This window comes from Megascapheus bottae, chromosome 4 (genome assembly GCF_031878675.1).
Source record: "Megascapheus bottae isolate mThoBot1 chromosome 4, mThoBot2.hap1, whole genome shotgun sequence".
Classification (NCBI taxonomy): Eukaryota; Metazoa; Chordata; class Mammalia; order Rodentia; family Geomyidae; genus Megascapheus; species Megascapheus bottae.
Window position 1 is genome coordinate 6,337,586 of NC_143512.1, and position 288,358 is coordinate 6,625,943.

Genomic DNA, 288,358 nt, shown 5'->3' on the forward strand with positions numbered 1-288,358 from the left:
GGATTATTTCAATGACATTTATGCATCTCCATAAAGTAGGGTTTTTCCCTAACTTCTTTTTGCTATCTAGCCTGGGAATCTTGCTTTTCCCTACTAGCTTTGTTTCATAATGTGGGTGTGGGTAGTATGAGCTAAGAAAACAACTGTCATATTCCCTTGTAACATAGTCTGCCTGTTCCCATAGACTTCTTAAGATGGAAATAAGATTTGGGTATTGAAATTAAGAAATACCCAACCCACCTACTTCTGTCTATCACACAAATCCAGGTGAGCTTCTACAAACACTCAGATTTGCATGCTTCCAGTCTCATCTACTGGGAGAAAAGCCTTCTGCTTATGACAGGTGGCCTAGCTCGTCACCTCAATTCAGGCTGCAAGTACACACCTGTAACCCTTTGGTACCCACACCCCAAATCTACTCCACTGGCTCACTACCACCCTTCCAGGCCAGCAGACAAAGCCATGTGGAAGAGTAAGAGCAAAAGAAATAGAGAAGATGAAAGTTCATCTTTTAACTTGGATACTTAAGGGTGATCTAAGAATGAGCCAGTCACTTTGCCTACCTGAGACTCACTTTCTTCATTTTGGAGCTTAAACATATCTAAATCTTAATTGTTCAGACCTTAATGGGAGATGTTTTTACCCTGCATAAAATGTTCTTGGGCAAGCTGGATGAAGTAGTTCATATCTGTAATCCTAGCTACTCAGGAAGCTCTAAGATCCCCTGGTTTGAAACCTGACACAGTAAGAGAGTCCTTATGATCCTTATTTCTAACTAACCAACAAAAAGCCAGGAAGTGGACTGTCACCCAAGTGGTAGAGAGCCAGCTTTGAGTAAGAAAGGTTAGGTACTAAGTCAGGCACCTGTGACCCACGCCTGTAATCATAGCTACGCAGGAGCTGAGGATTTTGGTTCAAAGCCACTCCAGGAAGAAAAAAGCAGGAAGTGGCACAGTGACTCAAGCAATAGAATGTTAGCCTTGAGAAAAGCTCAGGGCCAGTGCCTAGGAATAGAATTCAAGCCCTAGGTCTGGCGCACATGCTCGTGTGCTAGTGCAACACACACACACACACACACACACACACACACACACACACCATGAACAAATCCTAGAAGCAATTTTAGACACCCTGTGGACCACAAAGGAATAACACAGTATTAAGGCATAAATATTCGGAGCTAAAATAAGAACATTTCTAACAATGGGATTGAGTTTACTTTTGGCCAAAAGTCCCTCTTTAAATGACCATTGCCTTGCACTTAATAAATAGCTTTAAGAGATATATGTGTACAATTGTCTTATGAAATCAAAACCAAGTCATCCGTTAGAATTATGATTGTCTTCCAGGCTACCATTAGATACATAGATTAGAGATAGATAGATAGATCGATAGATAGATGTTTTTTTCTAGCAACATACACACAATTCATTTACATGTCTTTGTTTTGGAGCAGTAACAGTAAGCACTAAACCTAGAACCTATGTATGATAAGTGATTCATCACTAGAATTCTGCCCTCCACCTTTCTGTTTATATTTGGTTTTAGGGTTAGGGTTTTAAAGCTTTGCCTAGATTGACCTCAAACTTACAATCTGTCACCAATGTAGCAGGGATTATAGACATGAACCACTACACCCAGCTTACGCATTCCTTTAATGACTGCTTAATACATCCCATGCTATGACTAAGATTTTTCCATTCTTACCAAAGTGAGTAGTCACATGGGACAGCCACTGAGAAATTCATGGTCTAGGCTATCACTTGGCCCACAACAAGCTAATGAGGGAGGGAAATAATAAACTTATAGGAGCTTCAGGAAATGACAAGCAAGAGTAGATAGGTGGAGGAAGTGATACACGTGAAGATGGCTTTACAGAGGCTGTTTAGTTGATCCTGCGTAGTTTCATACTACAGAGAACAGTATGGTACAGTATTTAGAATAATTGTATAATCAAATTATTGGACACTTGGTTCTTCTAGGACTCTCAACCTCTACTCAACTATATCTCAAGATGATTTCCAATATACAAATGGGAAGTCACTTCGCTATAACGTAGTAATTTAAGCTTATTTTTAATGCACTTTAAATTGTAACTCCTTCTGTTCTGCTTCACTTCAAGCCACATGGATTCAAATTGTACCTCTCTGTATCTAAGTCAATTCGAGTATTTAGATATAAATCCTCAAAAAGGCTGGGATGTAGCTCCATGACAAAACATTTCATAGCAAATGCACCATCCCGGGTTCAATGCACTGTGTCAAAAAATAAAAGGCACACACAGATATCAACAGTAATTTTTGCATAAGATCATCTGATGATACTAGATTACGGGAATCATGAGGAAATGTAGCAACTGAGAAAGCACCTTCTCAGTTCTGTTTTATTGGATTAAGGAGAGTATTTTATAGATATCCAAGTACTTATGGTTGGATATACCAAATCAGGCCTGGGAATTAGAGAACTGCAACAAAAATTCTGATGCAGCTGAAAAGCAGAATTGAGGATGGGCACAGTATCCTGGAATCTGTAAAAACTAAAATGATGTTTGTTTTAGAATTTAAAGTGAGCGTGATGTGCTGAAATTTGAGGATCTCAATTAGAAACCAGCTTTGGCAGACAAATCCAAGATACTTATCTCTAATTAACCAGAAAAAAAAAAGCCAGAAGTAGAGATGTGGACCAAGTGCTAGAAAACCAGCCTTGAGTGAAAAAGAAGTGACTGTGAGGCCTTGAGTTCAAGTTGTGGCAACACACACACACACACACACACACACACACAAATTTAGATGGAGGAAGACCAACACTGATCCTACAGTCTCCTTACACTTTTCTGATGATAAGAGGCATATGACTTGATCTGTTTCCCTGCTGTCTTCTTTCTTGCCAGGAGCACGACAGGGAAACCGATGGCTCCATTTATTCTCGTGTTTATTTTATGCGCCTTCTTTCTTCATAGTTCTTTCTGTATATTTCCTATGTACTTTGATATTTAAAAAATTGTTATGCGTCTCATAGCTGCTCATTTCTTTATAAATCCTCTCAGTTTAAAATGCAGAAGAATAATCATTCTCCAGAAAGTCTGAAAACCCATGATTTGTTTTAAGTTTAACTCCTCCCTAGGTGGTATCTGCTTCCATCTCTGAGGCTTGTGTTTTTAAAGGCACACCCACCCAACTGGCAACTGGACAAACCAAGGACAGCCAAACCCTGTCTTTCCAGTTTGGCTGCACTTGCTGTCCACACCAGAAACTTCAGTCAGCTCTCAACAAGTTCTCGGGATTTAGGCTCCAGCTTCAGCCCAATGTAACTTATTCTGAGCAACTGGACTTTTCTACTTGTAGAATAAAGATATCCACTCTGGAGTCACATGCTTTAGGCACAGAGATTTTCTTTATATTTTGGTACCAGCAATTGTTTTTGTGGGCATTTAAGTTTTCAATAATGTAGAAACTATAAATTTGTAGTACATATATATGTGCATGTGCACATACACATATTCATACATATGCAAATGTACATTGATTGGCTTGGTATATTTACCTATTCAGATATATGTCAAAATAACCAATGTATGGCTTAAAATGAGAAAAGTAAAACCCAGTTAACGTAATAAGTTTTAAAAATCACAGGAGCAATAAATAACAGAAAGAGTAATTAAATCTTACTCCAAAAACTAAGTCCAAAACCAAAGTATGAAAATATTTTAAATGTATGGCATTTTAGTCTAATGCTGGTGGCTCACGCCTGTAATCCAAGCTACTCAGGAGGCTGAGATCTGAGGATAGAGGTTCAAAGCTAGCCCAGACACAAAAGTTTGTGTGAGACTCTTATCTCCAATTAACCACCAGAAAACTGGAAATGGCGCTGTGTCTCAAGTGATAGAGCACTAGCCTTGTGCTGAAGAGCTGAGTCAGCGCCCAGGCCTAGAGTTCAAGACCCACCACCAACCAAAAAATAAAAATAAAAAAGAGTTATTTTTCTTTGTGTGCAGGTACTGGGACTTGAACTCAGGGCCTGAGGAGGGCTCTTTAACTTTTTCGCTCAAGTTTACACTCTTCGGGCCACAGCTGTGCTTCTGCTTTTTTGATGAGTCAATGGAGATAGAAGTCAAATAAATCACCTTACATTGCTAGACCCACAGTTCAAGGCCTATCAAAAAAAGAAAAAGTATGGAAGTTTTCATTTTTACCACACTTTCTTTGAAACTCATTAAAAACAGCTGAGCAGCTTACTTACACTATTTTTTTCAAATAAAACATCATTTATTGGGCTGGGAGTTTGGCCTAGTGGTTAAAGTGCTTGCCTAGCATTCATGAAGACCCAGGTTCGATTCCTCGGTACCACATACGTAGAAAAAAGCCAGAAATGGTGCTGAGGCTCAAGTGGTAGAGCTCTAGCCTTGAGAAAGTCCAAAGACAGTGCTCAGGCCCTGAGCTCAAGCCCAGGACTGGCAAAAAAAAAAAAACATCATTTATTTATTGGCTGTGCATTTAAGATTCCCTTAAGGAATCTGTAGAAATCTGTTCCCTTGGAAATATTATCTTTAGTGGCCTGTTGCATTCATTTGCAACGTCAAGCTCTTATCTGACCAAAATTGTTGACTTCTGTTTACTTTGTCGATCCATGAGTTTGTATTTGGCTTGCCTTTTATTATATCTAGCTGTCATCCTTTCCAGTCAAATTATTATGCTGTAACTATTGTCTCTTCTGAATTCAAAAGCAAAAATAAGTTAAGACTTTTTTCAACCCATTGTCATCTAAAAGCTGACCCTTCTCATGGAGAAGGAAGTTGTTTTCCCCAGATTCATGATTAGTTTCATGATATCAGGAAGGATTAGGAGAAAAATGACTTTGGGTAACTTGAGGCAGGCCCATTAGTCTCCCACTTGGTCACATAAAGCCAGCTCTTGGAAACCATCACTGTGATTGTATTCACTTGCTAGAGTAGGTCTCCCATATTGAGTTAATGTTTTCAGGAAGACAAGACTTTAATCATAGAGTAAGATAATCATAAAGTAGCCCTCTAGCCTAGAATACAAATTCATTAGTTTTTTGTTACTAGCTTCTTAAAAGCTAACCTGAGGCCCATCCTTGAGTCTGAAAGCATCTCCATAATTCTAGAAAACCTTTACTTTGTCTTTCTGTCATCCTGTTTTCAATTAGTCGCAATAGACGTTCATGAATCAAAGAGAACCTACAGGATTATAGGTAGATAAACCATGAGGGAATTTCTACTATACACTAAAAAAATGCATGTTGCATGCTATAATATACTCAGACAACCCATACCCTGCATTTTTAGGGACTATTCTAATTTCAAATATCATGTCTCTCTAAACCACACTGCCTAACATACCTGGTGTTCAATTTATGACACACATAAACTGCTTCTTTTATAATCCCAATAGGATTGAAGTGAGCTAGTAAGGATTTATTTTCATCCTGTTACAAAAGAAGAAACCGAGGGGTCGAGAGTTTGGCCTAGTGGTGGAGTGCTTGCCAAGCATGCATGACGACTGGGTTCAATTCCATGGTACCACATATATAGAAAAAAGCTGGAAGTGGTGCTGAGGCTCAAGTGGTAGAGCTCTAGCCTTGAGAAAGTCCAAGAACAGTGCTCAGGCCCTGCACTCAAGCCCACAACTGGCAAGAAAAGAGAGAAGAAACCAAGACTCAGGGAGGCCACTAAGTATTATACCTGGAATACCAAAGCTGGTAAAGAGTGCATATGCACTCTAGATATGTTCTTCTCATTCCCAGCACAGCATCCCTCTGCAACGTGCTTATGTGAGATTCACAATGTAATATTGTTACTCTTAGCCAGGCATCCGTGGCTATGGCTATGACCCTAGCAACTCAGGAGGCTAATATCTGATGATCCTGAAGCCAGTTTGAGCAGAAAAGATGATTTATTTGACTCCTATCTCCATTGAGTCATCCAAAAACCAGAAGCAGAGCTATGGCCCAAGAGTGTCAGCTTGAGTGAAAAAGTCAAAGAGCTGTCCTCAGGCCCTGAGTTCAAGTCCCAGTACTGGCACACAAAGAAAAATAACTTTGTTTTGGTTGATTGGTAGGTTATGGGTCTTGAACTCTGGGCCTGGTGTTGACTCAGCTCTTCAGTTCAAGGCTAGAGCTATACCACTTGAGCCACAGTGCCACTTCCAGTTTTCTGGTGTTAATTGGAGATAAGAGTCTCACAAACTTTTGTGTCTGGGCTAGCTTTGAATCTTTATTATTGGATCTCAGCCTCCTGAGTAGCTAGGATTACAGGCTTGAGTCACCATCACCTAGCTTAGAAAAACAGTCCTTGAATTCAGTATTTCTGGACTAATTAGAAGCAAAATCAACAGGGTCTCTCACAGAGTAGCTATTCAGTAACTCCCTGTTATATTCTGTGTTAAGTAAAAATACATTGAAATAGTAATGTTCCCCAAGGGCAAGACAGTGAAGAGAACAGTATAACAACTCATAGTTCTTGATTGAGCTCAGTGGCTTCACACAGAGAATCTGAGCATCTCATCCACTGAGCACAGCCAGCATGGCATGGTGTATGAAGGTTTGGATATGGGAATGTGAGAGCTAGGATAAAGAACCATGCGTGCCCATTGAGAGATCTGGGAAGATTTGCCTCGAACCTGGAATGTTAGTGCTTTGTCTTGATAGGTAAAGATTTGGACATATGGAGAAGAAACAGTAAGGACAATCATGTCATGGTGTAAAACTAAAAACCTAAGCTTGGGCAGTCAATGGCTGACATTCAATGGTGGCCCAGCATCCTTCATGTCTACCTTCCACTGAGGAATAGTTATCCTTGAGATCTTTCCAGGGTGGACTTTCGAAATATTACCTCATTCTGCCCTCACACCAGCAACATCAAGTATATAGTTTTATTTCCATTTAAAATGAGTCTACTGGGGCCAGGAGTTTGGCCTAGTGGTAGAGTGCTTGCCTACCATGCACAAAGACCAAGGTTCAATTCCTTAGTACAAAGAAAATGCCAGAATTGGTTCTGTGGCTCAAGTGGTAGAGCTCTAGCCTTGAGAAAGCCCAAGGACAGTGCTCAGGCAATGAGTTCAAGCCCAGGATTGGCAAAAAAAACAAACAAATATGAGTCTACTATGGTCCTGAAAGTTTAAAGAATTCTGCCAGGCTCACCCAGAACAGAATTTTAGAGCATGAATTTGTATGTTTTCATGAGATGAAGAGAATCTCTTTTTTAGCTGCTCCTCCAGGTATATGTCACAATGAGAAAAGGGAAGACTGGCTGATATGACAGAACTTTTAGCTCAAAATAAAACTCCAAAACAGCCCTGCCAAAGACCAAGACAGTGTTTTCTGTGTTCGTCCAAATATATTTAAACATTCATACACATGGAGAGGCATATTATTTAATAATATCTTATAGTATTTAATAATCAAATATCTTCTTGAAGCTACATAATATCTTATAATTTAAGATTGTTTCATTCTTTTATTAATAATTAATGGCCATTCAAAAAAATTTATATTCTCAGTTTTGCAGAAGATTCCACAATTAATACCTTATGTCTTCACACCCATGCTAAATGCTTTTGTTGCTTTTTGAGAGATTTTCAGAAGTGGAATTTCAACATCAGAGAGCCTTGAAACTATACCAATCCCTTGATTGGTTCAAACTGATACTCTATTAGTAAAAATTATATTATATCTATCTTGTAGCATATGAGTAGTTTCATGACTTTTGTGGTTTTGTGGCAGTTGACAGGTAAAAGGACACACATTTAAAATATATATTTGAAAACTCTTGACACTTGTAAATATACAGTAAACGCATCACCATCAAGAAAACGAACAGGTTGTGCCAGGAGTTTGACCTAATGGTAGGGTGCTCGCCTAACATGCATGAAGTCCCGAGTTCAATTTCTTGGTACAACATACATAGACAAAGCCAGAAGTGGTGCTATAGCTCAAGTAGTAGAACTCTAGCTTTGAGAAAGCCCAAGAACAATGCTCAGGCCCTGAGTCCAAGTCCCAGGCCCGGCAAAAAAAAAAAGGAAGAAAATGAATATGTTAGTTACCTCCAAATGTTTTTCCTTGTTATTTGTAATCCATCCCTCCCTCTTTCCAGCCCCTGATTTGCCAGTTTACTGATTTGCTTTCAAATTTGCCAACATGTGATTTGCTTTCTGACACACTAATCTAGCTTGCATTTTTTGGAACTGTTAGACTGATTCTTCGGTATGCATTTGTCCTTCACAATAGAGCCACTTCGATCGTGGGAACTGAGGCAACACTTGACAATGTCTTGACTTTGGTGGGTCACAAACTACCTTGTTACCATTAATGGTCTATCTCCACTTCCCAGGTAAACTGAAAAGAATATACTTGACCTTGTGTACATCTCTGCAATCCACTTAATGCTATGAGTAGAAAATGGACTGCTAAGCCAGGTGTGGTGGCTCATGTCTGTAATCCTAGCTACACAGGAGGTTGAGATCGGAGGATCAAGGTTCAAAGCCAGCCCAGGCACTAAAGACTATGAGACTCTTATCTCCAGTTAATCACTAGAAAATGGGAAATGGGGCTATGGCTCAAGGGGTAAGGCAGTATCCTACTGAAGAGCTCAGGGACAATGCCCGGGCCCAGAGTTCAAGCCCAATGACCCACAAATAAAAAAAGAAAGAAAGAAAATGGTCTGCTAAGCTATTACCAATATTAATTGAGAATAATTCAGTCTGTAACCCTTCTTGAAATAAATAGCCTAACGGGGGAGGGAAAGTGGGAGAAAAACATGAGAAGGGGTATCAATGTTCAAGAAGTAATGTACCAGATGAATGTAAGTGTAACTCCTCTATACATTACTCCAACACCAAAATATAATAATTTTAAGTTAAAAAAATAAAGAGCCAGCATGGTGGCTCACCTATAATACTAGCTGCTTAGGAGGCTGAGATCTGAGGATCAAGGTTCAAAGCCAGCCTGGGCACAAAAGGACCTGAGACTCTTATTGCCAATTAACTTCTAGAAAACAATAGAAAATGGGAAGTGGGATTTGGCTCAAGGGTAGGACCATAGCCTTGAGGTGAAGAGCTCAGGGACACTGCCCAGGCAGAGTTCAAACCCCACAATCTACAAATAAATAAATAAATAAATAGTCCACTAGCATATTTAGGTGTTGGGTTACTCTCATAGTATACGTTTAACTATTTCACTTCCTTATTCAAAATATTACTGAATATTAAAATTATTATGGTACATATATTTTGCTAGATACTTACTGTCTCCCTGGACCGCAAAACAAGTGGGAGAGGCAAATAGTAACTGAATAAGGATGCACAAACCTATGACTAAGCTTTGTGTAGCAGTTTCAGCAAGGAAAATTGAGGTTCTCTTAGTATCTCACCTATACAGAGATCAAAGAGATTCTTTCAAAAAGTGATACTTAAGCTGATTTTTTTTAATAAATCAGGAGAAATTCTGGGGAGGAAAAACAAAAGGCATTTATATTTGAGTGTGCAGCATTTGCAAAAGCTCCTTGCTATGGCAAGGAGATGAGGCCAAAGTAGCTGTTAAAAAATAAGCAAACATTAGCCAGGAAAGCAAGACTTACAAAACCTCAGAAAGGAATAGAGTCACCCCTTAAGACTGAAAAACCACCCAAGGGTATTAAGACATTTGAGTGGATATGATCATTGTGACAGTTTTGCAAAGGTCACTTGACCCCTCTGTAGAAGGAAGCAGAAATCCAGTTTAGATGCTCTTGCAATAGATAAGAGATGTGCCCACCAACAATACTACAATGCCACACATTATTCATTTGGAAAAGGAATGTAGAAGTAGAATAGTGACATCTCAGATGACAATTATTTTGAAATGCTGAAGTAGTGTAGTAATATGGTACATGGTAGAAACTCACATAGAGCTCCTTTATTTCCTGTCAAAGAGTTATAGAATCATTCCTAAATGAACCAGGTGGGGTCGGTTTTGTGATCTGTGGTCACCAGTAAATTGTATGAAAAGTGGTAAATATCTATCACCACAAAGAGGAAACTTTAAGACATAGCCCATGGCCTGCCACGTTCCTTTTTTTAATGACTCTGATAATTAGTAATGTTAGAGATAGAGACTATTCCGTCAGCTCTGATTACAAAACTTGGGCAACATGGGGGGTAGTGCTACAGCCATCCAAAGATGGCTGTACGTGAGAAAGTCAAATATTGTTGATGCAAGCAACTGAAATTTGAGATTCTTTGTTACTACATGTGTGTAGCCTGTTATCTAGAATGATGTGTTGCCCATGATTAAATATGAGGGAAAGGACAGTTCATAATCCTTTTCCTAAGGATTATGTAATAGATAACTGATTTGGTAGAAGAGTCTGGAAAAGCTACCAAGAGACATTCGATAAGTACAAACATAATAGAAACCAGAGTTCTCGTGGTGCAGCTGCCAAACTGACAAAGTTAAGAATGTATACAGATCTCGTTAAATAATTCTCCAATTTTTTTAAATTTAATAATGTCTTTGGCGTTGGGAGAATGAGGGTCTGGAAACTGTCAGACAAACAAGCATTGAAATGCAGCTATTTAACTGACAGAGAAGGATTGAGTGTGTCTTAAAAATCTGGGCTGAATTTGTTACAACAGCCTGGGTGCTGGTGACTCCCGCCTGTATTCCTGGCTACTCACAAGGCTGAGATCTGAGGATCCTGGTTTGAAGCTATCCTAGGCAAACAGATTATTTAAATGCTTCTCTTCAATTAACCAGCAAAAATATAAGTGGAAATATGTATCAAGTGCCAGAACACCCGCCTTTGAAAAAGCTATGGGAGAGTGTTGTGCCCCAGAGTACCAGCACAAAACCAAACCAAACCAAGCAAAAAGAAAGCAAAAACAGGCTCTCCAGAGTATATGCTCTAAAGAAAAAAAGTAGCTATTTCCTTGGTCCCTAGAAATGAAAATTGTACAAAATGAACATTTTTCTCATTGCTTTATTCATGCTTTCCAGGAGTGACTGCATGTTAGGGCATGCCATCTGTGACTAGGAAGGGCCAGTCTCCATTGCAAACTTCTCTTTTCCCAAGGTCACACCAGGTGTGACAGGGCCTCCTGAAAGTCAAAAAAATAGACATAAACACAGGAATAAGACACATGAAATTTATATGTGTCAAATATAAGTCACTCTCCCTATCCCATCCAGCCAGGATTTTGCTGATGAGGAAACAAAGACTTGAAATGGCTGGGTCCCACCGCGATTCACACAGCCTGGCACAGCTAGAATTGTTTCTATAAATGGAGAAACTGCACTTCCCATGGGACACACAGATGTTAGCTGAAGAAAGGCACCATTTGCCAGTGAAACAGGATGGGGTAGAGCTGGGCATTCAGTGACCAATCCCTCCCCCTTTGCAGTCAGCCCTGCAGACTGTAATTACCAATAGCTTCTTCACAGCTTCCGAAGCCTCTGGGCCCAGCTCATCTACACACTTCTTCAGCCCACTCACAAGGTGCTCTACAGAAATGCCTAGAGTCTTCAGAAGAAGCTTTAATGGATCCTGGAAGGGAAGAATGCTGTCCAGAGGTAAAGGTAACACCTGGTCCACAGGCAGAGGCACACTGTTGAGGAAGAAGGCAGTAGCTGAAAAGTAAGAGAGAAATAAATGCAACAAGCTTATCCTGCCTGTCTATAACCCCAGCCTTCCAGTAACTCCACCATGTCAGACCCACACATCTGGATGTCCCATGGACTTTTCTGCCTCTGGGCCTTTGACCTTGCTATGCCTTCTCCCCAGAACTCTTTCCCCCAGACATTACACCTCTTTCTTCCTTCTTTCTCACCTTATCTGGCCTCTCATCATATGTTACCACCATTGTAGTAAAGCCTCGAGTGCCTGTTTATATCTAAATCATTACCATCTGCCATCTTCCATATGGTCTTCATTTTTATTGTTATTTAAATGATTATAGTTTTTATGGTTATAGGGATTAAACTCAGGGTCTAGGTTCTGTTTTTTGAGCTTCTTTTTTTTTTTATTGTGGGTCATGGTACTTGAACTCTGGGCCTGGACGCTGTCCCTGAGTTCTTCAGCTCAAGGCTACTGCCTACCCTTTAAGCCACAGCCCCATTTCCCATTTCTTAGTGATTAATTTTCTAGTAATTAATTTCACTTTCTTTAGTGCCCAGGCTGGCTTTGAACCTCGATTCTCAGATATCAGCCTCCTGAGTAGCTAGGATTATAGGCATGAGCCACCATACTCAGTGTTTTTGAGCTTTTTTGCTCAAGGCTAGTGCTCTACCAAATTGAATCACAGAGCCACTTCTAGTTTTCTGATGGTTAATTGGATATAAGTGTTTCATGGACTTTACTGCCTGGGTTGGCTTTGAACTGTGATCTTCAGATCTTAATCTCCTAAATATCTATTATTATAGGTCTGAGCCATCAGGCCAGGGCCATTAGAATGTGGGTTCCACAGAGAACTTAGGTTTAAACTACAGGTTGATGGTTCACACCTGTAATCCCAGCTACTGAAGAGGCTGAAATCTAATGATCAAGGTTTGAAGCCAATCTAGAGACAAATCTGAGATTCTTATCTCTAATTATCCACCAAAAAACCCCACAAAGTAGAAGTGTGGCTCAAGTAGTAGAGCATCAGCCTTGAACAAAAAAAAGTGAAGTGAGTGTACAAGGCCCTGAGTTGAAGCTCCCAATGTCAGAACACACCAAAACAGAACTTACATTTTGTTTACCACTTTGTGCTCTCTCTGGAATGCAGTAGGTACTCAATAGTCAGTGATGAGTGAATTATGGGTGAAGCCATAATGAATCCCCATTCAGAGACAATTATAGACTTAATCACAGCCCAATCTGTTTCCAACCAATTCCGCTTGATGCTGTGGCATAATTGAGTACCAACTCCATGCCAGTTGTTGCAAATACATAACGCTTAGACAATGAAGACCCCTTCAGAAACCCAACATTTTCTGGTAGACAGCACAATCCATTCACACTGCAATGTGGCATGTGGTATGCTCATATGTTGACAAAGCACTGGGAAAACACAAAGGAAGGGTTGAGTCATTTGATATGGGGGCATGCTGCAGGAATCTTCCCAGAAGCACTAGAGCCGAGTCTTGAGCAGCTGCCAGGATCACAAGAAAAGAAGAAAAGTGGTATTCACAACCAAGACCAACAGAATCTGAGATGTTGAGGGAGAAGAGGTGTGCATGCGCTTACATACACACACACACACACACACACACACACACACACACACAGAATGGTTGATTTTTCTCCAGAGTGGGTAGAGGTCACAGATTTCTTTTTTTTTTTTTTTTTTTTTGCCAGTCCTGGGCTTGAGCTCAGGGCCTGAGCACTGTCCTTGGACTTTCTCAAGGCTAGAGCTCTACCACTTGAGCCTCAGCACCACTGCCGGCTTTTTTCTATGTATGTGGTACCAAGGAATCGAACCCGGGTCTTCATGCATGCTAGGCAAGCACTTTAACCACTAGGCCAAACTCCCGGCCCAGAGGTCACAGATTTCTGACAGCCTTGGATGCCACACCCCTTCAGTATGAAAACTTTTTCCTGACGACAATAGGGAGCTGTTGAAGCTTTAATATGGAATGGCATTTTAGATACTGGGATTTAGATAGAAGAGAATAATACTAGAGTCAGGAATGAGCAAGGAAGAAATAAGTTGGAAGAAGAGAAACTCATAGTGAAACCCATTTCATTCCCATAATTAGTAAATGCTAATTATGAATTCAAAAAACGAATGTATTAAATTTTCCAATTAAAAAAAAGGTTAAAAAAAAAAGGACAGGGGCCAGGAGTTTGGCCGAGTGGTAGAGTGCTTGCCTAGCATGCACAAAGACCTGGGTTCGAGTCCTCAGTACCACATACATAGAAAAAAGCTGGCAGTGGTGATGTGGCTCTAGTGGTAGAATACTAGTCCAAGGTCAGTGTTCAGGCCCTGAGTTCAAGCCCCATGACTGGAAAAAAAAAAAAAAGACAGATTGGCACAGTGGCTTCTACTTGTAATCCTAGCTACTCAGGATGCTAGGATCTAAGGATCCCAATTTGAAGCCAGCCTGGGCACAAAAGTCCATGAGACTCTCATCTGCAGTTAATCACCAGAAAACTGGAAGTGATGCTGTGGCTCAAGAGATAGAGCAGTAACCTTGAGCTGAAGAGCTCAGGGGCAGTGCCCAGGTCTGAGTTCAAGCCCCACAACCAACAAAAAATTTTGCCTATAATCCTAGTTACTCAGAAGGCTGAGATCTGAAGATCACCATCAAAAGCAGCCCGGTACTAAAATCCTTGAGACTCTTATTTCCAATAAATTATTATTATGAAAGTGGCCCTCTGTCTGAAGTAGTAGAGTGATAGCCTTTGGCACAAAGAAATTCAGGTATAAGGTCCAGGCCCTGAGTCTAAGCCTCAAGATCAGTAAAAAATACTTACACTCATGCATACATAAATACATACATAAAATGGAATGTTAGAACTGGGACAAATATGTATGATGCACTTTTTTTTACAAAATATTGAGTGCTATAATGCACTTAAGAACATATATTTCTTAGAATTATTTTTAGTTCTCTTATCAAATTATAAAGATGAGTTTGCATGTGTCCTGCATTCCCAAGCTCCTCAGAAGGCAGAGATTAGGAGGATCACTCATTTGAAGTCAATGTGGAGAAAATGTCAACAAGATCCATCGCAATCAACACAATGCTAGTCACAGTACCGTGAGCCAGTCATGTCAGCTACACAAGAAATATAAACAGAAGAATCACAGCCCAGATTGCCGCCTCCCATAAATGCAAAACCTTATTTTTTAAAATAATGCATGGAAAAGAACTTCGGACATGGCTCAAATGATGGAGCACCTGGAATGCCAGCTGGAGGATCTGCGTTCCAAACCCCAGCACCACCAGCAAGGAAATGTAAACAAAGCCTGTGTGTCATTTCATCTTTGATTACCTATTTTCCCTTGAAAATTCTTCTGCTTTCCATTGCCATATTTACCCATATGTTCTCATCTCGGCCAGTGAAGAACAAGCAGGGTAAGCATGCTGTGTTCTGAACTAGAACACAGCCTGGTGTACTTCAAGATTTCTGCAGGCTGGACAACAAGGAAACCTGCCAAGTTACAAATTCTTCCACACATTCCCATGTTCCTCCACACACTGCCAGGGTAAGTGTATGTGGGCAACACTTGATTCATCAGAGATAGTTCTTACATTAGCTTGATCTTCCTACATTCTTACCATTTTCTGTGGTCTTAAGACTGCTTCTCCCATATTTTGCTGTCAGTGAGCTACGTTTTTACACCAGCTGGTTACAGAAAAGTACAGCAATATCATCCACTGCCGACCACTTACCAGAGTAACTACAGACGCCAATGATCACTAACAGCAAGACAGCCCGCAGCTTCATGGTGGATATCTGAAATACTTTCCTGGAGATTAAGCTCAAATAGAAGCGTATGAATCTGCCACGCCAGGAGTTTTGGTCACTATTCACAGTGTGACAAGTGTATGTCTTCTCTCTCACACACACACATATATATATACACACATTGGGAAACGGAGCTCCTTCACTGCTTCTAGACACAACTCACCAAAGAGCCTAAAGGTCATGTTTCCTCACCAAACATTTGAAGAGGTTTTCTATTTTCCTTTATGTTCCCATGAGAAACAAAGCCCTAAGTATCAGCATTCTTGAGTACCTATTTTGCAAGGTCTCACAAAGAAATGATGAGGGAAGGTAGAAGTCTCTACGAATCCTTCTCCAAGAAGAACACTGAAAAAAAAATGAAAAGGTTTTCTATTTGAATTAAACATCCAGCTTCTTTGCTTTCCTTCCTTTGACCTGTTCATTGAAAGTTTGGGGAATTGTATTACCTGGTGAGCCCCTCATTGTGGGAGCAATCTTAAAAGACACCCCCATGAGGCCAGGAGTTTGGCCTAGTGGTAGAGTGCACAAAGACCCGGGCTTGATTCCTCAGTACCACATACATAGAAAAAAAGCTGGAAGTGGTGCTGAGGCTCAAGTGGTAGAGCCAAGGACAGTGCTCAGGCTCTGAGCTCAAGCCCAGGACTGGCAAAAAAAAAGAAAAAGACACCCCAGTCCTATGGCAGAGTGGGATTAACAGTGAGAATCAGGGAATATTCTTCTGGGATCTTCTGGGATTCGGCTCACACCTTTCTCCCATCACTAGATCTGCTGTCTTTCCAGTGTCCTCTGGTTATCCAGAGAGCCATCAGGTGTGTCTTTGCTGTGCTTTCCACCACAACACTAAAATATCTCATGAAAACCCTAGGTTTCAAGTTGTACTCTTTGTATGATCTTGAATTAGGCATTTGAAATCCATGTCACTGGACTCTTCATCTAAACAGGGACATAAGGCTGGGCACTGGTGACTCGCATCTGTAATCCTCGCTACTCAGGAGGTTGACGATCACAGTTCAAAGACAGGCCAGGCAGGAAAGTCCATGAGACCAGAAGTAGCACTGTGGCTCAAAGTGTTAGAGTACTAGCCTTGAGCAAAAGAGTTCAGGGACAGTATCAGGCCCGTAGTTCATGCTCCATGACCAACAAAAAAATAAAATAAAATATGGATATAAAAAGCAAATATGGATTGGATGCAGTGCTCAGTTGGTAGAGTACCACTCATTAAGTACCGACATTAAGTCCTTGTCTCTGTCCTAAAAAATAATAGAGAAGAAGCAGCAAGGTGGGTCTTTATGGCACAGACTTTGAGAAAAAGCTTTAATGCAAAACTATTTACACTAACAATCGAGTCATCTAATATGTGAATTTTGAAAACTTTATGGCAGTCTAGTCCAATGCAATCATGCAAGTTAAAAAACACGTATGCACATACCATATTGAATTACATGTGCTCTGACAGACTGAATCTTTCTTTGGAGCCTAGTTTTTTCAATCAAGCTTCTCTTTGAAAAAGAATAATGTGTAAATATCCGGAGTGGAGCTGTGCAGCTATGCTTGGATGCTAACTAGCCCAACAGAGTTGATGGCCCTGTTAGGAAATATTATAGATAGATAGATAGTAGGTAGATATACATATATCTGCCCCATATATTATAATTTCATTCTCACACATCTCTGAGATTTCATCCCTTTTGTGTGTGGCACCCAGGCTTGAACTCACTCAGCTTTGCTGGATTTGTTGGTGCTTTACTACTTGTTCCATGCCCTTAGTCTTGGCTTTTTTACTGGTTATTTTGGAGATGAAATCTCCAGGATTTTTCTGTCAAGATTGCCTTCACTTCATTTTATAAATGAGAAATCTTAGCTGAAAGTATTTAGATAATTGTCACGGCCATATAAATAAAGAATAATATTCCATCCAGAGTTGAGTCCTTTTTTGTTATTTGTATTGTATTATGATTGAATACTTAACTAAACTGCATTTCCTGTAAGCATTTGTTGAGTATATTCATTTGCTGAAGAGAAATAAAACTAAAAGAAAATTAATGTCAATGTTTAAAATCTAATTCGAATGCACATTTCAAATGTAATTTTTGTGAAGACTGAATTTGTAATCAGAGTAGAAATTCACTTAGCCATTCAAAGAAGCATCTGTCAAGTGTATTTGTAATGTCCTGGTTGATAGTACATTCTGAGAATTCAGCAATAACAGTAATGGACCTGATTGTTGCTTCAGTTCAATTATAGTTAGAAAAACTATTAGAAGCAAGAGAACATGCTGCTTGGTTTTTCTGTGCAGAAAATCATATTTATCAGATGCACTCTATTCACAAACTGCTTTGGTGGGTGCAAGATCCTTTGTATAACTAGTTCAAGATTATAAAAATATTCAAAAATAAAGATACCTATTAAATATAGATAGCAAGGCATTAGACAGGAAACATAAAAGCATTGGCTGGATTGCTCTCCTGACACCCTTTCTTCTTTCTGTAGGAAGACACATTCCAGTGTGGAAGAAGAGTAAGCCACCACTTCCCTTCTCTTTGCTGCTAGAAACATGCAGGGATAAAATTCAATCAAAAGCCTAGACTTGAAGAAGGAGTTTGCACCAATAACCACAGCAGAAAGTAGGAGGATTGCAGTTTGAAGCAAAGTATGAGCAAATTTATCAAGACCTAGCCTCTCATATCAGTAAATAAGATGAGCAATGTAATTTGTGGCTATCTATCCTCTCAGCTAATTAGGTAGGAGGATTACAGTTCAAAGCCATTCCCTGGTGAAAAATGTGAGATCCTATCACATGCCAGGGGCCAGATATCGGTAGTAATCTTAGCTACTCAGGAGGCTGAGATCTAAGGATTGCAGTTTAAAACCAGCCCAGGTAGAAAATTCTTTGGGATGCTTATCTCCAGTTAACTACCAAAAAGCTAGAATAGTGTGTCCAAATGATAAAGTACTAGACTTGTTCACAAAAGCTCAGGAACAGTGTCTAGGTCCTGAGTTCAAATCCTAGAACCCACTCAAATAAAATAAAATAAACATATCTGGGTATATGATGCAAGTGCTAGAGCATCTGCCTAACACACACAGGGGCTTGAGTTCAAACCCCAGTGCTTCCAAAAAATAAATAAATGAACAAATATCATGGCTTATTGCGGCTTACCTCATAAAGCCTTGAGACACACAAAATAATCTGTTTTGAGATGCTCTTCTTATTGATTGAATTCTTCTTAGTGGCAACCAGTACCATGTCACTCGTGGCTAGTGTTGATTACTTCTTAAGTACTGCAGAGAAATCAAATGGAATGAAATGAGGAGCCATGGAAAATGACAGGTAAATCAAGACATAATCAAAGCAAAAGTTAGAAAGCATTGGAATGGAGTACAGGCTGCTATTGCTAGCTCATTTATTTTCATTGAAAAGCCTCATGCATTCAAGCGGTCCTTGAATGTAAATATTTCAATAAGAGGAGAGATCATAGAAACCTACCATTTACAAAGGCTTCCTTCTGAACACACAAAAAAGAGTGCACTGAGAAGAAAAATTGCCTATTTCCATGCCTAACACTACTTAATCACAGTGCAGTGTGTACCCAGGACACAAATCAAGTCCCTGTTTCATTTTCAATCAAACAAGCAGATGAGTTAAATGGTCAAGTTGGCCCGAAAACCCTAAACGGATGGACGGACCCAAGGAGCCCTATTTGATCTGGTAAGACTTGATCAGTAGGGGAAAATATAGAGGTTTTGTTCGGAACACTCTAACCACAAGGCTTTATAAAGTAGTTTCAGAGATGAGAAATTTCAATTTCTCAATTTTCAAAAGGATTTTGAGTTTCCACATGATGAAATCCAAGACCTCTCAGGTATGCTTGGCAATTGGCTCCTTTGAACAAGATACCCTGCAACCATTGCTATCACCCCTCTTCTTCTTTGTATGTTTAGTCTTTTCTGACAATGATATGCAACTGGGACCCTTGGCTACTGCTATATCGGCCTATCGAGGTCATAACTGGGGACATGTAGCAGTGGCTCCTTCTGTCTTCAGCACACAAATCAGTGAGGCCTGTCTCGTCCAGTATGTGTAACTCCACATCCTCTAAGTATCTACCAAGTGCATGCAATCTATCATGTAACTCCAAGACCTGGGGAAATGTATGCAAGCAGCACTTGGCCAAGTTCCAGAGGCTTGATTAGTTCTTTGGCTATAAATCATGCCCCACTTCCTTCTGTTACTGTGGGCTAGATGGCAAACCCAGGACATTTCACATGCCAGGCAAGTACTCTGCCATCCCTGGGCCTTTCTCTCCTTATATATTTATGCACACTGATTATTTAAAATATATTTTTGTTTTCTTTAGGTAGTCATACCGAACCATTCATACGACAATGGAAAGATCTGGATAGGAGTATGTTAAGCCAGAGGAACACAGGTTCCCTCATGAGTGGGAACAAAAGTGTGCCTATACATTTAGAAGTAAGCACACTGGCTGGCATCTAAGAGTTTTAAGTGAAGTGACTGAAGTAAAATAGAATCTATGGATTTAAAAAAAAAAAAGGCCGCAAGCTGAAGTGCAAGGGTTTCTGGCAAGCCTTATGTTTGTTTAGCACCATCTCCAGATTCTCCAAGCCTTTGTGGTGCTAAGGTTGCCCTTTCGTACCTTTAGAACCCTATTCTTTCTTGATGATTGAGAGCCTTGGTGACTGAGTAGCCTGCAGGAATTCACGGCCCAGCAAATCCATGGATGAAAGTCCTTCATCTCTCTGGGTCTCATTTTTGTTGACATTTTCATAGATGGGCCAACAAAACCACTTCCTTATGAGACTGTTATAAGGAAATGAGTGACTACATATAAAGCATTTATAAAAATGAGTTCCTTCACACATCATTGTTGTCATCACCTACTCTGTGCACACTTTGATTTTTCCAGTTTCCTAACGCTAAGTTCAGCCACAGTAGCCAACATAGACAATGAATTCATGAGTACTATTTGTCAATTATTTAACTTTGAGCCATGTAGGAGGGGAGGGTTTTTTTTTTTTTTTGACAAACTCACTCTGAAGAATCCCGTAGTTCTCTTTGGCTCATATCCAGAATACAAGGAGGTGGGAATAGAAGATCAGCAAGCACAGTAACCAAATAAGGTAGACTGTTTTCATATAAACTTTTTAACTTGAAACAATTTCAGATTTACAGAAAGGATTTGGTATAGCACAAATTCTCTCTTCAGAATCATTGGTGTGTCAATAGCTGATTAAGGAGCTATCACTCACATGTTTGTTTATTTTTATTTATTTGTCAGTCCTTGGACTTGAACTGGAGGTCTGGGAACTGTCCCTGAGCTTTTTTTTAGCACTCTACCATTTGAGCTACATACAGAGCCACTCCCATTTTGTTTGTTTGTTTGGTTTGGTTTTCTGCTTATGTGATACTGAGGGATCAAACTCAGGACTTCATGCATGCTAGACAAGCACTCTACAATTAAGCCCCATTCCCAGCCCCTCACAAGTACTTTTGTACATACTATAGGATGAATAAAAATTATCATCTATGAATGTGTGGTTTACAACTGAAAGAAGAAGAAGAAGCAGGAGCAGGAGAAGAAGAAAAAGAAGAAGAAGAAGAAGAAGAAGAAGAAGAAGAAGAAGAAGAAGAAGAAGAAGAAGAAGAAGAAGAGGAGGAGGAGGAGGAGGAAGAGGAGGAGGAGGAGTGATATATAGTAATATGACAGCAAAGTCAGTCATGGTTATAATTTCCTCAAATCTAGAGACATTCAGGATTTAATCATTGATTGCTAGAAGAGCGAATAGAGAAATACATTATAGACAGTCTCCATTGTCTTTCTGTCTAATGTGAAAAAATGTCTAGACTGAAATGATTTCAAATTTATGATTATAGCTCTAAAAGCATAGCTATAAAAGTCTACTGGGTTTATGAATATATACCAAGATTCAAGGAAAGCTTTAGTCAGAACCAAGATTCTATTTGGATTTGAACCCATCTCGTTGAGGCTATTTGCAGCTCGGCCTTTTACCCCTCTAATGGCACATTTAAATTCTAAATTATGCTACATTTTAGCAATGTGAAACAACACCCATGTATTTTTCCTCATGTCTTTAATATTGCCACATGCTTCTGCTGCTTCATTGATAGATGGTTGACTGGAATGGGGGATATTGAATGGGGAATATTAGAATATTGTCTTTTTTGGCTGGCTTTGGCTTGGAGTTTGGCAGGAGATGTCTAAAGTGTGTGTGTGTGTGTGTGTGTGTGTGTGTGTGTGTGTGTGTGTGTGTGATTTCTGGGTCCTGATCTCAAGGACTAAGCACTGTCCCTATACATTTTGGCTCAAGAATAGCCCTCTACCACTTGAGCCTCAGCTCCACTTCTGGCTTTTTTGGTTATTAGTGGGAGATACAAGTCTCACAGATTTTCCTGGCTGGCTCTTAGCTTTGAACCCTGAATCTCAGATCTCAGCTTCCTGAGTAGCTAAGACTTCAGACATGAGCTCCCAGAACCCAGCCATAAAGTACATTATAAGAGATTAAAACTGAAATAAGAACCAAGCACCAGTGGCTCACACCTGTACACCCAGCTATTGACAGGGCTGAGATTATAGGATTGTGGATAGAAGCCAAGACAGGCAGGAGCAAAAGAAGCTCAGGAACCTCAATTCAAGTCCTAGGACTGGCACCAAAAATAAGTAGAAGGGAAGCAGGAGTTTGGCTTAGTGGTAGAGTGCTTGCCAGTATGCACAAAGACGCAGGTTCAATTCCTTGGTACCACATACATAGAAAAACCTGGAAGTGGTGCTGAGGCTCAACTGGTAGAGCTCAAGCCTTGAGAAAGTCCAAGGACAATGCTCAGGCCCTGAGCTCAAGCCCACGACTGGCAACAAAGAAAAGGTAGAAGGAAGGAAGGAGAAAGAAAGAAAGAAAGAAAGAAAGAAAGAAAGAAAGAAAGAAAGAAAGAAAGAAAAGAAGAAGAAAGAAGAAAGAATGGAAAGAAGGAAGGAAGGAAGGAAGGAAGGAAGGAAGGAAGGAAGGAAGGAAGGAAGGAAGGAAGGGACAAATGTCCTAAATATTAGTCACAAAATATAGACAACATCTACTTTGCCACACTATATTATTCAAATCAAGACAAAGAACCAATCCAGACCTGGGAGTGGGATAAAAGACTTTATTCCAGGAAGTGGTACTGTGCTTCAAGGAGTAGGGCATTAGCATTGAACTGAAGAGCTCAGGGACAGCACCCAGGCCCAGAGTTTACTCTGTAGGGGAAACACTTCACTGTATAGGGCAAATCACAAAAGAAGTATGTACATCAGACAGCAAAGTATGTTGAGAAAGGTGTGTAAAGCCAGGTGCTGGTGGTTCACACCTGAAATCCTAGCTACTCAGGAGGATGAGCTCTGAAGATGGAAGTTTGATGTAGGCCCACATAGGGACATCCGTGAGACACTTATCTACAATGAACCAGCAGAATACCAAACTGGAGGTATACCTCAAAGACAGAGCACCACTCATGAGTGAACTAGACAAGCTAGTGTACAAGACACTGATTGATGAAGACATGGATGAAACAAAACCCCAATATTGCCAGGCTCTTGTGGCTGACACTTGTAATCCTAGTTATTCAAAGGGCTCAGATCTGGAAGATCACAGTTCAAAGTCAGCCCAAATTGAAATGTTCTTCAATGAACCAGCAAAAAATGCTGGACTGAAGTCATGGGCCGAATGGTAGCGCATAGTATTGGCACAAAAATAGACCAGAAGATCAATGGAACAGAATAGAAAATCCAGAAATAGAACCACATACCTATAGTCAACTTGTATTTGACAAAGGAGCCAAAGATATACAGTGGAACAAACACAGCCTATTCAATTATTGGTGCTGGCAAAACTGGGCAGCCACATGCAGAAAACTAAAAATTGACCCTAGCCTTTCACCATGCACAAGCATTAACTCAAAATGGATCAAAGACTGTTATAGGATAGAATTGGAGAGATACTGGAACTCATAGGCTAAGGCAAAAAATTCCTGAACAGGGCCGGGAGTTTGGCCTAGTGGTTAAAGTGCTTGCCTAGCATGCACAAAGAACTGGGTTCGATTCCTCGGTACCACATACATACAAAAAAGCCGGAAGTGGTGCTGAGGCTCAAGTGGTAGAGCTCAAGCCTTGAGAAAGTCCAAGGACAGTGCTCAGGTCCTGAGCTCAAGCCCAGGACTGGCAAAAAAAAAAAATTCCTGAACAGAATCCCAGGGTCACAACAGATTGGAGAGAGACTCGATAAATGGGACTACCTAAAAATAAAAAGTTTCTTTACACATAAAAACATAGTTGCAAAAGTAGAGAGACAGCCAACCAACTGGGAAAAGATATTTCCCAATAATACATCAGACAAATGCTTAATATCCAGTTTTTACAGGAAACACAAGAAACTAATCCCCCCCCCAAAACCCAACAAACTATTCACTAAATGGGCAAGGGAACTAAAGAGAGACTTCTCAAAAGAAGAGGTTAAAATGACAGAAAAGCATATGAGAAAATGCTCATCATCCAAGGTCATAAAAGAAATGCAAATAAAAACAACCCTGAGATACCACCTTACCCCAACAAGAATGGCCAAGATTTTGAACTCAGACAATGACAGATGCTGGCTGGGTTTTAAAGAAAAAGGAACCTTACTGCACTGCTGGTGGGATTGTAAGCTAGTTCAGCCACTCTAGAAAGCAATGTGGAGGTTTCTTAAAGAACTGAAAATTGACCTTCCCTATGATCCTGCCATACCACTTCTGGGCATCTCCCTGAACATCATAACCCAAGATATGATAAGGACACCTGCTCAGCTACGTTCATCTCTGCACTATTCACAATAGGCAGGCGATGGAAACAACCCAGATGCCCTAATACAGATGAATGGATACAGAAAATGTGGTATATATATACAATGGAATTCTACATAGCCAACAGACAAGATAAAATAATGACATTTGAAGGGAAGTGGATGAATCTAAAGCGAATCATGTTGAGTGAGACAAGTCAAGATCAAAGGAACAAAAGGCACATTGTATCCTTAATATGTGGCTATTAGATCCAAACAGTACAAGAGCGATGACTCAATATTTGCATACCCAATGCTATGAACATGATATTGGAAATATAAACACAACTACAAAGACATAAAAATCTATGACTCTATAGACATAATGTTTTATTACATAGACTAATACGTATCTATGACATACATACCTCAGCCTAATTTTAATTGTTCTAAAATCCAAGTACCAGTGATTGTATACAGAGATTCCCTTCTTGAATACTTGTTTGTTCAATTTGTCAATGGAAATATGATGTAAAAATCAATTTTAATGAATTTTTTAATAAAAAAATCAGCAAATGTGAAATTCTTGTGTTGTGTGAGGAGACAGCTACAGCTGTTTATTTGCAGCATTCACAACCTAAGTTTCTGTTTAGGAAGAATGTGATCCTGACTGTGACAAACATAACTTAAAAGGGATAAATCACCTTGCCTGACAGACAGTTCTGATGCTGTACAAAAGGAAGAAACTCCATCTCCATAAATGTTTATGCAAACATTACTTTCACCTATGGGTCTTCATTTTGCTTTTAGGGTTTTGATATTAAATAAACAATGGTGGGATAATTTTAGCAAAACTCTTCCATATTTAACATCATCAAAATCTTTATCACTCAGTGGCTCTTTTTGTTACATTAGAAAATAACCTGCAATGCTTTGCCAACATTTTAATTAGGATGGATAGTACAAGCCTTGCTATCTGGGGCTTTCAGTTTGACAGTTTGGGTTATGTGTTGTCTGGTAAGTCCTCAGCTTCCTCATTAATTTCTTTCATTGTGAAATAAGAAATCCACACTAGGGAGAACCTTGAGGCTTGGTGAAATTCCAAAACAAAAAACAAACCACTACCACCACCACCAACCCAAGAATACCTTTTAAAAATGATGCACATGCGTCCTCTGGTGGCTGTATCAGAGATTGCAGAAAACAAAGCTAAACACTTGCTAATTTACCTTTTTGTGTCAGTCCTGTCCTAGCAGAACAAATGTGGCCTGTTCTTTTCTCTTTTTTTTCCAATCATGTGGCTTGAACTCAGGGCCTGAGCACTGTCCTTGGGCTTTCTCAAGGCTAGAGCTCTGCCATTTGAGCCACAGCACCATTCCCATCTCTTTCTATGGTATGTGATAATGAGGAATCTTTAGATAGTTGTATAAAGCAGTTACCATTCAAAGAGAAGCAGTTTATATAATGCAGAGTTTTGAGACTACAGGGAGGGAAAGCAGAGTGAGGCTAGACAAGTTAAGTTAGCTAATGGACTTGGAAATCCTGGAAAGTTATCATCCTCAGAAGCTTCAGGGCATCTGTAGGATATCCTTAGTTTCATTGCATCATGCCTGGACTTTGACAAATAAACAGACTGAACACAGGCTGCTTAGACACACAGTCCTTCCTACATCCCAGAGCTCATGGATGCCAATTCCAGGAATTCAAGATATGATCCACAATTTGGGAAAACTTTTAGAACCGGGTGGGGCTAAATCTAACCCCTGAGCAAGCAAGCATAAGAAGAGGTTTAGACCACAGCAGGACACCTGTGACAACTACAACTTCCCATTGCTTAGACAGCACAGCACGCAACAGAGCAAGTGTCCTTGCTCCTGTGAAATCAACAGCAGATGCATTTATGGTGCCTGATGGAAATAGTTCTCTTCAGGTCACATGAGAGCGTTGGAATTACTGGGCACAGTGGCTCACACCTATAATCCTGGTTAGTCAGGAGATTGAGATCTGAGGAGCACAGTTCAAAGCTCATCCGGCAGAAAAGTCCATGAGACTCTTAACCCCATTTGACCTCCAGAAAGGCTGAAAGTAGAGCTGTGGCTTAAGTCATAGGGGGCTAACCTTGAGCACAAAAAAGCTCAGGGATAACACCCAGGTCCCGGGTTCAAGTCCTAGGACCAGCACCAAAAGAAAAGGAATCAAAAACAGTTTCCAAATCAATTAACATTGAAAGTTAAGCTGAAAAAAGAAATGTGGAAAAGGAATATTTCATTAGCACAGAAATATAAATCAGGCAAACCTAGTATTGGCTTAACAGCTCAGAATCACAATCACTCATTAATCCCGTGTTTGCTTCCAGTTTATTTCTTTGAATGATTACAAAACCTGATCAACCTGTGTTGACACCAATTTCTGTCATAGAATGAGCACAAGCAGAAGACCCTATCAAATAAATAACTAAAGCTAAAAAGGACCAAGAGCTCGCCTGGCAATCATAAGGCCCTGAGTTCACAGACCAAGAGTGATAAAATGTGAACGTCTCTACCCTGATAATTTCTCTTTTTCAACCTTTGCTACAGGTGCAAAGAAGTCATTGGCCATCTATTGTTAAAGTTTCTGATGAGAATTCAAGTAAAAAATATAGGCTCATTTGAATGTGTAATCAGGGCATTTTTGTGACAGTATAATTGATGAGGCTTTGTACACTACAGATTTCCCTGACATATGACTAACAAGAATCATCATGTATACAGTTATAGAGTACTATAGTTATCAATTCATTTGTGTTGGTATAGAAATTCATATATATTTATATATTTAAGCAATAGCTCACACATTTATAAACTTTCATGTTGTCCATTGAATGGGCTTATTTAAGCTTCAGGAGAGTTTTTGCCATCACTGCTGGCTATGCCACTAAGATTCAACAGGCAAGTGTTTTCTTTCTTGAAAAGACTTCCAGAATTTGTTTAGAAATGATCTTTTTATTTTTTACTGCTATTATGAAGGTGGTATACAGAAGGTGACCATTGTGTAAGTCAGGTAATGAGGACACTTCTTTTTGAACAGTGTCAACCCCTCCCTTGTTTTCTCTTAGGTTTTCCCTCTCGTCCTTCACACACACACACACACACACACACACACACACACACACTGTGTAGTTTAATCTTAGCACCATGTCTAGTGAGCCTCACCTCACAGCTGTGCTTGTTCACATTTCTATGCTCAGGAGGCAAATCTTCTTTTGTAGTTTTGTCTCACAATTCACAGTTGAATAGTAATCCTTCACTCTGTGCTTTACTACTATGGGACAGCATATAGCAATCTAGAAATACTGTCACAATGCTAACTAACAGCAAAGTTTAGTTTTCTTATATTGGTGTCAACACCTGAGACATAAATTCCATCGAAAATAAAGTGCTATTTCCTAAGGGTTCAGTTATGTGAGGATGTTATGTGGAATAATGTGTTGTATTTAAGTTCTTTGATAGATGAAAAGATGTTCTTATCCTGAGCTCTTATCACAACAAATTCTAGGCACTTAAGCAAACATGTCCCGTGCTTGTTCTATCAGCTTAAAAGCTTTTCCAGGATCACAACCAGTACAGATGGCTCAGAATCCCATGGTCCTCATAGACCCCAAACAGGCAGGAAGGATAAGTTTACCAGGAAATTCCAAGGGAAGCACAGCTCTGAGCTGTTCCAGATGAGAACTTGGGGGTTCTACTATGGAGACAAGCATATATGGGTTCAGTGGCATGCAAGGAGTCTTTGTGGGAGTTGAGCAAGAATTGTACAAGAAAGGGGACATTTCTCTTGTGTAAATATATACACAAGAAGGAGATGGAGCCTTCTGAAAGAAAGGCTTTGCTTTGTGTAATTGTTTCTGGTCTACAACTGAAACTCACACGAGTAACCTCATTACATTTTTATTCATTAGTGCTATAATGAGAACAAACTGGTAGAATGGTTTATACATGTATGTAAGATGTAATAATTGCATGCACAAAAGTTATGACTAACCAGCTGAGTGTTTTAGTGTATCAGATATATACATCATTATGTCTGGGTTTTCACAACAACTCTGAGGTCTTTCTTACCCAAGGAGACTAAGATATGACCTTTTCAAAACAGATTATCTAGAACATGCTTCCTAAGACATCCATGCTTACAGCTAGAATTTGACATTCAGTCCATATTATGAGTAATAATAAAGCAAATAGTGACTCTGCGTGTGTGTGTGTGTGTGTGTGTGTGTGTGTGTGTGTGTGTGTGTGTTCATCATAGATAGAAAAGGATGGAAGGCTGAGCACTGGAGGCTCATACCTATAACGAGGGCTACCCAGAGGCTGAGATCTGGGGAAAGCCCTTAAGATGAATCTCCAATTAATTACCAGAAAACCTGAAGTGTTGCTGTGGCTCACAGAGGTTGAGCGCTAGCCTTGAGCAAAAACTACTCAGGGACAGTGCCCAGGTTAAAGCTCCACAACCACCAAAAAAGAAAGGGAAAAAAAGCAAGGAAGGAAGGAAGGGAGGGAGGGAAGGAGGGAGAGAGGAACAAAGGAAGGAAGGAAGGAAGGAAGGAAGGAAGGAAGGAAGGAAGGAAGGAAGGAAGGAAGGAAGGAAGGAAGGGAGGGAGGAAGGAAGGAAAATGATAGAGGGGAAGGCATGGCAGGCAGCCAGAATAGTTTAAACCAAACAATGGAGGCATTAAGTAGGATTGAAGACTGAACCTCCCCTTCAAGGGAATTAAAAATTAAATTAGGAAAGCAGAACAGAAACAGATGTGAAGCAGATCCTACACAGTATTTCTAAGGATTTGACACTGGGGAAACTCTTTCCTGGATTTGAAATATGGCCAATGTAAGCATGGAAGGTCCTTGGGAGGGCCGGAGGGTCACAGGGACAGAGTCCATATCGTCCAGGACTCCAGCTTTATGAGTTTCTCCCCTACCAGTGAAGCATAGTGGTGAGTTGGCAAAAAGACTTTTGCCCAGGAAGGTCTTGGTTCCAGATGCAGATTGGGTAATTCCTACAGAGGTGAGTTACACGAAAACAGCCTCTCTTTGGAGATGCCTGGCTAACAAGGCAACTGTAAAATTATCAAATAGTATGAAAGTTCTTTTGTAAACTAAATTGGAACAGAAATACAAACCCCTTACAAATCATCAAGGAATAGACACAGGGAAGCAAGAATGTGAATTTTACATGAAGAAGAACTATAGTCAAAACTCGTGTCTGTTTGTAATTGAAAGGCGTTTGACTTCCAGCAATGAATTAACCTGTCTGAGCCTTAGCTTCTTCATGTGCAATAGTTCCTTACTACATCATAAATTTTTATGATGAATATATTAGATTCAGTATGTGGGAATGAAGACTTTGGACTTCAATTATGATTTATGACAGTACAGCATATAGCAAGTGCTCAAAATGTAGCTGAGAAGATGGATGTTAACAAAGCAGGAAGTAAAATAAGAAAAAGAGGAAGAGGAGGAGGACAAGAAGGAGTAGGAGGAGAGCTTTGATAAGGATGAGAAATATCCAATGTCAATAGGAAATGTCATCCTAAATCAGGAACATGAAAACCATATTCAGTCCCTCTATCTCTATCTATCTCTCCCTCCCTCTCCTTCCTCCCCCTCTCTCTCTTTCTCTTTCTCTCTCTCTCTCTCCCTCTCCCTCTCTCCCTCTCCTCCTCCCTCTCTATGCCTCCTTTTCTCCCTCTGACTGGAGAATGACTCCAGGACCTTACATATGCTATGTAAAAAGTCTACCCCTATCTGTCAATTTGTTAAGAAGGGAAGTGTTGGGGCGAGAGAGGGAAAATGGGAGAAAAACACGGGAAGGGGTAACAATGTTCAAGAAGTAATGTACCCACTACCTGATGAATGGAACTGTAACCCCTCTGTACATCACCTAGACAATAAGATCAAACAAATAAATTTAAATTTAAAAAGGGGGAAATGTTAAAAATTTCAGTAACGTATGTAGTTGTAGAAGCTTCAGCCTAATTAAACTGTAGCTATCATTATGATAGCATGGAAAATATCTATGGAGGATATGTTGTCACTTCTGACCATGAAGAGTCGTATGTGATTTAGAGGACAAATCAAATACAATTGAGCAATAATTGAAACTCTCCATGTTTAAACTCTCATGTTTAAAAAATGATCATTTTTGCTTTTATTAAAGTCATATAAAGGAAAGAGAAATCTATCACATATTAATTAAAATAAGGACCTATTTCCTTAATAGGTAGACAAAAAGAAAGATACAAGAAATTCCTCATTTCGAAGAGAATCTTATTGTGTCAGGAAAGATATACAAACAATAATCCCAAAATAGTTAAGGAAATTGAAAGGGATTGAAGTGGAAAGATATAATTTAATAGACTAAGGAAAAAAGATCCTGGAAAATGAAATAACTAGTCTTGACAGTTGTTCTTGCGTCATCCTATAATTCGGCATAGAATTATTGCTAAGAAAATGCCACAAAAGAACTTCAGGAGACTTTGATCAGATAAAGCAAAATGACTAGACGATAAAGGGAAATATGATAAATACCTCTACCCACTAAACTTGGGTAGACTTATGTAGCTCTGGTGACAGTAACACCATAGTAAGATGTCACGGACACAGTGTTGCATAGGAGAGAGAGAAAAATCTAATGACTTGAAATTTTTATTTTATAATTTTTGTATTATTATTATCATGAAAAGTCCAGTTGGCCTACACGATCAACTTCAATTCAAAGAACTTTGATTATTTGTGCCTCTAGCACAATTATGCTCATTGCAGCACTATTTATTATAGCAAAGATATGGAACCAACCCTGATGCCCCTCAGTAGATGAGTGGATCAACAAGATGTGGTATTTATACATAATGGAATTCTATGCTGCCATCAGAAAGAACAACATCGCCCCATTTGTAAGGAAATGGAAAGACTTGGAAAAAATCATATTAAGTGAAGTAAGCCAGACTCAAAGGAACATAGGCTCAATGGTTCCCCTCATTTGTAACAATTAGTACACATCTGGGACTCTCCTAGCAGAGGATTACAATAGCACAAAACCTAGGTATATAAGGTCATATAGGATAAGACTAAATGAAAGGAACTCTAGGATATGGAAACAAGAGCTCTGTTTTGGGTGATTGTTGATCTTATTGTACTATGTTATTTCTCTTCTCTTTTGTTGCCCTTTGGTTAATCTCATACTGTTACTGTATCTGACTTTGTTACCTGGTATCAATGTGTAGGAAGAAATACACCTACTACCTGGCGATGTAACTGCAACCCTTCTCATTATCCTGACAATAAAAAATTAAAAAAAAATAAACTGGGGGGCCCGGGAGTTTGGCCTAGTGGTAGAGTGCTTGCCTAGCATGCACAAATACCCAGGTTCAATTCCTCGGTACCACATACATAGAAAAAAAAAAGCCAGAAGTGGTGCTGAGGCTCATGTGGTAGAGTGCTAGCCTTGAGAAAGTCCAAGGACAGTGCTTAGTCCCTGAGCCCAAGCCCAGGACTGGCAAAAAATAAATAAATAAATAAAATAAAATAAACTGGGTCAGGAAAGGAGATTTCTAAGGAAATTATTTCCTTTGTACACTTACTTTTATTGGCAAATAAAAGGTCTTTCAAACATTATTAGCTCTTTACTGTAAACTTTTGGGACAAGGTCTTGCCTTTAGTAAACATTACTTGAGTAGTTAGTTTTTGTCAGTCATTTTAGATTACATTCAGCATACAAATTAAAGATGTCAGCACTCTTATTGTCTATACTTAAGTATATAGAAATGTAATGTTTGGTCAAGATATTTCTTCCATTTCTTAAGCTCCAACTGAAAGTTCACTATGGTCTTTGGAGACCTTCATACATGTTTTTCATCATTTCCTTATTTACTAAATTCATCCAAGAAAAAAAGACGCATTTGCTTGCCACATTCTCCACCAGAAACTACACTTATCTGTACAATGTAGCACACTCCCTACAATTCTGAAATTTACACAGCCTTGTCTTCTCCAGATTAAAATTGCTGCCTTCTTTATGTAGTGATTTGGAGGCCAGCAGAAACTTGAGTTGGATATTAACACCCTGTTTGAAAGAGAAATAAAAGAAAATAGAGAGGAGAGGAGAGGGAAGAAGAGAGAAGGGAAGGGGAGGAGAGAGGAGAGAAGAGGATGGGAGAGGAGGGGATGGAGAGGAGAGGAGTGGAAAGGTAGAAAGGAGGGAGGGAGGGAGAGAGGAAGGGAGGGAGGGAGGGAAGGAGGAAGGGAGGGAGAGAGGGAGGGAGGGAGGGTAGGAGGGAGGGAGGGAGGGAAGAAAGATTAGAGTATGGGGACAAAGAGTAGGGGACATAGAGTAGGGGACAAAGGAGGCTGGTGAAGAAATGAGGGGGAAGAGAGATCACAATGCTGGTTTGTAGAAGAATCAAGTGGGAAATTCAATTTCTTTGCCTCTTTTGGGTGTTCATGCATAGCCTATTGAATATGCAGAGCCTATTGAATATATTGAAAGGACTTGAGGGGATAATTCATGCAGAGCTAGAGTAATGGCAAGAAATAAAAAGAGTAAATAAAAGTTGAATTAGGAAGCTAATAATTGAGTAGTTTAAACAATTTTGGAACATCGAAAAACAAACTTGAAAATTTAAAGTAAGAAGAGTTGTTTCAAGAGAGCTGGAAAAGATGAGTTATTGGGATATTTTTTGTTTTTTTTATTGTATTTTATTGTTCAGTAACAGTTGTCAGATTGTGGGAACATTAATTCTCGAACATTGATGCCCTTTCTCATGTTTTTGTCACTCTTTCTCATGTTTTTGTCCACCTTTGCCCCTCCCCAGCCCCTCACAATCATCTTGTTTTTCCCCTTCCCTCCCATAGCTCAAATAAATAAGTAAATGCATATACAATATACCAGGTAACAAAATCAGGTACAGTAACCATAAGGGGAGAAAAAGAGAGAAGAAATAATAGTACATTAAGTACTAGTACATTAAGAACAACAATTACAAAGATAAGCCTCTTGTCTCCATATCTTTTATTTTGTTTAGTCTCATCCTGTAGGACCATATGTACATAGCTATCGTAATCTTCTTCTAGGAGAGTCCTAGATGTGTACTGATTATTACAAATGAGGGAAACCATGGAGTCTATGTTCCTTCGGGTCTGGCTTAATTCACTTAATATTATTTTTTCCAATCTTTCCATTTCCTTAGAGATGGGGCAATGTCATTCTTTCTTATGGCAGCATGGGGACTGTTTAATTGATTCATTTTATTAAATATATTTGAAACGGTATCAGGGCCATTGCTGGTATGATACTACAAGGCAGACACAGACCCAAAGTCCCTAATTAATAATTCCAAACCCCAAATAACTATGAAAAATCAGAAGCTACGGTTTTATTCACAACAAAATCAGTCAATGATTTAATGCTATATTCTTTTTTCATTGATTTGTATTTGCCTGTCCTTGGTCTTGAAATGAGGGCCTGGGTACTGTCCTGGGATGCCTTTGCCCAAGACTAGCACTCTGCCACTTGAACCACAGTGGCACTTCTGTTTTTTCCTGTGTATGTAGTACCAAGGAATTGAACCTAGGGCTTTGTGCATGCTAGGCCAGCATGCTACCACTAGGCCACACTCCTGGCCATAAAGCTATATACTTTGCAGACAACAACCAACTAATTTAATGGACTCATTTTTCATAAGGAGAATGCTAAAGCATATTCTATGATTTGTTTTTACTGGGTACTCAGTAAATTATATGGGGGATTACTTATAAAAAATGTAAGGTTATTTTGTCCAACTTCAGGATTATGCAGATGTTCTGTATGTGAGCCATGTTGAATATATTTTCAGCTTAGAGTATTTTCAACTTATTCTGGGCTTATCAGGATATAAGGCTATTTTAGGTTGAAATGTATCTGTCTAATGTGCTGAAGAATAATTTGAATGTGTAATCAGCTGTGTTGCCTGAGATACCACTGAGTTTTCGGCAAGATATAATTTTACTAAAACTGAAAAAAAGAATCTGAGTTTCAAAACCCAATTGTCCCTTGGGGTTATTTTAGCAAAAATCTGTGAAAATTGTGAATTGTAAATGTAAAGTTTATTTCATAAACTTTATTTCATAAAGTTTAAAATATGGTCTGCCTTTCTCCAGTAATATGCTGAAAGTATTACCAAAAATCAATATCAGAATTTATTTTAAAGAAAAATGCTGTTCTTTTTCATGTATTATTTTTAAGTCATTGTTTATAGGGATTCATCTAGCATAACAGTTTATAAGTATGATGAATGAGTTGATAAATGTCAACTCTTTGATCATTCTTCCCCATCTCTCTTCACACATTTCCCCAAAGGGTGGAAAATGCTGTCTTTATTTGGGAAATTATCCTGGAAATTACCTGTTTATTGTAGTGCACAAGGGCTAAGATGCTATCTCCTTCTGTTTTAGACAATAAAGAACAAGTGCTGTGTTCCTGAGAGAAGAGGATAACAAACAGAGGCCAGGAGTATTCAAACACTTAATTTTGTCCACGACTTGGAAAGAAAAAACAATAGAAGATTCTCAGGTAAGAGAAACTGTAAAGCATGACCTTTCTAGAACTATTTTGCACATGGTATGTGCTCCAATATCCTGAATCGTTCCATTCGAAATTTATTAAATATATTATGATCACAAATAAACAGAGCAGGTGCATTTTCCTCATTTTGTCACATGCTACTAGATTAAACAGTGAAGGGGGCTGTGAAGATAAACAAACAGGCCCACCATGTTCAGGAGTTTCATTTAGTACAGAAGGCAAATCAGAATGAGAAAAGTTAGAATTCTCAATTTAATTCTCAATTCTCATTTTAAATGTATTTTTGTTGTAAAGACAGTGGACAGAGGGTTTACAGTTAGTCATGTGATGAGTACATTTCTTTTGAATAGTGTCACCCCCTTCCCTCCTTTTCTCCCCCAGTTTTCCTCCTAACTGCCCTCCCCCACAAGCTGCATGGTTTATTTTCAACAGAGTGTCTATTATCACTGCTGCCTTTGTTTAGTGTTTTCCCACCATCACTGAGACACCCCCCCCTTGACTTCCCCCAAACAGATTAACTTGCATACGAGATAAAAGGTACAGAAAAAAAAGCAAAAGAAAAACAAAACAAAAAAAAAACAAAGGAGACAAATAAAATAACAAAAACTTTATTGTTTTCATTTCCTGGAGCCCATATCAAGAAACAGTATTTTATATGATCAATGCTGAAAGTAGCACTGTGGCTCAAGTGGTTGAGCACTAGCCTTGAGCACAAAGAGGATCAGGGACAGCATTCAAGCCCCAGGAACAGAAAGAAAAATTAGGAAACACTCTGAATAATTAAAAAATGAAGACTTAAGATACAATAATTTAGAAGAGGTTCTTAAATGTCAGGCGAAGGGTTACAAGGTCTGTATCATTAATTTCTGTTATTTTTCTTGCTAGGCGAAACTGGAACACAGGGTGTGAAAATCAACAGATGTCTGGCAAACATCATCTTTCCAGTAGGCTTATGTCAGCACCTATTAGAGAAGTTCTCTTCAGTTTTGTCATCCTTCTTTATTCAGATGAAAAACGTTGTGCTTGAATCAGAGGGCAGGAGGTCATGATATGTTTGCTCAAGTTGCCAGTGAGAAACATTCCTAAGTATGTACACAGAGATGTGAAAAGGAATGGAGCGAGTTTTCCATAAGGCTAAGCAATGTAAATACACTCAGTATAACTAAGAGTCCAGCACAACTGCAGGATAGCTCCAGCCAATGCTTACTTCATGTTCCAGGAACAGTGGTTAATTCTACCAAGGTACTGATCATGGGAAGCCCTCATTTTCTTTTTTCTTTTTTTTTTTAGATTCAGATTCAAAAATCACTCTCGGAAAGAAAGAGCCCAAGGCTTCTTCTTGTGTTACCAAAAGATTGCATGACAGGAGAATGATGGAAGGATGACACCGATTAAGAAGCTTCATACTGGGCCGGGAGTTTGGCCTAGTGGTTAAAGTGCTTGCCTAGCATGCACGAAGACCCGGGTTCAATTCCTTGGTACCACATACATAGAAGAAAGCCGGAAAATGTGCTGAGGCTCAAGTGGTAGAGCTCTAGCCTTGAAAAAGTCCAAGGACAGTGCTCAGGCCCTGAGCTCAAGCCCAGGATTGGCCAAAAAAAAAAAAAAAAAAAAAAAAGAAGCTTCATACTCATGACACTGACAGGTTGAACTGAAATTCTTTGGGGCAAATACCTAAAAGCAATAATACTTAGAAAATACACTAAAAAAAAGATTTCCCATGGCATGAACTGTCATTAACAGTGGCAGTTCTTATTAGCTACAAAACTCCTTACATAATGATTTGAGATGAAGAAAAACCCTATTGATTCAATGAAATAACAATTGATGATTATACCAAACTCCATAAAGACAGAATTAACATCTGTCTCCCCAATACTCAACCAAGAGCTTTCAGACAGTAGGGACCCAGTGATTATTTGAATTGTACCTACAGTAAAATGAATAATAAATGACTACTGTATGGGAGACAATAAAGATCTAAAATAAGCAAGATATAGCTTTTGATCCTTGAAAAGAATCAGTATGTATAAATACTTGCACATACATATAGTTACCATATTAATACTTTAATCAAATATTTATTTAATTAATAACTATAAATTGTAAGTGCTACAGAACCTAAACAGCTAGATCGTGCTCACAGTGTAGACATTACACAATAACCATATTAATAGGTATGAAAGGAAAACAATTTGAATAGCTATAAAGGGTGTGATCCCTAAATGAAGAAAGAAAGCAGGCAAGATGAGAAGACAAAGAGAGCGAGAGAGACGCAACTTTGTATGAAAATGACATTTATCATGAACTGTGAAGGTTAAAAGCTTTTGTGTTTTCCTTTCCATCCGATCAAAGAGGATTATGGCAGGTTGAGCACAATGGGAATTGGTAAGGGATGAGACAGAAGCGGGAAGGAGCCAAATCACGCAAAGCAAAGCCCTTCGACAGAAGGGCTAGGAGACATGGGAGAGAGGAGGAAACATATTTGTATTCTGTAACCGTTCATTTGTTCTGTGGACAGAGCTTTGAGGAAGGAACAATTGATGTTAATCAAACACTGAAAGGCAATCGTGGAAACATAAAATAAAGGCTATGGAGGAAAGTCAAGGTTGTTTTCATCTTAAATATGACAGTGAGAGATGATTATATCTGCAACTAAATTTACCCTGGACATAGAGCCAAAAAGAGATGGTACATGGCTCAGGGAAAGGGAAATATCACAGAGAACATGCAGCCTTAGCTTGAGCAGTCAGTTTGAAGGTAAGACAACACCGTCAACATGCATAGAGAGGAACGTACTGTTGACAAGTGAAGACAAAACACATAGTGTTGGAGTGACAACTGAATGATTAGATGAAAATGGCCAATCCTGAAAATACTTACTATGTGCTCAACAGCTTTTCCTGCCCTGACCCCTCCCGGCTCCCTTCATACTGTGTCCTGGCTTTCTCTCTATCACTTTCTAGCATCTACATTGTCACCCTGGATGAATGTCTGAGCATGTCAGCTGATTTCTGCCTCAGATGCTTTGCCTTTTTCTCTACCCGAGATGGATATCCTGGTTCAATTTCAGTCAATAAGACCCTCTCTGAGCCCTTTCTCATAAAATATCTCCCACTTGCCCATCTTCTCCAGGATTTTCATCATGATCTTCCTTATAATCTGATATATTCTACCAACCTTTGTTATTTCTTCATTTGTTTGTTTCTGGGCCTTCCGATAAAATGCCTTAGAAGCTCTAAGAAGACTTAGATTTGGTCATTTCTATTTACTAGTACACCTGAAGAGATGAGCACAGTACTTAACAGACATCAACGCAAGGAAAAGATCTGAGATTTTACCCTACTTTGGAAACTAACACATCAAGTTGCCAAATGAAATCTGGCAGAAGACACAGACTTCTGGGTTGGAAACCAAGATCTTAATCTTTCTTTAATAATGGCCAAGACTGTCACGGTTTCTTCTGATTTCCCAAAACCCCTAGTTTTCATAGCAAATTGTGAAAGGAATTAGTGATGTCTGCATTCCTGCAATACATGGGTAGAAGATGTGACGTCTACCGAAAAGGGCGGTAAATCTCCTTGAAGTTTTCCCTAGGAAGTGGTATGTATATTCATTCTAGAAAGTAAACAAACTACCCTTGATAGCAAAAGACGATGCTATTTTCATTTTCTTTTTTTTTCATATATTTTTATTGTAATTAATAGAAGGGTTACATGATATTTGCCAGACAGAAGGTGCATTAATTCCCATACATTGATACCCTTTCACATGTCTTGGTCCCCATTTCCCTCCACTTCACCCCCACCCCTCATCTTGTTTCCCCCCTTCCCTATCCAATTTCAAATAACCAAATACAAATATATCCGCTATATCAGGTGACAAAATGAGATACTGTAACAATATGAGATAACCAAGGGACAGCAAAAGAGATGAGAGATAACATAGTACCTTAAGGACAACAATCATTCATTATATGGCTTATGTTTCTATATCCTAGAGATCCTTTCAAACCTGATTGAAACAAGGGTGATTGATGTTTCTGCTTCCAAGACATGCAAGACCAAGAGATTAGTCGTCTACCACCCCATAGCACACTTCCTTAGCACGGGACATTGAGTAATCAATCCTTGATTATTTCAGTTTCCACATAAAGCAATTGAGGCACAGGTAAAGGGAAGTCACTTTCTAAGAGCAGATAGATAGATGCTTGGCAGATCTAGCCAGCTCTAAGCACAAACTTCAGAACACCACGTCTTGCCTATCTCTAACTCACCCTTTCTTCACTATTTGGCCAAGCATGAACAGGTAACAGAAGAGACACCTGCTCATGTATTCAGAAGAATGGAGTAGACAGACGTTTGAGTTCACCTGGCTGATAAGATGGGAAGGGCTGCCCCCTTATCACAGAAGTGAAGTGATCAAACTAAGTTACCAGAACTGTTTCCCTCACTGAATTTGGGCCAACTCTCTGCTTTCACATCTGGCATGCAGGTGGCCTTCCCCAGGCTTGAATGCCAGACCATGAGAGAGTCAATCAATAACCAAGGGAAACCTGTTACATAGTACAGCAGGTGGAGTCTAAGTTGCCCCCTATCTATATGACTCTATAGTTCCAGATCCTGCAGAGAAGTAGCAGATTCAGTAGAAGTTCCAACTGACCTCTGGACACAGAGCTGCAGCAATGAAAGCAGCGGGGATCTTTCTGCTCAGTGCCTTGGCTCTGCTCAGTCTATGTGGTAAGGTGTTGTTTTAATTTAATATATTTTTTCTAAATTGGTACATCTTTCCGATCATTTGCTATACTGAGCACAGTACAATCAGAGATCGGACATGGCTTCTTGCTATGACTGCTCTGATTCATCTTTCAGTCCCCACTAGATAAATAAAGGTCAGTTGGTGGCAATTACAGAAGGAAGAGAATGCAAATAATATAAGAAAAACCACTCAAGTATGACATGCTTGTGAACTAAAAGGTTTGGCTATAAGGAAGCTGACTCTTTGTGAGGATCATAGTGGAGAATTATTTTTTTCTTTTTTCTTAAATACTTTACTAACTCTGCAAATGCTTAGGGCCAATTTACACAATTGAAATTCTTATGAGATTCTATGGTATGGACAAAAATAAATGGATGTCACTTATTCCATATAAAAGGCATAGGTTACCTGATTTTTCTTCTTCTTTTTCATCTGCAAGATGTCTGGAGGGAAAACTGTGCATTTGAATAGAGAGCATTACATAAATCCCCAAACCTAGTCTTGAAAATGTCAGCAGACAATTGTGAACATGTACAATTGAGATCCGTGTGCTCTGTCATTGGAAATAATTCACATTTTAACTTCATCTTTAATTTAGAAGATGAATAATTTGAGAGCCAAGTCAGCACTTTGCTGCAAAATGAAAAAAAATGTATCATTTCTGGTATTTTAAAAAATTTACTAGCAGAAATGTTTTTCCCTCTCCTCGGGTATATTAATTAGTATATAAAATACCTGTTCTGAGCACCTGTTTATCAATTTTAGGTTTATATAAATTCTCATAACCAATGGAACCAGGCACCAACATCTCATTGCCTGTAATTCTAGCTATTCAGGAAGCAGAGCTCTGAGGATCATAGTTCAAAGCCATCTCAGGCAGAAAAATCTGTAAGACTCTTATCCAATCAGCCAGCACGTCCAGCTCCTGAAGTGGAGCTATCGATGCAGCCTTGAGCAAAAGAAAACAAATCCTACAATAACAACAGTTAAACTGTTCTTCTCTGGTCTCTCTAAGACTGTTAAAATTAAACCTAATCATCTTTGATATTTTCTCCATTGGATTTACATTTTTACTTTGTTTTCTTCCCCCTTAATGCTACCAAGACCTGATGATTTGGAGAAAATGCAGTGTCTATTGTGACTATTCATAAATTCAGAAAAGGCACTTGGTGTAATGCAGTCAGCTGTGGGAAAAAAGTATTAAGGAACTGGTGGTGAATTAGCAAAAGAACCCCATTGTTGAAACTGCACATGTAAGATGGGATTGCATCAGAAAGCCTGCTTGCTGCTGCTGCTGAACTATAAAGATATGTATATATATACACATACATATATACATATATATATTCCAAATCTCCATTCATAAACCTAGACAAGGATGCGTAGACTTCCCTAATTTTTTTTGCCAGTCCTGGGCTTAAACTCAGGGCCTGAGCACCGTCCTTGGACTTTCCCAAGGCTAGAGCTCTACCACTTGAGCCTCAGCACCACTTCCGGCTTTTTTCTAAGTGTGGTACCAAGGAATCGAACCCGGGTCTTTGTGCATGCTAGGCAAGTACTCTACCACTAGGCCAAACTCCCGGCCCATACTTCCCTAATTTTGTGAGCAAAACTCCAGTGGTTTGTGAGAATGATAGCAAGCCTTCAGAGGATATTTGCTATCTGCCTAATTGAAATAATGTAATATTTCAATTATTTAGTACCATTTAACTATTATGTATCTTTTTACAAAATGCTCTGGGGATTTGAATCCAAGGCTAATGATTTCTTTAATAGTTTGTGCATTCTATAATGACTGGTGCTCTAACTGGGAGCCATATCTTAGGCCCAGCTTTTGGCTGATTTTGTTTGTTTGTTTGAGGATGGATTCTCACAAGCTTTTCCATCTTGTTTGGTGTCCAAGTATGACTTACTGAATCTCGACCCCCTAAATAGCTAAACATACGGACATTAGACATAGTCAAAGTTTTTATTAATTTTTCTTCAAGATGTCATTAAGGAGTGAGTGAGCAAAGAATAGTCATGATTCCTTGAAAGAGGATCAAATTAAGAGGAGGTGGCAAGTGGAAAGTGGTAACAAAGAAGCCACAGTCTTCAATGAAACAGTGTTCTCTGCTAAATCTGAAAATATCTGTCTTGGTTCTTTTGGGGTCTCCCTAACATGCTTGATTTATGTTTTCTAGGTAATGCCACAGCTGACTCCCTGGAGAGAAAGGTAAAGAGAAATGGATAATTTCTCCTGCCTCCCCTTCACAGAATAAACATGTTAGATCCCCAAACTACAAGGGTAAATCTAGCAGTCACCTTTTGGTTTAGCCTCAAATCAAGAGTCGGAAAGCTAGGGAGGTTACACCTGTAGATGTAGCTCTCCTATGCTAATATTTGTATGTTGAAGGTCCAGGTCACAAATATGTGGACAAATCCTATGCAGTTGTCCAATGCTTTATGGGAGTTTTTACATTCAGCTCTTAAGAGTTTGGGATGGATTCCACTTTTAGCAATTCCTTTTCAAGCTCTCAAGTCCACTCTAGCCCATTTGACCAAATTGTTATAAGGTTCTCCAGATCATAAAGGTGCACCTCTGATTTATCATGAAGAGTAGAAATGGTTAGCTGAGTTTTTCCTCTGGAAAAAGATTTAGGTCTTATTTGTCCATGTTTTCCGTCCCCCTGATTCGTTTTAGTTCACTCACACTCGTCTTTCCTAAAGCACGCTAAGTCCCTGTGTATCTTTCACTGTTGGTCTTTGTGCTTTCTCTGCACCAACACTGAAAGCTAATAACCATCAAATGACTGTTTCAGACTGTGCATTGTCCCAAAGGCTGTCACATTTTAATCTATATCAAGTCTACATGAGAAAGGGTATCAATGTATGTGAATTAATGCACCTTCTATCTGGCGAATATAATGTAACCCTTCTATTAATTACAATAAAAATATATGAAAAAAATTGAAAAAAAAAGAAATACCCGAACTGAGAGAAGTCAGCATCTAGAGTAACTGAACTTGAGGCTTATCTGACAGCCTTATGAACATCTCACTATAGTCCTGTCTCATAGGAGGTAAGTGACTGAGATTGAGGAAGGAGCCAACAGAGTCATCAGTCTCACAACTTGGACATAGCAGCAGTAGGCCTTTAGATTCGATGTTCTGACTTCAGATCCCTTGCCTTACAACATTCAGTGTCACTGTTGCGTAACAGTCATGTTCTCAAAGAAATTAAAGCCTCCTTAATATTTTTGCTATGAATCCAAGAAATGGATAGTTATAGAAAATAATGGTGTTTAATTATATTTTAAGGCTAATTGCAATGAAGAAAATAATGGATGCCCCAGGATATATCAGCCAGTCTGTGGCACTGATGGAATTACTTATTCCAATGAATGTATACTATGTGCTGAAAACAAGTGAGTACAAATGTTGGCTTTTATTTATTTGTTTATTTAGTTATTTATTAGGTACTTTTTCTGGTATACTTTAAATCATCTCTAGCTTACTTATAAGACCAAAAAGTTTAAAGGTTACCAAAGCATCATTCTAATGTATTATTGAGGGAATAACTACAGATGTCTTTCATTCAGATGCAACTATCTAGCTCTAACTACATTTTTTTATTAGAAGCTGGTTGAATCAATAGATGTGCAACATTGACTTTTAATATGCATTTTAATTCACTGCTTTCAAACTTTTACATATTTTATCTTTCTAAAGCCAAATCCAGTGTACTAAAAGCACAAATTCTGTTTCCTCTTTTCCTGTATTTGATAGGCTCATGTAATCTAAAAATCACCATTAATTTAAAAACCTATATTTTTATAGGAAAACTTCAACACTTGAATTTTTAAAAGCCCATATACATAAACACCTTAAAGTTGAACAAATAATTTTTAGGATAACAAAAATGATTTTGTTTTTCCAAGACCCCAAAGATTTAAAGTTGTACACTGTAGACATGGATGAATAAAAATATTTACTTACTAGGCACCAGTGGATCAGGCCTGTAATCTTGGCTATTCAGGAGGTTGAGATTTGAGGTTCATCGTTCAAAGCCACCCTGGGCAACAAGGTCCGTCCCCATGATACTCATATATACAAAAACTAGATGGTACCTAGGCCCTGAATTAAAGTCCATGAGTGATAAATATAAATATATAATATGCATATATATATACATATATGTTCATTCATGGATAAGAGAGCCAAATTAATGAGGATTATTTTTTTCCTGAAATGTCCATAATTGGGTAAAGGGAATCAACTGTAAGCATCCAGATGAAGAAATTCCCACAGGTTTTTGTCTCTTACTCAACAACCGTATGCTTATTATGAAGGTTCATGGGCACATATAAAAAAACACTTATAAGCTGTGGCAACTGCCAACAGAAAAGAATAAGTAAAATATTATAGAAATAAAATAGAGATAATAATGTCTTTGTGTTAACGGTTCATAAAAGATTCATGAGAAGCATACCATTTTTTTTCATGTGTAATTCCTGTTCATTTATTGCTGTCTTGAGAAACATACCATTTTTGAACCAGAGTCTACATGTTGGCATCACAGAATAAAACCATAGCCCAGTTGATAAATGTGTGAGACAATCAAAACATGAGAAAAGACTCAATTATTCTGGGACTGATTTGAAGTGGAAAGCTTTTACTTAACCTCAAGTCATTGTAAATTTCTATTATTCCTCAAGATGAATTTCCTCCTCTGAGGTAGTTTAAAATGATTTCAGGAATGTCTTAGAGTTTGGCCAGGATTGAAAAATAAGTCACCAGAATGAAAGGACTGACATTCTAAAGTTTCAAACCCAAACTTTTGCTTTCTGGCGAATCTGTTTCTATCATAAAGACATGTGAAAGGAACTTACCACCACTTGTTCATTTTCTCAGGTCCTATGTTTTTGACAGTAACATCAAACTTCAGAGGCTGGGAGTTTGGCCTAGTGGTAGAGTGCTCGCCTAGCATGCATGAAGACCTGGGTTAGATTCCTCGGTACCAAATACATAGAAAAAGCTGGAAGTGGTGCTGTGCCTCGAGTGGTAGAGCTCTGGCCTTGAGAAAACCTAAGGACAGTGCTCAAGCCCTGAGTTCAAGCTCCAGGACTGGCAAAAAAAAAATCAAACTTCATTATTTCCATCCAAAGGGGTGGAGAAATGTAACAGAACAGCTTACTCGTGGGGAAACGTCCACGTGCAAAGATCAAAAGACCTATTTTTGAGTAAAACATGAGGAAAATACTATTAGAGGGCAGGGCCACCTTTAAAACATTCTCATTCCTGCTTGCTCATTTTATTTTTTGAAATCGGTATAAACGTGAGAGCAACATATGAATGCCAGAAAAAGTAACACATCTTCCTGTGTATTTTGTTCCATAAAAAAATTAGGTCTATAAACAAATTTAGTTTTTCTAAATATAACTCATTTCTTTTTTTAAGAAATTATTTTTAATGTAAGGGTGATGTATAGAGGGGTTACTATTACATAAAGAAAATAATGAGTACCTCTCTGTTGAATGCTGTTACCCACTCCTTGTTTTCTCCCACTTTACCTCCCCCCACCTCCACTCCAAGTTGTAAAACACACCACTATTGCACTGGTTCGGCCTTTGTCCTTTGTCTCACCATTGTGTTAATCCTTTCCCTTCTTCAAATCAGATAAATATATGTACAAAACATAGGGTACCAAAATTTAAAAATCACTGACAACAGAGGATAAACCAAAGGGGAAAATATGAAGGGAAAAAGAAATAACTTCACACTGTACCTTAAAAACAATAGCAAAAAGATAATCAAGAAAAACTTCTTATTTCCATACCTTGGAGTTCATTTAAATTAGCATTGTTTTATTTATTTTTAATATATATTTTATTGTAATTAAATAGAAGGGTTACAATATATTCATCAGATAGGTGCATTACTTAACAGTCATTGTTACCCCTTCTCATGTTTTTGTCCCCATTTCTCTCCCCCAACCCCTCCTCTCATCTTGTTTTCTCCCCTTCCCTATCCTAGTTCAAATAAACAAATAAACGTATATACAATATATCAGATACCAAGGTGAGTAACAATATGAGATAACCAAGTGACAGCAAAAGAGATGAGAAATAATATAGTACATTAAGAACAACAATCATTCATTATATGGCTCTTGTTTCTGTATCCTGGAGGTCCTTTCATTTAGCCTCATCCTATATAGCCTTTTGTATATAGGTTTTGCACTATTGTAAACCGCTGCTAGAAGAGTTCAAGGTTTCTACTAATTATGAAAAATGAGGCAAACCATTGAGCCTCTGTTCCTTTAAGTCTGGCTTACTTCACTTAATATGATTTTTTCTAAGTCATTCTTTCTGACAGCAGCATAGAATTCCATTATGTATAAATACCACATCTTGTTGATCCAATCATCAACAGAGAGGTATTTGGGTTGGTTCCATATATTCGCTATGGTAAATACTGCTGCAATGAACATCGTTGTTAAATTAGCATTATTTTATAGGGTCATATGTGCATAGCTATTGAGCTCTGGTGATCCTCTACTAGAAGTATCATATGTTAATTGTTACATAGAGCCCATATTTTTTTGAAGTTGACTTACTTAATATGATTTTTTTCCAAGTCTCTTCATTTCCTTACAACTGACAACACAACACATTTCTTATGGTTCTATATTGCCTTTATTTCTATTGCCATTAAATGCTCCAAATGGATTTATTGCTCAGAAACTAAAGCAAGGCTATGAGCCTTTGTGTTGGCTTTTTTTATTCTTTTTTTTATTTTTTTATTGTTATTAATAAAAGGGTTACAAGATATTTGCCAGATAGAAGGTGCATTAATTCACATCTATTGATACCTTTTCACATGTCTTGGTCCCCATTACCCTACCCTTCACCCCCCCTCATCTTGGTTTTCCCCCCTTCCCTATCAAATTTCAAATAACCAGATACAAATAAATCCAATGTATCAGATAACAAAGTGAGATACTATACCAATATGAGATAACCAAGGGACAGCAAAAGAGAGGAGAGATAACATAGTACATTAAGGACAGCAATCATTCATTGTATGGCTTTTGTTTCAATGTCCTGGAGGTCCTTTCAATTAGCTTCATACTATATGTCCTTATGTATCAAGGTTTTGCTCTATTGCAGATCTCTGCTAGTAGAGCCCAAGGTTTCTATTGATTATGACAAATGAGGGAAACCATTGAGCCTAAGTTCCTTTGAGTCTGGCTTACTTCACTTAATATGATTTTTTCTAAGACTTTCCATTTCCTAACAAATGAGGAGGTGTCGTTTTTTTCTGACAGCAGCATAGAATTCCATTGTGTACAAATACCACAGCTTGTTGATCCACTCATCAACTGAGGGACATCTAGGTTGGTCCCATATTTTTGCTATGGTGAATAATGCTGCAATGAACATTGTTGTGTTAGTGGATTTAGTATGCCCTAAGTTTCTGGATGGTTGGGTAAATGCCAAGTAGTGGAATTGCTGGGTCATAGGGGAGCTCTATGTTTAGCCTTTTGAGGCACTGCCATACTGCTTTCCATAGTGTTGAACCAGTTTGCACTCCCACCAACAGTGTAGTAGTGATCCCTCCTGGCCACATCCCCTCCAGCATCTGTTATTATTCGTTTTCCTGATCCTGGCCATTCTAACTGGAGTGAGGTGGAATCTTAGAGTTGTTTTGATTTGCATTGCTTTTATGACCAGAGATGTTGAGCATTTCTTCATGTGTCTATAGGCCATTTTTGTTTCTTCTTCAGAGAAGACTTTGGCCCATTTTTTAATGGGATGGTTGTTACTTTGGGGATTAGTTTTGGAGTGATTCAATTTTTTGAGCTGTTGATATATTTTAGATATAAGGCCTTTGTCCGCTGTTTGGTTGGTGAAGATCTTCTCCCACTCTGTAGGCTTCCTAATTAATTTACTAGCTATGTCCTTTGCCATACAAAAGCTCTGCAGTTTAATGCAGTCCCACTTATCCAGCTTTTCTCTTATTTGCTGTGATTCTTGGTCCTTATTAAGAAAGTTTCGACCTGTGCTAAGGAGGCCTAGTGTATCTCCTATTCCTTCTTGTAAAGTTTTCAGTGTGTCGAGTTTTACCTCCAGGTCTTTCATCCATTTGGAGTTAATTCTAGTGCAGGGTGATAAAGAAGAATCCAACTTTAGTTTTCTGCAGGTGCTTAACTAGTTCTGCCAGCACAACTTGTTGAAGAAGCTGTCTTTCTTCCAGTCAATTTTTTCTGGCTCCCTTGTCAAAGATTAGGTGGCTATAGGTCTGTGGTTTAATATCTGGATCCTCAGTTCTATTCCATTGGTCTTCAGGCCTGTTCTTGTGCCAGTACCAAGCTGTTTTGATAATTATAGCTCTGTAATAGAGTCTAAAGTTTGGAATTGAAATTCCTCCAGCGCTGTTCTTTCTAAGAAGTGTTTTTGCTATACGGGGTCTTTTATTATTCCATATGAAATTTTGGATTGCCTCTTCTATTTCTTTAAAGAATGCCATTGGGATGTTGATGGGTATTGCATTGAATTTGTAGATAGCCCTTGGCAAGATTGTCATTTTCACAATGTTGATTCTTCCAATCCAGGAGCATGGGAGATTTTTCCATTTCCTTAGTTCTGCTTTAATTTCCTTTTTCAGGGTTTTAAAATTTTCATCAAAAAGGTCCTTTACATTCTTAGTTAAGCTAATTCCTAGGTACTTTATTTTCTTTGAGGCTATTGCGAAAGGAGTTGCTTTCCTGAGTATTGCCTCGTTCCTCTCACTGTTGGCATAGAGGAAGGCAGTTGATTTTTGAGGGTTAATTTTATAGCCTTCTACCCTTCCAAAGTTTTGAATCAGCTCAAGGAGCTTGGGAGTAGTCTATAGGATTCTTTAAATACAGAATCATGTCATCTGCAAAGAGGGATAGTTTTACTTCCTCTTTCCCTATTTGGATCCCCTTTATGCTTGCTTCTTGTGTTGGCTTTTGATGTTAAACAGGGGCCTGCATTTTGCAGTCCCTATGTTTTTTAGGTTTCTGGTAGGAATATTATTTCCGGTGGTGTTCTGTTTCTTCTATTTCTTCCATGATCCTTAGGAAATTTGCATTGGCATATTCTTCTGTACTTCATCACTGTCTAACAAGATATTTTGCAATGATAGAAATGCTTAGATAAGCTCATGAGGTAGTAAGCTCAAGAGGTAGTAAGTTTGATCTGCATCAATATATCTGTATACAAGATAAGTCTTTCTCTCTCTCTCTCTCTCTCTCTCTCTCTCTCTCTCTCTCTCTCACACACACACACACACACACACACACACACACACACACACACACAGAAATGCTCTCTATCTGTGCTAATGCAAGCCACTAACCTCAATGTTCTAATCCTTAGAATTTTAGTGTGGTTAAGAAAGCTGAGAAATTGAAATTGTAATATTACTTAGCTTTTAATTTTGATTTAGTCCAATGTGGATAGTAAACACACAGAATTACCGTGAAGAGTACAGCCATAGAGAACACGTTGGTCCCTGTGCTCTGTTAGTTGTTTCTGCTTATGTATGAAACTGATAATGAGACGTTGATGCTTATTAGACAGGACACATTTAAATTCCATTGCTAATGTGAGCTAAAAGCAATCTCTTAAAATGAAGAATCATCAATGGCCAGGAAAATGTTCTCTAGTGACAGAGAAGTAGAAGAATGTTTGCAAACCTACTGGTTTGTCCCAAGTAAGGATGATATATCTGGCAACAGCCGTTAGAGAAATGACTTCAGGATTCAACACTATTTAGGTTAGAAGAGAAGAAATGGATGTAAGAGAGGAACTGTGGAGAAATAAGAGTTGGAAGGTAATCTGTGGGGAGAGAAGGGTGCTTAGAACTGGTTGGCATAGACACCTGATTCCTTTCATGAGACCTCTCTGATTCAGATCTTCTTTTTTCTGTACTGAAGTGGCAAACAACTAGAAGATGCTGCCACTGAAGTCAGAAACATGGTAACAAGCAAGGACAAAGGAGGCAACAGTGGATTTGAAATTAATTTCAAGAACCTATGTAACACCCACTCAATCTATAAAAGCCATAAGGATGTTTTTTCTCTCCTAATGCATTCCTGGCAATCAACAAATAGTTGTTGAATATATGAGTAAGACAAAGATAGAGAAATGGGAACACATTTTAATCCTCTCTATTTAAAATACAGCTGATCTTTTCAGTGAAGTTTAAACTGATTTTTTTTCCATTCTCTTCTACAGAAATCGCCATGTTGCTGTCCGCATTCAAAAATCTGGGCCTTGCTGAAAATCAGAAACCCTAAGTGACCCATGATGGCTGGCTAGCCTGATAACTGAATAAATGCATACAAATATACCTTGTTTCTATCACCTTTTTTTTCTTCAAAGTCTTATAAGGGACTCAAACAAACCTCAGAAGAGACTGAGTTTTACCAGTCTGATTCTGTTATTTCAGGTAGGATTTCTGTCATAATACCCTTTCCTCCCCATTTTCCTTATATTTGGAAGCCCATGTCTCAGAAAATGTGATTACATTTATTAAATGAGAGAAGGAAGTGGATCACAAACACATACAACTCAACTATCATCTTCAAGAGCAGCTGGAAAACTCTTAGTCCAGAATTTCACTACTAGCTTTATTTCACTGACTGAAACTATCCCTTTGGGCTTTTGGGACACAATTCCATCTATGTACATAGGCAGGGCACTGCCTGTGTGAATACAATGCAGCTTAGTCCTTGAAGAGCCCTTGTGGTGTAACTTGGCGAGATTCAAACAATGTGGTAGAGTTATAACTCAGGGCTGACCTCAAATCCAATGCCACTTCCTTGAAACCACAATCTCGTCTGCATATTACTCCTACAATATTCATTCTCTACAGACTCTATCCTCTTAGGATAAATTGTGTGTGTGTGTGTGTGTGTGTGTGTGTGCACGCGTGTGTGAGCATGTTTATATGCAGTGATAGAAAATAAGGTAGAACTAAGAAGTGCCCCCTGGAGGGGGAGGGGGATCTAAAGAGGGGAAGGGAGGGTTGGGGAGGAGAGGGAAAGGGAAGGAAAATGAGAAGAAAAAGCAGTTTGAAAGCCCAAATTTCTGCAGAATGGAGAGCTGGATATAAGGTGAAGACACACTGAGATGCATAGGGAAGCGTGCTACAGTGGGAACAGATTGTCCAGGAGAAATAATAACTGGAAAGCTAGTCTTACATTTAGAAACAAAGCAGGGTTGTTGTCAGGTCTTCATTTCTTGTGATGCACTCCGGGCACATGCCGTGTGAGTCAACTCTGACCACTAGAGGGTGCTGGCGGCTGCCAAGTGAGTCCTGAACCTTCTCACCCAAGTTCATACTAACAGCAGTTATGGCTGCAAGATGACGCCCTGATATGCTAGAGGACACTTGAAGGGCACCCTATTATTAAGAAATTTTTCCATGGTAGTGATAATAATAATAATACTAAATAACTTAATCACAAAAGGATATATAACTGGACCATTCTTCAAGATTTGAAAAGTGATATTTGGAGATTATAAGCATACACAAGACATAAAGCCCGGATCCTCTACTTCTGTTAGCTCTGCATGGTAGATGGATACCATGTCCATGTTTTTTTTTTTGTTGTTTTGCTTTTTTTTTGCCAGTCCTGGGCTTGAGCTCAGGGTCTGAGCACTGTCCTTGGACTTTCTCAAGGCTAGAGCTCTACCACTTGAGCCTCAGCACCACTTCTGGCTTTTTTCTATGCATGTGGTACCAAGGAATCGAACCCAGGTCTTCATGCATGCTAGGCAAGCATTCTAACACATGGCCAAATTCCCGGCCCTGTGTCCATGTTTTGCTAAGTTTCAAACGACATCCTTTTCAAAGCAGAATGTGTTTAGGGGAAAGGAGGCCATGGAAATGGATGAGAATTTGAAACTTTATTCTGGAAAAGTGATTTAAAAGAAAAAAAGAAGTAGATGATGAATCCTAGTTTCCGCGAATATCGTCAGGAATTAAAAATACTGCCTCTGACTTAGAAAAACAGGGCAAGGGTTCTTTACTTAGGGGAGGACTGCACCCCACTGGTCAGACAGTAGAATGTACAGGTCCACGTAGGGTAGGGGAATTTACCCACAAAGAGATCGGCGTGAACGATAACCAATCATTTTAAACCAAACACGATTCTCATTGGTCCCTTTTTGCACCTGCTGGAAAGAAACCACATAGTTATCCCACAAGCAGGTGGCCAATAAGTTTTACACTATGTAATCATCTAGGCAGCCAAACCGCAATTACAATTAAAACTCATCCCCTTGATTGACCTTCCCTGGACTTTGTGACTGGTTTAAGACAGAAACATACGATTGCTTTACCTCGCATCCCTCTATTTCTGAAACTTCCTCTTTTCTTCTTTGCCAAGGTCAAGGCGTCCTTGGCCTTGCCACTTCAGTTCCCAGTCCAATTTTAGGCTCAGCAAATAAGTTCTCCATGCTGGGTCTTACACATTCTGGCAGGACCTTCAGAAGAGGGTTCCCTACAACATTTCCCAGAACTTTCATGTTCCGACAGGGATTTCTTAGGGAGAGGGGACGTCCAACATTCCCTCATCCTGCCTGCAAACAAGCTGATTCTCAGAATTAAAGGTTGCAGTTTCCAGAACGGGGATGGGACCGTCACAGGCCACATCATCCAGCTTGGGGAAAGAGCTGAGGGTCCAAAAACTGTATCTGAAACTGATTCTTACATAAGAAAATTGGGCTGGACAGAGGGACACCCTCAAAATTCAGTGGGTCTTGTTCAATAATTGGTGGGGGTGAAAATAAGAACTATGAAAGTCTGGCGCGGTGGCTCATGTCTGTAATCATAGCTACTCAGGAAACTGAGATCTAAGGATCTGAGTTCAAAGCCAGCTGGGGCACAAATGTCCAAGAGACTTATCTCCAATTTACCACCGGAAGACCAGAAGTGGCACTGTAGCTCGACGTGGTAGAGCACTAGGCCCAGAGTTCAAGCGCTCCCCCCCCCCCAAAAAAGGATATTTAAACTATGAGAACAGACGTGCTAGCCTTTCTGCATTGTATCCCAAGCTTGTAGTATCTAACACCTTGGAAGTGCTCAATTAACATTCTTTTTGTTATACACATGAAACTTAAAATTAAAACCTTTTACTTGAAACCAAAACCTTCTACTTGATTAACCGGGTATGGATTACAGAGAGGCTGATTTGGGTTTGTGAGAATGTATGATATTAAAATAAAAGGGGCTCTGATTTATAATGCCAGAGGTTACCTCTGTGGTTCTAAACATGTGTCCTAGTATAAATCAGAGACTCTCAGATTTCAGTCGTCCTCTGTAATATGGGATAGGAATAGTGATTTCTTTCTAACACAATTATCTCACTGCTTGTCATAGTTAGTGCTCAAAAAGTAGTGGCTGTTGTTGTTGTTAGTTAATGTTGTTATTCATCTTGTAACCCTTTTAGCTCACTTAAAAGGAAATTGGTTTCCTGTTACATGAACATTTCCATGACAGAAAATTTTACTTCTTCCAGTAACAATTCAATAAGGGCTTAAATGTTGCTTTTTCTAAAATGTACTGACTTTCAATTTGGACTCACAAGTAACTAAATGCAAAACAAAATCATGGCATCTCTACCTAGTTTTGTATCTGTCTCTTTTACTTTGGGTCAGATTCCTGTGTTGTCATGATAATCAATTAAGGAGTGGCTAATCAAAGCCTTGTAATTCACAGTTAATTAGCCTAATAATTCCTTATCTCATTCCCCTCCCCCATCACTAAAGCTGTTAAGAGTGACTGAATTACTGTAATCTTTTCCTCCATCCTGCTTTTAGTTTCCTGGAAAGGCACCTGGACATCTTATCTTTGCCTTAACACCTGAGGGTCTCATAAGCAGCCTGACCCATGACCCCTCCTGCAACAAGTCAATGCAGTTATCCCATGGGGGAAATTGAGGCAGGTCTCCTCATGAGAAACAACCATCAGATGAGAACTGCCCCATAGAAACAAATTGAGACAATGACCGATTCTTGAGAGGCAACCAAAAAGATGCTTTGGCTGGGCCCCACAAATTAACTGAAGTCCCCACCTGTGGGGGATGATCTATTCTCAGCTACAGTCCCTTTTCAATCACTTTAGGCTCCTAGAAAGAGCAGATTCACCACTAAGCATCTTGTGTGGAAAGCAAAGTGCCTCTAACATAGATAGGTAAGGCTTTCTTGTAGGTAATTCTCTATATGCCAAGCACTGGTTACTGTTTGAGTCACTGGGTTTTCAATAATCCACAGGACTGAAAGATATTTCCACTTAGGGATTGCTCTGAAGCGGAAGTAGAAACACTCATTAGCAAAAGAAAACAAATACAGGAACAAGATCACTTTAGCTAATGTTAAGAACCAGAGGCACCAGAAAAGGGCCATGATGTGTTAAAAATAGATAAGTGATTCGCAACAACTCTCATCAAGTGGTGGAACCTGTTTCCCACCATCTAAATTTGTCTGGCTTTGTGACTCATTCAGACAAAAGAATGTGGTAAGGTGATATTGTTCCAGTAACACCTCAAGGAGCCTTTTACTTTTTTGCTCTTACACCCTTGAAGCATAGATAATTTACAAGCAAGATTACATAGTCTGCCTGAGAAACCCTGTGCATAAAAGCCCAGGTTTGACAACACAAAAGCTCATTCAATTTTCTGCAGGTGGTTGTGGGTACCTGCATCTGGTTTATAGGGACCTTCCAACCTATCCCCAAAGGACTGAGGGAACAGAGTGGAGCAAAGACACTATCCCAGCCCTGCCAAATAGCAAACTTACTGAGTCAAGACTAGAGTACAATGGTTTGGGCGACCGATTACACAGCTACAGATACCTAAAACAGAAACAACAGTGGGAGGAAAACAACTGTGATTGGATGGTTGGGTCAAGAGAGCGTCCACAAGGAGGCAGTACATGAGCAGAAACCTAAATATCAAGAAGTCAGCCCAGCAGAGTGTCCTGGGACCTAATCACAGACACATGCAAATGACTGAAAGCCCAAAGAAAATATTAATTGTGTGAGCAAAACAGTGAGAAGAGACACCAGGTCTGGAGAAGGATGAGTAACGAGGAGAATTACCACTGTGATGAGAGGTAAAGATTAGGAGAACTCAGTGGACTGTAGTAACAAGTATGGACTCCATTCTATATATAATGAAAAGTTACTGATACTTTAAAGGAAATTACTATGGTATTTTTTACCATTAACTATTTCCCCAGGTACCATGAAGAATAAATGATATATAAATAAGAGCACATAATTAACTGCTGGGTTAGTGTAGTCAACAGATAAAAGTTTGCTTTGTGTATTGATTTTGAGGAGGAAGGATCAATTAAAATGTATTTTGGGCCAAGCACCGTGGCTCATGGCTGTAATCCTAGCTATTCAGGAGGCTGAGATCTGAGGATCACGGTTCAAAGCCAGCTGGGCACTAAATACCATGAGACTCTTATCTCAAATTCATCACTAGAAAATGGGACGTGGAGCTGTGGCTTAAGGGGTAGGGTGGTATCCTTGAGCTGAGGAGCTCACAGACAGCAACCAGACCCAGAGTTCAAGCCCCAAAATCAACAAAAAATGTATTTTGGACATGAAGACAACAGGATTGTTGATTGGATATAGTGAATAATTAAGGGCAGAAGAGAAGAAGAAAGCAAGCCTACAATGTATAATGACTTCAAGTAGTATATGTGTTTTTTTCTACTTTTCTTGTGATAACTCTCAAACTTTCATGATTTTTCATGGTCAGTGCCTATAATCAGTTGTGTATATCATTGGGAATTTGGAAAGGACTTGATAAAAGATATATCAGTTTGAAGAATGTTTGGGGGGAACATATATTCACAGACTTCTTAAGATACATAAAGAATGTGTTTCATCTAAGCACTCTGCCAATAGCTACTGCAGAAGACGTTCTGAGAAACCATACAGAGGTGATATTCTCTGTATCAGAAAATCTCTTTCCGTGGAAAAAATCTCTTTCCACAGACACCCTAGTAATTACTCAGTGAGATTAGGTTAAAATTCTCAAGGTGTTTTATCATCCATTAACTTGGTTTACCAAAGCTCATGTGCCTGTGGACCCATCCACAATCCTAGCCCCTTCCGCAATGGCAGGGAAAGTGATTTATTATGTAGAAGACACAGCCAGTCTGGAATGGGGTTTCCCATTCTTCAAAGGAATGCTTCAGTAGAAACCACCATGAATGCCCATTTAGCAATGTTCTATTTCAGATAGCAATGATGCCATAGTAGTATTCTATTATTACCACATAAATGACTACACACTTGAAATACTTAACACAAAATAATCCATTTAAATTTGGGGAAATCTGAATCCATCAATCCCCTTCAACAGATGAAAGTCAAAGTAATGACGTTGTCCTGGAGAGGGATAGGTGGGAGGGGGGACTCTAAAGAAAAATTCATTCCTTTGCTTCTTTCCACTTCTAGGGACCCACCTGTGTTTGTTGTTGTTGTTGTTTTATTTTTTGCCAGTCCTAGGCCTAAGCATTGTTCTTGGATAATTTTGCTCAGGCTTAGTGCTCTGCCAGTTGAGCCACAGTATCACTTCCAGGTTTTTTTTTTTCTGTGTATGTCGTACCAAGGAATCAAATCCAGGGCTTTCTGCATGCTAGGCGAGTGACTACTTTACCACCAGTCCACGCTGCCAATCCTTAGGCTCCTGTTGAGAATCTTCAATGTTTATCATTACACCCTCTACTCTGTCATCACACCACCTTATCTCCTATAGGAGATCTCTCTCTCCCTCCTACTTGAAAGAACATTAGTAACTGCATCACTGGAATCATTCAGATAATCGAGAATACATTCCTAGCTCAGGATTCTCAATGGAATCACATACTCATATAATTGGCAGTTACATATGGTTTCTATCCTGCTTTTGAAGCAGCATTTGTATATAATGTTCGGTAATTCCTTCCTTATTTTCTTCCTTCTTTTCTCCTTCCTTCCTTTCTGCCCTCTCCTCCTCCTCCTCCTCCTCCTCTTCCTCCTCCTCTTCCTCCTCCCCTCCTCCTTCTTCTCCCCCTCCCCCTCCCTCTCCCCCTCCCCTCCCCCTCCCCCTCCCCCTCCCCCTCCTCCTTCTTCTTCTTCTTCTTCTTCTTCTTCTTCTTCTTCTTCTTCTTCTTCTTCTTCCTTTTCTACCCTTTATTATATAAGATGTAAATGTCAGGTGCAGTGGCTCACACCTGTAATCCTAGCTATTCAGGAGGTTGAGATCTGAGGATCAAGATTCAAAGCAGTCCAGGCACAAAAGAACCCGAGACTCTTATATCCAATTAACCTCTAGAAAATGGGAAATGGGGCTTGGCTCAAGGGTAGGGCAGTAGCCTTGATTTGAAAGACTCAGGGACAGCGCCTAGGCTGAGTTCAAGCCCCATTGCCCACAAAATGAAAGAAAGAAAGAAAGAAAGAAAGAAAGAAAGAAAGAAAGAAAGAAAGAAAGAAAGAAAGAAAGGAGAAAGAAAGAAAAAAGAAAGAAAGAAAGAAAGGAGAGGATGGTTAATTTTACTATTTATGACTTAACAGAATGACAATGGTGAAAACATTTTGTTTTCAATGTAAAAGTATTCATCCTATTAGGTAAAAGTGCCCTCTAGAAAAGAGGTTTTGTGGCTATTGCATTACCAAAGCTATTTGGATTATTAAGTGGCAGCTCCTTTCCTGTTCTTTGGTGGGTTTTCCATGTGACTGGCAGGAATAAGAGTTGACCAACTGTATTCATCAGGCTTCCTTGACAGTAGAGAGTGACAGAAGAGGGAAGGAGGGAGGAGATGAACAATCCACTTTAATTTCTTTTGTCTGTGCTGGTACATATCAAGAAGTAGCAGCAACATGAGTAGGAGGGCAGCCTTATGAGCTCCAGCTTGGCTGCTGCATCGTTAATTTCACTGTAGCAACAACAGCATTCTAAATCCCTGAATTCCTGAAAATGACAAGGATGCCATATAAGCATCAGTGGCAGCATCCTTAGCAGATAGCTGCTAAGACAGCCAGGCCTCGGTACAGACTCAATAATGGCTTCTAGTTTTTAGATTAATAGTCTTTGCTCTTGTTCTTTTGGTGTTTCTGAAGTACAGTTATAAGTACAGTTATACCCCCTTTTTTCCTTCAAATAATTAGAACAATCTCTGATTTCTACATTTCCCAATAACCAGGTTAAATCTTGTGTTGTATAGCACACACACACACACACACACACACACACGTATTTCCTCAGGCTGCAAGTTCTCTCTAGTCACTATTTTCTAACGCTGACTTGAATTATGATTTTGGGAAATTGAGTTGATTAGGTCAGGCAGAGAAACAGTGTGGCATAATAAATAACATTTATGTGAACTTAGGCAAATTGGATTACCTTTTAGGCCATGTATCCTTAAAAATGGAATCATGACTACGAAGTTAATGAAAACAGCAAATGACTCATATAAACACTAATACAAACGTTACTTGTTTATAAAGTCTATTGGACAAAAACTAATTTTATAATGGAGGGAGATGCAGTTTGACTCTTCTTTTCATTTTTATTAGCATGTATTAGCTGCACAGGTTGTTTCACAGTGACATTTCCACATGTGTGCACAAGGCTGCTGGATGAAACTACCTCCTATCTCCACCCTCCATCCACCTTCCCCACTTCTTAGGATCCTCTTAACAGACTTCTTGGCTCTCTTTTCATTCGCATTTGTAGTTTGACCATATTCACTTCTAATGCACTCTTTTCTATTGATAAAGGTGATGTACAGAGTTGTTATAGTTACATAAGTCAGGTAATGAGTACGTATCTTTTTTTAAAATTTTATTGTTGGGATAATGTATAGAGGTGTTACAGTTACACTCGTCACATAGGAGGTACATTCCTTCTCAAACATTGGTACCCCCTTCTCATGTTTTTATCCCCGTTAAGAACAACAATCACACAGGAAGAAGCTCTTCTTTCCATATCCTGGAGTTCCTTTCATTTACTCTCATTCTATATGGCCTTATGTACCTAGGTTTTAAGCTATTGTAATCCTTTGCTAGGAGAGTCCTAGATGTGTACTAATTATTACAAACAAGGGAAACCATGGAGCCTATGTTCCTTTGGGTCTGGCTTACTTCACTCATTATGATACTTTCCAAGTCTTTCAGTTTCCTTACAAATGGGGCCATGTCGTTCTTTCTGATTGCAGCAAAGAATTCCATTGTGTATAAGTACCATATCTTCTTGATCCAATCAGCTACTAAGGGGCATCTGGGTTGGTTCCATATCTTCGCTCTGGTAAATAATATGTACTTTACTTCCCACCTCCCCTATCCCACTGAACCCACCACCACGATGGGTGAGCCACCATGCCCAGTTGTTCTTTTCTTTTCCGCCAGTCTTGGGCTTGAGCTCAGGGACTGAGCACTGTCCTTGGACTTTCTCAAGGCTAGAGCTCTACCAGTTGAGACACAGCACCACTTCCGGCTTTTTTCTATGTATGTGGTACTGAGGAATCGAACCCAGGTCTTTGTGCATGCTAGGCAAGCACTCTGCCACTAGGCCAAACTCCCCACATCTGTTCTTTTCTTGATGATTGTCATTCTGCCTGGTGAGATGTGATTACATTGTTATTTTTACTTACATTTCCTTTGTAGCTAAGGATGTCAAACATTTCTTCATACATTTTTTAGACATTTGCACTTCTTTTTTGAACTGTCTGTCCAACTTGTGTGTCCATTTATTAATGTTTCCTGATGTGTGATTTTATATATATCTTTGATAGTAATATTTTCATTAAATAGCTTGCAGTGATTTTCTTCCATTCTACAGAGTGTCTCTTAATTCTAGAAATTCTTTCCTTTGTTGAGTAAAGCTAAGGTTTGAAATCATAACAGTACTCTACCCCTGAATCATACCTTCCGGTGTTTTGTGATTGTTTTTCAGATAGGGTCTCACTTCCTGTCTCAGCTTGAATCTGTACAGTGAACTTCTACTTTTCACATCTTGTCACTTGTCACAGATGTCAGGTGTATCATGACATGCAGCCTTTTCCACTGGGATGGAGTCTCATAGACTTTTCTCTCATGCCTAGCTTGCAATGTTCCATTTATGTTATTGCTTAAGAAGGAGTGGCTTGAACTTTTTGCCTAAGCTGGCTTCATCCTATGATCTTCCTTACGTTATTTCCCAAGTAAGTTATATGACAGATATGAATTTTCCTTGGATGCTTTTAAATTGACTCAGTCCTCTGGGCTATTTCTTGCTCTTATTCTGAACAAGTCAATGCTTATTTTGAAAGTCTATATTCCTATATCTTCATGTTTTCCTGTAGTAATGTGGAAGTTTCACAGCATGCATCTAGATCTTTGACCTATTTGGAATTTTTGAACAGGGTGAAAGATAGGGATGTAGATTAAGTTTTCTATAGGTAGATGTCCTGTTTTTCCAACACTATTCGTTAAAGAGAAGAATATCTTTTCTCCAGTATAAATTTTTATCTCCCTTGTCAAAAATCAGAGGACTGGGCTGGGAGTTTGGCCTAGTGGTAGAGTGCTTTCCTAGCATGCACGAAGACCCAGGTTCAATTCCTTGGTACCACATACATAGAAAAAGGCAGAAGTGGTGCTGTAGTTCAAGTGGCAGAGCTGTAGCCTTGAGCAAAAATTGTTCAAGGACAGTGCCCAGGCCCTGAGTTCAAGCCCCAGGACTGGCAAAAAAAAAAATCAGAGAGCTATAGCTATGTGGGTTTATTTATGGATCTTGTATCCTTGTCTACTGGTTTGCCTCTCTTTTTACACCAGTACCATACTTCATTTGTTGCTGGACTTCAGAGTACAACTTGAGGTCAGGTATGATGCTTCTAGCATTGCTCTTTTTAACTTCAGATTTCTTTGGCTATTGGCTTTTTATGCTTCCAGGAATTTTTATTTTTCTATATCTATGGAGAATTACAGTGGAGTTTTGATGGGGATTGCTTTTGATTGCTAGCAGTATCTTTGGATTGCTTTTAGTAGCTTAGCCATTTTCACAATATTGATTCCGCTGATGCTTGGACATAGGAAGTCTTTATATCTTCTAATGTCTTTCATTTCATGTTTTGTGGTTTTCATTGTAGAGATCCTTTGCCGCTTTAGTTAGACTTATTCCTAGGTACTTAATGTTTTTAGGCTGTTGTGGATAGGATGTTTTTTTTTTCTGATTTCTCTCTTGTTCTGACTGGTTGAAAATTTTTCATTTTCTTTTTCTTTTCTTCTTGTTTTCTTTTTTGCCAGTCCTGGGGCTTGAACTCAGCACCTGGGTACTGTCTTTGGGCTTTCCTCAAAGCTACTGCTCTACCATTTGAGCCACAGCACCACTTCTCACTTTTTCTATGTATGTGGTACGGAAGAGTGGAACCTAGGGCTTCATACATGCTAACTAAGCACTCTACCATTCAGCCATACTCCCTGCGAAATTTTTCTTAGTTTATAATTTTTTAGTGTGAAGTGTTGTACAAAGAGGTTTTGATTCACCAAATTATATTATGAGTGGACTGCATCTTGATTAAATGAAAATGTTTAAGAAAGAGGTTGAAACCAATAGAAAAGCAACATTATCTGGCTACCATACAGGTTTGGAGGTTTCTATTTTACATGAATGCTTTGTTCAGTCTCTTTCTCCATTTCTCTCTGTTGTACACACACACACACACGCTCGCGCGCGCACGCACACGTGCGCACACATAGCACATGCATTCTCAACTTCTACTACAGCTTTGTAAATTATTATTATTATTATTATGCTACTTCTGGGCTTGAACTCAGGGCCTGGGTACTGTCCTTGAACACAGCACCACTTCTGTTTTTCTCTGTGTATATGTTAGTGAGAAATCGAACCCAAGACTTCATACATGCTAGGCAATCACCTTACCACTAGGCCAATCGAGAGCCAATAATCTTTGGTGCGTTTTTTGTTGTTATTTGTTTGGTTTTGACAGTCCTTGGGCTTGAGATCAGAGCCTGGGCACTGTCTCTGAGCTTACTTCTACCACTTGAGCCACAGTACCACTTTTGTTTTTTTCTACTTATGTGGTACAGAGGAATCAAACCCAGGGCTTTGTGCATGCTAGGTAAGCACTGATACCACTAAGCTACATTCCTGGCCCCACTAAATTATTTTCATCATCCCTTTTCTCTTCATTCTTTCTCCATTACTGTTCTGCTCGTAAAGACACATAGTTCATGATCTCTTTCCCTGATTTAGTCACTGAAATATGGAATCATTTTATCCATAACTAAAACTTAGTTTAGAAGACATTATAAGCATTATCACTGAACATTCATCTGCCATGTAAAGAATAGAAGTTCCAAAGTACTGAACTGTGACTCAGAGACTATTTCATTATCTGGGAATTGTACTAAGAATATGTACTTAAAATATTTCTGGGAAGCACTGAAAGGCACAGCTAAGCAAAATATTTGTCCAGTTTCTTTTTCCTAGGGAAAAGGGTTGAGTCCTATGTAGAATTGAAGCTTCTGTGCTGATGGCTTCTAAAACAGGAGCAGAACTCCATTCCTTTATGGAATTACTATTGATTACAAGTGCAGCCATGAACCTGTTCAGGACATCCCTAGATAAAATTTTATTTCTTTATAATAAATAGATTTCTGAACCCACTAGAATAGAAGAAGAGATCACTGTACAAGAAGCAAAAGCATAGCTATCAGGGGAAGTTATCTTCAGGGAAAAAAATTATCATGTGCCTACATAAGAATGTAGCTCATATGCTTAATTCTCTATTTCCTACCGTCCTCTGCTTTTGCCTTTGCCTGCCTGTTCTCACCACATTTAGCTAGACTTGTAATGCAAATTGCATATCATTATTATTACAAGCTTTGTCTATGAGAAGGAACATGGGTGAATTTTCACCTCTGCTTCAGAAGGAGGACATTCATTAAGGTATGCCATGAAAACTCTACTTAGAATGTCCTTTCCACACAAAGAGTTAAATGCTTGAAGTTATTTAATATAAAATATCTTCAATAACACTGTTAGGAGAAACTTGCTAAACTAAGAAAGAAATAGGAAGGAAAAAAAGAATGAGAGGAAGGAAGGAAGGAAGGAAGGAAGGAAGGAAGGAAGGAAGGAAAGAAAAGATTTTTCTTTTATCAGAAATATTGATTCTCAGGCCTGTGGTATGACTAAAAATATGAAAGGGCAATTATGACCAGCAAGTTTTCATGTAAAGATTTGCATCACATTTTCTACGTGACATTGTGTAACTGGCATCCTATGATAAACCTGGCCTTAGACTCCACTGTGTTCCTGCCATGTCCTCTGTTTACTTTGAAGGGAGTCTTGCTTTTACTGTAATTGTCATTGGGAATTTCCTTTTGAAATACATGATTGCTTTTCATTCCAGAGAATAAAACGTAAATTTTGTTTGTTTTTGCACCATACTTAAGCTATTTTCCTTTTAGTATGAACTAACAGGAAAACTATTATCGGTGGTAGGGCAAGGAGAATTGTGAGAGGATGGAACATTCAGCAGGTGGTTGTTTTCAAACTCCTTTCTATCTAAGTTTCACAGAGTATTTGGATTAGCCTGTCTTTAAGCACAGTCATTTCATCTCTGGGTGTTATGGGATCACACCTGTAATTCTAGATAATTTAGCAGGAAGTTAGATTTGAAGCATTGTGTTTCCAAGGCAACCCAGGCAGAAAAGTCCTCTAGACTCATTTCCAAAATGATTAGCAAAAGGAGATTCTGAAGGCCTGGTTTAGATTGTACAGCCACAACTGAGCAAGGAAGATGAGCAAGCACTTAGACCTTGAGTTCAAATCTCAGTTCAGGAATAATCAGAAACATCAGAAAATCAATCAATAATGAAGATTGTTACTGGATCAAGTGTGCATTAAGATAATACCCCAGCCATTCAGAATCTCATGAGCATTCCTCTCATGTGAGAGCCACAGAGTAAGACCTGAGAAGTAAGAGGCAGAGAACATATATGTTTCCCACTGGTCCTAGCTTCTGCTTTGCTCATTTGCTCTGAATTAAGATTCTTGTTCATTTGTGCTGCTATTATAGCAAAATATCCCAGACAAGGTAATTTATAAACAGTAGAGATTTATTTTTCATGGTAATGGAGGTGATTAGGCCCCAGTGACCCTGACTGATGCCTTTTCCTGAAGTGGTATCTCAGTGCTGTATCCTCACATGGTGGCAAAGTGGACAGGAAATAACGGATCTCACCTGTTTTGCAGAGCCCTTTTCTAAGGTCCTTAGTCCTGTCATAAGGCTTGTCCATAATGTTAAATTAAATGGCCTAAAAGTGGTAGGAGAAAAGGAAAGGTTACTCCAATATTTTTTAAAGTCTAGTTCAGGAACTACCTTTGATGTGGGAAATCTATACAGGAGAGTTTCTTGTAAAGGAGTATTTGCTTTAGCCTGGAAGGCCGCTTGTATTTGCAATCTGGAAGACTTGAAAGCCATTTATCCAGAGATGCTTCTTCCTGTAGTCTCAAGTATAGACTATGTTTCTAGCAGATTTTTTTTTGTAATGGCTTGGAGCAGCAGGGGAGATTATAACTGCAATTGATTACAGTAACCTAGATTTAATTTTAAGTGTGTATAGATTGTTTTGTTTTACCTGTCAATTGTTTATCAAAATTGCCCTCCCTAAAAGAAATATAAGAGCTATTCCTTGAAGAAACTCTCTTCTAAGAAAATGTCCAGAGGGGCACAAAAATAGATAATCACTTGAACTCAACTCCCCGATCAGCCTTGATTTCTTAGTAGAGTCCTTGGATCCCAAAGATAAAACTTACATATTGCTTAGGACCTGCAATGAAAGTTTATGACCATGCTATTTTTCCTAGTCCTATTTGCATCATCTCTCTGATACAAAGAAGAGAAAGTAATGGCACATCATAGGAATAGCAGAGCAAGTCTGAAATGAGATCTAGTCTTCTGCACTGCTTCTTCATGACTCCATCTCGGCTAAGACATAGAACCAAAGGAGAACAGGAAATGTGCACAGAAAGATTTAGTCCTACATTCTACTTGAATTAATTTATTTGTTGGCCACCCTGGGTCTTTACCCACAAGGAATGTCCAGTATTTGAGGCAGTAAAGAGGGACAGTGAGGCAGAGAGTCCAGATGGTTCACATACTTGTAGATGCAAAAGAAAAAAAATGCAAATCATCCTACTACTTTTACTGGACCATTGAGATTTTTCTTAGACATTGCTCTACAGTAAGAAAAGGCTCCATGAAATATTTATAGATATTTTCTAATATTCTCTGCCATGAAGCTAAAATATAAGAAATTCTGATAAATGAGAATAACTTCTCTGGTTGGTGTTGGTGCAATATCTGCTTCAGAACAAAGCCATCTTGGTAAATGCAGAACAGTTTAGTATATACAAATGAATTTTCATTTCTTCTGAAGGGAAATTAACTTCCTATGATGATAATGGCTGAGGTATTCTCTAAATGTTAGATATGAACACCCTAAAAGAAAGGGTTAGAATTAACACAGTCCTTAATGGTCTTTGTTTAATTCAAGGGACTCTGATTTATTATGGCTGCCAACAGATGCAAGTTGGAGTCTGAGAGTAAATTTGGCAAAGGCAACTGCAATGATGGTGTGTGAGGCTCACACGCTGACATGATAATTTTCTTCCTTAAATGGGGCAATAGAAAACTTGGGCATGCATTATTCATAGACTAGTCTCTCATGCTAACAACTGGCTCTTGAAGACCCCTCCCCGGTAGCATTAACAGACTTAGAGATGTCTCGGGAAACAAGTTCTTCTCTTGAGGTTTATGGCTGAAATCCAGTGTCATTGATCATGAATACCACGTATACAGAAAGGTCAAGGAATAAGAACATAGTTGACGTTCAGAATTCTGTTCTATTTTTCCTGTTATCTTTGGTATTAATGCTAAAGAATTTTTTAAAAAAAATCATGAGAAAATAAGAAAACATTATAGAAGACGGAATATAGTAGTTTCCCAAATTTTGAATAACTAATTTGATCCTAAGCTATAGCTGTAAAAATCTATCTCCATTATCAAGTGTTAAAAAAGGCAGCATATCATGCAATCCACTCATCTATAAATAGATAATATTCTTTCAGGAGACAAACCATATTAAAAAAAATAACTGCTCATTCCTGAGGATGAAATTCACAGAGATCTGATTACGCACTTGGGAAGGGAGAATACACCACATGTGATGCATCATACATCTAATAAATTGGAGAAATGAAAGTTTTATCTTCTTGAAGTTAAAGATCATAATGTTTGATCCCTAGTATAGTGTAGTATAGTTTGATCACTAGTATAGTTTTTTTAAAAAAAAGCTTTCTAAGGATATTAGGGAAATGTCTAACTGTAAGAACAAAATATTTCTTATGGTACTGCAGAATTATTTTTAAGAAAATGACCCTAGGGATTTTAGTCACTCAAGGATGAATCTTTTTGACTGCAACATAAGTTATAAAGTCACTCCTAGAGTGCGTTGAAGAACTAAGAGATAATGTGCTATTGTTTCTCAACTACAAATACACCCTTTAATACTCTGATTTTGATAATGGAATTTAAAACTGCAAACCCCTGCTAAATGCTGGTGGCTCACATGTGTAATCCTAGCTACTCAGGAGGCTGGGCTCTGAGGGTCATGATTCAAAGCCAGACAAGATAGGAAAGTCCTGTGAGACTCTTAGCTCTAATTAACCACCAGAAAACCAGAAGTAGTTCTGTGCCTCCAAATGGTAGAATGCTATCCTGAGCAAAAGAATTCAAGGCCTTGTGTTCAAGTCCCATGACCTCAACAACAAAAAAAGCAAACCCTAGAACTGACTAGCAGTCAGCCAAGTGAGCCAATAGGGAGTTTTAGAGGATGGCATTTCTTCCCATTTGCCGTTTTTCTACGTAAGGCTCCTGTGAACATCATTTAGTACCATGTCTTGACCTGGGCATAGACTCCTTCCTGTGGTTGAAGGTGGTATAGATAGCAGTTTTCCAAGCCCTTGTGAGATTAGGATCATCCCTTTCCTTCAGAAACAATCCCACCAGCCAACCACTGTTCTCATTGGTTGGAGTCTAGATCATCTGAGCTCTGAGATTACTAACATTGCTAACAAGCCTAACTTTTTGTTTCATGGCCTGTCCTCCAAGATTCTAAATTTCAGTAATTCCAACTAGTACTCTTCGTTTAACCAGTGCTGAAGAGATAGCTATTCTTTTTGTGTCTCCTTTTCTTTCAACTGTTTAATAGATAATAAACTACATTAAATACTTTTGTTGAATCAATTTAGCATGTGTCTCTTGAATGAATCTAATTATTACCTCCTCACTTTTTCATGCTTTCTCTCCATAAACATGCTCTCACTTATTTCAAACCCTAAATTCTGGCCATAAAGCTTCCTCCCTATAGATCTTTATACAAGAGATTATCTTTCTTTTCAGCCAGATTACAGTAGACCACAAAAGTCCAATCTCCATGATAAGGAAGTTCTCCGTCTGTCTCAGATGATGTTTTTGGTTTTTTGCCAGCTCAGGGCCTGCACTGTCCTTAGGATTTTTCAAGGCCAGCATTCTACTATTTGAGCCACAGCACCATTTCCAGCTTTTTCTGTATTTATAATACTCAGGAATTGAACCCAGATCTTTGTGCACGTTAGGCAAGCACTCTAACACTAAGCCAAACTCCTGGCCCCTTAGACAACTTTTCACAATAAGAAGATCACAGTCACAGGGCCAGGAGTTTGGCCTAGTAGTAGAGTGTTTGCCTAGCACACACAAAGACCCAAGTTCGATTCCTTGGTACCACATCTAAAGAAAAAAGCTGGAAGTGATGCTGTGGTTCAAATGGTACAGTGCTAGCTTTGAGAAAATTCAAGGATAGTGTTCAGGCCCTGAGTTCAAGCCCCAGGACTAGAAAAAACAATCACAATTTGGAAAAAACTGATATTTAGTATTCTAGCAAATAGAACAAACTGAAACAATGCATGGAGAAGGAGAAAGAAATAGAGTTGATTTCTGAAGGGCTGGCTAAAGAACAAATGCATGTGAACTATTTATTCATCATCATTGGAATTTCCTAAAACTGACACCCATTCTCACTAACACCTAGCTCGGTGTCCTAAAACAAAGGTGTAGTTTACAGGAACACTTTGGAGAAGAGAAAAAAACGAGAGACTGTGCTGAGCACTGTGACTCACACCTGTAATCCTAGCTACTCAGGAGGCTAAGATCTGAGGATCAAGGTTCAAAGGCACACCAGGCACAACAGGACCTGAGACTCTTATTTCCAATTAACCTCTAGAAAACAGGAAGTGAGGCTCATGTGTAGGGTGGTAGCCTTGAGCTAAAGAGCTAGGCCCAAGCCTAGTTCAAGCCCCATGATGCACAAAATAATAAAAGAAGGAGAAGGAGAAGGAGAAGAAGGAGAAGAAGAAGAAGAAGAAGAAGAAGAAGAAGAAGAAGAAGAAGAAGAAGAAGAAGAAGAAGAAGAAGAAGAAGAAGAAGAAGGACGAGCACGAGGAGGAGGAGGGGGAGGAGATTGGGATACGGAGGAACAATCAGAGAAGTACAAAATATATTTCATGGCCACATCAATCATACCCTGTGGTACACACTGAGATCCATTTTCAGATTGCCCAAGCAAGCGTAGGAACTAATTCCTAATGGATCGGTCCCCAGCTACTCAAGAGGCTAAGATCTGAGGCTTGAGGTCTAAAGCCAGCTCAAACCGAACAAGCTGAGACTGTTATTACCAAGTAACTAAAAATCTGGAAGTTGAGCTATGACTCAAGTGATAGAGCACCAGCCTGGAGCAAAAATGTTAAGAAACAGCACATAGTTCTCAAGGTTCAAGCTTCGGTACCATTCTCAGTTTACCTATGTGTCAGGTGAGCCAGAATATTGAATATGAAATGTAAAACTAATGCAGGTTCTTGATGAATCCATTTCCTGGCTTCCTTTGTATCTTATGTTTCAATCTTGTTCTACAAGTTCTCCAACAGGTTTGTTACAGGAGCCTGAGGATTCATGCAGCATGTTGGCATGTGCGGTAAGGTCACTGATGCAGGCCTTATGTGTGGTCTGCTCTGCCTTCCATCACTCTCCTAGGCCCCCATCTCCTCTGTGCCACAGTGCTTCGCAGCTTGACCTTGGCAACCAAAACACTTGATTCTTGGCAATCAGAAGAACTTGGAAGTCTCTTTAAAGATCAAGAGTTCACTCCCCACTCTGCCTTATGTTCTTAGAATGAGAAAGGAGGTTTTCTTCCCTGCACATCAAGCTCTTTTAATGATACGAAGTGATTCTCCCACCTTGAGGCTGGTTGGGTTAATGGGGTGCCAATATGAGTGTAGATTCAGGAATATGGATGGTCCTGTTCCACAAAGAGCAGCACAATTGACATCCAAATGGCACCAGGACAGGACTGAATGTTCAACACTCAAGTCCACCCAGAAACATTGTGCATCCTGTTTCCTTTTTGTTGGCCTCTATTTTCAGTTAGTCACATCTTTGTGATAAATATAGCTGTAAAGCAGAAGGATATTATGTAAGATGAAGATGGAGGTAAAACAAGCATTCCAATATTGTAGGTTCCTATTTGCAGGCTGAGACCTAAAGGATTATCATAGTTTAGAAGGGAGCCCACAGAAAATATCTGGACATTCCATCTCTGAATAGCCAACCAAAGGGCAAGTTGAAGGTATGGTTTAAGTAATAGAGCATCAGCCATGAGCAAATGAGTTGAATGATAGAGAGACCTGGTACCAGCAAAAACAAACAAGCAAATTCTGGATATGATGTGACTTGGTAGATCAGGCTGAAACAGTATGACATGACAAAAGAAAGCTGGGCTCAAGATCTGAAGTTTTTTTCTTTGACCTCAATAATCTGATCATTGCCTTTAACAGTCAGTATGAGGTCTCTCTCAGGGAGAAAAAAAACTACATGCGACCTACTGATTAAGGCAATGCAGACCTAGCTTTTGTGGCCAATGAAAGCTGAACATGGGTTTAGTTTCTATTATGATCATAGAGAGCAAAATGATATATAATATCTTATCTCAAACTATTGGTTCAAGAAAGGGCGCATAAGTAAACCTCTCATTTGCAACTCCTCTTATTTGCATGTTACTTAACATATATACAATGAGCTTCTCAAATATTCTTGGCCCTAATTTTAATAGGAGCCTGAGGCTCCTGACTTTATTACTTTTGAAAATTATGTTTCAATATGGGTTAAGAATTTTATAGATTTATTTGATAGAGAGATGGGGGCTTTATTAAGTATTGAGAAGTTTATTAGAAAGAGAAATAGTAAGAAATGGAAGGATTTGGGACTTATGGAAAGGAAGGAGCTTGAAAGAGTTAAAATGAAGAAAGTTGATTTGCTGAGATTTAATTCTCTCATTCAAGATTTTCGGCTTTTGACCGTAGCTACAGCTAGGGGAACTTCATAGGTGTGTCCCAGGAGAAAGGAGGAGGCTAGTGGCTGTGCCTTCTTTAGAGAATTTTCTGATTTTGTTTTTCTTTGGTTATTGTTGTTGTTGTTTCAGTAGGGAAAACTAAAGGGAAAAAAATCACAAAATTCCAATTCCTTATTTTGTATTTTTTCAAACATTGAAGTGTCATCAAGTTACAGACTCCCAACAGAACAAGTGGAAGGAACAAATCAAATAGTAATAAAGAATAAATATAGCATGTAAATATTTAAAGAAAGCTGACTCATAGATATGTGAGCTGGACCATGAAATCACGGCGTTCCACTGTCTGATCACTCTTTGCTGTATCTGTCCCCTGCCTGCTCACGCCAGGTCTTGAAGACTAAAAGAAGTGCTCAGTGTTTGATAAGAGATCTAAGAAAACATTTGAGGGCTTAAAGGGAAAGTTTTGAGGACATTATTAAAAAACTTGGGGAAATGAAGAGACTAAAACTGTCAAAAAAGGTTCATAAGGACCCAATTGTGATACAACATATGTAATTCACAGATACTTTTTTTTTCCAGCCAGGCATTCACCAGGTCTTGCAAAATCCATTTAAGAATCCCTTTAGGGGCCCGGAATTTGGCCTAGTGGTAGAGTGCTTGCCTAGCATGCACAAAGACCCGGGTTTGATTCCTCGGTATCACATACATAGAAAAAAATGCCGGAAGTGGTACTGAGGCTCAAGTGGTAGAGCTCTAGCCTTGAGAAAACCCAAGGACAGTGCTCAGGCCCTGAGATCAAGCCCAGGACTGGCAAAAAAAAAAAAAAAGAATCCGTTTAGTAAGCAAAGGTGACTTTCGTTTTGAATGTGTGTGTGCTGGTAATGTGGCTTAGGTATTATTAGCATTTTCACTCAAGACTAGGGCCCTAGCAATTGAGCCATAGCTCCACTTCTGGCTTTTTGGTGGTTAATTATATATGAGTCTCACAGACTTTCCTACCCAGGCTGGCTTTGAACCCTGATCCTCAGAGATAACCTTACAGGATGAGTACTCAGAACTCCCTTAAGTTTTCACACATTTCCCCCAAGTCAGAACTCTGAGAACTTCCTTTCCTCACTATAAGAGGTCAAAATGGAATCTTGGTATTATACCCTCCTAAAAGAAAACATTAACTGTTTACTTAGAAGTGATTCTTAATGTTTAATTCTTTCTGCTCTAAGATGTGACCCACTAACAAATCCTCAACATGTCACAATAAAAAAGAATACATGAAACAGTCTCATTTTCTTCATATCCACTAACTATTACTCTAATCTAGAATTCTGATCTGCAGATTAAGAGATGGCACCCTATTATGTCTGCTTTCACTTCCTAACATAATGTACTATGCCAAATTTCAACATTTACCATGCTCCAAGTAACTCATATTGGGCTACAAAGATTCAGTGTAAGTTGATTTCTATCCAACTTTCCATCCCATCCCTTCCTATCCCTTCCTTAATGTTTCAGGACAATTTCCACTTTTTCCACTCTCAATCCTCATTCATGCCCTCCTATCTTTAATTGCTTCGTAATACTTAAGAAAATTTGGTGCTACTTTAATGGAGTAGCAATTCTGATTGTTGCTCTTTGATTGTCTGAACCACCAGCGTCTAAATTCCATGCAGTTAGAAACAATGTCTGTATCATTCATAGCAGGACAAATGTGCCTTTCAACTTCATGAATCCCATTCTTCTGCCAGGTGCTGTAATAAGAACTTTTGAGTCTCTAGGCAATACAAACTTATCAAAATGATGACAATTTCCACAGATAACTAAAATTGAATCCTGTAATAAAGTTAAAAATAAAGCTTGAATATATGCTACAATTAATCTCTTATTTGTAAAATTCCTGGCTACAAAATGATCAGAAACTGCCAATGAAACAAAACCTTTCTGATTTCTTTTTATCAGCGTTATCCCTCCCCTAAGCCTATCTGGTGTCTGTCACCAAATATTCTATAATTTGCCAAACACAGGAAAGGGAGAAAAACTATTTCTGATACAACATCAGACCAAAGGTTTATATTAACACATAAATATTAGCAAATCTATAAGGGAGCAGTCGTCACTATGAAAGCCTCCTGTTACTTATTCTGCTAAAAAAACCATCATTATCTTTTTGCCTCTCATCATGTTTTTTCATTCCACCCAAATTTGTGGATCCTTTGCTATTGCTAATCTTAAAATTAACACAAAGAAGACAGAGGGGAAAAATGTGTGTGGGGGAGGGGGCATATGTGTGTGTTGGGAAAATGGAGAAAGAAAACCTTTCAACGAGCATGTAGGTACGTGGCATGTGGTGTGTACACGGTATGTGTACAGCCTCATACAGGGAGTGCTTCTGTAATCTGATTTACACCTACATTCCTGATGATACCAACACACAGTAGTAGCCAGCAGTAAATGTTTGCTAGAAGAATTGATTGATAAATAAATCATAAACATTTCTGAACACAGAGTGCTTACAATAAAATCGAGAGAGAGGAAGAGGAAGAAATTGGTTATGTCTCCTGTGGTCTAAGGGCCTTCTAATACAGTATATTAAAGGAAGAGGTGACAATGCTCAAAAAGAAATGTTATCTTTACTTGACTTACGTACCTGAACCCCTCTGTGCATCACCTTTACAATAGGGAAAAAAAAGTTAAAAAGAGGACTCAACATTCCCAGGACACCTATCCACAAGACCAATCATCTCTATACATAGACCTCTTGGGAAGATACTTACCTAAATCACAGCAGAAAGGCAGAACTGTCCATCTTTTTGCCCCCTTTCTGGGGTGAAATCAGGGCATTTGCCTAGCATGGAGAGAAACATGTTCATAGTTCTTCCTCATCTGCTGACAGCTGGTCTTCAGTCCTAACAGCATATTTTTAGAATAGCCCCAAATGATTGACTGTTCTAACACATACATAAAATGTCTTTTGTGTCACTATGAAGACTAAGGTTATAATGATCTTAGTTAATATTATTTATCATTTTTCAACAAGACAGATGCTACTCCGCTTGATATTCCATCAACACATCCAATGGTTTATAATCCTGCTATCATGTCATATGGATGAAGAAACTGAGGCACAGAGAAAGGAAGCCGTCTTTCTAGGCTCATTTTGAAGATCAAGTGAATAGTCAGTGAATCCAGGGAGTCTGTCTCAAGAGTCCACCCTTTATAGCTTTCTCCCATGATACTGTGTAATGTTCTAGATTTTAATGCTACTTTGGAGCCAAGAAATCCTGAAGTTACTCAGACTTTTCAAATGATTTGGAAGTCGAAGTTAGAAAATTCCAAGGAGGGGCTGGGAGTGTGGCCCAGTGGTAGAGTGCTTGCCTAGCTTTTACAAAGCCCTGGGTTTGATTCCTCTGTAACACATACACAGAAGAACCTGGAAGTGGAGCTGTGGCTCAAGTGGGAGTGCTAGCCTTGAGAAAGCTCAAGAAGAGTGCCAAACCCAGGACCGGCATAAAAAAAAAATTCCAAGGAGGTAGACAGTCTGGTCATTATTAATTTTATCAAACAAGAAACTGTTAGAGGAAGAAATCAGGTCGATGAGAACATGTTAGGTAATTCTGAGTGTATATTAGAATATGGCTTTTGAAATCTGTATAAATAGTATACTGATGTGCATGCATGTTCATAAGATAATTTCTAAGATTGTCCTAGTTTATAATTAAGACAAAAAACAAATTCATTAGGGCAAATAATAGCAAAGTGATTTAGATACTCTTATTCGATTCAGAAAGTTGTTAGTTTGTTTGTTTACTGGATGATTTATTAGTACTATTTCCTACATACCACATTGGTTCAGGAACTCATCAAAGATAAATACATGCATACACATCCCTTTCTTTATAGTTCATATGGTATTTATTAGAAACATAAAAGAACAAATTAACAAACATCATGTTATTAATATTACATCATGTGTTATATATCATATGTTAGAGTACACAATGGAGAATATAGTGTGTAGAGAGTACACAGAGTATATAATAACACATGCCTATAGTATATTCTATTATGCTAGATAAATTATATATATGCCTACACTATATGGAAAATGAAGTATGATTAGAGGGGGATGATAACAATACTGAATTTAACTTTCCTTTTGTTCATTAAAATTATCTTAAGTATACATAAAGTAAGTTATGTTCAAGGTGAAATCTTTAAAGAAAGATTCGGCTTTCAGCTTTATTCTCTGAGGACAATCTCTTTAACCTTTCCATTTTTATGAATGTTTTTACAGATATATATACAAATTTTACTTTAAATGAACAGATACAATAATTTAAGCAACTTATAAATAACTAAAATTAGTATTTTAAGAAAAGTTATTTGATAACAATAACGCATGCAAGGAGAAGGTAGTATTGAAATGGATGGTGGGATGGTTCAAATGTGCAAAACATTTCCCTCCCACAATCAATCACTTTATTTGTGTGAAAGAGGAGTGGAGAAGCCAGGACCACTGACTCCATACTAGTCCCACTGGATTTTTGTGTTGAGGGTGACATGTTCTATCACAAAGCCAGTGGCTTGGGTTACTGTCACCTCGACCTGAATGCAGGAGATTCTAAGGCCAGTAGTTTCTTTCCTGGGTCATTCTGGTCACAAGCCAACCCTTAGATGTTCAACCACACTTAGGTGGTGGTGACATGTCAGTGTGTTTGGCTGCAGGGCTCTGGCTGAAGCCAATGTATGTCTAACTGCATAGTCAGATGTGATGTAAGTGGATGTTCCTTCAGAGAAGACCCCAAGAACCAAATGCTGAGGAGATTCTTCAGTCCTTTCCTTAACCAGTTATTCTTTTCTGTAAGAATAAGACTTTGGCACATGGAGAGCAGCCCTATACAAGACAAACAGAACTATCATATTTTTCTTTCCCTGACTTATGAGTAAGTCACAAATGATTATAGCCAATGTGTATTGAACACTTACTATGTATGCATTACACATTGTGCTAATGTTTTATGTATAGCCTCCCACTTAATCCTCACAATGATTCAGAGGGGTCTATGATCATTTCCAAGTTATAGATGAAGAAACTCAGGTGGAAGGAGTTAATTAAACTGCCTCTCTTCCCCCCTCCCCAGATTACCTATAGTAAGTATTGGCACCAGAAATGTAGCCTAGGCTAAGAGACTAACATCTCTTTTCACCACAGTTGATCCTATAAATAACTGTGGTGTAAGAATAAGGACAATCTTCTCTTTGTGGGCAAATGACAGAAAAGCAATTAGCTAGAAGAATAAAGTATAGGGTCAGCCAGGGGCTGTGGCACATGACTGTAAGTCTAACTATTCAGGAGACTGAGATTTGAACATCTTAATTTGAAGCCAGGTTGAACAAAATGTCTGTGAGACTCTTAATCTCCAATTAAGTGACAAAAAGTGGAAGTGAAACTGTGGTTCTAGTGGTAGAGCACTAATTCCGAACAACAGCAAACAAACAAACCCTAAGAGACAGTGCTCATGCCCTGAGTTCAAGCCTTGTACCAGTATGCAGGCACACGTGTAGATGCAGCTACACACACACACACACACACACACACACACACACAGGCACATCTAGTATTTGTTTTAATTGTGACTCTGCTGTTTCTTTGTCTTTGAAGTATGGAAAATTCATTTAATGAATCCAAGGCTTACAATGTTCTTAACTGTAAAATTGTAGCAAACACACCTCTGGGCCATCATCCTAATCACAACTACTGTGTGAGACAAATACTAACTAGTATTTTCTATAATTTATAATTAGAAACAAGGCACTGTCGATTCCACTTACCTTTTTCTTTTTTTCTACTTATCACCCTCCTCTAAGAGGCCATCCAGGAAAGTAACATGAAACTGAAAGCAGAAAACTGATTATTCCAGAGGTTTGATGCAAATAATAATAATAATAATAATAATAATAATAATAATAATAATACCTTGGAACTCTCCACTAACTGGTGCTGCTAAGAAACTTGATTATTTAAAGATGTTTCTGGTTCATCTATTCCAATTTCCGTTCTCTCAGGAAACTATCCTCTTTAGAGAGGAGCAGGCAAAACAGTGAGAGTAAAGACCCCACAAGAGAACAAGTTGAGAACCGAACTGTGCAAAGGAATCAAGTGGCCTCCTAGCTCATTGCAAGGTACAGACTTGGCTGTTTAACAACCTTGAATGGCAGTGAGTCAAAGATGCTGTCAAGGATAAACAAATTTGGAGTAATCATAATTTCTTATCACACACTCTGATTTTCCCCACGTTTGTGTTTAGGTTTTCTGCTTGCACACTTATTTTGTTTGAAAAAACAAAAAAACGGAAAGCATCAACATGAAGAGCCAAGCTATGTTGTAAATTCCCCCATCTAGATATCCGCTGCCTCTGCACGTTCTCACCCTTACTTTTCTCTAAGGATGTCCAGTCTGGGGCAGGAGAGATCAAGAGCATCTCAAAGGGCAACAGCTCTACCACTCTCTCCTTTCGCCCCTGCAGCTTGTTGTAGTTCCCCTCCCCTCCCCCTTTGCCTGCTGCTTCCCATTGGCCATCGCCATGACAACCGGCAGCTGCTAGGCTCTCCGCACCTTCTGCAGCAGGGGTGGGGCTGTGGGGGTGGGGGAGGGAGGGGCGGAGCCAGAGGAGGTGTCTGCTGCAAGTTCCTGGCTGCTTCTGAGCTCACCCCATCCTCCGAGAGGGAGGAGGCCCAAGTGATGCTGCTGCTGCCCCTGCCTCCTCCAAGGCTGGTAATTTAGTGTTGCTGGAAGGGTGGTTCCTATTCACGTCCTTGCCAACCAGAGAGGGAGGAAAGGGAAAGAGAAAAAGAAGAAGGAAAAAAAAAAAATCCCAGCAGCCGCTGCTGATGTTGGCTTTCCAGGCTGCATCCGACTTGATCTCAAGGAAAATGGATTCAGTTCGCATCTCCCCCTGCTTTCCGCAGCTTCTCCGGGTCTCAGCATGGTGAGTGGGACACCTTTCTGGCTTAGCTGGTTACTAAATGATTTGTGTAGACATCCGCGGCCTGGTGTGGAACAATGACTCCACTGTCTCAGAAGAGGAGCGGGGATGAGGATGGAGGCAGATGGAGGTTGCTAGGAAGAGAGAAGGAAGAAGGCATCCACTTGTATTAAAAATACTACTAATAATAAATGGGACCTGGGTTTTTTTTTTTAATCGCAAATTGGCTCTGAATACAGACTGAACCACTAGATTTCTTTCCTCTCAAGCTTAGCAACAAAATCAGGGGGTGGGAAAGCAGCGGGTGGGGTGGGGGGAAAGGAGTTGTTGAAAGGAATCATTTCATTTGCAGCTCTCACATTACAGGGTTGGGCCTTCCTCAAAAATATGTTTGGTGTCTCAACCTTTAGGGCCTAATTATAAGGTAGATTTGCTTGCTTGTTTCACTGCTAGAGTGGCCCCAGAATTTAGCATTCTAAACAATCTTGGTGAGAAACCATTTGGCAGATTTAGAGTTTCGTTTTTATGCACACATTTGGCCATGAACGTTACACATGTACGTCTCCTGAGTATGCATAATATATACACAGACATCACTCAGCTTGTATATTGCATTTATGAAATATTTATATGCAGAGTATGTTTTGTTTTGCTGTCATTTTTATGAGCTATAAATGTCTTTGCATGCTTGAAGTGATTGCATATTTTTGAGGCTGCTTCCGGATTGTTTTATTATTCACTGGCTGCATTTGGATTAATGTGAGATTTATTCTTGTTATTATCCCTTAGTTTCATTGTGACCAATTAGGAACAATTATGTCTGTTATGTGATGTGTATTATGATGCTAAATGCAAATCTTAGCTAGACTCCTTTTCCCACCACATTAGGTTGGTGGGTTTATATAGCAAACGCTGTATTTACAAAGATAGGAAAGGGAGGTGGCTTTTGGTATTATTTTGTATTCATTATTTCCCAAAATTAATGTCAGAATATATCAGTTTTCTTGCAACCTTCTCATGTTTGTACTGCTGGTTCCAGGCAGCAGAGCTGAACTAAAATGTGAGATACACTCAGTTTATTTGATAGTGCTGTTTGGCCCATTCATTCCTTTAGTATCCAGGCACCATTTTATATTTATGTCAAATGTCTTCTGGGTCTGCTTCTATAAGTAATTAGGTAGGAAAGTGGGATTGTTTTTGAAAAATTTAGGTGTTATTAAGGATCCGAGGCTAGCCATTTCCAAATTAGCCTTCTCATTCAATGACACGAGAGAGCGTGAGCAAAGAGCTTAGCTGGAGAATGTGTGGCTCATAGATGAAATGGGTGCAATAATAGCTTATAAATGCTTACAGTATCTACTTGACTATTTTTCTAGAAGCTAATGATTTTAAGAAGAGCAGCCTACAGAGCGCTCTCACCACCTAGATAATGAATTTTATTGAATTAAAGTTAGGTAGGTAAAAGTGTTTCATGAATACTACATTTATCTTACACACAAATTCTATCAATCTATTCTCCAAATATATCATTTTCAGGGCAAACATTTTGTGCCACTTAAAATAACAATGTTTTTAATATTTTTATCCTGCACTCATTTATAATTGATATGTGTCTCTGGTTTGTAGTTTTATTTCTCAGTGAATGAGTGTCTGATTTATTTCATAGATGGGAAGGATCCATAGTGACTTAGTTTAAGACGCAGGGGCATGTCATGAATTATCTGGAGTCACAACTCTGAACTCATGCTGCCATGTGTCCAATTGAACAACTCTAGAAAGAAGGGCAAAGAAGAAGTATCGGGCTTGTATGTCACATCAACACTTTTATAACACATTATGCCCTGATTTTCTTATACTGCTAAACGAAAACTTCAGCTATATCTACCATAAACTTAAAAAAACTTAAGATATATAGCGGTTGACTCTGCTTTACCCAACTAAACAATAACAACAACAGCACCTTGGGGTTTGTTTTCTACATCTGTTGTGTTCAGTTTTCCTGTGGCTATAGTTTTATGGGCAGAGGCAGGACATGGGTTTCAAACTCACTGTTCATGGTCTGGTTCAACTATGAGACTGTCTCCATGGAACCATAAAGAAAAGTCATTTCATTTGGAGTAAAGGAATTTGAGAGGGGATATCCATTTGTTTCAGAGAAGTTGCTGAGTTTACCTAGGACATTACTCATTACTGTGTTGTTGGAACCTAGAATATGCTCAGTGGATTTCCACTTGATTAGAAAGAGGGGACATTAGAAATACAAAGTGTAGCAGTTCTGCGTGGTAACTGTGAGAGACTCAGGACAGCAAATAAGGCACCACACTCTTCTGTCATCAAAACCTTCAAAAGAGTGACCTAGATCATCGGTAGATTCCTTCTAAAGAACTCGGACCTTTTCTGCAGCAAACTATCCTTTAAGAACATGAATTCATTGTTTAACATCCATAGATCTCTTGTAACAGCAAGACTCCATTTTGAAATGGGCTTCTAAATGATACAAGCTGGCTTTTTTGACAGAACTCATTGATTTTTTATGAAATTCTGCCAAGATACAGAGGTTAACCCATTCATGAGTCCTTGTTTCTCCACAATTTTATGGAATATAATGTCAAACTACATTAAAATTACCCCCCCCCGTTGCATGATTAATTTTGAAAACTGTAATGTCTTATTTAGTGGAATTTAGATACATAGTGATTTAAGAATTACTAAGTTGATGTCAGAAAAAAATAACTATATAATTACCCAAATGCTTGTGATGTTTGACTTAAAAGTATTAATTACCTTTTGCCAACACTCTTGAAAATGCTATTTTTCATGCAATATTAAAGTTTAACTGCTATGTGAACAGTTAGAAAAATTTAAGTAAAACACACATTATTTATAGTGCTTTGTGATCTGACATTTCCTTGTTCTTCAGTTGACCTCAAAACATATTTGAACTTTATGTTCAGTTTCCAAGTCTATTTAGTGTGGCATAGAAAATATCTAGAAAACAAAGCTACTTTGTTTATTTTCCATTGAATCATAAAGAATTGATGCTTTGTTTCCTAAGGTAGGAGCTTAAAATAAAACAAAAATTTATCATGAAAGTTTCAACATAAATAATTCGACCATCAGCTCTAGTTGAAATAAGTATCCTCAATTTGTACTAAGTTGTTTCTCTGAGAAGTCAATTACAACTCCTCTTGTTTACACATCCCACTATTATTTTATCAGCTGAAAACGTGTTTCCAAACAGGAGGAATTAATCAATTGACAAGAGCCTATTTGTAAAGCTCTTACATGATTAGCAGAATTTGCATAGAATTTCCTTGGATGATATAAGATAGATGCATGTAAAAAATTAATGAAGACACAAAGTTGCTATCATTAGTATTGTCAATATGCCAAATATTAGTATAATCTTTTATAGTTCTCAAAGTAATTTTTCTTTTCTTTGCTTTTTCCTTCCTTCCTTCCTTCCTTCCTTCCTTCCTTCCTTCCTTCCTTCCTTCTTTCCTTCCTTCCTTCCTTCCTTCCTTCCTTCCTTCCTTCCTTCCTTCCTTCCTTCCTTCCTTCCTTCTTTCTTTCTTTCTTTCTTTCTTTCTTTCTTTCTTTCTTTCTTTCTTTCTTTCTTTCTTTCTTTCTTTCTGTGGATCATGGGGCTTGAACTTGGCCTGTGCACTATCCCTCAGCTCATCAGCTCAAGGCTACCACCCTACGCTTGAGCCAAGTCCCACTTCTCATTTTCTAGAGATTAATTGGAGACAAGAGTCTCAGGTCTTTGTGCCCGGGCTGGCTTTGAACCTTGATCCTCAGATCTCAGCCTCCTGAGTAGTTTACTTCTTATTTTATATTCTTAGAAGTTTTATCATGTCAGTAAAGTTATTATTATTTTTTAAAAGTAAGTGGAATAAGTTTCAGTTGTGTTTGGTAGTTGGAATATGAGAGAGTGTATCTTTGGTCATATCAAATGTAAAGTGGGTCGAGGTGGTACATATATGCAATGTATGTATATGATCATACCTAGATAGGCACATACATTTTTAAAATTTTCTTAAGTAAAAATGTGGCAAAAGGAAAATACAACAGTTAGCTGGTATATTTGAGTTATAAAATATACTGAATATACACTATACAGTTTGATTTTATTTAAATTTTTTGAATATTTTAGGTACCTGTTTTCCTTTTTTTTGATCACACTGAATTTTCTCGTAGACAAAATGTGTACTTAGACTATCTGCACTAACAAAGAGACAAAATATTTTTGAATAACATTTTGCTCCTTTAGGAAAATGTAGAAACTTGGGTAAAAGTAACATGGGTAGGACTAGTAAACATTTGGGGGGGAAAGTTCCTTTTATTTTTAATAATATACTTTAGGATGTAATATTTCATTTTATGCTAAGAGCTAAATTAAAATTTCTGTACATCCTGGCTCTCAAAACCATGCATCATTTCCTTCTTATTTTTATTCCTCAGTCCAATAACTTTATTGGGACTAGTATTTCTAATTTTTTCTGAATATAAAACATCAGACAGTTTCCTTTTCCCCCCACACTTACTGTAATACATTGGTGTCCTATGTTTTTATGAACCTAGGCATATTTTGGTAATTCAATCAGTCCTGCCTATCTAAAGAGTAAATCAAGGGATTTGAATTATTCATTCTACCTTTGGAAATATAATAAATGCAACAAAAGTGAAGCTCCATCCTAGGAAAGATATTCTGAATTATTCAATGGTTTAATTATATTTTATCTTCCAATGTTATTTTTTATCACATTTTAAAAGTAACAGCTTCATTGTAAGGAAAAACAAGAAAAATGAAAGTCCCCTAAAAGCTTACCATCAGAAAAACCATTACTGTTAACATTTTGGAATGTTTCATTTTCCATTTATATGTAGAAACACAAAGAGAGTATATGTCATAAATGGACCATACTCTAATTATGCCTTTTATTTTCTATTTGTTAGACATCATTTCATGTCAACAAATGTGCCAATTAAAACTTAAATCTCTATTCCCATTTTTTAAAAGTTCAACGCTTGTTTCTCCATCTGGAAATCTTTACCCTTCCGTTTTAATTACTGAGCATGGTATTTGTAAACGTGTGGATTTCTAGCAGCTGTAGCCAGGTATTGTTCTCAGGAAATATGAGCTCTAACCTACCTGACTGTGCCTATTGCAATGAGTATTAAATGAACCTAGGTGATCTCTTGACTGCTGGAAATCGATGATATTTACAAACTAAATCAGTGAAATCCCTGCTTGAACTTCTGGAAGTGTGATATGTATATCAGTAGCAATGAAAAAAAAAAGAAAAAAATTCCTTTCAGATTCATTTTTTCCCCTAGTATGAGAGTGGTGCCTCTTGTAGCGTTAGCCTCTGTGATCAGAATCTGTATTGTCTTTATGGAAGGAGTGATCACAAGAGTTTGAGAGTTCGTCAAGATACATATATTTGTCATCTGGTGGGTTTTTATGAATTTGGTTATATTATATTGAACATGTATGTAATAATTACATACTATTCTGTGACTATTCCGTCATTCTAACCTATTCGTGACTCTACAATGAAAGTCGGGTCATCTGATTCTTCCGTGACTTGACCACGAATGGCAGCGTTCTACTTACTTTCCAGTCTGAACTTTTGGATAGGATTAGGAAGATTTCCTAGGTTATTTTCTTCATCCTGTATATTTCTTTTGTAACATTTATTTAAAAGTATGATTTTAGAACCATTACTTATTTTCTCTTCACTTCACAATAAGCTCCAGGAAGGAAGAAAATTTAGCTCTCTTCTCTACTGCTTAATAATGGATTTTTGGCACAACATACGTACTCAACAAAGACTGGTTTGTTGACTGACAAAGTGACCAACTGACTGCCTGGTTGACTGGCTGACTGACTGACTAACAGCTTGTCTGCCTGACTAAATGAATGAATGAATGAATGAATGAATGAATGAATGAGTGAATGAATTGATGGAGGTTCCCTTAAAGGGTCTCTGTCCTACAATTGATTATAGATATTCCCATGAATACTTTTTAAAACTATGATTATTCTTATTCTTTCAGAGTATTGTTGGGCTGGGGATATTGTCCACTAGTAGAGATCTAGAATGCAGGGAACTTTGGGCTCAATTTCAAGACTTAAAGAATAGTCCAATAAACAAGCTGTAAAAAGCAAAATAGAGGGGCCAGAAGTTTGGCCTAGTGGTAGAGTGCTTGCCTAATATGCAGGAAGACCCAGGTTCAATTCCTAGGTACCACATATGTAGAAAAAAGCCGGAAGTGGTGCTGTGGCTCCAGTGGTAGAGCTGTATCCCTGAGATAAGCCCAAGGATAATGTCCAGCCCCAAGTCCAAGCCCCAGGACTGGCAAAAAAAATTACTTGCTGCCCATTGTCGATAGGGGCTCTCCTCTCAGTCTCCTTTAGAAACTGAACTGGAAGTTGGAAACACTGATACTATTTAGGGGATATTTTTGAATTCACTGTAATTTATTTAAAATAAATTATTAATTTACTTATTAGTTTTTAACTGTATTGATACACACAGCTATTTATATTTCATTATGTAGAGACGACTTTATCACAACTATTTTTCTGTTCTAGAAATATAATGTACCAAATTCACTAATGAACAAATTATTTTTTTCACACCCATGTTAAAAACTAAACCCAAACAAGTACATCTCACACCAGAGATAAATGAAGGAAACATTCCGCTTTTATGCAAGGTCTGAAATCAGTCAGAAAAAGAGTGACCTGAAAGAATGGACTGTGCTTAGCACACATCGAAACACACCTTGAAGCCGCTGGGAAGAACCATCTGAACTGCTGGTACCATGAAATTGAAGTAGGAGGAAAATGTCTTTCTTGCCTTTGAGATCTAAGTGAAGGTAATAACATTGATATCTATTCTTGAAATTCTGGAGTCTAATGTTAATTAAAACATACAAGGGAAAAATAAAGCTGGTTAAGTTTGGCTGATACAGCCTGCTCAGAAAACATGGCATCACTGTTACTTGAAAGAAGGACATCTTGCTGCTATTGTGACTAAACCAGACTGTGCTCATGCGCTTCAGAAGCAAGGGGGATAATTCCATCATGTCTTCTACTCCAAACTACAAACATTCCCCAGGAAGTGCTTTCACACTTAGCCATATCCAAATGAATATAAAATAATTTGAATATGTAAAAAAAACTTGAAATAGAACTTTTAGAATGAGTACTCTTCTGTTGAACTCACTCTGTGGCTCTACCAATAAATGACAAACACACGGATCAACAATTCCCCTTTAGTTTTTGGTTCTGATGCTTGAACCCATGGCCCCGCATATACTGCAGAGGGACCACAGCCTTCAGAAATTACTTCGGATAACCAATTTGGAGAATTTATAAGAAGAAAAAGAATCCTTGCTAGAATGTTACAACCCGCTCTTCTAAATGCACACTGAGAAGATAAAAGAAACAGATTTCACTTGAAAACATGCATTATAAACCCCAAAGTTTCTTTTCTTAAGGAAGTTCCTAGATACTTTAGATCATGAAAATGGGTACTTTAGATTGAATTATTAGGGCTTCTCCATCAACCCAGCTCTAGTGACCTTAACTTCCCCCCACAAGGAATTACTCCAACTACCATGGGCTCAGTCTTGTGTCTATTAAGGAGTAATTCAAGTGGCAGTTAATAAACCATGAAATGGATTTTGGGTTTTAGACAAAACCTGGTTTTTAGCTGTATTATGGAATGACAGTTGAATTGACTTCATTTTATTTCATTGCCGTATGTATGTGTGTGAATGTGTGTATGTGTGCATATATGTGTCTGTGTATATATACAATATACTAGGATTATAGGTGTGAGCCACTGGCACTTGGTTTATGTATAGATTTTTGTATGTGTGGTATCTGGATCTAGCTTAGAGCTTTCCTCAAGCTTAATGGGTTCACTGAGCTATACTGCCCATTCTGACTTCTTATCTTTAAAATACTTTTACTTAATAAATTATATTATAGGTCATATACTATACAATATTCTTAGCCCAAACACTAGCATTAAAAATAGATTACAAATGAATAATAGTTTTGTAAAATAAAGTCGTTAGGATCCCTTCTTCTACAGTCTGTCATGCTTCACTCAGAAACAAGAGAAGGCAAAGCAATCCTGAATTACCCTACCACAAGAAAAATTCATTTTTTCTTCTCTCACTTGTGCCACCCTCAAGTTTGTATCCTCCATGTAGCCTAGTGTCCAAATTATATGCTAGGGACATACCTGATTCATCTAACAGCTCTTGCCCAGGCACGTTTGATCACATATATTGCAATCACTTAACTGTGGTATATGATTTTATACATTCCGCTTTTCTCGTCTGGTTTTGTAATCAAGCCCAGGGGCTTTTGCCAAGGCTTCTGAAAGGTAGCAAAGCAACACTGTGAATTCTCCTAGATAATCTCTGGACCTTTGTCTCTGAACTTTACTACCATTTCTGTAGTTAAGTAATATCAGCTGTCACTTGTAAACACTGATTATTGGTGGGATAGTCAGGTGTGATCTAAGCAGAATTGATGTGTTCACACCTTACACGATGCCATCACCAATCACATTGCTCATGTGCTTAAAATGTTATTTGACTAATCAGAGGACATGATGACAGAATCACTGATGATGAGAGAGCAGAAGAGAATTTTGTTCAGAAGATGCCCTTGGTACCCATATGTTCTATCCCTTGGATCACTCTGAAAATGATTTCACACTCAGTATTGCCTCATGTCACTTTTTCTTATGGGTCTTGAGGCTTGACCTTGACCTGGATGCTGTCCCTGAACCTTCAGCCCAAGGCTACAACCCTACCCTTGAGCCAAGCCCCACTTCCCCTTTTCTAGAGGTTAATTGAAGATAAGAGCCTCAGGTCTTTTTGTGCCCAGGCTGGCTTTGAACCTTGATCTTCAGATCTCAGTCTCCTGAATAGCTGGGGTGACAGCCACGCCCGGCTCATCTCACTTTTGAAGAAGTGAATACACCAGCAGTTCAGATGTTCCTTATAATTCAAGTCAAGATTTATTCCAGTCACAAATGGCATAGTTGTGACCCTCTTAGTACCAAAGATAACTGATATCATCTAACTAAAACACAAAACAATTTTTACTTTGGCTCAATTATTCTGAAAAAGAAGAGAGAGTTTGAGGACATCTCTTTGTGTTTAATTGGCTGAGCATTTTCATCTGTGTGAGTGTGATTTTATCTTCTGCAATCTCTGCTACACTTTGCAGACATAGGTAAATCTATAGACATTTGAAAGAGGATAATGAAATTTTGATGGCTGAAATTTCATAGCCAAAGCCATTCAGTGAGTGAGTTGTAGAGTTGGAATCGGTGTGAACTCTATCTGATTTTAAATGATTAAAAACTGAGTACTTGTTTTCTGGATCATGCTCAAGAGGCCATTTATAACTTTGGTGAAATAGTAGAAAGGACTAATATATGCTTCCAGAAATATGCGTTTATATGCAAAATATATATGTATAAATATAGACATACATGCATGCATACATATATTTGCCAGTCCAGGGGCTTCAACTCAGGGTCTGGGTACTTCCCCTGAGCTGTTTTGCTCAAGGTTAGTGCTCTACTACCTGAGCCACAGTTCCACTTTGGGGTTTTTTGTTGTCGTTTTTTGTTTGTTTGTTTTTTTATTGTCAGGTTGATATATAGAGAGGTTACAGTTACATTCCTAAAGTAGTGAGTACATTACTTCTTGAACCTTGATACCCCCTCATGTTTTTTTCTCACTTTCCATCCCACATCCCCTCCCAAGTTGTAAAATTCATTTCCAACATATTGTCTTGTGGGTATTGCTGTTACATTGGATCACACTTTGACCTTTGTCTCATCTTCTTGTTCCCCTTCCCTTCCCGGATATATAATACATCAGGTACCGAAGTCAGATACAGCAACAACAGGGGATAAATCATGGGTGGGGGGGGGTGGAAGAGAAAAGAAGTAACTTCACATAGTACATTAAGAACAACAATCACAAAGACAAACCTCCTGTCTTGGAGTTCATTTTGCTTAGCCTCATTCTATATGACAATGTATACATAGCTTTTGAGCTACTGTGATCCTCTGCTAGAAAAATCCTAGATGCATACTAATTATTACAAATGAGGGGAAAACATGGAGCCTGTGTTTCTTTGGGTCTAGCTTACTTTGAGTCTCATGGGCTTTCCTGTCTATGCCAGCTTTGATTCATGATCCTTAAATCTTATCCTCCTAAGTAGCCAGGATTACAGGTATGAGCTACTGGCACCCAACTAGCAAATACATATTTTTAAAGCATAGATTTATTCAAAATTGTATAATTTGGTATTAGGTAAATGACTCAAATATTTGCCTCTTCACTAAAAATAAGAAATGCTGGCAAGACCAGGCCCACATGAGCTCATGGCAGAGTCTGCTGGAGTTGCGCAGTGTGTGTTGAGGCATGGCACTTTGCTGTGTGGAACACATCCATACTCAGATTCCCTCTCAGGGTAAACACATATGTTTCAATAATATAGGAACTGAAATTGACCATTGAGAATAACCCAAAGGCAAACATGTGAGGAAGATGAATAATCTCTGTGAGAAGTAATGCTTTAATTACACTTTGTGGATAATCCCAAGGACATTTCAGCAGAAAAGAAAATGCCACTTCTAATGATTACTCCCTATCCCATCTTGCTGTTTATTTTTGTAATGTCTTTTATAATCAGTAGGTATATATTTGGCTACAATTAATATATTTTATGCTTATGTCTAGAGTATTTAATACTTCAGTTGAGTCTTTGCCAACTCATAGATGAGGTAAATGTCTTATATTACTATATGTAATTTAGGTCCTTTGAGCACCTTTACCAAATCCTTTTGTGTACAATCAAAGCCAAGCAATCTATGCTGCCTGCATATGTAAATGATTAAATAAGCCAAGCTATTTTGTGTGCATGTATGTATATGTATATGTGCATGTGTGTGCGAGTATATGCATGCATATCTAGGGGGAATATTAAAGATAATTCTTCCAAATATGTCATTACCATTTTCATCAAAATTTCAGTGAAGCTCCTCCATACAGAAATCATTCATTGACTAACAATTGTTAGCCTGATCCTGGTCCTGAGGACTTACGTTATGAAAAAGAAAACAGGACCACTTTTCCAAGAATAGCAATATAGGGAACATTGACAGAGGATGCATAAATAATACCCAGTTCTCTGAAGGCATGTTTGTTTTTTGTAACCCGACCACTGTGGCGTCTATTTAAGGGATCTAATCATCAATGTACATGTTGATAAATATGGCACTGCATCAGTCCACAGTCCTCCCTTGTTTCTCTGACATCTTTCATTTGATAAATATAATATATGGGAATCACTGAGCTGTATCCATTTATGGACTAAATTCACCTTAAACATCTTCTAAAGATTTCTTTCAAAGGATATATGTTCGTTTTTGTTGTGTTAGGATTTGTTTTGCTATTCTATACAGACACCAAACATTGCATTCAAATGGTTACATTCTTTGTTACTGACATGTACTAAAGAAGACAATCCAGTTGCTATTTTATGAGCACTTAAACCAAGATTTAGTGAGATAAAACAATGTAGTACTTACTCTGTACCATCCAATTAACAATTGATGTAAATAAATTCTAATTTAAAATGTGGATGACACCAAATTCTAACAAATATGCCAAACTTTTTAAATGAAAATTTGATTGTGCACTTGAACATTGAAATTATAATGTTTTCACTGTCAAGTACCAACCTATGTCCATATTTTGCCATAAAGGTAGTCTGTCAAAGTATATGTTCAAATTAACATAGCTGAAGTTTCCTCGGTCAGGAGAGAAAAAAAGGACCAAATAAGTGCTAGCATTTCCAGAAACCACTTGGAGGTAACTATTAGAGATCATGTGTGAATTTGTATATTTGTATGATAGATAGATAGATAGATAGATAGATAGATAGATAGATAGATAGATAGTTGTAGTGTTTCTCCTATACATTCGTGTAATATTTTCAGGTCTGACATTGTGGTCTTGAATAACCGTGAGTTCCAAATTCTTTAAAAACATAAATTTCAGAATTTTATTTGCATATTCAACATTCCATTCTCATTAGTTTATAAAGGTTTTGTTCATTGTAGTTATTACAGTTTATAAGCATAACAAAAACTCTCATTGCAGCCCTGCCTGCCTTGATCATAAACTATTTTTTTCAGAAAATATCAAGCAATGATGATGACATTTGAGGATTAAAATTTCCACAAATTCCTCAATGTTCAATACATTATCCTTTGGGAAACAGATACCATTAACCCAACATGAAGCACTTGTATAAGGTTGGTTTCTCTCTTAGTAATTTACATGTAATGAAATCTTTCTATTTTTGCTCCCCTTCCCACCCCCAGTCCTGTGGCTTGAACTCTGGGTCCTAGGCACTGTCCCTGACCCTCCTTTTGCTTACCAGCACTCTACCAGTTGAGGCACAGAGCCATGACCAGGCTTTTCTGTGACTAATTGAGGATAAGAGTCTCATGAACTTTCCAGCACAGGCTGGCTTCAAACTGGTTTATCCTCAGATCTCCTTCTTTCTTCTTCCTCCTCCTCCTCCTCCTCCTCCTCCTCCTCCTCCTCCATCTCCTCCTCCTCCTCCTCCTCCTCCTTCTTCTGCTGCTGCTGCTGCTGCTGCTGCTGCTGCTGCTGCTGCTTCTGCTTCTGCTTCTTCATTTTTGTGTGGCCTGGGACTTGGACTGGGCCTGGGGCTTGAACTCTGGACCTAGGCACTGTTCCTGAGTTCTTCAGCTCAAGGCTACCATCCTATCCCTTGAGCCACAGTGCTATTTCTAGTTTCTAGTGGCTAACTGGAGGTAAGAATCTCACAGTCTTTCCAGGCCCATCTGGCTTGGATCATAGTCTCCTGAGTAGCTAGGATTACAGGCATGAACCACTACCCCCTGAAGGACTCTATTCTTTTTTTTTTTTTTTGCCAGTCCTGGGCTTGAGCTCAGGGCCTGAGCACTGTCCTTGGACTTTCTCAAGGCTAGAGCTCTACCACTTGAGCCTCAGCACCACTTCTGGCTTTTTTTCTATATGTGATACCGAGGAATCAAACCCGGGTCTTCATGCATGCTAGGCAAGCACTTTAACCACTAGGCCAAACTCCCGGCCCTGAAGGACTCTATTCTTAAAAGACTTTTTGAGTAGTCAAGATGTAGGTCCACAATAGTGCCTTCTCAAATGTAGTTCTATAAAGAACGTGGAGATAACTCAACTGTCATAGTAAGTATGTCATTATTATCATTAAAAAGCATTTTCTTTTCATGGTATCACTACCAGATCTGTTGTGAGGATCTGTGAACTAAACTAGAACTCTGCAGTATTCTTTAAATGACATGCAACAAACGTATTCATTAGATCTGTGATCTCAACGTTAAGACGTCGAAAAAATAACTCCGGATAAAAATAACTCTACCACTTACATCGAGTTCCTCTATAGTGGGGAGACATGTGGAGGCGTGTGAAGTGAATGGGTAGACTGCACAGAGGACTCAGAATCACTTCTAAAACCAGAGCAGGAAGCTCTCCGCCCCTAAGATTATGCTTAGAAACCCCAAGGTTTTGTCAAAATGCAAGAAGCTTTGCAAATGAGGTATGGTGTGTGGGAAAGTATATACAAAAAAAAAAACCCTTGGTGAGTGACATGAAAGCTCATGAATAAAGAAAATGATACATTCTGAGGACTGAATTCACACACCTGAACTGAGGAGAGGATTGTTGTAAACAGCTTGTGTTGAAATGGCTTACCCCAAACCACCTTACTAAAGGCTGTGACTCAGGGAACACTGCAGAACGTGGCTATTTAAAATAAAGCAGAACCAGGGACAGAGGGAAAGCACTTTATGCAGTATCAATCATTTGGTCTGCTCTAAATTTGAGCCTATGTGAAACTTCATCCTGAGAATATATCAGAAACTACACTATGTGACTGAAATAAGAAATAACTCTTAAATCCTGGCAAGAAAATTATGAATGGCTTTCCAGTGTTATTTTTTTTTGCCCTTGTTTGAACCCTTCTCAATATGTGAACATAATGAGAGTATATGTATGGAAAGCATTGGAAAACATATTAGATCCATTGATTCCAGTCACAGTCAGAGGACTCTTTCATTATTATTTATTTCTATATTCAATATACAAAAGGCAACCTAGAAAGTGAGGAAAAATGTAAACCCAGAGGGAAAAAGGTTACCGAGTATTTAATGAGAATATTGATCGCGACTGACTTGACTCTGCTATTTTTCCTTCCTTGAGTTATAATTACCAGTAGTCCAGCCTTGGTATTAAATTATTAAGTAATCCATAAATGATTCCCTCTCCCTCTCTCTCTCCCTGTATCTCTCTCTGGCCCATATGTTCCCTCTCTGTCTCTGTCTCTCTCCCCCCATTACACATATGTACACATATTTCATGTTAAACGTCATAGCTAAACGTCACTGAGGCAAAAACTTGTAAAACCATTGCAAAACCCCCAAAGAAACCCTTGGCTAGGTTATCCCCAGGGACTCCTGAAGCCACAGCTGAAAATTTCTATGTTTATGGCTGTGGGACTTTTCACACTTTTCTGGCAGTATTTCATCATCCTGAATGTTTCCCAGGGTGTGAAAAGAGTGCTAGAGCTTTTGGTCATTTTTTCCCTTCCACTGTGTGTGCATGTGTGGGCACACAAGTGTGTGCATGCAATATCATCATTGACCTTAGAATCAAAAAGCTACATCCCCAATCCCACATTATAATGTGCCAAGCTCCTCTTCAGAACATAAAGGAACTGAGTTTACTTTCTCTCTGTTTTAGCCCAGAGCTGGCATCCATACATATAATAGCCAAGCATGAAATGAATGAATGATTGAATGAAAGAGACATTAATGAGGTTCTATCTTATTTAGAAGGTTATAGTAGATTGTGTGAAGGTCTCTTTCCACTCAACATTGAGAGCCTGTAGTAAGCAGAGCTTCAAGGCACAAGCATTCTGTGCCCTACAAAATTTTTGCTTTTTCACATTTAGAAAATCTCTGTCTAGCTTTCTATTTTTAGAGACTGTGTTGGAAGCTGGCCTAGCCATATGTGTGATATTTTAATCAAAGTCTGAACACAGCTCTACCTGGAAGAAAATATCAAATGAAAGGGTAAAGGATTCTCTTTTCTTTTCGGTCTGATTTGTCAGGGCATGTCCTGCTGTCATATATGGAATCAAAAGAATGGTTCTTATAATCAGAAAACCCCTGGGCAAATATCCTCTTTCTACATAAACTCTCTGTCTGGGTACCACCTTCACTATAGGTTTATTTATCTAGGCTGTCTTTTTTTATGAAAAAGCACAAAACTGGGATTCAGAGACTCAGAGTTTTGTTCTGTATGTATTACATGTACAAACATATTTACACACAGTGGAGAAATACCTGCTGTTTAGATGTCTTTTCACTCTTGTCTTTTGCTTTTTTTGGTCGTGATAAAAGACATCACTTCTTTTTTATTTCATCTCAAGAGGAGGAACATAGGTTAAAAAAACATGTATGGAAGGTTCTCTCAATTCTTTTGCTTTCTGGTATAAGGTCAGGTTTGCTAGGTGATTGAAGAAACACTTCTCTGAAAGCCAGTTTTTGCATTTGCTCATGGTAATGATAGTGGGATGATTTCTCATCCTTGTAGCCTTCAATCTCCTTGAAGGAAATGAGGTGGCAAGGAAAGAAAAAAAACAGGGCAAAGTATAGTCCAGTGAAAGAGATCAGACACCTTCAAAAGAACAAGGCAAAGTGCAGATTTTAAGTCTAGTGACACAAAATGTGAAACTGCCTGATATTGGCAGGTATATATTGACAGTACAAGAATATGTGTTCAACATGTTTTGAAAACTGTTAGAATAAAAATATTAATGGCATGCAAAGATGTTTAGAATACACAGGGTGAAAAGTAGGTATCTGAAAATGATATCTGTAAATAAGTAGGGAAGAAAAGACACATAAAAGAAAAAAGTACATTGAGTGGGACACCTGAAATCTTGGTTACTCAGGAGGCTGAGATCTGAGAATCCCAGTCCAAAGCCAGTTCAAAGAGCTATCTCCAGTAACCCCACAAAAAGCTGGAAGTAAAAGTGCATGAATTCTGGTTGTCCTGTTGTGCATCGTGTGGCCCTGTATTTCCTAAGTTTTTCCCCAATAAACATACTTTACTTGGCTAAAAAGAAAAAACATGGATGACTTTAAGCTTGACTCTTCCTAAACATTTTAGAAGGATTTTTAGTGGTTATTGATAGTAAAAGACAAGTCTCATGCTTTCTTTCCTAGATAAGGCCAATGACTTTTTAATCCTTTGACCTTTGTATTTTAATGCAAATAAAATAATTATCAAACGATAAATCCATATAGAAAGTGAGAGCTTTGGGATTTAGAAAAGCCAAATGTGAGCCAGGAGCCCTGCCCTTCCAGCATTAAAGCTGTAACAGACCGGGGGCAAGCAAGCCAGGGAATTATATCATCCAACTCAACAGGAAACGAGTAGAGCTTTCTGGATCTTCTGTTTATTAAGATAAATGCAGATTAGTATTGATGTCATTTCTTCTTTTGGAAAATGTGATCAACTAGTTTACAGATAAGTCTGTAAATTCTGATAAAGTATTGCTATTGTCATCTATTACTATTTATTAAATACATTTCATATTATAAACATTCTTAGTCATTATGGCTATTTTTATGATTTTATTTGAGCATAAATTTCTCTTTCCATAAAGACAAGTTAAAGAGTTGTATTCATTCAATATTCTGTATATTTTCCTACCTTTGCTTCAGTATCCCACCTTTGCTTGGCTCACTTTCAACTTTTTTCCTGAGCTAGCTTCTCTTATATTGCTCATCTCAATACCCAGTATGATTTACTGAACAATTAGAGGAACTTTTCCAGGCAAAATGTCCTGCTGTACTCAGACATACTCTGGTCTGAATTCCTGTCACACTCTTGATCACTGCACACAATTTAGTGAGTAATTGTTCTCCGTCTTTCAAGTGTTTCCATTTAGGTTTCTAACTTCTGTATTTTGACTCAAAGGCACAAAAAGAACTTAGTCATTTTCTTGCCCTCATGAGTAGAAGGAAATCTGAATTTGTAGACTGGAGCCTGTGTGTAGTATATTCTGCTACGTGTTTTGCATAGCAACTAATTTAAGCCTGTTTGCTATGATGTTAGTTAATATTCGTATATGTGACAAGAGGGACAAGAAGCTGAAGCTTAGAAAAGCTGTGCACGTTCTTGAGGCCAGACAGCTAGTCCCAGTTTTCCTTGTTCCACAGATTGTTAGGGTCTTCTTTTGCTCCATAATGTCTGCCAGCTCACTTCTAATTTTAATTTTTGACTTTACTGAACTGCTTTGTTTGTTATAACTGAGGCAAAAATTAATGGCAGAAAATATTGAATACAGCCAACTCTCAATTATTTGTTTCTTTTTTCTATTCTTATCAGTTACTGGGGTTTGAATTAGGAACATGATATTTGCTAGACAGGCACTAAACAACTTGAGTCATGCCATCGTTTCTTCTTGTGCTCTTTTTTTCAGGGAGCATCTTGTTTATTTGTCCCATCATGCTCCTGTTTATCTCCCAAATAGCTGAGATGGCAGATGGATATTCCATACCCAGTTCATTGCTTGAGACGGAATCTTGCTAACCACCCTTTGCCCTGGCGAGCGCTGAACCAAAATACTAATTTTCATTTTTTTAGGATTATATGAGCTACTGTACATAGTTGATTATTGGGCTACAAATAGCCTTTCCTATTCCTGTCTAGTTTTCTTTCTTTTTATCTTGGTATCTTTTGCATAGTTCTTTTTTTTCACCTAGCTAAACATTAAACCCTAGTACCCAAGAAGTTATACCACTCTTGTATTCCAGGAACCATGTTAAGCTCTATTTCCTTTTTTCAGTTGAAGCTTTCTAACCATCCTGAAATTAAAGTATTCACCCAATTGTGGAGACACAGGACTCCAGTGCTGGATGTAACTGAGAAAGCATTGATTCCATATTTAATTTCCTGCAGTGCCTCTAGGCTATAGAGTAGCCTAATGCCAGCAGGAGACTGCAGAGAGAAGAGAATGCTGAGTAGGAAAAAGCTCACCTTCAATGTGTTAGCTTCGGGAGAAGACAGAGAAGTCAGCCTCATAACACCCAAATTAGCCTGAGATATATCCCCTATCATCTTCTCTCCTGTAGTGTTTCTGTTCATCATTCAGCAGAATAAATTGATTTTATTTTTTCCCAGGAATGCATTGCAAAGAGAATAACTTAGAATGTAGGCAACAAGATACTAAAAAATGTTGACCACATCCTCCAAACTACTCTAACTCTTTGCCTTCTTCAGCAAGCATTTGCTCCCAGAATTCAGGGGAAGCACAAGGGAAAAAAAAACCTGGCTGAAGTGGTCTGAGATGACAGTCAAGAAATAATACCTGAGCTAAGAGCAAGTTTGCTTAGTAAAGTTTCTGGGGACATATTGTTTCTTACAAACAATTTTGATCTAGGAACAATATACTCACGAATGGATACACTGAATTGAAACCTCCTTGTATAACTACTTATAGATAATAACATTACAATAAATAAGATAGACATAAATGATTGCGTTCAGCCCGGGAGTTTGGCCTAGCAGTAGAGTGCTTGCCTAGCATGCACGAAGACCCGGGTTCAATTCCCGGGTACCACACAGATAGAAAAGGCCAGAACTGGTTCTGTGGCTCAAGTGGTAGAACACTAACCTTGAAGAAAGCCCAAGGACAGTGCTCAGGCCCTGAGTTCAGTCCCCAGGACTGGCCAAAAAAATGAATAAATAAATAAATGATTGCTTTCAAGTTCATACTCTACTGCCATTTGTTCAAAGGGAAAACAAACTTTTCAGACTTTTGATATGATCTTCATAGGTAATGCATATTAAAGCCTTAAAGTAACATATTCTTTGATCTAGCCACTATATATATTTATAATTTTATATATGAAAATGATGATTCTGTTATATACATCAGGAAAAGATTAACATCACCTTGTAGTTTAGCATTAATCTAACTTACATGACAAAAAACACCTGTTAAAAACTGACTTAAATGCCCCTTTAAAACATAGGCCAAGTCATGAACCCTCATTTTGCTGTGTTTGGAAATAGAGCCTTCCGGGAAGCAGAGACAATTAAATGAGATGTCAAGAGTGGAAAATTTATCCAGTATGACAGGTGTCCTTTTAAGAAGAGCAGGGAAACCAAGAAGTCACTCCCAGAAAAGGCCTTGTTAAGACAGATACATCCATGAGGTAGTCCAAGGAAAGCCAAGGGAGGCCGGAAGCTCATGGCTCATGCCTGTATTGTCAATATCATATTGATATTCCAGAGACTGACATCTCAGCATCCAAGTTGGGAGCCATTATAGAGGAGAGCATCCTTGAGACACTTGTCACCAGTTCATCAGCAACCATCCAGATGTGGAGCTGTGCTTCAAGTAGTAGCACACCTGTATTAAGAGACAGAGCCTAGGCCTTTCTGACAAGCCCTAATACCAACATACACAAACAAACACATAGCTCCAAAGAGAAAGACACCAGAGGAAACTAAGCCTATTGTGCCTAGTCCTTGAACTTAAATTTGTAGAACTGGGAGGAAATAAATTTCTCTTGTTTAAACAAGCCAACCTGTTAATGGCAATTTTTAAGTTATACTTTTATTATCTGTAAGTAGTTGTGAAAAGGGGTAATCATCCTCTAAATTGGTTTATAAGTGCTTCAGGTCACTCCATTTTATCCTCCTCCCTCATCTCTCCACACTCAAACCCTCCTCTCACGTTTCCTAGTTTCACAGGAGCTACACCCACTATGTCAATGGCATTCGTTCCATTAATTGCAGCAAATGAGCATGGAATGGAATGCAAGCATCCAACCATGGGAGGAAATGAATGAATTTGATAACTATCAAATGGTAGGGGTATAAAAGATAAGGATATAGACAATGCTTGAGATAGAAAATGGTCCCACTGTGATTTTAATGAGGAAAGGAGGAAAGTGTTTACCTATCTGTTTGTACACCCAGGGTCAGAATTTCATACAACACACCTAAGTCCTTTCCAGATAAAGATTTCTTCTTTCTTCTCTAGCTCCATGCTTTCCCTTTTTCCTTTTCCTTTTTTTTTTTTGGTCCAAGCCTGAGACTGGCACTTGGTACCTGGCACTTTGGTTCACTGGCTAGGACTCTACCAACTTATCCATTCCTCCAATACCATCTTTTCAAGCTTTCTTAAAAACTTTCTTTTTTGTGTTTGTTTGCCAAGCCTAGTTTCTTACAATGAACATAAATTATTTTGGGAAGTATTTATGAGCTATATTTATTTTTGAATCTCATGCTGTAAAAAGTATATTTCAAATAGAGTAAACAAATAGCTTATAAAATTCTTGAGATCAAGAGCTACTAGAATCTTAAACATTCCTTGCTATCTGGGTACCATTTGCTCCACACTTGTAATCCGATCTGCTCAGGAAGCTGAGATCTGTGGATCTGGATCATGGTTCTAAAGCAGCCTGAGGGGGGAAAAATCTGTGAGATTGTCTCCAATTTATCAGCAAAAAGCCAGGTATAATGTTCTTGCTCAAGTGGTAGAATCCCAGCCTCAGAAGAAAAGCTAAGGGACAATGCCCAGGCTTCAAGACCCACTCATGGCACACACACACACACACACACACACACACACACACACACACACACACACACGGGAACACGCCTGCCAATAATGTCATTAGACATTAGTTAAAATTATTCTTATAATTTGTTTTAATTCCTTTGATCAAACGACTCCTTTTTTATGCAACTTATATGCATTCAGCAGTTTTGAATGACTGAATATGTAACTTGGTATTTGCTGTTTCTGAAACTTAAGCTAGTGTTAGGTGCTAAGAATACATATTGCAGACCCAAGATTTGGAGATATGTCAAGCCACTTAAACAAAGATGACCTTGAAGGAACATTATCCAACTTCCCTAAATGTCACTTTTTTAGCTGCTAAATATATAGATCATTATACTTCTTTTGACAAGATTTTTGTTAAGATAAAGTTGACTGAGAATGGATCTATACACACACACACACACACACGCATATATATATATATATGTATACATATTTTTTGTTGCTTTAAAACTGGTAGGAACACTTTTGGTATTTTGGTGTGTGTGTGTGTGTGTGTGTGTGTGTGTGTGTGTGAAATCAGTTACTGCAAAGAAATCTAGTTATTATGAAAGCGCATATCACAGAGTACTAATAGAAAAAAGATTCAAGATTCACAGTGTGTTCTCATTCTGCTGCACAGTAGTGGGTATTGATCTCTGGCCTTCCTAATTAACGCATATGTGTGGTGATAGAAGGTATGTGAGTCGGTTTTTGTGTCCAAATGGTACCTGCACAGGGGAGAAGCCTGGGCGTTCTGCTTTTCATCGTTTCTCTCCTTCCCAAGGACTTCCTCCTCTTTGTGTTATATTCCCAGCTCACGTTTTTTCTTTCTCTCAACTGGATTACTCACATCAATTTATAGATGTTTCAAAATATCGGCCAAGCATGAGTAAGGTTTGAGTCTTAGCACTAAAAACAATTTCTTTTCATTTCCATATCTCTTTCTAGTTCTTTCACTTGTTCACCTACACTGCAGTGTGTGCTGAAGAAGTGGTTACTGTAGTTTCCAACCCACCAGTCTTTCCCTTCAACTACACCAGGTGGGGTTCCAATCTCATCATTCTACTCTGTCAAATTGCCAGTGAGATTTTCTACATTTTTTGTGTGTCAACCTCTCAGATAACATTCTTGATCATTTCCTCTTTTACCATTTTTTTTCTCATTGTGACCATCTTGCTTTTTATCCCAGATTTGCCTTGAACTTGAGTCCTTCTGCCTCAGTTTCTTGAGTGTGGCATTTCAGGTGTGAGACACCACACTGTAAGTTACCACACTTTTCGTATTTATTGTATTTCACTGAATATCCCTTCTCAGTTTTTATGCTGTTACTTTTCTATTATCGTGTGTGTGTGTGTGTGTGTGTGTGTGTGTGTGTGTGTGTGATATAGATGTCCTGGGAATAGACCCTGAGCTTTTATTTTTGCTCAAGATTAATGCTCTATTAGCCACAGCTTCACAGCTTCACACCTCTCTCTCTCTCTCTCTCTCTCTCTCTCTCTCTCTCTCTCTCTCTCTCTCTCTCTCTCTCTCTCTCTCTCTCCTCTCTCTCTCTCTCTCTCTCCCTCCTTCCGTCCCTCCCTCCCTGCCTCCTCTGTTAATTAAAGATAAGAGTCTCATCTGCCTAGGCTGGCTTTTAAGCACAATCCTTGATCTCAGCCTCCTGAGTAGTTAGGATTATAGACATGAGCCACCAGTATCTCAGCCCTCTGTTACTTTCTATTTGTAAATGATTGAATTAAACAAGACTCAGCACTATACCTATTTAAGCTGATCTCAATAGTTCCCATCTGCTGGATAACCCCATTCAACAGTGCTCACTCTTTCCCAGAAGCCCACATTAATATCTGGATGTTTGTGGTCCTCACTTGTAATCCTAGCTATTCAGGAAGCTGAGACCTGGAAAGCTGTAGTTCACAGCCACCCTGAGAGAAAAGTCCATGAGGTTCCATATCAATATAATCAGCAAAATGTCATACTAGAGGCAAGGCTAAAGAACGAGAGCACCAGCAGAACTAGGAAGCCTTTACTGCATAAAGCCCGAGTTCATACTCCAGTGCCACTGAATAAATAGCTACATCCGCCAACTCATATTCAGTCCCTTTCATATTTACCCTGTTGGATTCACCACTCTTTCAAATCTAACATTGTCAAAGTAGACCGCTAAATATCTGTGCACACCCTACCTCCAGAAAAACTGGTCTTTCTCTACTCCAATTTTAATAAATGACTTTCTTGTCCTCTGCTTTTAGTGTCAATTAGAAGTGCTCTCTTTCTTTCTCTCCTTCATATCTCACACCCAATCTGTTAAGACTTCTATTACTTCTGCTTTTCACATTCTCCACATTAGTCTACTTTTTAATGATGGTTTCTGCTTTCCACGTAGGGATTACCATATCCGAGACTCCTCTATCATCTTGCTTCTGTTTTCTCTCACAGTAAATGCTCCTTGCAACACGGTAACCATAAATCAGATCACCATTTCATCTCCCAAATGACCATGGTAACCATAAATCAAATCCCCACCTCATCTCCTAAATGACCTAATCCATAAAAAGTCCATGCCCCACTCTCCCAACTATCTGATGCACTTCTCCAAACGTCTCTCTTCCTCACCAACTCCTCTGTTCCCTCCACATTCTCTTTGCCATGCTATTTGCCCTCACCCTGAGGCTGGCTTTCTGTTATCAACTCACAACTTAAGTGACCAGTAGTCACTGTCCACTCATGACATCTGATTGATCTGTGTAAAACCTTCCACCAGTGGTTTCTTTGCTTTCTTTCTACCACTAGCAACCTGTATTCACTTTCCTGTCCCTTAAGCCTTCAGCTGAGCCTGAAAAGTAGAGTATATGCTGAAGACAGGCTCTAGGCCACAGCCCACTTGAACCTTTCCTGCACAGTCTACAAAACTATTATTTTTGCCAGTCCTGGAGCTTGAACTCATCGCCTGCACAATGCCGTTAGTCTTTCTTAAGGCTAGCGCTCTACCACTTGAGCCACAGCCACCCCTTCTGGCCTTTTCTGTGTATGTGGTATCAAAAAATCAGACCCAGAGCTTCGTATATGCTAGGCAAGCACTCTACCACTAGGCCACGCTCCTGGCCACCAGAAAACTATTTTTAAAAAGTAATCATCTAATTGTTAGGCCATCTCATTTGTCAGAAATTCTGGACAGTTTTTCCTCCTTTCTTCCTTTTTCTTCTTCCTCTTTACTTTGTTTTTAATTTTCCTTCCTTCCCTTTATACATTTTATCTTCTTTCCCTTATTCTTTGTTTTTAATTCCTAGAAAACACCCATATAAAACCCTTTAGGCACGGATTTTAATAATGTTATGGGACTAGTTTACACAATAATAAAAAACAAACCAAACAGGACTTAAAAGTCTGATGTATTTTTTTTCCATCCCTGAAAGCTTTTATCACCAAAGAAATGGAAGAGGTATGGAGAGGTTGTGAGAATTTCTGAGAGCAATAAAGCAGGCAGTAAACCCTTTCTAGTAGGTAGAGATGCTAGCACCTTACACACCTGGGCCCTGGAAGTCCAGTGACTGACCCTCCATGCTGCATAAAAACTAAAACAAGCCCAAATCCAAAAGAACAGTATACTTTGATTCTATATGCTTCCTATCTTCCCTTCTGGAGATATAATTTTGTTGTTTCATGGGTTTAGTTTTTTTCACACAAAGATATTTTTGTGTAAGCATTAACACTTTCACACTGAATTTTCTTAAATGTTTGCTTACTGATTTACTTTTTGGAATATTCAAAAGCCATTGTTTTTCAAAAATCTAACAGTCTGGGTTTTAGCTAATATTCCTGTGGTTTGAAGGGCAAAGATAACTTGTGAAGCAATCTGAAGCTTGCTTTGATATATGCCTTTGATTATGTGTTAACTTTTCTACAATACTATTTTTATTTGTATTAACATTCATCTTCATAAAAAGCTATTTTAAACTCTCTTATGGTTTCCTTTCGAAAGCTGAATGCTGCTGGCTCAGGCCCATAATCTTAGTTACCCAGGAGGCTGAGAACTGAGGATTATGATTCAGAGCAGGAAAGTCTGTGAGACTCTTTCCAATTAAACCACCAGAAAATAAAATCCAGAAATGGAACTATGGACCAAGTGGTAGAGCACTAGCTAAAATATCTCAGGGACAGACCCAGTCCCTAAATTCAAGCCCCAAGACCAACACACACACACCACATTTAACTTTCAAGTGCATTTTAGTAACCATTCACAAAACCTCTGTTACCAAAAGAAGCTAAAACTATTTAAATTATTTCATTGATATTTTGCAGTGGATTTTTCTATAACTATTCAGATATAGCTTTAAAGTTTCTAACTATGGGACATCATTTATGTGTACTAGCACTTCTGTATTCTTGTTAGGTCAAGTAACACTTTACTTGGAGGAATTAGAATTAATTAGATTTAAAAGGCTTTTATGGTTTTCTGAAACTTTACTAAAATGTTTCTTACTGCATCTGACAATTTTAACCAAAACAAATTCAGCTTTTTTAATAGGTAGGTCTGCACTTCTAAGTTAAATATCACATGGAATCACCTGCACTATAGGGTTTTTTTAAGTTATTGGTCATATTTTGGACTAAAAGGCAGTATTTATGCTGGATACATTTCAAAGAAAAAGAATAAAGTAGAAATGTGGCTGAAGCAATAGAGGGTAAGCCTTGACTCTAAAAGCCAAACAAAACCAACAGGCTCTGAGTTCAAGCCCCAGTGCTGATAATAATATTGATGATGTAACAAAGAAAATAAAAAAGAAGTACAATCTGCAAATAGAAATCCTAGATATGTTAAATCCTAAATATGTTAGAAATCCTAGATATGTTAAAGTCTCCATCATCTCTATTAGAAATCATTGTATTGTTTTAAGGTCTACAAGACTCCATATCCAGTTCACAAACTGAGAAATCAGGCTGCAGACATGGCTGAAGCAGTAGAGTAGTAGCTATAAACAAGTGAGTCTAGTGATAGATCAAGGGCCCTGTGTTCAAGCCTCAGGACCACCAAAAATTAATATTCTTTATCACTAGAGAAAAGGTCGGTGGAAAATTTGTATGCTTCGTTCCAGTGGATATAACTGTTTTGCTTTGCTTCCTGCATTTGTTATAAACAGTGCTTTCAGATATTGTAGTGGAATGGGTTTCACATACAAGCCAAAAGCAGAAAAGTAAACCTTCTCCCAATATGATACCTACACCTCATTAGCTGTGTTCCTCCACAAACACTCTCATCTTTTTCTCTAGAAAATAAAGTGCGCTTGAATCCAGTAGCCTCAATTGTGTCAAAGGGAAATAAACAAGAATGTATGGATCACCCACTGTAAAGGGGACAACATGGACCGCAGTTTCTTGCACACAGGCTGTACAGTTCTCCATAATCATTTGTCTTTCTTGTCTTCTTTCCTTTGCTGTCCTTCTTCCACACCTCTCCTGTTTTGCTTACTATTGCTCATACATAGTGTTAACAGATGGTAAATCCGCAGACAACAGCTCCCTCCTGTGAAAGGTAGAGCATGAACTGTTTATCTTAAGGCCTGACAAAGGATCAATGTGTGAAGCCCTGTCTTTCTTTAGAGACACTGGAACACTTGGGGTACCTGTTCGTTCCCCTTCTCTTCTCCATAGCTCTGTTGCCCTTCACCTGTTGTCGAAAATCCTATTGAGCTGAGAAAAGTTCCCACAAGCAACTGTCTTCCAAGTAAAAGAAAAATAAGAAAGGATTTATTAAACCTCATTTGTAGAGCATGTTGAGTTCCTCAAAGAAGCATAAGGATAACATATCCTGCTGAGCAAGTTCTTTTCTGTTTAATGTCATATAACCATGAGAACTTTTCATGAACAAAGTCTCTTTGAATAGCTTGGCAGATAAAGTATGCAGGCTTCTGAGACTGAGTTGTCAGAATGCCCCGGACTCTGGGTGTGAACCCAGGGTAAGGGATGAGGACAGGAGCCTAGTTCTCAAGTTTTACTGGTTTAAATTGTGTCCAGCCAAGATAACACAAACAAAAATGATCTTTGATAGAGCTCTTCTTTCTGACACTCCAGGAGAAGAAATTCATTAAAACTGTTATACTTTCATTCAATTTTACAATACTCACACAATAAAGAGTAATTTTTCCCCCTGCTAATGGCTCATGCCTGCAATCATCTACTCAAAGGCTCAGATCTAGACACTGGGGTTTGAAGACAGCCTGGGAAGGTAAGTTCATGAGACTCTAATCTCCAGTGAACCATCAAAAATATATAACTAAAACAAAAACAAAAGGTCTGAAGTGGAACTGTTGCTCAAGTTGGTAGAGCACTCACTTTGAGCAACAAAAGCAAAAACAGAACTCAGAGACAGCACCCAGACCCCGAGTTCAAGCTCCAAGATCAGTATAAAACAAGCATAAAACAACAAACTTCTTGTGTGTGTGTGTGTGTGTGTGTGTGTGTGTGTGTGTGTGTGTGTGTCATGGAGCTTGAACTAGGCCTGGGCATTGTCCCTGAGCTCTTCAGCTCAAGGCTACTGCCCTACCCTTGAGCCAACCCCACTTTCTGTTTTCTAGAGGTTAATTGGAAATATGAGTCTCAGGTCTTCCTTTTGTTCCCAGGCTGGCTTTGAACCTTGATCTCAGCCTCCTGAGCAGCAGGATTACAGGAGTAAGCCACCGCTGCACCAGGCTATAGCAAGCTTCTGTACTTATTCTTTCTATCCCTTGAAGGCCCTCATCTATACATTGGATTTGCATATGGATGTCAGTCCAAACTAGTTTCTGGTGCTCAAACCAAATATCTTCCCTCCACATGCTGTTTCTCCTACCTGATATCAGCATGTCATGTTGTTTTGCACTTTCAAGTTGTACTGACTTATGGTCCAGTGAATTCTGCCACTGAGTAGCTATGAGTCCCTAGCTATTTTACTTTAGCTTTTGGGGCTTCTATTTTTTTTAATCTGAAAAGTTAAGTTTTAAAACAAACTTTAACTTACTAAGTTGTTGTAAGAAATCTCTTTTATAGCCAAGTTTGCTGACCTCACTTGTGGTAAACTTTAGAGCTAAGAGCTTATTTTATCTAGAATAGATTTCTTCATGGTCCTAAAATGTAAAACAAATGCAGCTTTCCTTAAAGCAAGGGAAGAAGAGCGCCCTTTCCTAGGTGGCTTTCTTTGACCTGGATTTCTCCAGATTCTTCCCATGTGAACACATTACTAATCATCCTGAATTTCTGGAGCATTTTATCATCTGTCAATTATGGTAATTTTTTCAATATTTCATCTGTATGACCCACCTCTCCCAATGGACAGGCAGAGATAGTGGGTGGAGCAGTGACTTCTTCATTGGGTATTGGGGACATAGCACAGAATAGGCATGCAGTAATTATTCACCTAACAGGATTGGTCAGAAACGTCAAAGACCCTGTTCTCTCTTCATCAAATTGTTTAAAGGCTGCTATATCAGAAATTGAAAAAAAATGCTCTAGTAATCACTTCTTTCTTCCTTCTTATCTGACAGTATTGAGATTTGAACTCAGGGCTTCATATTTGCTAGGTAATTAGTTTACAACTTGAGCCACATCTCCAGCCCACTGACAGCACTGTCCAGTATCCCACCTTTATGAAATTAAAATAGAACTGTCTGCACGTCTTCAAAAGCCAAACTAGTGACAAGAATTTAATCAAGAAAAAAGAAAAGGATATAAGGAGGAACAGGAAAAGGAGGAGGGAGAAGAAGAGGAGGGAGAAGGAGGAGAAGGAAGAGGGAAAGAGGAGGGAGGTGGGGGAGTAATAGAAAGAAAAGGGGAAAAAATCCAGACTCAGAAAGAAAAATATCACACACTTTCTTTCATATGTGGAATCTAAAGAGAATGGTGATGTGGAGAACACCCAGGATCTCTAATTCCAAATCTGTGTGCTTGGTGGCACAGTGAAGCCAAGGTGGTGGTGCATGTTCAGAGGTCTGAAGAATTCCTGAGTGCCCCAGACAATAGGAGCTGCTGTGTGATTCCTCTCATCAAGCAGATGTTTTGACCGCATAGAATGAATGCAATATTCTAGATACAAAAAGCAAGTACACAATGCAACTCTCAGCCATTGTAAGAAGCAGCTTCAATACGAAACAGGATTGGCAGAGCTTCCAAGATGACTAACACTATTTACGAGGATCACTTGACCTTTGTTTCCCATATAGTAGTCTTGGTATTCGACATCATTTTATTTTTAGCTGAGAAAATTCACAGATATCCCTAGCTTCCCTTGAAAACTCAGTCCTACCATATTGTGTGCCCACATGAACTATGTTCACTGACTGCAAAAGAGCAATACATGTGTCATTGCCCATTTAACTAAGGTTGCTGTTCTGCTAGTTCCTGTCACTCATTTGTCTGTCCTTGTTCAGCAATGGAGGGTGGAGACTTGTGCTTTTTGAGCCCCCTTTGTCTAAACCTCTGTTTCAAGTGTGTACATTTATACAATAGCAGCAGCCTGCAAGAGGAACTATTGTAAGGAGTATTGTAAGCGATGAATTTGAAGTGCCTTAGCAAGTGTCTGAGGTTGCACCAACATTTCTGCAAATGTTTGCTATTTCTTTGCTTCAGTGCTACTCTGTATTGAGCTTGCGCTATGCTCAGGTGCTGAGATAGGCGTGGTGTAGAATCATGAGTCATGCATATATGATCCCTACCTCTAGAAAGCATATGGGTTAGCGCCCAAGAAAACGCCAGCTATGATGCTACTTGTTACCAGGGCTTTATTTATTTATTGGTTGGTTGGTTGGTTTTGTCGTAAAACTATGAGATCCAAGAAGGTGCTAGATTACTTTGAGGATCCTACCCTGGATTGAGAAAAAAAACAACACAGTGACCCCATGAAAAGATAATTCCCACTGGACTGCTTCTAACAGTTTCTCATTCTTTCCCTTTCCACCACCCCTTCTCTGTCCTCCTCCCTCCCAGAATACTCTTTCTACAGCATGTGGCCATGTTATCTACTCCATTATTGAAGCCAAAAATATTTTGTTTCCTCTGTCTTTTCTATTCCCCACCATGTTTAATACATCAGCAGATTTTGTCAGCTTGGCTTGCAAGACCTATCCTGCATCTGCCCATCTTCACAGCCCTCTACCATGATCACCTTTGGTGGTCCAATGAGCCTCGCTTCTACATTAGCCAGGGATGCAGCCTTCTGACTGCTCCTCCCTTCCATGCCACCGCGTCAAGCCAGATTCGTCTATCACTCAGCTCCAGTGTCGACTGCAGCACCAAAGCAACCAGAGAAAACATTTAAATGATGGAATATGGCTGTGTGCCAGTCACACGTTATTTATAAATGTTCAGGCTAAGTTAGTGATGCTGATCGTTGAAAAAGTGAACTAAGATCGCATCACTCACTTACTTTAAATTCTCAAAATCCTAAGAGTGCATTCCCAGCTTTTCCAACCAGGGGTCTGGCTGCATGGCCATTTTGACCTCATGCCCTTTCTGCCTCAGCCCTTCAATGTTTTGTTCTGATTTTCTGACTGAACAAGGTAATTCTGTCCTTAGGGACTTTGTACTAATTGTCCTGAATTCTACTCCCTGGGTTTGTATAGTTGATCCTCTTTGTAAATGAAATATCCCTGAGAAAACCTTCCTGATCAAGTTTCAGTCTCCCTCCAAATGACAAATTAAAATCATCAGTCAACAGAAGTGTCATCTTTCTCAATCTGGTCAGTTTTGTGTGATGGTCTGTAGAGTCCTAGTTGAGTCGAAGCTGGGTTTTTTGTTTTGCTCTGTTGCCAAGGCTTGCCCAGCATTTGGCACAGAACGGGCTTCATAAAGTGCTTTTTGGACGGAAGAGTAAATAAACACTCCCAGTGGTTATAAATCAGAGCACTCAGAGCCTCAGAAGTTGGAGTAAAAGTAGAATACAGAATAGCATTTTATTCTGGACTTTTCTAATCAAAACTTGCCTAGTGCCAGTAACCTAAAAAAGATGGACTTGTAAAAATCTTACAACCAGGAAGAGTTTGCATTCCAGAAGGTCAAGGAGTGAAATTCATCTAACAAAGAGCCTGTGTCATGGCTGAGTGTGGCCCAGGCTGTGTGCTTGCCCTGTGTCATGCAGTGTCATCCCTGTCTATACTTGATATGTAGAAGGAGGTAGATAAGAAATTTGCTACTGGTAAAGAAAATGTTTTTACTGACAGAGGCTATGTTTGGGGTTTTATTGATTTCTCTTGTTGACTGATATATGAAAGCCCAAAGATCTAAGTCATGTTTCCCAAAAAATATAAGCATACACACATGCAATCTGCTGAGATGGAATACCCCAGACACAGGGCCTTACACAATAGAAATGCATTATCTCACAGTCTGGAAAGGTGCAAATGTGAGGAAAAGGATGGGTCATCTTCCTGGACTGCAGACACACATAGGTGTGTGCCTTTAAGTGTGTGTGTATGGGTGGGAAGGGGTTGTCAGCATAAGTAGTATCTTTCTTGGGAAATATGTGTTTACTCATCTTCTTATTGTGTCTTATACTTCACCTTAGTTTTAATCTTACAGCTTTTGGCCAAAACTGGAGATGAGATTTTGGATGTAACTAGTAAGCAAATAAATCAAATGGTACATGTGACATGCCCTGTGTCAATAAGACCTGAAGGAAAAAGGAAATTTTCCTCGTGGAGCCTCTCTCAGTCAGCACCACCAGGTCATCCACTGGGGTTGTGTCCCTGAGGAGTGGAGGCTAGAATGACACTGTTTACTACAAAAATGTCCTTTTCTGTTATTTCTTACCTTACCCTGGAGGATTCCTTCCTTTCTATTCTCTCTTCTCTTAAATTTCTTTCACAATATTTCCTAGCCACCCTCAGGAATATTCTAGACCCAACAAAGCAATTCCTTGATTGACAGGATCTACTTTTTAATACATTGACTTAGAAATTGCACATTTTAATTTATGAAGTAAGCATCATTGACTATTTCCATTTATGGAACCTAATTCTTAATGTTCTTAATGGTTGCTATGAATATTTTCATTTAATTTCATCAACAGTCCGAGGAGGGAAATATTGTTCTTATTCTGTTTACAAATAAAGGAACTGAGGTTTGTAATGCATACATAAAACAAACAAACAAATAAATTAGGCACCTCTGAGCATCATACCAGCTCAAATCGAACTTCATATTACTTAATAGGAAAGGATTTGCTTATTTATTTATCAGTTATAGTAGAACTACTCAAGACTATCACGTTCATTCAAAGTGTCAGGATATATACCAGATACTTTCTATGCACTGTTTCGTTCTTTGTAATCCAACTTCCAGCATGAATTTCATTTTTATTTAACACTAGCTAGGTATATCTGTTCTTAGAAGACACTCGAGTAGGCAACAGTGTGCTTTTAAGATGACTGATAGGTTGACAAATGGATCTGATATGTGCATACCTAACAAAATCCCAAGTGATGATGAAGTACTTACCACTATCTGGAAGAATTATTTGGACTAACTCCAGCTGGACAGGACAGGACAGGATCTCAATTCAAGTGGGAGCCTGTGATTGATGCCCTAAAACATACTTTGTCTCTTAAATAAGAGAAAGTTCTCCCAACTTGCTAAATCTGCTCTGAGAATTAAATAGGCTAATATGTAAATATTGTTGAGCATTATTCCTAGCACCCAGTTAAAAAATAGTGTTAGCAAATATTATTATTGCTGTGATGGTTTGGTTCTAAGGAAAATCCCTAGATTAAGAAGAAGGATTTTGGTCTGTCTATATTACAGAAAGTAGGATCACAGAGTAGAGTGGGCCAGTGTATGTGTGCAGTGTAGATTCATAGCTTAGCTGGGCAATTCTGGCCTTGTGAGGCTTCTTGTTTCTGAGTTGGAACAAGAATATCATCTTGTATCACACTGTGAGGCAAAACAGTAACCACATCTGATATTTATGTTATAATCCCAGTGTTCTAAGGGACTTCTAGGCATTATTTCGCATAATCCTCATAATCACTTTATCAGGGATTAGCTGTCTAACCATCTCACACTGGGGGGTAGATATTAGCTTTATGTCTATTAGTTCTCTTATCCCTTTTCCACAAGAGAACACTGAAGCTCTTAGAACATAAAAAAATGCAATCTCATACAACCAGTAAGTGGTAATGCAAGATTTGAACCCTGACACTCTGTATTTATTAACATTGTGTTATTCTATCCCATTTATGAGCTTGGTCTATAAAACCTTTAGCAATGTGCTCAGTGCAAGGTCAGCATTCAGCAAATACCTTGCATTATAAAATATAGGAAATGGCCCTTTAAAAAGGACTAGCACATGAGGGACCCAGAGTTTGGCCTAGTGGTAGAGTGTTTGCCTAGCATGCATGAAGACCTGAGTTTGATTCCTTGGTACAATATACATAGAAAAAGAAGTCAGAAATGTTGCTGAGGTTCAGGTGGTAGAGCTCTATCCTTGAGAAGCTCCAAGGACAATACTCAGGCCCTGAGCTCAAGCCCAGGAGTAGCATATAAGATGCCTCTTGGACAAAATATGCCAACATGTAAGGGTATGCTGGTTCATACTTGTAATCTCAGAAAACTGGTGGTTAACTGGATATAAATAAAGTGGAGCTGTGGCTCAGTGTGGTAGAGTGTTATGCTAGCCTTGAGCTGAAGAGCTCAGGGACAGGGCCCAGGCCTAGGGTTCAAGCCCTTCAACAAGAAAAAAAAAGGTATTGAGAGTTTCAAACTCATTCAATAACGTTAACATTATAGTTTGCATCTGTAGTCCCAACTACCTGCGAGACATAGGTATGAGGATTGTTATCTGTGACTGGTCACCAGATAAAAAATGCAAACTCCTCTTTGAAAAAAGTGAAGTAAAAATGGACTAAATGATATGTCTCTGTGCTTGAGTACTTGACTAGCAAGCTTGACAGCAGGAGCAGTAATAGCAGGCCTGAATAAATCCAGGCCTGAATAGAATTATTGAGCTTAGTCCTTATAGACTGGACAAAAAGTGCATGCAAGCATCCAGAGGCAGGAAGCCATAGGGCATCAGTGGAGAAGAAGGAGGATTGGATTTGGCAGGTCACTGTGTGTGAGAGGTGCTGAGAACACAGGCTTGAGAAACAAAGGTAGAGGCAAACTCCAGTGTGAGCTGGTGAGAGGTTGATTGTTGGCATGGAATAGAAAGCTGTTCACAGGTACTATGACAGCATCATGAAGATGGCTTGCTAGACATAAAATCTTGGAAAGTAAAAAAGAAAACTACTAAATTAGTGTGGTTGACTTATAATAAGTCCAACCAAGCAGTGGTGAGCTTGCAGGAGAACAGGAAATCAGCCTCTTTCTGTTAATTCCTTCGGCTGATCATCAATAATCCTGGAGTCTCTCATTTTCAGGTCCGCCATGTCCAAGTTGACATTTGTTCTTTAACTGATGTATTTCTACAAGCTTTGTGTCTATTTATCATCTATCTATCATTTCTATTTTATTATAGATATAGTATTTCTGATACCATGAAATATATGAAATCAAAGAAGACTGTCTTGGGTGGGAAAATTTATTAGCCATCCTATGTCTTTCCGGTTGGCAACCTTTGGAAATAGACCAGATTGTGCTGGTTCATTGATTTGTCTTTATTCTGTAAGAAATATATGAGGAAATTTGCTGTTTAAAAAGAGACAAAACTGGGTACCAGTGATTCATACCTGAAACCCTAGCTATTTAAGGAGGCTGAGAGCTAAGAATCTAAGTTAAAAACCAACCTGGGCAGGAAAGTCCCCTTATCTCCAATTAACTACTAAAAAGCTATAAGTAGCTTTTATGCCTCAAATGGTAAAGAGCTAACACTGAGTACAAAAACTCAGGGACATCTCTCAGGCCCTAAGTTCAAGCCCAGTACTGCCACATCCCCCCCCAAACACACACACACACACACACACACACACACACACACATGCACACCAGAAAGTAAAAGAATGTACTATGTTATTTCTCATCTCTTTTGTTGTCCCTTGGTTATTCTCATATTGTTACAGTATCTTACCTTGTTATCTGGTACATTGTATATATGTGTATTTGTTTATTTGAAATAGGATAGGGAAGGGGGAAAACAAGATGAGGGGAGGAGGAGGGGGATGAGGGGAGGGAAATGGGGACAAAAACATGAGAAGGGGTATCAATGTATGTGAAGAAATGCACCTTCTATCTGCTGAATATAATGTAACCCTTCTATTAATTGCAATACAAAATGTAGGGACTCTTACTTAGGGTCCTTAACTTAAAAAAAAGAACATACTTAGCAACTCAATTATTAGTCACAGCAATTGCTTATAATTGAATTTGATGTGAAAAGTTTGTGATAAGGAGAAAGACAAACATTGCAGTGTTTGAAATTCTTGAAATTGAAGGAAAATTTACTCTTATTGCAGGTTCTCCACACTATAGATCAACACCTAAAAAAATCCCTGGTGTGCCAAGCATTGCGCTAAAGCATTCTTCTAATCGATGACTACAGTCAGTTTAGCAATTTGTTCCTAACACCCAAATAATGTAGCGATGATGACAAATAAGTCAATAAGTTGAAAAGGGTACACACTTCTGGGAGCTATGGAGGTCATCATTTCTGGAGGGACCAACTAAGTAACAAATGTAGAATGGTTTGCAGCTGCTCTTCTTGATGACCACAATAAATATTTATGGAATATTAGCGTCCTGCCTTCTTGACCATGTTGAATGGAGTAACCTTGTTATTCTCCTGCTTTACTTTTCTGGCACACTGCTTGACACATTGCCCATTGTTTTGTTGTTGTTGTTGTTACTGGCTGTCTTTCCTTACAGAGTTCCATGAGAGCAAGGCTTCATCAATTATTTCTCCTAGAACTGGTACATAGCAAATGCTTAATGAATGCTTATAGACTATTAGGAAGGGAGGAAGGAAAGATAGAAGGAAGGGAAGGAGGGAGGGAGGAAAGGAGGAAGGAAGGGAGGGAAATGAGGAAGAGAAGGAAGGAAAGAAGGAGGGAAGGAAGGAAGGAATGAAAGAAGAAAGGAAGGAAGAAAAGGAGGGATGGAGGGAAGGAGGGAGGGAGGACAGATGGGAGGGAGGGAGGACAGATGGGAGGGAGGGAGAAATGGAGGAGGAAGGAGAGTGAGGAAAGAAAAAGGGAAAGGAATAGTAAAAACAAGCTTGCTCTGCCACAGAAGAGCTAAAGAATTTAGAATAATAGATGTTGCATGCTATTATTAACCTGGGATAATGTATATGCATACATGCACACATACACATAGCTGTTTGTATTATGTGTGTAATTTACCAAGCAGGGAAGAGAAAGGAGATTAAGAAGAGTAATGGGGGGGGAATTCATTATTCACATGTATGTGAATACATCTAATGAAATTCCTTTCTAGATTCAATTTATACTAATGAAAAAAGGAGCAAATCATAAACCCATCAAAGTCCCACAACAGAGCCACTAAAAGATGTAATAACACCAAAATGTGCATAACCCAGATGTTAAGGGAACAAAGAGATAAGGTCACAGATAAAGCAATATCAAATCACGATGCATTTTTAGCAGTGTGGTTTTATAGTGGCACAACTATTGTGTTTTAAAACAGTATGCTTATGCACTCCCATGTGCTTTTCAATGAAACATTGAGTGGGTTCTTTTACAGTCTTGTCAGAACTAACACAATTGTCTGCTTGATTGCTAAGGTTAGATGATGCTGAAGAGTTCACTATGAATGTTGTTTCTTTTCTGAAATTCTGCTGAGGCCTGTACCCCTACTTTATTGAGGTCCAGTTATTGATGTGCTTGCCATCGATACAAAACTAGTAGCATTAATTCAATTCTTAATTATAGTTCACAGACTTTCCTCAGTGCTAATTTTAAAAAAAAAACACCTTTTTGTGCTTTGCTTAAAGAAATCTATCCTTAGTTAAAATTCTAGAATGGAAAATTTTCATGTCTGCCAGTTTTCTGTAGCATTATTTTCTTTGGCAAGCAACAAATATATTACAAATGTCTATGGAAACACCTGAAAAGAGAAAAAAAATATCTTACTCTTCTGGAAGTGGCACTCTGGCTCAAGTGGTAGAAACTAGCCTTGAGCTGAACAGCTCAGGGACAGTGCCCAGGCCCTAAGTTCAAGGCCCTTGACTGACCTTCCCCCCCCCCCCCGGCCAAAAAAAAACCCTTAATGTTCTGTTCAATTAAGGAGATAATCAACATTTGTTGCTTCTAGAAAAGGCACATATATATACAACTCTCATTTTCAAAAAGTAAGAGTAATTCAAAATAGTAGAAACCTAGCTAAGTGCCAGTGGCTCAGGCCTCTAGTTCTGGATACAAAGCTGAGAACTAGAAGATTGTGGCTGGACGCCAGCCTATGCAGAAAAGTCTGAAAGACTTCTCCTCCTAAATGACCGAAAGCTAGACCGTAGGCAAGTTGGCAAGGTCAAATAGCCATGAAATCCTAAGTTCAAGTCCAAGCACCAGCAAAACTAAAAGTAGACACAGAATTGCATTTTGATATATCACCTTCCAAAGCTGTGAAATTGAATTTCAAATTTGTAGTTAAATTATGTTAACATTTAGATAAGGTAAAATATACATATATATTCATTAAGCGATAGCCTTGCACGAAATTTATATTTCCAGATTGGTAACCTTCTGCGGTTTTGTTTCTGTTGTTTATTTTTTGTTTTTATTGTTGTTTTCTGCAGCGGGATGTATGCTACTATGTTTGAAAGCCTGACAGGATGGTCTCGATAGGCTTTTCTCCTTCAACTGAATAAGTGAGATCTTAGTGAGGATGAGGAGTGAGTTGTCTAGGCTATCAAACATGGCTGCAATCAAAACTCCCATAGCTTTCCAGTCACAGAGGTTTGAGAATGTCTTAAAATGCCTCACCACTAAGAGAAACCCTAGCTCATTTTGGAGACAGTCACTCTCCTTGCCATCCCTCTGTGTGAAATATGCTCTTCAAGATGGTTGCCGTAGTGATGAGACATTGCTCCCTTAACTGTCAATTGTCCAGTGTGCACTATGTGCTAGGCCTACTATGTACCTGTCCTACTGTGTGCTAGACCTACTATGTGCTAGCCATTCTAATAAGTACTAGTCATAGAGGCAAAAGCATAATGTTACTGCTTTAGCCTTAGCTCTCATTTTCCCAGGGTATTCACTAACATGAGGGAGAAGGCCTCAAAGCAAATAACTCAGAATAATTGACACCACCTCATATTACTTCCAGGACATGCAAAAGTTTAAGGAAATGCAGGTTCATTGCACATTGCTGAAGAAGGGCCTGGCACTGTGGGGTGGCCTCATGAAGAACAACAACCTCCCTGTAGCTTGGAGATGGCTCTCAGACAGTTGGCATAAGAAGAAAATTAGGTTGTCCCATCAGAAATAAGAACATAGCCAAGTGTATCTGCATAGTTTCCTGGAGCTTAAACTCAGGGCCTAGGCATTATGTCTGAGCTTTTTTCTTTTGCTCAAGGCTAGCACTCTTCCACTTGAGCCACACCTCCACTTTTGGCTTTTGTAGTGTTTAATTGAAAATAAGAGTCTCATGGACTTTCCTGTGCTGACTGGCTTTGAATTTTAACCCTCAAATCTCAGCCTCCTGAGTAGTTAAGATTATAGGCAGAAGCCACCAGCCACTCCAATCATTCAATTTAATCAAAGAGAATCCCGGAGGAATCACATTCATCTACTACTGAGGATAATATGAGAGACACAGGGGGAATGTGGTAGATAGGTAGGTTATTTTTTTGATAGAGTAAGTTCAGATGTTGTATGGTAAAGCTCAGTGAATACTGTTAACAGTAGTACATTATATCTCAAAATCATTAGGAAAAATAAGATTTAAATGCACTAATTGGAATGAAACAATGCAAGTTTTCAAAGAAAATCAAAGTTTTTCAAAGAAAAAGTACAGCAGAATAACATGGAGAATTCACCACATAAACAAACAGTATCCAAAAGCCAAACAAGTTATAGTACAATTTATTTAATTATGCCTTTGTGCCTGCTTCTGTATTTGAAAAAAGCACTTAAATGTAAGAAAGTAATAATGAAATTAATTTAAAGCCAGGAGAACAAAAGATTAGAATAGAAAGAAAATGTTTTATGAGCAGAATTTTAGTTTCTATGAGCAACTGCCAGAAATAAACATCTTATGTTGTCTTAGATCCTAGAAGTCTATCACAGTTAATGACATTCTTGCATCAGATTGCAAAAAGGTTATCAGAAGAGTTGTCAGAAGGTTCTACTTAGCCGGGATTGGGGGGGAGGGGCTTAGTTCTAACTTCTATGTCTTCAACATCTCCATTGAGGGGAATTAAAATCTCACTGCTATCTGTTCAGAGGCTTCACTTCCATTTTGTCTATCTAGAAAAAGGTACCTATTTTGACCTAAAGCTGCAAAGCACCAGTTCTTCTTTCTTTATAATTGTGATGCATAATACTACTAGAGTAGACAGAGCTATAAAAGATTGAAACAGAGCATAAGAAAAGAAGAGTCATGCTAATCATATGCTTCATTCTTAGTTTTACTGGGAGATGTTTTGACATTCAAGTGGGAAGTGTCTTCCTTCTGTCAGTCCAGGCAATCTCAGATATTAAAATTGCACTCGGTGTTCAAGATCTCTACTATCACAATACATGTTTCTGGAAATCGTCTTTTTACCCAAATTTGCATTTTCTAATGACTATTGTTTTCCCTGACACCAGAAACTTTAGCAAATACCTTTCCTAAAAGGATGAATGCTCACCTTCGTGATAAGAGGGCTAAATAAGCATTTACACGGTTTAACAAAATCTCACAAGACCACATAAATCTTATGTCTTATAAAATAAAGACACACCTCAGACCTTATCCTTCTCAGTCTTATTATCTCTTCATACCTCCCTCTTCTTCTAACTTGGGAACTCTAAGGGGAAATGACAGTAGTATATGTGTGGTGATTGATCCTAAATTCCCTACAGGACTCTCTCCACTACTGAGAATAAAGGACACAAATAAAGTTTATGATTCTAATAGATATGAATATGCAACCTCAGTAGTATTTAAAATCCAGGATTTTGTTTCAAAGTAACAACTCTCCTCCCCGAGAAGATTTTCTAAATCCGATTTTTTTTGTAGAAAGATTTTGGCTATGGTTGAATGACAATTTAATTTTACTGAATCAAGAAATGGAATGAATTTCAAAATACTATCTCTGGAGAATTATAGATGAGAAGTAGTTTACCATATGACTCTTTGGTGTGGGTGCAGGTGCTAGGGCTTAATTTCAGGGCCTGGGTACTGTCCCCGAGCTTTCTTGCTCAAGGATGGTACTCTACCATTCTGAACAAAAGCTCTACTCTGGCTGTTTAATGGTAAATTGGAGATAAAAATCTCTTATATTTTTTCTACCCAGGCTGGCTTTGAACCATGATCCTCAGATCCCAGCTTCCTCGGTAACAATGATTATAGGTGAGAATCACTAGCACCCAGCTAGTGTATCACTTTTTACAGCTAGGTGAAAAACTAAGGACAGGAAGGAACGCTGCTGTCTAGGCATTGCTTTGCTCAGTCTTCTTGACTTACCCATAGTAACAACAATTTGGATGCCACGCTGATAATGGGCCTCTCTAAATCCTCACGTCATCCAGTAGCTCATGACACTGAGATCTGAGGATCATGGTTTGAAGCCAGTACGGACAGGAAAGTCAGCAAAAACTCATGTCCAATTAATCACAGAAAAAGCTGGAAGTGGTGTTGTGGCTCCCGTGGTAAAGTGCTAGCCTTGAGCAAAAAAGCTCAAGGACTGTGCCTAAGCCCAGAGTTCAAGCCCTAGGAATGGCAAAAATAAAAACAGACAAATAAAACCCTCTCTTCAAAAATCATACTAAACTAGTCCATGCTAGTAAACCTAAAGTAGAGATGGCTACGTGTCTAAGGTCTCAAGGAAGACACAGCAGGTGCAGCATCACAGGGTTTCCCTCTCAGAAATTTCCCTTCTGCCCGTCTTCGTGTTTTCTGGAAAAACTCTCAGAGAAGGTGCATGCTTTACTTCTTGCAATGGAGTATTTTCTTCTTACATAGACATCCACAAGGATTCTGAGCATCCGCTCCCCCATCACCACCCTCCTTTAACACAGAAGATAAATCAGACTCTGCCACAGCCATTAAAAAGAGAAGGCAGTTTGTTAGCAGTTTGTTGTGATCTACATGTAGTTGGTAAATCTTCCACCAAATCAATGTTTGCTTTTCTTGCTTTTGTCAATAATCTTGCACACAAAGATGCCAACACAGCAATAGTAAATGTAAGGCTGGGAAAGTTCAACAAGAATAGGAAAGGGCTAGAGGGAGGATCCTGAGGCACAGAACCTGCTCTACCAAGTGTAAGGCCTTAAATTCAAAGCCCAGTTATAAATAATAAATAAATACACCAGGCATTACTGCTCACACCTGTAATCCTAGCTACTCAGGAGGCTGAGGTATGAGGATCAAGGTTCAAAGCAAGCCTGGGCACAAAAGGACCTACGACTATCTCCAATTAACCTCTAGAAAATGGGAAGTGGGGCTTGGCTCAAGGTAAGGAAGTAGCCTTGAGCTGAAGAGCTCAGGGACAGCTCCTAGGCCAAATTCAAGCCCCATGACCCACAATAATAATAATAATAATAATAATAATAATAATAATAATAATAATAATAGGTAAGCAAATGGGTCCTGGCAGCACAAGGAAAAATACCAACATAAAAGAAAACTACTTTTGCAATCCCACTCAAGAGGCTTAGATCTGAAGATCGTGGTTCAAAGTGAGCTCAAAGTCTGTGAGACTCTTATCTCCATTAAATCACTGAGAAAAAGCTGTAAGTAATACTGTGTCTCAAGTGTTAGAGCATTAAACCTTGAGCATGGAGAGGCTCAGGGACAGAGACCAGGCCCTAAGTTCAAGCCTTAGGACTGGCAAATAAAGAAAAGGAAAACCATTAGGAAAGGTGAGAATCTAAGTCTGCCATCACAGCATAACAATTATAGGTGTCCATCTCCCAAATTGTCTGGCAAAAATCCAGACTGGAGTGTGTGGCTCAAGTAGTAGAGTGCCAGCCCGGGTAACAAGCTGACCAAGCTGAATGTCCTGATTTCAAACCTTAATATCACCAAAGACAAATTAAACTATGATTTAATTGCTATTACATTTGCCCAGCCAATGTCCTACTAATGTAAAATTCTGAATGCATCCTCAAGATTTTAATCTTAGCTATTTCCTCAAAGATGCCAGGAAGACAGAAGGAGTCTGATATGATTCAGTGAACTCCAAGTGCCACTGTGTCAGAACTTTGCACTATGAAAGAAACATCACATATACGTGGGTTTCAAACCTGATCTCAGGAAGAAGTATTGGGCAAAGTTCACTCTTTAGGCCTCCATGTCCTGATTCAAAAAAGCGACAGTATTGACCTTGTGGATTTTTGTGAGGAAAGATGATCAAGACAGGCAAAGCCTCTGGCATCCACGCAATGTTCACTCCAGAACTGTCATTAATATGACTGCTAGTATATTGCAGACAATGGTGGTTCTCACCTGACAGTTTAAAGCCATTCCAAGCAGAATTTTCTTCCAGCAAAAATTAGGACATGGAGCTGTGGCTTAAGTGGTAGTGTGCCAGTGTTCAGCAAAAAGAAGCCAAGCAAAAGCATGAGATTGTGAGTCTAAGTTTCAGCATTGGTATACACACACACACACACACACAGAATACTATTACTATTACTATTATTGTTTATTAGCTAAAAGGACACAATAAGTATGTTTTCTCCTGAAACAAATAGGAAGAATAACCCATAACATGTTACATACCGATAATGGATCCATCTCAGTTTTCTATGTTGATAATTGGCAGGGGTGGTCTAAGAAAAATGTGGAGAATGAAAACATGATGAGCTCCCAACAATATTGGGAAGGGGAAGGTGCAGCAAGTGGCAGTAATTGCAAATGAAGCCACCAGTCTTTCTTAGAGACCTTGGAGGATTTGTGGAAACTACATGGAGTCACATGATCTGCTTTCACCAATGCCATTTAATCAAAGCTGTATACTGAGCTGATTAAATACATTGGGAATAATTCATTTAACATGGATTGGAAATCTAAAGTGGATAAGTTTTGGATGTGTGCCAGGTCGACTACCTTTCTTGGAAGAAAACTCAAGTGAAGTTGCTTTGGCAGAACACAAGTTTTTTGTTGTTGTTGTTTGTTTGTTTTATTTTAACCAGTCCTGGGCTTGAACCCTGGGCCTGGTCACTGTCCTTGGACACTTACTGCTCAAAGCCAGTGCTCTGCCTCTTAAGCCACAGCGCCACTTCCAGCTTTTTCTGTGTATGTGGTACTGAGGAATCGAACCCAGGGCTTTGCACATGCAAGGCGAGCACTCTACCGTTAGGCTGCACTCTGGCCCTGGAACACAATTTAATTTTAATTGCTCTGTAAGAATTAGTTTTTTTTTTTAAGCTACCTGATTCATCACGTTCCTAGATTTTCAGTGGCAATGTTTCAAGTGCACAGCACACTGTTCTTACTTGAAATGCTGAATGGTTTGTTTTTGAGGCTCAAATGTTTAAGACACCTTCAGAATATCAAATACCCAGAACAATGCTCCAGCATGTGAAATGTGAAAATATAACTGTGTTATGGCAGGTTTCTTCCATGATCACAAGAACAGCTAGTTTCAAAACCATCGTCAGCCCCAGATGGCTTGGAACAAAATAACTGAAAATCTAGGTGACCTATTTTTTAAAACTATTGTTGCGATTATTTTAGAGGACAATAATCCAGATCACATGAAGAAGAGGGCATGACTGCACTTGAATCATAAGCTGTTTTATTCCCCCCGGGTAAAGAAGACCAGGAGATTCAGTAGGCATGATTTTGGTATGTATTATTTGTGGAAGCACTGCTTTTACAACTGCTCTAACAGTCTCATCCAGACTCCTTCCAAATAGACTCCATTTATTCCAGAAGCTTTGGGGGAGAGATCTCATGTATAATTGATTGTCTATACCTGGATAGTTTCAGATTGCTAATAGTTTTGCCAGGAGAGCAGATGCAAAGACAATGTGTCCTGAGTGAACTGGAACATTTATCAGTGCTTTACTCATCAGTCTAAATTACTTCACATCCTCAAAAGGATTTCTTTGATCTTTTAGCCATTTCTTTTCCTAAAAATCGAAGGAATGTCCCTTTGATGTCAAATGAGATCTCAGTGGCCTCAGTGGATCTCTCTTCCCTGGTCCACTCAAAATAAAACCAATGTGATTCTTGTTTCTTTTTCCACAGTGGGTCTTGGTTGCATACCCTCATTTCCTGTCCATTCATTTGATTCCAGTCTATTAACCCTTCAAAGAAACAATGATTCAAAGATACATAATAATGCATAATAGCAAAGACTGTCCAGGGCCACCACCATATGTGTGGAAATTCCTGCCATGGAGTATGGCAGTAAGGGAGAAAGATTGGGCTCAACTATAAATACAGCATTGGCAAATGGGAATTGATAACGAAGAAACCATGTTTAGGGGGAGGGCAGGGAGGGATACTGGTGAGTGAAAATGAGGGTTAAGGAAGATTTTTAGCTAAATTGGTCCAATAGCAGTCAACTTGAGGCCAATGATGCTCAGATAACTCAAGAGGAAGAGGAATGGGAAACCTTAGTGATCAGATAGCCACGTTGGTAAGGTAGGGAATCAAGTTCGATCCAGGGATATTAGCTTAGCGGGGGAGTACTTGTCTAGCATGTCAGTTGTAGGTTCCATTTTTAGCACTGCTAAAATAAACCAGCACATTACTAGGCAAATATGAGCATATTGGGAAGAACTCATCTTACTTATTAGGTTCTCATGACAATATTTACTAAGCATTTGGGATGCACACGGTTCGTTGAGAGTCCTCCAGGCTAACAGTACTGGCTTTGAACCTTGATCCTCATACTTCAGCCTCTGGAGAAGCTAGGATTATAGGTGAGAGCCACAAGTGCCAGACTAGTTTACGTGACTTTTGTAGGCATTCTATCAGCTAGCGATTATTCCTAGTTTATAGCAGGAAAATGGGGCTTAAGACAGCCATTAAACAATATCTTTCTGCTTATAGAAAAGAAAAAGACATGGTCATTTCAAAGCAATCGTAACTGACCTGATGCCTCCTTTAAATTTTCTTAACCTGACTCTAAGTTTCTCTTTCTCTTGTGCTTCTTTCATGTGCTTTGTCCCAGAAATTTTACAGCAAAGCATTTAACTTGACAGCATCTAACCCTGCCTCTGCCTGTAAAAATGATAATACTTTAGATATAAGAAGCTTAGTGATTTTTTTTTTTGGTCTGCCTCTGTCCCAAACCCCACAGTTTTTATTGTCTCACTAGGTAGTCCTCTTTTCATTTTATCCTCAAGAAGTGAAAGCATGATCCAGGCCCATGTGGAATTATAATCTTATAAAAACACACATGAAACAGTAAACATCTTGTTCAAAGTAGTGATAAATGGATAAATCTGATCCCTCCTCCACCTCCTCCTCCTCCTCCTCCTCCTCACCTCCTCTTCCTCCTCTTCCACCTCCTCCTGCTCCTCCTCTACCTCTTCCTCCTCTTCCTCTACCTCCTCCTCCTCTTCCTCTACCACCTCCTCCTCCTCCTCCTCCTCCTCTTCCTCCTCTTCCTCCTTCTTCCCCTTCCCCCTCCCCACCTCTCTCTGCCTTTCTCTTGGGCTTGAACTCACACCCAGTTTTCTGTCCCTGAGCTATTTTGCTCAAAGCTGACACTCTTCGCAGGAGCCACAGCTCTACTTCCATTTTATTTTATTTTTTTTTTAAACCAGTTAATTGGAGATAAGAATCTCATGGACTTCTTGCATGAGCTGGCTTCAAACCATGACCCTCAAATCTCAGCCTCCTGATTAGCTAGAATTACAGGCGTGAGCCACCACCCCTGGCTTATATTGCAACTTTTAAAGGCAGTTCACACTTTCCTGACCTGCACAGATTTCATGAGTGCAGATTGGCGGAGATACAGTAGAAAGACAACCTTCTTTCTTTGGCTCCATTCTCTACATGAGTTTTAGTTTGAGCTGAGTCTCCAGTTATCCTAGGAATTTCTAGTGATTTAGTAAATTGCTCTGAACTTTACTTTTTTCCTGTTAAATTTTAATGATAGTAGTTTCTACCTAGCTGAGTCTTTTTTAATTTTTGGATGGGTTCTAAAGGACAATGCCTATAATGCACTACCACAATAGTCAACATACTAGATAATTTCCTTTTTGTTGTTATTGAACAAGAGCAAGAAAGACAAAAAGATTCTGTTGCTTAGCACCTTGCTTCTCCAAACTAAGCTTCAGGTATGAAAAATAAGAATAGGAATAGGATAAGGTGGAGGATGCAGTCAAGAATTGAATATATATCCCACAAAATTAACAAAGTGGGGAAAGGGAAATGGGTTGGGAGGGATAGATAAAATTGTTGAAAGGAACGATATTGTTCAAGATGCATTGTATTTATGTTTCTTTGTTAAATGGCAACTCATTTGTGCAACTAATGTTAAAGAATAAGAATCTGATAATGGTGTTAAGATGTGTGTGTATGCTTGGATTTTTTTTTTAATGACTTCACTATTAAGTCTACTATGTGTTAACTTCCCTTTTCAGAAGGTACTGTTCATGACTTAGACATCCATGGGTAGCACATTTTTATATTACTACTCTTTAGTAATAATATTTCGCAATAATGTTTATTAATAATATTTAGCAATAATATTTTGTCTTTGTGTGAACTGAGCAAGGAAAGTTAAATCTCACATATCTTTTTGCATGGCCAAATACTGACTTCAAAAAGAACTTAATTTGATTTAATAAAAGGAGGGGCTGGGAGTTTGGCCTAGTGGTAGAGGGCTTGCCTACTATGCACAAAGACCCAGGTTCAATTCCTCGGTGCCACATACATAGGAAAAAGCCGGAAGTGGTGCTGAGGCTCAAGTGGTAGAGTTCTAGCCTTGAGAAAGTCCAAGAACAGTGCTCAGGCCCCAAGCTTAAGCCCAGGACTAGCAAAAAAAACAAATGAAAATGTGTGTTTGGCATGTTTATATGGCCATCATTTGTGAACATATGGTATGTTGAATGGCAAGAGAAAACTGCTGTGCATTGTAAAAACTGTAGAAAAAAAAATGGAGTTTGAGATCCAGCGCTTTGTGCCTCAGGACATAGCTCATTGTTTGCCTAATATCAAGCATTTGAAAATTAATCCATGAATAAAAGAACACTTTGTTTATTTAGCTTCTTATCTTTATAGTACTGTCATCTTGAAGTCGGACTGGTACAAAATAAGTGTACAAATGAGTTTGTGCTAAAAGGAGGTTTGAATTTTTGTTTACTATAGAAGGTGGCATCTCCTGGATATGGAATTGAATTTGATTGCAGCTCCTGAAGAGATGTAAAAATGTAATGAAATGTAGTAGTTCTGTCATTTTTACAACAAATCTTCCCCAATAGGTGGTCCATTTTTTCCTCGGTAAATGAATATTATTCATTTCATTTAGTGTATTTGGGGATAGTTTGCCCTAGGCTACTGTAAAGAGACAAGTACAGAGCAAGGGCTGGTGAGTAGGACAAAATGAATCTCTTTTGATGCCATGTGATAATAATTTTTATAATGTCTAATAGTGACGTTTACCAACTAAACAATGAATGAGACAAGGAGAGTTATAAGAGAGAACTACCTTGTGAGTATTAAGTTTTCACCAATATCACAGATATTTGTCCAATATCTGTGTTAAAAATGCCTAAAATTAGATAAGTTGCATTGAGACAAAAAAGTTCTTTCTTTGAAAACGGATTTACCTTCACTATATGGCCTTGCCCAAAGTTAATGTGAGTAGTGCAAAGAGAAAACTGTCCCATAATGCACCACCTGGAGTGGACAAAGTCACTTTGCCTGTTCTGTTTGAATACTCTTTAAAAAAATCATAAAAATGTTTGCTATTTTTGGAAAAGCTATTTTACATGATATCTATATTTGTATGAAAAACTTCTACTTAACACATGTGGGAGATTGCTAATGTGTGGAGCTGAATTCTATCTTAGCCTCTAAAGATGACATCTTTTTATCACAGATTAGGTACAGGAAATAAAACTACTTTTTTTGCTTAAAGATTCATTTGATCTTTAAGCTAAAATGTAAGGGCTAAAAATCACAATTTATAAGGTGTTAAAATACCAAGTGCCAAGTAAGCCAATATATTTACAAATACATTCATATTTGTGTTTTCCATGTATGGGCATGTAGGATGTATGGTGCATTTTTTTAAATCTTCTCTCATATCCTAAAATGAGATTTACAGGATACCAAGTACAAGTAGCATGGAAAGACTCACCTTAAAGAAACAAAATATTTATTAATTATGTCCCCAAACCATTTTTTCCTTTAGTCACACCAAAGTATAAATATACATGATTTTAAAAAATTTAAATTCAAAATATAATCACATGACATTCCTACTTTTCCTTTTATGGAAATTCTTTACTGATGATATATAACTCAAGTTTTGTAAAAGTAATCCAGTCTTTCCATCAATAACATGAAATGGATTTGCAGAAAGGAAAAAAAAAGAGCATATAAAGAGAAATAGATCAAAACTATTTTGTATATTTAATTTTTTAGCACCAAAAGAATAGTAAATTGTGGATAATCTTTCTTTTTCACACAAAACACCAAACTTGGCATCTTACTTTTATGAGATCAGAACATTCATTTACTTCTATGACAGACGTTGTCTTCTCTGTTATCTTTCTATTAACTACACTTTGTTGGAGCAAGCCCTGCTTTTTAATAAATGTATTTTATTTTTGATGATTGGGGAGCTTGAACTCAGGGCCTGGGAACTGTCCCTGAGCCTCTTTGTACTCGAGGCTAGTGCTCCACCACTTGAGGCATAGAAAAATCCAGTGTTTGTGAGTAGTTTACAGGACTCACATTGACCTGGAATGCCCAGATTGGTTTCAGACTATGATCCTTGGCATCCTGAAGATCCTTCATAGCTAGGATAACAGGCTATAGGCATGAGCCACTGGCTATGCCATGCACTTTGAAGTCTCAGTTCAAATACTCTTCACTCTATGAGACAAATAAACAAACAACATCCCCACACAATAAAAAAAGAAACTATGCATTTTAGCCTTCGAGCTTACTAGTTCAAAGAACTAGATGGTTGGGAAACCATGGAGAATTTTCAGAAGGGGAAAAAAGGTAAATGGAAACTTCCATGTGGAAAATACATAAACAAAACCCCCAAATTGAGGGAAGAAGACACAAACATGTGTGTGGGGGGAGGGGGAGAGAGACAAGGAGTGAGGAGGAAGCTAGAAAATAGAGAAGAGGGAATTAGCTAAAAAGAGCAACATGAAATCTGTGATTGCAAGTTTAAAAAAGTCCTGACAAAATTGCACAGGTATTTATAAAAACCGTCTAGGTGAAAGTTAAAAATACAAAATGCTAAATTAGTCATGTGCAGCAAAGTTTAGTAGAGAATGCAAACAACAAACCGTTGATTTTGAAAATTAATGTGGTAGGACAGGAGTTTGGCCTAATGGCAGAGTGCTTGCCTAGCATGCATGAAGCCCTGGGTTCAATTCCTTGGTACCACATACACAAGAAAGCCAGAAATGTGCTTTGGTTCAAGCGGTAGAGTGCTTGCCTTGAGAAACCTGAAGGATAGCGCTTGAGCTTACCCAAGGCAAGCACTCAGACCCTGAGTTCAAGCCCCCAGACTGGCAATAAATAATAATAATAATAATAATAATAATAATGCTCGAAATAAGATCATTTAGAAAACATTCAGTCCATTTATTTTATATGGGTATTTACTTACTAATTTCACATTTTTTGCTATTATTGAACCGAAGGTCTTTGTGTATGGATAGATAAGTGCTTTCGCTGCACCCCTAGGCTTTTTCACTGATTTTAAAATGTTGAACCATCACATACTTTCGTGCAGTACATTTATTTGTCAAAGCCCAGAATCAAGTGGAGTGATCATTTTGAAAGGGAGTATGGTGTTCTGTAATTATTCTGAAATAACATCCCTTCCTAGGTTGATTACTTCAAAGGAGGTCCCAACACTGGGAATTTATTAAAGAAGTTGGTTTCTGTTTCCTCCCACATATTATATGATAGGCATATGGTTTTCTTAAAAACTCACTAGAGTTCTTGAATCTTGTTTTCCTATAAACTTGACACGTTTTCCTATGAACAGTTCAATTTCATTATTATCAATTTACTCTACATTTTTTATATATTTTTATTGTAATTAATAGAAGGGTTACATTATATTTGCCAGGTAGAAGGTACATTAATTCACGTACATTGATAATCTTTCTCATGTCTTGGTCCCCATTTCCCTTGCCCCCACCCCGTCCCTAATCTTGTTTTCCCCCCTTCCCTATCCAATTTCAAATAACCAAATACAGATATATCCAATATATCAGATAACAAAGTAAGATACTGTAACAATATCAGATAATCAAGGGATAGCAAAAGAGATGAGAGATGTACTCTACATTTTTCTATTATCTCAAAAATAAATGACTGGTTTCTTCAGGTTATTTGAAGTTCATTGGTTCCTGTAATCCCTAAAAGTATTACTGAGTTCCTAGTGGATGTTGTTTTAAGTTTAACTGACATTGTTTTTTTTGTAATAATGTCTGCTGTGTTGCTTTTAAACTCATGGAAAACATATATGGGCCAGCTGCCTTATATAATTCCTCTTTACTAATATTAGATAGCTTTATATAGTACAATATTCATATTCAGAATGTGGCTTGTTTTGGGAATGTGCCAGTTTTAATGGTTCCCTCCCTTTATTCTCACCCCCTGCACACATACACCCAGACACTCATTTCTGAATCCTTGGCATATTCCTTACAGGAATCCTGCCTAACTAGAATCTCTTGGATTTACAAACTAAGCATAACAAAGAGAATTTATTTAATCCTTTGAGTTCACAACAGGATTTACTGCTCAGGCATTTTATGTATCAGATAGATAGATAGATAGATAGATAGATAGATAGATAGATAGATAGATAGATAGATAGATTTTTTTTTCTTACTTGAGAAAGAAAACGGGAAGTGTCTGCCTTTGGAGGGAAATGCATACCCATCTATTTTTGCTCTTAAGCATTTCTAGACATAACCATAATTTCCAGTGGAGTGAAACGGGTAGGAGCTAGGTGCAGCGCAGTTATGCTGTCTAAATGAAGATGGATGAGGGAGCAACCAATCGAAACATCCAGTTCCTGGCTGTAAAATGTACCATCCTCCTCCCCCTGCTAATATTGGCTAAGCAATTTTGTAACAATGAGCATGTCTCACAAAGAGAGGAGAATGCAGGAGGGAAATGATTCCTAATATTTCTTTCTATCATTTCAGTAGATTTCGTATGGTTTTAGAAGGGCACGTAGGCAAAACCTGATTATTTTCACACTACACTGTAGAAACAGGACCTTAAAAGCAATGGATAAAAAGGCATTATCTAATCAAGTCTTGTCAGGTATTGGAAACTGCTACATCTCTCATACAAACACATCCAAACATTGGCTGAATCCTTTCCCCTGGTAGAGGCAAACCCAGGGGTAGCAAGAGATAAAGATGCCATGAGCCCTTGCAGCCATTTTCTGCAGGTGCCTGAAAACATGACTTCTGCATGTAACTCTGGTAGATAGCTAAGTACAGGAACAGTTTGAGACTTGGCATGGATGTAAACCTGAGTGGAAATTCAAAGCCAACGGTCAGAAGGTAGGAAATTTGGGTGAGAAAACAGTTGAAAGTGAAACACAGCATACATTTTAAGTTATAAATTATGAATAAAGCAAAGTTCCCAATCGAGTCTTCAAAGCTGTTTCAAGACTGTAGTATGGGAAAGGTTATCTTTATCAAGACCAGGAAAATTACTGTGGATCACACACTGATTTATCCCAACATGTTCTCTAATCTCAAAGTTCAGAGTAATCCTCCTATTTTTAACATGAAGAAATTTAGATTATTTATTTCCAAATCCCATCAATGTCTGTCTGTTTAAACTGTCTGTGCTTTACCCTGCCTCAGTGTGCTTTGAAACTTGTGTTTTCTCCCAATGCTCATGTTTGAGAAGGAAAGAAACCTTTCCCTGTGTACTCATTTCTAAACAAAACAACCAGTGCAAAATAAATGCTTGTTAAATGATTAGAATCTCTCCTGTGGAGTGACAGCTTCCTCATTGCAGCAGACTCTAAGTGTGTGCCAGACATTAGCATCTTAGTTCATGGCCTTTGTTATTATGTAATATATTCGGGTGTGTGTGTGTGTGTGTGTGTGTGTGTGTGTGTGTGTGTGTGTGTGTGAATGTGTGTAAATGTGTGTTGGTCTTGGGACTTGAATTGAGGGCTTCTATGCTGTCCCTGAGCTTTTTTGCTCAAGGCTAGTGCTCTACCACATAAACCATAGCTCCATTTCCAGCTTTTTTACTGGTTAATTGGAGATATGTGTAGAAGACCTTTGAGCTGTGCTAGCTTTAAACCAAGATCCTCAGATATTATCCTACTCAGTAGCTGGGATTACAGGCTTGAGTCGCCTGCACTCAGCTCACAATATGCTCTTTTATTCTCAATGAGCTCCTGTTCTCCTATAAAAACAAAAATAAGGAAAGACGTTTTCCAGGTAAATATGTGTCTACTGTGTCTGCTTATTGTCGAAAATGTTATATTTATTTTCAATGTTAGTAGATAGTGTTCAGAAATTTTTGAGAACCTATGACTTTTGGAGAAATAGTATAATGATTTTTCTTCCTCTCTTATCCAGAAACATTCATTCACTATCTAAATAAATCAACGGCACCAGAAATCTGCATTAAGATATAAAATAATAACACTTTCATACATTTGCATAATGTAATTAAGTTTTCAGAGCTGCTTCCCATCATATCTGTCAGCTTATTTTATGTGCCTTTTTTCCTGCAGAGCCTTTGTGGATTTTGAATTCACGGTGCCATAATAAAATATGGTTGAATACATTAAAACATTGACATACGGGGATAAAACTATAGCCTCCACTTGTACAGCAATATATAAGCAGCCTTCACATATATTATTTTAATAGGTCTCACAACAACCCTGTGAAGTAGACAGAGAAGGTATTACTGTCTTTCTTTTTCAGGCCAAGAAAGGCTGCTTAGAAAGTAATGGACTTTTATTAAAGGTCATTTGGTGAATGGAAAAACCTAGACTAAATTTTAGAACTTTTGATTTTTTTAAAGCCTCTGCTTTGTATTTTTCTTCTCCTTGACACATAGCTATATAAAAATTATATTGTGCATATTTTACTTAAATTTCCCTTTTGAAAGCTAATATATCTGATGGAAGAAGTGATAAAATTATACATTGGAGCAGGATATAAGAATCTCCATTATATTATAAATCACTCTCAATATTTTTAAATGGTTCCAATATGTGAAAAAAAATTCTCCAAGATCCCTTGAAAAAAATTAAGCCTAGTGTGTAATTAAGTACCCAGATGGTCTCTAAGGAAATCAAGTGATTTGCATGAGTTCGAGGTGGTCCTAAGACCACTATAGAGCTGATGATTTCTAACTCATTTATTCATTCAGCACTCCAATGAATTTTTATTAAGCCTCTATTATAAATAGATCACTCTATTTGTCATTGAATGGTGCAAAGACAACCAGGTTATCGTTGTCTTTAAATAATTTCTAGACACATCGATACATGAGTGTGTACTTTGATGGCTAAAATAATACTGCAAAAAATGATACTTTCAGTGGTGTATATGTGTTTGCATACACAGTTATGCAAGGGTCTCATGATATAGATTCTTACCATTTTAGCAGGTATTTTGATCTTCTAAGCAGTTTAAGCTTCCATAAGCCAATTTTAAAACATCTCTATAATGTTGGACAGCTCTGTCAATTCAACCCTTATGTCATTCGTTTGCCCAGTTCCATTCAGGAATTGTCAATCCAACACCTTGATTAATTTTCAAAATACCAACTTTTGGTATTAAAAGAGGAGTGTTAGATTGTAACCATAGATACACTAAATGCTGTTCAGTTGGTAATGGCTGTTTCCCTATTTCAGGCTATCTTGTCACGTCGAGCAGGTGCCACATGTATGTATGTATGTATGTATGTATGTATGTATGTATGTATTATACATATATATGTATATATATACCTATATACAAATAAATTTTCTTTTGAGTTTTTATTTATTTGCACACTTTGAAATTTTGTCTTTAAAATCTATTTTTTCATTACTCCATGACACCTCATTGCAGAGAAATTTCATTGTAGTTACTGATGTTTAAATTGCTTCCAGTGTTTTACTATAGAAACACTACTGTATTGGTTAGTATGTCTACAAATCAGTCATATGTGAGTATACCTGTAACTTAAGTTCCTAGAAGCAGAAGACTAAATCAAATAAGTTGTACATTTATACTTACTAAGTGTATTGTTAGATTTCTCTGCACAAAACATGAGTTTCTTGACTCTCCATTGCAATGTAGAAGCACTTCCTCGCATATGTACCAAAACAGTGCACTGAACACACTTTAAAAAAAAATCTATGTAGCTGGGTGAAGTGGCTCACGCCTGTAATCCTAGCTACTCAGGAGGCTGAGATCTGAGGATAGAAGTTCAAAGCCAGCCCAGGCACAAAAGGACCTGAGACTCTTATCTCCAATTAACCTCTAGAAAATGGGAAGTGGGGCTGAGTTCAAGCTCCAAGACCTACAAAAAAAAATCTATGTAAATATATACAATTAGAGTTATAAATGGCAAGTCCTTAATTATGTATAAGCTTGAGCCCTTGCTTTTTCAATACTCTGTGTCAAATATGAATGATCAACCTTTCAGCCACATCCTTGTGAATATAAAGGGTCAAAGAACTTCTCCCTTGGAGTTGACCAATTCGTTCACTTTCTAGATCTCAAAATAAAGCCAAAATGAAAGGTGTTGCCAAAGCCTACTACTTGAGACCCAAAACTTTGGGGTTTTCTTTGTCTTTGTTTTTCTTTTTGTTGTTCAAGTGGCTTGACTATGGCCTTGGCGTTGTCCCTGAGCTCTTCAACTCAAGGCTACCACTCTACCCCTTGAGCTACAGTCTCACTTCCAAAACATGTTTCTCTACTTACTAAATTTCCCTTGGTTTTCTCTGGTACAGAACATAAGTGATCTATTACGGTTTTGCAATTCAAATTCAGCTGGATGTGTGGAAGTTCATCACACAATCATAATGGGTTTATCTGATGCAAAAGGCATTTCAAGCGACCAAGAAATTGGAGGACAATTATCATTAAGAGCAAAGAATATTCTCTTTTGAGCACCGATGAACATCTTCCAAAGAGATTTTGCTCACATATCCTGGGGATGGCAGATGATCGGATAAAATTATCCTGTCTCATTTGTGTGCAGATATTTTCCTCTACCTTGGCATTCATAGTCTGCTGTTGATAGCACTCTTCTCTCTGCCTGGCTCCACCCAATAAATGCTGCATCCTTGAAACAGTGAACTAGTACAGCTCTACCAGGCCTCTGAGTGCTGCTTTGAAGATCCTAAGTCCACCCTTCCACCTTTCTTCAAAGTCAGACAAGGCAGTAGTATTGGCAGCAAATAATTATCGACAGCCAGAGAGACTTAGAAGACTAGGAAGTGAACTCAGTTACACTTCAATGTTGAGAAATGATTGTGCTGGTTGATTATCTAAGGGAATCCATAAAGGAGATAATTGATTAGTAACAGATAATTTACTCCTCTACAATAGTGAATCACTCTTCCTTGGTTGATTAGTTCCTCTTACGTTGTTTGACTCTTTTTGCTTTCTTAATAACAATCATCAACGCAGTTGATGAACACAATTTTACACAGTCTTTATTATCTCTGAATATCCTTCTGCATTGTTGGTTCTATGTGTTGTGACACTCCCACTTCCCCCGAAAAATTCCATTCACTTCAAATTTTCTAACAATATTTGTCTATGGTCTTAAAGAAAGCACAGAAATGTAAGTCAAACTGATGTAAGCAGTGGAGGTAAGTAATTTCTCAGGGAAATACAAATTCTTGAGTATCTCTGTAACAGAGATAACAATACTCAAGAGTGTTTGGTTTAGCAGTTTCCATCTTACTCTCATTTATTCTTCCTGCCTTTCTGGCTTCTGTTGTCATGCCCTGTGCTGGTATATTAAATAATAGCAGATTCAGAGCAATGGCCCATAACCTCCCCCAAAATAGTTCCACCAAAATGAGAAATTGAGTTTCATTAGGGGATAAAAGCACGTGCCTATTCTACAACCCATTGCTCTGGATTTTTCTCTGCTAATGTGAATTTTACCAGGCAAGTAGAGAGACATGTCAAAGGGCAATGACAATGGGACTACAAAATCATACAGACTGAGGACGGCGAAAAATGGTTTCCTAAAAGAGGTCCTCTTCTCAGAAGAATGAAGAGGTGGTGGATTAAAATAATGAATATACAGCAATGTCTTCGTATATTCGAACTGCCATAACAAAATGCTTTAGTATGAGTAAAGTGGAAACACAAGAATTTATTGATAACAGTTCTAGAGGCTGGGAAGTCCCAGAACAAGGCACCTGCTGATTTTCTATCTGGTGCAGGTATGTTCCCCCCAGATGGAACCTTTTTGTTTCATCTTTACATGGCAAAAGGGTGAAATGAGCTCCCTCAGAAATCTTACCATGTCAGTAGGAGCATTCATGAGGCTGGAGCACTCCTGACCTTTACCTGTATGGAAGGTAAAGATTTGATTTCAGCCTATGACCTTAGAGGGAGAGCTGCTGACATCTGGAGAGAAACATCACCTTCAACAGCATTGAAACCTAACATTAATAACAAGCGCCTTCCTCCTTCTTTTCTCTTTCCCTTCCTCCCTTCCTTTCCAAGCAGGGGCACTTTTTCTCTTATTTGTACTAACTGTGAGAGTAAGGAAAAGGACTCAGCATTCTCTTCATTTTCTTAAAACCTTCTGCCCCAAATCTCTGCATTGTACACCAGGATATTCTTCTGACTTTGGATTTAAAGTTCTTTCTTCATGCTAACTCTCACCTAGAGTCATATTCTTCTCTCTATCCCATTTCTTTTATTTGAGCCCAATTTCCTGATTGGCATTAAGTTCTTCATATGTTTTGCCCACAAAGTTCTTTGAAAACAAAATTCTTGCCGTAGTCCCACTGTAAACCATTAGAAAAGCCATTTATGCATTATAAAATAATTGTATCTTAAATGGTAATTGTATTTTATATTTAGCTACAGAGTTACAGAAGCAAAGAGATGAGGAGATTAGACTCATAGGAAGGTAGGAAACATCTAGAGGTGATCTCAAGACTTGTAGTTCCTTTAAAATTTTTCTCACAGATTTGATAATCCTTGACTCTAGATCAGTGTTAGTAATCGAGGCTCAGGCTCCATCAAACATTGCTTTTAGCAGTGACAAAATGGGGAAACTTGGAAACAGTATTTGCTAAAGTTTTAAAGTAGTTTTTATTTCTCAGTATTTCCTTAGCTTTGCCCATTTTCTCCTCCCACAAAGTTCATGAGTAACTATCTTACCTGAATCCTGTTTGTGTTAAACACACACACACACACACACACACACACACACACATGCACATACTCATTCAACTTTTAATTTCATATTCTTGAGTATTTCTTCAGATTTGCCTTCCAGTTTACTAATATTTCTTTTTTAAAATTTAATTATCGGGGTTACATTTACATATATAAGATAGTGAGAATATTTCTTATTGAACATGGTTACTTGCTCCCACATTTTTTATTCATCTGTATCTCTGTGTGTCTGATATTCATCATCCATATTATATTCTATTATAATTATCTTTTCTCCTTTCCCAAGTTTCAGTTTATTTCTTTAGCCCCAACTTCTTTGTTGTATTTTCAATTTCATTCAAGTTTTAAATACTTTTTGCCGCAGACCGACTCAGCGGGATTGCGGAGAGACCAAGTCTGGATTCACAGGTCAGGAATGGATTCGGCAATGACAGACAGACACAAACGCAAGGGAGGTTTGAAATCTGCTGCGAAGTTTTCTTGTTGAGTGTGAGATTATATACAGTCAAAGCAGGAGTAGTTTCTTTCAGTTGGCATAAGGTCAAAAGATTACAATTACGTTTAAGAATGGTTACAGGGTACATTTTTCTGAGTAGAAAAGAAACTTCTCCCTTCATTCTAAGAAGCCATGGTTAATAAGTCAGACATTATGGTTAGGCGTCATTCGCCTTAGCATTAATCACTATTAGCTTTGTTTACCATCTGTTTTCTAGTTCTTCCTATGATTCTGTTTCTAAGTTAGTAATTATTACCCTGTGCCAGGAATTGTAAAACCTTAAACCTAAGAGTCCATTGTTGCTGTTCAGTTAGAGCACACCACGGTGCTCTAGCCCTTCTAATCCTTTCCCATGTGATTCATTAGGTACTTGTAACATTTACACAAGTAATGCAGACGCATTAAAGGCATATTCAGGTAAACTAACATTTATTACTAATTCAAAGATCATGTTTTCCATTTAGTTTCTAATTCTGTCTTATTATTAGTAGAGTGCATTGAGGTCATCAAGGCTGCTGTGGATGTGTTTGCGCCAGAGTAGCCGGGCATGCACTTTTAGTTCCTGGAGCATTTAGTCGCTCAATCAATTGTTTAGGCCAGTAGCTGGCACAGAATATTACTGCCATACCATCAACTATCAGAAATGAAAAGAGTGATAAAAGAATCCCAGCACCCAGCATTATGAGCATTCCACGCATATGTCCCGGTCTCTGCCAGGGACCTCCAGGAGGCCTGATCACCATTGGTGCGAACCTCAGGACTGGCAGCCATTCAAGCTCTTTCTGCTCCATGCTGCACAGACTCCACTGGAGTGGGTGTGGCAACTTTTCATATATAAATTATTGGGGCTGAGAGCATGGCCTAATGGTAGAGTTCTTTCCTAGCATGCAATTCCTTGGTACCACATACACAGAAAACAACAGAAGTGGTTCTGTGGCTCAAGTGGTACAGGTCTATACACATACACACACATATATGTTATGTTATGTGTAAAATGTATTTTATTCTATGTGCAATAATTTCTATATTTGAATCTTTCTGAGTTGATTTGATTGTCAGCTCATCAGTAATCTTTGTTCTCAGTAAATTTCAGTAGCTTGGTACTTTATCTGAGAAATTTTTGAAGTCTTTATGGAAGGGCTGATTGCCAAAGTGAGTTTGAGTTGAATTTTCTGTTTCATTGAAAACTGCCCTTTCAACTGAATATCTGCATATCTGAATATATGTCCCACCATGAACAGTGAGTGACCTGTGGCCCAGGTCAGGAAATCATCGTCCACCATCTTCATCAGAAAAATTCATGACATACAATTTGCTGTGGTGTTATGATAGAGTAAGTTGGTTTTTGGATATCTTTGGGAACCCTAGTTTTATTCAGGCTGCGCCTACAAGGTAAACTTTACTTTTGAAAACAAACTCCAGGGTGTGTTTTCTGTCCCTACAGCCTATTACTTACCATATGTGAATGGGTCCCGCATGTTAAAGCTATCTGTGGTTTTTGTTTACATTTCTGTGTTTATATTTTTATTCTGTTTTTGGCTTTTGCTATTCTTGTTCATCCAAAACTTGTAGGTAATTTTTAAGGGGAAAAATTTGCAATAAATCTAGTTCACTGTATTCCTGAGATGGGAATTCTTCCTTTCACACCAAATGCCTTAAGCCACTCAATCCTAGACCCACAGCGATTTGTTTGTTTTCAGGAATGTAATTACTTTCAAGGATGTGTTTTCTAGTCCCATCCTCTTGCCCTAGCCACATTTATCTTCCTGTGTTACCACCCCAGGCTAGAACCTGATTCTATCTCGTTTAACAATTGCCGAGGTTTTCTGACTGCAACCCAGCTTGATTTACTTGTATACCATCTGCACCTGCCACACACAGCAACAACCCTATGGTTTCTTAAGTAAAGCCTTTAGTTGACCTAAACCACTTTTCTGCTTTTTTTCCTTACCTTACAATTCAAACCCAATGTGCCTTTGTGTTCTCCCTACCGTATAAAATGGGTAGAAGTATAATCCAGATGCTTATTAGATTAGGATCACAGCATGAGCAAAGTTGAGGAGGAATAAGACTATCGGCCAATTACAGGAAAAGTTGACAATTGTTTAAACCCTATGTTGAAATCTTAGATAACATAAATTGTCATACCAAGAGGTTCAAATCAGATTGTGAAGAGCTCTGAAGGCTGTGAATCTGGTATTATTATTGTGTAAGGTCCAGGGCAACAATAAAAATTTAGCTTGTGGTATTTTTTTTCCTACTACTTCTGTTTAACTTCACTGGAATATGTGATTGAAAAAGTCCTGAAAGTATATAGCATATGCATCATACATTTCCTACTGAATCGATAATGTCTATCAGTAGGTTCTTATTAAATTTGTTTAGCCTTTATAATGAAATGGTTTTAATTATGCCTTGGTAGTTTTATAATCTTTGCTGAGACAAGCAAGTTAATGTTGCCAAGAGTTTGTTTATTGGGAACTGTCCATACATATTGTATACAATTCTCTCTTCTTTAAAACATGGAAAGAAATGTCATAATATTATTCAGATTTTAGTTACCAGATCTGTTAGACCTTTAAAATATATGATTTAATAGATAGTACTATATATATAATTCTGTATTACCTTTCCACAGTTTGTATGTAATTTATGTTTCAGTCTAAATCAAGCAGGTATGCCAATATTCAGATGGCACCTTTCATAAATCATTATATAATAAATGAGTATAAATGAGAAAGATAAATTATTGAATTTGTGTACACACACACACACACACACACACACACACTCCATTTGTAACAATAAGGAAAAGAAAGAGAAAAGCCAGCCTTGATTTTCTGGTTGGGAACCAGGAAGGAACATGAATGTCTGGGCCCACTGCCCAGGCTAGGTATGCTGTAGCTGGCTCTGTACCATGCCCATTAAACAGAGCCTAAAGAAAGCAGGCCTATTCATCTAGCTTTCTAGACAGAAAATGTGGGAACTGGTAGAGCCAAGCTGCAGACAAATAGAAACCATTAATTCAATGTCCAGCATAAATTTCACCTATCTTGAGTCCCAGAAAAGCAGATCTACATTCTTGAGAGCCTACTGCTTTGTTAGGTTGGCATGGAAGGAAGCCAGGAAATTAGGTGCCCTTTGTTATTGTTTTACCCACTCATCAACTAAACAGGCCTTTCGTGCCTCAGCTTTTGTTAAAAAGCCCTTGCTTTTGATGGATTGTTGACAGCTATCTGAAACTTCCAAATTAACTAAAGAATAATTCTATAGGAATCTTGAGCAATAGTATTTTCACATTTTATCCTGATCATTATTACCTATTCCTAACTGAAATTTAAAAATGAAGAGAAAACATTCTTCCTACATCTAAAAATAGTCACATATAAAATAAATGTGTGTTTATTTTTATGATTCTGTTCTACAAGCCATTCAGCCTTCAGTGTAGAATCATAAGTACACACAATTTATCACAATTTGATAAGTACTGCGTCTAAGTGCAGATTTTGGTCAGTAAGGCAAGATATGAAAATATCAGTTTCCATGCCTGGTAACAGTCTACTGGGTTTTGTTTTCTTCTTTTGACTCTGGTTTTCATTTTTGCCATACAGCACACTCTTGGTATCACTGATTACTGTGAAGGGAAAAAAGTTGCAAATTCTCAGGGGGAATAAAAGTTCATTATTTCACTTTGATAACTGATTCATTTATCTCATAAAGACACTTGGTTTTTGCTAAAGGTATGACACTTTCCAACAAACTCTAAACATTTAATCTATCAATTAAGTGCACTCTGTACCCTTTGTGGCTGGGAAGATTGCTTTTTGGTGGTACATGATTTGTTTTGGGGGAAGCATAGTATATTTTCACAAAGTGTAAGGGTTGGGAAATACTCAGAAGAGTACACAATTTCAGCATTACTGATGGTTTCTCACCTCCATGGAATTGCCCAATGCACCCATAAGAATTCAAATTGTTTTATTTATTTTTTAAATTCAAAATATACTTATTTGTTGAAGGCACTCTGTCAAAACTACATGCAGTAAGTCTGTGAACACGGCAGGCAGGCTGTACTTTCTTTTGGCTCTGCAACTCTGATTTTCCAAAGTGGCTTGACTATGTGATAAGAAAAGTTTGCTGAGATGCAATTTCAGAATGAGAAATATTATAGCAGCACTTCCAGTGAGGAGAAAGAGACCACGTTACACATCAAACATGTAAGGGCTGCAGGTGATAAAGACTGCAGCCCTGAGAGAGAGGGAAAGGAAGGCAAGAAAACGAGAAATTGACACCCAGAATGAGAACAAGCATCTAGCATCCAGCGGAAAACGAACTATATTCTATCTAGACAATATAGAATATTAGGCTAATTTTTTAAATGTTAGTATTTCTGCAGTGAAGATAGCAGTTATTTTCAAGAGGCAAATCCACATTAAATCTGAGACCAGAGCTGGCATATTTGACACCAGGAAAAGATTTAAGTTCTCCGCCCATCTATTCTCTAGATCAACTTAAAGATACTAACTTGCCATGAAATTCTTTAGCGATGTTTTTAGAAGGTATTGTTTAGAGGAAAAAAAAACAGTGATACACTTAAATGGATATAATTTTCTCAAGTCTACCTTGTCTGATCAGAAATTCAAGTCCCAAGTTGAGTATGCAAAGCTTCCAGTTAACCTGAGGTTTGAATAATCTTTCCTAATCTTGATTTGATAAGACTGGAGCTAAAGAGCAAAGATTTGAACTTTAAAAACTTGTAAAAATACATGCTTCAAAAGCCGTGAAAATATGCAAAATGCTTTTCTGACATTTCCTCTCATCCTCCTTCCCATGTTACCAAAGCAAAGAGATTAATTACATTTCAGTCTTTTTATGACATGGAAGAATGTTTGCAAAATCTATTTTCCAGCCATAACCCCACACATCACTCATTTGTCTAGTTTGTTATTTTACAATTGCTAAAAATGGACAAGGAAATGTATTTTTAGTTGTGACCTGACAGTTAAGATTATTTCTATGACCAGTTACAATGGTCTGATCTTCAAATGTCAGGTGTTAAAACAACTATGTACTGTACCGATTACTGCCACGACTTTTTGAGTATATTAAATTATCAGATCCTAACAACTCACTAAAGAGTCAGAAACTAGATGTTGATTAGAAAGGAGTTAATGTGTTCAAGTTGCAAGTGAGTACTTGATTCAAATCTAAGCTTTCACTCCGGTAATTTTTAAGATATTTGAATCTGTGATTATGTGTTGTGAACAGTAAATACTAAAGGCAGAAAAATGTTCCAAATTTACTGGTTTTCTTCAATAAAATTGGCGTACAATTTTGTATCATATGCAAATGGATGACACAATCTTTATTTTGTTATTTGAGAAGATTAAAATGATAAAAGCATCCCAATTTTCTAACTTATAGTAATAATTTGTTTTCACTCATCACAGTTTTGCAGTCCCCATTATTAGTGTCAGTGCCAACATTTCCCAGGATATTGTGAGCTGTTTTGTCAATTCAATCACGCCCCACGCACTTCTGGAAAGACAAATACTCTAATTCCACCTAGGTGAAAGAGAGCTGGAGACACTTGGATCTCACTGGGTGGTCACCTTAGTGTGTCCTCTGGACAAAATTGCATGTGCTAGTGTCTCATGTCATCCACTCTTTGACTCAAGCCTTTAATTTTTCCTTTTATGTTAAAAAACAATTACTTTTTTTTTGCCAATCATGGGGCTTGTACTCAGAGCCTGGGCACTGTTCTTAGGCATTCTCAAGGCTCGCACTCGACCACTTGAGCCACACCACTTCCTGCTTTTTCTGCGTAGGCAGTACCAAGTAATCAAACCCAAGGCTTCACGTATACTATACAAACCTAGTAGGCCACACTCCAGGGCCCAATTATTGCCTTTTCTACTGCTTTTATGCTTTTATGCTTACTTTTACAAGGCTTCTATTTTTATGGGGGAGATAAATATTAATTTTTAAAGTTAAGCATCTGATCATAAACCATGATAAATAATTGGTGCTATGAAAATAGTCTCTAGAGAATATCATTTAACCTGAAAACCCTGGAACTGCTGTATTAGTTGCATGAAATATTATCCAATCACAAGAAATTACCATGAACCAGTACCATAAAATAACAGAAAAGTTTCTCTCCCAACCTGGAGGACAAAAGTCTGAAATAAGGTTTCAGAAAGCTAATTCTTTCTGGAGAATGCTCTCCTCAGTCTTGTAGACTCATCGCTCCCAACTCTACCTTCATCTTTCCAAGACATTCACCACTGTATGTGGAGATTTCCCTCTTTAGAAAAGGACAGAAATAATTCGCTTATGGACTACGTTAATTGATTGCATAGGCAAAGCCACCCCTAATAGCTAAGCTAATAGAGATTTGTAAAGAGATAGGGCTTCCGTATTTCCTGAGAGACACATCTCAATACACAACAGCTTCCTTGAGCCAAAGATACTAGAGCTCACCTATTCCCACTGAGCTGAAGTACTAGAAGGTAAGGAAGAGAGTGAATAAAAGATGTTCAATGACATTCCTTCCTGCATAGATCATCATACTTAAGCATTTAAAAGATGTATAAATGTGTGCACACCAAGTCACAAGAGTGAGGAGATTCAAGAAGAGTGCTAGGCACACACTTTCTCTAGGCAGTGTGGATATCAGAAGCCTGATTGACCCACAGACTGACCAGAGACTTCATGGGCTCATAAGTGTAAAGGTTAAAAAAAAAAACAAAACTGAAAAATCTCCCTGATTTGCACTGGACTGTAGGAATAAGTCCAAGTCAAAGCCTAAATTGAATCTGAATACAGGGTTTGAGAAGAAGATGGTTGGGCTTAGATATCAGTTTACTGATGACTTAAATACATGACTGTAAGGTTCTGACTTTGTTTTCTGAGCTGAAAAAAATGAGAAGAGTAGGTTCTGATTTGGAATGTCTTTGTGAATATTAAATTAGACAAAGGATGTTCTTTGTAAACTTTAATGCTGAGAAAAAAAAGGTTACTTGTTTTAAGGAAGAACAGAAATCTATAACCCTTTTAGCATAGTTCACCCAAAATGTGTTTCAAGCTATGGCAGAAACTGGGTGGAGGAAGGAGAGTAAATTGTCAATATTTTTCCCCCATCTGTATAGCACGGAGGAGGCGAGAAGGTTAACAACAGTAATAGCATTTAGTCTGTGCACAGCAGAGAATGTGGGAGAGTGAATAGGAATTGCCTTAATAACTGACCATCTGTACTGTGGTTTACAAATAGCAGTACTTTCTCACACACAGAATCATGTGATGCTTGGGGCATCTAGCTTTACTTTTTCTATAAAAACAAGGGTGCCTGCGGGGATGAGAAGTTCTGAGCATCAGCCTTACCAGTTAGCAGGCTAGCAGGAGGAGTGAAGGATCACACTCCTTTTTCTTTTTTTTTTTTTGGTCGGGTATGGGATTTGAACTCTGGGCCTGGATGCTGTCCCTGAGCTCTTTAGCTCAAGGCTAACACTCTTCCATGTTGAGCCACAGCACCACTTCCAGTTTCCTGATGATTAATTAGAGATAAGTGTTTTACAGACTTTTCATGCTGGGGCTGGCTTTGAACTGAGATTCTCAGATCTCACCCTCCACAGTAGCTGGGAATACAGGCATAAGCTATCAATACCAGGCCACACTACTCCTCTTGCTGAAGGCAAACAGTGAGGAGATGGGGGAAAGAAAAACAAGAAAGTCAGACAGATCTCCAGTCTAGAGAAGAGGAACTGGAGAAACTTTGTTCTTATGTAGTCATCCCATCTGTTCTGTACATCTCAGCATTTCCAGAAACAGGTACAAATATAGGATTTGTTAGAATTGTGGTTAGAGTTTATCATGTTCAGGGTAATATGGGCGTACATGTAATGGCCACAAAGCTGTAGAGAATGACCAGGGCCTCACTGGAGGGAGAACCACTTCTCCCAACATTCCTCATATAGGAAGCATGGAGAAGACTTCTTTGATACTTGAATGAAATGGAAACTTTTACATAGTCTTCTGAAAATATTTTATGCCCTTATATACATGTATTCATGTATAGAAATTTATGAAGAGTATAGGTATGTATAATTTCTCTTTGACATGAACAACATTGCAATCTGTGCTTCCGTGATCATTTTGCTCCATTTGTCTGAACAGGCTTTGAAGTGCAGCTAGCGTGACTTTTTTTTTAATAGCTCTTTACCAACTTACTTAAAATATTACACAGAATTTTGTAAACCGGACCCACTACTTTTTTTTTCTTCCTGTTCTGGGGCTTGAACTCAAGATCTGAGTACTGTCCTTGGGCTTTCTTGAGACTGGAGCTCTACCACTTGATCCACAGAACCACTTAGGGCTTTTTCTGTGTGTGTGGTACCAAGGAATTGAACCCAGGGCTAGGCAAGCACTCTACCATAGGTCAAACTCCCAGCCCTTGGACTGATGACTTTTTAGAGGTCACCTTCTCGTTTCTAGCTCTTCACTGTTACAGTGTTGCATACATATGGTTTGAGCATCATGAAGCTTTTGTTGCTAGATTTTAATATGAATTAAAGCATGTATTTCTCTTACTACTTTCTATTTCCATCAACTAGAATTTAATCTCCATGAGGGCAGAGCTTATGTATGTTCTACTCAACTATCTATCTGTAATCCCTACAACATATTCTCTGGTGAAATGTTCTGTGTTCACAATCTGCCACCATATGCAGTTAAGATGCATTCCTAAGGACTTATCCACAGGAGGACAGCTCAAGGAAGGAGGGACAGTCACCTTTTCTCCTTTAGTCGCAGTGCATGGGATTGTTTCATTCTGCAGTCACATCCTTGTGGCTCTGCCTCTCAGCTTCCCATTGTATGCTCTTGTGATGCTGAGATGACGCTTTTTATGATGCTCACCTGGAAAGGACAAACATCAGCTTACATCTGCATCCTCTTCTCATCTCTCATAGCCCCTCTGTTTCGAATCACCATGGCATCACTGCTAATTATGTTCAGTGGCCTCTAGACAAATTGCCATGCTTCTGTTCTCATGTAAAATATGCCTTTATAAGAGCAACCAGAGGGAAATGCTGGACTCAGAGCAGGACACTGCTTCTCTTACCCACACCACGGGCTCTGCATCCACTCTAAGTAAAGCCCACATCAATATAAAAAGGCCAGAAAAAGCACAGGCTGATGGTTACATGTGACCTTCGTACTTAGCAATGCCTCAACTGGCTGCTATCCTGGATTCCTGCAAATCCTGGAACTTAGACTCTTCTGTCTACCCTGCAGCTCCTATTCTAGCTCCTCCCTTATCTGGAATACTTTCCCCTTAGGCATCTGCGTTTCCCTTCTATTCTAGTCTCTCCAACTAAGCATTTATTAAAATCTAAAATTACAACCGGCCTATACAACTCCCCTCACCTTCTTTGCTAGATTCGTTCATTCTAGTTTTGTTTTCTTGTATGTTAGTTGTACATAATAATGGCTTTTGTTAAGACATTCTCATAAATGTCTGTAATGTATTGGGGGCAAATTTATCCTCTATTGCTCACTTTTGTCCCTTTCCTAGCATACTAACCCCTGTCCCCTCACAAATAGCCCTCTCTTACCTCCCCTGAAATGTTTTTTTTTTTAAATCACAGCATTTACCATAGTGTGTAAGTTCTTATTGTATACATCTTCCAGCTAACACATTACATCCTTAAATCAATATGATATGTTCAGTTATTGTTATTTCTTTTGTTGTCCACAGCTCTATATTCTATACCAATAATATTTGGCAGCTATGAAATGCTTGATGCTCCCTGGTTGAACAAACTGATTGTAACGCATCATAACCATTTGGCCATATCTATAATTCTTACCTAAATCTTCTTATATATTTTTGATTATTCCTTGTTCTTCAGACCACAAGGCAAATCCTCTTGTTTTGTCTGGACTCAGTTTAGCCTCACAGCCCTTCTCCTGCTGGGAGCCCTCATATTCCCCTCAGAGAGCCAACACGCTCCTCTGAGCTCTGCAATGCCTGGCCTGCATCCCCGTTTTAGAGCACTGGGCACATTTGCACAGTGCCGTTCATCATTTACATGTAGGCCTTTCCCCACGGAGAAGAGTTATAGACTAGATGCATACATCATCAGACAGAGCTGAACTCCTTGGCTTATAGCAGCCACCCCCAGAACATTGAAGAGAAAGATGCATGGAAATAGTGTAGTCCAGTCATAAGTAGCCGATGACAGTAATGATAAAGCCCATTAGCAGCCACAGGGAGGTTTATCTGTCACAATATGAAGGGAGCAGACCCATAAAGAGTCATAATTATCATTATTATTATTGTCAGACCTGGGGCTTGAACTCAGGACCTGGGCACTGTCCTTGAACTTTCTCAAGGCTAGTCTTCTTCTCTTTGAGCCACAGCACCACTTCCAAATTGTTCTGTGTATGTGGTCCTGAGGAATGAACCCAGAACTTCATGCATGCTAGACAAGCACTCTACCATTAGGCCACACTCCCAGCCCCCATAATTATGTTTACAAATGCTGTCTGGTTGAAGCTATTATAGGCTCCAACTCTAGAATGCTGAGATATCAAACACTGCTTACTAACAGGGGGAAAAAGCAGCTCTTGAAACTTCTAAAATGCAGAAGAAAAGAGATTTAAGCCTTAGAGACTGCTTTCCCTGAAAAAGCTGTCCACAAAAATAGCTCTAAACTTAAAATGAAAAAAAATTGTAATTCCCAGTTTCAGTGCCAGGAGGTAATAAATCAAAGAAAATGCTGAGCAAACAAATATGTTCTCTCAGAAATAAATGACTAACATTTGATAATACATTGCTGAACACTCCAGGTATTCCTATACTACTAGCAAGCTACAGAATTTAATATGGGGCAAAGCAAGGTTATAACTAACTTTATGGTGAATGACTTCCCTTCATATAATCACCAACACATAAGGTTTTATGTGGTTTCTCCCAGAACATCATGAAGAAGAGGGAGGTGAAACAGATCCCATCTCGGATATGGGAGGGGAGGAAGACAGAGAGGATGAAGGAGAGAAACATGATCCAAAGACGTTATGAACATGTAGAAAAATGAAGTGGGGAAGCTTGCTGAGACTGGTTTGGGAAGAGGGGAGTGGGATACGGGAGAGGGAAGAAGGGATGAGTCTGATCAGGTCCCTTGTATCCTTACAATGGCCCTCCTTTGCACAACTAATTGGTGCTAATAAAAATGTGAGGAAAATATTTTATATTGAAGGTGTTCATTATTCTTGCCCATGACACTTCATTTTGGCTCCACCCATGCATTTCTCAATAGACATTTTAATTTAGGGTAGCAGCTGTGAGGCACTGTGCTCAGGGAAAATCCCTGGCAGCCAATGGCACAGGAAATACAGTTCATTTCCCTGAGTGAACGATAGCCTGGAGCTCTGTAAAATATGTGCAGAGAAGACATTGTTAAGGAGGGAAGGTTGGAGCCACTCACTGGTGGCTCATGCCTGCCATCCTAACTACTCAGGAGGCTAAAATCTGAATGTCATAGTTTGTACCAACCCAAGTAAGGAAGTCCCTGAGGCAAACTCCAATTAAGTTAAAAAAAAAAAGCCAGAAGTAGATGAAAAGAAAAGCAGAGCAGATAGCAAACAATAACCCCTGTAATTCCATTAAAAAAAAAAAAAAGACGGTCCAGGAGGATGGCCTAAGCACTAGAGTGCTTGCCCAGCACGTGTGAAGCCTTAGAGCACATACACAGAAAAAGCAGGACGTGGCACTGTTGCTCAAGTGGTAGAGTGCTAGCCTCCAGAAAGCTCAAGGACAGTGGTCAGGCCCTGAGGACTGGCAACACAAAAAGAAAAGAAAGACAAGAAAAACCTACTAAGGTTCCTATGCATCTGACCTTATGACTACGAGGTTAAGGAGATGATGTAGTGCAAGTTTTGAAGTTTGTTGTAGCCTGGTTGATTCCAGTGCAAATGGGTTTGCCAAGGGACAGTTTTTCAGTGTCTCAGTGTGGCTTATGACTGCTTTAGTAGAGAAGAGTCATGCCTTTCAAGTTGAGGAACACTGTCTCTGTGCTTGCATTAATTCCTTCTTCCTGACATGATGCTACAGTTGTTGTGGCATGAGTTTGGTTGTCTATACTTACCTATTATTATTATTATTATTATTATTATTATTATTATTATGCTCTTTAAGTGGTTATACAAAGAAGGTACCATTTAATGAAACAGTTTATGGTACAATATGTCTTTGTCACTGTCACCCCTTTAGACATCCTCATCCATCTCTTCCAAACTCACCCCTTCCCTCACTCTTCAAAAGCTACCTTTTTGTTTTTTAACTACTAGGGTTTGAACTCAGGGTCTCACTTGATAGGCAAGTGCTCTACCATTGAGACATGCCCACAGTCTCACGCTTCTTAATTTTGTAGGAAAACCGTTGGATTCTTGACTGTATTAATTTACTTTCCTTATTGACTTCCTCATGCTCCATTACAGATGCTACTTTGTTCAGTTTGTACCCGTGATACAATAATTATGATAGCAGTCTTTCGGATGCAGAACAAAAGCTTCAAATTAAAGTAAGATCTCTCATCATGTATGATTCAAACCAAGCAATAAACACAATAACAAAACACTTGCTCTTTGGGCACCTGTCTGTATATACAAGTCTTAGATCTTGAAGTTTGTTTCTACAAAGTACTTTAACCTTTATTGCAAAGAGTGTAGAATAAGCTTTTAATAGGTAAATGTGTAAAAATGAGCACCTAGATCATTAAATAACAGAAATTATTACAAGTTCTCAAGTGCGATTTCTGTAAAAGACAAAGTGAAAGATACACAATGTAGCATTTCTACACACCACTTGGGTTTGTGAGTTCTGGAGTGAGGCTGTTCCTGTTACACTGTGACTTCCATGTATTCCTTTTCCATACTTTTTCACAGTCTATTGATTTTCTTTGAACCCTTGTCTTCTCTGTAAACATTATGATGTAGATTAATCAGGAAAGGGGATACACATTCTCTAGTATAGTTGCTGGCTTACATTAAGATCACTGAAAATGTTCGCTCATGTTATTTCTGATCCCAGGGATTGTTTCTTTCATTGTACTGAGTTCATTAGCTCTGCTTATCTTCTCTCAATGTCTGCTATATGGGAGTTGCGTTATTTTCAGCTTATTCTCAGTATCTTACTCCATCCGAACAATCAGGACCTTGCCTGGACCTTTCCCATATTACACATCAACTACAAACACATCTTGATTGTTCCATTGACCTACCTCTGATCATCACCCCATCATCTTACTCCCCCAATCTTTAAATGGAAAATCGTAACTATCTATAAGTTTGTAACCTTGCTTGACATCCAAAATGGGAAACTATAAATGAATGACTCAGTTGAATAATATTCAGCACATAATTAATGTCCTAAAAGAGATGTGGGATCATGATGGTGAGAGGGTCCCAGGATTATTTGTTTGTTTTGAGCTTATGAAAAAACAAACTGCTCTTCGTATATCTCTTCATCCTTCATGTAGCCAGTGGAAACTGGTTCCCATTGAAATCTCTGGTTTCTGTTTCATTCTACCCTACATATGACTTCAAGAGGAATCTCCATGAAAAGGATTGAAATCTGACCCTTTCCTTGAAGGATATTCAGTATTTTCTAAATACAATGCAAATTCAGTATCTATGCTGTCACAAACCATCTCATTTGTCTTCTGCTCGTTTCCCTAACTAGGAAAGTTCATTAGTTCTTTAGGACGAATCGCCTACACCAAGAATAATGATCTACAATTTATTCCTCACTCTTACTTTTTTTGAATTTCTTTGGTTCTTTTCACTTATCCTTCACATTGTAGTCTTATAAAAATCATAGATTTTAGTAAAATCATTTTCTTACTCTGTAGTATTTACTCAGAGTCTACTTTGTACTTGGCACTGCTCTAAACATTGGAACTCAACAAGGAGAGAGGAGTTAAATGGAAATAGACTTGGCCTCATAACTTTCTTTCTTCCCCTCTGCCTCCCTTCTTCCCTACCTCCTTCTCTCTGTCTCTGTCTCTGTCTCTGTCTCTGTTTCTCTCTCTCCCTCCCCCTCCCCCTCTCCTAATATAAATAGAAAAAGCATTGATAACCAATTAATCTTAGGTAGCATATGAAATAGTAAGTGTAATGCTTTAATATAAAATGTGTGATATATACAAAAGCTACTTCATCCAAACTTCGTGTGGTTTTTTTTAACCAGATTAATATTGATCAGTGTAAGATCTATGTATTGGAATTATTCTTCTTTAAAAATAGTGGATACGGGGCTGGGAGATGACTCAGTCGTAAAATGCTTATCTAGCATTTTACTCAGGTTGGATTCCTTGGTACCATACACATAGAAAAAAAGCTGGAACTGGTGCTGTGGCTCAAGTGGCAGAGCTCTAGCCTTGAGAAAAATCCAAGGAGAGTGAGTGCTCAGGCCCTGAGTTCAAGCCCCATGAGTGGCAAAAATAAATAGCAGACACATTATTCAATTCCTATATGTAGAAATGTACGCTTATATTTGACATTTTTCAAAGGTATCATTATGATAGCTCCTTTTGAAATTCAAGGTCTTTGAAAACCAGCACCAGGGAAACAACAAGATAGATTATGTATATTTCACTTTTACCCAAAATAGAAATACTTGCTCTCAGATATAAATATCATCCTATGGAAATCTCTTCCTTCACTAATCTTGATGTTTTACTTTCTACATATGTGTTTTTTTAAGGATTGGTGTCATGTAGAGCAAGTGACTGCTTTTTGTAGTTCTTACTCTGTTTTTACCTAAACTACTTAAGTGTTTCCTGCTGTGTCTAAACTTTTCTCCTTATGTCTGATGGTTGATTCGTGTTAATGCTGTAAAATACTGTAAATCTAGGGTTGGAAGCATAGCCTAATGGTAAAAAAACTCTCCTAGCATGCCTAGAATGCACAAAGCCCTGGGTTCGAGTTCTTAGTACCAAAGACTGAAAAAGCAAGAAATGCTGCTGTGGCTCAAGTAGCAGAGCACTAGCAAAAAGTGTCCAAGGACAATGCACAGACCCTGAGTTCAAGCCCCAAGACTTGCAAAAAATAAAAAATAAATAAAAACAAAACTTTAGGATGTAGATTTAGTGAAAATCCATTTGGTTTTATTGTTTAACTCCTATGTTGTTTTAACTTTTCTCCAAACTAAAAGCAGACATTTGAGAGATCCGCAATAAAAACACCCTTCCTATAATAAACCTGATTATTGTGATCTTTGTAGAAACTGTTACATTTGTTTTCTCATCCTCAGTTTTTCCTTGCATAGGAATGAGTGTTAATTAAATTGAACTTTGTGGTCCTTGTTGCTAAGTAGTATGATTACAGAGTTGAATAATAGTTTGCTATTGAGCAAGAATCTATCACCTACTAAACAGTAGTTACAGTATGAAGGAACAATGTCCTAACTGTCCTTTGCATATCTGGATTGCTTCTTTGATATATTTTGTCCTCCATTGCCAGAGGTTATTGTTAAAATCACATTTTCACCAACTCATTCTTCTACACAAAGCACTCTGGTTACCACATATGGGATAAAGTCTGTATCTTTCACATCACTAATCTAACCTCTATCTTTTGCTGATTTTTCTGCCATTTGTTCATGAAGCTCTTGTCAGTGTTTTCCTGTGTATCACTTTGCTGTGCTTTTTACCTCTACACCTTCATCCTCAGACTCCAGCCTAGAACATTTTTTCCCATCCTAACCTTTTGCTGGCTGATTCCTTTTTGTCTTGCAAATCCTTCCATGTCCTTAAGGGATCGTCCCTTAGCCACGTGATCACCATCTCCTATCCTCTGTGCAATTAGCTCACTGTATTACATTTCTGCTCTCTCCTTTGGGAAGGACAGGATTCCATCTTTTCTTGCTTAACACAGGCACATCCTCTGCCAGGTGCCTCATAACTCCTTGTGAATTAATGAGTGCATAAATTAAGGAATTACATTGTCATGATCTTCAAAGTAAAAATAGAATTTCAGACTGGGAAACATCCCATCCAAAGCAGTAATAAAGGAAGTAACATGGATTCTGACTTTAAAAGATGAGTACAATAGAGATGGGAGAGGAGGGGTAGGGCTCAATGAATGAGAGAGCATTTATCTAGTGCTCATGTGGTGCTAATTTTGATCCTCAGTCCATTAAAAAACAAACAAATAAACAGAAAAAACATAAAGCCAGGCACCAGTGGCTCAGGCCTATAATCGTAGCTACTCAGGAGGTGGAGATCTTAGGGTGGCAGTTCAAAGCCAGCTCTGGTAGAAAAGTCACCATGAAATTTGTATCTTCAGTTAACCACTCAGAAAACAGAAGTGTCACTGTGGAGGCTCAGGGAAAGCACCTAGGCCCTCAGTTCAAGTCCCACAACTCACAAAAAAAAGGAGAAGAAATTCACCGTAGCATTGAAGGATAAAAAGGGAAAATTGAATAAGTAAATATTGAGTGAAATCAAGGATTTACATAGCTGGTCAGCTCTGGATGAATGCCATTTGCAAAGAATTGCAACGTGGATGTCACTTTCCTAAAGCCTTCTGGAGAGTCCTTGTGGTGGAGGTTACTCTGTGAGCTATGTTGTTATTGTGATGTTCTACCTATTTGTACAAGCAGTTGTACAAAAGAGGTTGTAACTCAGCATATCAGTTTGTGAATACACTGTCCATATCACTCCTTTTGTAAGATGATGTTTTAAACCTGAAATGTATAAAAACAAACTTGCCAGGAATAGTAACTTTTTGGTTTTCTTTATAGAGCATTTTTCATATGAAATTTTTAATATATTAATATTAAGGGAACATTAATAGCAAATATCATTGTGTAAGAAACAGGGTGATATGAGGGCAACTTGATGGGAAAACAGGAGACAGAGAAACATAAAAAAGACACATAAAGCTGGACCCTGGTGGTCATAACTGAAATGCTAACTACTTAGATCTGAGAATCATGGTTCAAAGCCAGCTGGGGTAGAAAACGGTGAGACTCTCTCCCATTTCGCTGGAAATAAAAGAGTAGCTCATGTGATACAGTGCCAGCCTTGATTTAAAAGATAAGCTCAAGATCTCAAGCCTCAGTATCTGCATATGAGAGAGAGACAGAGAAAGAGAGAGAGAGAGAGAGAGAGAGAGAGAGAGAGAGAGAGAGAGAGAGAGAGAAAGAGAGAGAGAGAAAGAAAGAGAGAGAGAGAGCACCTAGTATCTTACAAGCTTGAAGGTACATAATTACTACTGTGCTGAGTGTTAACACATAATGAAGTGTAATGGATTAAATATTTTTACCCCATAGCCAGGCATTTTATATGGGGAACTCCTTAAACAGTAACCCTACCTTATTAACAAATTCCAGTGCCAAATTAATGAATTCAGCAGTAAAATGTTTTTTTTTTCCTGAAGCGCTTAAGAACTGATCATATGCTTCTTTCTACAGGCTATAAGGAATAAAGTTTGCAAATTTTAAATATGAACAGCATCACGCTTGAGAGCAATACTTGGAAAAAGAGGCTCAGACAAACCAACAAGGCTTTGCCAGAGTGGACATTGCCAAATATTAATTATGGGAAATTGCTGAAGCATTTAGTTGCCTACACATGAACTACAGATGCCTTGAAGAGCAATGCTTTTACGGGAAGCAGTCTTATTGGAAAGCCCAAGATTAATCACAACTTTATTCAGTTTTAGCTTGAGGCAGAGTCAGCTACAAAGCCAAGCCCCTGGGAATATTGATCCTGTCATCACCAATCTTATTTCCTCAACTCCCTAACCATGAATTTCATTTGCTTTCTCAAGAGTCTGACCTTTCCCCCTCCCAACCTTTTAACACAAGGGGTGTTGGCTTTGTCTCCGTACTCATTTGTACTTCCGCTAGTATTTCATGGATAGTTATCTCCTTGGAAAACTGTATAACATCAGTAGTAATACTTTGCTTATCATTCACAAACAATAGTTCCATTATTTCTTAAAGAAACTAAGTCATGTAAATACATTAGCCTGTTTAAAAAATAAGGGAACACAAGTTGACCAAGTTTAAGTGATATCTCAAGAATAGACAGGAAATTTGACTCATATTCAGTTTTTCTGATTATAAATTCCAAGCTCTTCTTGCCCACTAAATTCTACCATTCTATTCTATTGAGACATGGATGTTGCCACCTCTGTAGCCTATTAGCAGCAGGATATGAATTCTGTCCTTTCCCTGAAAAGGTGTTATTGGAGCCAAAAAACTTCAGACTGAAAAACCTTTATTTGAGTTGCAGCTCTTGCCACTTAAAAGCTTTTATTTTTAATTGGCTGTACAAAGAGGTGAGGATTTCATAAATCAGGTTATAAATACGATGCATCTTCATCAATATCATTCTTTCCATTGCTCTCCTCCCATCCCTACCCTCAAGTTTTGTAATTCAAGTGTTACATGATATACATTGCTGGGGCCAGCCGGCAGCAAACCAGGGTTCGCAGATTGGGATTCCTGAAATAGGGGCAAGGACTAGGAAAAATTAAAAGAGAGACAAACAGATGGAGTTCGGGAAGTCTGCAGCCCAGGTAAAGACTGCAGCCCAGTTTATTTCAAGTTCCGACCTTAAATACTCTTCTTAAAACTAGGGAACTGCCAGAGGCTACATTCATACAAAATAGTAAACAAGTCACATATAGGATAAATGAGAAAGGATTAACATTGCTTAAAGTTATCCTGATAAGAACTGATTGACATTGCTTAAAGTTATCCTGATAAGAACTGATTGACATTGCTTAAAGTTATCCTGATAAGAGTTACTTCCTTGTGTATACAGTTGTGTAGGTCCAAGGTCAGGTCCAAGGTCAGGTCCAAGGTCATTGACCCCACAGTCGGTCCCCAACAATACATTAAATATAATAACTACATGTATTCATCTGTTATCCTTAATTTCCTATATTTCTGTATTTCCTATATGTGTATATTTGTTTTAAATGTAGTATTGTAGTTAGATATCAGAATATTATGATTTCTAGGATATTTTTACTTTCCTGGACAGATTGTGTAGATAAGATAATGAGCTAAGATGAACAGCATAGATTCATCATTTTAAAATAATTATATACTGGTCCAATATCTTTCTCTTCTCCTTCTTTCCTTCCTTCCTTCCTTCCTTCCTTCCTTCCTTCCTTCCTTCCTTCCTTCCTTCCTTCCTGCCTTCCTTCCTTCCTTCACTCCTTCCATCCTTCCTTCCTTCTTCCTCAAGTACTGACTGAACTCAGATCCTCTTTCTTGCTTAAAGACTATATGAAGTCATTCGTGTGAGAAATATAAAACATTCAATTCATAGAAGTAGAACACGAGAAGGGATCGTGGTGACTGGAGGCTGGTACTGGAAAGATGAGGAAGATAGTGGTCAAATATTCAAACTTGCTAAGATAGGAGAAAAAAGTTGTAGAGATGTATTTGTATATCAGGGTGAGTACAGCTAATCATAGTGCATTACACACTTGAGAATTACTGAGAGAATAGATTTTAAGCGTTCTCAACAGAAGCAAAACAAGTATACAAAGTATTACATGAATTTACAAGCCAGATTCAGCCATCCCATAATGTCTACGGATCTCAAAACAACATGTCATACACTGAAATACAATTTGACCTACCATAAAATCTGGGGAAAGAAAAAGAACATGAACTTAACTTGAATTTGAAAAATGTTTATTGTTTGTAAGTGGTTTTACCGAGGAGTTGCCATTCAATAAATTGGTATATTAATATATTGAGAATTGATCGATGTCATCCCTTTCAACAGTCTCATTCATCCCTCCCAACCCACCTCCTCCTTTGCTTTTCTTAATTTTATAGGATGTACATTAACTTCTGACCACATTCTCCCTTCCTTCTCTTTTTTCACCTTTCTCTCTCCCCTTGACCCATTCCCACACTTTATGAGAATCCATTCTTATTTTGTTGCACTGTGATTTTGCCTCTCTAAGGAATTACACTTTTTCAATTCTCCCCTAAATCTACCGTATTTCAGTTAATACACTTGTATATACTTGCACACCACACAAGTTATTTATTTTATTTTGCTGTGCTATTTGTGGGACTTAAACTCAGGGTGCTTTGACGCTATTTTGCTCAAGGCTAAAAGTAGCTGCAGCTACTTTTGGATTTTGGTGATTAATTGGAAACAAGAGTCTCATGGACTTTTCTGCCCTGACTGGCTTTTGATCATGATTCTACAAGTCAGGCTCCTAAGTATTCCACTGGTGCCAAGCAAAATGGAAAGTTACAAATCTGTACGTCTCCTTAAAAAGAGAAGATTCTGAGGTTTCCTAAATACTGAAAAGTATGAGCGTTACCGATCACCCCCTGGGAATAGGTGACCTCAAAGTGGCTTCAAACTCAGCTTCCTACATGTAGTCTCAGATGTGGCATTCCTGACCACTGGCACCCTCTATCAGACTTTGATTCAGTGAGGCCAAAGAGCTGGGAAACTTCACTCCAAGACATCATACTATATTTACTCCTCAAACGTTGTCTATTGAAGGAATAAATGATGTCTGCAGTGCTTTCCCTAATAAGTCTATTCCTGCTTCAATGTTTTCCCATAAGCAATCTTTCTCATTTTAAATGACAGAAATTCCCCAGAGGTTGTCATGATAAAAAGCAAAGATGTAGTATCTGAGAAACTCAGCCTCTATAGCCATAGAAGGTTTCAGACTAGGAATGAGGAGTCAGAAAGGCATGGTGAAAATCAGATTGCCTGCTAGGTGCTAGCAGCTCATACCTATAATCCTGAGGATTGTGTTTCAAAGCTAGTGTGAGAAGGAAACTCTGTGGGACTCTTAACTCCAGTGAACCACCAAAAAGAAGGAAGTAGAGCTGTGGCTCAAATATTAGAGCACTAGCCTTGATCAGAAAAAAGCTCAGGGACAGTGGCTAGGTCTTAAGTTCAAGTTCCAGTACTGGCACACACACACACACACACACACACACACACACACACACACACACACACACAATGTCACACTGTTCCAGACACCACTAGAGCCAGGGCCCACCTAAACTCCCTTCACGACTTTTTGGATAGTTTTTTTCAAAGGATTGGCCAGTAGATTAAGCTTCTATGCCTTCTCTGGGTACTCTGCTATTCAGCCATCACTCACAAGGATTCTGGAGTACACGCCTTAGAAGACTAATGTACGTATCTCCTCATGTGACAGCTTTTACAATAACCTGACCTTAAACTACTTACGTGTGGGCAGTTCAAGTGTTCTTCAGCAGACAAGCATATGTAAAATGCAGTGAATATATATAGTGGAATAATATGCAGACATGGAAATAAAGCAAGTAGTCATATAGCCAACACATGGATGATGCTTGAAAATACTGTGCTAAAATAGAAAAGAGATATTCTAAGGGAAAAATATATCTTGCATGATTGTTATTTATAGAATGTCCAGGATAGGCAAATCCTTAGATACAGTAAGTACATCTTGGGGATTTTTAAGGCTGGAAGAGTTTGGTGGGGAAATAAGAATGACGAGTCATAGATGTATGACTAATGATATGGTACTTCCCAGATTAAAGACAATGAAAATCAAGCATAACAAACAACCTTCTTCAGAAGGATTATAAAAATGCTCAAAGCTCTTTCCTTTAAGGTTCCTTATGCCCAATTAGAAAAGCCCATTCTTTAGTCAGAAAGGACAATTATACAACTACAACGAAATGAAGATGTAATCATGATGCTTTCCTCAAGCTTGTCTTTCTTCTGTGTTCCACAACACTTTAGGAATATTATAGAAGTTAGCTAATGAGAGTCTTATTCTGTGTGTAATATAGGCATGACTTGCTGGAGGAATAGATAAGGGAAATAAGAAATTAAGTAAAAGAAAACACACTTACAAGCTTGCTATTCAGACTTCATTACTAGGGACTTTGGTACATGAGATGGTGTCATTTAATGATATGACAGAGTCTTGGGAAAACAAGTTATTGGGTAATAAAGATGTCTCTACCTTCATTATATTAGCTATAAGATGCCAGGTAGGCTCTCCCATGAGTTCAGCAGGCTGTGGAATGCACATTCTAACCTGGTGCTTAGAGTACAGATATAAATGAAGAGTTGTAAATGAGATTCTGGGTATCATTTGAGACACTTGGATATAATAACATTTGAAAACCAACCAAAGGATGAGAAACCCATGAGCTATGTTGGCCTGAATTTCCTCACCCAAGATTTCTTGGGGTTAAGTTCTGTCTTATTATTTTTATACCCAATGGTGTTTATCATTAAAAAATGTTCAGATAATGCTGGCTACATTCATTTCACTATTAAATAGAAAGAAGTAGAAGTCTCACAAGCCAATAGTTTTGATAACGATTCATCAGGATTTGCAAAAGCAGCATAAAGGCCAACTCTGACCATCTAACCCTGGAAGGAGAATGTTGAGTGATACCATAACTGCTGTAGACACACTCACTGCCACTACCCCATCCTCATGCCCTTGGGGACACTCCAAAGGGCACAGTTACAGTGCATGTGTGGCATGGCACACATCCCGGGATCCCAGAACAGTCCTCAAAGCTTGCATGCAGGGTTTTAAGAAAGAAGCAGCTGAGGGGACATATGGGTGATCAGCTGGAACTCCACTTAGTTCTGGACTAAAGCGTCTCAATACACACAACTCCCAGATATTTGTGAAAGGCTAAATAGAAAACTAAGTCTTCTCATGGTTTGACTATGGAAATAAATGGTTCAATACTTGTAGTTTTCCTAGGAGATATTTATGGATGTATAAGTTAAAACTTCTGTCTCCTCTTGCCACTGCTCTAGTTAGACCTTCATTACCTTTCACCTGGACAAATTCAGTAGCTTCCTGGCTGAACTCCTTGCTTCCATTTTCTCCCCGTTCTGTTACCAAGATAACACTCCTATACATTACTGTGTGTGTTCATACACACACACACACACACACACACACACACACACACACACACACACACACGTCCTGGGGCTGGAATTCAGAGGCTGGGCATTATCCTTGAACTTTTTTGATCAAGGCCTGCATTCTATCATGTGAGCCAAAGCTTCCTTCACTTCTGGCTTTTTTATGATAAATTAGAGATAAGAATTTCATGGACTTTCCTTCCTCAGATGACTTTGAACCATAGTTCTCAGATCTCAGTTTTCTGAGTGGCTAGGATTACAAGTGTGAGCCACCAATACCTGGCTAAGCCTTGCTCTTTTAGGACATTCACCTGACAAGAGTTTGAGAAGCCCTACTGATTATTATTCCAAAATTCTAAAACTGGAATTCTAAATATCTGTAATTGTAGTCTACCATTAGCACACAGCAATCGGACCTGGAAATAAATTACTCAGTCCTCAAATCCCCCTCTACCCCCAGTAGTTACTGTAATTCTCTATTGCGTGACTACACCTATCATTTTCTCATCCTGTTACCTGTATTTATATATCTCTTCAACATCCTACCCACTCCTCAAGTACCAAGCCAATAGTGGTTTTTTTTTCAATAATGCTTTCTTATTAATTTCAGGCAGAAAGGTTGCTTTCCATATTCTGAAAGAATTGCTGTGTATTTCTTTTGAAAAGCTCTTTATTAGACAGATGATAGAGATGAAGATGGATAGAAAGAGGGGATGGAAATATACAGACAGAGAAACAGACAGACAGATTTTAGATAGATAGATAGATAGATAGATAGATAGATAGATAGATAGATAGATAGACAGATAGATAGATTTGATAGATTTTTCTGTCTTCAAATTTAGCTTTTTGGTTTTGTTTTTTAGCATTCTAAATCGAGCAAAGCATATGAAATGAACTCTAATTCAGTAACTCAATCCAGGAAGCCATTTATAGTTGCTACTCAGTTCTCATCACTTGGCCATGGATGCCTTTTGGCCACTGCCCATTAGATTGTCTTAAAGTTGGTAGTCTGGGCCTTGAGGTCATCATACAGGTGACTTCTTGCTCAACCCAGTACTTTATGGCCTGATCATCAGTGATTGATATGGAGCAAATAAGGAGAGAAAGCTGGGCAGGTCCTGACAAGATCTGAAAGACCTAGTCTATGTGCAGAATTTTAAGCAGGGTATTGAATCACCAGGCTGGGTTTTGGTGAAATCACTGTAAATTCACTGAAGATTGTAAGAGAGCCTGTAGCCATTGGGGATCGGGGGCCTGATTGGTTAGCCAAACAGTCACTCTGTCTCTTCCTCTTCTCAGGGCTTCCAGAGCAGCAGCTGAAGACACCTCACCCAGGAGCACCACGCTGTAGATACTGAAACCTCACACCTCAGGATAAGAAACAGTAACATGGCAGTACCTGTCTGAACGGATCAAAAAAACAACAGACTCCAAATAGAAAGGAAACATGTCCAAGAAAGGGCGAAATAAGGGCGAGAAGCCCGAGGCACTCATTGTCGCCCTTCAAGCTGCCAATGAAGACCTCAGGACCAAGCTCACAGACATTCAGATAGAACTGCATCAGGAAAAGTCCAAGGTGAGTGAGGCCCCCTGCAACCAGTGCAGGCCATGTGTGTGCACAGTAAAGCACGGCTCTACCGAGGGGGCATCCCAGTCAGGTATCAGTCACCAGGGGCAATCACTCCTGTGTCCATTCAGGGTGCCCTGTGTGTGGAAGGGTTGGCTGAGTAGGGCATAGGTACAAAGTAAGATGATTGTGCAAGCTAGGAAAATCTCTGCCCTCTCAGGAAGCCTATTCTAGAACATCTGATATAAACATTGAGACAATACCCCCACTAACCCTTACCCCTTATCACAGCACTGGATAGCTGTACACCCTAGAATAAGGACGGCCCTTAGCCTTTGGAGATTATCCCCTGTAAGGTTCAGAGCCGTTCCTCACGACTACATCACATCTTCTCTTTCCACTATTCATATCCGGTGACTCTCCACTTCTCTCTCTGTCACAGGAATTTACCACCCCTGGGGATATGAACTCCTGTTCCTTCTTTTATTTTTTTCTTATTAAGGGGTCAGGAAGGGTGGCTGCACTTGACTGGAACTTGAACTTGATCTGGGTACGGTTCTTTATTTTTTTCCACTCAAGACAGGTACTCTAACACTTAAGCCACACCTCCAGTACAGCATTTTGCCGATTCATTAGAGTCCCACAGACTTTAACTGCCTACTCTGGCTTCAAACCATGATCCTCATATTTCAGCCTTCTAAGTAGCTAACATAACATGCGGGCCACCGGTGCCTGACTCTTGTCTTTACTAGAACTCATCACTTACTGCAGATTGTAAGAAGGTTCTAAAAAACCTTTCCCAAGCTTCTGCTGACTCTTTCTGGGTCACAAGTAGCATGCTAATTATATTCACGGATTTGCCGTTTTTTTCCCCCTAACTCAACACTTGCTCTTTTTCCCACCTTCCTTCATCTGCTCCAAAGCATCATTCAGTTAACCTCAATCTCTAAAAACATATCACTTCCCAAGTATCCAAAGGGCCTCGCACTTTATCCCCGGCTCATATTACAACAATTTATATACGGATCTGGTTAGGATTTATCATTCTGTAGTGAAGCATAGTTTCTTTGAGAGTCAGAACTTAGCTTATTTCATATAGCCTAAATAATGCTGAGATTAAAGGTGAATGCCCATTTGTTGAATAAATGGAGAAATGAATGGAAGTGGCATATTTGTTATTTCTTACTTTTAGCACCATGAAAATACTGTTACTATCCCATAGGGCTGTAATGAGGCATAATTGCATAAGTACACAAAGTACTTACAAGGTGTAAATAAGAGCATTGGTAAGTGGTTAGAGAGCTGCCTAGCCAATTGTAAACTCTTCAAGCATTATGAATATTTGTATCCCTTCTAATGTTCTCTAGATTTAATCGGCTGCTAATGTCTCTAAATCTCATCTGTCCTAGGGTTATTCTTGCCTAAATCTCAGCATGATACAGTAAGCATTGTATAGTTCACTGAAGAAAAGTATTTTGAAATATCCAACATGGACTGGGAATTTGGCCCAGTGGTAGAGTGCTTGCCTAGCATACATGAAGCTCTGGATTTGATTCCTCAGTACCACATGCACCTAAAAACCCTGAGGTGTGCTGGGACTCCAGTGGTAGAGCACTGGCCTTGAGGAAGGCCAAGGACAGTGCCAGGCCTTGAATCCAAGCCACAGTATGCTGATATGTGTGTGTATGTGTGTGTGTGTGTGTGTGTGTGTGTGTGTATGTGTGTGTGTGTGTGTGTGTGTGTGTGTGTGTGTGTGTGTGACATTTTTTCCCATACTAGGGCTTGAACTCAGTGCCTGAACACTGCCGCTTAGCTTTTTGCTCAAGGCAGAGAATCTACCACTTGAGCCACAGTTCCATATTTGTTTTTGTTTTTAGTGGCTAGATGGAGATGAGACTTTCCTTCCCAGCCAGCTTTGAACTACGATCCTCAGATCTCATTGTCGTGAATAATTAGAATTACTGGCATGAGCAACTGGTGCTTGAGATGTGTTTCTTCTCATGTCAGACAAGGCTTCCTCCTAATTATCAAGCAGAACTTAATTTATGGTTCCCCTCCCCCCGCCCGCCTCAAAATTTACTTGTCACCATTTCAGCAATAGTAATGGTGTCAGGGTGGCTCAGGTAGTATGGCACCGACAACGAGCCAAAACATCAGATACCAAGTTCAAGTCCTTATTGCCAACGAAAAAAGAGAAAGAAATGATAAATGACATCTTGCTTGCCCAAAGCCTATTGTTTTTTATTCCAGCTAAGACTTGGCCTTGAACAAATAAATCCTACTATAAAGGTTTTTGATTGGCCAGTCCTGGGGCTTGAACTCAGGCCCTGGGCACTGTCCATGGACACATTTTGCTTAAGGCTAGTGCTCTGCCACTTGAGCCACAGCACCACTTCTGGCATTTTTAGAGTATGTGGGACCGAGGATTCGAACTGAGGGATGCCTGCCTGCTAGGCAAGCACTCTACCACTAGGCCAGGCTTCTGGCCCCACTGTAAAGTTTATGAAGAAACTTTCTTACTTCCCATGAAGCAAAAAGAAACATGATCTCTTTTTTTAATGCATGATTTTGTGTCAGAAGTCTTAGGCATTTTTTTCTCACTCTCCTTAGCGACCAATTTAAACACCTCAGCGCCTCTAAATGTAATCCAGATGACTGACCGTGTTCTTCCACCATTGTGTCTCTCAAGTACCACTGTTCATGTGAATAATCTGGGGCTTAGGAAAGGGGGCACTCCTGAGCCCACATGCCTACCAGTTGCTGCTAGAGTGAGAAGGGAGAGGGGCAGGACTCTGGGTTCTGGCAGATGCAGGTGGAGGGCATTCCCAGTTCTGGGGTTCACAAACACTCCCAGAGGAAGATTCCCTCCAGTTCATACCAATACTTTATCTCATCCATTTGAGCTTTTTCTGGGTCAATGAAATGCATGAAGGATAGCAAAGTTGTTTAGTTTAGTAGAGGGATGATAACAAATGACAATCAGAAGAGTGTCCCTGTGCACACTGGAAATCCTAAATCGCCCGAGCTAGACATTAGACAAAATCATGAGATTCCAGAGAGGCAGAGGTCTCCAGGACGCTGCCATGCTAATTTTCCATACATTCAAGCCTTTTTTTTAAAAAAAAGGGTAACTCTTAAGCTTTCACAAGGCTGCCTGCAGGCAGGTGTAATTGTCCATTCCTCTAAGGAGGTCTTGACATCAGCTTCTTGAATAAAAACACAAACCTTATCTTTCCTTCTCTCACTACCTCTGTCTCTCTTGTTTTCTGAGGCAGATAATTAGAATCCCAGCCCAGGAGCTAGAGCAAAGCCCAGCTGCCTGTCTGCAGCTGTCCCCAAGGATCAAAGGGAATCCAGAGGGCAAACAAGTCATAAAGCAGTTTCACTATGAATAAATATAATTGCGTTTCCACCTGGGCCAGACTTTAAGAGAGAATATGATCACAGCCAAGATAGGAATTTACACTTTCAGTTTTGCTCCAAGGCTCTGATGACAAAATGACAATTCTGCCACTGGGAATAGAGTAAAGAGTGGAGACCTTTAGAGAGATGGGCCATTACTCATCTTTCCAGTAAGGTAAATAATCCTGCTGATATTTACAAAACATGAAATATGCAAGAAAAAAACAGAGCCTGAAGTGATTTAGTTGATAATATAAGTAGCAACAACTGACTGAATGTTTAATATCTGTCACATTGGAGTCCACATCTCTCCATGATCTCAGCTCATGCACTTAGCACCTAAGTGTCCCTGCACAGACTTTGAAGCCACTTCATGTTTATTTTCATGTCCTCATCTGTCAAGTAGAACTCCAATGTATCTGTTTTATAAGACTGAGGGGGAAGATTTATGAGTAATTAGTTTGCATCAAGATTGTTAAATGCCTTAATATAGTCATCTCACTTAATCCTATCCTCTTAGGTGGACAAAGCTATTATTTCCTTTTTACAGATAAAACAACTACCTGGAGTACAGAAAAGGCTCCAAACTACTGGACAAATGCACTTACTTGATTTAAAAGCAAAAATAAAAATAAAAAAGAGAGAGGTTTTCTGATCTTTGAAGCATCAATACAATCAGGGTAGTTTGCTGTTGCTGTTGTTTGTTTGTTTTGTAGGCTTGACCTCTGGATCTGGGCTCTGTCCCTGAGCTCTTCAGCTTAAGGCTAGCACTCTGGCACTTGAGCCACAGCACCACTCCTGGTTTTCAGTGGTTCACTGGAGATAAGAATCTCACAGACTGTCATGCCTAGAATGGCTTTGAACTGTGATCCTCAGGTCTCAGCTTCCTGAGTTAGCTGGGATTACAGGCATGAGCCACCAGCATCCAGCCACCATAGTTATTTAGGAGAGAAACTTCATGTTTGGGTGAAGAAAGGATTTCTACCCAGATATCTGCCTTTTCCTGGAACCAGTACTCAGAGCCAGTAAACCATGGTGTTTGCCTTTATTGTGGGCATGCTGAGGCCATGATCCAGTGTCTTGTGTAGGACGACACTGGGCTTACCATGAGACGTGACATTCATCCATGGAGTTTCCCTCAGGTCTGTATTTTCCCCTTGTGATGGCTCCAGGGCAGTGAGCAGTGTGGCATAGTGGCAGAGGGCATGACGGGATGAGAGCAGATATCAAGCCTTCCAGGACAGAGCCTGCACGAAGCAAGCCAGCATTGAAAGCAGCCCTTCACAAGCCAGAGCACATCTTCCCCACATAGGCAGTGTATGGTCACTCTCCTGACCTCACGGAGTTCAAACTTTTCATCTCATTTGTACCCAGCCAATAATAACAGAGAAAGTCAAACTAGAACCTCATCTCATAAGAGAATGGAGGTCAAGGCAATCTTAATCTTCCTGTGGTGGCCAGAAAATTCTCTACAAAATCTCCTTCCTGGTATCACTCACAGAGCTTCTGAGTTTAAGGCCCAGATTTAGAATGAGGGGTTTTGTTCTATCTGCACATTTACTTATGTTTTCAAGAAGAATAATTGGCTGAAAACATTTAAAAAATATTTGTGTTCCATCAGTTTGCTTAAAGCTTCTCAGAAGCAAACTCCAAGCCACAGTTTATTCTCCCTTCTCCATTTCCCCTCTCTAGCTTGAAAGCTCTCTGGTACCCATGAAAAGGCTTAGGAGCTTCTTATGGATTTACTTTCCAGGAACATTTATTTAATGCAGATAATCCAAGCCACAGCTGGTTCACGTGCCTTGTCTTGATAACCTCTCAGCCTCTTCTTACCTTTGACTCAGCTCAGTTTTAAATCCTAGACTTCTAAGCTCACATTGAAGCTCAGTTCCCCACCATCTTTATCTTGGCGGAATTTACACTGAGAGTTCCAAGGGCCAGATGAGAATTATGACAGAAGAGACGTATACAATGTGAGACCCACATAAAGTGGGCCATTATTCTCTTTCTTCAATCAGCGTGTTACCTTTTGGTAGCAGGACTGAATGTTTCTAGGGATCATTTTGATCTATAGGACCACTACAGGAGAAACCATTTTGAGATTTATTGGTCAAGGGCCCCCTTCTTCTTGTCCTGTCTCACCCCCTTCACTTCTTACACTTTTATGGGCTCAAACTGTCTTTTCAGAGACTTTGTCACTAATGAACACATCCTAAGGAAATCTACTTTTTTTTTAAACATACCCTGTCCTTTGGAAAACTGGCTACAGTTTTAATGCAATGGGAATCATGATAGTATAGGTTGGTGGTGTTATTAAGTAAATGAATATATCAAGTTATCATTGTACTATCTACCATATATTAACAGTGGTAAATCTTTTGGCACATTTTCTGTGTGGATCCTCTCTACAACCATGGGAGAAAGATACAATCAGCATTAATGAGCAAATGAAAAACCTGAAGCTAACACAGGTGAGGCCGTGTGCCCAACACTTCAGACAGTGAGACTTTGACACTAACCCACATATACCTGGTCCCTGGCCAGCCTGGACTTCCATCTGCTTTCTTTACATTATGCCTCTATCTCCTCTACTCCTCTTCTTTTATCTGAAATTGGGATGAAACAAATACCACCTGTGTCATAGAGCTTCCTAGGGGTTTACGTATACTGGAAAGTTTAAAGTCTGCTTTAAAAGGTGCATAACTTATAGTGAGATCTCAGTAACAGCTAGCTATTTGCATGATTAAGCTGCCATTTTTCTCTATAAAACTTCTCTCTATTAGTCACAAGAATTTCTTTCTAAGTTTCTTCATTTCAATATATGACCATCTTTATATTTTCATCAGGAAATAGCTCTTTTTGTATATTCACAGCAAGATTTAGATTAACAGATTTAAATCTCTTCAAATCTAGTAGTCCGATCTATACTGCTAATCATTTTAAGAAAACATTTTACTACAACATGTTTGTTATCTCTTTTCCCAAGAATCTGTAATTATATACTTTGGTTCTCAGTCATAGTTGAATAGTTCTCTCAAGAGTAAGAGAGGGAAAAAAAACTATACCTAAAAATCATGGGGAGGGGATAGCACCAGTTTCCAAGACAACTAAAATATATAGGCATAGGAAAGATCAGATGTTATTTAGCTCTGTTGAATTTTATTTGTTTTAATGGATCTTTTAAGATATGGATAAGAGGAGTAGTGTTTGGTTTATATTGGTTTGTGTCTTTTGGTTTGGAATGCTTTGTCAGTATATCTGTATTTCCAATTTTTTCTTTGTTCATCTTCCCCTCTGATTTAGCACACAATGGATCAGTGTATATACTTTAAGGGAAATGGAAAATCATGGTATGATACCATCCTATGTTCCTGAAGAGAACCTGACACATGTAATTTTATCTACAATATCTCCTATTTTATCTAATAGCAAAGTTACCTTGCAAATCCTTGCACTATCCACTTTAAAGTATTTATTTCCCCATGCATGATCTAATTTAGCATCAGAAAAAACAATCATTATAGGCATTTGCAAAAAAATTCATAGAGATGGCAGATGGTAGAATACACTTGTAAATCCATAATTTCTTATCCTTTTTCTTTTTCTTTATTCTTTTGCTTTCTCTCTCTCTCTCTCTCTCTCTCTCTCTCTCTCTCTCTCTCTCTCTCTCTCTCTCTCTCTCTTCTCTCTTTGTGGCAGTGGGAGGGCTGCATCTATTGAGATGATTGTGTGGTTTTTGTCCTTGCTCTTGTTGTGTTAAATTACATTAATTGCCTTGAGTATATTGAACAAGTTTTACATGTCAGGAATGAATCCCACTAGATCATTGTGTGCAATTTTTTTGGTGAGTTGCTGAATTTAGTTGGCCAGAATTTTTTTGAGACGTTTTGCCTCAATGTTCATCAAAGAGATGGGTCTATAGTTCTCTTTCTTTCATGAGTTACTGTCTGCTTTTATGATGAGGCTTTTGTTTGCTTCATAGAATGAGTGTGGTAGTGAACTTTACTTTTCAATAACATTACAGACTTTGAGGAGTATGACAGAGATTTCTCTTTTGAAGAAATGAGCCGTGAATCCATCTGGTCCTGGACTTCTCCTTGATGGGAGGTCTTTTATTGCCATTTCTATTTCATTACTTGTTATGTGTCTATTTAGTTGGTTTAAATTTTCTTGGTTTTGTTTAGTTATATCAGTATTTGCTAGGAAGTCTTCCATTTCTTCCAGATTCTCCAATTTGTTAGCAAAAACTTTTGCAAACTATCAACCACTCTGGAAAGCATTATGAAGGTTTCTCAAAAAGCTGAATATAGAGCTTCATTCTGACCCAGCCCATTTCTCAGCTTCTATCCAAATAACCACAAACCAGGCTCCACTTAAGCTACATTACAGCACTGTTTAAAGTAGCCAAAATATGGAAACAACCCATGTGTCCCTTGCACAAATGCATTAAGAAAGTGTAGTTTGTATACACAATGGCATTCTATGCTTCCATCAGAAAGAATGACATTGTCTGCTTCATAAAGAACTGGAAAGACGTGGAAAAACTGATACTAAACCAACTAAGTCAGACCCAAAGACATATAGGCTACATGGTTCCCCTCATTTGTATTAATTAGAATATGCCTATAAGTCTACTCGTAAACCCAATGGCTAGAAAAAGATAAATAATTACACCTGGACATGGTTAACTAAACAACAGTCTAAACATTCACACAGTGAGAACAAAGGATATTCTTAGGAGAGGATTGCACTGGCTCAATAACTGTGTGTGTAAGAGCATACAAAATGATGTTTCCCATCGTTTTTATCAAACTAATTACAGTTCTTTTTATTTCTTTTTTCTCCTTGGTTTATTACTTTCTGTCGATATTTTTTAACTTCTGTACCCTTTGTCTTATCTATGTTTATCTGATTGGGGGAGGGGAAAGCGAAGCACAGAAACAATGGGACAAAATGTGAACTAATTCCGCAGGGAAACCCACTAGACGCTATGCTGGAAATAAACTATACAATTTGGGGGCTAGGGAAGCCTAGAGGGGACAACAGGGAGAATAAGGGAAGGGGTGACACTGTTCACACAGTTCGAAAGGAAATATACTCATTACCTAACGGACGTAAGTGGAACCCCTCTCTACATCACCTCTACCATACAAATTTAAAACTCTAAAACAACAACAACACAAAAAAGTCATCATGGTCTTTCTGGCCTAGACTGGTCCTCAGTTCTCAGCCTCCTGAACAGATAGGATTACAGGTGTGAGCCACTTTTCCTATAAAAGGCAAGATATTAAATACTTTATTTTTGATGAGTTAGACAATCTCTATGATACTCTTTAACTCTATTGTTATATTAAGCAGCCTTAAGCAATATAAAAATGAATGAGCATGGCTGAGTTCAAATACCATTTTATTTAAATTCGTGAGTTTGGCCTATGGCCCGTTGTTTGCTTACCCTACAATCTGGAAGCTAGCCTTTTCTATCCAGATATCTAGAAAGATGGAAAAGAAGATTCTAGATGATCTTTATTGAAACATTGAGAGCAATAGCAAGAAAGGTTACATGAAGGGTTTTTATGTTCTGTTGCAACATTGTACAGAAAAGGAATGGCCACGGAGCTGCTAACCTAAGTATACAAATGTCTAAACTGTCCAACAGGATGTATTGTTCTCACTTGTTTTTTCTTTCTTTCTTTTTTGGTTGGTCATGGGGCTTAAACTCTAGGGCCAGGCCTAGTCCCTGAGCTCTTGAACTCAAGGGTAACATTCTATCACTTTCACCTTTCTAGTGGTAAACTGGGAGAATAAGAGTCTTACAAACTTCTGTGCCTGGACTGGCTTTGAACCACAAGCCTCCTGAATGGCTAATAGGAGGCTAGATATGAGCTACTGTCACTTGGCTCTTACTTCTTTTTCTTTTTGTTAAATTGACTTTTATTTTCAAGGTGATGTACAGAGGGGTTACAGTTACATATGTAAGGAATGAGTACATTTCTTGTTGAACATTATTATCTCTTCCCTTGTTGTTTCTCCTGCTTTCTTTCCCCCAACCCCCTGTTCAGGTTATAAAGTTCATTTCCAACATAGTGTTTTGTGAGTATGGCTCTGTTGTATTACTTTATCCTTTGTCTCACCATTTTGCTGTTCCTCTTCCCTTCCCCAATTCAGATAAATGCATATACAAGACACAGGGCACCAAAGTCAAATATAGTAACAGCGGGGGATGAAACAAGGGGGAGAAAAGAAAGAAAAAACAAAGAACTTCACACACTACGTTAAAAACTACAGCAACTAAGAGAAATCTCCTGGCCTCATGTCTGTTACCTAGAAGAACACATTGACATAAGTCTTTTATACCACACACATTCCCTATTGTGTGGTGTGTTAGTTACCAGGGGCTGGAGTAGGGAATGCACAAACGAACGTGGAATATGCAGACAAGCATGCAATAACCATAATAAGAACATAAAGAAAAATGTGGACCATGCCAATAAAGAGGTATTTTGGTCAGCTGGGGTTGCATGACAGGGAAGCTGGCATCTAGCTGTCAGGAGGAATGAGTACATCCAGAAAGGAACTGAGAGAAGCACAAAGAAATTGCAAGCCCTAAATAATATAAAAGCATATACTATGTGCAGAAAACAGTATCGTTCCCTGTGCCTGGAGCTCGGGTAGGTAGGGAGATGGATGGAGAAGACAGGAGTTGAAATCCTCCAGAAAATTCATGAAAACCTAAATTAAGAGGCTGAGGTTTAGGGATTTCTTTCTGTCACCCAAAGGAACTCTGTGTATGTTTGTTTTTGTTGTTGTTGTTGTTGTTGTTGTTGTTGTTTGCCAGTCCTGGGCTTGAGCTCAGTGCCTAAGCACTGTCCTTCGATTTTTCTCAAGGCTAGAAGAGCTCTACCACTTGAGCCTCAGCACCACTTCCGGCTTTTTCTAAGTATGTGGTACCAAGGAATTGATCCCGGGTCTTCATGCTTGCTAGGCAAGCACTCTATCACTAGGCCAAACTCCCAGCCCCAATCTGTGTAAGTTTTGAGCAGGTGCATAAAGAAGAATAAACCTAAGCTTTACTAAAAGAATTTCACCAACAATCTAGTTCACTTTAGTGAAAGTGGGTGGCTCTATATTATTATTGTTTACTATCATTATTGCTATTATTATCGCAGGCTTCTCTGTCCATTCCCACTCCAGACAGATGACCGTTTCCATGTACCTTATTGAACTTAGTGAACCTCAGGGTTCACTAGAGTGACTTTGACTGAGATAATGATAAATGTATCCCATGTGTATAATTAAATTTTTCCAGCAATAATCTTTAAAAGAACAATTAGTTTCCATAATACAGTTTTTGTAATACAGTTTAGCCCAAACATTATAAATTCCACACATGATCACCATATAAATGATTGACAAGTAATTTTACAACCTTTATTTCACAATTACTCTTCAAATTCCAGAAGGCATTTAACATAATAGTAATTCTAGTAGTTAGTTAATCCTGCAATACTCCAAGAATTCACCACAACAGTGGCCGCCATACTGGACCACAGAGTTCAGAGCAAGTGAGAGAGCAGGCATGGATAAAGCCAGCCTAAGCTGGAGATGAGATGGGAGGATGGTTGTTCACTCATGCCTGGCTTCTATTTTCACCCAAGTCCCTTGTGCTCCAGACTCTTTTAGAGTAACCATTTTGCGAATCATTGCTTTGTCTTTCTAAACAAAATCCCTAAGATGCTATGTGGACTTAAGAGTACTGTGACAGTTAAAGGTAGGTAAGTCATTCAGGTAAGTCAAATCTCAGAGGTTTATCTTATAATGAGAATTATTTCAGAAAGACTTCAAATCTTAAATACTTTATTAGCTGAAACAATTCTGGTCCTGGGATTTGAACTCAGAATCTTCCGCTTGCTAGATTGGTGCTCACCCATTTTGTCTGACAGTTCCAAGCTAGCCAGAGCTGAAAAAGCCATCACCCATCACCAAAATAACCAGAAAAAAGTTCAGCTGGAGGTGTGGCTCAAGTGATAAAGTGCCGGCTGACCTGGCAAACCAACTGAACAGAAGGCTCTGAGTTCAAACCCTAGTACCATCCTCCTGCAAAAACAGTGAAACTATTAAAAACAGTCATTATTAAACTAGTTGAAGAATTGGCTTAGGGGATAATAAGGTAGATATATAAGAATGAGCCTGGAGTAGGAATCAAGACATGTCTGTGGAGCATGCAGAAATAAAGGCATGCACTACACGCTTTTTGTTTGATGCTTAGCTGGCTAGGTGACTGATGTGTACATGGGTGCATCATCTTTTAGGATGGAACTAGGTTGTCGTATTACCATGAAGTTGTGGCTATAGCCACCTGACTTTATCTTTTATTTCCCCACTCACAGCAAGTGTCTATAAGGAAAAGGAGGAGAAACATACTATATAATCTCATCTCAGACATTGCTTTACTAGCCTGACAGCACTACCAAATTCTGAGCTCTCCAGAGATTCCACAGGTGTCCATTTCTATCTAGTCCAGATTGTAGAGTCTAAAGAGCTGTCCAGGTGTTCTTGCGTTGAATGCTTCTCCATCATCTAGAAATTGTCTCTAATTTTGAAGTCTATATCACTTGCCTAGGAGTTAGTGAAAATGAACATTGGAGTTGATAGATCTGGGATTCTGGATTTCTAATATGCTTCCTGGTGAAGTCAGTGCTATTCTGCGGATCACACAAGAATAGTAAGTCCCTACAACTTCCAGCATTTGTCTGAACAGTGTAAGATAACCAGTCTTTGGTGTTTCTGCCTTCTATACATTATATTCATAGCTTGAAGTCTAGGATGGGCAATTTCCTTTCCTCTGAGCACACAGTGGCTCAAAGGTTTTCAAGACAGAGGTAGATTTAGGAGATCCTAGCAGCCTGCCTTGCAGATTCTGCCTGGGCACAAATCCTTTCTTTGAGGCTCACTACTTTTCATCCTCCTGCATTCTCTGTGTTTAGGTATCAAAGCTTGAAAGAGAGAAGACTCAAGAAGCAAAGCGGATCCGTGAACTGGAGCAGCGCAAGCACACCGTCTTGGTGACAGAGCTCAAAGCCAAGCTCCACGAGGAGAAGATGAAGGAGCTACAGGCCGTGAGGGAGAATCTTATCAAGCAGCACGAGCAGGAAATGGCGAGGACAGTGAAGGTGCGGGATGGAGAGATCCAGAGGCTCAAGTCTGCCCTGTGTGCTCTCCGGGATGGCAGCAGTGACAAAGTAAGGACAGCGCTCACTATCGAGGCCCGAGAAGAGGCCCGGAAACTGTTTGATGCAGAGCGCCTCAAGCTCTTACAGGAAATTACAGACCTAAAAACAGCCAAGAAGCAGGTGGATGAGGCTCTGAGTAATATGATCCAAGCAGATAAAATCAAGGCTGGAGATCTCAGAAGTGAGCATCAGTCTCACCAAGAAGCCATCTCGAAGATCAAGTGGGAATCCGAGAGGGATATTCGGAGGCTGGTTAGTAATCTCATCACACCAACCCAGAAACATTCATTCTTTTTCCAGGTTCAGAGGGCCATGGGATTGGCTTTGCAGATGTTTCCTTGTCGGTGGATTACAGTCAATGCCTGTGTTTGAAGCCCTATCCAAAACCCAGCATAACTCAATAGGTAGAGAGGTAGATAGATAGGAAGGTAAATAACCAGATAGTCCAAGACCCAAACTGGAAATGCAAAAGATTTGGGGATCATCTTTTGTCATAACAGTAGGATTCTCCTAGGTCTGCCTGTATGAAGAATACATAACATTCCATGATTCCTGTTGTCCTGAACTCGTGGACACATTTATTTAAAGTATTCTAAATTTTGAGTCATTCCATAGTCAACACGTGAAGTTTCCACTTATGCCATTGGGCAATTCACAGGAGGTAGGAGATACTTAGGATTTTCAAGAATGTCTGAAAATGGCAGCCACACAGAACGTTCTGAATGATTCAGCAGCATTTCTTTCAGGAAGCATGTCTAAACAAAACACAGAGCCAAAAGAACATGACTTAGTCTTAAAATAGATCTTTTCCACAAATTCAGCAAGGACATTGTAAAGAGAAGCGAGTGTGCTATTTACATTTTTCAGGATTCACCAAACCCCATTCAAGTTGGTTCTTCCCTTTTAACGTGTATTCCAAAAAAATATATAGTCTTCCACCACACTTAAAGATAAAATAAATCTAACATATAAAAGCTGTAATGTCTTAAGTTGACTTTGACCAATTATTTTAGAACTGGTTATATTCATCTATACTCAGAAGCTTAGTATTAACTATATCTTAAGTTTTATCTATTTAAAATTAATTCTTGACCATTAGAATGTACTTCATGCTTCTTCAAATATAGTGTTTCCTTGGGAAAACTACGTGTTCATTCTGTGTTCTGCTAAAGAACTCCATGTTTGTACTTTGGATGGGATTTCTAAGATTTCAAATTTCCAAGTCAAAAGTGGTTGCCACAGAACATTTTTGAAAGCTAACCAAGTGTAAGTTCCTTTATGCTGTCATGTATTTTACAGTATGACTGTAAAATACTGCCACTGCCACACTTTGAGTTTTCTTTTTAACTTCAGTTGGTTTTACTGCATTGTTTGACACTAAAGGCCAAACAGTGCAGAAACACTGGTCTCTTGCCCTGCCTTTGGTGTTTTGAAATGACGTGATTGAAGAAAAAAAATGGTCAAGAACTCTGGAACTGCCAGGTAGGTAAAGGAAGCTTTACAGTAGTATTTTTTGTGTTAATGGCTTTTTATGTGTGCTGATACTAGGACTTGAACTCAGGGCCTTGCACAATGATTAGACTATTTTATTCCTGGCTGTGAGTCATGCCTCTAGTTGTGGTTAATTGCAGAGAAAAGATACTTAGGTTATTCTACCCAGTCTGGCATTGAACCTTGATTCTCATCTTAATCTTCTGAGTAGCTAGGATTATAAGCAGGAGCCATGGATACCAAACGTGTTAATGGTTTAATGGAATATCTATAAGTATATTACTTGTTGATTTATAGATATATTGCATGACTTCCTTTTATTAGCACATTGCTAAGGCAGACATGAAATCTCTCTTGATACAATCAAACAGATAAACCACTTGAAGAATGGTTCAAAAATGTGGTGATGTATATATAATAGCATGGGAAATTCTTTCAAGAATATGCATGCAATTGTCTTTATTTTTTACTACCTGATCTTACACACATTTAGATGCACTTTTGAGAATAAAAGGAGCAAGAAGTGAGGGCTGTTCTCTAGAAAATTTTCAGAAAATTCTAGTATAATATTCCTTTCCATCTAAGAAACAGACCTTTGATTGGTTTTCAGTAGCCTAGGTGAGAGTTCATGCTGAAAATGACTATACAGTTAGTTCTGGCCTCCTCAGTTCTAATTACCAGATATTTTACCAGAAACACTTTGGGAAAATCTAAGGAAAAACATGGATAGTTGTGGAGCAAATATGACACATGGCCCGGCAGCACCAACTCTAGAATTAGAAAATGGAACTATCAGGCATTATTGTTCTCAAGCCAGGTGTCTATGGCAAAGTTATTTAAGCTTTCAGGTTCTCTGTCATCATCTATAAAATGAGAAAAAAAACAGAACACACTGGAAAGGACTATTATAAAATGATATAAGATGCATAAAGTTCATGCTATAGTTCTTGAACTATGATTAAAGGCTGTCTATTTTCCATTATGGTAATGAGGATGATTAGAGTGGTAATTCAATAGTTTCCTAGCAAGTTCAGTAGATACAGTTCATCAGTCCCAACAAGGAGTACACACTGAAGCTATATGAAGCTGTCAGTATCATGGTACATGACAAATGAATGTCTTACCCTGATTCAACTAGCACTGGATTCAAATATTCATCTAGGAGTCAGAAAATACAGATTATATTTTTCTGCCAAATTAACAAGGTACTACTTGATTCCTTACCTCGTTCTGAGATGATCATAATAACTATCTCATATAGACACACAGACTATCTCATGCCCTCCCAAAATGTATCTAAAATCGAATCATGAGACAGAGTAAATCACTAAAGAATTCACTTTTGAATGATATGTGACTATCTTAACACAACTGTGGTCCCAAATGCTTTTATTTTTCCTTTTCTCCTTATCTCAAGAGCATAGGAAAGATTTATACAAAGATACTTATTAAATAGAGGGATGGAAAAAATATTGGATGGAGGAAAACAGTATAGGGTTTATATTCATGGCCTCCCTTATCTTCATTATCTATATAGATTAGGATGAGAACATTCACATAGAATACATGAGAAGAGAGATTTCACCCAATGATTATTCTTTCTTCAAAATATAGTTTACACCTTTGCCCAAAGACAAAGAAAAAAAGTTTTCAGTGGAACTTTGGTTTAGATAAGAAGGGCCTTTGAGACTGTGCCTAGACTCAGCACAAATCAGCATTGATGTCAGTAAATATATGGCACAGATGTAGGAGGAGATGTACTGAATGTTGTTATCACAGGAATTTTCCATTCCTGTTCTAATACCAACCATGATGTTTGGACAATAACGATAGAATGGTTACTTAGAACTAGCTGCTATGAAAAACTAAGAATGGAAAGAACACTGTGCTAGGAACCTTTGAAGGGATCTTCCTCCAAATTCACCACCTAAATGTCGATATCTCAAAACTGGAAACTATTAGGGTGCCTTAGTTACGAATGGCCAGCTCATAATGCTTAATTGGAAATTGGAGTGAACTCAAAAATGCTCATTCTCCCCCAAAAGAGAACATAAGAAACAACTTGTTCTGAGAAAGCTTATGATGAGATAGTTAGAGTCCATCCTCATTAACAATAATCACCTGCCTTAAAATTACCCTTTCGTGACCCATCCACACCATTTCAACCACATTATTGAATAGAGACATGTATACGAGATGAACTGAAGAGAGAACGACGGCTCACCTTGCCTCACCTTTAACCTAGGATAGCCCTTTATTACACAATGTCTTATGGTGAGTTTGATATACCTGTCATATTCATGAATCGGAAGACGTTCACATCATGGTTAACCGCTCTGTAGCCTTGCTAAATAAAATTCCCTGGGTCTTTTCAAATTCAGATGGATGAAATCAAAGCCAAGGACAGGATCATCTTTTCCCTGGAAAAGGAACTGGAAACCCAGACAGGCTATGTACAAAAACTCCAACTGCAGAAGGAGGCCTTGGATGAGCAGCTCTTCCTGGTCAAGGAGGCTGAGTGCAACATGAGCAGTCCCAAACGAGAAATTCCAGGAAGGGCCGGAGACGGCTCTGAACACTGCAGCAGCCCTGTAAGTCTATCCACATTGAGGTTAAGAACTTCAGAGTCATCTTTTATTTAGCTCCTAAGTTTTACTTTTCACTTAAGCTGTCTTCCTGTTTACTACAAAGAAATCAATTCTATCTCCTACTGGAGAGCCAGCCTACAGTACCTGGGGAGCAGGGGTTTCTAAACTCACAGACTACAAAGTGGTCTGGATTACATTAGCAGTTCACAAGAGAATTGTAGGTCTCTTACAACCCTTCAAAGATGTTTCTTAGCCAAACAATGACTACCCACACACGAGTCTATTATAAGAACCATAAATGAAATGGAAGTATTTTGCCTTTTGTCAAGAATGGTAATTTTCTATTTTGGGAACAACTGATTTGAATAACATATTCTTACCACCTACAAAATTTGAAATATATACTTAAATATAGGAGACTCGATGATTTATAATCAAAGCTGGAAAGACTCTAGTCTGATTGAATTGGCTATTTATTTGCCTGAATTTTCATAATTTGAATCAAATGACCTTTCAGAAGTGTTACTAGAAATGCCACCTGGTATGTGATCTATCGCATTTTTATATCCTTCAAATTATTTAGCGGCTAAAGAGATGAAAATGTATTATTTAGGAGCAGAGATGAGCTCCAAAATATTACTTAGAGCAAAGGAATGAATAATTTATGAACTGGTTTTAGTGTGAGTGTGAGTGTGTGTGTGTGTGTGTGTGTGTGTGTGTGTGTGTGTGTGTGTGTGTGTCTAGTAGTGACAGGAGGCACACTCATCCAGGATGTAGCTAAAGTCTCAGTTCTTTTGCTGACACCTACCATAGGATAGAATAGATGTCTTTAGTATATGAGCTAAAGAGTCAGATCCTTTGATTTAAGTTCAGGATCTGTTATTAACTGTCTCCTCATCGGTAAAGTGAGTTTTTAGTAGTACTATGGAAGTCTAGTCTAAAATCAGAAGGAATGATCTGTAGACTATTGCATACTTAATATTCAATAAACACTGATTTTGAATCTATTGACCTGAACCACATTACCTGGGATAAGTTGTGGCTTTTCTGAATTTTACCCGTTGTGCTAAACCATCTAGGATCTTGCAACTTTAAGGATATAATGTAGGTTAAACTGTTGTCAAGAGTACATTGTCACAATTAAAATGGTGATAAAGTTTTCAGTATATGATCATGATAATGTCACTCCCACAGTATGAAATTAAGCCATGGTTTCTATATATAAAGTGTTTTATGGCAATTCTACCAGTGGAAGGGCCAGTTGTCCTAGGCAAACATTTTAGTGTACCTAAAGACAATGTACTTTCCTCATGGTTAACTTTTCAGGAATTTACAAACTACCATTCATATCTCCTAGTCCATCTCCTCTAGGACTATAGTTCAATAGCAGCAGGTGTCTAAGCTCAAGGAAGATATGTGCATCTGGGACAAAGAGACATGACTTTACGCTCATGTAACCATGTGACCCCAGTCTCCGCTCTCGACTCATAAACTGATATAAACTCTGATACTGCTGTCACCAGGAACCTGGGCTTGATCATTAATCCCAGTGATGAGTACTGAGAATTAGAAAAGGAAAAGTATATGGGTTCCTTGAATGAAAGACTATTTTAATGAGCCATATGAGCTTCTTCCTTTTGTGAGTAATATTCCAAATGCTGTGAAAACAGAATTGAAACATACCTATTTGTTCACATTTAGGACTTGAGAAGAAATCAAAAGAGAATAGCTGAACTGAATGCCACTATAAGGAAATTAGAAGACAGGAATACTTTACTTGGAGATGAGCGAAATGAATTGGTAAGTCACGCTTAAACTGTTTGTAGTGCTTTGAAGTATTATTATAGAAGTATGTTATGCTATATAACGTATGTTTTGTTTTCTTTTATGTATAACACAAGAAAAAAGTGCACAAATAGCAAAATCTCAGTTTAATAAATATTTGCAAAGTATATAATAACCACCACCTATTTGAATAAATAACAGGATTCAGGTTTCAGTACTTACTGTCTCAGTACCATTCACATCCTTCGGATATGACCACTGATATTATAGCTTTTTTTGCCATCCCTGGGCCTGGAACTCAGGACCTGGACAGTGTCCTTGGACACTCTGCTCAAGGCTAGCACTCTGCCACGTGAGCCACAACACCACTTCCAGCTTTTTCTGTGTATGTTATACTGAGGAATTGAACACAAAGCTTCATGCAAACATTCGACCACCAGACCCTACTCCCAGCCTCTAATATAACTTTTTCCATCACAATGTCTATCAACATTTAACTACAAATGTGTGTGTGTGTGTGTGTGTGTGTGTGTGTGTGTGTGTGTGTGTGTGTGAAATTCTTAGTTCTGAACTCAGGGTTTTCTATTTGCCAGGTGGGCACTGTACTACTTGAGCCAGACTTCCAAGTCTTTTTATTTAGTCTTTGTTGTTATTTTTTCTAATAGAGACAATCTAGACTGTGATCTTTCTAATTATACTTTCCATGTTGCTGAGATAGCAGGCAAACACTACCATAGCTTGCTTTTCATTGGTTGAGATGAAGGTCTCCTGCCTAGGTTATTTCAAACCAAAACCTTTCCAATATTCTGCTCCCAGGTGGCTAGGAATGTCTGTGCATAATTCTACAGCTACTGTACCTGGGATTATTTTCCTTGTCAGTCATACAATGTTTATTCATTTGGGTTTAGCTTCTTTTGATTGATCCATTGTGCTACATATAGAACAGGTTCACTCTTCATTATTGTGTAGTATTCAGTTGCTATATCAAAATAGATGCATTTGTGCTGTTAGGGGATATTTGTGTTACTTCCTAACACATTTAAGCTGCTAAGAATTGTGAAGCTATAAATATTTGGTGAAAAGAAGTGTTCATAAAAGAATTAGAATGAAGAGATCACAGAGAATGTATGTATCGGTCTTGGTAGTCTTCAGTTGCATATAGTTGTTATACCCATTTACAGTCCCACCAACAAGGCTGAGAACAAGGCCATTTCAGCATTTTTTTTTTGGTCAGTTGTGGGACTCGAACTCTGGGCCTAGGCACTGTCCCTGAGCTCTTCAGCTCAAGGCTACTGCCCTAACCCTCAAGTCATAGCACCACTTCTGGTTTTCTAATGGTTAACTGGAGATAAGAGTCTCATGGACTTTAGTGGCTGGTCTGGCTTTGAACTGCGATCCTCAGATCTCAGCCTCCTGACTAGCTAGGATTACAGGCATGAGCCACAGCACCCAGCCATTTCAACTATTTTTATAATTGAGTTGTACTCTTACCTGGATGCTCACTTCTAACATGGTTGGGTGTTTTTCAGGTATCTATGGCATGATTCATATTCCTGAGAATTTGCCCTCAACCTTTTGCTCATTTATTTGTGCCTCCTTTTATCTTATCAATATCGGGACTTTGTAACACCACTTGTGAAGCACTATTTTCATTAGGTTAACATGATAATAATATATAATACATATATAACATAACACATATGTAACATATATAATATATTATATATAATATATATAATATATAATATATAATACATATATAACATAACACATATTGTAATACTATATGATGTGCAAAGAAGTGGTTCTGTGGCTCAAGGGGTAGAACACTAGCTTTGAGCTGAAGAGCTCAGTGACAGCACCCAGACCCAGAGTTCAAGCTCCACGACTGACCAAAAAAACATATGCATATACATATATATATATTGCTAATAATATGTAATATAGAGCTCATATATATATATAAAAACATTATTATCTTCATTGGCTAACATTTTTACATTTTTACTGGAGTAGTTCACATAAAAGAATTTTTTCAGCCTTTTCTTTAAAATATAAGTATGTGCATTTTAGACCATAATTTTTCCATAGCCTCATTTCACAAATTTTGATGTATTATAATATATGGTATTTTATTTAAGCTCTTTTTTTTGCCAGTATGGGACTTGAACTCAGGGCCTGAGCACTGTCCTTGGGCTTTCTCAAGGCTAGAGTTCTACCACTTGAGGCACAGCACCGTTTTCCAGCTTTTTCTGTGTATGTGTTAACAAGGAATTGTGCATGCTAGGCAAGCACTCTACCACTAGACCAAACTCCCGGCTACCTTAAACTCTTTTTTATTGTCACAAAATTTTTTCTTTGTACAGAAGTGGTACTTAGAAGGGTTAGGTTTGGTTTTCAAACGTTGAAGGTTTTCAAGTTATCTCCATGGTGTCAATAATCCTTCCAGAGTGAGAAAATATACTCTGTAGTTTTCCATTTCATTGGAATCTTGGGATTTCTGTATGGCTCTAGTATATGATCAGGTTTAAAAATGTCCTAATTTCATGTGGAAAGAAGATGTATTAAAGTCTGGGAAGTCTTATTTAAAATTTTTCATTTTGATTGATACTTTTTCCTGCTGTTCTTTCAGAAGATTTGTCTGTATTCCTCTTAGTTTTGTCTATTTTGTTTTACATATGTATTTTAAATAGTACTTAGAAATTAGGATTTATTGAATTTTTTGTATATTGGTCAAGTCTGAAATATTTTCTTCAAGGCTTAAATTCTATCTGTTACCAGTTTAAATTATATCAGACGATTTTCTTTTAATGTGGGTGGGGTATTTAGATTGAATTTAGGGCCTTGTGCTCCTGCTTTCTTTCTCATAGCTGATTTGAGTTGTGACTCAATTCCATTCTGGCATAGTTCCTAGTTAGGAGTATCTGTATTGACTTTGAACTGAGATCATGCAGATTTTAGACTCTCAAGTAGCTGAGATTGCAATCATGAACCATTAGCACTCAGTCAGATCATTTTATTTTAGTATATACATATATATGTGTGTGTGTGTGTGCATGTATACATATAGTTATATATTTATACTGTATAGTATATGTAGTTATAGATAATATTATGTGTATTATATATTATGTAATAATAGAATATAGTATATATACAGTATATAAAGAGCATATAACTATATATAACTCTACATATATTATATAGTATATATATACACATGCATTCATATACAGACTTTATAAACTTCATTAAGTATATAAACTTTATATACCTCTATACAGTTTAACTTATAAATGTTCATTTCAAAAATAAACTATATAGAAATTAATTTCATACATAAAAATTCATAAACTTAAACTAAACATATGTACTTTAATTTCAATCTCTTCTGCTACGTTTAAGAGATAGCCCTTAAAAATAACATTTTGAGATGCTATGAAACTTTGATTATTGATTCGCATTGTTAGAATGAGAGATATTTTCTTTTTGCTTATCTGCATTTTTCTATGTATAATAATGTAAAAAGCAAGTTTAAATATGTAAAACACATATCATCTACCTATAGCAAAAAAGATAAAGATTAACATAATTGACCCAGTGGAATGATGTATGATAAATAACAATAATGTTTATTCTTATTATGTAGTATTAATGAGTCAGACACTGAAAACTCTCCCAGATTATTATGTCAGATCATTCATTAAAACCAACTCCAGCTTTGGCCACGCATATAAAAATGGGAGTTTTCATGTGGAATTTGGGATGAATTTGAGGAACTACAGAGAGTTTAATTGGGAATGGTCTCCTCCTTTAGCAATTCCCACATGATAAGCTTTATACAAAATGTGAATGAATACCTGAATACTCTTTTTTTTTTTTTGCCAGTCCTGGGGCTTGAACACAGGGTCTGAGCACTGTCCTTGGGGCTTTCTCAAGGCTACAGCTCTAACACTTGAGCCTCAGCACCACTTTTGGCTTTTTTTTTCATTTCTTTTCTTTTTTATTGTCAGTTACATTCGTCAGGTAGTAGGTACATACTTCTCACACACTGATACCCCTTCTCATGATTTTGTACCCATTTTTTTCTTCCCCAGCCCCTCCCAATCATCTTGTTTCTCCCCCCTCCCTTCCCTATTTCAAATAAACACATATACATTATACCAGGTAACAAAGTGAGATACAGTAATAAGATGAGATTCGCATAAGGGCAAAAAAAGAGAAGAGAAATAACATAGTACATTACCAAGGAATCGAAACAGGGTCTTTGTGCATTCTAGGCAAGCACTCTACCACTAGGTCAAACTCCCAACCTGTGAATATCTTCTTATGCATTTCTGGTACAATCCTCCATTCTCTCAGTACAAAGATCCTGCTCCAGTACACATATACATTCACGATCTTTAATTTCAGGAAATCCATTGTGTATACATATTTCAGAAAAAAATCATCACCATCCAGAGAGTTTGAGAGTAAAAGGAAGATAGAAACTGTTAAAAATTATCTCAAGCCATTATTCATAAATGTAGGCCAATGGTCCTAAACTAAAGGCTGTTGGGGGAGTACCTGAAAACATTCTCGGTTGTTACCACTGGCAGGTTATTACTGGAATCTAATGGGCAGAGGTCAGGAAGGCTGCTCTACATCCTACGGTGCACATAATAGAACCTCTATATTAAATAAAGTCTGTGCTCAAATGTCAAAGATGTTGAGGTTGAAAAGATCTGTCTTAGCCCTGGGCAAGTGAGAGTTTATGATTATACAGTTATGAATGTGTAACAGTACAGTCTAACTGCATAAGCTTGATGAGAAGTAGATCTTTTAAAACACGGCCATTGGGGTTTTTATTAAAGAATTTATTAACATTGATTTTTATATCATATTTCAAATGACATGTTTAACAAACAAGTATTCAAGAAGGGAAATTTCTGTAAGATAAGCAGCCTTACTGAGAGTTGTTCTTCTTCAGCAGTCTCACTGAGAGACAAAACAGAGGATAGAGACTGGGAGACTTGGATTCAGGTCCTGGCTAAGCCATTTCCTGTATCTTGGAGGAGTGGCTGTACCTTTCTGAATGGAGCAGAGTTCCTGAAATAGGGAAGTTAAAGAGAGCAGTGATAATTTACAAGCAGAGAATCTCTGCCAAACTCTTTTCCAGGTTAAGTTGATGTGGAGTTCTCAGGATTATGATTAAAAGCATTAGTGGAAAGCAGAAACAAAGCAATGGATCTTTTAAATGGAGAACTGAAATGTCCCTGAGGCCTGAGAGGCTGAGTGAAGCAGACAGAGGTGTCTTTGGGGTTGCGATCTCCCTACCCACTCACCCCCTTTTCTTCCTCTCATCCACCCACCAAGGACAATAGATAAAATCTCCCTTATTTCTTCGCAGTTAAAACGAGTACGGGAAACTGAGAAGCAATGCAAACCTCTCCTGGAAAGGAACAAGTGCCTAGCCAAGAGAAATGATGAACTGATGATGTCTTTGCAACGTATGGAAGAGAAACTTAAAGCCGTTACCAAGGAAAATTCAGAAATGGTGTGTCTCCTAGCTGGGATCAGATCATGGCTTCCATTTTTTTTTAAATTTTATTCTGTCTCATTGTTTCTTCTCAGCTTATTTATAAAACATGGTGCTATTTGGAATTACCCTTATGTAAGCAAGGGAGCCTTATAGAAGAAAGCAAAGGAAGGTAGCTGCATCTGAATTTTAGGAGGTTTCTATATTTACAGAACTGTAGGAGTGCTTCCAGGAATCTGCATGCTCTCCAAAAGCTTGGAAATAGAAGCAGGGCCTCCTCATAGATCTTCTCCAGGGAGCTCGGTTACCTTGCCTTCTAAGAACCTGCATATCACTGGAGAAACAGAGACTTAACTTCATTGAGTATGGAAAAGTGGTTGATTAATGTATTCCCGAGAGGTTTTCAAAAAGCTGTAGAGCTTCTTAGGCAATCCTTCACAACTCTAGCACACTGTAGCAGCTAAACTGTATGTGAGAGTTTTAGTAGGTGTGTGTAAAAGTATGAATACTAAAGGAATACTGTTCACCTTGAGCTCTAGCACTAAAAACTTTCTGCAAATATATTAACAACTGAAGTTTGGGCATTTCATAGGTCTTACCTGTACCTTCTCTTTTTTTCCCCTAATCTAGAGAGAGAAAATTACATCCCATCCGCCCTTGAAGAAGTTAAAATCTCTAAATGACCTTGACCAAGCTAATGAAGAACAAGAGACAGAGTTTCTAAAACTTCAGGTCATTGAGCAACAGAACATTATTGATGAGCTCACAAGGGTAGGTTTTTAATCTGTAAGCTCTAAAAGTTTCCCAAGGTCAAGTAGACAAACCTCAACATACACTGGAAGCACTTAGTCATTTTGGATTAATTCCGTAGACCTACTTCTTATGCTCTGTGCATAATTATGCTCAGGAGACTGTAGTCCAAAAATAGTTGATATTATCAAACTGCCTTACACTTTTTCAATTAGAACCCTTTGCTAGAGAATGATTGCCAAGCACCTTAGAAAATCGTTCAGATGCATTATTGGGTAAGAATATCAGGTGTATGTCTTATAACTGCTTCCTAGCATCTGATCCTGCAGTTCAGAAATTACTTTCCTTACTGTAACAGAACAAGGACTATAGCATACGGGTCTACCACTACCTAATCATCAGTACCTAGAACACAGATGCATTTTAAACAATTGCTGAATAAACAGCAATACTACGATTATGCAACAAAGCTAGAATTCCAGTCCAGGTCTTCCCATTGTTACTTGGGTACTTGCCGAATCGACAGAGTACTTATTTCTCCCATTTGCATCTGGCTCAGGTCTGTTAGCAGTACATGGACTGAGATCTCTGAGCATTCTTCTTTGCTTCCATCTTTATTCTGAGAATGTTATCCTTGCTCTTCCTCACTTCAGGAAAACTAGTGATGGAGGGTATGATGGAAGTCCTAGATAATAGTCCATAAAGTGGTGGGGGTCTTTCTTAGACAATAGTCTACAAAATAGGTGAGCAAGATGACATTTCTATCTAGAAAAGGAAAGATTATCACTTGTTTGTAATTATCATTCAATCCTTTAATTTTTAATGTATATTTTATAATGTAAGAAAGCTAGAGTAGGAGGCTAATCAATCTAACTATATAAGGTATAAATCACTTTTAAAATTGTCAGCTCTATTTAGGTTGCCTAATCAAATATTTTTACCTCTAAAGACAAAAAAAATCAAAGAGCCTACATGCCATAAGTTTTCACCAAATTACTTCTTAAATGTGATCTGAAGCCTTAGAGAGCCTTCACTCACTTCCACATTTAATAACTTATGCATCTCATGTATACATTCATCGAAGTCTATACTGGCTTTGAGTCCCGTGAGATTAAGCTGCAGGTTTCCACAGACATTTGGGCTCTCTAAGCATATTTATCCATGATATAGTCCATTTAGTCCAAATTTGTCAAGTTGATATATAGGTGCTTAGTGAGTAAACCCAAGATATCCTCAATATCTCCATTCACAGCAAGAATAAATCAAGAAATTGGCACAGTTTCTAGGTTCTATTTGGTTTGTAGAGAACATCCCTCCCAGGTATAAATAAAACAAGACAAATACTAGATGACTTCAAGAAACCAGTTACTCTGCATCGTGCCTCATCTTCTCCAGCTCCAGGATCCACGACAGTCAAGGGATAGCTTTCTATCCTTTACAAGTGACAAAATGGAATGAGTCATGTTTTTCATTATTGTGAAATCACATCTTCTCAGCACAAATCAAAGTAATTTTATGTCTCAGCAAAGTGAAACTGCATTTTGGGAGAATATAAATGTCTATTTTTAGAATGGCATGGCTTTTTTCAAGTATAAGGCAAAGTCTTAGCCTAAGCCAAATTATGTACATAATGCCTCTAGGAAACATAGCATTGTCTATAGGAAAAATGGACCGACTTGAGATCTGAAAAACCCACCTCTGTTTTCCAGGACCGAGAAAAGCTCATCCGTAGGAGGAAGCATAGAAGAAGTTCCAAGCCAATTAAGGTAACAAGGAAACTAGGTTATCAGGCATTTACACATGTATTTGAAGAAGGGACACTTGTCAAAGACCTTTCTGAAAAAAAATTCCATAAATCTAATGTCACTGATCTGCAGTAACAATGAGCTTTATTTTCTAGAAGAAAATCTCTCCAATTGACATTGCTAAGTAAAATGACTATGCTGTGTATTTTGGTTTAAACCCAGTTCAATTAATATGACTTTCTCTGAATGGAGAAGCCACGAGGTTTAGTGTAGAAAGACTAATATGGCAACTTGGGGAGTTACATTCCAAGAACATTCAAGATATACAGATAATTCCTACTAACTAATGTTAAACTTATGTCTACCCTATATTTAATTAATATATTTTCTTGATAATGAGTCTCACCATCCACCAATGTCTTTATAACTCTTAATAACCTCACACTCCACAGAAATCTCATTACCACATGTGTCTGTTTGTTTGATTGTGGTTTATTTTTGTTAACTACATTAATTAATTTGGATATAGAATCAAATGATAAGATATAGATGACTGGATTTTTCAAAGTCATTTTTTACATCCCCAATTTGAAAACCACCTTAATTCATCATGATGGAAATGCAATATAAAAGACCTTTTCCAAACCTTAATGACTGATTTATCATTTTTTAAATCATTTTCAAATGATTGCACCAAGTGAGTTTCAGTTTAACAAGCCCACTATGAAAAATAATATGAAGCACATCAGAAGTGAATGACTAAGAAGTGCCTATGGTTTTAACTGTGTCTATGACTAATATTTTTATTTCATAAAAGAAGCCTTAACTAATCCTTATATGCTCTGCTACCCATGCGTGAGTTATCAATTATGCCCACTGTCTGCTGTCTATCCCATGTACTTCTGTTTAGAGGCCAGTTTTGGATCCATTCATTGGCTATGATGAGGATTCCATGGATTCAGAAACATCATCCATGGCTTCATTTAGAACAGACAGAACACCAGCTACTCCTGACGATGACTTAGATGAAGTAAGTTTCTTTTTTTCCCCTTTCCATTTCTCTAGTCTTTGGAACACTGTCATCAAATCTTTGCTTTATTTTTTTCATATATTTTTATTGTAATTAATAGAAGGGTTACATGATATTTGCTTTAAATATGAGGGATACAATTCATTTCCTGTTTCATTTATGACGCACACAAGGACCATAAACTCGGTTGTAACTGGGACCAACTTTGAGACCACACTTGAATTTGCCACCACTTGATAAATAGTATCATCTAGATCAGATGACCATTCTAGAAACGTGTCTACAATTTAACTCTCTGACTTTAACACTTCTTTCACAATAAAAGTTACCTTCCCAATTTGTTTGCATCTGAGGAAGCTGTGAACGAGAGAGCAAACTCATCAAGGCAATGTTGACCATTCTGTTCAACATCAGAATATTCTGGAGAGTTCAATTATAATGAGAGACTCCTGGACACAATTTCTTGCCCCAGGATCCACAGAGTAAAATCCCTAAATTTACATTTCTGTCTAAATTTCCCAAAGATTATGTTATTCTTTGAATTTCTCTTAGAGTTTCCCTGGGAACTATAAGACCACTTTTATAATTTATTTGGAATAAGTTAGCATTATAAATTTATATGTGGCTATGAGTAATTTGAAAAGAAATGCAAGCAAAACTCTTTATTGCTGTCTCAAATTTAGACATATAATCTCTCATCCGGATCCAATATTGGCTGACATCCAAGCCCGAGTTGCAGTTAGAAATGTATAAACAAGTGCTTCTTTTACTACCATAACTGCTCATATGTGTGTGTAATATCCATCTTGAAAATCTTACAGTGTTTGCATCTATATTTCAAAATTAAAAAGAAAACCAAACACTAATAAATCAAACACATATACGTTTTCTTTAAAAAGTGGACAAGTGGTAGTGTTCTCATTGGACACAGAACTCAACCATTATTGTTCTAACCTCCAGGGTTTAGCAGCTGAAGAATCTGAGCTACGATTTCGACAGCTGACAAAAGAATATCAGGCCCTCCAGCGAGCTTATGCCCTCCTGCAAGAGCAAACCGGAGGCATCATTGATGCTGAACGTGAAGCCAAGGTGAGTGAGCCTGTGCCTCTCAAAAGGCTCCAAATGACTTTGCCATGGCCACTGTGTAAAAATTCCATGGGCTTCCAGAGGTCAGGAGGCAGCTTTCCCTCTGTGGCTGTTGAACTGTCTTACCTTCCATATCAACAAACTTAGATCTAAAGCCACTTAGAGGCAGCTTATTGGCAATGCCTTTGTTTCTTTAAGAGTTGTATGTGTGCTACCCATTCTTACTATTTTCAAACTTAACAGTTTTTGGAAACAGGAATTTATCATTATTGCAGTTGTTAGTTGTTCAAAGGGATTACAGTTTTGTAAGTGAGGTGACGAGTATCCATTATCCCCTCCCATTTCTACCCTAAAAATAGTCTTCATTTTTAACATTAAGTAATATTGAGTATTTAAATGGTTGGCCAGTTGATATCAACACTAGTTGATAGTGTACAATATTACATTTGTCAGTTTACCAGGGAGTCTTCACAGAGGGTATTTGATTTAATCCTCATGACAAACCACTAAGGCAGGTATTTCATAAAAGAATTAAAGACTTGGAAAGGTTAATCGAATTTCCCAAGTTCTCACAATTAGGAAATGGTGAAACTTGAATGTGAATCCAAATCTTACTGGGTGAGACCTTCTATTGTGTCACAACTGTCTCTTTTCAGCTTATTTAGCAAAAATGTAAAGAGTAGTAAAGAAGGAAGAGAAAGAGGAAAGAGGGTAGGAAGAGAAGTGAGAGGGAAGGAGAGAGGGAGGAAAAGAGAAAAGGGTAGAAGGAAGAAAGGAAAGGGGAGAGGAGGGGAGGAAGGAAGCAAGGCAGACAGGCAGAAGGATCCTAAATAAGACTGAGAAATAGGAGCCGGGAGTGTGGCCTAATGATAGAGTGCTTGCCTAGCATGCACAAAGCCCTGGGTTTGATTTCTCAGTACCACATACACAGGAAAAGCTGGAAGTGGCATTGTAGCTCAAGTGGTAGAGCGCTAGCTTTTAGAAAGCCCAAGGACAGTGCCAGGCCCTGAGTTCAAGCCCCAGGACTGACAAAAAGAAAAAAGAAAAAAAGATGGTGAATTAAATACTGTTACTATCTCCTACTTACAGAAATAATAGCTTAAAGAGAGAAAGGTGATTAATGAAGTTAAAATGTTTACCTAAAGTTGCAGAGGTAAGGTGAGTTCAGAGCCTTCTACTTCAGAGTCATAATCACCTGCTTTAACCAGGCTATAAAATGCCTTACAGACAAATTTGCATGAGGTAAGGGGTAGCACAGCTATCCAGTATCTCTATCCTAATTTCTTTCTGAAAGAGACATCATTTACTGGGAAATATTGTAGTAACTTCTGTTAGCTGTTTCAATGGAAAGATAGATGCTTTGGTTGTGTGTGATATAAGTGGTATCAAACACAGACACATGAGTAAACATGCTTAAAATAAAATTTTGTCTTAAACGGACAGGCAAGTAATCATCAGAAAGGACAAAGGGCAAATGAATTCAACAGCAATATTCCAAGGCAATACGTCGGAAATGAACTTTACAACCTGATGGGGGAGATTGGGTTGAGGGAGGAAAAGTGGGAGAGAAGTGTGGAAGAGAGTAATAATGTACTCATTACCTTACATATGTAACTGTAACCCCTATGTACATCACCTTGACAATAACCTTGACAATAAAATTATTATTATTATTATTATTATTATTATTGCCAGTTCTGGGCTTGGGCTCAGGGCCTGAGCACTGTCCCTGGATTTTCTCAAGGCTAGGGTTCTACCACTTGAGCCACAGCACCACTTCTGGCTTTTTTCTATGTATATGGTACCGAGGTACCAGGTCTTCGTGCATGCTAGGCAAGCACTCTACCACTAGGCCAAACTCCCGGCCCCAATAAAATTATTTTTTAAGTAAAGATTTAAAAAAAGAATGGAATGTATTTGTAGTAAGTTGCCGTATGGTATGGTATTTCCAGTTTTTATTCTCTCTTTTACTAGGCATGCCTGGTACAACAGGAAAGAACATTAAGCGTGCTGGCACTCAGGTTTAGATTTAGAGACAGAACACAAAGAAAGAATGAATAGAAGTTAAAGAAGCAAAAACGAGGTCAGAACTTTCCAGAAAGACAAGTCTCTCAAACAAAGAGACCAGTGCTCAGCCACAAACAGGACCTATGGATTTAGAGATAAGGACCATTACTATAGCCAGGGACAGTGTGGAGTTCCTGCTTCTGAGGAGTGGAAAGACTCTGGAAATGTGACCACAGGAATGTCATGGAAAGCCAAGTGGTAGAAAGCTTGCGTGATCAGGGAGTTTTATATGAAAACTCAGGTCATATTAAATCATGTGAGTAATTTATAAAGATACTTTTATCTTAGAACATTATTATTTTCCTCTCACTTGTTGAAGACCATAATGGAACATAGGGGTAAGAAAGCATACATCAAGGGACCATGCTACTTACTCAACTTTGGCATTTTGGTCTTACCAGGCTCAAGAACAGCTCCAAGCAGAGGTGCTAAGGTATAAAGCCAAAATTGAAGATCTGGAGGCGACGCTGGCTCAGAAAGGGCAGGTAGGCACTTGGCTTTGGCTCCTCTGCACAGGCAGACAAGTGAACCTGACCTTCCTCTAGCTTTTTCCCCTTGCTTGGGCCGCAACCAGGACTCGGCTTGCCTCTCTCCACAGTGACCTCTTTCAAACTGTGTCAGAATGTGCAACTCTGTATTTCTGTCCCTGGTGTTTTTGGTTGTTTATTTATTTACTTTTTCTGGCTAGAGTGTAAACCCAGCCAATGCAGTGAATGAAGATGGGAGACTTGGGAATCAGAGGGTTGGGGGGAGAATACCAGAAGAAGAAGAGGACCCATACCAATAGCTAGAGTTGTCACAAACTAAGACAGAGTTCCTCACCCCAGCTTCATCCTCTGCCTCTATGCTACATTTATGGTTCTGCATTGTAATGTTTCCATTCATACGTATGGAGCCTGTGTGCATTCTGACCCTTTTCACTTTTTTGCCTGTGTGGTCACTTCTGAGTCCCCAGAAGGCTGGTCCTGGATTATGTAGATTAGTGGGTGAGGATAAAAAGAGGGTTACATTTTCCTGGCTACTTTGGCCCTAAAAGTCTTTAAAGAAGGATCTTGCCAGGGATGGGATGTCACCTGTATATCACTTACCAGTTACCACATCCAGGCAAATCAACTGGTGGAAAGGAGACAGCTCTGGTCAAGGGCTTTGAGGACACAGCTGCTTCTCTGCCACTCTGAAATGCTGACTGCGCAATATTCTTTGTCAAACAGGATTCACACTGGGTAGAAGATAAACAACTTTTCATTAAGAGAAACCAGGAGCTTTTAGAAAAGGTATGTTGGGTGTCACACACTAGTGGGGCAGAGGAACAAATGAGGAGAGATCCAGGAGCAGCACGGGGGAACTCTCAGGAGTGTCCCAGGGGCCAGGGGCTTTTCCCACTGCTGTGCTGTCCTCTGCTGCGTGCTCGGCTGCATCCTGTCTCCACCATCACCATCAGTAATGTGGCACGTGTGCATGGCTCTGCTGCCTGGTGCAGACTGAAAGGATGTGAATCCCACTGTTGCCCACAGAGTTGTTACCGGTGTGCACATATGCTGTATAGGCACTGGACATCTATACACACATATGCTGTATATACACCGCACGTATACACACGTGTAGATGTATACTCATCCCCCTGCCAAAACGTCCAACATTCTTCCGCTCAGACTATGATTCTCAGACCTTGTTATAAGTTAGCATTCGCCCTATCTTACCTTTAATCTTTTCTTTTTATGGCTGAGCTTGGCTGAGTTTGTTGTTGTTTGGTTGCTTGAGGAAGGAAATGTTTGAATACAACCAAAGGGTGTCCAGAAAATTGGTCACCAAACTAAAATACAAGAGCAGGATTTAGATTCCATAGACGCAATTCATTTTTGGTGATCTGAATACAAGTGTTTGATGTAGGGGGAAAGTTAATTTACCCTTGACTGTTTTAAGTTCAAAGACAGTGTTTCCTTAGGAATGGAATTCTACAACTCTAATGAAAGATGAGATAATCTTGTGTGATCTTTCACAGAGATAGACTGAAAATTCCTTTCAGTAAGGGGAATAATTATGGAGGTCAACTCTCCTTCTACTTACATAGAAGTTACTTTAGGATTCTTTTCTTCTTCCATCTTCCCTCTCTCCCTCCCTCCTCTCTTCCTCCCTCCCTCCTCTCTTCCTCCCTCCCTCCTTTCTTCCTCCCTCCCTCCTCTCTTCCTCCCTCCCTCCTTTCTTCCTCCCTCCCTCCCTCCTTTCTTCCTCCCTCTCTCGCTCTCTCTTCCCTCCCTCCCTGCCTGCCTTTCTTCCTTCCGATCATCCTTTTTTCCTATCTTTCATTCTCTCTTTCTTCTTCTCCTTCTTTCTTTCTCCTGTGTGTGTTCTAGTACTGGAATTTGAATGCAGGGCCTCATGCTCTTGCTTAACTTTTTCTGCTCAAGACTGGCCTCTACTACTTAAGCCACAGCTCCCCTTCTGGATTTTTTTGTGGCTAATTGCAGATGAGAATCTCAGACTCTTGAATAGCTAGGATTATGGGAATGAGCCTCCAGTTTCGCATTTAGGATTATTTCTAACTACATATATTTTTTAAATTTTGGCCAATAAAATTAACCAAGATAACTGGGTCAGCATGACCCAGTTATCCCTTCTAGTGTGGTGAGACTAACATTCTTTTTGGTTTGTTTGTTTTAGGTAAAGGTTGGAATTGGTCAGAGGCTTGAACTCAGGGCCTAAGCACAGATCCTGAGCTTTTGTGCTCAAGGCGAGCAGTCTGTCACTCTGAGCCACAGCTCCACTTCTGATTTTCTGGTAGTAAACTACAGATAACAGTCCTACAGACTTTCCTGTCTGGTCTGTCTTTGAACTGTGATACTCAAATGTCAGCCTCCTGTGTAGTGAAGATTATGAACATGAGCCACCAGCGCCAGGATGATACCAATTTTTTTAAACAAGTAATTGAGAGCTAGTTTTCTCAGGAAGGTCAAGGGTTCTTATAAAGAAAGTTCCCTGGCTCTACTCCCAGTCTGTGCTTTGAAGCCTGAAATGGGCTAATCTGTTACTTCACTAACCACCAGAAGCAACAATCTCCCCTTAATAGCAATGTCTGATCCAGGCCAAGGATCTAGGGAGGAGAATCTGCTTTATAATCACAGTCACATTCTCAAAACTTGTGAAAGTTGATCTATGTTTCACAATTACCTATTCTGGAAAATACTTGAGCTGATTATGTTAATCCATGTCATAGAATTTCTCACTCTCTCCTCACCTTTGTTGTCCTATTAACGTCACAGATGTCCAGTATAAATGTTAGTCCATTTCTGTATCATAAAAACATAGTTCCCAGCCTTCATTTCTTTGATCCAGGAAATGAAATTTTGAGCTTTGGCTTCTAAGAATACACGGAGCACAGAAATGACAATAAAGCTTCATATTTTATCTGTGTTTGGGAAATTAAAAGTCATTCCATGTGTTACTGTTTTTAAGCCTTCGGCTTGAATTTCTTCTTTCTTCCTTCCTTTCTTCCCTTTCCTTCCTTCCTTCCTTCCTTCCTTCCTTCCTTCCTTCCTTCCTTCCTTCCTTCCTCCCTCCCTCCCTCCCTCCCTCTTTCTTTCTCTCTTTCTTTCTCTCTTTCTTTCTCTCTTTCTTTCTCTCTTTCTTTCTCTCTTTCTTTCTTTCTTTCTTTCTTTCTTCTTTCTTGTCCTAGGGCTTGAACTCAGGGCCTGGGCACTGTCCTTGGCCTTATTCCTCAAGGCTAGCACTCTACCACTTGATCCACAGCACCGCTTCCAGCTTTTCTATGTATGTGGTACCGAGGAATCAAACCTGGGTCTTCATGCCTGCTAGACAAGCGCTCTACCACTAGGCCAAATTCACGGCCCTGGGTTTGAATTTCTATATTCAACATTTTAGGTTGCCACTGTATGTAACAATAGTCACCCAAGGAAGACCAAAACCTCTTGCAGTTAGTAATGATTATCTGATTCATTCAAAGCCAAAGATGACTCACACTCTGGCTTACCTCCCTATTTAATCATATTGTGCTAGTTAAGAAAGTGCTATGGAACTCATGGGGCTAATGCATACTCTGTATTCCCAACTGCTCTGGAAACTGAGGCAGAAATGTCAGTGGAGCCCAGGAATTTAAAGCTAACCTGGGCACCTTGTCAGATATCATCTCAGAAAAATTAATAAATAGAGGTACAAATGAACAGAAAGGAGAGGTGTCACTTCTGAGTGAGTACACTAAGGAAGATTCTCAGAAGACCTCAGAAATTAGCATTCAAAGGAGTGTAGGATTCCCTCTACAGAAAAGGAACGTAGGAAGTTATTTTGCTTATAGTAAGGATTGTACAGAGAATGCTACCTTTTACTGTTAAAAAAAACTGCTTTGCAATTCAAAATTCCTAAGAAAGTTACATTGTAACCACAAAAAATGTTAAGTTGTTAAGTATTTCAATTAGTGGATATTACGAACTGACTTGGTTATACGATATTCAAAATTATAACATTATATTATACTCCCATAAATTATACAATGATAGATTGTCTACCTGACTCATGTAACTGACCGCTCTGTACATCAATTTTATAATAACAATAAAACACATCAAAATTATACATGATCAATTTATAATAAAAGCTATTTTGTGACAATTAGTAACCGTGGAAATGAGAGATGTTCATTTTCCTTACATATACTCCTAAATTTTGTTCTGGTAGGTTTTGCCTGAACCCCAACGGTCCTGTGAGCATTTCAGATGGCCTATCCACAGGACCCTAGATTTCAGCCCCAGAAAGATTCTTGCCTGAAAAACAGCTAGAAGAAAAGCCAAAAACATACTTTAGCCAAAGTACTTGGTAACTTTTTCACAGTCGAGATGATTTATTCACTGAGCAGGTGGACTAGATCCATACTTATTCTGAAAAGTTACGATTGCTTTTGTAATGCTCACCTAACTCCAAGATTTGCTTTATTAGATAGAAAAACAGGAGGCAGAAAACCATCGGCTACAACAGGAACTACAGGATGCCAGAGACCAGAATGAGCTACTGGAATTCCGAAACCTTGAACTGGAAGTAAGGAGATGGTGATGATGGTGGTAGTGGTGGTGGTGGTGATATTATTGATGATAATAAAAGAAAATCAATCAGTCATCAGTGGCTCATGCCTATAATCCTAGGCATGCATTAGGCTGGCGTGTGGAAGACTATCATTTGAAATCAGTAAGGGCAGAAAGTCTGTGAGAATCCATCTCCAATTAACCAGCAAAATTATCAGACTAGAATTGTGGCTCACCATAAACAAACAAATGGAGGTGGCTCACTTCAAGCCCTAGAATCAGCACATAATAAGATAAAGTAAAATGAAAATAATCGGGATTCACTCAACACATTAGGGGATAGGGTAAATTAAGCATTTCACATTCAAATTCAGACTCTTATTTGGACTCATAGTTAATCTTAAAGATATTGTAAATGAGACAACTGACAGTAAACAGCTTGCCGCAGTCCCACCTCTGCAAAGTGGTAATGCCCTGTTAGAACTCAGAACAATCTGCTCAGGAGACAAAGGTGGATGAATGAATTTTAAATAACTTAGTTAAATCCAAACTATTTTTTTTAATTCTAATGCATTCTTTCCAAGGAGAGAGAGAGGCGATCTCCTCCATTCAATCTACAGATCCACCCATTCTCAGATGGCGTGAGTGCTCTACAGATCTACTGTATGAAAGAAGGAGTCAAGGTAGGCAGAAGTCAAAGTCAAGAAAAGCTAGGGAATGGAGAAGTGGAAACTGCAGTGTGGGAAGGCTGTTCTTGACTGTCTTATCATTTATTCCAGTGTCTTCCATTTGGATGCAAACTATCTAGAAATAGAGAGTAATCACTCGTATCAGAAAGTCAATAGCACATAAAAACTGTGACAAAATCCTTAGCCAGGCATGGTGGCTCATGCCTATAATCCTAGCTCTTCAAGAGGCTGGGATCTGAGGTTTAAGGCTCTAATCCAGCTCAGGCACAAAAGGACCTGAGACTCTTATCTCCAATTAACCTCTAGAAAATGAGAAATGGGGTTTGGCTCCAGGGTAGGGTGGTAGCCTTGAGCTGAAGAGTTCAGGGACAGTGCCCAGGCCAAGTTCAAGCCCTGTGACTCCCCCCGACCCCGCCAAAAAAAAAAAAAACTGTGACAGATGTATGAAGAACAATGACGAAGACCACGAGTAGTCAAAATCATTTATAACAATGTCACAGAAAGAATGGTGTAAAATAAAAATATTTAGAAAGATAATTAGCCTTCTTTACTTGGGAACACATTAGGAGCATGTTGCAAGGTTTTCAAATTGAAATACATTTGCTGGGTTCCCTTGGCTGACTGGTGGGCCTCTGAATTTCACCTGACTTCTGAAGTCATCTAATTCATCTAGTTCTGATGAGATTAATTTAGGAGGGATTTTTTCTTCTCTCTTGAAAAAGAATCAGCATCATACCATGTTGCCTGTTAGAATTGTACCTGTTATGCTACTGGTATCTAGTGTAAATATTAAACTTAGATTAAGGTGGCTCTGCTTCCCAGAAAGTATATACCATCCCCCAATGTAATAGAATCACATTCTGAACATCTTTGATTTATCCTGCTATTCCTGGCCTCTCATTTAACGCTTTTTGCTTCTACTCAGCTGCTAGTTCCACCTGTTTCCATTGTCTAGAAAGCTAGACTTCCCCTTTCCTGTTACCAGGGCCTTAATATACTTACATTTATGTACTTACATTTACTATATGTACAATTATGCTTATGTTTAAACATAAGCAAGGAGAAGGAGCTTTTAACCCATGAACTAAGAAGGTAGAAGGGAAATTTGTAAGCTAAAATTGTGTTTGCTTTTTTTCATCTTAAACGGCTTTCATGGTATTCAATCTTCTAGCCTTTCTTGGCTACCTGAAAAAAAAATTACAATTCATTTATTTATTACAGTCCATTTATCTTTCCTGGATGCTTTTATTTGGGTACATAAATAACAATCTAATCCAATGGCTAGCGCATATTTAAAAGACCTGTTTGAAATGGAGTCCAGCTGCTTCAAGTACATTCAAGGACAATGACTTAACCATACAATGTAATTAATGCTATCCAGCAAAGCCAAACAAAACACATCCGTACTATATGACAGTCAAAAAACAACCAGAGTAAAATTTCTCTTATTAGAACAAAATTGACTGATGTCTGGAATCTATCACAATTGGAAAAAACAAACAAAAAACATCGTAAGTAGCGGTGTGGCTTAAGTGGCAGAGCACCACCTTTAATCAAAAAAGCCAAGTAACAGGGCTGGGAGTTTGGCCTAGTGGTTGAGTGCTTGCCTAGCATGCACGAAGACCCGGGTTCAATTCCTCGGTACCACATACATAGAAAAAAGCCAGAAGTGGTGCTGTGGCTCAAGTGGTAAAGCCTTAGCCTTGAGAAAATCCAGGGACAGTGCTCAGGCCCTGAGCCCAAGCCCGGGACTGGCAAAAAAAAAAAAAAAAGCCAAGTAAGAGAGTAAGGCTCTGAGTTCAAGTCCTCAGTACCAGGGCAAAAACAACAACAAAAAATTAATTATATAAAAAAATGCTAATGTGCTAATGGCCATATAAGTCTTTTCTAGACTCTTTCACACAATTTCTTTCTTCATTTTCCACAGCACCCAATGCAACCAATTCACTGTCTCCATTTTGCAAATAAGGAACTTGAGAATGAACTATGGTGTAGCATTTCAAGTTCACATAGGAGGAAATGAAAAAGAAGTTTAAAAACTAGATGTAGCTGACTGCAAACAGCCGAAAAAAAGTCTCCTCTGAGTATTCTAGCACTGGTAGAATAAAAGGCCATGTTTATATCTGACTTGCGTTCATCTCTTCCATTTTGCAGGATGTGAACATCCCTGATCTCATAAAGCAGCTTGATATCTTAGGTGATAATGGGGTAAGTAATGACTAAACATGGGTAAGATGTGGATATGCTAAACACTGGTAAGCCATGCTTGTTAGTGAATCTGGCCAACTTATGAGCAGGCCAACTTGCTCTACTCACCTAACGGAGCTTCCTGGTGAGAATCTACCAATTTATCATACAACGTGGCCAAGGAAGGACAAGATCCTCTGGAATCTAGATGCAAAATGGACTTGGTACAGTGCTTTTCATGGCTAGGCTTCCAATTTGAATGCAGACTACATCTGTAGTGATTAAAGGTAATTACTGTCTCCCTTGCTCAGGGGCATCCAGTGTAAAATGAATCAACCAGACAGTTGCAGATGCTCCAAAATACTAGGAGTGTTGGAAACCCCAATAAAAATAAAGCAGATAGCTAACATCATTTTCTTCACTAAACCCCTTTCCACACAGGCCAAGGCCTATTAATTCCAGGGAAGGAGCATTCATTGCGACACTAGGTGAATGCTTCAGGGGTGTTGGAGTAGTCATTAATTTTTCCCTTGAAAAATTTTCAAATGAGAGAACTGAATCAATGAAATCATATCAAAACTTCTACAAAGAGCTTGGTTTTTTAAAAATTTTTTATTCATTTCTGATGTTCTCATAATTTGATTACTAATGAAGTATGGCTGATAATAACACAAAATTAAGCCTTCATGAGATATCAAAAGAATTACCCTTCCTATGCCTCTTTCAGGTTTTGAATTAACTCTGTTAGAAAATATTACTAAATAATTCAAAATAATAAATTTATATGTATATTCAAAACCAGAAATTATTACTAAATAGAAGATGAATTAGTGGAAGATGATGCATGAATGTATAGTGGTATCTATAGCACATTTTGTCTTTCTGTGCTACAAATACCTTAAGTATCATTAGCTTATTACCTTTCTCGGTTTTAAAATTTTCACAGAATTTGAGAAATGAAGAACAAGTGGCAATCATTCAAGCCAGCACTGTGCTATCCCTTGCAGAAAAGGTAATCAGACACACTAACATTTTGATTATCTTAAGTCTTACTTCCCATCAAAAGGAACAGGGTAGATTTTAAAGGATATTTGCTTTACGCATGACCTTGAATTATTGGATATGTAAGAAATGTGAGACGGTGAACAGAGAAAAGGCCAGAAACTGATTTTGTGTAGGTGAAATAACTTGTTCAGTGGAGGTCCTTATAAAATATATATCATTTTTTTATAAACATTCTTCCAAGGTAGCCAATGAAGAAGGGCTTTGTTGAAAGGTGATGAGCTGGAATGTCGCTCTTGTCTGAAACATTCCCTTTTGTTTCTATTTTCCTTTTGTTCTCTACGGATTTTATATTTTGGAGGTGGCTCCCTTCCAGTTTACTAAAATTCCCAATTTAGGGATTGTCGAGAGAAAGACAAGCTTGGTATGCTATTGCCCCCATGTGTCTAAACCTGGTAATACAGAAGAAATATCACATGGAGAACTCAGGTAGATAACAGTTATATTCTAGATACCTGGACAATCAATCAGCTTGGCTTATAGCTGAGACTCATGCACATGTATTCAGATAAAATGAGCTGTACTATACATACTTATCATATTCTTTCTTAATTCCAAAAATACATAACAATATTCTCGAAAATTAAATGAAACAAGAACTTTCTCCAATCTGAAATGAGGGAATCTTACAGGTTATATAGCAATTACATTACTCAAAATAATAAAGTATTCAAACTAACTCAAAATAATATAACTATGTTACTCAAAATAAGGAGTGAGAAAATACAGCAAGAAAGAAGTCATTATAAAATTTAAAAAGCAGGGGCTGGGAGCGTGGCCTAGTGCTAGAGTGTTTGCCTAGCACACACAAAGCTCTGGTTGTGATTCCTTGGTATCACATACACAGAAGAAGGGCAAAATTGTGCTGTGGCTCAAGTGGTAGAGCACTAGCCCTGAGAAAGCCTGAGTTTGAGCCCCAGGACTGGCCAAAAAGAAGGAAGGAAGGAAGGAAGGAAGGAAGGAAGGAAGGAAGGAAGGAAGGAAGGAAGGAAGGGAGGGAGGGAGGGAGGGAGGGAGGGAGGGAGGGAGGGAGGGAGGGAGGGAGGGAGGGAGGGAGGGAGGGACAGAGGGGAAGGGGAAGAAAGAAAGAAAGAAGGAAAGAAAGAAAGAAAGAAAGAAAGAAAGAAAGGAAGGAAGGAAGGAAGGAAGGAAGGAAGGAAGGAAGGAAGGAAGGAAGGAAGGAAGGAAGGAAGGAAGGAAGAGAAAGAAAGAAAAGAGGGAGGGAGGGGGGGAAGGGAAGGGAAAGAAAGCAAGCAAGAAAGCAAGCAAGAAAGAAAGCAAGAAAGCAAGAAAGCAAGAAAGCAAGAAAGAAAGAAAGAAAGAAAGAAAGAAAGAAAGAAAGAAAGAAAGAAAGAAATCTCCTTGGAAACTGGTTTAAGCAACAGAAGTGTTTATGATTGTTGTTTCAAATAAAGCATGTTTTTCTGATCACTTAGAAAATTGTAATATGAGCCAGGGACAAAAGAAATTCATATTAATTCTGCAGAGGGTGAAAGGGCCTCTTGGTTATGGGAAAATTTTGTTTCATTTTTATTTATTTTCCTTTTGGAAAGAAAAGCCTTTTCTGTTTGAAATACATAGTGCAGTATTTCACATTTGAAATGATATAAAAGTTAGGATTTTCCCTTTTAAAACCCACATCCTCCATAACTTATTTATACATCTGCTCATTTCTCCCATCCCTTCCCAGAAAATTAATAATGCCACATTATCCTTAACACAAGATGCAGAATCTATGCATTGGCAAGAAGACTTCCAGGAATTGGGATTTAGCTCATCAGTCCCTCCCTTTTTCCTTCCCCCCACTCCTCCCTCTCTCCCTCCCTCCCTTCCTCCTCCTCCCCCTCCTCCTCCTCCTCCTTCTCCTCCTCCTCTTCTTGTACCTTTCCTGTTATTTCTCCACACTTACCTCCTACAAAGATAAGTCTCTGAAATGTGTCATGGAATGAAATGAATGAAAAGAAAAATAGCTTTGTATGCCTCACATTTACTTAGATTCATCCATCTGTATCAGTCCACGTCCTGCGTGAGTGTGGTATGGAATGGTTTGAAGCATAATGAATATATGGTACCATGTTTCCTTTTCTTTCCTTTCTCTTCTTTCCAGTACAGAATCTTGAACTCAGGGCTTGGGCATTGTCTGGAGCTTTCTCAAGGATAGAGCTCTACCACTTGAGCCCTAGCATCACTCCCAGCTTTTTTCTGTGTATGTGGTACCCAGGAATTCAACCCAGGGCTTCATGCATGCTAGGCAAGCACTCTACCACTAGGCCACACTCCCAGCCCTCCCATATTTTCTTATAGTTCTGCACTGTTCTATGCACTGAGTCCCATTGTACATAACATATCTAAAACACAGAGAAGTAACTGCCAAGGTTGAAGGTGACACAGCTGGAAACAGATGGACACAGAATCCACAATCTATACTGTTGCACCATCCTTCTCTCAAGCATTCCATGTGACCAAGCAGCAGAGTACACAAACACAGAGAAGCTAGGCCATGGGTGCTGTGGTGAATTATTATCTTAATAATAACTTCTTTTAGCCGGGTGCCAATGGCTTTTGCTTGTAATCATAACCACTCAGGAGTCTGAGATCTGAAATCATGGTTCAAAGCCAGCCCAAGCAGGAAAGGCCATAAGACTTACTTCTCATTAGCTATCAGAAAACCAGAAATGGTACTTAAAGTGGTAGAGAGCTTGCCTTAAACACTAAAGCTCAAGGACAATGCCTAGATCCTGCCCTTAAGCCCTGTAACTAATTAATAATAATAATGATAATAATAATTCTTTTGCAAAACAATGTTTGTCAGGCTCAGTTGAATTGATTGATTGATTATGTGTTCGTGTTCTAGTATGGGGGAACTCAGAGCTGTGAGTCCTTGCTTGTTTTGTTTCATTGTTCTGCTCAAGGCTGGTTCCCTACCACTTGAGTCACTTCAGTCCCTACCACTGAACTCTCAGGTTTACTTGACAAAACAGTGATGGCTATCTACTTAGCACTAAGGTAGAAGATGAGAGACCAGATATGTAAGACACAAGCCTCCCTTGAAATACTATGGATGGTTTTATGTGTAGACATTTGCAATTGAGGTTAACGTCACTTCCAAAGCTGAGGGCTCACAGGTAAATTTCTATTCCAAGATAATATAAATGCTACCCTTGAATTTCTCTGTGGGAGAATGATCTTTAGCCAAACATTATATCTAGATAAAAATTGCAGTAACGAACTACAATTGTGTCTTTGTATTTAAAAAATTATAACAATGGCCACACACTGATGATTAGTGCATTTAGTCCTAGATATCCCTGAGGCCGAGATAGAAGGATCATGGTTCAAAACCAGCCCAATCCAGTCTTTGAGCATCTTATTTCCAATTAACCAGCAAAACAAAAAAAAAACAAAAAACAAAAAAAGGCCTAACTGGAGCTCAAGTTACAGAGGGATAGCCTTGAGCAAAATATCTCAGGGACAGTGCCCAGGCACTTAGTTCAAGCCTCAGAACTGCCACAAAAAAAAAAATAAAAATAGCAATGACATTAAATGAGAAAACATTTAATCTATTACAGTAGCCATAGAACATACATCATCTCAATGTTCTTCACCGCACTGTGGCCTCTATCTTCATTTCACATCTTAGGACTTGAGATATTCTGTTGCTTGTTCTGGAAGCATAAATATTAAGGAGTTATGAATGAATTTGTTTCTCAATGATAAATGTGCAACAAGCTGTATGATGGTTCTATTAAAATTTGAGAGAATACAAGAAACTGGCTTTACTGCACTTTTCTCAAGAGGAAAGCTATGTATATGTGTAAAAGCTGAGAGATTTGCACATCTCCTCCTAATATGCCTTTTCTTCCACCAGAATTCCAGGAGCAAAGAAATGGACATGGTATCTCTTCATAAATAGTATATAGAGATACTCAGTGCAATACAGAGGTCATCACAGTAAAACTAAAAAGAAATACTTGGTAGAGGGATAGACAAGCATGGAAAAACAAATGAAGGATGGCTCACATGGAATTCTTCTTTTAGTCCTATTCACATTACTATTACATGTCAGTCATTCACTTTAATAATTAATTCAGGCATTAATTAATTGCGTGTATTATTTAATTCTGATAATACTGAGATCCAGAGAACTTGGGCCATCTTTCAAGGCCACACACCCATGCAAAAATAGAATTAAATTAGACTCAGTGTAGTCTCCCTTCTGAGTCTTCACATTTAATCATTTTACCTAATTGCCCCCCCCAAGGTATAAACTGACAACCAACTTGATAAGGACTCATTCTGATAAATTGTTCTATTACTCTTACTCTGTGTGTGTGTGTATATATATATATATATATATATATATAGTCTCATACCATATTACTGAAAGACCAAAGTCATTCAGAGTTTTGTCAAGTCTAGAATCAATGCAATATAACATTTAACTTCTGAGTATTCGAAAAGTTCATCTTATGGGACTTATTTAAAACAATTCCACTTGAAATAATTCTCTGTCTCTTCGTTGTGGTCATTTTCATACACTGAAAAATTAATTTTGCTCACTCTAATCCCTACAGCCTGAAGCTATAAACATATCTCTTCTGCTTGGAACTTTCCTTTCCCTTCTGTTCCCAAACGTGTATCACTCTTCCTTCAGACTTCAGTGAAACTGCCATTTCTAAGAAAATATCTCATAGGGTTCTCTAGCAGAATAAATACTGGCTGGGTTTTCACAACTGGAGCTCTAGTACTACTTACCTAGCACAGTGCCTGGCATGTTCGATGTCAGTGCATGCATGAATTTGCTGCATTACCGATGCCTTGTATCTCAAGTAGGAAACAAAAATGCAGTATATTTTCACCTCTGCTCTCAGCCTGCTTCCTGACATGGAAGTGAGGAGACAGCCCTGAGAGAAAAGGCCTTTGGGTATATTCAATAGCCAGTCATCATTGCAGGTGTTCTTGTCTCTCCTAGTGGATCCAGCAGATTGAAGGAGCTGAGGCTGCCTTGCACCAGAAGATGATAGAACTGGAAAGTGACATGGTGAGTATAAAGATGAAAGATAGTGAAGATGAAGGAAATGGATGAAGCAGCTGGAACCCGTTGCTACTAGCATTATGAAAGGTGTTGGCTTCCTCTCAGTACAGGTACAAGCTGTGGTATGCGATGCCCAAAAGTAGTTCATCTTTGCAAGTCATGTTTTCCTCAATCGTATTATACTTTGATATTTCCCAAACTCTAGGCTATTGAATTAGGTGGTTCCTTTCTGAGGGCTTCATCTAGTCCATAAAAATTGTAAAGTAATTTGGTAATTGTAAAGTAATGATGGTAAAGTAAAAGCCACAGAAATGGTGGCTAGAAAACGCTGTAGAGTTCCTGATACAGAGTCGATGTCATCATAATACAGAAGCTGTTTCACTGACGTTTTATAAGAAAAAAATAAACAAGTCTCCATCTGTAGTTGGTTGAGTCCCTAGGGGCAAATGCAGTAGAAACAGCCGATATGTGTGCTGACACAGAGAGACTTACACTCGTCTTATCCAAATCTATACTTAATCACATCCTCTCAAACTAGCATAAAAATCTCTAAGGCATCGCATGTGGATTGTTTTCATTGTATCCTTCATTTTGTTCGATTGATTTTCGCATTCCCTGGGTGAGACAGTGAAAGTTGAACTACTTCCCTAACAAACAAAAATCTACGAGTCTGCAAATGCTCGTGATTTGTCATATGGGGGAATCAGATAAAACATTAATCAATGTAATTCATGTATTGTTCTGTAGTTAACTGTTCTTTCTGTTTGTCAATGTTGTAGGAACAATTCTGCAAAATAAAAGGCTATTTGGAGGAAGAACTAGACTACAGAAAACAAGCTCTTGATCAGGCGTATATGGTAGGTACAAGTAACAAAGATAACCTTTGGTGTTTATTATTATGTACTGAGGAATAAAACCTTCTATTAAATTTGTCATGCCATGCATTTGAGTAGAACAAAGCATGTATAGCTCCTTTATTTATTGACTTCTAGTTCTAATTTTAGAACAAAAGGATCCCTAAGCCCTTTTCTGCCATCATCTTGTAATAATCATATCTCATTGTTTACAATTAAATGTATATCATTAAATAATAATTAGATGAATGATATACTGGATGATGGGAGAGATTACAGAAGATTTTATTAAGTCAAATCCAGTTATTTGGAAGTTGATGTGGTGGTACTATAATAGGGTAATGTTTGCTATTCATATTTTTAATTTATTGATTTCTCCTAGTAACCCTGTAAAACAGGGGTAATAATATTTTGTCTTATATACTAAGAAAGTAAGGCTTAGACAATATGAAATGAACTCAAGTTTGTAGAAGAGTGATGTGTATATCTGCCTTTAGAAACTGTGGGCTCAACTACTATAACCCGGCCCCAGAAGTGGGAGTCAAGCTGACCTGTAGACAGCTTTGTCCTCTGCCATAGATTATGTTGATTTATTCCTAATATGGACAACAGTTTATAGCTCTTCTCTCCTTGCTCCCATCCCCCACGAATTCACAATAATGAATCAAAAGAAAAAGAACATTAAAGGAATCTTTTGTTGAAGTTGTTAGCAGAGGTTTTTATAATGCTTTCCTGAAAGCTACCTGAGTCTCTTTTGGAAAGAAAAAAAAAATAAGTGTGAAACTCTGATCAGAACAAGATCAATTATTCTTCCCCTTCCCAAATGAATAAGAGCTTCTAGAATTGTTTGATGAGAAAGAAGTGAATTAATCACTCATGAAAGAACCAAAAACTAGAGTTTTCCCTTATCCCATGCCCACACCTCTGTTTCTCCAGGCTTTAAGTAGAATCGTAGATTGAAGCTGTGTGTGTTTCTGGGTCTCCAAAACTATTGAATTCTCAAGACAGGAAACCATGCTCTGCCTTAAAGATGAGCTATGCTTAGACCTAACCAAGACTGGAACATGCCCAGTCACTGCTGTTAAAGTTACAGAGGATATGATTTCAACTTTTAACAGTCTTCTTTGGAGTATGATGAAAAAAGAAAACCCTACTATTGAGAGACAGCAGATCCTGGCTTACACACACACACACACACACACACACACACACACACACTCATTTAGCCATATTAGAGCTAGAGCAACTAGAGATGGCATTAAAGTTAAAAATAAACCATCTCCAAGAATCCCTGTTGGGTTTTTATTTCCCGATAGTTATTTCAAGAAAAAACAAAACCACAGAGGTCCTAAAAGCATCTCCAAGTACAAAAGACTAATTGGCAGAAAAGACGTGATATTTTGTGCATGAATTATGTCTCCAGATTTAAATATTTTGCTCCAACTGAGATCATTTAGCTTTAAAAGTATGACCACCAGGATGGATGCTTTCCAATAGCCCCAGAGCTGTCAAGGGAAAGAGAAAACAAGCTATTCTCATTTGCATGTGAGAAAAAAAATAGACTAATTGTAACAAAATGCTTTCTAAAAGTAAAAAAGAAAAAAAATTAAAGTGTAGGAAATGGACAGGATCCCAAGAAGTGGAACAGATTGTTCTCGTTGTGCTGTCTAGATTACATTTATGGAATCTCATAAACCATGGGCAGTACTGAGATTTCTTCCCTGGCTCAGACCCTGGGGGATACCATATCTATGTGCATGTGCGCATGCGCCGGCGCATCCCCCCACCCCAACCAACACACACACACACACACACACACACACACACACACACACACACACACACGTGTTCACTCCCAAAGTTAGACTTTTCTAATTCTATTTGCCAGAGAATCCAGGAACTAGAAGCTACTTTGTACAATGCTCTGCAGCAAGAAACTGTTATCAAGTTTGGTGAATTGTTAAGTGAAAAACAGCAAGAGGAGCTGAGGACGGCAGTAGAAAAGTTACGGCGGCAAATGCTGAGGAAGAGCAGAGAGTATGACTGCCAGATTCTCCAGGAGAGAATGGAGCTCTTGCAGCAAGCCCATCAGGTGAGGACTGAGCCCTGCATCTAGGTGGCTTAGGGCTGAACCAGTTGGAGTTAGTACTATGTACACGGCATTAAGTAGAAGTGTGGGGACTCCCAGGACATTGTCACAGACTAAATGAATAATGGTTGCTTTCCAACGATTAATTTCACACTAACTCCAACTTGCAGGAATTGGCATTCGTGGAACATTGCTGTCTTTAGTAGAACAGCTTTGTCGTGAAATCACCCTTTGAACATTCCAGAGCCATATTACTCTCCATTGCCCAAAAAACCATGGCATTCCAGACTCCTGGAGAGACTTTCTGATCCATGCCCACCCCTGATCCACTCATCTTCAGAGGGTGGAAGAGAACAAGGACCTTCTGCTTTAGTCCCAAAACAAACAGCAGCAACAGAGCCTGGAAGTTGCTAGATACTCACTGGCTTGTGCTGTGTGTCAGGAAATTAACAAAGGGCCCAACTTCCATCACTATATTCCATCTTCACCATAGTCCTGACAGGTAAGTGTTATTAACCCATTTGGGGAGATAAAAAAGCTTAAGTGATGTGCCCAAGATAATACAAATAATAAACAACAGAGCTGGAATTGCAATCCAGAACTTCCTGACAAATCAGTGGCATGAAACTTTGCCCAGTACTGTCTTAATGCAGTTTAAGTAATACAAAAGTTACCTGACTCATACAGATTAGCAAGATGCAAAATAGCACCTTGAACTCATTTCCCAGCAATTTCCAACCAAATCTTCCTTCCTTCCCTTCCTCTCTCCCTCCCTCTTTTCTTCCCTCCTTTCTTTCTTCCTTAGTTTTTTCATTTACTTCTCTCACATTTTTTGTTTTATTTTGTTTTGCTTACTGGTCCTGGGGTTTGAACTCAAGGGGCTGGCACTGTCCTTGAACTTTTTCAAGGCTAATGCTCTACCACTTAAGCCCTAGCACCCCTTCCAGTTCTTTCTGCATATGTGGTATTGAGGAAGCAAGCCCAGTATTCTACCCCTAGGCCACACTCCTGTTCCTCTTCTTTCACATTTTAAGTATTATTTTATTTAAATAGTTGTACAAAGGAGTTTCAATTCAACGTATCAATTTATGAGTGCCATGCATCTTAGTCCCCTGAAGTTATCTGTTCCCATTTTCACTTTACATACATTGATCATTATGATTATATTTACCCACTAAATTTCTTGATTATAATTTACCATTCACACCATAGCTAGATAAGGTAAGGATAGAAGATGCAATAAGAATCCAGAATTAAAAGCACTCAGCTCTAGTATTCAGAGCTGAAATAAGTAACTTGAAGAAACTCATGGAAACAGAAGTGTTTAAATTTGATGAACCAACAGCTACCGAAACTTATTTATGACAAAAAAAATCCTTGCCATCCATTTGCCAGATAAGACTTCTTCACATCTGAGCCTGAGAAATCTATTGATATTTTACCTTTCTCAAATAATGGCCAATCGAATAGGCCTTTTTCTAGTTATTTCTTAGCCTTTGCTCTCCCTTTCAATCGGTAGCTTATAGCAGAAAGTTACTCCAGAAGGCTTTTGTCAGATTTTTTCACATATAATTGTAACATGATTGTAACATCACAGTGTACAATTATGACATTTAATTCTAGGACATCTCTCTAATCATTTTTAGGCAATTCTATTTGAGTGTTCCAGAATGAATTAAATTATATGTTCCTGTCCTTCTCTTTTCTCTATCTCTCCATCTGCCTGTGCTAGTCAGTAGAATAGCCTTATTCCAATCATTCAGGCCAGGAATATTGGAGCATTTTTGTCCTTTATCTTCAAGAATTAAGGTAGCACCACCTCTCCCTCCCATTCTCCCTGAAATGTTTGTGAAGCTAGTCTATTTTGTCCACATCTGTTACTTAAGGCATGTGGAAGATATATTTATTTTCACAACGTCTTCTAAGTATGGCCAGATGTCTTCTGAGCTAACCTGAACCCATCATCTGTGCCTTTATTCAAACATGTAAATTCATTTCCTAGTGATGGAAACTATGCTTGATTTAGAGAATTCACCATGGATCCTGACTTGACAAAACTATGAAGACAAAGGAGAAACAGGTGATACTCTAATAAATTGCATAAACAAAACCACATGCCCAAGTTCCTAGGTATTCTGGGGGGGTGGAACCTGGTTGTGGGGCAGAATCCCCTCTCCAGACTCCCTTCTTCAGTTCACCAAGCAAACTGCACAGATTCTTCTTACATTTCCTCATGGTGTAGTTTTGCTCAAAATATGTGTGATTTCCTGCTGTATGGAATGGCAAGAGGATAGGAAGGGAAAAGAAAGCATGCCTCCATTAGACAATGAAGCACAATGGATTCATTTAATATGTAAGATTTCTCTATGCTGAACACGGCATTAACAACTGGACATTGCACAACAGATTGGAGAGTAGACAAATAGAACTACCTAAAAAATAAATAAAAAGTTTCTGCACAGGCAAAGACATAGCTACTAACGTAGAAAGAGAGCCAACCAACTGGAAAACAATATTTACCAATAATACATCAGACAAACACTTAATATCCAATATCTACAGGGAACTCAAGAAACTAATCTCCCAAATCCAGCAAACCAATCACTAAATGGGCAAGGGAACTAAAGAGAGACTTATCGGAGAAAGAGGTAAAAATGGCAAAGAAACATATGAGAAAATGCTCATCATCCATGGTCATAAAAGAAATGCAAATAAAAACAACCCTAAGGGACCGGGAGTTTTGCCTAGTGGTTAAAGTGCTTGCCTAGCATGCATGAAGACCCGGGTTCGATTCCTCGGTACCACATATAGAAAAAAAGCCAGAAGTGGTGCTGAGGCTCAAGTGGTAGAGCTCTAGCCTTGAGAAAGTCCAAGGACAGTGCTCAGGCCCTGAGCTCAAGCCCAGGACTGGCAAAAAAAAAAAAAAAAAAAAAAAAAAAACCCTAAAATACCACCTTACTCCAGTCAGAATGGCCAATATTCTGAACTCATGCAAGGCTCTGGCATGGGTTCCATTAATAAAAGCAAATCCAAAAATGCACTCCAGGAAATGGACACTAGAGCTTCTGTCTTTGTTACTGTTTTTGTTTACTTCTCTTTTTGTTTTGTGTATCTGTCTTTGGAGAGTAAAAGGGGAAGTGTCCAATGGCTGAACAGAACGCAGCAGTGGTACTCACTACAGCATGTTGAAAATGAGCTAGATAGCTTCAGTGTGAGGACAGGAGGGAAAAACTGGGAGAGAGGGAGAGAAGAGATATACTCATTGCCTGACTTATGTAACTGTAACACCTCTGCATATCACCTTTACAATAACAACTTGTGAAAAATGAATAAAAAACCCTCCAAACACCCTTACACACACACACACACACACACACACACACACACACACACACACATCAACACCCACAAAACACATACACATACATCATTACCATTCTATGTTCATCTGCTTCTCTGGCATTTAGTATCATGTCATTTCAAATTCAGCCTTGGTATCTTCACTCTGACTAAAACCCATCAGCCCCTCCTGACCAAATCCCATTCACTTGCAGCAGAAATTCTCATTCTTAGCACTGCTGACATTTTGAAGAAAAATCTTTACTCATTACAGAGGAGGGGCTATCCAGTGCAAAGTAGGCTATTTAGTTGTCTCCCTGGCTTCCATCAATCAGATGCTAGTTGCATATCCCTCCCACGCTTAGCTGTGACAATACACTTAGGTAGTGGTGACAGGACATACTACAAAGGCACTCAGTTACACCTGTGTGTATGTGCACACGCACGCGTGCGCATGTGCCCGCCAATACTGAGGCTTCAAATCAGGGCATCCATATTGTACCTTAGCCTTTTCACTCAAGAATGGAATTCTACTACTTGAGCCATGTCCCCATTTGTGGCTTTTCAGTGATAATTGGAGATTTAGAGTCTCATGGACTTCCTTGTCTGCACTGACTTAGATACATGACCCTCAGATCTCAGTCTCCTAAGTAGTGAAGATTTACAGGAAAGAGCCACTAGAACCCAGTTAAAGAATACATTTTTTGTAACATTCACACAGTTTAACTTTCTAAAGAAATGTATTCTTATTTTGAAGCTAATAGATAAAGCTTTTATGGGAGAGACAGAGAGAGCACTACTAATGTTATAAAATACTAGGATAGCAAAGCTGAAATGAGTTGTTACACAAAACAAGTAAAGCACATACTTTTAAAAAGACTATTTTGAAATATGCAAGCACTGTAAATATCCCTTCCAGGTGAATGGGGGAAATTATCATAGTTTGAGAAGAGAAGTAAGTCAAAGTACTCTTGATACCATCTTTTATTTTTTCCTCCCATTGCATTATAAAAACCTCTCTGTATGTGATCACGCCATTGAGCATCCAGCGCATTCTTAGGCTCCAGTTGCCAACAGAGGCATTAGCTACCATGTGCATGAATGCAAAAAGCCGTTAGGTTGCCAGCTGTGCTTGTGAAAACTTCTTTTACTTGTAAATATGTAATGTCAATGTCCTATGTGTGCCTTTGAAATTAGTGGAAATTGGTTCTGTACTTAACAGGTAAGGTCAAGGTGTCTCGGTGTCTCAGAGCTTTCTTGCCTTCTGTGGAGGTTTTGTTGCGATTTGTGTGTTCTCTTAGTTTGCCACTTCTCTTCTGAGAAGTTATGGTGAAGTATATACTCTGCTCTTGTTTCTATTTTTGTTTTTGTTTGGATTCTATTTTATGACAAAATTCCACCCTGGCTGAGCCCAGGTTGAAATGAAGAAGAAAAGAAAATCTAGCAATTAAATAAATGTTGATGGACTTGTTTACATTTGAACAAGTCAGCTTTAACCATTTTTACTGTTCCAGTCAATCTAAAAGGGTTACAACTGAATGTGGTCTTTGCTCAGTAGTTCTGGCCCTCTTTACAAGGCTGAGGTTTGAGTCCCAGATCTCACATGAAATCACATCCCATTGGCCAAAACAAGTCTCTTGGTACAGCCGTATCACTTAGGTGGTATGTATTCCTCTTTTGGGGGGAAGGTTGCTGCAAAGATACAGCCAGAAGAGAAGATGGCCAGTCAACTTTCAATCCCAGAGACAAAATGCCTGAAAAAGTGAGCTTACTAAGAGAAACAGTTGAAGCTTATGGTTTCAGCCCACAGTTGGCTGTCTGCTGCTTTTGGCCTACAGTGAAGCAGTAGGTCTGTGGTAGAGCCAAGTTAGCTAGATTCCAATATCCACTCTAAGGCCATGCCTCCAGTGTCTTCCACTCCCATATAAAGTGGAAGTTCTCTGTACCACCGCCACCTTTATCATGTGAGTCTTTGGAGGACACTCAAGATCCAAACCATAAAAAGTGGAAAATATTTTTAATATATTTAGGAATGATAATTATCCACATATCTGGGTCATTTAAAAACCATGCAGCAATCTTGCAGATGTGAACATGTGTATAGGTGCTTTTTTCTGGCTTCTACTACTGTCCTGATAGTGATTTATAGAAAATTTTAAGTTTCTATTTAATGAACAATTCCTTGCCCCCTTTTTTTCAGAGAATCCGTGACCTTGAAGATAAAACAGATATCCAGAAAAGGCAAATAAAAGACTTAGAAGAAAAGGTATGTACAAAGTTCAATATCTGTTTGATTTTTTATTTGCTTAGTAAGTAAGCAATATTGAATTTGCTCTCCATGCTTTCTTTCTACTCAGTTTTTGTGGATCTAGCATACACAGGTGTAGGTCCAGTTCTTACCTGCACCAAGGTACAAGAATTCTAGACATGTTGTTCTACCAGTAATATAGCTTTGACACATTTGTCTATTGACTCTTACACCTTTCCGTGTTTCCTCAGTTTATATTTCCCTGTGTTCATATCCTTTCTATGAATTTCTTCTGTATTTTTGTCACTCTGACTTCTTTTTTTTAAAAAGCAAACAAATACTTAATACATTAAAAAAAAACTTTTCCATCATTATTTACATAAATAACCCTTTGTCCTCTGTTTCACTAAAGTTCTGAAATTATACTCTCCTATAATTCCCCAGAAATCTAAAAAAGAAAGTACACTGCCAAGACAGCCCTTGTTTTAGAGAATCATATTTGGAGAAGGTATTTGGCTCAGGCAGAGATGTTAAGCAAGCTGCTTTAAACTCAACAGTTTTACAGGACAAAGAACCGTTATGCTCACAATAACAAAAACATCTTGCTGAGGAATACAACACAGCACAGAGATTTTTTTTTCTTATTTCTTTCACCAGAAGAAGCTACCTGAAGCCCTGTAATAATAATAATAGTGACGATGATAATAATATTGATAATTTGGCTTTTGATTTTATCTTCTATGGGTACACAAGAATTCCAATTCTAAAGACAATGGTTAGAATTTGAGTCATCCCAACTGCTTCTGTGGTCACTGTATCTGTATATGTGTCTGAGAAAGATGGTGGATCCAGAAACCAGACTATCAGACACCCTAATCATAAGACAGGCAGATTTTCAGGTCTCTATTTTCGTTGGATAAGTGCGTGCATCTCTTATGTTGAAGCCATTTCTATAAAATGAGAATGCTAACACTTTCATTTGTCTTCTTTTATAGTTTTAGAGAAGAATAAGATCACCTCTAAAAATTAGGAAATAATAAAAAAGACAGATTAAAAAAGTACCATTTAAGGGTACCATTTAAGGAGTGGGGCCCAATGAGTCTAGACAAGCCTAAAAGTGCTTGTATAGAAAGCATGAATCCCTGGGTTCAATTCCTTGGTACCACATACACATAAAAGGCCTGAAGTGGTGCTGTAACACAAATGATAGGGTGCTCGCCTTGAGAAAGCTCAAAGACAGTACCCAGGCCCTGCACTCAAGCCCAAGGACTGGCCAAAAAAAAAAAAGGAAGTACCATTTAAAACTTTGCACTCCTAACATATATACCTCTGCACAATTTTGTATTTGAGTTTCCTCCATTTCAGAATTAGACTTGGTTCTGCAGCAATTACTAAGGCAAAAGATAACTAAGAGCATTAAGTTTAATTTCCTTGTGATTGTCAGGAAGAAATGGAGAAGGCATAGGCTGCTCCCTTTTTCTCTAGTTATTGAGGCACACCCAATATCTTCTAGGATGGAATCTTAATCATACTCTCTACTTAATCACACACTCTCCTACTTCTGCTTTAAGGGGCAGCCCCAAGGTATTTCTTTCCCCAGAAACTATGATGTCACCATGGTCCTCACTCAAATGAAGATTTAAAATGGAATATGTCTATTAATGTCACTATGCTATCCCTCCTCCTGGAAGAAAACAGATTAAGAATGTGCTTATTGCTAGAATTTAGTGCAAATTTTCCACAATTCTTTTCTTCAATAAATCTTGTAGATCTGAAGCTTGTAAATATTTATCAAAATGGGGAAATCTACTTTACAGGGGGATAAATTGACTATACAGTGAAAGTAAACTAAGCTATTTCAAAAAAGAAACACTTGATTTCTGAGTGAAGAATTGAATGAAAGATGAATTTTTTTTGGATGTTCTGTTCACTTGACTTCAATGTTGTCTCCTTATCCAATCTAGTAAAATGGCTGAAGACAATTATTTTGGAGATAACTCTCTTTACCTTATGATATTCGACAAACTCAACACAACTGCCTGAAATGTACACAGCATTTTAACCAAGACCAAAGCACTTTTGTTGTCATCAGCAAAATGATCATGATTTGCATGATTATTCCATCAGATGGATAAAGAGATTAAACAACCCACCTAAAGATTATATAGACAACCTACAAAGACTCAAAAAGTTAGGATAACTGGCTCTAAGTGCCCTGATCTTCCTGCTACAATGTGCTAAGAATTTTATTATACTCTAAATGATGGATAGCTCATATGCTATCGATATAGTTTCAAGGAACAGGTTTTTAAAGGTGAAGGGTTGTAATTTTAAAAATAACAGAATGATAACTAACACATGGAACCTAGAACCTATTTATGACTTGTTTGTAGAATTTGCCTTTAGTGAACCAAGATTCTTAGAGTCATTTTCAATATGCAAAGGAAATAGGTAAATCACCCGCATAATAAGAGAATGTATAATTCAAAGATGGCACATCAAACATGATGATCTTGGAGTGGAATTATGTAAACTATCAAAAAATCAACATTTTAAAAATTCTGGCTGCCTTATATTCCTTTATAATTATCATACAATTGGTTATATGTTCCAGTGTTATATAAATAAGTGTTTCTTTATCCTGTTATCTGCTTCCCTAGTGACGGTTTGCAGGAAGAAAGACAAATCAGAGTGTAGTGCGTTAACCATGAGGCAAATAGGAAAGGTCTGTCTCAGGTCACACAGTGGGGGCATCATTCTTCCATTATGTAATATGCCTGCAGATGTGCAAACATGTTTTATATCAGAAGTACCATCACACACACGCTAACTACCCCTGGACAGGTCTAGGTTATACTTGTTGTTTCAGTGTATTTACTAATCGTATCCCCCTCCCTTCTCAGAACTGCTCCACTATGAATAATAAACCATATGTTTACCAGCACATTAACATTCTCCATGCTGTGCCTTGGTCCTCAAACATATCACATTAACAAGTAACTTAATGAGTGACAGTAGTATACATTCTAATCACATCTTTTTCTAGTTGAACTGCTCTCCCATGGAGGGAAAATAGAGATACCAATATATGATGACAGGATGCCTACCCTCTATTCTTACTATGTTATATTGTTAAATTGTGTCCAACGGTGTACATGGACTTATTGCTTCTGTTTAGTTTTTCTCATTTATAAAACTTGGAGCTTAGATACAGAGTCATCGATAAGACCCCCTTACCATTCTAACGTGGGTGAATTCGTGTTAAAGGGTAGCGTTACTTTGTAAATGGAAGGTATAGATATTTGAAATGAAAAGGTATTTTTGCATGTATGCATGTAAGAGTTGGGAAGACGGGCACAGAGGAAAAGCTCAGGATTTGTGCTACCTGACTGGCTTTTCAGAAGTTCCGATTTACATAATCTTCTTCTTTTTCCTCTGCAGTTTCTGTTTCTATTCTTGTTCTTCTCTCTTGCCTTTATTCTATGGCCTTGATGTCAAGGTGCCTCTTACAGGTAAGATCTCATTTAATTCTCCCAATGTAGTTAAAGAGGTATTTGATAAGAATGATGCTGCATATCATTACTGTATTATATTTTTAATACACACACTTGTTTTAGTTAGCTATAAAATGGGTGACAGATCCAAGCCATTGTATTCCTATTAAAGAAATAAAAAAATTGTGGAATACTCTGGAAATAAAGATTTTTTCTTTTCTACTGAACTATATTGCTTTAGGATCACACAATGCCTGAGACTCTTAACATTCTCACTGTAACCTCTAGCTACACCAAGATTTGCTTTTATATTTAACAGAGTGAAGAAATACGATTGTAACATTTTTTCTTGCCTTCAACTTGAAAATGATGATTCTGAGAGTCTAACAACTCAGTAAAGACTACTAGTGTTTACCTTTTCTAGAATCTCCTCATCAGCACTCCAGAAAGCTGTAGTTCAAGTGATAGAGTACTCGTCTTGAACAAAAAAATCTCAGGGAAGCATCTAGGCTCTGAGTTCAAGCCCAAGGCTGATGTGAGAGAAAGAGAAAAAGAGATAGGACAGAGACAGAGAGAGACAGATAGAGAGACACAGAGAAAAACAAAGAGACAGAGAGACACACAGAGAGAGACAGAGACAGAGAAAAGGAAGGAAGGAGGGAGAGAGGCAGAGATAGAAACAGAAAGAGCTGTTATTCTAAATTATTAATAATCATTGGCAGCTTTGATTTGATTAACCTATAAAGTTATACCATAAAGAGCTATTTCATAGATGCCATATTAACATTTTCTCTAGCAAGCTAAAAAGCAAAACAAAACAAAACATTTCTCCCTCTACAACTGTTACTTCTCTTACCTGATTTAGAATAAAGTAAAAGGGCTTTTAACATCAGTAGATGTACAGAGAATTAATGCTCAGAAAGTTGATGTCCTCTTACAATAATTTCTCCCACCAATAGGCCTATAGAAAATTAATCTCGACCATATTTTTATTTAAAAGAGAAAAAACCCTAACTTGTTAATTTACTTGAAGAAGAAAGTCTATAAATAAATTATGGTATTCCAGTGAATCATTTCTTTCTTTATGTAAATTTATCCATTAGCCTTTATCTAGACATGCTAAAATTGCTTCCCTGTCTGTCTTAGGAGTTGGGTTCAATAAAGCAGGAATTAAAACTTATGATTTATTCATCTATGTAATTTCGGTGTCTATAGCAGTGTCTCCTACATATGAGGAGCTGGGTACATTTTAAAATGACAAGTGAACTGAAGGGTAATGGATGATTGGATAAAATGAATATCGAAGCAGGTTTGTGACATGTTAGATCAGAGCCACGAATAGCAAAGTAATATAATATGAAGATAATAATATATCCAGGCTCCAGTATAGCTTAATGTTATGCTCATGCTTATTAGCATGGAAGATGGCCTGGGTTGGATCTCCATCCCCCTTTAAAAAATCTGATTTTTTTCTTATATCACATGTGGAGACTAAATGAAAGAATTCTTTAACAAAGAGTAAGTAAGCAAATATATTTTCTCCTCTTAAACATCTGCAATAGCCAACTAACCAGCCATAGTTCTTCTCTATGCTCAAACAGATCTAATCTCTCCTCCTTCTAGGAAAAGCTACCACTGCAATCAAGTCTCAGTGCCTTTACGTGGCCTACAAGGCCATGTGGGATCTAACTGTAGGCTTCTAGTTGCTCCAGATCACTCAGTGGGCAGGCATTCTCTCCAGCCTACCACATTTGTTCATGCTGCCCCAATACACAGAAGACTTCCCCTTCCACTTCACCTAAGAAACAACAAATTGCCCATCCTTCAAATATCACATTGACTGTGAATACTTCACGAGGATAGGGCCCATGCATATTTTGCTTATACTTGGATATTCAATAACTGGAGAGTGCTTGTGGCCTTGAATCTCAGTTCTCCTGACCTCAGCCTCTCAAATAGCCAGGATTACAGATGTAAGCCACTGACACTGACAAATCTACTTTTACATTAAAAAAATTGGCTGGGGGCCAGGAATTTGGCCTAGTGGTAGAGTGCTTGCCTAGCATGCATGAAGACCTGGGTTCAATTCCTCGGTACCACATACATAGTAAAAAGCCGGAAGTGGTTCTAAGGCTCAGGTGGTAGAGCTCTAGCCTTGAGAAAGTCCAAGGACAGGGCTCGGGCCCTGAGCTCAAGCCCAGGAATGGCAAAAAAAAAAAAATTGGCTGAGAGTTTGGCCTAGTGGTAGAGTGCTTGCCTAGCATGTATGAAGACCGGGGTTCAATTCCTCAGTACCACATAATACATAGAAAAAAGCCAGAAGTGGTGCTGCAGCTCAAATGGTAGAGCTGCAGCCTTGAGAAAGCCCAAGGACAGTGCTCAAGCCCTGAGTTCAAGCCCCAGGGCTGGCAAAAGAAAAAGTATCTATCTATCTATCTATCTATCTATCTTGTTTAAAGCTGGAAGTGGTGCTGAGGCTCAAGTGGTAGAGCTCTAGCCTTGAGAAAGTCAAGGACAGTGCTTAGGCCCTGAGCTCAAAAAAAAAAAATTGAACCCCTAAAAAAAACCAAGAAAAGAAATGGGGCCAGGAGTGGGGGTAGAGTGCTTGCTAGCATGTACGAAGCCCTGGGTTCGATTCCTCGGTACCTCATGCACAGAAAAAGTCAGCTTAAGCCCAGGACTGGCAAAAAAAAATTTTTTTAAATTCTGCTAACATGCATTAAATTCTAGGACCAATCCCCATTTCTGCTCTCTCCCTAGAAAATGCAATTCAAATCCATTATTTTATTTTGATACTTATAACAACCCTGAAAAAAATCAACTCTCTCTATTTGTGCTGACAATACTTGATGCTTTGTAATTTATAAGAAGTAATTTTAAAAAATGAGAGACTTGGGGTGGGGGTGGGGGGAGGGAAATGGGGACCAAGACAAGAGAAAGGGTATCAATGTTTGTGAAGCAATGCCCCTTCTATCTAGTGAATATAATGTTACCCTTCTATTAATTAAAATAAAATATATGGAAAAAAATTTTTAAAGAAGAAAATGAGAGACTGAGAAGTCTAAGATGAAGCTACTGGCCGATCCTATGTCTGGTGAGGCCCCAACCTATATTTCTAAGATGGACTCTTGATGTTGTCTCTGAAAGAGTTAGTGTGTCCTTGCATAGTGGAAAGAATGGAAGGACCAAAGAGTATTTTTGTTACCTCCAGCCCCTGTAGAAGGCACTGATTAAATCTGTGAATGCACTACTTTCTGTAGACATTTAAAAGCACCTTACCTTCCTGATATGAGAAAAAATTGAGGACCCTGAGACTGAAGCTTAGTTGTAAACTATGCGCTTAGCATCTATAAAACTCTTGGTTCCATTCAGACGATGAGAAAAAAAATATCATGTGAGCCTACACTATTTTCCTATATTATATGATGGTATATGCCTATATCTCACAGGCAAAAAACAAATTGTCTTAGAACTTGGCTCAGAGACAGGCTCATTAAAAGCCAAATTCCTCTTAGGTACTGGTAGCTCACACATGTGGTCATGGCTAATCAAGAGGCTGAGACCTGGAGAATTGTGATTTGAAGCTAGCCCATTCAGAAAAAAAAAAATCCAAAAGTCTCCATCCTCACATAGCCAGAAAATGCTGCCTGGGTGTGAATGTGGTTCAAATGGTAAGAGTCTGTGAGGAATCAATGTACAAGGCCCTTAGTTCAAGTCCCAGAACCATTACACACACACACACACACACACACACACACACACACACACACACCCCAAGCCAAGTTCCTTGATACAGCAAGCACTCCATCATTAACTGGGCTTTTAAGACATGCTTTCATCTACATAGGTCACATCTTTCACAACTGTCTTTTTGTCCTTCCAGGAAATCAGGGAAACCTTACATGTCTCTGATGTGAATTCCATTTCATTCAATGTGATTATATAGCTCAGGCTGAATTCGATTCCTTTTAGGACCATAGACAAATTTGTAACAATGTATGTTGTCAGTTTCCTCATCTGTAAAGCAGAGTCAACAAAAGTAGCTAGTGTCCATTGAGTCCACTTGATAAATCAGAGATGAGGGCCAAGTAGCGAAAGGAGGTCCTGGGGTTTCCAGATGTGTAACTGGCTGGTTGAGGGAAGCCTTACCGTTAGAGTCACCTGTAAGAAGTGACACTCTACTCATTGACTCCAAATATGAGAGTTGTAATGGCTGTTTAGCAGAAGAGACAAACTCAGCACTGTTAAGCAACCTATTTAAAAGAGTCACTGAAGCCAGGCACCAATGGCCTATGCTTGTTTGGACAGCTAGCAAACTCAGGAGGCTGAGCTTTGAGGACCACAGTTCAAAGCCAGCCCAAGAAGGAAAGTTTCCAAGACTCCTATATCTCCATTTAATCACCAAAAAGCTGGAAGTGTAAGTGTGGTTCAAGTTTTAGAGCAGTAGCCTTGAAGGAAAAAAACAAAGAAACAAACAAAAAACCTCAGGGACAGTGCCCAGGCCCTGAATTCAAGCTCAAATGCACATACACGGAGAAAGAAAGGAAGGAAGAAAGAAAAGAAGGAAGAAAAAAAGGAAGGGGGAAGGAAGGAAGCAAGGAAGGAAGGAAAAGAAAGGTTGCCGAGGAGTATAATATGATTCTGGATAATTGCAGATATTCAAAAAGTCAATTTGAACAAATCTGACTTTACTGCAGAAACCATAGTTCCATTTATACAAAGCCCCTACTTTCCAAAAGTGTAAAAAATACACAACCCTTAATTTAGAGACTTTTTAATCTTACAGTGTGTAAAAATGTATCATTCTAGAGATTGCTCATAACTGCCTTGGTTTTAAAAATGAAATGGTTCACTCCAGTGATGGGTTTGATTTATTCATAGGCAAAAAATAAATACCAATAGTCTAGCATAGTGGCATACACCTAAAATCCCAGCATTAGATTGTGAAGCCAGGAAGATCACAGTTCAAAGCCAATCTGGGGCTACATGAGTAAATCATGTCCAAGAACAAAAAGAATATATATGTGCTCTGACACAGAATTTAGGATATAGTCTCTGATAAAATATATGGTAAAAGTTTTGAAATCAGAGCTTTTTGAGGTTAAATCATTTTATGTATACAAATGAATACACAATGAACACACCAGTGAATATTTCTTGAACGGTCTTTCATTTAAAGTTGGATTGCTTCTTTTCTTTGGCAGGGAATCAGAGAATCTTATCTTTGTAACTAGTTGAAGGTTTCATGGTGGTGGGTATAAATACCTTCTCTGGTCTTGTCTTATTTTCATCTCTCGTCTTTTTAGTCACTTCAGATTTTTCTTGAAAGTCATTCCAACCGAAGAACTTAATTGTAGATTATGTGTGATCCTCGTTCTTTCTTTGCCATGTCTTAGTCATGATTCAGATGTCCTGGTGCATTATATTACTGGGCTGTGGAGATGCCGTGTACTTTGGTCAACCTTCAAGGCTCCATTTTTCTTGAGAAGTAGGAGGAAGAGAGGAACAAATGACCCCGCTGCTCATTAACCAGTAGTGATACACCTGTTTCCCTGAGCATGCCTGACTTGGTCTGGATGCCTTTTCTCAGAACAGTGAATAGCAATTTGCTAGCCTAGCAGTCATTTGCTGCTGCTTGAATGGCTATACTGGGCACACATGCTCAGTGTATTAATGGGGACCCAAACTGTGGGTCCCCTTGGGCTCCTATTCTAGGGTGCCACACCTCATAGCTCCTGGCTGACCAAATAGTCTGTTGTTGAAATGGGCAAAGAAGCTGTGATATTTCCATGCTCATCTTTGTACAATCACTCCTCTCGGATTCTCAAAAAGGCAAGGGAAGACAAGCAGTCTAGATATGAGCAAGAGAAACCAAGTCTCTTCTCGTGTGTCCACTGCCAGTTTCTTGACACCGTTCCCTCTTTCTCAGTGTGGTTTTGCCTCTGCCTCTGCGCTTCCTCTCTGGGACTTTCTCAAGTCCTTCAATCTGGTCTAACCCAGGTCCCAGGAGAAAAATGGCTCTATAAATCCACGGTCCAAATACTTGTGATTTGCCCTTACGGGAGAAATTTATTTATTTTCAATTTGCCTTTAGGGGAAATGGTGGACATGAAGCATCCTTCAGGTGCAAGCCTATGTAATCCTCTTCTTCCACTTCGTATCTTTGGCCAGCCTTTCAGGGTCAGCAATGGAAGACTCCGCCAAGTCAGTAGCCTCTCTTTATCGATATAGAAATGGAAGCTTAGGGAAGTTAAATGATATGTTCTTGAACATCCCTTGAGAAAATGGCAATCTCACTGTCAGTGTACTAACATACCCTCGGTGCTATCTTCACTTTTTAATCACAAAAAGAGAGGATTATGGTCCAGATTCCTTTCCATATGTACGGATTTAGGGAGGAACAGTTCTCAGAGACCTGACAGACTTGGTGCTGGGAGATGACCTTTTCAGAGGGATGCACTTAGGGTCAAACAGGAAGTTGAGTCAACCCTTGGGGTGGAGACAATGTGCCGATGGTTATAATTGTTGAGAAGAAAAAAAATTAAAAATGGTTATAAAAGGTAAGTCACAAAAGGACACAGGAAGACTTGCTTTTAAAAACAAATGCCTGAATTTGTATTCTGGAGACATAATGATATCGAGTTTTAAGGCATTACCTGGGAAGATTTAAGAACATCATGATTATAATCTTTCATTGTTCACTGTTTTATATACATTATATTACAATAATCTGTGAAATAAATGTTAAACTTCTACTTTGTCTTTTAAAATGAAAGCAGTTCAGTTTAAAGATGATATTCAACTTGCATACATCACGCAGCCCTAAGAGATATAAAAGAATCAAAATATTTTTTTTTTTACTTTTTACAGGTTTGCGTTGGTTTGGTTTTGCTTTGGTTTGGTGCTGGGGATTGAACTAAATTTTCCTAGTACATGATATTGCTTTATGCTGATCCACCTATTTTGAAGAACTGGTTGTCAGGGATGTTGTCTTCTGTTTTACAGAATATTCAAAAATATGGATCAGACCCCAGAAAGGCAAGTGCTTCTAAACCTTTGAAGATGGCAACATTGTTTACACCAGTGCAAAGGAGATCAAAAGCTGAGAACTTTCCTGTAGCCAGGACTGCGATTGTGTACTTTCAAGCCATTATTCAAGGTTTCTTACTTGACAGTTCCTACAGGACGTTATTGAAAATCTACACTATATGCTGCATTTACTGAAATGTGTGTATGTAAACCAGAAGGAAAGAACTATAAACCAATATAATGTGTAAAGAACAACAACAACAACAACAACAACAAAAAAGTCAGCAATGGAACAGGTTCAGTGGATGGAACAAAGATGTGTCTTGGGACATGGAACCAAAGTTACAATAAAACATTCAACTCCTGCTGTGCAGGGGGATCATTTTAATGTAACACCACACCCCCCATGGAAATACTATTCCTGAAAATAAACACCATTTAAAAAAATCAAAGCAAACAACAACAGCAAAAAAAAGTGTGGGTGGGGAATGAAGCACGAGGAATACCTATGAGGAGCTATTTACAATAAAAGATTTCATTTGAAAAGTCTGGTTTCTTACTACAGGGATTTGCTTTTCTGTCTTTATGCTTGTTTTAAACTCAGGAACAGAGATATCTGCAACGTGAATGGAAGGGAACTACTCTCTCTTTTTTTCTTTTTTCTTTTTTTCACTGTGAAGGAGGAGTTTGCCGAAGGCTTCCCACAGAGAAATAGATCACAGTGACTACTTCACTGGCCAAGTTAAAAAAAAAAAACCCTCGGGTGAATGTGACATGAGAAATAAATGCAGATTTGATATTCTTTGTGCTTCTCTTCCATCTGTATTCCACCACTAGTACTGGACTGATCTCACTCAAAATGAAACTGAAGATAATGTTCTAAGTCATGAGATCCCTTAGTTCTGTTCAGAACGCCAACATGAATAGGGATCATGGGCCAGAAAGCACCTCTGAATTCCTCAATTTCTATAATACTGATTTTCAATTTAAAATCACCTGCAAATGAGCACATTATGTGATTTGGGTTAACATCATAGAGGTGATAAAGAAACTACCAACAATTGGGTTTGCTACAGCGATGTGAACATTAGCAGAAAATGGATATACATGGAGCAGCCATCTCTCCTGTCATTTAGAGTTAGCAAACATTTTTCCCAGATAGCTGACAGCAACAAGATTGCTGTCCTTTTTGTAAAAAAAAAATAAAATTTAATTAAAAAATAAATAATAAAATAGAGAGGTAACATTATATTGCTGATAAGGTAATTTTGTACCAGAGGCAACAAGAAAAGCAGTACTTTTCCTAAGTTATGTATTACCGAGTTTTAGACTCAGCTCTGAGAGCAAATATATGTTCTTGAAAAGGTAATTTTACACTTCCTTTACTGTCGATAATAAGACAACCTCGATTTTTTTCAAGGTCTGATTCTTGGGGCTACAATTCCCATTCAACAGAGAAAGGTGTGTTCAGAATCAAAATGTCTTTCTATGGAACACTACACAAATCTTTAATACCTTTCTATTTCAACCTTGGCATTTTCAAAGCCAGAATAAAAACTGAAGAATCTAAAAACAAACAAACAAAAACTAGAATTCTGGAATCCCACTTTTTGTCTTTGTATTGAACAGTGACCCAAATATCTTTGGCCCAGTTGCATAACCTCTCTGTGCCTCAGTTTCCTCATCTGCAAAATGGGGTTAAATGCTTTTACATAAAGTTTTATTGCATTCCCAGAATAAGAGGTGCTTAAAGTAGCACAAAGTGCTTTGTAATTATTGTAACTGCTGTATTATCTGACTTTCTTTTATTGTTAAGAAAATGATTGCCCTGTGTAATAAGATAATGCTTGAATTTGGTTAAATATAAGCATTGAAGCACTGAAGCTTTCCCATCAAGCTGCCTAGGATATCGTTAGCAATAAAGATTGAGAGATCTCAAACCAAGATGTCTATTCATCTCTACCAATTTACATTATCTCGTGCTACTGGACAAGACAGAGAATGCTTCATTTTAATGGCGAGAATCTCCTCCCTCTCCTGGTTCCTCATACCATCAACCAAAACTGCACTTTCATCACAGGAGAGCAACCGTGAAACAAAGGCTTGCACGGAATGGATATTATTATCACGTCATAAGCCAGATTATCTCTTTCATTTTAGAGATAGGACATTTTGGAGATGCCCTCCTGGAAACACAAAAAGACAGAACTCTCCTACTGAATAATTTGTTGTTAGACAGGTTCTAGACTAAATATAAAGTCCAGGTTCATTGTGCAGGAAATGTAAAACAGGGTACTTCTATACTTCCAAATTCTGTTACCCAATCCCAGCAAACTCCAGTCAGACAATATGGAAGAGGGTCAATTACCATTCCATCTGTTGGAATTTTCACTTTTTGTTTTCCTTACAATCGCAAAGAGACCATCTCATTGCTGAGAGGTTTACTATAGAGTCATTTCATTTTTAGAAAATAAAGAATTTCAATTATAGACCTTACTTTGTGCATTGTTACGTGCCTGACATATTTGACCAATGAGTAAGTTGAAATCAGAAAATTCAGTGTTCAATGTATGTTCACAAACATCCCTTGGAAAAAGAACATGACTATTTAAAATAATTTGAGAGAAATGAATCTCCCCATTAGCACAGTTGCTCAGTACAAGAAAGTTTCCATGTGAAGGAATAAACAGCCTTCTTGACTGCCATATTACAAGAAATTTTCATTACTAATCTGATTAAAAAAAAAAACACCAAGTTGTCTTTTTAAAATCCAACCCAAACTTAATTATAAGAGATGGTAGAATATGCTGGAAAATCAGACCTTTTTTTAAAAAATTTTGTCATATAAATTAAATTATTGTCAGCAATAAAGAAAGAATTCATCTTCCTTTGCTTTTTCTTTGAAACCAGAAGTAAATGCTAATACGAGTCAGTATGATTCTTCACAAAGAATACATGATGGAGATGCATGGATTATTACTGCAGTAGGAAGGTTTTCTACTTATAATCAAACAAAATAAAGTTTGCCAAATAAGTTTTGCTACAGTGTTTTATTTCAAGCTATTTTTTCTTTTCAATACAACTCTGGCTATCTATTGTCAACTTCAACTGTAAACTCATTGTGCAACTCATTGTACTTTTGATATAATTTATAAGCTTGTTGTTTTAAAATGAGTCCTTTCATTACAATTTGCCTTGGTTTTTGTTCACACCACAGAGTATTTATTGGTTGAGTATTACTGTTTCAATAATTGGGTCATCTGTGTTATATCCATCAAAAAATAGATGAGGTTACAAGATGGTTGCCGTTTGTGAAATTTGCATAACTAAGCTCTGGTAATTAATCATAGCTTTGGACCATTTTATTCTCTCTCTTTTGTAATTTTTTTTTTATTTTTAGTTTATGACATTGAAAAGGTCAGTCTAATTTTTGGAAAGCTCAATAATCAAAGCAAATCTTGCATGACCTTTTTCTATCGTGAGTGAACGCCTTCCACATGAATGAACTCGGGTCCTCCTTTGATGAACTTCTCTTTTCTTGAGACAATAAGTAGGACACGGGCCTAAAGAGAGGGGTGCTTCCATGCTGTCCAACTGTGCCTTGTTTCTCTGCAATAGACTGTCTTGAATCTGCACTTCAGAGATATTGGCAGGAAAGTTTAGCATAACGGTTACAACTAACACTTGAAGGCCCTTTTAAGAGCCAAATACTATGATTTCATTTCAGAACTGAGCAGAACAGTTCCAAACTATTTTCCTGTCTTTGGTTTGGCAGTTTAGTTCTGCCTAAATAAATCTTGGCACTGGGAGAGTCCAAGTCTAATGTTTAGTCACAATAAATAAAGATACTTAAAGTGGAAATGTGGCCAAAAATAGGATATTACTTTAAAATATTGCATAAAATATTAAATTACTATTTTAACCTGATCTATAAAATTCAAAGGTACAGGTAATTGATTTGACAAAGTTCCTGGTTTTAGTTTTTGTTTATTTATGTCACTTTGTTTTTTATTTGTTTGCATTGAAGTCTTTATATCCAACCTTATATTTTCATTGTGGCAATATGCAACATTCTATAGGGCCTGGGTAGCATAAATAAACAAGTTTGAGAATAATTTGGTTTGAAATGGGGACTCCTCACACTTATTAAAGCATAAATGAATAGGGTACTTCCTCAACTAAAAGCAGATCCCAGACTTGATACCAGCACCTATTTATATTAGAAGAACATGTCAAAAAATGTCTATTTCCCTGCATCTTCCCATAGTGACATAAATCAAAGTCCAGACACTTTTAATGAATGTTTGCCCTGCATATATACATGTATGTATGCTGTATAGAGCATGATAGTATGAGCACTTATGTGTGTGTACTCTACTCCTGTCCCAGAATGGAGGACCTATGGAAGACTTCTTTTTTTCTTCCGATGTTTCTAGTGAACTCGTCCTTTCATTTTGGCACCTGGTCGATGTGTTCACCTCTTCTTCTCTCTGCTCCTGCCCCTCCCCCACCTTCTGTTCATTGCTTCTATTTCTTATTTGTTGACGGTGGCGGGCTTAGCTAGTCACTAAAGTCGCAGTCACATAAGCCTAGAAATAAGCAAGTTGGCAGGAAGGAGGAAGTTCAGCAAAATCGAAATTATTAATAGGAGCCAAAGGTCCCGTGAATCATCAGATAAATACCTTGTTCCGAGAAGGGTTGGTGCAAAATCAAACCTTCAGCATCCAATTCTGTGGGGACTCAAGACTCGAGATAATGTGATCAAATGCATAATCCCCAAGTGTCTACTTGCGGATTGATGTAGTCCAAAGGGCAAATTTCTCCAAGCTTTCCTCCAATCAACAGCATCATTGGGCTTCTTTGCATGATTTCACTGACTCCTACAGCCTTTGTTTATTAATAAAAGCTAGAAAATGACTGAGTTTCACTATATTGATGTTCTGAAAATTACAGGACATATGCAAACTGTAGTGCTATAGACATGGGGGGTCAATTTATTGTATGCAAAGTTTTATGAATGGCTACTTCATAATTTATGCTTTTACTATAGGAATCAATGAACTCTGGTGTTTTAGTTTCTATAAAAATAAAACGAGTTGCATTTTTGTAAAAAAAAAAACATTATCTAGTATTGTTCATAGGTGTGAATTTTTCTTTTGCAGGGGTGGGTAACAACTTTGACTTACTTAAAAATAGAGGACAAGGCAAGCAAAGACTCATCAGTAGGATATCAAGAAATGAATTCTACATCAACAATAGCAAATCAATTCCTTCTTATCTCACCTTGAAACCTTGAAGTTACTATGTTGGGCCTGGCAGGATTTCTGTGATAAGAAGGCCCATTGAGAAAAAGAGCCATGGGTATTACAGAAGGAATGACTCCTCCCTGAGCTTCCCAGGTGTGCACTGATACCAGGCAAGCCACCAAAGATAGGAGGAAGCTTCCTGACACAAGCAGGGCAACCCAACCTGAACCTGGCTGTAAACATTCCAAGGTAGGCCTAGCCTATAAGGCTCTGAGACCAACCTGTGGAGCTTGTAAAGACTTAAAAGATTAAAAGACTAAAAACTATATCCTGCAAAGGTCGAACCCTCTACACAAGACAGATGTAGAGCTGTTTGAACATTTAAAAACTTGAGACATTGGAGAAGGGAATACATACCCTATTTTCTGCAGATACCTCCCTTTACTAAACTCATGTAACCCCTGTCTTTTTGCTCAGACACTATACAAACCTTGACTCTAACCTTGCCCCCCTGACACAACCTCCAGACCTGTGGGAATGTCTGTGCCCTTCGCTGGCAATAAACAGACCTGGCCAGTTGAGATGAAATCCAGTCTGTTTCCTTCCTTTCTTCTCCATTTTCCTAATAATTATATCCCTGATATGAGTCTAGTTTGGGAGAGATCCTTGTTGTTTATTTGCCATTTCTTTCTAGATATTACTTCTCCTGCGCTCTCTTACCTTTTTCCTACACCTTGTAGCGCCACTAAACATAGCAAGGTAGCAAGTGTGTGCTCCATAAGCCTATGGTATACCCATTTCTACGGCCCCGAATGAATGGGTTTAACCTTAGAAAGCTCACAATCAAGTATGAGCTATTTGATTGTCTGGAACAGCTGGTAAATATTGAGGCTTCATGTCAAAGTCCTGCTCCAGATTTGCTTCCAGATAACCAGTTCAAATAACCAGTAATGCTATACTATTTTTCTTCACTTAGATAAATCCTACAGATTCTCAGATTAGATAAACCACCCCTTCTTCGGTTCTCCCAAAGCATTGTCTGTGGACCTATTTTATTTGACTGTGTGTATTAGTTTCTTGTTCTGTAGGGCCACCTCATGCCCTTAAGATCTCAGTTGTCTGAAGGCAGAGAACAGGCCTTTTTAATGGCTTTCCATCCTTAGCATCTCAGACAATTAATTATAATGAAAACAACACTGGGAAGAGCTTCACTAAATAGTTCTAATGCGGTTACTTTGTATATTGTACGCTGCCAGGAGGAATCATATTGTTTAAGTGACTAAAGAAGGCTCTACAAAGGTATAGTTAGCTAAACCAACCATATTATTGGAAAAGGGTTTTGTTGTTTCTGGTGTTTCATTTATTTGCTTTATTACTTTTCTCCTTCCACTTTTCCTTTCCTTATTGATATGAGTTTTTGTTTTTCTACAAACCAAAAGCATTTCAAAAAGCCTATACTAAGAAACAACCAAATACTCTCTTCCCCTAATCTTCCCAATTAATTCTGGATTCGTTTATATTCTGCTATCCGACCACAGGAGGGAGTACTAGTCCAAAATTCCAGGAAAAAGTATGCACTTAAGAGAAATTTGAAACTAGGATCTGAAGTAAATACTTTGTCTCCCTGGGTTGCTTTTCTCTTCCTCACATCTCCAGAAAAGCAATAGCCTAATTACAAGCATTATTTTATCCACTCTCTTCTCTGGCAGGGTAGGTTTTGTGGTCTCATTTCGGAGAGGCTAGGCTGTTGTCTTCACTCAGGCAGCAAATTCATTTGCAAACACAAAGGCCCCCTGGGAAACTTAGCGACCAATTACACAGTCTCCAAATATTCCAGACTGGCTCTGGCTCAGACAAAAGGGGTCAAGGGAGTTCACCAGATTCACTCCCTAATTCTCCACCTCAAAAACAAGTTCCCCTCTGGGAACCGACAGGGAAGGCATGTTATTGTGTCTACAGATCCTCGTACTGCTGCAGATACCTTTGATTGTTTTAAAAATAACACTGCTGTTTTAAGTATCTTTGCCAAAATGTATTATGTTTCCTAAAAGAGACTTTAAGGGGAAAAAATGGTGCTTAGAAGTACCTACCTCCCAAGAAGCTCAAGAATGAAAAAATAGAGCAATTATTTCCTGCTGTTGTTATAAAACATTAGCTCTATAAGTTTTGATTCCATTAGCCCAACATTCCTAATTGTAAGCCTAATTTTATGTATTATGGACTCAATAAGGCCTCTGGGATTTTTGGTGCCAGCATTTTCCTAGTTATATAGATGCTGCTATAGGAGGGAACAATAAATAGGCCTGGATTGGAGCTAGGAGTGTGGCCTTGTGGTAAAGTAATTGTCTGGCAAATATGAAGCCCTGGGTTCAATTCCTCAGTACCACATACACAGAAGAAGCCAGAAGTAGTGCTGTGGCTCAAGTGGTAGAGTGCTACCCTTGAGCAAAAGAAGCTTAGGAACAGAGAAACAAAGAAAGAAAAAAAGCCTGGTGCTTTGATTTTACTTAAATAAAACTACAAATACTGGCACATATGTAGGCTACTCTTTTCTCTTTCTGACTTGCTTTTCTTTGTTGGTAATAAAAGATAATCTATCCATCTATCTATCTGTCCATCTATCTATCTATCTATCTATCTATCTATCTATCTATCTATCTATCTGTCTGTCTGTCTATATCTATATATATTAAAATCAGATGGACTAGATTCCAGTTCACCTTCAGCCACTGAGTTCCTCTCTCTCTGAAAGAGGAGCTTAAGCCTTCTAAATCTCCCTTTCGGTGAGTGTAAAATGAGACAGATGATGATACCATTTCCCGTACTGACTGCTCTTAAGAATCAAAGGTGGCATGCAATAGAATTAGCGGGCATACAGTAAAGTTTTCATAAACCACACTTTTTAGTTACATTTCCCATTTGTTAGTATGAAAGGAAATCCTAGGAAAAGGTTAATGCAAATGTAGTGTAAGAAGATCCTTCTTATTCCTGAAATCCCTGCTTCATGATCCTTCCCTGACTCCAGATAATCTTTAACAAATCCAAATAAAATACCTTTTACAAATTATTTTTTTCCTGTTTCTCCTGAAATAAGTATCGTGCGTCTAAAATAGCATCACCTTATCTTGGTGCCTTGGTTGGTTGAGGAGGCTTTCCCTATGTGGAAAGCTTTCCTTGCCCCCTGAGTATTTCTCTAAATGGTTTTCTTTTGTTGCCTTGGATCTCCACCCTAAACATGTTGTTTTTGTCTTTGAAAATGTTCTGCAAACTATATTCTGGGCTGCAGTGCAGGTCTTTGAGACAGGAATCCACATGCAGTCCCAGGCTTTCTAATAAAGCCTCATAATTCCACTCCAGGCTACAGTGTGAACCTCAAGCAAATTGCCAAGAACCTGAAGCTCCTGGGAAACCATTGTAAAGAGGATTGGTGTAACTCATTGCACCACATAAGGCGCTATACAAGAGTGTTTTAAGAATAATTGGTTTAATATGGTTAACTTTTTATTTGCAGATTATTTTTTTCACCTATGTTTGACACAATTAATCTTTATGTAATCTTAAGACCTAGAATAGATCAGAATGTTCATTTCCTCATATTTTAGTTGTCTTTTTAAAAACAAACATTTATTGAACAGCTGTAGTATGACAGGTTCACCTGTGTATAAATGAGAAGGCTTGTGTAAGTGATTCACCTGTAGAAAGGCAGAGTCAGCAGATAACAAAGCTAAGACCCGAGTCAGATCTTCTGACTCCAAGTTTAGAAAACTTTTTGTTAAAAGCAGTAATAATGCTGGGAGCTCATACCTGCTCACCCAGCTACTCAGAAGGCTGAGATCTGAGGATGACAGTTCAGAGCCAGTTTAGGCAGGTCAATCCATGAGACTCTTATTTCCAATTAACCACCAGGAAGCTAGAAGTAGAGATGTGGCTCAAAGTGTTACAGTGATAGCCTTGACCAAAAGAGCTCAGAGACAGTGCCAAGACCCTGAGTTCAAGCTCCACAACTAACACAGAAAGTAATAAAAGTAATTTATTTTATTACTGTATATTATAAAATATATGCTATAATATATAAATAAATTCATGTAATTATCTATATAGAGGTATATTTCATTGTACAATAAACAACAATATAATAATGACTGAGCCCCTGCTACAAGTCAGTAACTTTTCATGCGTTTTCATTTTGTTTTGTTTTGGTTCTTTTGCCAGTCCTGGACCTTGAACTCAGGGCCTGAGCACTGTCCTTGGGCTTTCTCAAGGCTAGAGCTATACCACTTGAGCCACAGCACTACTTCTGGCTTTTTTCTATGTATGTGGTACAGAGGAACCGAACCCGAGTCTTTGTGCATGCTAGGCAAGCACTCTACCACTCACTAGGTCAGACTCCCAGCCCCTTTTCATGCATTTTTTCATATATTATATGTTCTTTGGTGTCATTTGAGATTACTAGTTTTAGAAGGCTATGTTTAAATATCAGATCTATAACCTTGACTAACCTACTAAATGTCTATGAGATTCATTTTTTTCCCTCTTTTAAAACAGAAAGAACACAACTTGGGATAACAAGTAAAAATTAAATTGAAATGAATTAGGATGAAACACACAGTAAAATGCACAAAAAGTGTCTCTAATAGATTCAATCACCTGCATTCAAACCCTTAACTTTTCCTAAGGAAGACAGAAACATGAGAAAGTTTACCCAAAGTGCCAATGTTTGACTGGTAAGTGTACAGGCCAAAGTCTGATCTAATGCCATGTTTTGGCTGCCAGTGTGATCTTGTCTCAAAACAGTTGTTAGGTCGTTAAGGTGGGGAAGCATTATGCTGGCCACAGCACTGGAATCATCTCAGCTTGCAACCCTCAGTCTACAGTGTTGCTAAATGATTAGTGCAGCTCGACCAGGGCATTTCTACAGAATAAACAGTGCTATTTGTTTTTAACCCATTTTCTGTATTTAATGCCCGAGGTTTGAGAGGAAAAATAAGTGTTTTCCACTAACGACAAAAAAGAACGTGGATCCTCACTGAAAGCTTATGAATCTACTCTGCTATTGACCAAGAATCTCTGTGGTTTTTGACTCTTTTTCAAGTTTGAACCAAGTTTTTCTTGGTTGTGTCTATCTTTGCCTCAATAGCAAGGACTTAGATTGAGCAATTTGGAGAGAAATGGATAAAACTAGTTGGTGAAAGACTCCTAAATGTAGGTGAGATCCTCAACTGCCTGCTTAAAATAAACTAAGAGAGTTGACAATCTTCTACCAAACACTCTCCACTCCCTCACACACACACACACACACATACACATACAATACACACAAACACTCACACACACGGCCTCAAATGTTTTCCAAGGTTCAATACATATCAAATTTCCAGAAAGTCCCTGAGGAAAAGAGAGAGGAAAAATAATAAGAGAAATGAATTACTTCCAGAAAGGACATAGAAGAAGGCATTAGAATCCATTAACATAAAAGCTTACCCTTTTTATTAGATTATTTAGCTTCCCTATCCTACAAACCCAGAGCAAGGGGGAAAGCAGCGTGATGACAGGATAAAAGGTAGAACTGAAAGACTCAGATGTGCAGAGATGTACAAACAGCTGGAATTTCCCCCAACAAACTTTGAATGCTATGCCAATCGCAATGGGCTGAAAAACTGGCTATAAAAAGGAAGAGGAACAGGGTTTTGTGTGTTTCGCTAAGATGATTACTTTGCCCTGGCTGTTTTAAGCTGCCAGTAACAGGATTCCTGAATACTAAACAACTGGCTGTCAGAGCAGGTCTAAACCATGTTATGCATATGGAAGTGAGGTCACTTGCTCTTCGTTTATTATCATGTGGGTGATAGATAGCATGACTTTTCAAAGGAGTTCAATAAGTTCTGTATCCAACACAGCCCACTCTTAATCTCATTGCTCACTATGGAATAAATGGGACTTAGTCTACAGGAGAAGTGGGGATATCTGAATAGACTGTTTTGTGAGTATATCCATATCTGTTTCCTGATTTTCACTTTGTATTTTGGTCATATGAAATATAAGCCAAAGGAAAAGTTATAGTAAAATGCATCTAAGACACTTCATTCTATGTTTCAACTTATTATAAGGATTATCATTATTTTAAGGTAGAACATTGTGGAGAAAAACAGAAAAGAAAAGAGTAGGAAAAGCAGATATCAAAACAACAAAGTTCCTAAATAATATAGGACGATACAAAGAATCAGGAAATTCTACCAGCAAATCATACCACAGGGATATAACCACTGACAGGTAGCCAGTTGCCATAGCAATGGGAATATGCAAAGGGAACCTAAAACAGAAGATTCTCTAAGGCCTCTCATTCATCAGGGAAAGAATGTTTGGCAGCAGAGAAAAACAAATGGAAGGAAGAACTCAACAGGAAGAGATGGCAAGACCTCAGTGAGGAAACACTTTAATAAAAATCTTATTTCTCAGGTGGCAGCCTATATTAACATCAAAATAGCACACCTGGGTCATATGATATTAAAAGGGTATTTTTCAGTCTGCCAACCTGAGGATTGATGAAACATCTTACTCCAGCCTAAGATAGATAGACAACAGTTCCTAGAAATTTAACTTAACTCCATAACGGCCTAGGCCCCTAAAATACATCCTAATGAAGTCAGTGAAGCCTACAGCCTACACTCATTTATACAATGTAGTGTGTGTGTGTGTGTGTGTGTGTGTGTGTGTGTGTGTGTGTGTGTACTGGGACTTGAATTTGAATGTTGTCCCTTAACTTTTTCTGTTCAGGGACAGTACCCTTCCAGTTCAAGCTTTCTTATTTATTTATTTATTTTTGTCATTAATTGGTGAGAAGTCTCACAGACTTTCCTACTTAGGCTGGCTTTGAAACATGATCCTCAGAACTTAGACTTCGAAGTAGCCAGGCTTGCAGATGTCATCCACCCCCAGTGCCCACCTATACATTGTAATTCTGTACAACTTCCCTAACCACCAGCTTGTGCTTGTCCTGGGAAGAAACTTAACACTCCAAGCCTATGTCTGTCTCTTGTTTGATTTGTTCTCTCACTGCACAGGATACAAGAATCTGGATATCTGTACTGACTTCCTAATAAACAACTGACATTAATAACATAATTCTAGACATATTTCTGTAAATATGAAGAGAGAAAGATACTACAGTAGATAGATGCATGAAAAAATTTAGTTTTACTTTTTGACATTAAGGTGTAATAGTCAATAAATTCCAGAGAAACTGTTGTCTTATACTTACAGACACACAATCACACACATACATACACATACATGTATATAAACCCTATCAGATTTCTTGTGCAAACCACTAAAGCATGTGGGACCATTTCTATGGCCTTAAAATTAAGGCTTTTCAAATTATAAGTTTAGTTCATGAATTTCTTATTCTCCTACCAATAAGCAAGGAAGCATCCAAAGAATCATGCCAGGAAAACTCTTTTTGTTTAGAAAATGTATTTTATTGTCAGAGTGATAATGTATAGAGGGGTTACAGTTCCATTCGTCAGGTATTAAGTATAGTAGGTACATTGCTCTTTGATATTCCTTCCCATGTTTTCCTCCCATTTTCCCTCCCCTACTCCCTCCCACTCATCTTGATTTTTCCCCTTCCCTTCCCTACTTCAAATAAACAAATAAACCTATATATACAATATACCAGGTAACCAAGTCAGCTACAGTAACAGCGTGAGATGAACCATAAGGGGAAAAAAAGAGAAATCACCTCACATAGTACATTAAGAACAATCACCAAATCAAAAAAATATCTTAGGCTCTTCGTCAAAGCTAGCCTTTATATACTTGACTCCCTGCGAGATTCCATAGCACAGCTTTTGACTCTGCTGCTCTCTTCGTTTCTGAAATCATAGAGTTCTTAATATGCACAATTTTTAATAAATAAGCCACTTATTACACATGTAGACAGTTTTATCATGCTAAATGCTTAGCAGAGTTTTGACCTCCTCTGACGATGATGGCAACTCTGTACAACAGTCTATACTGATGTTTTAATCCAGGTTAGGAATAGCAAAGTGGGGCTCATACAGGCAGCTGCTTGCTGAGTCTAAGGATGAGTCCTTACTTACACGGGATCCTTCTGACTTTTTTTTTTCCTTGAAGGAGGTGTTTTATTGTACTTTCTTGTCAGGGTGATGTATAGAGGGGTTACAGTTATATTCATCAGGTAGTGGGTACGTGACTTCTTGAACATTGTTACCCCTTCCTCCTTGTTACTTTTACAGGAGCAAGTAGAACAGTTGGTCCTCACAGATAGTTGGAATTTTTTCCTTTTCCCCCAACATGTTAATAGACATTAAGTTTGGCATCACAATCTGAGAGTCCTCACATACAAAATGTAATTTAGTGCATGCTTCAAGTAAATATTGTCAAGCAGTAAGCCAATGCTTATAATCCGAGCCACTCAGGCTCCAGTTAGAGGCCAGCCCAGGCAAAAAGACTGTGAGGTTTATTACACACACACACACACACACACACACACACACACACACACACACCACACACCAGAAGTGAAACTGTGGATCAGGATGTAGATCATTAGTCTTGAGCACAAAGGCTTACTGAGTTCAGGCCCCTGTATGAGCACACAAAAATCTATCAAGAAAAGTGAGAAGATCACTTAAAAATAGGCAGGGATTCTAAATAGCTCACCAAAGAAGATATGTAATTGTTGAATAAGAATGTGAATGATACCCAATATCACAGACTTGAGAATTTTGAAGTGAAAATCACAACAATATATCACTTTACATCCAACAGAGTGGCTCTAAAAGAAGAAAGATAATAATTGGGTAAAATGGGATGAAGTACTACTCAGGAGAAGTCTTTCTGTACTATGCTTGCATTGTTCTGTGATTAGCTAAACACCTATCCGTGTAAAATGTTATACATAAAATACCTAATATTTAATTAATACAGCCAGAAATATAGTTTATATATCTATAATCATACATGCTATACAGATATACATATATAAGTGTAATGCACATAAGTGTATATGTGTATATAATATATATATGTATAATATAGGTAATGCGTTACATGCACACAAATGTAACATAAAATATATTGAATATGTATAAGTATATAATATACTTATATGCCTATATATGTTGACATGCATATATGCATATATACATGCATATATATGTATATAAATGCAGCTATTTGATGGTAACTGTTACCTAAGCTATCCATATAGGGCATGTGTGTAAATATAAAAGAAATACAGAAAATCTATAATTAAACTGTTGCTAATGTGTTCCAGAAAACACAAGATAAAAGAAAGAATTCTTGAGCCGTTAACAATTCTTCAATATGTATACTGAAAAATGCATGTGAATAAATACTAAATATCCATGATCTCTAAATTCTGTCAGCTTCTAAATATTAATTGCAATAGTGCATATTTTATTATTCTCTTTACATAGCTGTACAAAAGGGTTTTGGTTGAACAGGCCAGTTTATGTATACAGTGTATCTTGAACAGTGTTATCCCTTTCACTGTTCTCCCTCATCTCTCCCAACTCCACTCCCCCTTCAATCTTCTTAGTTCTATTTTATATTTGCAATGGGGAACTGAAATCTTTGGAGATATTTCAGGCATGCCTCAGTTCCCCTAGTCCAGCACACCAAGCTGTGAGAGCCATGACTTCATTACTCTACATTACAATTTTCCCCTTCTAAATCCTCCTGAACATGAAAGCCTCTGTCTTTCACTCGTGGGACAGGCTGCTTCCCAGTTCTGGAGTTAGGTTCAGACTTTGTTGTACAGAGCATGCCAACACAGCTGCTTTGCCAGAAGGGAACAAATCTTGCAGTTCCTGGACCATCATGAAGAAGCAATGAGGCCAACATAATCAAAGTCTGCCTTGCTTCCTTGGGACCTGGCTCAGCATCTCATCCTTACAAACTCCCTTCACAGGCTCTCAACTGTGTGGTCCTCACTCTCACTTGGTCAGCAGGACTGGAGCAAAGCTCAACATCCTTAGCAGCCAGGCACAAACTAGAACTTTGTATTCCTAAGACTTTCCAGGCCTACCAGGCTGGATTTGAAGAGATTTCCCCACACTGGAACCCAGATGCCCTGCACCTTTCATTATAAGCCCTCAAGACTTTCACACACATCTGAGCAGCTCCCAAATGCCCTACTTCACTCAACCTTGTAGAGGTATTATCTCATCTACAAAGCCTCATTCAACCACATGACAGTCCAGTCGTGAGTTGTTAATGACAGTCGTCATGCCACAAGAGTGTACCATGTTCCAGGATTCTGCAGGCATCGTTTAATTCATCATGCTGTAGACCATCAAAGTTATGTACAGTTCTGACCCTATTTTCAAAGTATTATTTTTTTCAAATATACAGTTTTTAAAAATGCTGTCATCAACAAGTGAAGAATATTTCCGAAGTCTTTGCTTTTAATATTCTCCATGCTCTTCTCAGATACTTATAGGGCCACGGTTCACATTTCAGCATCTGGAGTATGAGATCTCTGGAACCCAGAGAAGTGACTCACTCGATAAGAGACCTTTGAATGGCACATAATTTTAGAAGAGTACTATTTCTTCACTTGCACAAAATGGGGATGAAAATATTGCCTGCCTCGTTAAATTGCTGTGAGATTAAATCAAAGTATTTTAAGCCCTCAGCATAACACATAAGATACACCTAATCCTGGTGGAAGGAAACCGTAGCAATGAGAAGAAAGCAAAGAGAGACGAGACAGAGAAAATCTCACAAGGTTAGAAAAAAAAGAGGATTCATATTTGAATTTGTGCCAAGGTAGATGTCTCATCTGGAAAGAAAGTCCATGGCCTGTTCCCAATTCTATTGGCTGTTACCATCTGTAGAAGTTTAGCCCTAATGAAGTCACAGCCATAAAGGCCAAGCCCTGGGGCAGTTCATATGATAGTCTTCCAGGAACACCAATGGTGTCTAGGGAGCCATCCACAAATGGCACATGTTCTTTTGGGAGGGACTGATCCAAACATAGCTACACCTGAAGATCTGTTTCTCTCTTACTCTGTCTCTCTATTTCTCTGTCTCTAAGTCTCTCTGTCTCTCTGTCTCTCCTTCGCTCCCCCATCCTTCCTTTCTCCTTCCCTCTCTGCTGCTAGACTAGCAAATAGAAACCAACATGTCTTTAATATCAGAAGAGATAATTTCAGTAAGATAACACAACTCATGTGGTTCTTACATAGATTAGGCCCGGTATTTCCATGTAATCAGCTCACTGTTTAGAAATGGGTAATTTGTTTTTCTTACTTGTACAGTATCAAGGTAAACAAACCTAGAAACCTTACTTAGGAAAATTTCCTAAAAGAATGGACATGCTGGAATCAGAGTAGAGAGAACTTACTTCAATTTTTTTAACTGTGTAAAATCTGACATTTGTTGCAAGGGCCTTGTTCTTTTTTATTTTGCTCCTGGCTCGTGGAAATTTTGGTATTGACATGATTCAGTATATGTATAAGTATTTGAGAATGACTGTATCATATTATTCATTTGTTTTACAAAGACCCCTTAATACTCAGATCATTCTCAGGTTTCAGAGGAAGAAGCTAAGAACCATGATGTAAAGCAATGCCACAAAGACACCTTAGATGAACTAATGTGGACTCAGATAACAAAATGTCAGCATTTGAAAGTTTATTTGCTTTGGCGACAGCAATGTATGAGATAAGACATCATGTAGTACACACTTATGCACAGAACATTTTAGGCCATAGTTATTAAAACTATAAATACAGAAAAGAAAATTGAATTTCTTTGACAATTTATGTTATCAGTGAGGGTTGTCTACCTCCAAATATCAGAATATATAAAGATATCATATAGATATTTAGATAGATCTTTAGGTATATAGTCTATGTAGGCATATATATATAGGTATATATCTAACTTGTATAGCTATGATCTATATGTTGCATATTAAGTAGAGTCAGAAGGAGAGACCACAGTACCACCATTCTCTTTTTTACTCTTCTTCCACCTTCTTTCCCAAGATCCAGTTTGAACTGTATTACATTCTCTGTCCTATACAATGCCTAGCTTTTACATGCCCTCTGAATATTTGCAAGAGTCCAAGTGAATTCCATGACTATGTATATTTTCAGGAAGAAGTCGATAACAGAAATATCTTGGAAATAAATCATGAATTAAACATCAGTTTTTTAAATGTCAGCCAGATGATGCTAACATATTTTCTCCTGATATAAATCAGTTTCATTGTATCACCAGCTAGACACTCTTAGTTCCTAATCTTCAGAATTATTGCTCTGTGGAACCACTATTTGAAAGCAATGCTTTGTATCACCTTGTAAAGAACAGTGCACGGACCTGAACGGGCAGTTCATAACACAGGATCTTACAGCAGATGGTCGCTGAGGGTTTTGTCACTCAAGCTGTTACTGAGATTGCTCAGATCTAAACCCAGAGCGCATGCGCCATTCTCCTTCAGGCTGTCAAGATACACAAACTCTACCAACAACCGAAAAGCCCACAGCAAATTGCTTCACACTCAAATTCTCTTGCTTAATACTGGATTGTGTCATTTTCATATGGGCCTGATCAGAAACATTATCAGGATGAATTATCATGAAACATTTCCAAATAGGATGAGTTTTTAAAAATGTAAGAAACAGGAAAAGTCCTTTTTACAGGGTTGCAAGATGCAACTTAAAAAAAAAAATTCCCAGACTGTTAGTCTATGGAGTTGTGGTTTGGGAAAGTATGATCAAGCATCAATGTGCAGAGTTTTGACTATTTTTTTCTTTTGTACCCTAAACTGAAAAGAAAAACTGTAAATATGTCATTTCTTCCTCAAGTCTCCTTAGATATGAGCCTGAAACATTCTGTCAGTTTTCTCCTTTCCTGGATTCAAGGCCACCTCCCCCTTGAAATCCTCTTCCACTGTGATTATCCAAGTGAAATTTTAACATAAGCTCAAAATGTGCCAAGAAACACAAAGAATGTCATCTCTGTTTAATCCGTAAATCAAGGCTCTGGCATGGCTGTGATTTTTATCCACAGTTCCAGACACTGGAACCCAGGAACCTGGCCGGCAGAGCTATCATTTTTGAACAATTATCCCTTTTCTGTGGTGTCTGTGACCTTGAGAATTCATGAAGTCAACTCCACGTCTCCTACCTCAGCGTCTTAAAAATGTGTCGGGTGTTTCTCCAGCACTTTTGGAGTTGAACAGAACCAAATGCATGCTTACATACATATACATACATACATACATACATACATACATACATACATACATACATACATACATGCATGCATATATACATACAGTACCCCCAAAGGGTCAGATCATCCACAGAGTGTCCCAGGGACCTGCCTGGATGCACCTTCTCCCCAAAAGGCTGTGTTTATCTTGCGTCTTTTGTGAACAGCTTCACACTTGAAAGAATCTCAGCAAGCACCAAAGACTTCTGAAAAGGGAAGGGCAGGTCAAGTGATTTTTTTTTTAAAGGCCTCTCTGTCCTGTCCCTCCAAGTTGCATCCCGGTTCCTATCACTGGTTTAAGTAATGATCAGAATATAATAGGCATGATGAGATTGTGAAGAGCCAGGCCATTCAGTGCTGCTGAGCCTCGGGGAGGAAACAGAGGCTGCCATGGTAGGGTTCACTGGATTCAAATTTCCCTACATTGAAGTTTCGAATGGAATCCCAAGTTCTTTCAGCTCTGGGGAGTCAAGAAGTTGGATAATAGACAATATCTCAGCTAAATGAATACAAGAATAAATAAAGGTGTTATGGGGAAGACTGGTAACTACTTAGGAATTATCAGAGCAGTGGACCTCAGTGATATTTTCTGTCACTCTCCCTGGCTGGGAGTATAAAGAATAATGTATACATTATAATAAAGGTATAAGCAATGAAGTGGTTGGGAAGAGTTCACTAGTGGGTGATCACTGGAAACTTCCTTGTTGCAGGTGCAGATTAGCTGTTGAAGTACACTCTGCTGTGGGTGGGTGGGAGTGATATAGCCCAGTGGCCAAACACCCTGGACTCACAGTGTCGCCAATCCCTTTTCTCCTGATCCAATTCTCTGTGTGACCAAGGGGAGGTACCAAGTAGTGGTAATAAAGCTACTCACTGATTGGAATCCTGCACACTTTTTCTTTTACCTTCTTTCCTTCCTTTGTTCTTCCTTCCTTCTTTCTTTTCTTTCCTAGGACCAAGATTTGAACTACAAAGCTCATGCCTACCCAGCTTGCTTGTTCAGCTGGCTAGTCACCTACCATTTCATGTCTCCAAACCAGCTTGTTTGCTAGTTGTTTTAGATAAGGAGTTCCAAGAGCTTATCTGTTTGAGATAGCTTCGAACCCCAGTTTTCTGCCTGTAACACAGCTGGGAGCCACCAGCAACCAGCCAAACATATGTTCTTTTTTAAATTGTGTTTTATTGTTGGGATAATGTATAGAGGGGTTACAGTTACATTTGTCAGGTGATGGGTGCATACCTCTCAAACCTTGATATTCCTCCACGTGTTTTGTCTACTTTTCCCTCACCCCACCCCCTCTAGACCTATGATCTTAAGAGTCAAACTCCTTAATCTGGTTTGAGGTTCATTTAGAATTTTCAAAAAATTACCAAAGACAAACTTTCTCCTCCTTCTTTGCTGACACGCTTGCATTTCTTCTCTGTTATCCAAGTGGACTCTGTAACTTGTATCTAAATAGAAACAAACTATTTTTTAACAGATTCGAACAACTTTATATGATCTAAATAAACCCCCAGTGTGCATGTGCACATAGACACACACATACACACACAGACAATAATAAATTAAAATCTTTTCACAACAAGAAAACTATTTGTCCTGTCCCCTCCCCCCCCAAGTGGCAGATTTGGCAACTTCATGCTAAGAGGGGGATCACTGGAAGGTAGCAAGAGAATAAACAAGGAAACTAAAATGTAGTGAATTACATATGACTTCATAAAAACTCAAACATAGGGGGCCGAAAGTTTGACCTAATGGTAGAGTGCTTGCCTAGCATGCACAAAGACCTGGGCTTGATTCCTCGGTATCACATACATAGAAAAAGCTGAAAATGGTGCTATAAGTTCAAGAGGTAGAGCTCTAGCCTTGAAAAAGCCCCAAGGACAGTGTTCAGGCTCTGAGGTCAAGCCACAGGACTGACAACCAAACCATACCAAAACAAAACAACAAGAAAACCTCTCAAGGATAGCACATTTGTTCATTAAATATCTGGACACATAAGCCTCAGAAAGTGTCCTGGTCTGATTTATTCAGTTAATTAAAGAATATTGCTTAGCAGGAGCTACACATCTTCATGCAAAGCTCAAGCACATTGGTTGTTTAAAAGAACATATGTAAGGAATTTTGGTTTCAATGTGAGGCCTTCAGAGTTTAATCACAGAGATCTAGAATCAAAGCAAACCTTGAAAAGCATTTCTATAGGAAGAACTTTCTGGACAAAAGTCTAACAACTAATCAAGCTCAGCCCTGCATCTATCTATCCTTCATAGAACTGGATGAATTCTTCTTCTAATTCCTCTTCTTCCTCTTCTTCCTCTCCCTCTCCCTCACCCTCTCCTTCTCCTTCTCCTTCTCCTTCTCCTTCTTCCTCTTCTTCCTCTTCTTTCTTCTTTCTTCTTCTTCTTCTTCTTCTTCTTCTTCTTCTTCTTCTTCTTCTTCTTCTTCTTCTTCTGCTTCTGCTTCTGCTTCTGCTTCTGCTTCTGCTTCTGCTTCTGCTTCTTCTTCTGGTCATGGGGCTTGAACTCTGGGCCTGGGTGCTGTCCCTGAGCTCTCCAGCTCAAGGGTAGTGCCCTACCCCTTAAGTGCCACTTCCCCAAATGAACTCTTCTTGTCTGAGGTCAACTCCCAACACAGGAGAAACAAATTTTTTTTTCAAGATAGTCCGTAGCTTATGTTATCTTTATAAGGGAAGCCACACTAAATGGTCAATGCCCATGTTGAAAAAAATAATTAAAAATTACCAGGAATTATAAAATTGAGGTATCTAAAAACTCTATTCAAAGGAGAAACACACAAGGCTAATTCTATGCTCTTCTGCTTCTGATTAAAAATAAGTTAATATTAACAGGGGAGAGAAGCAGATGAGGGCAGGAAAATGACAAACATGCACAAAGGGAGATTTGAGATAGAAAGGGAATTTTTCTGACATGTGAACAGAAAGGAAAAGAACTAGATAGAGGAAACAAAATTAATAAAGTGACTTTCATGAATTTGAACATATATTTGAGATATTAATATACTTGGGAAAAATGAATCAACCTTTAACTTGCTGGGTACTAAAAAAGACCTGCTCAGGAATCCGGTCAATTGGGAACAGATTATTTTTTTAATTACGTGCTTTGAAAAGGCAAAATGGTTCCACATTGAGTGTTTTGGCTTCTTTAAGCACAAGGGTCTGTTTAAGAACATTCATTTATGGTTTCGATGCAGAATTTAATCCTTTGGAGAAACCAACAGAGAGACTAGAGGATGTGAGATAAGAGGATTTTTCTATCATGACAGGATTTCATTTCAGGTGTGCTTGAATAAAGTCATATTTCGTGCTAAACATTTTCAGACTTGTGTGACCCTCTCATGGTTGCATGGGAGAATGAAGGCTAACAACTTTAGAAACTTGCCCCGAATCACGTATTCTAAACCTTAACTCCCGAGCTGGAGTTCTTTTTGTAACCTTTGTCACTTGTGTGTTCCATCAAGTGTGGACCATTAAATAGCAACAGGAGCATCCTCAGGGAGAAGCAGGAGATGATGCTTAAGCTCCATGCCTGCCCTTGACCTCCGGTGACTGCCCACACCCTCTGGTGATAGACTTGTAGGCTTCCATTTGCAAAGCCAGCTTTCCCCACAGACTTCCCATGCTCTATCCAACTACACAACATTCATGTCCCATACAGCTCTCCTCTGGCTGCAAGAGCTGTGCAGATTTCTATACAAATTTGAGAAATCTATGCCCTTAATACAATGCAAAAGACATATGGGACAGAATAATACAGCATTGAGAATAATCCCAACTTAAGTTATATTTTATTACAATAGGCATGTATGTCTAAAATGATTTGCATGAACATGAAATTCAAATAATGATAGGCAACAACTTTATCTCCATCCACTACCTCCCTCCGTCTTCCTTTTTCCCTCGAATCTCTGCCCAATTTACTTTTAGTAGTTTTCCTAAAGAAACACTTGTTCATCTTTTTTTTCCTTTTGGTCAGTCAAAGGGCTTGAACTCTGGGATTGGATGCTATCGCTGAAGTCTTCAGCTCAAGACTAGTGCTCTACCACTTGAGCCACAGCACCACTTCTGGTTTTCTGGTGGTTAATTGGAGATACTAGTTTCATGGACTTTTGTACAGCTGAGAATTGAGGTCAAAGATCTCAACAGAATGTCACTCCTGAGGTTTTCTCCAGCACTAGGGAGAGCAATAGGGCTCTCAAATATTCTAATAAATCAGCCTCCAGCAGCCATTCCACAACTTTCCAAGAAAGGACTCACTCTCCCCCAGGGGCAGCCCTCCATAGGTATTAAGAGCTTGGTCCAGTTCCTCTTCTGCTCCCCTCCCACTCCACTCCACCCACGGTATGCATTAGCAGGATTTATGATGGCCATAATTCATCTCCACAGAGGGTCTGAAAGATTCTGGGCAGTTGAACAACAAAATACTATATAGTAGGGAGATATAATACGTTTGTTACAAAGAGGGGGAGAAATCTCCAAATAAACAGAAAAGAAATAGCATACAAACCACCCATCTGGTTCAGCCACAGCATCAGGGAATCTCAAGATACATTGTTAATATCCTACATTTTTGGCAAGGTGCGGAAAATGGGAAATATGCTCCCATCACGGACACTAAACAGGGTTTGCATTTTAGTTTTAAGTAGGTATACAAAGGAGTTTCAAGTCCACGGGCTTGTTTATGCTCACAACACACCTGATCAATGCCACCCCTTTCATCTTTTCTTCTGTCATGTTTCCCAACCACCCCCCATGCCCTGACTTCCCATATTTCTATTAAGGATGTCTTCTCCCACCCTTCTTCACTTCCTTAATTCCTCTGCCAGCTCTCCAATCCTCTGCTTGGAGGCTTTAAGCAATATTTTGGAATTGTCATGAGTACAAATTTTTTGCATTGATTATTCACCATTCACCTGTCTCAATTGGTTCTATGTCGTCCTTGGAGCAACTTTCTGTTTGAAATAGTGCTGTATTTGGGCTCAGGCTCCCTTATCCGCTGAAGACTGCTGAATTTGCCTCTTAGGGAGGAAACTCTGCCTTTGTGCTCAGGAGCATAGTGCTACTCTTGTATATTGCAATGCCAAAGGGAAAAGGCATTGCTGAAACTCTACGGGTGCTGGTGCTAGTTATTAAATGTTATGTTTTCTTATTTACCTTGTGGCCAAATGCTGAATATATAAAATGCAGAATGTTAGAAATGGGAACGATCTGGGGGTATTATTTCTCTTGAGATGTTCCCAGCTTGTAAAAGACATTCATCTAGTATCCAAAGGGATAGGGAGAAAGTAGCAGCAGGTGTTCCTGTCTCTGACATTGTCTATACAAGAAGGAAATCAGGGGTTCTATGCAACAATCAAACAAAACAAAACAAAACTCTATTTACTTTTCCACATGGACTTAATGGAATCATGGCACCATGCGAAGTCTTGTAAAAGCCTGCTTTTCCAGGGTCATGTAAATTCCTCATAATTGGTCAATGAGGAATAACACAAGTTGAAATTAATTAAGAAAATTAATAGTAAAGGTAATCATTAAACAACTGAGTAGTATTTCAAGGTATTTCAGTTTTATGAAGGATGCTTGTTTGTTGGGTCTGAGGTTTGATCTCAGGACCTTGGGCTTGCTCAGCTTGCTTACTAACAGCTGTCCCTTTCCGACCTGAGCCACACCTCCCACTCTGTTTTGGAGATGAAGTGGTTTTGAACCATAATCTTCCTGTGTATCTCAGCCTCCCACAGTTTAAATCTAAGATTTGGAAACCATTCATGTAGGCTCATTTCAAATGAATTCACTTTTATTGTTTTGCTTCATTATTTTGGTTACATTATATTCCCTGTCACTGATCAGTTCAGTAGAAATAAAACAAATTCTTGGTACATGATCAGCGTTGAGCTTAAACATTTGAACACATGAAAGAGATATTGTCTCATGACCTTTCATAAAATCACTGCACAAATAGTTGCTTAAATTACATTCACAACAAATGCTGTGAATGAAAATTATAGGGTGGAGTGTAGATATAACCAGAGGGCATAACCTGTCTAATATATATATATATATATATATATATATATTCTGTGTGTGTGTGTGTGTGTGTGTGTAAGAGAGAGGGGAGGGCTTACATTTAGGGCCTCATGATATTTATTGGCTTTTTATTTAAGGCTGGCACTCTACCACGTGAGCCATATCTCCATTTCTGGTTTTATGCTGGTTATTTGGAGATACAAGTCTCATGGTCTTTTTTGCCCAGACCTCAGTCCTCATATCTCAGCCTCCTGTGTAGCTAGAGTTACAGATGTGAGCCACTGGCACCTGGCTAGATTTTTTTGAATCCAATACTTTTCAGATCTTTGTCTTGTACATAAGCAGGAAAGAATGTCTTTTAAAAAACTTTTATTTTGGTTGATCATGGGACTTGAATTCTGGGCCTGGGCACTGTCCATGAGCTCTTCAGCATAAGGCTAGTGCTCTACCACTTGAGCCACAATGCCACTTCTGGTTTTCTGGTGGTTAATGGGAGATAAGAGTCTCATGGAGTTCTGTGCCCACGCTGGTTTTGAACCATGATCCTCAGATCTCAGCCTCTTGAGTAGCTAGGATTACAGACATGAGTAACCAGTGCCCAGATTAAAAAGAACTTTTTTTTCATATATTTTTATTGTAATGAATAGAAGGGTTACATTATATTCACCAGATAGAAGGTGCATTACTTCACAAATGTTGATACCCTTTCTCATGTCTTGGACTCCATTTCCCTCCCCCACCCCCTTCCCTCATCTTGTTTCCCCCCTTCCCAATCCGATTTCAAATAACTAGATAAACATGTATACTACATATCAGATTACAAGGTAAAACACCGCAACTATATGAGATAACCAAGGGCAACAAAAGAGATGAGAGATAACATAATACCTTAAGGACAGCAATCACTCATTATATGGCTTTTGTTTCTATATCCTGGAGGTCCTTTCATTTAGCGTCATAATATATGGCCTTATGTATCTAGGTTTTGCTCTATTGTAAACTCTGCTAGGAGAGCCCAAGGTTTCTACTGGTTATTACAAATTAGGGAAACCATTGAGCCTATGTTCCTTTCAGTCTGGCTTACTTCACTTAATATGATTTTTTTCTAAGTCTTTCCATTTCTTTACAAATGGGACGATGTCGTTCTTTCTGACAGCAGCATAGAATTCCATTGTGTATAAATATCACAACTTGTTGATCCACTCATCAACTGAGGGACATCTGGGTTGGTTCCATATCTTTGCTATGGTAAATAGTGCTGCAATGAACATTGTTGTGCTAGTGGATTTAATATGCCCTTGTTTCTGGACAATTGGGTAAATGCCAAGTAGTGGAATTGCTGGGTCATAGGGGAGCTCTATATTTAGCCTTTTGAGGAACTGCCATACTGCTTTCCATAGTGGTTGAACGAGTTTGCACTCCCACCAACAGTGTAGTAGTGATCCCTCCTGGCCACATCCCCTCCAGCATCTGTTGTTATTAGATTTCTTGATCATGGCCAATCTAACTGGAGTGAGGTGGAATCTTAGAGTTGTTTTGATTTGCATTTCTTTTATGATCAGAGATGTTGAGCATTTCTTCATGTGTCTATAATCCCTTGTTATTTCTTCTTCAGAGAAGACTCTCTTTAAGTCTTTGGCCCAACTTTTAATGGGATGATTGTTTCTTTAGAGATGAGTTTTGGAGTGATTCAGTATTTTTAGCTGTTGATATATTTTAAAAATGAGGCCTTTAAAAAGAACTTTTAAAATATGAGTGGAGTAACTTCCGCTCATTTTGCCATTCCACTTTTTGCCCTGTATATTTCTAAATATGCTCAATATGAGGCTTTTCATACTGAATTATTAAACACAATAGTCAAATAAAAGTCTTATTTTTACGATCACCACTGTCTTTCTTTCTATAGGAAATTAAGTGTGGGTAATGCTGAAAATATTTACCTTGAAAAAAATCCAGACTATAGCTGAAAATATTTATTAGCTTTTTGTTCTCAAGAGTTTCTTGATTTGGGGGCCAGTAGATTGGCTTAGTGGTAGAGTGCTTGCCTAACATGCACCAAGACCCGGGTTTGATTCCTTGGTACCACATATACACCGAAAAAGCCAGAAATGGTGCTGTGGCTCAAGTGGTAGAGTTCTAGCCTTGAGAAAACCCAAGGATAGTGCTCAGGCCCTGAGTTCAAGGCCCAGGACAAGCAAAAAAAAAGTTTCTTCATTTTAAGTGTTTGTTTTCGATTTTGAATAGAATTAAGATGGCTGGTTTTTGTGATTTTGTGAGGTTGTCACAAACTGGAAGGAGGAAGCCTTTTCTCTGCAAAGTGTAGAGTTGTCAAGGATTGACATTGGATTAAAGTTACTTTGCAAGATACCTGAAATCCTTCAACATTTAAGATAAAGATCAAATGATATTGATTTACTTTTAAATCAATATCATCAATGCACTAATCATAGAACAGTAGAGAATGAGGAATATAACTCCCTGGAATAAAATCTTTTGTCTATATTTAAAGAATCCTATAGACTCTACTCCCAAGCTCCTTGAGCTGATTCAAAATTTTGGAAGGGTAGCAGGGTATAAAATTAACCCTCAAAAATCAACTGCCTTCCTCTAAGCCAATAGTGAGAGGGATGAGGCAACAATCAGGAAAGCAACTCCTTTTGCAATAGCCTCAAAGAAAATAAAGTACCTAGGAATTACCTTAACTAAGAATGTAAAGGACCTTTTTGATGAAAACTTTAAAACCCTGAAAAAGGAAATTAAAGCAAAACTGAGGAAATGGAAAAATCTCCCATGCTCCTGGATTGGAAGAATCAATATTGTGAAAATGACAATCTTGTCAAGGGCTATCTACAAATTCAACGCAAGACCCAACAATATCCCAATGTCATTCTTTAGAGAAATAGAAGAGGCAATTCAAAATTTCATATGGAATAATAAAAGACCCCGTATAGCAAAAACACTTCTTAGCAGAAAGAACAGCGCTGGAGGAATTTCAATTCCAAACTTTAGACTCTATTACAGAGCTATAATTAAACCTAAGAATTAATCTATTCAGTCCCCGCTATTTGAGAATGTTAAATGTTTTCTTTTCACTCATCCAAACACACCATACAGAACACCACAATAACCAATTGACCCCCATGTCACTGAATCCTCAACTATTCCACCAAATTAAGAAGATATTAACACCTTCTCTGTTGGGAGTTAGGGGGTTTATTGCTTGTTTGTTTGTAGTTGTTGTTGTTGTCAGTCATGCGACTTTAACTCAAGACCTGGGCACTGCCTCTGAGCTCTTTTTGCTCGGGTTTAGGGATCTACCACCTCGAGCCACAGTGCCACTTCCAGTTTTTTAGCGGTTAATTGGCAATCAGAGTCTCATGGACTTTTCTACCCAGGCTGGTTTTGAACTGGGATCCTTAAATTTCATACTCCTTAGTGGCTAGAATTATGGGCATGAGCCCCTGGCACCAGCAGGAAGTTAGTTCTAAGTGGGACAATGCTAATAACTGATGTAATAACCACAATGACTTGGATATAGAAAAGTTTAGAATCTTCTGGCCTTCACCATTAAGATTATTAGGGAAGGTACGCTACTCATCACCATAATCTCAGCCTGTAGTAGAAAAACTGCAAAACAGAGGAAGATCAACATTCATGGGAAGAGAGAACAATGATGTTATTTAAAATCTACAAGTGGCTGGGAGTGTGGCCTAGTGGTAGAGTGGTTGACTAGCATGCATGAAAAGCTCGATTCAATTCCTTGGTACCACATACACAGAAAAAGCTGGAAGTGGTGCTGTGGCTCAAGTGGTAGAATTCTAGCCTTGAGAAAGCCCAAGCACAGTGCCCAGCCCCTGAGTTCAAGCCCAAGGACTGGCAAAAAAAATCTAGGAAATTGAGTATGGTGAAAGGTTTGATTCATTTTCTACTAGTCCTATTTTAAAAACAAAAATAGAGAGCACCAAAGAAAAATCACTATGTAAGGAAATGTATTTCACTAGTTTTATCCTAAACAACAGAAAAACATGTGTTTCTAATTCTGGACAATACGTTGTGTAACTTTGACTTCCTGAAAGAAAGTGGAAAGATTCACATCTAAATCCAAATGTGTGGCTTTTCTAGGTGGAAGCTCAGGGCCATATCCCACTAGAAACTCAGGAGGGACTTTCCAGCCAGCAATGAATCAAGCTTCCCTTTGCAACCTCTTTTTTTTTATAGGCAAGAATTCTTGTGCTGTTCCCCCAGGATTTCATTTCACTTTGCACTGTTCAGGTTTGAAGGAACAAAAGGGAAAGAGACGACATAAGCAGGATGAGTTCTTTCCAATGTCTAACTGGGCAGTGCCAGGACAGCTGGGCTTGAAACCTTGTACCCAGGCAGGGGATTGGTGTGGCTAGGAAGAATGTAAGCTCAGCCTCATCTGGTTCCTTTTATGCTCCCAGCAAAGGCCTGAGTTATTGCATTCCTTCCTGATGTCTTACATAAAATCAGGGTATTAAGTACAGAGAAAGTGGACTGCTCTCTGGTCTCCTGGCTAGTGGTTTGTCATCACCATAGCAACCTCAACAAACAGAGAAGTAAATTAACCTCTGAAGAATAAGTATGCTAGTTTTGCTTTCCAAATTTCCTCACTCCCTGCTTACAGACACACACACACACACACACACACACACACACACACACACACGCACAGACTGCTATAGCTGTGATGGTTGATTTCAGGCTGATCTGAGCTATCACCAAAGTTAATCCAGATAACATCTTCATGCGCCTTGCACTTGGCCTTCTGTCCCATTCCTGCCTGTATAACCAGAATGAAGCTTTACAAGCAGAACTGTCATTCGGTTTCTCCCTTGCTTAGAGTCCTTCAGGGACTTTCCTAGCACATAGAAAATATCCACAAATGGTGCAATGCCTGCTTGGCCGAGTGACCTGGACTCCATTCATCCATTTTACTTTAGTGAATACCCCTTTTACCTGTTCCAACTCTTATGCTCCAAACTCCTCTGACTATTTTTTCCCATTCAACATTTTCTTGCTCATTTATTTAATAACCTCATTGCCTGATTCTATCAGCATAAACAGAAGGCAATAGCTGTTTCTGATTTTCTAACTATAAAGTTCTGGTACTGGCTGGGAGTTGGGCTTATGGTAGACTGCTTAGCATGCACATTAGCTGGGTTCAATTCCTCAGTACCACAAACACAGAAAAGGCCAAAAGTGCTGCTGTGGTGGTAGAACACCAGTTTTGAGAGAGCCCAAGGACAGTTCTTGGGCCCTGAGTTCAACCTCCAGGACTGGAAAAAATCCTGGTACCCAGATAAAGGCCTGGCACAAAACAAGCAATCAATAAAAGTATGTTACCAGGAGATCTCTCCCATTCCTGTGCATATTGCCACAGCATTTTCCTTCCATCCTTCCTTCCTTCCTTCCTTCCTTCCTTCCTTCCTTCCTTCCTCTTTCCTTCCTTCCTTCCTTCTTTTTTTCCTTTCATTTTTTTTTTATCATATTGGTGATTCATCATAAGGCCTTGCACCTGCTAGGTGTGTGTTCTACACTGAATTTACTCTAACCCATCTCCTTCCTTTCTTCCTCTTTCTTGTTTGTTTGGTAGTACTTGGGGCCTTTAACTTGCTAGGCAGATGCTCTGTGGCTGAGCCACACCTCCCTTTCAAGCACTAATTATTTTCAGATAGAGTCTCAGATACAGGCTAAGGTCTGTATCTGAACTGGCATCTGCCTGGTTCAAACTTCCTAGCTGAGTAGCTTGGCAAGCACCAATGTGATCTGATTCTTCCATTGAAATGGAATCTAGCAGACTTTGCTGCATGAGCTGGACTAGAGCCATAATTCTTCCTTTCTCAGCCTCCCATGCACCTAGAATGACAAGTATCATCTTCTATGACGAGCTATTGGTTTCAAAGGAGTGTTGGGTGTATGCTTAGGCTCCCTTCAAACCACTATCCTCTTGATCTCAACCTTCTAAATAGCTAGGGTCATAAACACGGCCATCAGTGCGTATCTCCCTTTCTTTTCTAACAACTAGCCTCCTTTCTTCCTCTTGGGTAGCTATAATTACAGTGTGAGCCACCATGTGTGGCCTTGTACATGTTCTCTACCAATTCCTATGTCATTCCTCCTTTCTGCTTCCAATAATGACCTGTAAATAAATTTTTATGGACAGCTCTTCTCCAATAGTATTCACAATAAGGTATTAACACTTTCTTGGACAATCCCCTTTGCCTTTGATAGTGTTGGAAAACTTGGATACCCACATGCAACAGACTGGTGTTAGATCTTTACCTTTGTATTTTACACAAATGGATCGAAGAGTTAGATGTAAAAGTTCAAGCTACTTGATTCCTAGAATAAAAAAATGACATGGAAAATATGAGGATGTTGGATTTGGCAATAATTTCCTGGATACATCATCAAAAGCAGAAATGATAAAAAAAACGTGTAAATTTGACATCAAAAGTGAAGACATCAACTAGATTAAAAGACTAAAAGTGAAAAGCCTATTGAATTGGAAAATATTTGCAAATAATATATGTAAAAAACAACTAGAATATAAAATAGCTAATATAATCTAATGTTAGATATGTAGAACATATATCAGACAATTGTATAAGGGAGTGCCACCACTTAACACCAAAAAAAATCATCAATTAGATATCGGCAAAAGGAAATTCTCTAAATATATAAAAATTGTAAAAACACACATGTAAACTGCTTAGTATCACTATCATGCAACTGTCATTATAAAAATACAAATCAATACCGTGTCCATAGCATTGGGTATGCAAATATTGAGTCCTCGCTCTTGTACTGTTTGGATCTAATTGCCACATATTAAGGATACCATGCGCCTTTTGTTCCTTTGGTCTTGACTTGTCTCACCCAACATGGTATTGGAAATATAAACACAACTACATAGGCATGAAAATTTATGACTCTATAGACATACTGTTTCATTTCATAGATTAATATGTATCTATGCCATACAAACCTTCAGCCTAATTTTAATTATATTCTAAAATCTAAGTACCAGTGATTGTATATAGAGATTCCCTTCTTAAATACTTGTTTGTTAAACACATCATTTGAAATATGATGTAAAAATCAATGTTAATAAATTATTTAATAAAAATAATAAAATGCAAATCATTATCACAAGTACTGCTTCACATCTACTACATGGCTATTACAAAAACAGAATATACTAAGTGTCAAAGGAGATATTGAACCATTTGTCCACTACTGGTGGGACAGTTCTGTGGAAAACAGGATGCTTCCATCTCAGAACGCAAGTCTGGAATTCTCATCTACTTTGTAATTTCTATTTTGCACATATATCCAAAATAATTGAGTAAGAAAGTTTTCATGTCTTCATCCAGTTGAGTATCCAAAATAATTGAAAACAGAGTTGCATGTAGATGTTCATACATTGTGTTGATAACATTATTAACCATAGTAGCAAAAGTCACCTATGTATTTATGAAAAGATCAGTGGAAAAGCAATACTAGGAATACACATACAATGGAATATTATTAGCCTTAAAAAAAAGAGTCATCAGTGATTTTGTACCTAAATCCAAATTCCTTCTTTCTTCCCATAAAGGTCATTTAATGATGTGTTGAATTACCCTGATCGACTTACATATATTGAACGAGGTTTGCATCTGAGAATGAATTTCATTTGATCATAGTGTATAATTTTTGCTCTTGTTGTTAGTTTTTGAACTCAGTAGATTAAAATTTTATTGAGAAGTTTTGTGGGTCTATAGCTCCCTTTCTTCAATGGGTCCCTATCTCGTTTGGTGGTGAGTAATATGCTGACTTCATAGAATGAGCTTGGTAATGATATGTCCCTCTCTATTTCATTGATGAGTTTGAGGCATATTGGAATGAGTTGTTCTTTGAAGGTCATATAAAATTCAGCTATAAATCCATCTGGTTTGGGGCTTTTCTTGGATCAGAGGCATTTTATGGCCATTTCAACTCCATTACTTGCTATGGGTCTATTTAGTTGCCTAAACCTTCTTGTTTCTGTTTGTGTATAGTAATGTTCTCTAGAAATGCTTTCATTTCTCCCAGATTTTCCAACTTGTCAGCATAAAGATTTTCAAAGTATTTTTAATAATATTGTGAATCTTGAATATTTGCTAAGGGTCTATCAATTTTGTTAATTTTTTCAATGAACCAACTCTGTTCATTCTTTCTATATTTCTAAGTCTTTAGTTCAGTTATTTCTGATTTTAATTTTTATTAGTTTTTTTTCTGTCTACTGGTTTGGATTTGGCTTGTCCTTATTTGTCCAAGGAGCTTAAGGTACATCATTAATATTTTGATTTGAGATTGTTCCAATTTGTTGATGTAGGAACTCAGAGCTATAAATCTTCCTCAGAGTACTGCCTTTGCCATGTCTCAGAGGAACTGGTATTTTGTGTACTCATTTGTACTAAATTTTGTAAACTTTGAATTTCCCTTCTAAACTCTTCAATGACCCATTGACCATTCAGCATGTTTTGTTTGGTTTCCATGAGTTAGAGGGTTTTGTTGTGGTAGTTTTGCAGTCAAGTTCTTCTTTTACTTCCTTGTGATTTGACAGGATACAAAAAAACATTGATATTCCACCAGTTAGAATGGCCATTGCCAAGAAAACCAACAATAACAGATGCTAGCGAGGTTGTGGCCAAAAGGAATGTTACTACACTGTTAGTGGGAATGTAAACTTGTCCAACCACTTTGGAAAGCAGCATGAAGCTTGCTCAATAGACTAAACACAGAGCTTCCCTGTGACCCAGAAATCCCACTCCTGGGCATTTATCCAATAGACCACATATAAGGCCACAGTAAAGCTACCATCATTGTAGCATTGTCTAGATAGCCAAGATATGGAATCAACCTAAATGCCCCTCAGCAGACAAATAGATCAGGAAAATGTGGTATGGAATTCTATGCTGCCATCAGAAAGAATATTATCTCATCGGTAAGGAAATGGAAAGATTTGAATACATATGTATATATATATATATGTATACATATACATATAAGTAAATAAGCCAGACCTAAAGAAATATAGATTGCATAGTTTCTCTCATTTGTTGTGACTAGAATATGCATATAAATCTACAAGTAAACTCACTGAATGGTAACAGACAAATATGCTTAGACATGATAAATTATACAGGACTCTAGACATTTATAGCATAAGATCAAAGGAAGAATCATAAAGGCTCAGTAGGTATATGCATATGATCCTATAAAATGATGTTTATTGAAATGAACTCCAAGAAATGGAAACAAGAGGTTTTCTTTTATTTTTTTTTTTTTGCCAGTCCTGGCCTTTAGCTCAGGGCTTGAGCCCTGTCCTTGGACTTTCTCAAAGCTAGAGCTCTACCACTTGAGCCTCAGCACCACCTCCAGTTTTTTTCTTTTTTTTTTTTTGATTTTTTAATAATTTTTATTGTGATTAATAGAAGGGTTACATTATATTCACCAGATAGAAGGTGTATAACTTCACAAACATTGATACTCTTTCTCATGACATGGTCCCCATTTCCCTCCCGCCCTCCCCCTGCTTATCTTGATTTCCCCCCTTCCCTATCCAATTTCAAATAAGCAATTAAGCACATATAAAATATATCAGATAACAAGGTGAAAAATTGTAACAATATGCGATAACCAAGGGGTGGCAAAAGAGATGAGCAATAACATAGTACATTAAGGACAACAGTCACTCATTATATGGCTTTTGTTTCCTTATCCTGGAGGTCTTTACATTTAGTGTTGTACTGTTTGGCCTAATGTCTCTAGATTTTGTTCTATTGTAAATATCTGCTAGGAGAGCCCAAGGTTTCTACTGATTATGACAAATGAGGGAGACTATTGGGCCTATGTTCCTTTGTGATTCCAGCTTTTTTCTATGCATGTGGTACCAAGGAATCGAACACAGGTCTTCATGCATGCTAGGCAAGCACTCTACCACTAGGCCAAACTCCCAGCCCCAAGAGTTTTTGGTTTTTGTTTCTTTTTTTAAATTTGGCTTTTTATTTTTGTTTTTGTTTTCTCCTTAATTGCTGTGCTTAATATCTGTACCTTTTGTCTTATATGTTCAGGAGGGTGAGGAGGAGCACAGGAAGGATGGGAGAAAGGGTAAGCAAATACAACAGTGATATTCACTAGACATTGCTTTGAAAATGAACCATGCACCTTATGGAGAGGAGTGTCAAGAGAGAAAAACTGAGAGAGAAGGAGGGAAAGGGTCACAGTTTTCAGAAAGAAATGTATTCACATTACCTGACTTATGTAACTGTAACCTCTCTGTATATTATCTTTACAATAACAATGTTTCATTGTTTAAAATAAATAAATACTAAATAAATTAAAAAGATCCTTTGACTCTCAGCTGGCTGCTGGTGGTTCACACCTGTAATCCTACCTACTCAAGAGGCTGGAGATCTGAGGACCATTATTGGAAGTCAGATGGGGCAGCCAAATCTGAGAGACTCTAAGTAAGCCTCCAAAATCTGGCTCAAATGGTAGTGTGACAGCCTTAAGTGAAAAAGCTAAAGGAGAGTGTCAGGTCCTGAACTTAAGCTCTAGTAGCAGCATAAGACAGATAATAGATAGACAGATAGATAGATAGATAGATAGATAGATAGATAGATAGATAGATAGATAGATAGATTTTTATAAGATATATACATATATATTATAATACATATATATGTTATCCTTTCTCCAGTTTCCTTCCCATCCTAATGCAAAAGAAAATACTAGAAGCACTTAAGTTTGTTAAAAGCCCAACAAGTTCCTTCATGTGTAAACACATTTGATACAAAGCCTATGATACATAGAAGACAACTAACACGGAAAGTCCAGGAAGCCTGGCAGATTAATACAAAGGATTTATTTAGATGAACATTACAGAGAATTCCCTGAACACTTTCCATGAGCTCCTTTTTCATTGTGGCCAAAATGGACATGAGTCACAGATGTGACTTTCCAGAAGGGAAAAAATGGACAAAATGGAGCAGATTTTTCCAACACCCTGAGTCATTGCATTCAGTTTGAATACGATAATGTTCAGGACTTGGCTTCAGTTTCCCGGATGATAATATCCTGAATTTCCTGGGAGTGGTCCAAGATGAGAAACAATAGCTCCGTTCTGTCACCTGTAAGCTGTGAGATCCTGAGTGAATCAGATGCACCTAAGGAGTGCTTCTCTGTGTCTAAGACGAAAATCTAATTCTTTCCATCAGTGCAACCCTATCATAGACAGGCACTGTCCAGGAAGGAGACAGAGGTCTGGGCTGAGTCTCCGATTACTACTGCTTAGCTTGGTTAAAATACGTACTCCTTGAGTTCCAAGTGCCATGCTGAAAAGGATCGCAAATTACATTTTGACAAATTCTGGAACTTATTGCTCTTGTTCCATTACAGTTTCTTGAATATTAAAAAAAATCATTTAAACCCCTAATTAGGAGTTCCACTGTTTCTCATGGCAGAGAGAGAATTATTTGAGTGAATTCAGATATCAGTCAGTGAGAAGTTGGTTATCGGCATAGTCCTATAATGGAATCCTCAGTAAAAATGTAATATGTTGTTATAATAGATTTAGAATGAAGTTCAAGAAAAAAATGAAGTTGAAGAGGATTGTTAAGCAGACCTCATGTTAATGTTTACTAAATAAAAAGCATATAAATAGGCAATATATTACTATGTACATGTGCTTTTTATGTACCCAGGGGACAAAAGTGTGAGTATGCCTGGATTGTGGAAAAGTCTGGGAACGTTGTGTGTGTGTGTGTGTGTGTGTGTGTGTGTGTGTGTGTGTGTGTGTGTGTCATGAGTTGACTTTGAGGTTGAAATCTTTGGATAAGACATCACTGTTTCCTTATACAACCGGTCATTTTGTACCAGGCTACAGTAGTAAGCATTTTACACTTTAGTACAACTCACACATCCAGTGACCTAAGGGATTTCTGTTATTGTTTCCATTGCTGCCACTTCATAAATGAATGAACTGAGTCAGAGAAGTTCAGTAACTTGCCCAGTATCACACTCTATCAAGTGCTAGAAACAAATGTAGCACTGAGTTCAAGTTTTTCTTTCTCTCTAATCAATATTACATATTTCGTGACTTAGCTTATTGCTTTTAAAATAACACATCCTTATCAGCAAAATAGTTATTAATGCCAACATAAATGTTTTCTCTTTCCCACAGATTTGACAGTCACAAATATTTATATTTTTCATTTAGTATGGAGGAGATCTCCCAAATAAAATTGTGGATGGGTGAAACAAAACTTAATCATATAGTATATATACACCTCAGGAGTCTTGAGATTGACATGCCCCCTTTGATGATCTTGAGAATCACATGTCTCTCTTCTAGAAGCACTTTATTAACCCCTGCTCAAAAAACCTCTTGTGGTGCCCTCTGTGGAGATCCCTCCTGCACAGCAGGAGAACTGCTTATCTTTTACTTCAATAAATCTTTGTTGTTTTTTTCTCCTTCTGTGTCCATGGGACATAAGTCTTCATGATACCTATCTTTGATACCATAGACACAAAAGACATGATCCAGTGTTACGATCTTTCAGTATCAACATGCATAAATATATATACCATTTTACACACACAATTAAGATACTTGAGGATCATAATTATTACAGAAAATAAACAGAGTTGAGAGTCTTGCCCAGATTTTCTTGTGTAAAAGATACTTAGATTGCATTTTGCTAAAATAGAATAAGTAGTTAGTAGCCCATAAATTAACTAAAAGCAGGGTAAGAGCTGTGTCCCTTCCTAGATCTGTTCTTTTCTTTTCTTTTCTTTTTGTGCCAGTCCTGGCTTGAACTGAGGGCTTGTGCTTGGGCTTTCTCAAGGCTAGAGCTCTACCCCTTGAGCCACAGCATCACTACTGGCTTTTTCTATGTATGTGGTACCAAGGAATCAAATCTAGACCGTCAAGCATGTTAGGCAAGCACTCTACCACTAGGCCAAACACCCAGACCCTAGTTCTGTTCTTTTTCTTGCATATGCTTATCCTCCTCTCCCCTCTCTCCTCTCCCCTCTCCCCACACTTTACCTTATAGTCACTCTCTGAAAGACAAAATTGACTGATAGTATCTGGCAGAAAAAAAAAGAAAACAACTCACCCTCAAAGGAAGAAAGTAGCCAAAGGCTCTGGACACCACAAGCCACACAACAATGACTTCTTGTTCCCTGCATGTGATAATAACAATATAATTTCTAAGAATTTCTCAGGGAAGTTGAAAGACAAAGAATCAGATAATGGTCAATGCAGCCACCTCTCCCCCCCCCCCCCGCTCTCTCTCTCTCTCTCTCTCTCTCTCTCTCTCTCTCTCTCTCTCTCTCTCTCTCTCTCTCTCTCTCTCTCTCTCTCTCTCTCTCTCTCTCTCTCTCTCCCTGTGCCTCCAGCTCTCTGTCTACTGAAAACTGTTAGCTCATGTCTGTACTTCACAAACAGCTGAAGATTGACTAAAGTGCTTTCTTCCCATAAGGTGCCTCTGCCATGTAATAAATCTCCTTTCTCTACCTTTCACCATGGTTCCGTTTGACCTATTAGAATTAGTGTTTAAACTTGCTGTGAGGCCCTCCTGAGTTTGTGCCAAGCATCTAAATATCTGAGTTTCACTGCTTTACTTGACTTATTCTTCTCTGAAATTCATATTTCCCCATCCATGAAATCACTTCCTTTTCACTTTCCTTCTTATAGGAAATGGTAGCAAAGTATCAATTTTCATTCAGTGCTTTAAATATGAAATAGAAGACCTCATTAAAGCTAAAATGATATTCTAAAGCTACTGATTCATTTCATCCTTTTCCTCTCTGGGCCTCTTGCTTCTCTTCCTTTCCTGTTCTTACTGCCATTTAAGTCACTCAATATCTATTTCATCCATACCTTCTCTGTTCTGTGTTGAACCAGAAATGTTTATTACACATCAACACAAAGGGAGCTACAATGTTTTCAATTGTCTGGCTATCAGAGGGGATGTCAGACATGACTTAAGTTATAGCAGAAGAAAGTTGCTACACATTGTTCAAGGTCAGAGATTGTCAGCCATTCACTAAATCTATTTCCTTTGTTCCTTGGGCCCACACCCATCCAACACTCTCTCTCCTTCCCTGTACATAGGTATTGTTGCTTCATCAAAATCTCCCAGCTGTTTCATTCATGTCCCTGCCCTTCTCCTCTCAATGATAAACAGCGAGATGCAAAACTGTGCAACAAAGGAGTCTTTTGCCCACATTGTCCAGAGCATGAGAATTAGACTGTCAACCAGAAACTCCTATTTTTGGTTTTATATAAGCAGGAAATGAACATAATTTGTACTTGAGCAACTATGATTTTTATGGTTTGTTTGGTACAGCAGTTATTTTTACTCAATTTATATGAGTTTTCATCCACTTGGAATGAGATTGGTTTTAATGAAACCAAAGTAAAGAATTTGATCAGACCAGTGAATGATAATGTCAGGAAAACAGCATGATGGCTGAGAAAACAAAAGGCTGAATAAGATCAAGTGACAGCAAGAAAGTAGAACAGAAAAAGAAACAATTTTGCACAACTGGAAGACTTTTGAAAAATCTGGAAAAAACTGAGTGGTAAAGTGTGTCCTAAAATGCACATGTTGCAGTTAAACACATAATCCAGTCTTTGTAAAAGGAAAATGCTAAGGAGAAGATAAAATAGAAAAAGATGGTCACTGAAAAGAATTGAGGAGGAATTAGCCAGTGGCTTTTGTTAATGATTGGCTGGATGGAGTATTTTAGGGATAGGAAAATCTTATATTAATTTTTATTTCATTGTCTTGGTTACATTGTGGTTATTTTCTCCCAAATAATGTGATATATATTAGGGAGATCAGAAAAAAAAATGTGTTAAGAGCACAAGTAGGCCACGCTGAATCTAGAAGAATAAACACAAATGAACTGAATCTCAAAACTCACCAGAAATCAGAATAAAAGAAAAGAAAAAAGAAAGATAGAAATAGGGGGAAAAAGTATGCCTCCATATATCTTTGGAGATAATGGCATGAAAAGGAATCTCCTTTAATGGGTGAATATGTATCAATGCAATATATCCTTAAATACCTGCTCTAAAGTTAAGACTGCCTGTTGTATAACTCACAGTTGTCAGTTACCTTGACACTTGAAGCAAATTAACTTACTTCTTTGGCTCTTGGTTATAGAAGAATAATACTAAAATCTATCTCTTAGTGGAGATATTAAGAGAAAAATGAGTATAATCTGGCATATAATAAATTTTCAAAATGTTCTATCTATTATTGTTATGTGTATTGCACAGTTCCATGTTGAAAATAATTCAGGGAAGTGAAGAACAGGTGATGACCAGGCCTTGTAAGAGCATGTGGTGTGAAGAGTGGTTAATTACAATGTGACATGTATATACAACTATTTAGAAGAGCATAACTGATCATATAATGAAATATCTAATGTCATTTCCTGTGTATGAAAATGGCTCACGTTAAAAAGAATGGCCATTCTCAAATTCAAACTGGAATTTTGATACACTGTTTAATAGGACTAAAAGAGGATATAGCCATCATTACGGTTTGGATGTATTGTTCTTCAGCGATCAGTGTTTTCAGGGTTTGCCTCCAGCGTGATGGAACCTTTAAGAGGTAAGGCTAAGTGGGAGGTCTTTACGTAATTGAGAAATTGAGGTGTGCCTCTGAAAGGGATTGTGGGATTCTTGACCCTCTCTTCTCCTTTTACTCTCACAGTGAGAGAGCAGTTTGCTCTCCCATACACTCACTATACTTGCTATGTAGTTCTGCCATGAGGGACTCAACATCACTGGTAGGCGAATTACATTAGAAGCTATCACAAGTAGACTATTCCAGACTCTCTCTGGAAAACAAACTCAAAGCAAAAGGATGCAGTCACGACTCAAGTGATATAAAGAGCCTGCCTAAGAAATGGGGAGTCCTCAGTTTGAGGGCTCTCATTATTCCTCAAAACACCAAACAAACAAACAAAACACAACAAAGTTGAGCATCCCTGGCTCATGCCTGTTATCCTAGCTCCCCAGGAAGCTGAAATCAGAGGATGGTTGTTCAAAGCCAGCCAGGGCAGAAACATCTGTGAAACTCTTATCTCTAATTAATCACACACTCTTATCTCTAAACACACACACACACACACACACACACACGCTAGTGCACACCTAAAAAAACTGGTGAATATGTATTATCTACTAAATTGGAATTTGATTTAAAAACATTTGTTCAATTAGTGGCTTACCAAATGTTTACTGAGGACCTGCCTTTTTAGATCAAACTTCCCAGAGCTAACCCACTTTATTATATCACTCACAAACTTTGTGTCCACCTATCAGAGCAAGACATCCCAATGTATCCCCATTCAAACATTAGTAAGAAATCCCTATTTTTGTTTGTTTTGCTAGTCCTGGGACTTAAACTCAGGACCTGTGTGCTGTCCCCGAGCCTCTTTGTTTTTGAGGCTAGTACTCTACCACTTGGTCTACACCATTTGTGGCCTTTTCTGAGCAGTTTATTGAAGGTAACAGTCTCCCACACTTTTCTTTCTGAGCTGGCCTCAAACCAGGATCCCCAGATCTCAGCTCCTGAGTATTTAGGAATACAGGCGTGAGCCACCAGCATCTGGCTAGGAATCAGGTTTTTATTCACTTATTATGTAAAGGTTTGTATTAATTTAATAGAGAGACATTCAATTTAACCACAGAGCAGATATACCCTATCTTAGATTTAGTACATCCTAATTCTTCTCCTGAGAAAGCCTTCAGAGGAGCCACCATCATCCTGCCAGGTGGAGTGGCAGACCAGCCATGTCCTTGACCTTGATGCTTTATGAAGCAATGAAAGAAATGGAAGAAACCAATAATAGAAACCACCTGTGTTAACCCAGTGGGGACCAAGAGACTATTTAGGAGTAACATAAGTACTGTTTTCTGTTTGTTATCAATGTCCACGATCTGTTCGTTGTCTTTATTTCTTTTCTACTTTCAGATTACCTTTCTACCCAAGCATCATTTTTTAAATCTGAAAACCAACCAAAGCTCTTCCCCAGACTCAAGTTTTTCCGATGAGAAAAGCTTGACAATGTAAAACAAAGAAGTTCTATCATCTAACTGCAAGAAACAGAAACTTTTTTTTCCCCAAACCATGGTTGATTTCCCTGTTGGGCCATATGGAGAGTTAATTAGGAAGTACAATGTTTCTGTTGTTTTGTACTTTGGCTCGTAGAATGCACAGGCATGCAGCGTTAACTCAAATATGGGTCTAATATATATATATATATATTGTGTTGCAGCATAAGGCTTAGTTCCCGGATGGTTGCATGATTGCCAAAAAAAGATGTCAGAATAATTACTTGCATGGGGAGATTGGTTTCTCCAGTAAATGTGGGGTTAACCTGAAAGGGCCACAGATATCTACCTCTAAAGCTCAGAACATGTCAAAGGCTCAAGCTACCTCTCAAAACCCTGTGAGTCCACATAAAGATTTTGTGTGGGCTGGGGCCTCCCTAGTGCTTTTATACAAAGAATGCAATGCATAAAGTCCACATTTTCTACTTTTTCTTACATGATACTATATTTTCAAGATACTCTTCAGCAGTATTTTATGAAAAATTCATGGGAGTATTTATTCAAGTGAGAATGTACTTTTGGATACGATTTTGATAGACCAGGCATGTGATGTGACTGCATTGCAAATGTGGTTATTTCTATCTTTGATTTATTGTGTAAATTCATCCATTCACTTACTAAACACAACAAATATTTACTGGGTTTCTATTAGCCATATGTAAGGATGGCTCTGTCTGTGGCTTTAGGGTTATAGTAATGAAATGTATGAAAGCTCTACATGAGTTTTCAAGAAAGACTGATATAAAAATAAATACAGCTATTAAATTATATAAAAGAAGTTTCTAAGTACTATGGAGTAAAATACAGAGAAAAGAAGGGAGATGGGAAATGAAGTGCAAATGGCATAACTTTTTAAAAAGAGGTTACAGGACCATGCCCTGACCCTAAGTTCAAACCGCAGGACTGGCAAAAAAAAAAAAAAAGGAAAAAGAGAAAAAGAAAAAGGCCTCATTAAAGTGATATTTTAAAAGTCATGAAAGTTTTTAAGGAAGAAGCCATGTAGTCAACTAGAAAAAAGCTCCTCTAGCTGGGAAAATGGCAAGTTCAAAGGTCCTGAGATAGGAATATGTTTGGCACTTTGAGAATAACAATAAGCTATCAGGGCTAGAGGAGAGTAAACAAAAGGGAAAATGGTAGAAAATAAGTTTAAAGAGCAATGAGGAACTTGCTGATATATGGCCTGGATCAACACAAAATAGATACAAATACCAGATCTCATTTCTGCCCATATCTAAGTGTTATGATCAATGATCCTAAGAGAAATTATTTGATTAATTAACAAATATTTAGAATGGCTACTCTGCCAAAACACTAAAAAAACAAAGAACGCTTTTATTAATTACAATAAAATATATATATAAAAGAAGTAATGAACCTATTACCTAATGAATATAACTATACTCTCTCTATTCATTACCCAGACAATTAAAATAAAAATTAAAAAAAAAAGAAAATCTGACTTTGGTACCTAGTATATTGTATATACATTGATTTGTTCATTTGAATCAGGGAAGGGAAGGGGAAAAACAAGATGATGAGACAATGGACAAAGAATGAATCCATATAACAATGATATTCACAAGACAAGATGTAGGGAGGGGTGGGGTAGAGGAAAGTGGGAGAAAAACATGGAAAAGGGTAACAACATTCAAGAAGTAATGTAAACTGGGTGCAGTGGCTCATGCCTGTAATCCTAGCTACTCAGGAGGCTGAGACCTGAAGATCAAGATTCAAAGCCAGTCCAGGCACAAATGGGCCTGAGACTCTTATCTCCAACTAACCCCTAGAAAATAAGAAATGGGGCTTGGCTCAAGGGTAGGGTGGTAGCCTTGGGCTGAAGAACTCAAGGACAGCACCCAGGAGAGATCAAGCCCCACGACCCATGGGAAAAAAAGTAATGTACTCACTACCTTATGAAAGTAACCATAACCCCTCTATGCGTTATCCTGACACTAAAATTTAATATAAAAATATCTGATGGAGAGAGAGACTTAGATGACAATGGAGAAAAACCAGGGGGATTCATAAAATAATTATGATTTTGTTTATATCATCCTAGATATGCCTAAGAACACACCTAAGCCATGAGCAAATTTTTTGAATTAGAGTCAAAATAAAAATGCAGCTCATGGGGCTGGGAGTTTGGGCTAGTGGTAGAGTGCTTGCCTAGCATGCAAGAAGACCCGGGTTCAATTCCTCGGTACCACATTCATAGAAAAAAGCCAAAAGTAGTTCTGAGGCTCAAGTGGTAGAGCTCTAGCTTTGAGAAAGTCCAAGGACAGTGCTCAGGCCCTGAGCTCAAGCCCAGGACTGGCAAAAAAAAATGCAGTTCAAATTTAGTGCTTTCTGAAATTAAAGGGTCTGGAATTAGGAAAGCATTGGTGTTCCTCAACTACAGAATGTCAAATGCTGGACTATCTGTCCACTCTGCTCTGTAATCCATGTCAACAGGATTATTTGGAGAAAGGGGACCCTTATAGCAAAATAGTGACACCAGGTACAAGTTTTATATCCCCATACAATGCATTCCAGTTATAAACTTTCTCATCTCAGAGGAGTCAGGTGTTTCTGAATTTATCCACCAAAGACTTTCCTCTGACTTATCAACATCAACTAATAAATGTGATGATTACCTCAAACTGCTGATGCAGAATCTTGCTGAAGTCCATGCACTTGCAATGAACCACTGAGTTACAATGATTCATTCAATCAATGTATATTGAATGCCTTGTATGTGCTGAACATTGATCTAAGCATTTATAAAACAGCAGTAAGCAAAACAAACATCTATACCCTTAAGTGGAGGAGATGACTATTAATAAATGAATAATAAATTCATGACATAGAAAGCAATATAAAAAAGGTAAATGTGGTGGAATAAAAAAGGAAATAGAATAAGGAAGAAGGGAGTTGGAGTATTAAAAACTGAAAGAGACAGTCTCGATTATAAATGAGTTAGTTGACATAGACTCATGATGAAGAAGACAACTAATAATAAGTAGTGGGGAAAGAAATGGCAGGCAAACACAATCATGATATTCAACATACATAGGTAAAAATAGAACCATAAAAAGAGGGTATGTATGGGATAACTAAAGATGGGAGAAAATAATAGACGAGGTAACATTAAGATACATTGTACTCATAATCTGACGCATTGAATCAAAACCATTTGAACACCTACTACTTAATTTTTAAATGGTAAAATGTAAAGAAAAAAGAACATTTTCTGGGAGAGCACTTCTGACAGAGTAGAGAGCCATAGTAAAGACACCAAGGCATGCATATGTGTGACACCTGAGGAAGTGGTGAGAGGGAAGGATTGTGGTCCCAGTGAGCAATGAGCTGATCATATAAGGCTTGGAGCATTTGCAAAGCCTTGGCTCCTTTGACTAGTATCTGGAGCATATTCCCTACAGTGCTTTCAGCTGAACAATTACATCATCTGATTTATTTCAAAAGGACTACTCTAGCTGGCCACGTGATAATGGATTACTGTGGAATAAGAGTTGTATGTGTACTCGAAATAAACTTCCCAATACATTTTTGAGCAATGCTTACACTTGTGGGAAGCTTAACCTTAAAAGAATAATTATTTAGCTTTTAGGATTCTTAAAATTATCTTTCAGTAGTTGTACATTTAACAAAGCAGTTTATGAATATAATATATTAATCCAATGTAGATCCTACAAAATTAAGAATGAGCAAAGAGTGGGTAGAAGAAGAATGAGTATTAATCCTGAAGAGGGGTGACAAATTGATTGGATAAATAATTCTGAGACAGGAAATGTTTAGGCATACACATGGATATTGAAACTGCTTTTCTGTGTGTATGTGTTTGTACATGTGTGTGTGCGTGTGTGCGTGTGCGTGTGTGTGTGTGTGTGTGTGTGTGTGTGTGTGTGTGTGTGGTTACATATGCGCATATGTGTGCCAGTCCTGGGGCTGTCCCTGACTTGGTTTTGCTCAAGGCTAGCAGTCTAAAACTTGAGCTGTAGCTCTATCTCCAGCTTTTTCTGTGATTAATTGGAGACAAGAATCTCATAGATTTTTCTTGCTGCAGCAGGCTTTGAACTGTAATCCTCAGATCTCAGCGCCTTGAGTTGCTAGGATTTATAGGCCTGAGCCACGGGTGCCTGGCTTGAAGCTACTTCTAGAGCTGTAGCAATTTCGTTGTTCAGATGTAAAATGATGATATGGATAAAATTCATAGCATCCAATCAAAGATTATGACAATCATTCAAAGACAAAAAAGCTTTTTGATTTCACACACCAAGTCCAATCATTTTTTATATTGAAGGGTGCAGAATTCAAATAGTGAGCATAGTTAACTGCTAAAGTAAGGAGGTCAGATCTGACTAGCATCATCTTGACCTCATAGTAAATAGTAGGGTGTGGCATATTGTCTTCTCAGTGGGAAAGGTGAAGTTCCCCCTGAATCTCCGGAGCCAGGGTGGGCACTTGGCTGTCAGTCCAGTGCCTGGGACCGGAAGTTTCCTGTGACTCTGCCTTCTGTCTTGACCCTATTTGGCTGCTGGTTTTTGAGACCAGAGTCTACCATGCAGTCTTTGGCCCTTTAATAAAGACCCCAAGATTTCACCTCTCAAAGTGTGGCTTCTTTGTATTCTCATCTTACAACAGCACTATAGATATATGCTAATATTTAAGTCACATGAGGATAGAAAGACATAGGTAATCTTTCTTATGTGCTTTCCTAGATTACGTATAGTTCTTTTGTTTGTTTTATTGATTGTGGGGCTTGAACTCTGGGCCTGAGTGCTGTTCCTGAGCTCTTCAGCTCAAGGATAGAGTTTTATTACTTGAGCCACAGCACCACTTTCAGTTTTCTGGTGGATAATTGGAAATAAGAATTTCAAAGATTTTTGTGCCAGGGCTGGCTTTGAACCATGATCCTCAGATGTCAGCCTCCTGAGTAGCTAGCATTACAAGCATGAGCCACCAGTGCCCAGCAAACACATACAGTTTTTAAAACACATATATATGTTTCTTTGTACAAAATACCAAATCTTTAAAAGTGGATATATTTCAAGTGATTAGAGATAGGATTATTCAGTGCTTGAGAAATTCCATAGCAAGTAAGAAGCTCAAAATAGATGGTGTCTTTTTTGTATTGAAGTATTTTTATTGTAATGTAGAGGGGTTACAGTTATATTCACCAGATAAGATGGTCCCTTTTACTCTCAAGATAGTGTTAATCTGAGTTAAAATTTCTCTCATTGCCTGTAATTAGCACAATATTTGCTGTTATGTCAGGGTTACTGTCCTTGTGATTTTTTTTGCCAGTCCTGGTGACTGAACTCAGGGCCTGACCACTGTCCTTGGATTTTTCCTCAAGGCTACCACTTGAGCCACAGCACCACTTCCAGCTTTTTTCTATGTATGTGGTACCAAGGAATCAAACCCAGGTCTTTGTGCATGCTAGGCAAGCACTCTACCAATAGGCCAAACTCGCAGCCCACCTTGTGACTCTTTTATGACATCATTGAAGCTGTTTACTCGCTTGTCATATCACAATGCTTCAGATAAGAAAACTGCCTACACACAAATTTTGGGGATACTAATTATATAGAATAAACTTCTTGTTGCATGCACATAGCCTGAAATCTTCACTGAGAAAAAGAGTGAAAAAATATGTTTTATTGAAAGTACCTTTAGTGTAATATGTGGGTAGAATCTCAGGTAAAATTATACATTTCAAATATATCACAAATCTTGTCTCAGATTTAATGGATCTGTCCATAAATCTCCCCATCTAGAGTCAAAATCTTTTTTAAAACCTTTGTGTATGCTAACAAATGAGAAAAAGGAATCTCAGACATTATTAAGCTCAGAAGAATGCCACTGCAAACCAGTACAGTAACTCCAGCAAATTTCAACAACAGAGAAATGTCTGGGATTCCAGGGGAAGTGAAGAAAATCCAATAGTTTGTTTTGCTTCTTTGTAAGGTTAACCAAAAGCATCAACCCAGATTATCCATTTGGCTTTGATCATAACAAAAAAATTCCAAATAGCAGACAAAAAGCCTAGGTAAATATCTCATGCAGACCAAAGGTTCAGGTTTAATCTCTTGTTCTTCTGACATTCTTAAAATTATTTTAAAAGATGAATAAACAGCAGAAAGGTTGTTTTGCTAACTCAACAGATTTCTAATCAGCAATACGTGCATACATACACACATATAATATGTCTACACATTTGTGTGTGTATATATATATATATGTTTTCTTTCTCCAATATTTATTATTCTTCCTTCCCCCACAGGTCAGTTGTATGTATAACAATTAAAACTTCCCTCAAATTAATAATTAATCTTATATTTTCAACTTTGATTGGTGCTGGTTCAGAAACAGAGAATTGCAGGGGACAGTTTGAAAGTTGTACTCTTTGAAAGAAAGCGCAAAGGGACTATAATTCCTAAATTCAAGTCCTGTCTTTATCACTTAGTAGCTGAATGACCATAGAGTAACTGCTTAAGCTCTCTGAGTCTCAATGACTTCATTAATGAATAAAAAGTACAATTTGTTACCAAAGACTATTGTGTGACTGTAGAATTATTTTGTGTGTATGTAGGTGTGACCATACTGGGACTTGAATTTAGGGCCCTAGTGATGTCTGAGTTTTTTTCCTCATGCTGGCTCTCTACCTCTTGAATCATAGCTCCACTTCCTGCTGTTTTTGGTGCTTAATTGGAGAGAAGAATGTCACAGACTATGGCATTATATCATTCCTCTAATGACTGGCTGGCTTCAGACACAGATCTTCAGATCTCAGCCTTCTGAGCAAATTGGATTACAGGTATAAATCACCAGCACCAGGTAATGGCCATAGAATTTAATACACATGAAGTATCTCAAATGATGCCTGATCCATCGTATGTATGTAATAAAGTGTAAACTGTAATTGCAATGACCTTGTTCAGCTTCAGGAAATTCTTTAGGGATGACTATACCTCTTTTCAAGATAATATGAAGGAACTCATAGTTAATCTCTATAGTTTGTTCAAGTGAACATCTGTTCTCGTTTTTATTCCAAACAGTATCACAGTATCAGTGGGAATGACTCAGACAGTCCATGACTAAATAAGGCGAATGTTCTCTAATTCTGCTGTGTTGCTGACCAAAATGTTTTCTTTTCCCCTTTGCTTTGGGGCAGAGATAATGTTGAAGTCGTGTGGTAATTCATTTTGTTTCACAACAAGGAGCATTTAAGCTAAATACAAAGATTCCAACTAAAATAGGTAGATACAGAATCTTTTTTTCAGGAACAGAAACAAGACCATTCATATTGTATAAGAATTATTTCACCAAATTCTGGTGGTTGTTTTTTTTTTAAATCCCTCTCTAATAGCAAGGAAAATGGATCCAATGTAACTGACGTACATGTAGTAATAGTTGCTGGAGTTACACACCATAAAATGTAAACCTTGATGTCCCAGAAATTCTTAAAGTGGCAGAGCTTTCTTTTTGCTCTGAAAAATTACAGAAATTTGAAAAAGGTCATCTCCAATTCTATCACCTTCGTGTGTGTGTGTGTGTGTGTGTGTGTGTGTGTGTGTGTGTGTGTGTGAGAGAGAGAGAAGAGAGAGAGAGAGAGAGAGAGAGAGAGAGAGAGAGAGAGAGAGAGAGAGAGAGAGAGAGAGAACAAGAGTTTGTACTTAGGACTTTGCATTCATTTGGCTTGATTGCTCAGCTGGAGCTCTCCCACTTGAGCCATGCCTCAAGTCCAGCCTTTGGCTGGTTATTTTTGGAGAAGAACTCTAGATGACTTTTCTTCCTCGGAGTAGATTTAAGTCATAATCATCCAGAGTATCCCAAGTAGTCAAGTTCACAGTTACAAGTTACAAACTGACATCAGCTACCATTTATTATAGAAAAGGTAATTTAAAAGGTAAGTTGAAAACTGACCTTCTGTAAGAAGCTTAGGACAATATTGGCCTGAGCATGGTACTATGTTACAATGCCTGCAATTAAGGCTCAGGCCTCCGCCAGTGATTTCCTGAGACTTTATGCCTGTGTTTCTCCTCCTGTTGTCCACTTGCAAGCTAAAATGGGAAAACAGACTTCTGCTCCAGCTTCATCATCAGGATACCATATGTAAAGTATATGACATTACCAAAGTAAAAAAAAAAAGTTTTATGAGACAAAAACAGAAACACATGAACTCACTAACTGATCCAAACTTCCTTTTATCTGGAGTTATTTTAACTATTAAGTTTTAGAGTGGGCTAATTGCTAGTGGCTCATGCCTGTAAACCTTGCTAAGAAGAAGGCTGAGATATGAGGATGACAGTTCCAAGCCAGCCCCAGAAGAAAAGTCTGTGAGACTCTTATTTCCAGTTAATGTGTAGAAAATGGGAAGTGACATTGTAGCTCAAATGATAGAGTGCTTGCCTTGATCAAAAGAGCTCAGGGACTACCCAAGCTTGAGATAATACTGACAAAAAGAAAAAGTATATTCAGGATGGGAAGAGCTAAAAGCTCAATCCTCTTCACTTACTCCTTGTAAGACCTCTGTGATATAGTCAGTATCATCACCACTCTAACAGACAATAAAAATGAGAGTTTAGTCGGGTGTCTTTGGCTCACATCAATTATCCTAGTTACACAAGAAACTGACATCTGAGGGTTAAGGTCGAAAGCCAACCAGGAAAGTCTGTGATACTCTTTAATCACAAAAAAAAGTCAGAAGTCTAGCTATGGTTCAAGTGGTAGAGTATTATCTTTGGACACAAAAGCTCCAGGACAATGCCCAGCACTGAGTTCAAGACTTAGCACCAGCACCAAAACAGAGCAAGACAAAAAAATACCCTGACACTTAGGGTGGTTGATGTCTGCAATCTTAGCTACTCATGAGGCTGAGACCTGGAGGAATGTAATTAGAAGCCAATCCAGGCAGAAACATGTATGAGATTGCCATCTTAAAATTAACCAGAATAGGCCAGACTGGAGATATAACTCAAGTGGTAGAGCACTAGCTGTGAGTAAATGAGTCATGTGACACTCAGACATTTAGCTAACCTTGCATAGTTGGTAAATAGCATTCTCTGCTACAGAAGTTGCATCACATGGCACACATTTTATTCCTCTTTTTTCTTTCATTAGAAAAGGGGACCTATGTTCAGAAGAGAATTTCAAGAAGTTTTTGGTTGAAAAAAGATTAGGTGATCCCAGATTTCTCTCATTATCACCATTACCATGACAACCTTTGGTATGGGCCAAGAATCACAATTAAAAGACCAGTGCTTTAGAAAGACACTAATGTTTCTCTTCCCCAGTTATTATATGTAATTATTAGCTGTTTCCTATCCAACAATACTGTATCTGCCCAAGCACTAACCTGTGTATGGCCATGAAATTATTAGATTAGGACCATTGCAATAACATGCTGAGATTGTGATAACAATATGCTGAAAAAAGAAACACAAAATTCATGCATTGCAAAAGAAAACTCAAAACCTATATGTATACAGAATTTGCAGAGGCAATGATGGAGTGATTGAGTTACGAGTAACTTTTGCTTTATAAATTTTTAATCTGTTCTATCTAAATCAAAAGTTAACCCATCAAATCAAAATAACAAAATGAAGAAATATTTCAGAGAAAGGACTTACTTTTTTCATACTGAGCCAATAATACTAAACCATATTTCCAGGCCTGGCTTTTACTGGTTATCTTTGAGACCTTATCTCAAAAGTACCAGTCCATACTAGAGCTGGTATCTGCCTGCTGCTAGTTTCCCATTATTGCTGGCATTATGGGTATGCCTTATCTTGTCTAGTTTCTGTTTCTTGGAGGAGAAATCTTGCAGAGATTTCTGCCCAGGCTAGTTTAGCATTGCCATTCCCCCAATCTCAGCCTCTCACATAGTTTCGGATGGAAGGTATATGTCACTGTACCCATTATGGGTTAGGAAGGGATCTTTCATTTTTTTTCTCCTGGGGCTGCCCTTGAACCACAATCCTACTATTCTAAACTTTCTGGGAACTGGGGTTATAGGCATGAGCCATCAGTGGCCAGAAGGGCATATTCTTTAATTTAAGGAAAGACTAATTGTAAGCAAACTCTCATGACAATAATTCTACTTTAGACTGTATTTGGGGGCAGCTATCTCATAACCATCTACTAAGAGAAGATTGTTTCATGGCATTGCTCTTGAGAGCTAATCAAGAATTATACTGAGCAAATTATGATTTTCTCTTTAAATATCATTTAATTTATAAAAAAGAATTTTGTGGTTAACCCAGCTAGAATTAAGAATTGATATAGATTAAGAATTTATAAAGGCAACAATTCACCCATAATTCTACTACTTCAACATTGTCTCTCCATTGGTAATCCTAGATATTGAAGACTGAGATCTGAAGATTGGAGTTCAAAGTTAACCTGGATAAGGAAAGTTCAGGAGATTATCTCCAATTAATCACAAAAAGGCAGAAGTAGAGCTGATGCTCAAGTGGTAGAGCACTAGCCTTGAGTAAACAAGAGCTCTGGGACAGTGCCTAGCCCTTGAGTTTCAGCTCCAGAACACATGCACACACACACACATACACAGAGAGAGTGAAGGAGAGAGAAAGAGAGAAAGAGAGAGGGGGGAGGGAGAGGAGGGGGGAGGGAGAGAAGGAGGGAGGGAGGGAGGGAGGGACAGACAGACAGACAAAATATATTTCAACATTGTATTCCATATATAACATTATCACCATTACACGTGTGTGTGTCTATGGGAGGGGGAGAGAGAAAGGTGGGAGAAAGAGAGAGAGGGAGAGAGGGAGAGAGAGAGATAGAGAAGGAGGGGAGAGGGGAGATGGAGAGAGACCCAGAGTCTCACACTTGACAGATAAACACCAGATATGCTACTACTTGAGCTATGCTCCAGCACTCTTGATTTTATTTGCTTTTGAGATAGGGTCTCAATAACTTTGCCAAGGCTGGCCTCAAATTTATGATCTTCTGCTATGTCTCTCAAGTGGATGAGACTATAGGTATATGCCACCACGCTTGGAATATATATAATCTATATTATATATTTTATATTATATATGTCTATATGCATATATATAGCAGGAAAAAAGCAAAAAGGAAATAGAACAGAATATTGCAATTGGTTGGTTTATTCAAAAGGCAGTTATATAATTTGTTCTCCCTTTTATTTTGTGTTATTTTATTGAGTTTTTCACAATAAATCTATGTTCTTCATTAAAAGTTAGGAGGTTAAAATATAAGTAAGAAAAGGCAGCATTTTTTTGAGGATCCAGGAGTAAAAGAAGTTATTCAGAGTTCCATTTCATACCTGTATTTTCTGGGAGACAAGAGAGGGTAAAAAGTGAGAGAAAAATCACCCAGTCTAAATGAACTCCTAAATCCCTCAAAGCCACATGAGTAACTGATATTTTAGCTTCTAGTGCTTTGGACAACAGCCTGATTTTAAACAGTTATGTGTGACACTTTAAGACTGTAGTAGCCTACCTTCTCAACTAGCCATTTGATTTTGCATTTAAATATAGTTCAGCTCCATAGATTTAAATTTTCTTTTTCTCTTTTTGTTTAAAAATGTAACTCCTTTATATTGTTGGGATAATGTATAGAGGGGTTATAGTTACCTTTGTCACATAGTAGGTACATTACTTCTCACACATTGATACTCCTTCTCATGTTTTTGTCCCCGTTTCCCTCCCCCAACCTTCTCCCAATCATCTTGTTTTCCTCGCTTCCCTTTCCTATTTCAAATAATCAAACAAACATATATATATATATATAGATAGATAATATACCAAGTAACAGTCAGATACAGTAACATGAGATTAACCATAAGGGCAAAAAAAGAGAAGAGAAATAACATAGTATATTAAGAACAACAATCACACAGGATGAAGCTCTTGCTTTCTTATCCTAGAGATCCTTTCAGTTAGTCTCATATGACCTTATGCACATAAGTTTTGAACTATCATAATTCTCTACTAAGAATCCTAGATGTAAATTTTTTATTTTCTTAAGAAATATTGTATTTTTAGCCAAGTGATGGAAACAACCCAGATGCCCCATTACAGACAAATGAATACAAAAAATGTGGTATAGACAATGGAATTCTACAGTCAATGGACAAGATAAAATAATAACAATGCTGAGAAGTGGATGAAACTAGAGTGAATCACCTTGAGTAAGATAAGCCAAGACCAAAGGAACAAAAGGCATGTGGTTTCCTTGATATGTGGATATTAGATCCAAACAGTACAAAAGCTATGACTCAATATTTGGGTACCGAAGGTTATTGACATGGTCTTGGAGACATAAACATAACTACATTGACGTAAAAATCTATTCTGGGATACATACTCTATAGACATAATGTTATATTATATAGATTAAAATGTATCTGTGATATTCAAACTCTCAGCTTAATTTTAATTATGTTCTAAAATCTATGTGCCAGTGATTGTATATAGAAATTCCCTTCAATACCAAACTTTAGACTCTATTACAGAGATATAGTGACCAAAACAGCTTGGTACTGGCACGAGAACAGGCCTGAATACCAATGGAATAGAACTGAGGACCCAGATACTAACCCACAGACCTATGGCCACCTAATATTTGATAAGGGAGCAAAATAATAGAATGGAAGAAAGACAACAAATGGTGCTGGCAGAACTGGTTAAGCACCTGCAGAAAACTAAAGTTGGATCCTTCTTTGTCACCCTGCACTAGGATTAACTCCAAATGGATCAAAGACCTCGAGGTAAAAGCCAATACACTGAAAACTTTACAAGAAGGAAAGGAGATACACTAGGCCTCCTTGGCACAGGTGGAAACTTTCTTAATAAGGACCAAGAAACACAACAAATCAGAGAAAGGCTGGATAAGTGGGACTGCATTAAATGGCAGAGCTTCTGTATGGCAAAGGACATAGCTATCAAGTTAAGTAGAAAACCTACAGAGTGGGAGAAGATCTTCACTAACCATACAATGGACAAAGGCCTCATAGCTAAAATATATCAACAGCTCAAAAAATTGAATCACTCCCAACCTAATCTTCAAAGAAAGAACCATCCCATTAAAACATGGGCCAAAGACTTAAAAAGAGTCTTCTCTGTAGAAGAAATAAGAATGGCTTATGGACACATGAAGAAATGCTCGACATCTCTGGTCATAAAAGAAAGGCAAAGCAAAACAACTCTAAGATTCCACCTTACTCAAGTTAGAAAGGCCAGGAACAAGAAATCTAATAACAACAGATGCTGGAAGGGTTGTGGCCAAGAGGGATCACTACTACACTGTTGGTGGGAGTGCAAACTCATTCAACCACTATGGAAAGCAGTATGGCAGTTCCTCAAAAGACTAAACATAGAACTCCCCTATGACCCAGCAATTTCACTACTTGGCATCTACCCAATCGTCCAGAAACAAGGACATACTAAATCCACTAGCACAATGATGTTCATTGCAGCACTACTTCCATACGGAACCAACCCAGATGTCCCTCAGTTGATGACTGGATTAACAAGATGTGGTATTTGTACACAATGGAATTCTATGCTGCTGTCAGAAAGAATGACATTGCCCCATTTATTAGGAAATGGAAAGACTTAGAAAAAATCATATTAATTGAAGTAAACCAGACTCAAAGGAACATAGGCTCAATGGTTTCCCTCATTTGTCATAATCAGTAGAAACTTTGGGCTCTCCTAGCAGAGATTTACAATAGAGAAAAATCTAGATACATAAGGCCATATAGTGTGATGCTAAATGTAAGGACCTCCAGGATATAGAAACAAAAGCCATATAATGAGTGACTGTTGTCCTTAATGTACTATGTTATCTCTCATCTCTTTTGCTGTCCTTGGTTATCTCATATTGTTACAATATTTCATCTTGTTATCTGATATATTTTATATATGCTTAATTGGTTGTTTGAAATTGTATAGGGAAGGGGGGAAATCAAGATGAGCAGGGGGGTGGGAGGGAAATGGGGACCAAGACATGAGAAAGGGTATCAATGTTTGTGAAGTAATGCACCTTCTGTCTGGTGAATATAATGTAACCCTTCTATTAATCACAATAAAAATATATGGAAAAAAGGAAAAAAAATAGATACCCCCCCAAAAAGAAATTTTCTTCTTGTATGCTTGTTTGTTAAACATGACATTTGGAATACAATAAAAAAAATCAGTGTTAATAAAATCTTTCAATAATAAATCTCCCAGCTGAGAACAATTGCAAAGATCCTATTTGGAAACCCATAAGCCTGGCTAATAAACAACCTCAAAGCTTTCAAAACTAATAAATGTGGGCCAGGAGTTTGGTCTGGTGGTAGAGTGCTTGCCTAGCATGCACAAAGACCCGAGTTCGATTCCTCGATGCTATCGCTTAAGTGGTAGAGCTCTAACCTTGAGAAAGCCCAAGGACAGCCCAGGCCCTTAATTCAAGGTCCACGACTGGCAAAAGAAAACCCTAATAGATGCTTGGACAATTATAAGTTGGTAAACAGGAGATGAAGAGCTCCTTTGACTTGCTTTAAAAATGATCTGTTTAAAGAAAGATCTGTAACTGAGCCAAAACGTAAAATACAAAAAGCAAAATAAATAAGTAACAAAAAAATAAAAAGAAGAAGCATCAGCTCAGGTGACTTCTGGATTTCCTGGGCTTTTCCTGAATTCAGCACTGAAAATCTTTTATGCCAGAAAAATCTGTCTTGAGCAACCAGCACACATATTTCTTCTAACTCATCTTCTAGACTCTTAAGCCAGATGGACAGTCAGCTCACTTTAGTCATGCTGCACACTTACAGAAATAAAAGCTGGGAAGAATACAAAGACCACCAGTGAAATGATCAAAATATCACTTCGTGGAACATTGACACTATCAGAACAGTCACATTTGCATAAAGAAAAATCACTTGGATTTTCCAGTCTTCTAAGTTCTCTCTTCCTGTGAGTATTTTACTTGAAAGAATGTAAGGGGCTTTTCTGACTCATACAACTCCATTCTGAAATACCTCTTATGAAAATGCCAAAAAGAAAAACAACTTTGTCCCAAAGTCAGGTTCAATTTCCAAACCATTTCTCTCTAATTTTTAACATGAAGTTAGTAAACCAACACATTAACATGAGGACATTTTCTTTTTCAAAATTTGGGCTGGAGTGATTGAGCCATTTGTTCCATCAGTAGGTTAGAATTATGAATTGAATAATCTTCTCCATCTCCATCTCCTTCTCCTCTTTCTCCTTCTCTTTCTCCTTCTTCTCTTTCTCCTTCTCCTTCTCCTCCTTCTCTTTTGCTTCCTCTCTTCCTTCCTTCTTCCTCTTCTTTTCTTCCTCATTTCCTCATCCTCCTTCTTTTTCTTCCTTTCAGGATTATGCTTTGAACCCAGCATGCTTGGCAAGTCCTGGCTTTCCATTCTTCCATCCTTTGTTCAATGCAATACAGTCAGTGACATGAATTAGAAACTGGAGCAGCCAGAAGGAGTTCTTCACGATTGTTTGAGTTAGCCTGTTGGGATGAATACATCCTGAATTATGAGAAGTTGCACAACTTTAAGCAAACTTCGTATAAAACATAGTAAAGAATAACATTTTCTCCATTCTGTATCAAATCATCATGTGAGGGGTAACATTGAGAAAACAGGCATTTTTCAACTCTAGTCCCAAATAAGGTTGTATTATTTCTTCAGTAAAAACAAAATATTGTTATTTTTACCTTTCTCAACTCTGCAGAGGAGAAGGAAATTATATGTAAGCTCTAAAAGAATTTCATAACAGAGGCTTTTGTCATTCATCCCTACTACATAATCTTGAGTAAAGCTGGCTTATAACATGTTCATAATTCAGGCTGTTTTATAAATTCCCTATTTACTTTAACTGTAGGCTTGCTAACCAGGATTAGAGAACAAGAAATCTTTTGCTAAATCAGTCCCTACTAGCTCTACAACCACAGATAAGACCTTTGAAACTGAACTTGAATTAATAAGAAGCAATACAATGACCCCAGAGTGCTTATAAAGGACTTATGTGAAATAAGCAGGGCACTCAGCATGCTGTGAGAAGTGTGACATGTGCAAATTGTGTTCAGCCAGCACTGGGTACTGACGTAATTCTCTCCTCTCCCTTCCCTGTGGGACAATTTCATAGGCCTGACAAACCTCACCCATATTAGATTACAAACTTAACATGGATGCTTTCTGGCTTGAGGTAGAAGTATTCCTCTAAGTTTACTGCCTATTGAATTTTATTAATAATAACTTACTAAATTCTACCATGCTTCCAGTTTCTTCTCTTCAGAGAAGTTTTGCTTAGTCTTTTAAACAAACCCAGGCTGGTATAGCATCTCTATTGAACTATCTCCTTTCAGTTGTTGCTAGCTGTTGGAGTTTTATGTTTTTGTAGCACATGCCATATAATCAATAGCTAACAAATTATTGCTATTTTTATTAACATTATTATATTTAAATCTTATTGTCATAAATCAAACAGATGGGGGAAGGAAATGATTTTTACAAAGTAATGGTGTTTGAGCTATGTACCAGCATTTGAAAGGTTAGGAGCAAGAGAAATGTTTGAGGCCAGCCAAGACCCATTCTCTATCTGAGGGTAGGCATAGTAGCAAGAGCCTGTTGTCTCAAGCTATATGGAAAGTTTAGATCAGAGGATGTAGTTCCAGGCCAGCCTGAGCAGAAAATAAATCTTACAAGTGCATACTCTGGGGAGAAAAGCTATATGCAGCAGCACACATCTGTGATCCAGCAATGAGAGGAAACCTATAGTAGGCAGATCAGAGATTAGGCACACACACACACACACACACACACACACGAATGGGACCTAAGGTCCTGTCCCAAACATAACAATGGAAAAAGAAAGCTCATTTATTACTGCAAACTGATTCTTTTTTTTTTGGTGTTATAATTCCACCCATTCAAATCTCTCCTCCTGAAACCACCATCCAAGAAGAAAAAGGGGAAATACCCCTATTATATGCCTTGGACTTCAAACTGAAGAACGCCAACCACCTCCTGAACTTGTCCCAGTTCCCAAGGATAAAGATGCAAATGTCACAAACCAAGGCCACCAGTAATTATACTGTTTTCCTATTTAAATTACAATCTGGGTCTTCCGCCTCAGTGTAGTCTCTATACTCTCACATATAAAAAGGATGCAGTAAAGATAAATGAAGAGTGTGCATATCTTTATCATATGTTAGACCACATAAAGGTTTTTCAAAGACAGAGAATGTGGCTTGAACCCCTTTATTTCCAACTGTGAAAGAGAAAAATGAACAAAATGAATTTCACACAAGATATTACACTAGGAAAAATATTTATTCATAAATAAAATATACAAGGAGTGTTTCATGGAGTGAGTACATAAGTGAATGGTGAAGCAGAGTGAAGGAGAACTTGAAAAAAGAAACAAATAAGAAGGCACGTCTTTGTGGTTACCACTTTCCTGACAATGTGAAGCTTGGAGATTTCTCTTGGGGAGGTCATATGTTTTTCATAGATTTGATCTTCCCTCCCTCCCTCCCTCCCTCCCTCCCTCCCTCCCTCCCTCCTTCTCTCCCTCCCTCCCTCCTTCCCTTCCTTCCTTCCTTCCTTCCTTCCTTCCTTCCTTCCTTCCTTCCTTCCTTCCTCTTCTCGTGCCTTTGTTCATTTGCTATCTCTTCATAAGCTAGAACCAGGGCTCTGGGCTTAAGTCGAGGAGCCTAAAATCAGGATCCTACGAAAGGAAACAGAATTTGGTAAGTTGCCTGGACCTGCATAGGTTACAGAGCACCTAACCCTGAGATGGGCTCCTTTCTTCTTACTGCTCCCATTATGAGTCACCTCCTTTCTCTTGGTCTCTACAGTTTGCATCAGTATTTCCTTCTGTCTTCCAAAGCACTTCTGTATTTCCTATTACATCCAGCCAGTCCAAATGTTTCTTTTTTATATGGAGCTTTTCCAGATTCCAAACAGACTGTTTTACAATAGGCTCAAGGCCCTTTGCCATGACCTATCCCATTCTCAGACAGAAATAGTCCCTTTTTTTAGTAATTTTGCATAAAATAATATGGAAAACCAACTTTGTCACCCTCTCTTCTAATCAGATTGACTGCTGTAAAAGCCCCATGTACAAGCTCTACTGGGTCTCCAGAGTTGATGAATCTTTTCTTCTTTTACTATATATTTGAACATTCTGATTTGTTGAGATTATATACAAATGTCCATTCTGATCATTTGTAAGGTATTTGTAATCCATATGTCTATCTCCACATTAATTCTCTTCATGTATATATCTCCCTGGGTATACAAAAGCAAGGAAGAATTGTAAGCCCTGAAGGAGAAAACCTGGGCTTCCATGGAAGGACCATGCCATGTCTATAACACATCCTTCCAGTCTGATCATATTCTGAGACTGTGGGAACTACAATTTTGTAAGCTGTAGATAAATGCCAGCTATGCCAAGTGATTCTTATTCAAAATACAAATTCTGTTCAGGAGTTGTTCAGACTATTTCCATTCTCATTGCATGGGGAGATGTGCTGTGAGCACATCTCTATGTTCTACTTACTGACCTGCTTTAAAATAGCACGGGTCAGGGGCCAGGAGTTTGGCCTAGTAGTAGAGTGCTTGCCTAGCATGCACAAAGATCCGGGTTCGATTCCTTGGTACCACATACATAGAAAAAAAAAAAAAGCTGGAATTGGTGCAGAGGCTCAGTGGTAGAGCTCTAACCTTGAGAAAGTCCAAGAATAGCATTTAGGCCCAGAGCTCCAGCCCAGGACTGGCAAAAAAAAAAAAAAAAGATTTTAAAATGGCATAGGTCATCAATGTACACCAAGGAAAAACCTTCTAAACTGAGTAGTTGGAGGAGAATAGTTTAAGATTGCAGCATCTGCACTCACTCACTAAGTTCAAGATGGACCATTCTCCTCCCCTAAGTTCTATGGTCTTGAGAAATATGTGTAGAATTGTTGGCCATAGAGTAGATAACAATATTTACTTTATAAGTACCATTGTTTAAAGGAATATATGAGTTCATCAAACTTTCTGTTGACATAGTAACTCAGTAAGAAGATATGCTAGAACCCATAAACATCTTAGCAGGTTTAAGACACAAAGCAAAACTTGACTAATCGTGTCCTAGTTGCTTGTAGAATTGATAGTACAATGAAGTTAATATGAGACATTCCCTTTAGAAAGAAAATCAAGTAGTCTTGAGATTTCCAAATCAAGCCTCTTACTTGTCAGGCAAAAAAAAAATCATTCTTTCATTTTTAGGGCTACTGTCCCTAGCTCCACCTCATTTTCATTATTCCAGAATTTCTTACAAATTCTCTCCTTTGTGCCTCAAAATATAAATGGGCCCATGGCACAACTTTAGAGATTATTCTTTCTGTTGCCAGAGAAAAATTTTCAAGGTATCAATTTAGAAGCATTTTCTAACCCATTACTCATGTTGTGTTTTGTCAAACATTCTGGGATTGTATACAATCTGACCATCTACATTTTTTACCAGATAATGGCAAATCTACTGTGTAATATTTTTGTCTGAACGTCTGATGATAAAAAAAAGAAAAGGAGAACGAAGAAACCATAAAACATAGCTGAAAGGAAAGGAAGTATTAGGTTGACCTGTGAAGCCAATATGGGAAAAAATAATTTCTACATACACTGTGCGACTTGTGACCTTCAATCACATGTTGTATCACAGAGAAACAATTCATTATTTGTTTTATTACATACTGTCAAATTTCCTCATTATGAACTTATAGAGCCTTAGAGATCAAGATAGGTAAATATGAAATGATATCAATATCATATGATACAGATACAATCTATAATATGTAATATTTGATGATATAATACAGTACACACACACATATATATATATATGAGAACACACACACACACACACACACACACACACACACACACACACTTAGAGGCCTTTCCTTAGCTACATAAAATAATTCAAGATTATCCTAAACATAAGTCTCACATTATAGAGGATTTCATAAGGGGAGTGATTTCAAACTCTCTTCCAGTGAGTGGGCAATCAGAACATCTAATGATTCATCCTTTGTCTCCTCCAAAGCCAGAGCTTGAGTGAGTGAGTGTCTTTGGTTGGAGGGGGGGAGCAGGGGATGACTCCAACTACTTCCAGCATGTATGACTATTAAGATTACCCAGGCTAACAAAGAGAGCACTTTTCAAAATGCTTGTCTCTCCAGTGACATGAGAAATCAAGAGAAATTGCTTCATCTTTCCTTTGGAGAATTAAGCCTCTGAGGTCAAGTCCGTAAGTGCTGTGAGCCAAGTTCATTCAAGTGTTGGATAATGTCCTGATTCTTTCTCATTTGGTGGGATTTATTCTTTAGGAGGCGAAAAAGTCACCACAATAAGACTGTCAATGACTCATCACAAAGGACAGAGGGCAAAACCCCTCTTTCCCCTCCCCCAACCCAGCACAAATGGTTGAATTCATTCTCCCTGCTTTCAACCTGCTTCTGAAAAATGTCCTCATTTGAAAAGGACAAAGCAGGAAAAAAAAATCTATTCATTGCCCAGGGCTGGTTCCTCAATAAACAGTACATCTGTACTTCACATGTTAAAACATTTGTTTAGAAAAGAAATTTGTTTTGGCCAAGAAATTTCATATTTAGGGATTGTTTAACTGTGAAAAGAAAACTCAATCAGATTATTTAAGGACTAGGGCATCACTAGTACTATTTTTTTCAAATGATTCTAATTTCAAATGATAAACTTTAGCTTGAGCCAGAAAGATTTTGATTTGTCATACCATTTTACTTGCTTAAGAATGACAGGGTCCTTTTGTAAATCACTTCAAACTCAGAAACACTGTTTCCTTACCATAAAGCTGAGACAAGCAACACATCATACTAGGCTTCAATACATATGAAAACAAAACGGGTATCCTCTGGAAATCATGTTAATCCCTCTCCACCATCTAATCAGTAACCCCTAAAAAGAGTTATGAAAGTGGTAAATGGTTCATTACCATATTCAAATATAATGAATTTAAAGTAACTCCATTTTTTAAGACGATTAATTCTGACCAAGCATCTTTCACTCGTTTGCTGAGTGACTATTATAATTAATGTACAGTTAGTAGGTGATTCATATTCTGGTCACACTTAGCTCAATGGCTCGAATCAAGCCATCTTGGCTGGCTGTCTATTCATTCAGGGATTATTCTTTATGAGCAGACCCTGCCACTACAGAAGATGAATTCACACCCAGCTGAGACAAATGTCCCCATCACCAGGGACTTCTGGGAATGTTTCCAGCCTCTGCCACACGTCCAGTGTCTCCTTTTATAATGAAACAAGCAATGAGTTTTGCGTGATTTCTCTGTGCCAATCAATTTGAGTGATTTGTTTTGTTTTGTTTTTTTACAGAAAGTAATTGTCACAACAGCTCAGTAACTGAGATATTATCTCCATTTTTGTAGATGAAGAAAAGCAAGGATAAAACCTTGCTTTTGGACACAGAGCTAATGGATTTTGATCCAAATCTGTCTGCCTCTTTACCACTAAACAGATTCCCGCTTGGCCAGCATGACAAGTTAAGTCCTATGAAGATTCTGCGCTTTGATTCAGCTCAAATCTGAAAGCAAATACCTCAAAAAAGCTAAAACATAGCATTTATGTTATTGGTTGAGTTCAAATTTACTAAGAAATTACCAGGCACTAAGTACTTCAAACATAATTTCCTCTTTTCTTTGAACCACCTCTTCTGCACATTTTTTTTTGAAGGATAATACTGAGGTTTGAACTCATGGACATCCACCGTCTAAGCAAATACTTGAGCCATGCCTGCATCCATTTTCACTTTTGCTTACTTTTTCAGATAGTATCTCATGATTTTTGTGGGGGCTAAACTTTTTAAACCACAATCTACCTATCTTTGAAATTGTGTAGTTGGTATTACAGGCTTCTGCCACCTAGCTAGCAACCAAGATTTTAAACCCGCGCGCGCACACACACACACACACACACACACACTTTTAAATTAATTTATTTAATTTTACTATTCTGGGGAGTAAATCTAGGGCTTCAGTTATGATGGCTGAGTCCTGTCTCACTTGAGCTATATCTGTAGGCCTACATTTTTATGTGTAAGCTCATGTAGTATTTTACATGTTCACAATTATGAATATATGTATTTAAGATGTCTACTACCTTTATTCCTCAAATCTTTCATACTTTTCCCTCTTCTCATGGGAAATGATTAGCTTGTTAAGAGCTAGCCATAGTAACCCTTGGTGACACTCTTTTACACAATCTTTTCTTCTGCAAGGTGGGCTCCAATAGCACTCTCGTCTTTATTCTTCAAAATGCAGTTATCTTTTCCTGCCAATGATGGTTATCTATGCCTCATGGAGGGCCCATCCTTTGGTGGCATTTAACTTACCTGCTGTTGTTTCATCTGCATTAGAGAGATCTGTGATCTCTCTAATGACGTTGGTTACTTCTATACTACAATGACTCATGTGTGACTCAAATGAGCATAGCAAAGTACCCATATAGGAAATATTCCTAGAAAATCTTTTTTTAAATAACAGAATGAATTTCAACTTCTGCAATTTACACTGAATTACCTTAGCTGAGATTTTAACCCCCTGAGTCTGCAAAAAGGACCAAGCTGTCTAGTAGGAAATCGCAGGAACATAACAAGCTGTTTTACTTATTTAGTATCTAATCTCTCTCTATTTTGGTGGTACTTGGGGTGAGACTCCTTGCCTCTCACTTCCTAGACAGGTGCTATACCACTTGAGCCACACCTCCAACCTCTTTGTTTTGAGGTAATACCTTGCTTTATGCCAGAACTGATCTGGCCAGTAACCTGTCTATTTATGCTCCTCTTGCAGGTAAATACCACTACACTCAGTGATTGGTTGAAATGATATCTCTCTACCTTTTAGGCTTGTGAATGGCATTGAACCACAATGCTTTATGTTCAAAGACAGAAGTATAGGCTTGGTATACCAGGGCTCTTTTTTCCCTCTTTTCCTTTACTAGCTTTCTTTGGACTGTTCCTAATCCTTTCCTTTCAACAAATCTAGAAGTATTAGGTTATCAGTTTGCTTCAGATTTAGAAACAAGAATAGGGAACAATTGAATTAATTCGTTTACTAACCTAGATTGCATGTCTTTCTTAAACACATGAAACATAATCCCAGCTCTTTCTGATTAATGTGAAATTTTAAAACATTTTTTTTTAAATTTCAAGAACAATGAGGCCAAAGCAGGATCCTATATCAGAAGAATTGAGTTGAGGATCATCTTCCTGACTGTGACACTATAATCCCTCAGCTCCCCCCACAGGGATCAAAATACACTCTTC

The 288,358-nt window shown here is 38.4% G+C and overlaps 3 protein-coding genes and 1 long non-coding RNA gene across 7 annotated transcripts; 2 read left to right on the forward strand and 2 right to left on the reverse strand.

Annotated features, from left to right (window-relative positions):
* Positions 1-10,965: 10,965 nt before the first annotated feature.
* Positions 10,966-15,536, reverse strand: Scgb3a2 (secretoglobin family 3A member 2). The gene is made up of 3 exons (XM_090331084.1): positions 15,370-15,536; positions 11,417-11,619; positions 10,966-11,090 (listed from the first exon to the last, which is right to left on the reverse strand). Exons 1-3 carry the CDS (start codon positions 15,422-15,424, stop codon positions 11,067-11,069), a joined length of 282 nt encoding a protein of 93 aa, XP_090187210.1. The 5' UTR covers positions 15,425-15,536; the 3' UTR covers positions 10,966-11,066.
* A 23,953-nt stretch (positions 15,537-39,489) lies between these two features.
* Spink1 (serine peptidase inhibitor Kazal type 1) lies at positions 39,490-49,959 on the forward strand. Its single transcript, XM_090331085.1, has 4 exons — positions 39,490-39,597; positions 41,800-41,831; positions 42,916-43,022; positions 49,863-49,959. Exons 1-4 carry the CDS (start codon positions 39,543-39,545, stop codon positions 49,906-49,908), a joined length of 240 nt encoding a protein of 79 aa, XP_090187211.1. The 5' UTR covers positions 39,490-39,542; the 3' UTR covers positions 49,909-49,959.
* Positions 49,960-76,785: 26,826 nt separating this feature from the next.
* Jakmip2 (janus kinase and microtubule interacting protein 2) lies at positions 76,786-225,464 on the forward strand. 4 transcript variants are annotated; one of them, XM_090331270.1, is made up of 22 exons: positions 76,786-77,060; positions 159,237-159,513; positions 171,891-172,388; positions 176,009-176,218; positions 177,917-178,015; positions 183,390-183,536; positions 184,149-184,289; positions 185,978-186,034; positions 186,924-187,043; positions 188,004-188,132; positions 190,598-190,681; positions 191,408-191,470; positions 195,144-195,242; positions 195,811-195,909; positions 198,070-198,123; positions 199,049-199,114; positions 204,137-204,205; positions 204,979-205,056; positions 206,942-207,145; positions 212,682-212,747; positions 216,171-216,241; positions 223,229-223,312. In XM_090331270.1, the coding sequence occupies exons 2-21, from the start codon at positions 159,385-159,387 to the stop codon at positions 216,219-216,221; spliced, it is 2,463 nt and encodes an 820-aa protein (XP_090187396.1). In that variant the 5' UTR covers positions 76,786-77,060; positions 159,237-159,384; the 3' UTR covers positions 216,222-216,241; positions 223,229-223,312. The 4 variants fall into 4 exon arrangements, with proteins under 4 accessions (XP_090187396.1, XP_090187394.1, XP_090187397.1 ...); XM_090331268.1 differs by lacking the exon at positions 216,171-216,241 and having other exon boundaries at positions 223,229-225,464; XM_090331271.1 differs by lacking the exon at positions 191,408-191,470.
* LOC150063926 (uncharacterized) lies at positions 133,552-164,808 on the reverse strand. Its single transcript, XR_016535192.1, has 4 exons — positions 164,740-164,808; positions 164,012-164,153; positions 143,762-143,886; positions 133,552-133,631 (listed from the first exon to the last, which is right to left on the reverse strand). It is a non-coding gene; the product is annotated as an uncharacterized LOC150063926 (long non-coding RNA).
* Positions 225,465-288,358: the final 62,894 nt, after the last annotated feature.

Excerpts from the sequence above, each read along its gene's own strand:
- Scgb3a2 (XM_090331084.1), bottom strand. The coding sequence starts at position 15,424 with ATGAAGCTGCGGGCTGTCTTGCTGTTAGTGATCATTGGCGTCTGTAGT. Across the intron at positions 11,620-15,369 it reads TGGCGTCTGTAGTTACTCTG|CTACTGCCTTCTTCCTCAAC; the intron begins GTAAGTGGTCGG and ends CTTACTTTTCAG. Across the intron at positions 11,091-11,416 it reads AAGCTGTGAAGAAGCTATTG|GAGGCCCTGTCACACCTGGT; the intron begins GTAATTACAGTC and ends TTTGACTTTCAG.
- Spink1 (XM_090331085.1), top strand. The coding sequence starts at position 39,543 with ATGAAAGCAGCGGGGATCTTTCTGCTCAGTGCCTTGGCTCTGCTCAGT. Across the intron at positions 39,598-41,799 it reads GGCTCTGCTCAGTCTATGTG|GTAATGCCACAGCTGACTCC; the intron begins GTAAGGTGTTGT and ends TATGTTTTCTAG. Across the intron at positions 41,832-42,915 it reads CTGACTCCCTGGAGAGAAAG|GCTAATTGCAATGAAGAAAA; the intron begins GTAAAGAGAAAT and ends TTATATTTTAAG.
- Jakmip2 (XM_090331268.1), top strand. The coding sequence starts at position 159,385 with ATGTCCAAGAAAGGGCGAAATAAGGGCGAGAAGCCCGAGGCACTCATT. Across the intron at positions 184,290-185,977 it reads TTATTGATGAGCTCACAAGG|GACCGAGAAAAGCTCATCCG; the intron begins GTAGGTTTTTAA and ends TCTGTTTTCCAG. Across the intron at positions 204,206-204,978 it reads TAGAACTGGAAAGTGACATG|GAACAATTCTGCAAAATAAA; the intron begins GTGAGTATAAAG and ends TCAATGTTGTAG.